The 273,235-nt window shown below is 55.0% G+C and overlaps 9 protein-coding genes and 1 pseudogene across 11 annotated transcripts; 5 read left to right on the top strand and 5 right to left on the bottom strand.

The window, feature by feature from the left end:
- Nucleotides 1-31,731: 31,731 nt before the first annotated feature.
- TMEM92 (transmembrane protein 92) lies at nt 31,732-39,118 on the bottom strand. The gene is made up of 5 exons (XM_079797010.1): nt 39,006-39,118; nt 35,006-35,028; nt 34,085-34,159; nt 33,718-33,916; nt 31,732-33,511 (listed from the first exon to the last, which is right to left on the bottom strand). Exons 1-5 carry the CDS (start codon nt 39,072-39,074, stop codon nt 33,398-33,400), a joined length of 480 nt encoding a protein of 159 aa, XP_079653136.1. The 5' UTR covers nt 39,075-39,118; the 3' UTR covers nt 31,732-33,397.
- Nucleotides 39,119-60,121: 21,003 nt separating this feature from the next.
- Nucleotides 60,122-62,128, top strand: LOC307115432 (TBC1 domain family member 25-like; the record flags this gene model as incomplete). Its single annotated transcript, XM_079798651.1, has 1 exon — nt 60,122-62,128. One exon carries the CDS (start codon nt 60,122-60,124, stop codon nt 62,126-62,128), a length of 2,007 nt encoding a protein of 668 aa, XP_079654777.1.
- A 28,286-nt stretch (nt 62,129-90,414) lies between these two features.
- Nucleotides 90,415-107,479, top strand: COL1A1 (collagen type I alpha 1 chain). Its single transcript, XM_079797655.1, has 51 exons — nt 90,415-90,640; nt 92,165-92,359; nt 92,521-92,555; nt 92,657-92,692; nt 92,782-92,883; nt 93,634-93,705; nt 93,961-94,005; nt 94,156-94,209; nt 94,368-94,421; nt 94,926-94,979; nt 95,097-95,150; nt 95,483-95,536; nt 95,624-95,668; nt 95,779-95,832; nt 95,952-95,996; nt 96,172-96,225; nt 96,487-96,585; nt 96,671-96,715; nt 96,813-96,911; nt 97,033-97,086; nt 97,217-97,324; nt 97,403-97,456; nt 97,763-97,861; nt 98,073-98,126; nt 98,216-98,314; nt 98,891-98,944; nt 99,077-99,130; nt 99,238-99,291; nt 99,404-99,457; nt 99,794-99,838; nt 99,928-100,026; nt 100,296-100,403; nt 100,766-100,873; nt 101,055-101,108; nt 101,309-101,362; nt 101,587-101,694; nt 101,784-101,837; nt 101,953-102,006; nt 102,149-102,310; nt 102,396-102,503; nt 102,668-102,775; nt 102,888-102,941; nt 103,048-103,155; nt 103,573-103,626; nt 103,739-103,846; nt 104,163-104,216; nt 104,540-104,647; nt 104,739-105,021; nt 105,140-105,330; nt 105,609-105,851; nt 105,982-107,479. The coding sequence occupies exons 1-51, from the start codon at nt 90,550-90,552 to the stop codon at nt 106,126-106,128; spliced, it is 4,383 nt and encodes a 1,460-aa protein (XP_079653781.1). The 5' UTR covers nt 90,415-90,549; the 3' UTR covers nt 106,129-107,479.
- A 6,791-nt stretch (nt 107,480-114,270) lies between these two features.
- SGCA (sarcoglycan alpha) lies at nt 114,271-125,430 on the bottom strand. The gene is made up of 10 exons (XM_079798945.1): nt 125,387-125,430; nt 124,487-124,606; nt 124,233-124,387; nt 124,008-124,080; nt 123,514-123,712; nt 121,986-122,148; nt 120,934-121,142; nt 120,710-120,736; nt 114,674-114,866; nt 114,271-114,402 (listed from the first exon to the last, which is right to left on the bottom strand). The coding sequence occupies exons 1-9, from the start codon at nt 125,421-125,423 to the stop codon at nt 114,686-114,688; spliced, it is 1,164 nt and encodes a 387-aa protein (XP_079655071.1). The 5' UTR covers nt 125,424-125,430; the 3' UTR covers nt 114,271-114,402; nt 114,674-114,685.
- Nucleotides 119,049-119,579, top strand: LOC307115351 (histone H1.9-like; the record flags this gene model as incomplete). The annotated part of the gene is made up of 1 exon (XM_079798578.1): nt 119,049-119,579. One exon carries the CDS (start codon nt 119,049-119,051, stop codon nt 119,577-119,579), a length of 531 nt encoding a protein of 176 aa, XP_079654704.1.
- A 21,121-nt stretch (nt 125,431-146,551) lies between the features above and the next one.
- On the top strand, nt 146,552-163,559 carry PPP1R9B (protein phosphatase 1 regulatory subunit 9B). The gene is made up of 10 exons (XM_079798474.1): nt 146,552-148,438; nt 152,319-152,451; nt 153,875-153,995; nt 156,229-156,333; nt 157,308-157,443; nt 158,033-158,185; nt 158,297-158,350; nt 161,199-161,428; nt 161,738-161,834; nt 162,025-163,559. Exons 1-10 carry the CDS (start codon nt 147,068-147,070, stop codon nt 162,076-162,078), a joined length of 2,454 nt encoding a protein of 817 aa, XP_079654600.1. The 5' UTR covers nt 146,552-147,067; the 3' UTR covers nt 162,079-163,559.
- A 3,399-nt stretch (nt 163,560-166,958) lies between these two features.
- On the top strand, nt 166,959-184,176 carry SAMD14 (sterile alpha motif domain containing 14). 2 transcript variants are annotated; one of them, XM_079798476.1, is made up of 11 exons: nt 166,959-167,315; nt 170,382-170,571; nt 171,356-171,410; nt 177,609-177,775; nt 178,252-178,540; nt 180,106-180,193; nt 180,293-180,367; nt 180,473-180,632; nt 181,347-181,466; nt 181,554-181,709; nt 182,494-184,176. In XM_079798476.1, exons 2-11 carry the CDS (start codon nt 170,536-170,538, stop codon nt 182,647-182,649), a joined length of 1,302 nt encoding a protein of 433 aa, XP_079654602.1. In that variant the 5' UTR covers nt 166,959-167,315; nt 170,382-170,535; the 3' UTR covers nt 182,650-184,176. The 2 variants fall into 2 exon arrangements, with proteins under 2 accessions (XP_079654602.1, XP_079654601.1); XM_079798475.1 differs by having other exon boundaries at nt 181,347-181,709.
- Nucleotides 184,177-184,359: 183 nt separating this feature from the next.
- PDK2 (pyruvate dehydrogenase kinase 2) lies at nt 184,360-201,121 on the bottom strand. Its single transcript, XM_079798477.1, has 11 exons — nt 200,882-201,121; nt 198,878-199,019; nt 190,926-190,997; nt 190,354-190,538; nt 189,740-189,829; nt 189,443-189,520; nt 187,126-187,202; nt 186,938-187,036; nt 186,661-186,768; nt 185,928-186,041; nt 184,360-185,386 (listed from the first exon to the last, which is right to left on the bottom strand). The coding sequence occupies exons 1-11, from the start codon at nt 200,997-200,999 to the stop codon at nt 185,246-185,248; spliced, it is 1,224 nt and encodes a 407-aa protein (XP_079654603.1). The 5' UTR covers nt 201,000-201,121; the 3' UTR covers nt 184,360-185,245.
- Nucleotides 201,122-205,577: 4,456 nt separating this feature from the next.
- Nucleotides 205,578-234,357, bottom strand: ITGA3 (integrin subunit alpha 3). The gene is made up of 26 exons (XM_079798389.1): nt 233,697-234,357; nt 226,519-226,646; nt 226,119-226,198; nt 223,900-224,149; nt 221,763-221,849; nt 221,196-221,403; nt 220,552-220,748; nt 218,879-218,967; nt 218,618-218,754; nt 218,366-218,452; nt 217,123-217,190; nt 216,910-217,046; nt 216,199-216,348; nt 216,002-216,099; nt 215,534-215,681; nt 215,223-215,291; nt 214,557-214,636; nt 214,366-214,443; nt 213,736-213,838; nt 213,407-213,589; nt 213,111-213,233; nt 212,279-212,392; nt 211,367-211,465; nt 208,222-208,347; nt 207,698-207,838; nt 205,578-206,966 (listed from the first exon to the last, which is right to left on the bottom strand). Exons 1-25 carry the CDS (start codon nt 233,900-233,902, stop codon nt 207,728-207,730), a joined length of 3,156 nt encoding a protein of 1,051 aa, XP_079654515.1. The 5' UTR covers nt 233,903-234,357; the 3' UTR covers nt 205,578-206,966; nt 207,698-207,727.
- A 19,999-nt stretch (nt 234,358-254,356) lies between these two features.
- LOC307115431 (glucosamine-6-phosphate deaminase 1-like) lies at nt 254,357-256,842 on the bottom strand (annotated as a pseudogene). The gene is made up of 3 exons: nt 256,785-256,842; nt 255,115-255,854; nt 254,357-254,424 (listed from the first exon to the last, which is right to left on the bottom strand). The product of its transcript is annotated as a glucosamine-6-phosphate deaminase 1-like (transcript).
- Nucleotides 256,843-273,235: the final 16,393 nt, after the last annotated feature.

Here is a 273,235-nt window from a genome sequence, read left to right as displayed (position 1 = left end):
AATAATTTTTATATATCAACACATTTTTGAAACCCTTAGAGTACATGTAACTTGGTCATAGATTTTTAAAAAACAAAATTGTAATATAGGTTGAATTGGACTTGCTAGCATTTTTAAAAAAAATATTTTTTATTGATTTCAGAGAGGAAGGGAGAGAGAGAGAGAGAGAGACAGAAACATCAATGATGAGAATCATTGATTGGCCGCCCTCTGCACGCCCCCTACTGGGGATCTAGCCTGCAACCCCGGCATGTGCCCTTGACCAGAATCAAACCCGGGACCCTTTAGTCCACAGGCCAACACTCTATACATGGAGCCAAACCAGCTAAGGTGGACTTGCTAGTATTTTATTCAGGACTTTTATATCAATGTTCATAGTAGAGATCAACCTACATCAGAGGCTGCAAACTGGTGACATGTGACTTGTTTATTTGACCAGCCCAGAATTTGATTTGGATTTCCTGATTAAGGGGTACACACTCTCCAGTTCCTGTAGCTTCCATTTCCCCACTTTATGCCAAATGGACTTCATCCTTTTATAATATTTTCTGGCTCTTGTAGACACTTGTGTTTGCAAATCCTGGTCTATGATTTCCTTAGCTTTTTTTTTTTTTTTTTTTTTTTTTTTTTTTTTTTTTTTAGTAGATTTGAGAATTAGTTATACCATTTTACAACCCAAATTGAGGAGCATTCTTTTTTAATTTTGTGTTTTGAAATAATTTATAAACAATAGATACTGCTGTTCCTTAAACATTAGAAAAGCCTGCCAGCAAAAGCATCTAACCTAGAAGTCCTTTAGGGAGCTAATTTTTGGTAACTTCTATTTTTTTCTTCCTTTCTTGGTTGTTGGTCTATTCAGAATTGTGTGCTTCTTTCTGGGGGTCAATATTGAAACTTGTGAATCCTTTTCTGGAGAAGAATTTAAACACTCGACTACATCTCTCTTACTTTTCTTTCTCAGTTATTTTGTTTATATTGTATGTCAACAGTATGAATTGTTCCCAAAACAAAAGGGTCAGATCTTGTTTATTTTTTCTATTTAGCCAACTGAGAGCCCTTACGCAGTATTAGCTTTCTTTTTGAGATGTGTTGTGTGTGCCCTGACCGGGGATCGAAACCTTGGCACATTGGGATGATGCTCTAACGGTTAGAGTCTAACCAACTAAGCTACCTGGCCAGGGCAAAGTTTGACAAGCCCTCATTGCTCCAAATACATAACAATGAGAGAACAAGTTTTAAAAGACATTAGTAGGACACAAACGGGCTGAAAAACAGGGGAAACATCTCCGTGGACAAGAAAGAGAACTAACTGAAAAGCCGATTGATGGGTAGGGCCAAAGCCAAGGGCCTGTGAGGCAGTGGAAACTGAAATGTTGCACATGGAATAGAGGATGGAGCCAGACGCCCTGGCTGAAGCCAGGGCTGGAATGAGGCCGTCTCACTTGAGAAAGAAGACTGGGGAAAAATAGCAACTGACCAGCTCTCAGGAGCCATGGCCAAAACTGTGGGCTTAAGGAGGCAGCAGAAGAAAGATAGCCCTGAAATCAAGAATTGGGTCGAGTCCTGGCTGGATAGTTCAGTTGGTTAGAGCGTCGTTCTGATACACCAAAGTTGTGGGGTCCACCCCCAGTCAGGGCACATACAAGAATCAACCAATGAATGCATAAATAAATAGAACAACAAGTCTCTCTCCCTTTCTCTCTCTCCCTCCTTCCCTCCTTTCCTTTCCCTCTAAAATAAATATTTTTTAAAAGAAAAAAATTGGGTTGAGCCATCTCTTAACGTTGCACAAGACACCCAAATCAGTGAAGAGCACAAGTTCGAAGCTGTCCCCAAATACAATACCAGTCTGGAATAGGGCACAGTGGGTGCCACCACAAAGTTAAACCCACCAGACAAGAAAGGAGAAGAGAAGAGCGGAGCCCAGAGAAAAAGCAACAACTCCCAGCCATGACGAGCCTGTAAACCAGCATTCTAAAGCACACGAAGAAATCAAGTGCTAAAAAAAAAACCCAACCAACCAATTCAACAGCTGAAATAGAAACCCACAGAGAAATTAATTTTTTGGACTAATCTGGCAAACACCCGAAAATACAGACGCCCAAAGAGATAAACAGAGACAGTGTTCGACAAACAACAAATTACGAAACAATGCAGACGAAGAGGAAAGGAAGGTACAGGTGTGAAATACAAACACTCTGCCTATTGCTGCAAGAAGCATCTCAGGCCCTATATCCGTAGATACTGGTGTCTTTGTTTCTGAACGAGAGATCCCTAAGAGTCAGCTGAACACATCCCATTTCAATTTTTAAAAGATATTGCCCGAAGATTTAAAAAAAAAAAAAGATGCTAGGAATTCACGTTCTAGAATACATGGAAGCTCTTCGTTCCCTAAACCACTAAATGGGTGCTTCAAACGGGATTTTTTTTTTCTCATTCTTGAGTTTTTCTGCATCGGTTTTTTCCTATATCCCAACTGGCATTTTTTATTTGTTTTGTTACTCCTCACCTGAGGGTATCTTTTCCATCCAGGCAGGGATCGAACCGGCAACACGTGCACAGGTGCATGCCCTGTCGTTTTTTTACCGGCATCCACACCCGAGAAGGCCTTTCCAGCGCCTTCATCCGTGATGGCAACGGGATTTGCCTTTTGGCTGTTGTAGGCCAGCGTGTTTCAAACTGGACTGGTCACAACCCACTGAGCTTAACAGACTGCGAGTGCGTTTTTAAAAACATAGAACAACATAGACAAGAATATAAAATATTGAAGGGCATTGAATGTGGTAAAGATAATTACTGCACCATGAATGTCCAAGGATCTAAGTAAGCGGAAGATTCCATTTTTCTTTTTTTTATCCCTTATCCTGTTTAACTATATATTTACAAAGCGAGATGTATTTTTAACGATGAGTCCGAGGTGAAACAAATTGGCATTTGTTTCTCTGGCTATTGAGAGAAGACTAAAATCATTTTAATTTTAGGCTCTTTGTTCTTTTATGTCTGTAAGGTCCTTATTTCTCACCCTTCCCTCCAACTTAAGCTTGTTTTTAAGATTATAAAACACAACAGAACAAAGGATATAAAAAGAAAACTCTTTCTCTCCCTTCAGTTCCCTGTTGCAAGGGTGTGTGTGTGTGTGTGTGTGTGTGTGTGTGTGTGTGTGTGTGTGGAGGTGGGTTGGTGTGCGTGTGTGTTTCAGGAAATTGAACTTTCCCTTTCAGAATCCCACCAGAGTGTGTCTAAATGTGGCCCTCTTTTCATCAGCTTTGCTTGGGACTCAGCACACACTCTCGGTTTCCAGCCGAGTTCTTTCTGTGTTCCAGAAAAGTTCTCTCCTCCCATGTCTTTGATGACTGCTTTCGCTGTGTCTCTTCCGTTCTCCCCGGAATTCCTATTATTGCCAGGTTCTGTGCCCTGTGCCTGACCGCCTGCCTCTCTCCTTTCCATCTCTTCATCGTCTCTACCCTTGACGGTGTTCATTTTATTCCCTCCCGTGTCCTATCTGCTGTTTACAGCTGGCTTCATGGCCTCTAAGCCAGCTGTTGTGGTTTCTGTCTCCCCGCTACACTTCCTGCTCTCCGGTTTCTGCCTCTTTATTATGATCTTCTCTAGTTTCTAGGTCTTTTCCAGATCCCCCTGGAATCTTACTGAGAATTCAAATCAGATATCCAGATTTAAAAAACAAACAACTTGTGCTGCAGTAACAGACCTCCCCTTCCCCAGCCCCCCCCCTCCCCCCCCCCCCCCCCCCCCCCCACACACACACACACTCCAAGAGGCAGCTTCGGGAATGTTTTGCCTCTAAGCTGCAGCATCTTCCCAGATCCTATGAGCTTTCCCTCATCCTCCCAGAGGAAAGTCTAAGTCAGCCCAGTATGGCTGTCGGGGTAGAATCTTTATTTCCTTGGTTTCATTTTTCCCATGTCGAGGTGGGATTCGAGGTGGCACTGACTTAGGTGGCCTCTTTGTTGCCGGCTCCTCAGAAGAATGTCCTACCTGATCAGTGAAGGTGGTTCACCTTCTCCCCAGGAAGTTTTTTCTGGGCTGCGATCTGCCTGCCATAATCTGCTTGGCCCTGCAGGGGGCGGTGTATTGGGGGCTGATGGCAAAATCTGCCTAATTCAAGTGTCAACCACAAGGAAGCCCATTTGTCTAAGAAACGAAAGCCACATTCCCAGTCCCCTTTGCCAGGGATAAAGCTGACATTTTCATCCCCGGTTGCCTAATTCCTGTGACCTGTTTCTCAAATGACCCCGCACTTAGTGGGAGGAAGAGAAGGATTCTGTTTTGCCCAGTCAAGAAGAAAGGAGCCAGGGTCAGTGGGAGGCGCTGACTTTCTCAGTCATTTAGGTTCAGACCAAAGGCCTGGAGGAAAATTGACAGAGAACTCAGCAGGGAACCATCCCTGCAGACCTCAGCAGCCCAGGAGGAGTGGGCGGAAGCAGGAGCTCCTGCTGGGAGATGTAGTCACCTCCACGGGGGAATTTTTAGGAAAGAAAAAAAAAAAAGGAGTTTTATTCTTTTTAAATTCTCAAGAAGAAATAATCACTGCAAATACGTTACTAAAAGGTTTGGGGGAATTCCTGGCAGGATGGAGGCATGCTTTTCTGCTTCACGGAGCCACCAGCTGCTTCTCGGGGGTTCTCCGTGGCTGAGCCCAGGTGTGAGCAGGCAAGCACCCAGAGCGCACTTGGGGTGGTCTGTGGGAGGGAAGCTTAGGCGGGCACCCTCGCCCCATCATTCCTCGGGCCACCCTGGCCTCCAGGCCTTGCCTGCTGACTCCCCTGGTGTGGGCCGCAACCCTGGCCAGGAGCTTCCCCGGTGAAATCTAAACCAGGCCCTCGTAGGCGAAGAAAGGCAGCCCACCCCGGATTGGTAGGCGGCAGGTTCAATCAGCAGCGGAACTCCTAAGTAAGTCTTGGACGACTGCAAAACAAGACGTTTTCTCACACCCACCCGCCAAATCTTACATGTTTGTGGGGAGGTTTTAACCGGATTAAGGCATGTGCACAGAGGCCTTAGCTGGGTCTAATCACGTAACCAGTCCAGAGAGTCTCATCACCACATTACAATCTCAAGGGTGTGTCTTTGGCAGCTTCTGGGAGTGGGGAAGGCAAACAGAGCACACGTTCCAAAAACGGGAGGGGGTGGGGAGCCTCCGACTGCCGTGTCCTTTTCTAAACTATATTTTTATTGGTTTCAGAGAGGAAGGGAGAGAGAGAGAGGGAGATAGAAGCATCAATGATGACAGAGAGTCATTGATCGGCTGCCTCCTGCAGGCCCCCCACCCCACTGGAGATCCAGCCCGCAACCTGGGCATGGTCCCTGACTGGGAATCAAACTGTGACCCCCTGGTTCCCAGGTTGATGCTCAGCCACTGAGCCCCCCGGGGCCGGGCTGGTATGTCTTCCCCCGCCCCCCTACATCTTCCTGATGACCTCCCAGACCACCTGGGTCGCCAGCATCTCCAACCTCGTCCCGAACACACGGCCCCTGTCCGATGGGGAGCAGCCTGGCTTCTCTCGGCGATGCCTTCTGTTGGGTCCCCCAGGGCGCAGTCTGGCCGAAGTCCCGTTCCCTTGCTGTGGATGGCCGGTTCCCAGGGCTGATGCAAGTCTTGGCCTTTTCCTGATGGCCATTCCGGAGTGTTCTGTTGGGACAGGAGGGAGGGGAGTACTAGCACGAGATCCAGAGAGCAGTGTCTAGGCCACCATCTTGCCAGGAATTCCCAACTGAGTTTTGTTCACTTATTTGCTTGAATTTGCATAAGAACTTGAAGTTCTTATGTCTACTTGGAACACTTGGAAATAAGAAAACTTAATCCCCCCCTCCCCATTCTTAACATTCGACTCTGCAGGCTTCCTGGACCCTTGCCCCCATCCATGACCATGATACGGTTTTCTGATGATTAAAGGGGCTGAAGACAGAGGCTTTTGCGTGAAAACAGTGTCAGGTGGGAGAGACCTAGGCCTGGGGAACCCTAACCCTCTCACCAGCTGTTCTCTGCTGAACACTACCTCATCTTCAAATGCAGCGTCGCCTCAGATTAACATAAAAATGTATCAGTTTACACACACACACACACACACACACACACACACACACTAATGCAGCTTAGCCTGGTTGGCGCGGCTCAGTGGTCGAGCGTCGACCTATGAACCAGAGGGTCACAGTTCGATTCCAGGTCAGGACACATGCCTGGGTTGCAGGCTCCATCCCCAGTGCGGGACGTGCAGGAGGCAGCCGATCCGTGATTCTCTCTCATCATTGATGTTCCTATCTCGCTCTCCCTCTCCCTTCCTCTCTGAAATCAATAATAAAAATACATTTTAAAAAGTAAATGCAGCTCAGTCACCCTTCTCCTGGCCCTCCCCTCTCTCCAGGCAGCAGTAACCGCGTGAAACCCCCAAGCCCCCTGCACGCACCGGCCTCCCACCAGGCCTCCCTGTTCCACTCTTGCTCTGCTGAGGTTTTAAAAGGTTCCTCCCCCCTCTGATTTCTGATTGTGAGAGCACTTAAAGAGTCCTCTTCCGTGCTTTTAACATTCTAAAAATCACCACAGAGAGGCTAAAGCAGCGCAGAGAGCCATTCCCCGTTAATCAGGCCTCCCGGTGTTTGTGCAGCAGAGGAGCTGATGCAGGTGGAAAGCGCGCAGCGGCGCAGACGGGGCGGCCGGGGCAGGGCTGCAGGGGGCTGTCGGGGCAGCCGGGGGGCCGTCCATCGCCCTGCTGGCTGCTGGCCCCGCAGAAACTGCCTGCGGGAAAGTGGAGGCAGTTGCGGCGGACGCTTGGCTTCGCCTTTGTGCCGCGGCTGCTTCTCACTCCGGGCAGAACACGGGAGGAGACGCTCATTTCACGGATGACCGGCACGTTCCCTCTGGTCCTTCCGGCAGAGGACCCGGCAGCCACGGCCCGCCCGCCCGCGAGTCCCTGGCCGTCGGAGGTGAAGTGACTGCTCTGCTTCCAGATGCCATGGGTGTGTGTTTGCCTGGAGTTGGACGCCCGTCTACAGACTCAGGAGCTTCTCAGAATGGACTTGGATGGTCTGTGTCTTGTGATGCATGTGTGTGCATGTGTGTGTGCGCGTGTGTGCATGTGCGTGTGTGTGTGTATGTGTGTATTGTTCACACACTCGCAGACAGGAACGCCGAGGCCCTGGCAAAGCTCTCCCAGGCCTGGCCCTGTCTGTCTTCACTCTGACCGACTACAAAGACCGAGTCCTGGGTTTGGCAGGGCTTAGCTTTGGCCAGACCAGGGATGCCCTCTCAGAGCGGCCTTCCACCCCAAATGACCATCGCGAGCACAGGTCCTGATGCTGGGAAATTCCGTCAGGGTTGGTTGGGGCTAAGGACGAGGCTGTACCCCTGTGTGTGTGGGGGGGTGTACCCCGAGGACAGTCGGTACTTCCACCAGCAGGCAGGCTGGGAAGAGCTAGGTCCTTACAGAACACCAGAGCCTCGGAGGTGGCCTCCCGCGGGGAGGAGGGAAACCTTTCCTCTCTCTGGGCTGTGGGACCAGGACTCCAAGTAGAGAGGACAGTCAACATTCAACGGCCAGTGGATTTTAAATGAGCACCTACTGTGTGCCGCGCACATCCTAAGACTGAGATACAGTGGTGAGCGGAACAAAGTTCTTGCTCGCCTGGGGCTCACCGACTACAGAAGAGAGATGATACTCAAGCAAAAATAAACGAAGAGCGATTCATATAGTGACAGATGCCCTGAGCCATAAAAGCCTGAGGTGACAGTGGCTGTTGTAGAAGGCCCCAGGGCAACATTAGGAGCGGAAGTAAAGACCAAAAGAAGCCAGTCGGGCCAAGGTCTGGGGGAGTGTCCCCGGACAAGCAAACGTCCTGCAGTGGGAGTGGGCGGAGCACATTCTTGAAGCAGAAAGAAGGCTCGAGGGGCTTTGGGTTGATGAACGGGAAGAAGTAAGAGGAAATGAGGGAGGAGTGGTGGCCAAGGTCAGATCATGGACTTGAGGGCAGCTGCTGCCCGGCCCACAGCACCAGCTGGGTGGTCCGAGAGATGTCAGAGGCCCTGGAGGATGGGCGTGAGGGCCCCCGGACTGCGAGAGGGTGCAGGCCAGGCTGAGGGACCCCTGCCAAGTGCACAAATTCCATGCACCAGGCCTCTAGTTAAACAATAGAATGATTCTCCCCTTCTGGGTGAACAGTCCTCCCCCGTGTGACTTGGTTTCATGATTTCCGCTGCCTGCAGCTGCCGTCTTCAGGAAAGCGTGTCAGAGCTGCTGTTGGTTTCAGCGTTGGTGCCATGCCCGGGGCTCCACCTGGTGATTTCCATGTGGGTGGAAACTCAACAGAAATTGTCTGAGGCTGGTGAGCAGTATTTTAAAATGTGCGCCCCAGCCGGTGTGGCTCAGTCGGTTGGGTGTCGTCCGTGCACTGAAATGTTGCTGGTTTGAATCCCGGTCAGGGTACATGCCCAGGTTGTGCTCTCCCATCGATGCTGCTCTCTCTCTCCCTCTCCCTTCCTCTCTCTAAAAGTCAATAAAATATATATATTAGCAAAGGTGTGCCCCAGGGCATTGCCCAGTCTGGCAGGAATGGGGATAATTCGCATCTTGCTCCTTCTGTAAGGAGTCAGTCGCTTGTGGAAACCTGGGTTAACCGGCACCACTTTTCGTGCTAACACCAAGGGTTGACTGCAGGCAACGGCCAGGCTGGCCCGCCTCTGAATCTGGCTCTACCGAAAGCATTCGGGTTGGAGTCAGAGGGGATTAGTATTGGTTTAAGCTAAAGGCAAGTATAACTCTTCACATTTGAAAGGGTGGGAAGGTAAAACCTTATCGATAGACAATCAACCCTACAGTCAGAGCCTCCAGAAAGGTATAGAAAAGTCGACTCCTTTTTCTATGGAGTCTTTGGGAAGCCACATAACCTTGGGTGAGGCAGAGGGTAGTATGGTATGGGAATAAATAAAGCCTGAGTATTTACTGGCATGAAACAATGCCTGGAGGACTCAGCTGGGAGCCATCAACAACCAATCCTCCCAACATCTGGAGGTATGAGAGCTCTGGTCGAGAGAGAGAGAGAGAGAGAGAGAGAGAGAGAGAGAGAGAGAGAGAGAGAGGTTGCGCTTTCGACCCCAGCTTGTTGGTGGCTTCCTTTGAGCTGCTGGATGGAACCTTGCTGAAGCCACGTTTCCTTTGTACAGCAAGCACATTCTTTTCGTCGGAGCCAGGTGAGTTGGGCTTTCATCACTTGCAACATAAAGACTATCGGTGATCTATGAATCCAAGCGCAAACATTAATGGTTTATTGTCTTTTTAAAAACCAGAAGCCAAGATGGAACGTGTGAATTGGAAAATTTTTACTAAAAAAAAGGTTTCTGTGTAAATTAATGATGATGTGTTTTTTTTGGACTGCAGTACTACCGGAATATGGAGTGAGAATTACTTATGGAAATATTTACAAGCTTATACTGCAGTATAATTGGTTGCTTGTTTGAGCACTTCGTTAATATTTAATCTTGCATCATTTCTTGAACTAATTTATTGGCACATTTTCGGCATTCCACCGAGAGACTTAACTTTACATCACATGAATAATAAATGGCGCGGGAGTTTTTTATATTTATTTTCTGAGCTATTGTTTAAAGATAATTTTCTACGACAGGGCATTCTGAATGTCCTATTGAAGATCAGACTTGCTTGATGTCTGCTCCAGCGGCCAACCGGAAACACCATGTGATTTTAATTATATTCATGTCTTGGATGTTGACACCGTGCTTTCTGTTATTAACTCTCGTGACGTGTACCTCTTCACAGAGTGTTTCCAGCCGTCCATGAAGGAACAGGCTTGCTCCAGCAAGCTCTCGAAGCTAAAATGAAATGACTGAAGCATGGCCATCAGATGGAGCAAAGTTTTCCTTGTGGGAACCAGGGCAGGATAAGTTTGTCAGAGTGGCAAGGCCCTAAGATCTCCAGGTGGCCAATATTTCTGTTGTCGGGCTGTCTGTCCCACCCACCTCCTGAAACACCACAACATTGGCTCTTTAAACAAGGCACAGTTACTAATAAGTACCGTACTTTCCGGCATATAAGACGACTGGGCGTATAAGATTTTCCTGGGTTAAAAAGTCGTTTTATACGCCGGAAAATACGGTATATTAAACTATATTGATGGGATTAGATATAATGGATTAGATATATTGGACTACCGTATTTTCCGGTGAATAAAACGACTTTTTAACCCAGGAAAATCTTATACGCCCAGTCGTCTTATACACCGGAAAATACGGTAATTCAAAAGTTTTCTGTGGAAGAGAGGAAATAGGATAGCTCCTCTTTAAATGATGATTTTTTTGCATATCTTTAAATGCATGTCAAATTAAGATTAACCTGCAAGATAAACCTTAAGGTCGTTAAAAATTCTTAAAAACTTTTTTTAGTAAACACATGGATACTAAAAATAAATGCAAAAATAATTTCCTGCCCCCCTCACCCCCTGCACAATGCTTCTATAACAGCCAAGATTCTCCCGATTGCAAGTGACAGAAATCCAGTGTAGACTAGGGCCGTGGTCAGCAAACCACGGCTCGCGAGCCACATGCGGCTCTTTGGCCCCTTGAGTGTGGCTCTTCCACAAAATGCCACGTGTGGGCGCGCACGTACAGTGCGATTGAAATTTCGTGGCCCATGCACAGAAGTCGGTTTTCGGCTCTCAAAAGAAATGTCAGTCGTTGTGCTGTTGATATTTGGCTCTGCTGACTAATGAGTTTGCCGACCACTGGGCTAGGGCAAGGCTGACCCCTGAAGCAACTCGTGCTGACTGCGTCTCCAGAGGAGTGGCTTGGGCAACGTCACTTATGTGGTGCCCTCGCATGTGGCACAGGGCTCATGCTGAGTGACGCCTGGTAAACTAAGACCCACTGTCTCTGTCATGTGTCTCCTGGGAGGGCAGGAGGCCCAGTGCAGCCAGCCATGCGTAAGGAAACAGCCATGTGCATCAAGGGGACCAGTTGGCCCTGCGCCAGCTAATAGTGGCTGAGCCACAGACTATCCATGCGGAGCCTCCATGCTGGATGGTGATGGGACCACCCAGGGCAACCGCTCTCCTTGCGAAGGTGGAAGATGAGAAGCAGAGACAAGAAGAATGAGCTTGGGAAGGGTGGGAAGGCTGAGAGACCTGGGAAGGGGAGGAGAAGCTGAGCTAGGCCCCAGCTTCTGCTTTCCTATTCTTTTTTAAAAAAATATATTTCATTGATTTTTTACAGAGAGGAAGAGAGAGGGATAGAGAGCTAGGAACATCGATGAGAGAGAAACATCGATCAGCTGCCTCCTGCACACCTCCCACTGGAGATGTGCCTGCAACCAATGTACATGCCCTTGACCGGAATTGAACCTGGGACCTTTCAGTCCGTAGGCTGATGCTCTATCCACTGAGCCAAACCGGATTCAGCTCCTATTCTTTTAAAAAATATATATTTTTTTATTGATTTCAGAGAGGAAGGGAGAGGGAGAGAGAGAGATAGAAACATCAATGATGAGAGAGAATCATTGATTGGCTGCCTCCTGCACGTCCCACTCTGGGGATCGAGCCACAACCCTGGCATAGGCCCTGACCGGGAATCAAACCGTGACCTCCTGGTTCATAGGTCGAGGCTCCACCACGGAGCCACGCCAGTCGGGCTGCTTTCCTATTCTGACAATTGCCGCTTCCCCGGACCCCGGGCCCCTCACCATATTTCTCAAATTCGTGGGGTCACCACTGGTCCCGCAGCCAGAAAAAGCAGAACACACACATTCCCTGGCCTCTCGGCCTCAGCAGAGAGCGCAGCAGGCGGCCTCGCTTGGCAGGGCTCGGCTTGGGAGCCTCTGAGCCGAGGGCTCGCTGGGCTCGCTGCTAACTGTGCCCCACCATCTGCTGGGTGATTCACGCCCGGCTGCATGCAAAGCTGGGGCTCCATTCGGGGCTTTGGACGGGAAGTCATTCCAAAATCAAAGGTGTCAAGTTCAGAGGCCTTACCATTCTGGAATCCTTTTAGGAAATGGGAACCTTGTACGGTCTTTTGATAAAAACGTGAAGACGGTTCAGAGGGGCCCCTGAGGTGACGCCTTCCCCCAATGGCCGGGGCCCCCCTGGATCAGAGACTGGCTCTCCTGGGCAGCTCTTGCCCAGACTCACAGTCCCCTTCCTGGACCAGCTTTCTTCCATTCTTCCTCCTTCCTCCCTCTTTTTATTTTTCTCTTTGTTCTTTTTTTAAAATATTATTTTTAATCCCCACCAAGGGTATGTTTTGTTTTTTTTAAAAAATATATTTTATTGATTTTTCACAGAGAGGAAGGAAGAGGGATAGAGAGCTAGAAACATCGATGAGAGAGAAACATCGATGAGCTGCCTCCTGCACATTCTTTACTGGGGATGTGACCGCAACCAATGTACATGCCCTTGACCGGAATCGAACCCGGGACCCTCCAGTCCGCAGACCGACGCTCCATCCACTGAGCCAAACCGGCTTCGGCCAAGGGTATGTTTTTTAAAATTGATTTTAAGGAGAGAAGAAGGGAGGGAAGAAGCGATAGAGGAATGGAGAGAGAAATATCAATTGGTTGCCTCCTGTATGCACCCTAACCAGGGATTAAACCTGCAACCTCGGTATATGTCCTAACCAGGAATCCAACCAGCAACCTTCTGGTGAATGGGATGGCATCCCAACCCACTGAGCCACCCGGCCAGGGCTCCCCCCTGTTTTATAACTTCAGGTGCAGAAATCTGAGTTAACCTTATGCCGTAGTTCATAGCACGGTAGCATCTCTAGCCCACACAGGGCCCTCTCTTGCTTGTAATTATTTATTCTCGTTATCTACATCCCCCTTTGCCCTTCTCCACTCCCTCCCCTCCAGAGACAAATGTCCTAGTAAGTGAATCTGTTGTTTGTGGTTGTTTTTGCAAAAGGAGTAGTGCTGTTTTGTATTTCCAATTCTACCTACGCATAGATTTTAAAAGTTCACAAATGATGTCGGGTTGTATTTCTCATTCTGACCCTCATTTGTCTCACCTGGTGCTATCCATCCACGTGGCTCTGTGTGCATCTAACCCAGTGGTCGGCAAACTCATTAGTCAACAGAGCCAAATATCAACAGCACAACGATTGAAATCTCTTTGGAGAGCCAAATTTTTTAAACTTAAACTTCTTCTAACGCCACTTCTTCAAAATAGACTCGCCCAGGCCGTGGTTTTTGTGGAAGAGCCACACTCAAGGGGCCAAAGAGCCGCATGTGGCTCGCGAGCCGCGGTTTGTTGACCACGGATCTAACCCATTGCTTCTAAATATGCCAGCTTCTCTGTGGTGTGTGTGCTGGGCACTGCCACTTGCCCCTCTGACCCACTTGGCACCGTGCTCTGTGCTCTGGGAAGCTGAACTCTGTGGCCTGGATCCCTGGGTCCCTTTCCTTTCAGTTACCCGTCGGGTCCGGCCTTGGGAAGATGCATCAGGAGGTTAGAGGGTGAGGTCGGATGTTTATCTGATCTGATGGGCTGGGGGAGCAGTGGCTGTTTCTCCCCCAACGGTCACCGGCCACGGCTCACGTTCCCTGCCCTTGCCCCTTCAGACACATGGCCTTCGGGGTCCCTGGTCGGTGTCTGCCCACGCCTTGCCCATGATCCCAGCATTGAACCCCCTCTGCCCTCCGTTGAATCCCGACTGATTCCACATGTACTCACCATATTTGTTCCTCTTGACTTACCCAGCGGAGGACGCCTGCATCGCCTCCAACTCCCCCCCACCACAAGGGCTCTGGGCAGACCCCCTCACTCTTTCTTTTAGCCTCTGGTCCTTTGCTTTCCAATTCAGTGCCTTCTCCTGGCTGTAGGAGATCGAGGATAATGGTCGTTCTTCCTTGTCTTTCTGGTCCGTTAACACAGCAGTTCCCAACCTGCAGGGATTCCACCCAGGAGGACCTTGGCACTGTCTGGAGCCAGTTTTGGTTGTCATGGTTGGAGGTGGGTGTGGGAACGTCCTCTATTTTCCACTCAATGTTTCTATGAACCTAAAACTGCGCTAAAAAGACACAGTCTAGCTCTAGCCAGTTTTGCTCAGTGATAGAGCGTTGGCCCATGGACAGAAGGGTCCCGGGATTGATTCCAGTCAAAGGCATGTACCTTGGTTGCAGGCTCGATCCCTGGCCCTGGTCAGAACACCTGTGAGAGGCAACCAACCAATGGATGTATCTCGCTCACACCGATGTTTCTCTCTCTCTGTCTCTCCCCCTCCCTCCGCTCTCTCTAAACATCAATGGAAAAATATCCTCGGGTGAGGATTAACAACAACAAAATCTATTAATTAATTAAAGAAAAAAACCACATCTATTAACACCAGGTCATTATTTCTAGTCTCTTCCAGTTAAACGCCATAGCGCCTGACTACATCTGTATTTTCTACAAAGAAAACCATTCAACACAGAAAAAATGAAGTAAGCCCTAATTGGATCATAACATCAGTTACATGTACACAACCTTAAACTGACACCACCCCCGCCCCGATTTCCATGCTAAGAAGATCCAAAGTTTGCACGAGCGCTCATCTTCACAGTCTCAACAATGCGATTACTTATCTCAGAAACATACCAGCGCCTTGGGCAAGGGAGCCGCGTGGAGAAAAGCTCACCCACGTGCTCCCGCCGCCGTCTCCTCCTCCACGACAACATTCTTTGCCAGATACGTCTTGATTCCCGCTTGGAAGTGGGGGAGTTTATAAACCCACAGAGCCACGGCCGCACAGATGCCTCCTGGACGCGTGCAGCTCACCAGTTAGCAAGCAGAGGGCTGGCGGCCGCTCCCAGTCCCCCACCTGAGTTGCCCCGCCCACTCCTTTCCCCAGGTGTCTCCAGCCCATGTCCCAGGGCGCCTCCTCCAGGCAGGCGGCAGGAGTTCTGAAGGCAGGGGAGGCAGCCCTCTCTGTTCCCTGTCAGCGTGCCCCTCCCTCTCACAGCCTGGATTGGCACCCTGTCCTGGGTTCTCCTGGGGCCGTGGTCGGCAAACTGCGGCTCGCGAGCCACATGCGGCTCTTTGGCCCCTTGAGTGTGGCTCTTCCACAAAATACCACGGCCTGGGCGAGTCTATTTTGAAGAAGTGGCGTGAGAAGAAGCTTAAGTTTAAAAAATGTGGCTCTCCAAAGAAATTTCCATCGTTGTGCTGTTGATATTCGGCTCTGTTGACTAAAGAGTTTGCCGACCCCCCAGGACCTGGGGGACAGCCTCTTGCTCCCAGCGGTCACACAGCCCAAACCCCACCCGCCTCTCCCTTGCAGGTAACGTTTCGTTCTAGCAGCCTCGGACTCAGTGTTTCCCGAGCTCTGTCCATACCTTGCTAGCTGGCTCCCTGCCACTCGTGTGGGGCCCACACAATTCAGTTCTGCTGTTACCAACATAGCCCCTTTCCCGCCCTGCCCCTCTGCAGAGGTACGCGTCTCCTGAAAAAGATCTGAGCAGCCCCGTGCCCGCATCCCAGCATCCCAAAGGGCTCTTCCTTTTTAGGATCCAATCTCCTGATGTCTGGCCCCTCCCCCAGGTACCAGATAGTGAGGGCCCAGGCCTGCCTCACATGTGCCCACGCCCCGCCCATGGGCACCTCCCCTCCACACGGTCCGGGAGACCCCAGGCATCTCCGTTCCCCTGATGGGCTCTAGGGCCACGCAGCCTGGGTCCTGATGCTGGGTCTTCCCAGGTGTAGCTGAGGGACCTTGGACAAATCCCAGAACTCTGAAAGCCTGGGGTTCTTACCTGTAAGTTGGGGAGAAGTCCACATCTACACCTCAGGTTAAGGAAAGCGCTTGCTCAGCACATGGCCTGGCTCCTGCCAGCAACCGGGAGTCATAGAGACGCCCCTTCCAATGTCACCTCCTGGGCGGAGGGCGGGGCAGGCCTGAGCTGCACCGTTATTGACATTCCCACCGTATTCACTTAAACCCTGTACTCTGCCCTTGAACGTCTGCAGTTTACAGGTGTTTTCCTGAACCCCAAAAGGCTGCTGCTCCCCACAGCCACGATGGGGCAGCCCGACGGCAAGCCAAGGATGCCTGCGGGTGGGCTTCTTGGGACAACTGGCCTGGGGTGCCCATGTTCTGCCCCTGTTCTCATGGCCGGGATGTGGACAGGCCTGGCAGGACCGGAGCTGGCTGGTCCTGTCCTCTGTGGAAGCAGGCGGAGACCCCCAAGAACACGTCCACACAGCTCAGTTGGGAACACCCTCCCCTTGACCCAGGCGTGGTGGGTTTTGGGTAAGAGAGCAGGTGATGGCAGCCTCGTGGGGACTTGCTGAAAGCCACCTGGACACATCCCGCCGTGGGCTCTTCACAGGTACTGCTGCCTCCGTCCGAAACCTCCCCCAGACATATGTGTGCGTGTGTGTGTGCACGTGCACACACAGAGCCTGGACTTAACAAGATGACTGCTCCATCCTTCCGTTTTTACCTTCAAAGCCAGTGTAGGCTCTGACCTGCTTTCCCTTGACCTGTTCCCAGGGTGTTAATATTATTCCAACCCCTTAGGAAGGTCATCAGCCTCCTGTGCCTTCTTATCTCAATTCCTCACACATGGGCCTTGGAAGTCACCAGCTCTCCTTATAAAACCTCAGGAACTTTCTATGCATAAAGCAACACAGAGCTCGCCAAAGGAAGACCGACTGAGCTGACTACACCAACATGCAAAACCTGTGAAGCTGAAAGAAACAATAAACCGAGTTAGAGGCAAACTACAACCCAGGGAAAACATTTGCCACGAATATGAGGGATAAGAGATAGTATGTTCAGCCAATATTTACTGAGGGCATGCCGTTCTCTGGGGACTGGGGAAGGGAGCCGAAGGCTGGAGAAGCAGCTGATCAAGTCGTCTCGTGTGCACATGCGCACCACGAAAGCGCGAGGTGGATGGGTCTGTTTCCGTCTCGATCGTCAGAAGAACCCCCAGTGGGACAGAGCTTGGGACATGCGAGGGGGCAAAGCAAGGACGTGAGGGTGGGGGCGTCAGCAGCAGCCAGAGCACCGGGGACTGCAGACCTTGTTTGTTTTATTTTTTATTCATTATCCTAAGAGCCACGAGGAACCACGGATGGATTTTAAGTAGGGGCAGGGGCAGCAGCGTTCAATTTGCCTTTTGCCAAGCTCCACCCTGGCTGGCAAATGGGTGAATGGCTGAGAGAGAGGAGGGTAAGGAGAGACGTGAGGAGACCTGACGGGTCTGTTGTATGAGGTCAGGCGAGAGACGGTGGTGGCTTAGAGCAGGAGGCGACCCCGTCTGCAGGTGACCGCACCCGGTCAACAGGTTGACGGTGGTGCCGTGAGAGACACTGAGCCAGAATCATCCGTCTAAGCCAGCGGTCGGCAAACCGTGGCTCGCGAGCCACATGCGGCTCTTTGGCCCCTTGAGTGTGGCTCTTCCACAAAATACCACGTGTGGACGCGCACGTACAGGCGATTGAAACTTCGTGGCCCATGCGCAGAAGTCAGTTTTCGGCCTGGGTGAGTCTATTTTGAAGAAGTGGCGTTAGAAGAAGTGGGGGTGTCGGTCACATGTGGCTCTCGGGCCGCGGTTTGCCGACCACTGGTCTAAGCCACTCCAAGATCCTGACCCTCAGAAACAGTGTGAACTAACAAAGATTTGTTTCTTAAAACTGCCAAGCCTGGGGATAACCTGTAATGCAGCCATAGGTAACTAACACACCCATGACTACTGTTTGGCTCAATTTTTTTCATTAGCAAATATTCATTGAGCAACTGTTACTTCAAAAGAGAGATCATCCATAGAATCCTAAGTAAAAAGCAAAGGCCACAAGAGGGTATGGAGACGACAACCTGATTTTTGTGTAAAAATGTGCCCATAGAAAATGTTTAGAAAGATATTTGGACACCACAATGTCTATTGCTTTCTGCTCTACACTTTCCTGTTGTCTGAATTACTTTGCAGTGAGCATGTAGGAGCTTTCTTTCTTTTTTAAATATTTTTATTGATTTCAGAGAGGAAGGGAGAGGGAGAGAGATTGAAACATCATTGGTGAGAGAGAATCATGGATCGGCTGTCTCCTGCACGTCCCCTAGTGGGGATTGAGCCTGCGACCCAGGCATGTGCCCTTGACCGGAATTGATCCCAGGACCCTTCAGTCCACAGGCCAATGCTCTATCCACTGAGCCAAACCGGCCAGGGCGCATGTAGAAGCTTTCTACACAGTGTCCTAAAAGCATTTTAATGAGCCCTCCTAGGAAAGTTGGAAGCTGGAAGGCAGTGTGTTTAAAATCAGTGTCTCACCAGCTCAGACACACACATTGCCTGGGGAGCTGTTAAAATGCGGGGCCCCATTCAGCAGGTTTCTGGCGGGGCCTGAGATCCTGCATTTCCCCAACAAGCTCCCAGGTGACACCGAGGCTGCTGGTCCAAGGACTGCACGCTGAGTAGCCAGGCCCAACGCAACCCCAGGGTTCAGGGTTCAAATCCTGCCGCTGTCCCTAAGGTGTAGAGGTGTAGTTCAGCTTTGGGGAAAATGCACACGACTTGGTCTTGGTTTCCTCCTTTTTTTAAATCATCACCTGAGGATATGTTTTCATTGCTTTTAGATAGAGTGGAAGGGAGGTGGGGGAGGAAAGAGAGAGAGAAACATCGATGTGAGAGAGACACAACGATCGCTGCCTCCTGCACTCGCCCATACTGGGGCTGGGGAACCTGGAACCAAGGTAGGTGCCCTTGACCTGGAATCGCACCCTTGACCCTTCCGTGCGTTGGCCGATGCTCTAATCGCTGAGCCAAACTGGCCAGGACTTGGTTTCCTCTTTTGTAGAAGGAGGTGAGACTAGACCTGTCGTGGTCAGAACTCCCTCTTTTGACATTGAGCCCTCTCGGGGGGCTGAAACGGGCCTGCAACCAGCTCTGCGAGCCACACCACCTGCCTCTTCAGGGCAGGTGCACTGCTGGCCTCTCGGGGAGGAGGGAGCAGGCCCGGGTCTCTTAGTCAGCGAGGGCCGGCTGAGTCCCTGCCTGTCCCTCCGCGTCCCTGCAGCCCCTCTTCTCTCCAGACGATGGCAGCAGAGGACAAGGAGTCTGGGAGGGTGGCCTCCTGCCAACTGAGGGTGTCAAGTGGGCATTTGTAAATGTTTTTGTATGTCCTTTCAAATGGTTACAAGATGAACTGTGCCAGTTCAAATTCACACGGTTTTATTTGCTTAAGATTTAAGCTCCAACTCCCCGCCCCCCGCTCCCCCGCAGCCTCCTCCTACACCCCAAGATTTTATACGAAGTGAAAGAATTTGGGATTAAAAACAGAAAGAAACTATGCAGAGATCTTGCTGGTACCTGAGCTGAAACACAAGTCTTTTACTTTTAAAAAACATATATATTTTTTAAAAATATTTTTATTGATTTCAAGCACTCTTGAAATTAAACTCATGATTCTCGTGGCTTATTCTTAGGATTCCAAGGGCTCCCCAATGCTTTCTCCTGCAACTGAGACTCTGAGAAGCCACCCTGGGGGTTCCCGATGTCTCCCAGGTAGAGGAGAGTCGAGGAATAGGTCCGCTTCAGTGTGAGTAGTAGATGTATGGAAACCAGATTAGATGTCAGAACACTGTGGATGTTCTAAGGTAGCACAGATCTCGGAGTCTGTGCCATTAGCAGAACACGTGTCCCATTTGGGGTCTGGGTCATAGAGTAACCATATACATGGGTCAGGCTCATGTTTTGGGGATGGGGGGCACTTTTTTTTTTTTTTTTTTGCTATTTGAAAACTTTTGTAGGATTTCTGAATTGCACTTGTTGGTCCAGAATCAGGCAGGCAATTACTCTTCAGATTAGGAAAAGCATCATGAAGAAGGTGTCTGTTCGTGGAAGGCAAGACCTCGGAGGAATGGAAAGTCATAGATAAAAGGAATTAAGATGCTCTTCAGAGTGGGCTGTAGGCCGGAGTTTGGGGTTCCTTGGGCAAATACCAGGTGAGGTAAGGGTACTTGAGGCAGAGGGCTGCAGTCTTGTGGTGAGGGATGATGGCCACACGCCGTGTGTGTGTGAGATGGAACCCTCTGGACAGGTTCTGCAGAGGGTGGGGCTTGGGACTACTTAGAAGTTGCCTGAACCGTTTGACTGTGGGAGGCCCTGAGGGTGCCAGAGGAGAATGAGTTGAGAGATGTCAGCAATTATAGTTTCTTTTGCGCCCCGCCCCCCCCCCCCCCCCAGGTTCTCGGGTGGTTGCCAAGGGATTCTGCCTGTCCTGGGTAAGATATACCACGTCTTGCCCGGCTAGTGTGGCTCAGTGGTTGAGTGTCAACCTATAAACCAGGAGGTCACAGTTCGATTCCTGGTCAGGGCACATGCCTGGGTTGCAGGCTTGATCCCCAATCGGGGGTGTGCATGAGGCAGCCCATCAATGATTCTCTCTCATCATTGATGTTTCTATCTCTCTCTCCCTTCCTCTCTGAAATCGATAAAAAATACATTTTTAAAAAAGATATACCGTGTCCAGGGGCTCAGCAAACCCCTGGGCCCCCATCTACTTCTTCCTGAAAGTTGTCACAGTTGCCGCAGGGAGCCGTCAAACCTGCTTTGAGTGAGGCGGGTCACTGGGATCTAACCGTCATTCTGGAGACAAGTTCTCACTTGGCCACAGATACCATCTTGCTACACATTTCCAGTTCAGGCTGTTGAGTCATCTATTCAGCAGTAACCGCTCTTTGACCCTCGTATGTCACGTGACCCAGGAGGAACCCAAGCTCCTGCAGACCTGCTAGGGCCCACCTCCCCTCTCTGTTACGCCAAACCTTCCGGGAAAGTCAGAACACACAACGTCGTCACCGGTGCCTGGGAGGAAGGATGCAGGGAGGAGGCCTGCGTCCAGGGCGGGGAGAGGGACCAGGAGGAGGTAGTCAGGCAGGACCCCTCACTGCACAATATGCAGGAAGGGCATCTGGGCTCCCCTTCAAACCATCTGATTTTATATTGAAGGTCAGGGTGTGGCCTCAGGAGGCTTGGGACCCACAGGCAGCTGACACCTGGGGGGGTCTCTGATCTCCCTTTCGCCTTGGTTAGGAGGGTATTTATTGCCTCCTTTAATCTGAATTCTGCGTGAGAGTTTTGAAAAGAGGGGACGCCCTCCTTTGACCCTGTCTTCCTTGTGTGAGAGATCAGCCTCAGAGTGGGTGTCTTTTTCGTGTTCACCTCCAACAAGCCTGACTTTGTTCTCCCCATCCTCCATTTCCTGTGCCAACCTCCCTCCTCCCAGGTCTCCAGTTATTCTTCTGATGGTCTTCTATTTTTATCCTTCCGCTTTGTTTTGTAGATGGGAGCAGGCACAGAGGTATTTCCCTCCAACTGAGGACTTTGGCTGACAGGCTTGGGGAATGTCGCATGGCACTGTAGTAACAGCAGCTGTGCAGGGACACGCGTGAGCTTCCATTGGGAATTCAAGATTTAATTCTAGCCTCGCCACTCACCAACCTTGCAGCCTGAGGGAAGTCACAGTCTTTCTCAGAACCTGTTTCTCCATCTGTAGAGTGAGGCAGTTGGTCTGGTACGTTACTCTGGGCTCCTTTGATGGCAAATGACAATAAACCAACGCACACTAGCTTGAGCAAAATGGAAGATGTGTTAACATTTGGTTGCCATGGAAGGGTGGGGTAGCCAGGCTCTGAAAAGGTAGCTGGGCCTCAGGAACAAATGGAGTCCAGCATTTGACAGTCATCAGGACTTTCTATCTCCTCTCTCCACTTTCCTTGGAACGTTGGCGTCTTTCTTTCTCACTCACCCAGGTGTCTTCATGTAGTAGCTAGCATGGGCCCCAGTGGCTCCAGGCTCTCCATCTAACAGCCGTGTTACCTGTGTTACCTGAACAATCTATAGATTAGATAGACTCACTGAGTTCCATATCCAAAATGCTCATGGTAGGCTCTGATTGGCTCACACTGGATCAGTGCCCGCCCCTGAACCAGTCAGCAGTGGCCAGAGAGACAGAGCCTCTTTGTGAAAAACAGCTGCCCCCCAGTCTCACAGTCTTTATGTGAATGGGGGATGAGGACAGGTAGAGACACTTCCAAGAAAAAACAGGAAGCTGGGCATATGGAAAAAAAAAAAAAAGTGTGGTATAACAAATTGAGTTTGATTGTTGGTGTAAGTTCTGCTATTGCTGTGTGAAATGGTCTCCTTAAGCCTCTGATCAAAGTTCTTAACATCCTTTGTTCTGAGAAAACGTTGGCAGAAAACTAAAGCAAGTTTTAAAGTAAATTATTGGTCAGATCTCAGCTAACACAATTCAATCTTCTCAAATGAGTACGATGAAAATATAATCTCGCTGAGAGGATTGTGGGAAGATGATGGAGTACAAAGCGCCATGAACCTGTCTCCCCACCTAAAAGCAATTGAATTGTCCGGATCTGTCTGATGTAAATATTTCGGAACTCTGGATTCTATTAAAGGCTTGCAACGTTCAGGGGAAGGCTTGGGCAGTAAATTGCAGTCCGTTTCAGCTCTTAGCACAGTAGCAGCCACCCATCCCCCACCCCTGGCCAGGTGGCAAGCAGCTGCGCACATGTTCCTGGAGCAGCGTGCACACAGCTTGCTAGCACCGTGGTGGGAAAAAGGACCTGTCATCCAAATATCAGGGATCCGTGCTCCGAGTGCTGACTGCTGCTTCTGAGCTCAGAGGTGTAGACCAAGAGGAGGGGAGCCATTTTTGTTGCCCTCTTCCTCCCCCTGCTCCCACTGAAGTGACATGCAGGGTATTTAAAGGGCCAGTACTCTTCCCCCCTCATCATTTTTCTTTTTTCCCTTTTGAGAGCCAGAAATTAAAGGCTAGGACATTCAAAACAACTGCCTACACAGAGAAAACGAGAAAGTGACCACACATGCCCAGGAAAGGCACAGATTCAGAAAAGACCCGAGAAGACCTTAAGTTTACACCTTAGTCTGGTCCTCAGCCCAGAGACAGCCTAAATAATAACAGCCAAACAAAAGAAAACAGAAAGTAGCCAACCCTGGGGAAGGGGGAGAATCGGATTTCCAGAGTTACCACATTATTAGATTCAAGTGTCCAGTTCCCAACAAAAAATCTCAAGGCATACACAGAAATAAGAAAGTATGGCCCATCCCAAGGCAGGGTGAGGGGGGTGGGGTTAATAAACCAACAGAAACTATTTGTGAAAAATACCTGATGGCAGATCTACTAGATAAAGATTTAAAAACAATTGTCTTAAAGATGCTCAAAGAATTAAAGGAAGATGTGGAGAAAGTCAAGAAAATGAGGAATGAATATACTGAAAATACCAATAAAGAGACAGAAAACCTAAAAAGAAATTCTGGAACTGAAAACTACAAAAATTAAATGAAAAATTTACTAAAGGGATTTGAAAACAGATTTGAGCAGGCAGAAGAAAGGATCAGTAAACAAAGAATCAGCAGCACAATAGAACCTACCAAGTCTTAGGAACAGAAAGAAAAAGATTGAAGAAAAGTGAACGGAGTTTAAGAGACCTACGGAACACTACCAAGTGGACTAACAGATACTATGGGAGTCCCATAAGGAGAATAGAGAGAAAGGGACAGAAAGAATATTTGAAGAAATACTGGCTGAAAATTCCCCAATGAAATACACAAATATAAGTATCCAAGAATCTCAATGAACTCCAAGATGTCAAAAAAGTCCTACACCTGGCCACATTTATAATCAAACATTCAAAAGACAAAGACAAAATCCTTAGAGCAGCAAGAGAGAAGTGACTTGATACAAGGGATCCTCAACAAGATTCAGCAGATCTCATCAGAAACTTTGGAGGCCAGAAGGCAGTGGGCTGATATACTCAAAATGCTCAAAGAAAAATCTTATATTTGGCAAAACTGTCCTTTGAAGAAATTAAGACATTCCCAGATGAACCAAAGCTGAGAGAGTTCATTACCCTTAGATCTGCCCTGCAAAAATGCTCAAGGGCGTCCTCCAGGGTGAAACAAGAGGACACTAGACAGTAATTCAAAGCCATAGAAAAGAATGAAGATCCTAATAAAGTTTAATACATGGGAAATTATAGAAGCTACTATTGTGGTAACAATGGTTTTACTACACGTTTTGTTTTCTACATGATTTAAGAGACTAATACATTAAAATATTATTAGTCTAAAAGCCTATATTATTGTAACTTTGGTTTATTACACCACATTTTGTGTTCTACATAATTTAAGAGACTAATGCATTTACATGAATTATTGTCTCATATACACAATGTATAAAGATGTGATTTTGTGACATGAACAACCAAAGAAGGTGGGGACAAAGCTGTAAAAACAACCAGAGTGGAGCCCTGGCCTGTGTGGCTCAGGGGTAGAGCATTGGCCCATGCACCAAAGGGTTACGAGTTCGATTCCTGGTCAAGGGCACGTACTTAGGTTGCAGGTTCAATCCCTAGCCCTGGTGGGGGTGTGTGAGGGAGGCAACTGATAGATCTCTCTCTCTCTCTCTCTCTCTCTCTCTCTCTCTCTCTCTCTCTCTCTCCTCCTTCTCCCCCTCCCTTCCACTCTCTCTAAAAATCAATGGAAAAAATATCCTCGGGTGAGGATTAACAACAACCAAAAAAGACAATATTGCAGGAAACGAGGGACAAAATGCTATAAGGCATATAGAAAACAAATAGCAAAATGACAGAAGCAAGTCCCTCCTTAAGAGTAATAACTTTAAATGTAAATGGATTCATCAAAAGATAGATACTGGCAGAAAGGATAAAAAATGTGATGTAATTATATGTTGTCTATAAGAGATTCAAAAGCACAAATAGATTAAAAGTGAAAGCATAGAGAAGATATTATATGCAAATAGTCACCAAGAAAGAGCAAAGTTGGCTACACTAATATCAGGGGGGGAAAAGACTTTCAATCAAAATAGGTTATAAGAGACAAAGAAGAACATTATATATTAACAAAATGTTAGCAAGAAGATATAGCTAAAACATGGAGTCTACCCAAGTGTACAGATGAATGGATAAGCAATATGTGATACACACGTACGATAGACTATTATTCAGCCTTAAGAAAGAAGGGAATTCTGACAAATGCTACAACATGGAGGAAACTAGAGGATGTTATGTTACGTGACTAAGCCAGACCCCATAGACAAATACTGTATGTGTCCATTTATATGAGGTACTTAGAGACAGAAAGTAGAATGGGGGGTTCCAGGAGCAGGAGCAGGGGTGGGGAAGTGGGGGTGAGGGAGAGAGAGAGAATGGAGAGTTATTACTAATGGGTACAGTTCTACAAGATGAAGAGTCACGATGATGGATGGTGGTGATGGTTGCACAACATCATGAGTGTATTTGCTACCACTGAGCTGTACACTTAAGAATGGTGAAGAATGTGAGTTTGATGTGATGTATATTTTACCACAATAAAACATTTGGGAAAACAAAACAACAACAAAACAACCAACTGCATGAAGAAGCTGGGGAGGCGATAAGCGGTGGAAAAATAAGACTGACTTGTACGTTTTCGTTCAGAAGTCGACAAACTATGGCTCCTGAGCCAAATCCAGCCAGTGGCCTGTTTCTGTACAGAAAGTTTACATTTCGCCAAAGAGCATAAATATAAATATATAATCCTGCCCCACGGAGGGCCATCTAGATGACTAGAGCATAAATATAACTATATAATCCTGCCCCACGGAGGGCTATCTAGATGACTAGGAAACTCTCATTGCGGAAGCCAAGGTCCCCTTCCTCTTGGCTCGGCGTCTCTGCGAGATCAGGGGCCACACTCCTGGCTACGAGCTGAGCCCAGGTCAGGTGTAGTCAGGTGTGAAGGAAGGAGAAGATCCCTCCGACCTTGCACTCACCACAGCAGCAGGACGTGTGCGAATGACAGCCCTCTCTACCCACGTGACTGCAGTTCAAACAAACCGCAAACCCTGCGAAGCAATACTACACGGCGCTTTGTATTGGGCACTGGGTGCAAACTGAACCGAAACTTGCTCTATTTTAAGCCCATCAAAAGCCCTTGAACCTGGAAGCAGGAAACGGATTTTTAAAGATCTTTTTTTAAAAATATATATATATTTTATTGATTTTTCACAGAGAGAAAGGGAGAGGGATAGAGAGCTAGAAACATCGATGAGAGAGATACATCGACCAGCTGCCTCCTGCACACCCCCCTCCGGGGATGTGCCCGCAACCAATGTAATGTACATGCCCTTGACCGGAATCGAACCCGGGACCTTTCAGTCCGCAGGCCGATGCTCTATCCACTGAGCCAAACTGGTTTCGGCGATCTTTTTGTTTTGAAGGAATGATAGACTGACAGGAAGGTGCAAAGGCCGTGCAGAGGTCCCAAGTTCCCTTTGCCCCGTGTCTCTCCAATGTGGCATCTGATGCAACGCCCCATCGGTAAGTTAGGTAAGAGGCAGCGATGGCGAGAAACAGTATCAAAATCAGGAAGTTGGCGTTGGCACAACGTGGGTGTCTAATTCTATGTCTTTTCATCACCCTGTGTCCATTGGTGCCCCCTCCGCTGCACTCAGGGGATAGACGGCTACTCTAGTCACACCCCCTTCCTCCCCCACATCACCCCTAACCCCTGGCACTCACTCGTGGGCTCTCCTTCTCCATCATCTTGACGAGCCTGAGTTTTAAACCCCACTTCTGACCCTGCCAGCTTTGTGACCTTAGATGATCGCTTCTCTTTTCTGGACTTGACCATCTCATCCACAGTAAGACGAAGCGTTTCTCTCAAAATTCCACAGGATGATAGGGTCTCAAAATTCCGCCGGGATTATGAGAAGGAAAAACCGGTTTCCTGGTGAAATAAACTAGAGCTGTGGTCGGCAAACTCATTAGTCAGCAGAGCCCAATATCAACAGTACAACGACTGAAATTTCTTTTGAGAGCCGAAAACCGACTTCTGCGCACGGGCCACGAAGTTTCAATCGCACTGTACATGCGCGCCCGCACGTGGTATTTTGTGGAAGAGCCACACTCAAGGGGCCAAAGAGCCGCATGTGGCTCGCGAGCCGCGGTTTGCCGACCACTGAACTAGAGCAATGCTGCTTTAGAGCACGGCAAGGGGGCTCCTTTCCTGGACTCCTCGGCCCTTTAAGAGGCTAAGGGCGAACTGTGGCTCTTCCCCTGGGAGATGTGTATGCAGCATTTCCCAGGTTTCCCCGAACACAGAATGCCACTCCCCCCCCCCCTTTCAAAAACACCTTCCAGAATATTCGAAGATATGCTGCTGTTTGCGATATGCCGTTTCAGAGAATCTCTGAGGGACCTTCCAGATGAGAATATCTCTGTAGTGGATTGCATTGTGTCCCCCCCATCCCCCCAAAGATATGTCCACCCAGGACCTCAGAATGTGACCTTATTTGGAATAAGGGCCTTTATAGATGAACCTGAGGAAAGGATCTGCAGGTGAGACTGTCCTGGATCAGGGTGAGCCCTCGCTCCAATGAAGAGTGTCCTTAGAACACGCTGACACAGAGAAAGAGGCCTTGTGAAGTGGAGGCAGAGAGCGAGGGCAGCCAGGAGGCAAGGCACACCGAGGACGGCTTGGCAGCCCTCAGAAGCCAGGAGAAGGCAGGGAATGGAATTTCCCTCGAGCCTCCAGAAGGCACCAACCCTGTCAACACCTTGATTCCGACTCCCGGCCTCCAGAACGGTGAGGAAATAATTTCTGTTGTTTTAAGTCAGCCAGCTTGTGGTTATTTGTCTGACAGCCCTAGGAAACGAATACAGCCTCATTGAGGATCTTGGGGATGTTGAAACAGGGCGGGGTCTCCTTTAAGGCTTCTGAGCCACCGAGCTCCTTTCATCCTCAGGGCCTTTGCACGTGCTGGTGCTGGCCCCTGGCCGGGAGCACTCTCCTCCCCGTTCTTTCATGTCTGCCTACTTCTCTTGCTTCTGGAACTAGTTCCATGTCACCGTCTCCTTAGAAAGACCATGTCTGACCACCCAATCTAAAGCAGTCCCCCCACCCCACCATAGTTCTCTAACACAATATGGGCATTTTATCTTCCCAGCGCTTAGACCAGACAGTGACCACACATTCACTGTGGGCTTGTTTGACTGGCATCTGTTTTTTTGTGGGAGCAGGAATAGTATCTGTTTCGTGGGCCTCTTTACCCAGGCCCTGGAATAGTGCCTGACATGTGAGAGGTGCTCACCAAGTATTCAGTGGGGGAAAAAGAGAAAGGGTGGAAGGAATGAATGAAGGGAGGGAGGGAGGGAGGGAGGGAGGAAGGGAGGGAGGGAGAAGGAAGGAAGGAAAGAAGGAAGAGAGGGCCGAAACCGGTTTGGCTCAGTGGATAGAGCGTCGGCCTGCGGACTGAAAGGTCCCGGGTTCTATTCTGGTCAAGGGCATGTACCTTGATTGCGGGCACATCCCCAGTAGGGGGTGTACAGGAGGCAGCTCATCGATGTTTCTCTCTCATTGATGTTTCTAACTCTCTGTCCCTCTCCCTTCCTCTCTGTAAAAAATCAATAAAATATATATTTTTAAAAAAAAAAGAAGGAAGGGAGGGAGGAAGGAAGGAAGGAAGGAAGGAAGAAGAAAGGAAGGGAGAAAGGAAGGAGGAAGGGAGGGAGAGAGGAAGGAAGAAGGAAGGGAGGGAGAAGGAAGGAAAGGAGGGAGAGAGGGAAAGAAAGAGCACAATAACTCCTTTTGGATGGAGAACCAGCATCCACAGGTGGCACCGAGGGGTGTTTGCAAGGCCCAAGAAACTCCTTTCCCGGGTGTTTCTCTTGCAGGAACTTTTGGGCTTTCAAGGTGGCCCCGGCCATTGTGGCCGCTGGGACTGAGTCAACAAAGAGAGACACCTCCCAGGTGCTAGGCATTGTCCTTGACTCTGAACCCAGCAGTGAAATGGAAAATCCCCATCCCGGAGGAGGGTGGGTCCAGAGAGAGAAAACAGACTGTGAGCAGGTAAGCGTGTAAGTAAATAAGGCGATTTGCAGCGCTGGGACACGCTGTGAAGGTCACAAAACAGCATCGGGTCCTAGAGTGGGGCTGACGGGGCTACTCTGTGCAGGGTGGTCAGGGTGGGCTTCTGTGAGGAGGTGACAGCTGGAATCGGAATGATGGGTAAGACTCGGAGAGAAGTGGGTGGGGGAGGTTTCCAAGCAGAAAAGCCATCAAAGGCCCAGAGCCAGAGAGACTTGATTCAGCCAAGGCCCCGAGAGCAGGCCACTGTGGCCGGCATGCAGTGAGAAGGGAGGAGACGGAGGTCAGGGGTTTGGAGTTTATTCCGAGTGCAGTGGGCAGCCATCAGAGGCCTTAGAGTAGGGGAATGACATGTCTTCTTTATGCTTCAGGGAAACCTCCCTGGCTGCAGTATGGAGGACGAACTGCAGGGGGCAGGAGGAGACAAGCGTGGGGACAGGAAACCAGTGGGGCTGTCCTCAGGGTCGCCTAGGCTAGTTAGCTTCAGGGCTGTCACTGTGAAATGGAGAAATGTAGACACGAGTCTATTCTGGAGGCAGGATGAGCAGGTGAGGAAAAGAGAGAAATTAGAATTAAGTTAGTGTTTTGGCCTGAACGAACTGGCTGGCTGGTGGTGCCGTTTATTTATGATGTGACAACTTGGGGAGGCCTGGATTTGGGGTGGGGTGGAGGGAAGTTAGAGGCTAGTGCTGGCTGCGAAATGCTCGTTAGGCAGCCAAGTGGAGGTGACAGGTGGTTAAATATAAGTTAAATATATAAGTCTGGAGATCAGGGGCGAAGTCTTGGCCAGACATACAATACAGGTTTGAGAGGGTCTATGAAGCCACAGCACCGGGTGAGACCCACTGCGGGAATGAATGAAGACCAAGACGAGAGCATCAAGGAAGACACCTCGGGGTCAGCTACCACTGAGAGGTGGTGGAGGAGGAGGCGGGAGGGAAGGAGCCTGAGAAGGAGCAGCCCTGAGTAGGAGGAAAACCAGGAAGTCCACCAGGGAAAGGTTCTCAGGAAAGGAGACAGGGGCCAAGTATGTCAAAGGCCATTGACAGACAGTAAACGAGGTTAGAGAGTTGAGCTTTGGCTTCAGCAAGATGTAGGTCACTGATGATGTGAACAAGAGCCAGTGCCCGTAATGACGATGACGGAGACAAAGAGCTGATTGGAGCGGGATGGAGCACGAACGGGGAGGAGGAAGTGGAGCCGCACGCACAGAGGCCATGAGAGTGCCAAGGGAAGGCCTCTCCAAGCTGGGAGATGGGGCATCTTTATGTCCAGGGGACAATAAAAGTCCAATAAATGAGGGGGAAATGGCCGATGTGGGAGCACCTGCAGGAGTGAGGTCTTCAGAAGGACGGAGGGGGTGGGATCCAGTTGGCAGTGTGGGATTTGGCTTCCAGAGGTTGCCAGGGGTGGGGGTGGCAGGGGGAGTTGGGTGGTTCTCTCGTGATTACATCCATTTTTTTCTTTGACTTATGTGGTGCCATCACCAGCTGAAATTGAGGCCGGGATTGTGGGAGACCCAGGAGAGTGGAAGGCATGACTTAGTCTCCCAAGCGGGAGGAAGCAAAGTATGATGGAGAAGCTGGGGGGCCGCTTGAGAGTCACCATTTTGATTTTGGAGTCCAATCGCCCGGGTGTGCTGGCTCTTGAGCAAAAGTTGATTTCAACCAGAGTTCGGGGTTTTGCCAGGTGAGTACGATGGAGCAAAGGGTAAAGGAGTGAAATTCCGGGTGGTGATGACCAGGTTGGATCAAGGCCTCCAAGCTGGATAAGGCAGGCCCCGAGGACCTGGCTGATGGGGCTGCGGGGCTAAGGCCAGTGGCTTGGAGGTCTCCGTGGGCTCAGGGAGTTGCTGGCATGGGGCTAATTCCGTATCTGGACTGGAAGAATGGGAGCTGATGTTCAGGGTGTGGGAGGTTTGAGGTTATCAGGATGACAAGATCAGGTGTATCCATCTGAGGGTGTGGCTGAGGTGGAACGGAAGATAGGCTGTAGAGTCAAAGAGGTCTCTGAACTCTCTTCCCTCCCAACTTGGGAAACACCCTATCTGAGCTAGAAGGGGGAAACCTCTTCATTGTACAGACAGGGCAACTGAGATAGGAGGTGCTGGGGGCAGAAACGAACATTCGGGAGCTGGAGTTCTGAAACTCCGTCCCCTGGTGAGGTTAGATTCTTGTTGGTGTCATCCTCCTCCCAATTTCCCCCCACGAACAGCTCCCTTCTCCTCCTTTCTCTGACCCTGGAGCCTAAGGCCCTCCCCCATCACCCAGCATGCCCCTGTGCACAGCTTTTCCTGCACTCCTCAGTCATCTGGGGAGTCCCCTGCAGAAGTTCAAGTCCACAGACGCAAGGACCACCTTTTTGGTGTTAAGCAAGCTGTATGTACTAGTAACTTTACAAATGTCTGATGGCAGATCTTCACATTTGTTCATTCATTCACTCACTCAGGTGATCATTCATTCATTCAAGTGAATCCATCTTTTTAAAAAAATGTTTTTTTAAATTGATTTCAGAGAGGAAGAGGAGACATAGAAATATCAATGATGAGAGTGTATCATCGCCTGCCTCCTGCACGCCCCCTACTGGAGATCAAGCCTGAAACCCAGGCATGTGTCCTGACCTGGAATCGAATTGTGACCTCCTGATTCATAGGTTGACACTCAGCCACTGGCTGGCCAGGCGAAGTGACTCCATCTTTTATTATTCATTCATTGGGTTTGAACTGTTAAACCAAGCAAAAGGAATGACATTCTCAGTCATTGTGAAATTGCTGATCCACCCACCCAACCAGCCAGACATCCTATATATACCGCGTGCCGGTCAGTCCTGCATAGGTCTCACGAACGGTCATCACATGCCCTCACATGCCTGGTGGTGTCCAGGCTTTCCCATGTCCACTGTGTATCTATTCCCTGGGTCACATATATGTCACGTGTGCATCACATGTCTGAGTTCTTCTAGTCTCTTCCTCATAGCAGGGCTGATAATACAGGAATTACTGCCGATCAAAGTTCACAAGGTGAGTCTTTATTAACTTCCAAAGCTGATTCCATGAAAGAAATCTTTTGTTAAATTTGTAAAAGCCATACTTGCTCTTGGTAAAAATACAAACAATGATAAAGCATACAAAGTAAAAAACTTCCTTACAACTGTGCCCCCTCTGAGGCCGCCTCAAGCAGGAACTCTCTGCCAGACAGCCCCCATTCCCGGCCTTTTGGGGGCTGGCTGTGCCATGCCCCCTGCCGCCTGCCCCTGCCTGGGTCCTGATGCCCCAAGGCTGGGTATGACTAGGCGAGGCCTGGAGGAGCCGTCCTGGCTGGCACACCAGGGCCAGTTCCACCTCGGGTGCTGCCAGGAGCTTGGCCAGCGCTGCGGCCGTGCCCTCTGCCCGGGGAGGAAGGCCAGCATTCCTGGGCTGCAAGGTCAGTGTGCAGAGGAGGAGCCCAGCCCTGCCGGAGCCCCGAGACCGGGCATGCTCTCGCTCACTCTGCATGCGCCATGCTAGGCTCTCAACTCCAAGCTCTGCTACAGACTCCTTGGGACCCAGCCCCAGGCACACTCTGTGCTGCAATGCTTTCCTCTGAAGGGTTAACCGCACCGAGGGGACTGGAAGAAAAGGGTGGGTCTGCCCTCCAGGAGATTCCAGGGTGAGGCTGATCTGGGGAGGCCCCGCCCTACAGATGGCCAGCCTCCTGGCTCCCCTCCCCCACGGCGCGAGTCAGGGAGCTGAGCTCTGACTCCCCAGGACCGCAGTGGGAGGATGGGGTGTGGAACCACACGCCGGTCACTTCCACCCCAGCAACCTGTCCAGGCTCTTGAGCACCCAGAGACCTCCAAGGACGGGAAGTCAAAGCATCTGTAAAGATCCTCTCCCGGAGGGTGGCCCCCGCATGTACGGTCTTCCTAGGCTTTTTGTCAACACGGTCCCCGAAGACTCATCAATGGTGGGATTTGGGGCGCAGAATGGCAACCCCCCCCCCCCCCCTCACAGTTTCTCAGCAGAGTCTGGGCTCACCTGCACACAGAGCCAGAGGCAGATTCTCAGCAGCAGCAACGAGCTAATTTAGTGAGTAGTGTGCCGGGGGGTAGGGTGGGGCGGAGTGGGGCCTTCTCTATTCTGGTAGAACTGGAGCCGGCTCAGAGCTCAGGAGGTCGGATCCCCTCGGGACGCCGTGTCCTTCACATCTCAGAGCCGCTGTCCGGTTGAGAAGCGGGGCGCTCTCCACCCCTCAGAGCCGCCCATCCTACTGCCAGTCCCCTCTGGGCAGCCTCTAACTTGGGTGGGGGTGGGGGGGGTGGCTGGACACTGTTGCTCCAGCCCAGCCTTTGGGACAAGAGAGACCGCTGGGGTGGGACGGGGGCAGGAAAAGCAATAAATTAAATCCAGGGAGGAAGCAGGCTGGGCGGGGGCGTTTCGGGGTCCCAGGCGTCTCTGGCTTGATCCAGGAGGTGTCGGGAAGGAGGAGGCTGAGGCAGGATTCCAGGCAGGAGGTGGTTCAGAAGGCTGGGTTGTCAATGCCTCTGGGGACCCCAGAATGTTCTTCAGGCCTGAGGCTGTAGGGAGGGGGCGGCTCCAGGGGGGGCAGGCCCAGGTCTGGCTTCAGAATAATCTGCAGGGAAAGGCGGGGACACAGAGACTTCTCAGCGCCTGGCACTGGCCTTGCCACCCGCGTGTACCAGGGACAGGGGTGACCCAATGCCGCTGCAGGACGCTCGCCGGGGTAAGGAGCCTCCACCGTCACTGCTGCTCTGACAGCCGGCAGCAGGGAGATGCAGGCAGCCAAGGGGCAGGGCAGGGGTTAGGATAGACACCCACCTCACTGTAGGAGGGTGGGGGCTCGGGGATGGACACCGCGGTGACCCTCTCTGTGGGGGGTGCGGTGGGCCGTTCTGGGGGCCTCATGTGATCCATCCGGGGGTCCGGTTCCTGCTCTCTGCAGTGGGGGCAGAAGCGCCTAGCCAGGCCGCAGATGCACATGATGGGCATCAAGGTCAGGAAGATGATGATGAAGATCCTGGGTGAGGAACCACCACCATCACCCTGAGCCTCCAGCCATCCCCGCCACACCTCCCTCCCGCCCTCCCCGGACCGGCACCCACCCCCAGGCCAGGAAGGCCAGTCTGTCCTGTGTGGACCAGGCCCCTCGGAGGGCTGTGCCCAGAGGAGCTGGCCCTGGGCTCACCTAATGGGCCCGGAGAAGAGCTCATACTCCCGGCAGCAGGTGTCACCGCAGCATTTGAATCCTTCAGGGCAGGTGCTTGTTGAGGGGGCAGAGAGAGGCTGTTGTTACCAAGGTGGGGGGGCAGAAGAATCCCAGTCTCCCCCAAACGCACCCATACACTCAGGACATGAGCCATGCCCCTCGTGGGGTGAGGGCAGGGGCCCCCTCTGGGCTCAGTGGGAGGAACCAAGGTCCACGGGCATCTCACTACTGGCCTTGTGCACTTGGGCCAAGTCAGGCTCCTTCCTGGGCCTCACTTCCCTCATCTACAAAATGGGTGTAACGAGTGTCCTGCCGAGTGTCCTGCCGATCTGTGGGGGATTGAGTGTGGTGGTGGAGAGAGGGGAAGTGGGGAGTGTCCAGGAGCTAACGGAGGAGGAGGAGGAGGAGGAGGAGGAGGAGGAGGAGGAGGAGGAGGAGGAGGAGGAGCAGCAGCAGCAGCAGCGAGCCCTTGCTGGTGCCCACAGAGGAGGAGGGGGAAGGAGCCGGTGTTCCTGCCACACCCAGGGCTGACTCTCCCGCCTACAGACCACCCGCCTTCTCCAGGTGCTCAGGCTTCCTGGCATTTCTATATGAAGGTCCCACAGTTTGCCCCCCACTCCCAGGGTCCCCTCAGAGGGGAGAGGGCCTGAGGCTGTAGTAAGAAGGAGGGGGACTCGGCTTCAGCAGGTCCACGGTGTGAAGCGCCCCCTGGGGTGGCTGGTGGGGAGCGGGAGGGGCAGAGTCTCCTTCTCTGGGTAGGGGTGTGTGGGGATGGTTTCTGGCTGGAAGGGGAGAGGGTGAGGGTGATGGATGTGCTGTTCCCTCCCATGAAGGCAGGCAGGACAGGTCTGGGGTGCCTCCTCCCCAGTTTGGAAGTTATAGCCCAAACCCCAGACTTACAAGGGGCTACATCTGGCTGCAGCCTGTGGAAGAAAAGAGGCAGAAGTTAGGGGTCATAAACTCAGATGCTGCCCAGGTACCTGACAGCCAGCAGGTGCCCAGTGGAGCAGCATCTTCCCCCAAGCCTGCTCTCCACCTTACTCCGCCATGCCCCCAGGTCCATGATGGGGGCCCCGGCCGCTGTCTGGAGGCCCCCAGCTCTCCTTCCTCTCCTTCCCCTCCCCCCACCATATTCGCTGCTCCCCAAGTCTGTAAGCTCACGCCCTCTTACATCTATAGTCCAGGACGCTAAACTCTCCTGCTGCCCACCAGAGTCACTCCCCACAAAAATCTGATGACCCACAACCTTGCTGGAAGCCCCTGTCAGGGGCTCCCTGGGGCCCTGACCCCCAGCCACCAGCCTTAGCCGCCCTCTCCCCTCTTGCACACACACCCACTGGGAGTTCCCTGCACACACCCCACTGCTTTACACCGACAAGGAGGGGCAGGCCAGGCCCTCTTCCTCACGCCTTCGTGGTCTGCTGAACCCCGTCCATTCCTCAGACCCCCGCCTGGCAGGGCTCCTCACTCTTTGAAGCCGCCCGACCCTCCTCTCTGGAACCAGCCCCTCTCCCCGCAGCTCTTCTGCACTAGTTCTGTGGGGCACCCAGGTGTCTGTCCAGAATTTCACCCAATTAATAGCAATGATGTGTATTGCTTGGAACATTCTTCCCCCAGGTATCTGCAAGGCTGGCCGCAGCACCTTCCTTTCTGACCATCTTACTTAAAGTTACATCACCGGCCCCAAAGCAGTCCCCTCCCCTCACTGCGCTTAACGTTTCTGCATAGCTCTTATCAACATGTAACATACCACATATGTTCCTTTATCTTGTTAATTGTGTGTTTCCTGGGTAGAGCATAAACTCCACAGGGGAGGGATTTCGGTCTGTTTCGTTACTGCTGAAAACCCAACAATATTGGCAGAATGAAAGAGCATTCATTGATGACCTGGCTTCATTTCTTCCTGGCCACTCCCAGACTGGGTGTGGGGAGGAAAGCAGCGATGGGAACACAGTAGGGAATGGGAGGTTATGTCACCTCAGCTTCCCGGGGACAAACAACCAGGACTCAAGAATAAGAAGTTAAGTCCGGCCAGCATGGCTCAGTGGTTGAGCGTGGACCTGTGAACCAGGAGGTCATGGTTCAATTCCTGGTCAGGGCACATGCCTGGGTTTGGGGCTCAATCCCCAGTGTGGGGCGTGCAGGAGGCAGCCGATCAATGATTCTCTCTCATCACTGATGTTTCTCTCTCTCTCTCCCTCTCCCTTCCTCTCTGAAATCAATAAAAATATAAAATAAAATAAAAAGAAGTTAACTTTGGTAAGGCCATCCTATCTTTAGACCTTTTTTTTTGAAATACTCCAGTAACATTACAATTGCTAATGACAACAGCAGCGAAGCTAAGAACACCACTGACAGCCAAGGGTAGTTGCACGGATTCCCCCTTTGTGTTCAGTCCCGTGTGAGTACCAGCTTCTCACAAGCCTCGGACCGTGGGGACTGGAGCAGCAATGAATCCCTGGGGCAAGTGGGCCCGGGGAGGGGCAGGGCCACACAGCACAGAGGGGCCACGGCAGAGTTGGGGCAAAACCCAGGGGTGCAGACACTCAGTGGCAGCCCCTTCAGATCCCAGGCCCTATCCCTCCTCCCTCTGCTGGCCCCCAGCTAAGCAGAACAGATATGAACAGCTTAATAAGTTTGCCTTGAGTTCCTGTTTGGGAGGGGTAGGAGATCGCTCAGATTTCTCTTCCCCCATATACCAGGGGGTGGTCTTGTCTGAGGTGGTCCAGAGCCTGAGTTCTATCAAGCGTCAGGATGATCTTAGGCAACCTCAGCTTACAGTCATGTGCTGCATAAGCATGTTTCGGTCAATGACAGACCACATAGACAACAGTGGTCCTATCTATCTATCTATCTATCTATCTATCTATCTATCTATCTACCTACCTATCTATCTAAAACCCTAATATGCAAATCAACCAAACCGTGGAACAACCTGTGGAACGACTGGATGCTATGACATGCACTGACCACCAGGGGGCAGATGCTCAACGCAGGAGCTGCCTCCAGCCCGCAGGCCCCAACCTGTGGCGGCGGGTGGTGCCAGGCCAGCCAAGGTGAGTGCGAGTGGGGCCCCCCCACCCCCCCCCCCCCGATTGTCCTGCCGGTTGCCCTGCAGAGGGAGGCGACTGGTGGCGGTGGGGGAACAGGGCCAGCAAGTGGGCAGCACCAGGTTAGCCAAGGCATGTGCAAGCGGGGGCCCCAATCGCCCCACCTATTGCCCCACAGATCAGCCCTGATCGCTGGCCAGGCCTCGGGACCCTACTCGTGCACGAATTTCGTGCACCAGGCCTCTAGTAAGATTCTAATGGAGCTGAACATTCCTGTTGCCTAGTGATGCCATAGTCAGCAGAGCAACTTCCAGTCCTGCAAGCTCCATTCCTGGTTAGTGCCCCATACAGGTGTACCATTTTTTAAATTGTTTATACTGTATTTTGACTGTACCTTTTCTATGTTTAGAAACACAGACACACTGTGTTACAGTTGCCTACAGGATTCAATATAGTTACATGCTGTACAGGCCACAGGCTATACCATACAGCCTAAGTGTGTAGTAGACTAGACCAGTGGTCGGCAAACTCATTAGTCAACAGAGCCAAATATCAACAGTACAATGATTGAAATTTCTTTCAGAGCCAAATTTTTTAAACTTAAACTATATAGGTAGGTACATTGTTAACTTAATTAGGGTACTCCTTCAATTGCACTGTACGTGCGCGCCCGCACCTGGTATTTTGTGGGAGAGCCACACTCAAGGAGCCGAAGAGCCGCATGTGGCTCGCAAGCCGCGGTTTGCCGACCACTGGGCTGTACCATACGGCCTAAGTGTGTAGTAGGCCATACCAGTGGTCGGCAAACTCATTAGTCAACAGAGCCGCAGTCTGCCGACCACTGGGCTACACCATCTAGGTTCATGTAGGTGCACTCGATGAGGTTCCCGCGATAAAATCACCTAACAACGCACTTCTGAGCATTTACACCCGTTGTTAATCAGAGCATGACTTCACGCTGTACTTACAGGTGAGCTGGGGACATTAGCAGCACCTGCCCCCTGAAGATGTTGGGAGGAATCAACAAGAGGATGCTCAGCCTAGTTACGGCACAAACTGAGGGTCAAGTGACTGAGGAGGACCAGGGCTTCAGGGGCAAAGCGGCCCTGAGAGTCAGCGCCGTAGTGCGAATGTGCCAGTTCTGGAAGCCAGCCTGGTTAAAACCTGTCTTCTAGACACACACAGGTTTCCAGAACCTCCCATCGCAGAACTGGGTAGCACTTCCCCATCCCTGGGGGTGTGAGAGGAGGGCGTGCCGCCCTCTGGCAGAATCACAGATTTCCGAGTCAGCCTTGGGTCAGGCAGCGAGATCAAGTCCCCCCAGGGGGCTGGGATTCTGCCCCGACTCCTAGAAAGGGACTAAGGAGCCAGCTCTCCCCTGGGGCACAAGCAAGCAAGCAAACAAACAGTCCAGAGACGGCCAGGACTTCCCCAAGGTCACCCAGCACTGGAGAAACAGAGCTGGGGAGACAGGCTAGCCAGGTGTCCAGACCTCAGTTCCAGACAGTTCCCGCTTTCTGACGCATCAAGGAGCGGGAAGGACTATCCAAGGCTAAGGTGCGGGTCAAAGTCCCCACTCAGCACACAGGTGCCAGGTGTCCCATGCGGGTGGGCGAGGGTCAGAGTCACTGCACAGCCCCCCAAGGCAAAGGAACCCCGGCCTTTTCAGGGCTTCCCTCAGCTGCCCCCACCTGCACCTCCCCAGCAAAAAGAGAAAGGAAGTGGCTAATTGCGTGTGGTCACGAGGAAGCCCTAACAATGGGAGGTGGTGACCCGGCTCCAGAAGCAGGTCCCAGACCCCCAAAGGCCGGACCCTGAAAGTTCGAAAGCTTTACCTCCCGAACGCTCACCTGTTGGAGGCCGGCCAGCAGGCCGAGCAGCAAGGTGGGTAAGAGGCGGAGGACCCAGGCGTCCGACATCCTGGCGTTGGGGCCACTGAGCTTCCGTGTGTCAGGGGAGGAGAGGGAAGGAGAGGAGAGGCGGGGCGGGGCGGGGCGGGGCGGGGCGGGGCGGGGCCGGGCCGCGGCTTCTCCCACGTCTCTCCACCTATGGGGTCCCGCCTCGGGATGGGGCGGAGCTCCTGCACGGCCGGAGGCCGGACTTGGGGCAGGGAGGAGGCGGGAAGGAGAGGGGAGAGGTCCGGTTTGGTTTTGGGTCATTGGGAAGTAGATGAGATTAATTGAGAAAAATTGTGGGGTCAGTTCAAGGCTACTAAGCTACCCCTTCCCAACTCCCAACCACTGCCCCACCCTAAGTGGGCCCAGGCTTAAGGGAGGGGGTGTGCGCCGGGCAGGGGGCGAGAGGGTGCTGGCAGGGGGGCCACTGGGGGTCCCTTCACACCTGGCCTTCTGCGGGGCAGAGGTCGAGGGGAAAGAAGGTTCTGGAGTGGATTCAGGGTATTGTATGGGGGAAAGTGCCCCCCACCCCCATTTTTATTTTTTTTTCTTCTTTTTTCTTTTTTGCCAAGAAGGGAGGAAGAGGCGGCCTGGCTGACTTCTGGGGCAGGAGAACCAGGAGCACAGCCCCGGTACCACCGCGTCCCCCCACCTCCCTAGGTGCACTTCCTCTTTTTGACCACAGGGGCAATTAAGGCCCCAGAGTTTGGAGATTGGCCACGGGATCCGAAATGGGGCTGAGCAGCAGCCAGGGGAGGCTCGGCGCCGGCGAACTGGTCCGCCCGGATTCCTGGGGAGACCCCGCGCGGGCTGTCCCAGCCCCGAGGGGCGGGATTCCCACCCTCCACCCTCCGCGGCCACGCCCCAGCCCTCGAGGCGTGCTGTGCTTCCCTGGGCCGGCCGGCAGGTGGCAGCATCGCCCAGCCCGGGACTTCCCGGGAGCGAGGGGACGCTGGGCTGGGACCTGGGACCTGGGACCTGGGACCTGGGACTTTGGGGCTGGTCTCCCACGCTCCCTCCCCGGGGAGCTGGCTGATGGGCGGGGTGGGATGCCGTCTCGGAGGTGATGGGCCCAGGATGAGAGCCCGACGCCCAAACACGGAGGAGACCTGTGGGAACAGCGCGGGAGCTGCAGAGATGAAGCCCGGACGCCTGGGGAGAGGGCGCAATGGAGGTGGTGGGTGGGTGCTGCTCTTCGGCCTGCGGAAAGGGGAGGGCTCCAGGACAGGCTCAGCCCTTAAGTTGTGAGACGTCTCCTGCTGTGTCTCAAATCCGGCTTTCCCCTGGAAACTACCCCCGAGTTCGTGTGAAAGGACAGCGGGTCTCCTCTAACCCCCTTTTCTTGTTCTCTTTATCTGTTTCTCATCTCTCCCAGTCCCGTTATCTCTGTTCAATGTTTACACTTCCTGTCTGCTCCCAAGCCTCCCAGTCCATCTTCCTGTTTTAGTCTCCACTCAGTTTCTCTCCATTTCTCCGTGTTCCCCTCTGTTTCCCATCTGTGTCCTTTCTTCCTTAGTCCGTTCGTCTCAGCCGAGGACTCTGGTTTTCTCTCTCCGTTTCCATTGATTTCCTATGTCTCACGTGTGTTTTTCTCACCAACTTTTTGGTCTCTCTCTGCCAGTATATCTTCCCCTGGTCTCTCTCTCTCTCTCTCTCCTCTTTCCCTGTCTCTGTTTCTCATCATCTCTTGTCCCTTTTTGGCCCCCAAGGACAGAATCTTCTGGTCTCCTGATCTAAGTGGAATTAGGGTCTGGCCCTACAGAATGACTCCTCTATTCTCATTTCTTGGTGACTCTGAGCGTGGCGAGGGGAATGTACATGGGGTGGAGGCAGCTCTTCCCTCACGCCCCTGCCGCTGGCCCTGTACCCAGCCTGCCTCTCTGCTAAGGGGGGCCTAGTCCAGAGTGCCCGTTCTGCTGTCTCCTTGGTGAAGTCATTGCCAGCTTGGACTTCTAAGGCCTTCCCATCCCTGCCCTGGCCTCACTGCGTCAGCACCCAAGGTTGGGTGAGGGGGTATCTCCACCACACCCGCTGCCACTCTGCCCAGGCCGGGAGCCCTCCAGAGGCGTGGCCCTGAGAGGAGAGGTGGAGAGGTGAGTTTAGGGGAAGATGAGGCCCCGGGGAGTGAAATGGGGGTGCTGAAGAGGGCATGGAGGAGTCTGTGGGGTAGACGTGGGAAGCTGGGAGGGCTGAGGGAAAGGAACCAGGCAGGCACCAGTGCCCCGGGGATGGGCAGGAGGAGGGCGGGAGGCATCATCCCTCTGGCTCTCTGGCATCCACCTGACACGGATCTAGGGTTGCCAGACAAAATACAGGACACCCAGTTATCTGAATGCCACATAAAGAACAGATGATATTTTCAACATGAATATGTCCTGTGCAAAAGTTGGGATATATTTACACTAGAATTTATTTGTTGTTTATCTAAAATTCATATTTAACTGGGTGTTCTGTGTTTTTATTTGTTAGATCTGACAACGCTACCCACATCCCTGAAATGTCAGAGCGGGCATTTGAGAAGAGCCGCTCCAGCCGCTGGCCCACAACTCCCCAGTGGGAAAGTGAGGCGCATGGGGAGGGGGCCAGAGGGCCTCTGGACCCTGCCTCTGGGCCCCCAGTTTTTTCGTGCCACAAAACTGCCCTTCTATGCTCCTTCCTGCGAATGGGGAGGGGAAGGGCCTGGAGGTGGGTGGTCCCAGCCCAGGCGAGAACACTAACCCTCGTTGTCAGCATCCACCATGGCTCCCAGGGCCCCAGCTTTCTTAGTGGGTGAGGTCGGGTGGGGGTGGGGGCACAGTGGGACCCGAGTCAGAGCAGACAGGAGGCTGTTCTTGTGTAGAGGCAGGAGGGTCCTGGACAGAGCCGGCATCTTCTGTTCAATGCTTAGTCTGGCAGCGGGAGGGGAGTGGGTGCGTGCGTGCACGTGTGTGCTCAGGCGTGCAGGGGGCCGCGAGGCCCAGGGACCTCACGCGGTCAGTGGGTCCCTCTAGATTCCACACCACATTCCGCCTGGGATTTCCCAAGAGCAGCAAAGTCCAAAAGTCTTTGTACACGCTCGCCACCGCCCCGGCCCTTTCACCAAAGAACGAGCTGATTGTCTGTGCCTCCTGCAAGGGCCCCGCTGGGAGGGCCTGGGAGGTCAGCTCGTCCGCCAAAGAACCCAGCTGGGGCTCAGAGGGGTGGGGAGGCCAAGTCACCCGGGGCATTGGGGCTGAGTCAGGACCAGAACCACACGGGTCTCGAGACCCCACACCCAGAGGCAGCCTCAGGAGGCAGCAGCTGTCCCGGATGGAAGAATCCTGCCTGGGGACCTGGTGAAGCCTGACTGAGCCCAGCCCAGGCCCTGGGGGAGGGGGAGGAGCCAGGCCAAGTTCTGCTCCTCTCTGCCCCGATCCCCACCATACTGTGGTGGACACGCATATCCATAATGGCTTACGGCTGTGGGCTGGATTCTTTCTTTTCGAAGCCCACAGAACATGCTGCTCTAGCCCGGCTCTGCCTGCAGGGACGGTATTCTGTTGCGTTGCTAAGTGTGCCACTTACTGCGGTGTGCTGTGTGACCTTGGTCAAGAAACGTAACGTCTCTGTGCCTCTCTAAACTCATCTGTGAACGAGGCGGGGTGGGGTTGGGGAGTGGATAACTTACTTTATCACATAGGGTCATAAAAGCCCCTCAGTGTCTGGAATACAGTGATGGTAAATAAATGTTAGCTTAATAACGACATGCAGTAAGTGTTTTATTGTGGGCAAAAGAACGAGGCCCAAAGCCCCTGTCATTTCACATAGAGGCTGAGTGAGGTGACAAGGAATTAAGAATTTGCTTCCTCCTGAGAGCTGCTCTCCCCAGAATGCTGGCTCACTATCTCCCTCTGCTGGCCATCTCGTGTTCTGCACCCGACAAGGGCCAGATCCGAGAGGGCTGGTGCCCACTCCTCCCAGAGGGCCACAGGAGGCTGATGGGACAGTGGTGCTGGGACCAGTCATTGGATACATTCCCTCTATATCTGGTTTGCCCCCCCCCTTCACCTCCCCCACTGCCTGGCTTGGCCTCATGGTGGTGCCCGCCTGTCCCTCAGGCTGAGCACTCAGGGGGACTGGGGCCCTGCTTGTCACAGGTGTCTCTATTGTCACTGCCCCCATGCAGTGTGGCTCCCCAAGGCCATCACAACCATCTTCACAAGGCCTCCAGCCTAGGCTCCCCATTGCCTACTCTCTTGCTCCCTAATTTCCAGAGGCTCCCCGACTTCTGCCTGAATAAAGTCCCGTCTCAGGGAGGCCCAGCCCCGACCAGGCCTAGCGTGTGCTCCTCTGCTCTGCCCGCATGTCCTCCAGCCACACACCTGACCCTTTCCTGCTCCCTCCTGTCCTCAGCTTGGGTGCCCCCCCCCCCCCCCCGCAGAACACAAGTCCCCAGACCCCTCCCTGAAACCTAACAAATTCTCATGCAGTCCCTCAAAGCTCCGCTCAAATACCACCTCCTCCCGAAAGCCTCCAGCACTTGGATCTTCCCGCAAGAAGGGACTGTTCCCTCCCTGCTCGCCCCCACCCAGGCCTTCTCGGCTTCTCTCCTAGATGTGTGCACATGTCCTGCTGTCTACCCCCCCCCCCCCCCCCAGCTGCGGGGGCTGGCCCAGCTCTGATTCAGCCTTCATTTCCCCACGGTGCTTTGTTCCAAGTAAACACTGGCTCTGTTGTCACCGAGCTGACGCTGGTTGGGGCCCTCCTGAGGTCAGGGGCCAGATCTCCCCAGGGAATGAATTTAGGGAATGAATTCCTGAAGTCCTCGGTGGGGAGCTGTGAGTTGCTGAGGGCGGGGGGCGGGGGGGGGGGGTCATTCCTGACTGACTGAGCTCTCCAACTCCACCGTCTGCGTGATTTAGGGAATCCACCTCTTCTGTTTGCTGCCCCTCCCAACTGTACACCCCGCCCCCCCCGCCCCCCCAGTGAGTCAAATGGCTCCCTAGGGATCCAGCAGCTCCCATGGGGTGAGCACAAGGAATGCCTGGCGCACTGTCCGCCTTCCAGGAGGGGCCGGGTGCGTGTTGCGTTGCCAATAGGAATTCTTGGGCGTGGGATCAGGGTCTGAATCCCCTTCCCAGAATCCCTCTGGAAACTGAAGTCCACCGCCCCTCACTCATTCTTGGGGTGATGGGTGGGAGGGTAGCGAGTTGACCCCAGGTCTGAGCCAGCCGCCCACCTGTGGGCCAGGAGGGTGGAGGGAGGCGTGCCACCCGCCAATTAGCGGCGCAGAGCGCTTATTATCCTTACAAGCGGTTGGAGGAGCTGGACTAATGCTCACCTTCCGAGGCTTAGCAGAGACAAAAACGGCTTTTGGGAGCCATTATCCTTCCAAAGTGTAGGTTTCCGGCATGGCCAGCGATGGAGAGGGAACACTTCCACGGCGGGGGGGGGGGGGGGGGGGGGGAGGTTAGGCTCCTGAGGAAGGTTGGGGTGGCAGATGGAACAGAGAGACTCAGGCGGGAGGGGCTGAGCCAGGACCAGGTTAAGGTCTTGGAGTCCCCCAGCCCTGGTGGCCTCTCTCTGAGACTCCTTCTCCCCAAGGCTCCCCTGCCCCCCTGCAGCCCCACTCCCACCCCCACCCTCACTGTTGACTCTTAGATGGGACCCTGTAGCCAGAGAGAAGAAAAGGCTTGAGGATCCCCTAGGACCCCCACTTCCTAGCTCTGCTCTTGTTCACTCCTTAAAAGAAGGCTCGACTGCACCCCGCTGTGGGTTCCTCCGTCTCAGATCCAAATGCCACAGGGGGGTTGTGGCTAGACTTCAGCAGAACTTCCCAGTCCCAACGAAGCTGGGAGTTCGGGGCAGCCAGGGGACAGAGTAGCCCCTCTGTGGGTGGGTCGTCCTCAGGGGAGGGTCGGGGGGCGCAGACCGCAGTGTGGGGAAGATGCAGCTTGGGACCCCCCTGAAGCTGATCACTTCTCAGGGACCTGGGCGTCAGGCACAGAAAGAGTGCGGGAGCGAGCGGAGGGGCGGGGAAGGAGGCGGGGGAGGTCGCTTCTTCCGCAAATCTCCGCTCCTCTAAGCGGCCACATCATCTGGCCCCCAGCCGGGGACAGGCTTGGCTCCGGCTGTGCGCACGCACGCATGTGTGGGCGTGTGCAGTGTGTCTGCCCGTGTACATACATGGGCACGCGTACATGCACACCATCCAGCTTCCCGTGCTGATGTGGCAGCCCCCAGCCCCGCCCCCAGCTTCCTCATCTTCCAGGCCGGCCCTCGGGGAGCTTGGCTCCCGGACCCCCCTCACCCCAGTGGCCCTGTTAGCACCTCCTCTTTCCCTTGTTAGCGCTTCGCAGCCCCTCTTCCTCCTCGGCCCCTGCGGTCCCCTGAGAGAGGCCCCGTGGCTGGCAGCCCAGTTCTCCTCTTCCGACTCCACATCAGCTTCTATTTTCCAAAGCCTCGGGTGCCCCCTCCCCTCCCCACCCCTCCCTCGCGCCCCTACAATTCGGTGCGCACTCCTCTTCCAGGTGGGGCACCAAGTGAGCGCCCCCACCAGGCCCTCCTGCCTAGAGGGTGGGAGGGGGTGAGCTTGGGAGGGAGCCCTGGACTAGGGGCCACAGCTAAGTCCTGGCGCAGCTGTGCCACCCTCAGGAGGGCAACTCGCCACCCCCTGCAGCCCTGAAGGGGTGGGGGAGAGGGACGGTAGAGCATCCTCTCCCGCCCCCCCACACACACACACTGCTGTGCCCCTCCTGAGCTCGGGCTGCCGATGGGGACCGGGTGGTCCTTTGCTCGGAGCCGGCTCTCGGGCCGCCAGGACTGCAGGTTTCCTCTGCGGAAGGGCCCCTTCCCCGCCGGCTTTGAAGTGTCTGCGAGGCTAGAGGAGGATGTTTGGCTTCGGGGCCGGGGGCCAGGATAAACTCACTCTGCCGCTGGGCCAAACCGCCGCCTCCTCAGCGCCTGGCTCACCTCCTTCCCCAGCCCCAGGCCTGGCCCGGCTTCCCCCAAGGCCGGCCCTGCCCTGCCCTGCCCACCCAGGGGGGTGGGCACTGAGTGGTGTTTGCCGCTACCGGAGAGAGACCCTGAGGCTGACGGATGTCCTGTGGCGGAGGCCGGCCCTGGGGTGCCTGCTAGGTGACCCAGGGCCTGGCCCAGGTGGGAGTTGAGGGGCCGGACCCCAGCTGTTCGTGGAGGTGGGGGTGCGGTGGAGTTTGGAGGAGGGGTGTCCACGTGGAGTTGTCTGCACAGGCTTCAGCTCTTCCAGATGTGCAGCGGCTCCAGATGTGGGGATGACTCAGCCTGGAATGGAGGGGAGGGGGGGATCCAGGTCCACGGAGGGGGAAGTGAGGTCCTGAGCCAGTGCCAGCGGCTGCTCCCCTTCCCCTGCCGCCCAGCCCCTGGGGCCCGCGGGCGGGCGGAGGAGTGGTAGCTGCCGGCAGCTGCCCAGGTGTGCAGCCTTCAAGGTTCCTACTGTGTGCAGACGGGGAGAGGAGAGGATGAGGCCTCCGGGCCCGGGGCCCAGAGACAGGAGAGAGGGGCAGAAGGTAGGGGGCAGCGAGTGGAAAGAGGGGCTAGCAGAGGAGGTGGGGGGAGGGCAGAGATGGGAGGAGCAGTGTGTGTGACCTCACTGTGGAGTGTGGGTTACATGTGGGGAAGGGGGAAGCTGGGGAGAGCGCTGTGCGTCTGACACGTGTAAGAGGACTCTGCGTGTTGGGTGTGGCGGCTGAGGGTCTGGTCTCCGTGGTCTGGATGACAGAGGAAGAAGGTGGGGGCAGCATCTCTACAGGGATTGGCTGAGGGGGGGCTTTGATGGTGCTCTCTTAAGTGAAGCCACGTGTGTGTGTCTTTGGGGGCTGGGAGCAGGTCCCTTGGGCCTGGGGGCATCCAGGCCAGGCCAGGGCTCCAAAGGCCTGGGGTCACCCCCCCCCCCCCGCCCCCGCCTCCTCCAGCCTTCCTGCTCTCTTTGGGGGAGGCTTCCAGAATCCTTAGAGCTGCAGTTTCTCCCTGTGGGCCTCGGCTGGTGTGGTTTTTCTCCTGCAGGACAGCTAAGGGGGCCCTAAAATTTGGGGAGCAGTGCCCTGTGGGCTGCAGTGCCGGGCCAGTGTGCAGCTGGACTGGATGCTCCTCCATGCACCGCCCCCCCAGCTCCACAGAGCCTCTGTCCTGGCTTCCTCTTTGGCCTCCAGGTGGGTCTGCTGGCTGGGCCTCGGGCCGCTCCCTGGAGAGCCCCACCTGTGCCAGCCACCCATGCCAGGGTAAACAGGGCACTAAGTGTCTGGGCTGCTGCCCGCCGCGAGCTGGGCACTGCTTCTCCACAGAGGCTGGGCTCCCGCCTGTGGCTTGGGTTGCTCCTCCAGCTAAATGACAGGTCTGATGCCCAGGCCCTATAAACAGTGTTTTCTGGGCAGGTGGGGGTCATGGGGGCCCGGCGAGCAGACAGATAATCAAGTTTAATCAGGAGACAATGTGTCACCCCCTCTAACGGGGGCTTTGTGACTCGCACCCCCATCCCATGCTGCAGGGGTCCTCTCAGGAATCCTCTGTTCCCCGCGCCCACCCAGCACACACACACACACACACACACACACACACACACACACACACCAGCCCCTCCTCCAGGTGCCGGGCACACTTCTTGGCCCCCACTTCACTCGTGCGTGCAAATATGTCCCCTCGGTGGTGGCTGGTGGTGGCTGGGACCAGGTCAGCTCACCTTGTTGTCCTGTTCCCTCTCTTGACAGCCTGTGGGTGGAGCCCAGAGAGGCTGAGCCCCATCCCCTGAGTCACCAGCATGAAATATGAACTTGGGTGTGTACACGGTCCTCCAGACACTGCAGGACCACCACCCACACACCGCCGGTCCCTGGCCATCTCCATCCCTCCTCCTGGGACTAAAGCCTGGAGGCCAGCTCCTTCCCAGGCTCTCCCAGCCTCTCCACTCCTTCCCTCCCCTCCCCTCTTCCTCCCAGCGCCTCTCCCCTCCCTCCCTCTGGGCTGAGTCCAAGTGAGAGGGGGCACTTATTTCTCTGTCCCCGCTCTGGACTCCCTTCTTCCCCCCACACACACACATACAGGGCAGCCAAGCAGGAGGAGGACCCTCGCCTCTTGACACCCCCATGAGGGGCAGGTGATGGCCTTGCCTCTGGGGAGTGAGCAGGCGCCCAGGGCAGGGTGGAGCACTGAGCAGGGGTGGGGTGTAGAGGAACAGGAGAGTCTCCCTCCTGGGCAGTTTGGAAGCCCTTCACCCACATGCCCCGAAGGCCGAGGGCAGAGAGGGGGCCCAGGAGCCGGTGGGCAGTGGACAGGCACCCAGGCTCATGGGTGCCACACGGTAGAGATGAGTGAAGCCAGGCCCAGGGCTCCAGAAGTACCCCCTCATCCTCCTCTTCCTCGCCTTCCCCCTGCCATGATCCATCCCTGTGTGTCTGTCTTTGTCCACGTTTGTGTTTCTCTGTGGGTGTATGTCTCTCTACCTCCCGCTCTCTTCTCTCTTGCCTCTCCCCTCTCTGCCCCTTCTTATACTTCCCGAGGGGGGCAGCCCCTCTGGTGGAGCCAGGCTCCCCGGATGGACGATGGCTTTGTCCAGGGAGGTCCTTGGCTTAAGCCCGTGGTCTCAACATAGCCACGACCAGCTCCCCACTCGGTGCCAGGGTCCTTGGAGACAGAGACGCCAGCTCTTCTTGGGTGCTGGGGGGGGGGGTGCCCTGGATTCAGAACTGCTCCCCTCAACAACCAGGGCTGAAGACTCTCTCAATATCCCTCTCTACCCTCTCATTTTCTCCATCTCTCTCTCTCTCTCAATACCCCTCTCTCAATCAATCTCACCCCCCTCTTTTTCTTAATTAATCTCACCCCTCTCTCTCCTCTCTTTCCCATCTCTCTCAATCTCTCCTTTTTTCTTCTCTTTCTCTCTCCCTCTTCCTTTCCCCCCTCCTCTGGGAGGGCAGCACCCTGCAAGGCCGGAGTCCGGGCTGCTTTCCTGGGTGACCAGATGCCCACTGTGCTCAGGACAGTCAGATCTATGCTGTGCCTGAGAGTCCTTGTTAGCGTTGCCCCCTCAGCAACCTGATTTAGACTCTAAATTCCTGGAGAGTCTCACAGGCTCCCCAGCCCCTTACAACTCCCAGGAGAGCTGTGTAGCCTGCCTGGGCCTCGCCCAAGGACACCAAGGCCAGACAGCAAAGAGGGGAGCTGTATAAATAGCCCATTTGGGGTGCCCCTACCCCCCCGGCATTGGGTAGGGCGAGTCTGTTTGCTGGAGAGGGAGGAAGGAGAGCTGTGGTCACCCCCAGGCAGCATGTAATTTAGGATTTATTTTGGGGCACTCTCTATAGCTCTGGGTGGGGCGAGGTTAATTTAAGGGTTTAATGGGGTGGGGGAATGGATGGGAAGGGGAGAGGGAAGCCCTCCCACTCAGGCGTGGCTGGGAAGGTGGGTCCTTTCCAAGATCCCTGCTCCCCTCGGTCCCTGGGGACCTCCTTGGAGGCCCCCCCCCCCCCCAGGCCCCTCCGTACCTGCCTTCTCTAGCAGCAGACGGGGTTTGCAGTCTCCTCCACGGCCTGGGCTCCGGGTTGTGGGTGCCAGCTGCACGGGGAGCCCCTGGTGGTTGAGAAGTAACGATGGCTGGGGGTGGGGGGACAATGGCCAGCATGTGGGCAGAGATCACCCTGCCGGAGGGTCCTTGGGCGGGGAAGCAGCCATCCCTGGAGCTTGCTAGACACTCCGCTCTTGCTCCCAGGTGCCCATGCTCTGCCCTTCCCCGGAGGTGCAGGGCACTCCGTCTGACGGAGGAGACTCAGGCTCTGTCCTCGGGGAGCCTCGGTCTGAGGGGGAGACAGGACACAGGCTCCACTCTCAAATGGCCAGTCATTATTTTCTTCACCACCCCTATCATGATCTTCATTTTTAGTCTTTGTTTGCGACTCTCTAGTCTGTGTCTCTTCCGGTAGTTTGAGCTCCGGGGTGGCAGTGCTGTCTCTTACAGCACCTTCAGCACTTGAGAGCACAGAATGGGAGCTCCATCAGTAGTTCCCGAACGAATGAATGAGGACGCAGCGCGAGATCCCAAAGCCAGGCACTAAGTTTGAAGGCTTCCCCCTGGGCGTCCCAGGCCACGGGGTCTGACCCCTGCACCTCGCAGCCTCCTGCCCCCCTCTGGCCCCACTCTTGGAGGCCACCAGCTACCCTGAGCTGTGGCCCGCTGCGCAGATGTTGGGCCCCCTTGTCCACGTCCAGCCCTTTCTCAGCACACCCCCTCCACCTGCAATTCCTTCTGTTCCCATCGCCTCTTGACCAAATCCTGCTAGTCACTCAAGACCCTGTGCAGCCACCTCTTCTGTGAAGCCTGCTCGGATGCCTCTGCCAGATGGAAACTCCCAGAGCTAGTTCTCTGGGCCTCCCCTCTCACTCTTCTTTAAACCAGAAGCCCCTGGGGGCCAGGCTTGCCTGAGCTGTCCCGGAGCCTGGCACCCCATGGGTGCTCAACCAGAGGACGCTGAGTCACCCAGGGGACAGATGGTGGTGTGAACTCTGGGTGATGCCAGGGTGAGAGGTGTATGTGATAGGCTGGTGGTGCAAGGCGGTGATTTCAGGAGCCAGGAAGAGCAACCGGCACCTGAGTGGGGTGAGGGTGGCATGACGTTTTCCTTAGAAACATGGATCCTTTGGGTCAGAGAGAAGAGGAGAGTGAGGGTGCATTGGGATGGGGAGGCTGGGTGGCAGGCAGAGGGGGGAGACAGGCAGAGGGGGATAGAAAGTGGGCAAGGCTGGGGGTCGGAGAGAAGGGCAGACTGGGGATCAGAGGAGGCCAAGACCCCGTCTGGTCCACGTGTCCCTTCTCATTCCGCAGCCCGCTTCACCTCCTTTGAGAAGGCCTCTTGCTCGGGGGTTTCAGAGGCCCCTCCCTGCCCTGGTTTCCCTTGTACCCCCCTGGCACCCCTTCTCCAGCTCCTTTGCAAGCTCTGTTTCTCCATCGTCCCTCAGGCTGGGCCTGGCTCCTGGCCTCTCCGCGTTCTCCAGGGGATCTCCACCCACCTGGCTACCTGCTGAGCCCGCCCACTTGGATGGCGCACAGGTGTGCTGACGTCACCGCGTTCAACAGCCGGAGTTCAAACCAGACACCGGAGCCAGCCCTCACCCCTCTGCCCATCGGGCACCAAGTCCCGTGACCTCTACCTCTTACATCTCTGGCGCTCTGTTCGCCTCTTCCCACCCCGCGGCCCGTGGTCCGGGCCTGGTCTCCATCACCTCCCACCTGGACCTCTGTGGCAGCTTCCTCGTGGCCACCCCACCTCCCTGCTGATCACTTTCCAGTCCGTCCTCCACGCTTCCCCCCGAAATCTCCCCCAAACACAATCTGGATCATGTCCGTCCCACCTGCCTGTGCCCTAAGGGCTCCTTCGCAGCACCCACTCCTCTGTGAGCCCTGCACTCGGCAGGTGCCGTGCCTCGCCCGCACACTCTTCCCCGGGCCTCCTCTTCGTCCTCACGTACTCTGGGAAGGCTTTCCCGATGTTCTTCTCTCCGAACTGGGCTCAGGAGTTTCCTTCCAGGGGCTGCTCACCCCTCATTTCCCCATCACAGCACTCCGCTCTTTGCCCAGACCATGACTTCCCTTCACGAGGCCTGGCACCAACAGGGTAGGTGCCCAGGAATCATCTGTGGATGGAACATGCATTCAGGGGAGAGCTACAGAGCAAGAGGGAAGAAGACCTATGGCTTCACCCCAGAGCTGGGCTTTGGGGCAGTGGAGCGGGGAGGTTCCGGGGCCTGGAAGGGAGCAGGAGACCTTGGTTAGGGGTCTGGCCTGGGCCTCAGAGCTGAGGCTGCCCCATCTGTACTGCTTACCCTGTGGGAGGTGACCTCCCCAGGAGACACACAGAATCAGCAGCGGAATCCTGCCCAGGCCCAGGGGTGAGAGAAGGCCTCTGCCTCCCAGGGTGAGCCCAGGCCGCCCGCTGGCGCCCACCAGCATCTTCAGCGGCAGCCTGGGATCCAGACACACTGGCCACAGACAGAGATGACCAGCACCCACCACAGCTCATGGCCAGGCCCAGGAGGAGGGTGCCCCCTGACATCTGTGGACGGCCTCAAGTGGACATCTTCTTTGCAAACTTGTTTTCTACCTAAACAATTCAGAGGCAGCCCCGGCTGGGTGGCTCAGCGGTTGGAGCATCTTCCTGTGCACCAAAAGAGTTGCTGGTTCGATTACCATTCAGGGCGAGAATGGGAGACAATTGATGTATCTCTCTCTTTCCCCTCCCCCCTTCCTTATTCTCTCTCTAATATCAATAAACATATTCTCAGGTGAAGTTTGTGTTTTTTTTTTAATTTATAGGCATTTTACTTCTTACTCCATGCTCTGTCCTTGGGTGTTTTAACATCAGACTAATGTTTTAAATCACTTACCGTTGGGAGAAGAGTAAAGGGCATTCTGGGAGATGAGGTGGATAATCAGGGCGGAGCTACTCTTGCCCTCTTCCTGGCTTTGGAAAGAGTGTAGGACCAGGAGCTGCAGGCTCCCGTCCCAGGCCCTGCTCTGCCCACACTGATAGGGCTGCGTTGTCCACAGAACGGGCCTTGGGCCGCCGATGCTTTGGCTTAAGACAGTGGCCACCATGAAATGGAGCAGTGGGTGTGCAGACTTAATGCTTCACACATGGCACCCTAGGTGCCAGGCTGGATGCCTGGGAGCCTGGGACTGCGGGAGCAGCAGGGAGCAGCTAGGGGGGCTGGTGCCCCCGCCCGGCCCCATCTGGCTCCCCAGGAGCGGGCTGGGGGTCCAGGCAGTGGCCACCCCCGTTCCAGGCTAGAGGAAAGGGTGAGCTCACCCTCTGGCCCAGGGAGAGCCAGCGGGTAGGAGAATAATTAAAATGCCAGAGGTTAGGAGGTGAAGTTACAATGGAAAGAATGAAGGCGCAGCTTTGCCGCCCGCTCGCTCGCGGCTGCGTCTCCCACCCCACTCCCTCTGCCAAGCCCACATTTGATTTTTATTTCGGGAGCCGCCAGCACAGCACTTGGGAGGGAGCGGAGAAACCTCACTCCAGCTCCCCTGCCACGTCTGGAGCTGGGGCCCTGCGCAGGGGAGGGGGCTCCTGGGACCCAGAGGACCCCACCCAGCCCTCCTCAGGGACCAGGCTCCAAGGAAGGGGGGCATGTGGGGCAAGAGTGGGATTGGGAGCCAAGGAACGGAGACCCCCCAAAATGAAGGCTCTTCCTTCCTGTCCCATTAGCCTTTGCCCTTTCGCTGCACTCTTTTGAAGGTGAGGGAGAGAAAACTCATCAGCTTCAGCTTGCTCCAGCTTCTCCCTCCCCCCCCCCCCCCCACGCTGGGGACCTCCACTGTCTATAGGGGTGCATAGATGTGGAAGGCCTCTAACTCTGATCTTGTTCCTCCTGGCTTGCTCTGTGGCCCTGGGGGAGTTACTATCCCTCTCTGAACATGGGGTCCGTCTGTGAAATGGGAGGGTAGGTAAGACAAGCATTTTCAAAGTGGGCTCTGCAGGGGCGTCGGGAGGCCTGGGCCCGGCCTTGCCCAGACCACCCTTTCCTGGGCACATCCCTCCTCTGCCCCATCCGGGGGACGGGGGAGGTGGGAGCAGCTGCTGGCCTGTCCCCTGAAGAGCACTGAGCCCCCTCTTCCTGCAGACGGGAACTGCCGGGGCCAACTCACATTTTCCTGCTCTCAGCTTTCTCCACTGCCCATAATCCACTCCAGATGGTTTCCCCATCGCCGCCGAGGCAGCAGATTCCAGAGGGAAAGTGGTTGGGCTCCTCTCTGCTCCTCTTTCCACCGGGCTGGAGCGGGCCGGGGCCAGGCACTGGGGCTGCTGGAAAGACGGAGGGAGGGCGGGTGGAGGGGAGGTCTCCTCAGGCCCCTGGGCCAAGGGAGGGAGGCAGACAGAGGGAGAGATGGGAGAGAGACAGGGTCTTGCTGAGGTGGGGCAGGTCCCTCCTCGTGGATTCCTGCCAGGCTCTTGCCCCCCAGGAGCTGCTCAGGGGGCTCGGCCGAGGAGGAGGCAGGCGTTCGGGGTCCAATGAGCCAGACACCCTGGGTTCCAGTCCTACCGCTGCCACGTCAGGCTCGGCGACCTTTGACTTTTGGGAGCCTTAGATTCCTCATCTGTAACATGGGGGTGGCCAGTGCTGCTTGGGGTGGTTGTGCCCGGAGAATGTTCAGAAAGACTTCCAGTGTCCTCAGGGATTCAGGAAGCACCCCGTGCTGGCCTGGGGACCCCCTGAGCACAGTGCCCCCCCCCCCCCCCCCCCCCCCCCGCCCAGGAGAAAGCCCTCTCCCAGTCTCACTCAGACCTCTCCTACAGCAGCTTCCCCGAGGTTCCTTCTAGGAGCCCAAGGGGACTGTGGGAGCCTGTTTTGGGGACAAGCCCGGGGAGGGGGGGTGCCATGAGCCTGAGGCTGAACCCAAGCCAGTGCTTGCTTCCTCCCAGGCCCCAACCCCCCACTCAGCCTCTGGACCTTGCCCTGGGCCTGGAGAGCCACGTAGGAGCGGAGGGGGCTGGGGGGGGGGCAGTCTTTCCCGGCCAGGCTGCCAGGCCCCGCCTGCCCCGGACTCCCCTGCCAGGATGGCCTCCCAGCCACGCTCACCCTCTCCGCCTCGGCGGTACCAAGGGGCGCGCTTCGATTTTTCCACCACAAGAGCCAAGAGCAAAATGAGTAACAAATTCAGCCTGGGGCTGCCGTCCCCCTGCCTGCCCCCACGGTGAATGGGGGAGGGGAGGGGAGGGTGAGCCCTCAGCCCCTTCCCTGCCACTCCCACCCTCACCCAGGACCCCCGGCTGCTTCAGGGCCCCAGGGGCAAAAGGCTTCACTGGGAAGGGGGGAGGAGGAGGGGAGGACCCCACTTCCCCTACCCACCGCGAGGCGGAAAGTCTGGGGCTCACACTCAATGCTCCCCGCCCCCAGCCCAGAGCAGACAAGCGAAGAGGCCACTTCCTCGCTTCCCCATTCTGTGGCTGTGAGTCCCCTGTCAGAGGGGAGGCGACACTCACTGCTCTCAGGTGCTCCTGTCTAAACCTCTGAGCGCCCCTCCCCACACACACACACACGTAGTAAGCCCCCTCTCCCTCCCCAGCCTCCTTCCTCTCATGGAGCTCCCTCCCCCCACGGAGCCCCCTTCCTCCATTGCATCCCAATTTGCTTCCCACTCTTCCTCCATTGCTCTCCCCTCCGTGGGCTGCCCTCTCTGCAGAGACCTCACCTCCAGCCGTTCCAGGAAACAGCAGCCCCATGAGAGACAGGCAGTGTCCCACTGTGTCCTGTCCCACCGTGTCCTGTCCCCCCCGGTGGCCCCAGTGTGTCCTCTCCTCATCCTCAGAGAAGGAAGGGGCCCAGTCCTGTCCAAAGCCTGTCCTCCCAGGCACAGGGCCCCCACCTGCCCTGGCCCCCACCTGCCCGGGCCCCACCTTGTTCTCCTGCTGCAGCCCACACATCCCACTTGACGGTTTCCTTCCCATCTGCCCACAAACACACTCTGGTGTCTCTCACCAGCCTACACCCCTGAACCCCCAAATCACCTTCCTGGCTCTCGCCTCCCCTTCCCAGCGGCACTTCTCAGAAGGGCTGTCTCAGCTGCCATTCACTCCTCAACCTGCTCCAATCTGGCTTACAGCTGAGACCCTGGGAAGGGCCACACCCAGGAATGAGGGAAAACTGGACCAGACCAGCGTCACTGCACGGAGACATTTCCCTGCAATGTGGCTGTGGGAGAAAATGAAACGCTCCGTGGGAAAGACCCTGTCCCCAGAGCCCCTACCACCTGCCACACACCATGTCCCCCTTTCAATACAAAAACTGCCAGGCCGCTCCCCTCCTCCTCCTCCTCCTCCTCCCCTCCTCCTTCCCTCCTCCTCTTCCTTTTTCTCTTCCCTTCTGTTCCTTTCAAGAACACTTCAGTCCAGAAGTGGGGGAAGGGGAGGAGGAAAGGCAGTTGCCTATCATATGGCTTGGGGGCTCAAGTGAAATAATGAGTGTGTCTTCAATGGGCGGGCGGGGGGGGGGGGGGGGGGGGGGCGGGATCAGAGGAGAGAGAGAGAGAGAGAGAGAGAGAGAGAGAGAGAGAGAGAGAGAGAGGTCACATAGGCAGATGGCCTTGGCCAGAATGCTGGCGCTCAAGCAGAGAAAGGAGGGCATCCAAGTAGGGAAGAGCCCAGTTCAGGAGGTCGGACCCTGAGGTGAAGGGGACATCTGAGCAGGGTAGTGGCCAAGCACCCGGAAATGGAGTCCATGAAGGATGAGAAGGGCACCTCTAACGGGCTGCGGGGGGCACCCAGAGGTGTGAGATGTCAGAGCCTGCTGAGGTGAGGAGCACATCCATGTAGGGGAAGAGGTGGCAGGGAGCGTGAGGCAGGGTGTCGGAGCCCAGGAAGGCTGAGGCGGGGTCTGCATGCAGCGGGAGCAGTGGCAATGGGACATTGGTTACTCACAGTGGGACGGATCCAATACGTAAAGTTGGTGAGGGAATGAACTAGGTTTCTTACTGTTGGCAAAGGATGTTATAGGTATGGAAAGGGGGGAATTAGAATGAGCCCTGAGTCTGAGAAACGGTCGTAGCTCAGAGGAGCCTGAGGAAACATGATGACCACATGTAATGTGGGGATCCTGGATGGGATCCTGGAACAGAAAAGGAACATTCGGTAAAAACGGAGGAAAGCTCCCAGGTGCCCATTGATGGATAAATGGATAAACTAAATATGGTCTACACATACAACGGGATATTATTTGTCCTTAAAAAGGAAGAAAATGTTGACACATGCTTCAATACAAATGAACCTTGAGGACATTATGCTAAGTGAAATAAACCGGTCATAGAAGGCGAATAAGTACGGTATGATTCCACACATATGAAGTACAGTAGTCATGTCCTTAGGAACAGAAAGTAGAATGGTCGTTGCCAGAGGCTGGGGGGAGGGGGGGAGAGGAAAATGGGGGAGTTGTTTAATGGATATAAAGTTTCAGTTTTGCAAGATGAAAATCTGTATATTGGTTACACAATGATGTGAATGTATTTACCACTAGCAAACTGAACACTTAAAAATGGTTAAGATAGTACATTTATGTTATGTGTCTTTTCTCACAATTTTTAAAAAACTAAGGAAATCTTAATAAAGTATGGAGATGTTGAGAATAATATATCCTTATCGGTTAATTAATTGTGACCAATGAACCATTGTCATGTAATATGTTAATAATATGAAAACTGAGCCCAGGATATATGAAAAGTCTGTTCTGTCTTCACATGTGCTGATCCTTGCCCTAAAGCAACCACTAAAAATATTTAAAAGAAGTATAGATATTGGACATTAATAGATATAAAAGTAATATTTTTAAACAGTCAATTAATTCAAAAGAAGGCAGATAAAAAGAAGTAAAAACACATGGGACTAATGGAAAACAAATAGAAAGATAGTAGGTTTAAATCCAACCATACTGATAATTACTGTATTTTCCGGCGTATAAGACGACTGGGCGTATAAGACGACCCCCAACTTTTCCAGTTAAAATATAGAGTTTGGGATATACCCACCCTATAAGATGACACCCGGCGTATAAGACGATCCCCGACTTTTGAGAAGATTTTTCTGGGTTAAAAAGTCGTCTTATACGTCGGAAAATATGGTACATCTAATGTAAATGATCTAAATACTCAAAGAAAGAAATTATCAGACTAGATTTTTAAAAAGACAAGACCCAACTATCTTTTTAAAAATATATATATATATCTTTATTGATTTCAGAGAGGAAGGGAGAAGGAAAGAGATAGAAACATCACTGATGAGAGAGAATCACTGATCTGCTGCCTCCTACACATCCCCTACTGGGGATCAATCCCGCAACCTGGGCATGTGCCCTTGACCGGAATCGAACCTGGGACCCTTCAGTCTACAGGCTGACGCTCTACCCACTGAGCCAAACCAGCTAGGGCAATATATGCTATCTTTAAGACATAAGAATGACATCTAATATTACCGCAGAAATGATGGGAAATGGATACTTGTGAAGTTCACAGTCCAGAGACAAAGGCTCATCAAAAGACTGAGACCTAATCCTAGGACGATAGAATGCTTCCCCTCCCCGCACCTTACCACCACACGACTGAAGGCCTATTTGCAGCAGTTCCTTTTACCAAGTATATCTTGTGTGGCTATCAAGAAACAAATTCCAAGTCATACTAAAAGGCAGAAAGCACGGTTTGAAGAGACAGAGCAAGCATCAGAACCAGACTCAGATATGGCAGGGGTGCTGAAATGATGAGGCCCAGAATTTGAAACAACTGTGATTAATATGCTGTGATGGCTAAGTTTTTGATGTGTCAACTTGACCGGGATAGGGGATGCCCCAGAGAGCTGGTAAACCATTATTTTGGAAGAGATTAGTATTGGATTCAGTAGACTGAGCACGGAATATTTGCCCTCAAACAATATAGGCAGGTATTGTCCAATCTGTTAAGGGCCAGAAGAGAACAAAAAGGGAGAAGGAAGGGCAAATTCCATCTGTTTCTTCTTGAGCTGGGACATCCATCTTTTCTTGCCCTTGGACATTGGAGCACCTGGTCCTTGGGCCTTTGGATTTCAGGACTTGCTCCCCACCCACCCCACCCCCCAGTTCTTAGGACTTTGACCTTGGACTGGGAGTGATACCTTTGTCTCCACTGGTTCTCAGACTTGAACTGAATTATACCACTGGTTTCCCTGTTTTCCAGCATGCAATATACAAATGATGCATTATAGAATTGTACACTTGAAACCTATATAATTTTATTAACCAATGTCACCCCAATTAATTCAATAAAAATTTTAAAAAGAAATCAATAATATTGAAAATATACAATCAATAAAGAAATTCAATAAAACCCAAAGCTCCCCATGAAAAACACACATGGTGTCAAAACAAGCCAGAGGGAAATCATTTGGGCAAAAAATGAAAAAGGATCCCAAGTCAATTTTATAGAAAATATCCCTTTATTAACTTTTGGTCAAGAATATGTTTGTATATTTTCAGAAAACAACTCTGAGACCATGTGGATTCCGGCAACAGAGAGGAATCGACAGGACTACTCCAGCCATGAAGACAGAAGAGAAGCAGTCCAGAGATGGAAGACGCTTACGTCGCCTTGCCGTACTAGCAGTTAGCAGCTGTGCGTCACTGCAGGTTGCCCAGGACCAAACCAGAGAGGGTCGGACCTGCATTACCACCATTTGTCCACCATCCAGAACTGAAATATCATTGCTGACATGTACACATAAGGAACTGTTTGACATTGAAATTGGGTCTCAAAAGAACGGTTGGCCCAGAAAGAAACTAAAAAACAAACAAACAAAAAAACCCCAAAGCTGATTCTTTGAAAAGATCAAGTAAGTCAATAAGCTTTTAGCTAGACTAAGAAAAAGAAAAAAGAGAAGACACAAATTACTAGCATAAATGAAAGAGGGCATCACCACAAATCTCATGTACATTAAGAGGATAATAAAGGAAAATGATGAATGACTCTATGCCCACACACTTGATCACCTAGCTGAAATGGCCCAATTCCTTGAAAACACCATCTGCTGAAACTCCCACAAGGAAAATTAGACTATTTGTATAGGCCTATATCTATTAAAGGAACTGGATTGATAATTAGTAACCTTCCCAAACAGAAAGCACCAGGCCCAGATGGCCTCACTGGTGAACTGAACCAGGACTTGAAGGAAATTATACCCATTCTAGGCAATCTCTTCCAGAAGATAGAAGCAGAGGGAATACTTTCTGTCTCATTCTATGAGGCCACCATTACTCACATAGCAAAACCAGACAGACATTCGAGGAAACTGTAGACCAATATCTCCCATGCACATTCATGCAAAAATTCTCAACAAAACATTAGCAAATCAGACCCAACAATGTATAAAAAGAATGATAGGTACAGAGGCGACCTCCACTCTGTGCCGGGTGGGAGGGGCGGTGGGGTGGAGGGTTGCTGGGTCCCGCAGCGCCCTCTGCGCCTGCGCCTGGGCCTAGGGTGGGGCTGCGGGCGCTGCACTCTGGAATCACACGCAGGTAGCGGGGCAACCGGGGCAACCGTCACCGTCACCGTCGCTCGTGTTGCGACCGGGATGGCTTCGGCCTGCGGGTCCTCAGACTTGGCCGGCTCCGGAGCACCCCTGCCTGGCCCGGGAGTCCAAGCGGCCGAGGCCAAGGAGGAGGAGGAGGAGCAGCAGGAGGTGGTACGAGTCCGGGTCCAGAAACGTGAGGGCTTCTTGCCACCCGAGTCCCGCTCTTTCGCTGTGGACCCCCAGATCACCCCACTCGACGTGTTGCAGCACATCCTCATCCGGGCGTTTGACTTGAGTGGGAAGACCTTCGACATCAGCTACCGGGACCGGGCCGGGCCGGGGCAGGAAGTCTACCTCTCCCTCCTGTCGGACGGGGACCTCAGCACGGCCTTCGCCGCGGCCTCCAGGCCTCACCTGCAGCTGCGGGTAGACGTGGGGCGCGCGGAGGACGGCCCGCTGCTGGAAGGCTGGGACGTCGTCAGCCCCACGGAGGTCCCGGGCCCGGACGCGCTGCTGCCCGAGAAGCGGGCGCCCACGGCCACGGCGGCCCTGCCCTTCCCTCGGTTCCTCCTCTCCCAGGTGGGCCGCACCTTGTCCAAGGTCCAGCAGGTGCTGAGCTGGTCCTACGGGAGGGAGGCCAAGCCCTTCCGGCCACCCCTGAGCGAGGCCGAGTTCCGCGCGTACCTGAACCCCGAGGGCCAGCTCTCGCGCCCGGAGCAGCTGCGCCTGCGCGTCTACCACGGCGGGGTGGAGCCCGCCCTGCGCAAGGCGGTGTGGCAGCACCTGCTGAACGTGCTCCCGGTCCGGCTGACGGCCCGCGAGCGGACCGACTACGTGGAAAGCAAGAGCCGGGAGTACGAGCAGCTGAAGAGCGAGTGGGCGCAGCGAGCCAGCCCCGAGGACCTGGACGGCATCCGCAGCGCGGTCCTCCGGGATGTGCTGCGTACCGACCGGGCCCACCCCTACTACGCGGGGCCCGAGGACGGCCCGCACCTGCGGGCGCTGCACGACCTGCTCACCACCTACGCCGTCACCCACCCGCAGGTGTCCTACCGCCAGGGCATGAGCGACCTGGCCTCGCCCATCCTGGCGGTGATGGACCACGAAGGCCACGCCTTCCTCTGCTTTTGCGGGATCATGAAGCGCCTGACCCCCAACTTCCACCCGGACGGCTCGGCCATGGCCCTCAAGTTCACCCACCTCAAGCTGCTGCTGCGACACGTGGACCCCGACTTCTACCGGTATCTGCGGGAAGCCGGTGCCCACAACCTCCTCTTCTGCTACCGCTGGCTGCTGCTGGAGCTCAAGCGGGAGTTCGCCTTTGACGACGCCCTCCGCATGCTCGAGGTCAGCTGGAGCTCGCTGCCTCCCGATCCTCCTGAGCAGGAGGTAGAGCTGGTCGGGTCCCCCCGCCCAGGGGCAGACACTGGCTCCAGTGGCTGCAGGGAGCAACCCCTGCGACAGAGGCACGTGGCGAGGCCTGCTGGTGGGAGAGGCAATGCTTCCGAAGACGCTGTGGACCACTTGGCCAGGAGCAGCCAGGAGCCTGGTGGTGGCGGGCAGCTCCTGAGACAAGCCAGTCTGGAGGACCTCCAGCAACTCAGGGATGACAGCCGCCCCAGGAAGGACCCTCTCGCCCAGCTTTTCCACCCAACTGTCCTCATCAGCTCCAAGTCCCTCTCCAAGGCCTTGCTGAACTCCTCAGACGCCCTCCTCTTCTCCTCTTCCCTCCCGGGTTCCCCATCCTCCTCATCTCCCCCATCCTCCCAGGAGGCCTCTCCTGCTGGTGATGTGGCTGCGGGACCCGTTCTGATGCCAGAGGTGGGCTACCCACAAGACCCTGGGAAGTCCCTGCCACCGCCCCAGGAGCTGGGCCAGGGGAACCCATTCATGCTCTTTCTCTGCCTCGCCATCCTGTTAGAGCACCGGGGTCAAATCATGAGAAACGGGCTGGATTACCACGAGGTGGCCATGCACTTTGACCGCCTCGTGGGAAAACACCCCCTGGGGCGTGTCCTACACCGGGCCAAGGCGCTCTTTGCTGATTACCTGCAGTCCTATGTGTGAGACTCAGATGAGGTCACAGCCTCATCTTGACCAGGCTCCCTCCAGCCCACCACCAGCCCCACAAGATCCCCACTCTTTGCCACAGGGCTTCCGCCTGAGACCCGACCTCCCTGCCTGCCAACCTGAGACCTGCTGGAGCTTGAGACCCTCTCTCTGCAGGTCTAAGAGTGCGGGGCTCTGCTTTAGCACTGTCCCATGGAGGCTACCGGCCTCTTTTCTATTTTTTGTTACTTTGTTTTTAACAGCTGTGCTTTGCACACATGAAAAAATAAAAATAAAGACGTATATACCACGACCAAGTGGGATTTATCCTAGTTATGCAAGACGGGCTCAATACTCGAAAGTCAGTTAATATAACCCATCACGTCAACAGGCTAAAGACTAAAAATCACTTGATCATATCAATAGATACAGAAAGAGCACTTGACAAAATCCAGCACCTAGTTATGAGCAATACTCTTAGAAAACTAGGAATAGAGGGGAAGTTTCTCTCCCAGCAATTGATTAAAAAGGAGACAAAACCCAGTAGGCATCTAGAGACGTTAAACCAATATGACCAATACGAAACCAACTTTAGAGTGCACATTCTTTTCATGTGCATGGAACACTTTCCAAACATGACCGTAGACTGGGTCATAAAGCAAGTCTTGAGAAATGTCAAAGAACGAAAATCATGCAGAGTATGGTCTCTGACAACCATATAGTCAGGCTAGCGACCAGTAACAAAGGATAACTTGACCTTTTTTTAATGTTTCAACATTAAGCAATGCCCTTCTAAATAGTTCATTGTTTGAAGAAGAAATCTTGCTGGATATCAAAAATATTTTTGGATGAATGATGCTGAAATATATTAAAACTTTGGATGTAGCTAAAGCCGTGCTTAGATAGAAACTTATAAACATATGTACATGCATTCAAAAAGAAGAAAAGCTAAAAACCACAGAGAATAGCAAAATAAACCCCATAGCAAAACAAACCCAATAAAATAGAAGGAGGGAATAGAGATCAAGAATGATCAGGAAGGAAAGAAAGAGCACCAATTGCCAACACCTGGAACAAAAAGGCGGTCATCACTATCCTACAGGCAATTAAAATAATATGAGAATATTATCATGACTCTGCCAGCAATTTTCAACCCGTGTGCTGTAAGAATTTTTAAAAAATATATTTTATTGATTTTTTACAGAGAGGAAGGGAGAGGGATAGAGAATTAGAAACAGAAGGGAGAGGGACAGAGAATTAGAAACATCAACCAGCTGCCTCCTGCACACCCCCCACTGGGGATATGCCTGCAACCAAGGTACATACCCTTGACCGGAATCGAACCTAGGACCTTTGAGTCCGCAGGCCAATGCTCTATCCACTGAGCCAAACCAGTTAGGGCAAGAATTTTTAAAACATGCAAAACCTGACTACTTAGGGGCACTGACCTCTTTTCCCTTAGATTGTCAAATTAAAAAATGACAACAGCCAACACAACAACAGCCATCTGGTGTGAATGAATCAAAATTATACTTATTTTTTGTCAGGTCGGAAAATATATTTTTGGCGTGCCACAGAATTTTAGTGGTTAACTATGTGTGACATGAGTTAAAAGATTGAAAATCACTGCTCTATGCCAATAAATTTGAAAATTTTGATGAAACTGGTAAATTCTTTGAAAAACACAACTTACGAATCTCACAGAAGACAGTATAGAGAATAGTCTCGTAGTTATTAGAAAAATTAGTAATTAAATATCTTCCCACAAAGAGCATTTCAAGTACAGGTAGTTCACTAGTGAGTTCTTCTAAACATCAAAGAAACAACCCAGTTTTACATAAACTCTCATAGAGAAGAGCGAGAACACTTCCCAACTTTTTGGATGAGGGCAGCATAACCTTGATATTAAAACCAAAGCAAGACATTACAGGAAAGGATAATGACAGAATTATTTCTGCAAAATCATAGATACACATTCTAAACAAAATAGCGATCAAATCCAGTGGTATATAATGCATCTTGACAAATTTGAGTTTGTTCCAGGAATGTGAGTTTGGCTCCACATGTGAAAACCAATTGTGTAATGCCCCAGATTGAAAGTATAAAGGATAGCAATAGATGTGAAACAAGCTTTTGATAAAAGTTCAACATTTATTCATGATAAAATTCTTGGAAAACTACAAATAAAAGGAAATTTTCTTAATTTGGCAACATCAAACAAAAATAGCTACAGTAAATATCAAACTTAATGGTAAAGTGTTGCAAGTTATCCCCTTGAGATTGGAACAAATGAGGGTGTCCACCACTACCACTTCTATTTAATATTGTATGGGAGGTCCTAGCCAGTGCAATAAGGCAAGAAAAAATAAAAAGAGGTAAGATTTGAAAAGGAAACACACACACACACACACACACACAACAATGGTTATTCATCAGTGGTATCATTATGTAAGTTGGAAAATTTTTTTAAATCTACAGATAAGGTATAAGATTAAATAAATTTATCAATTAAATAAATTCAGTTGTATCTCTATAAGCTGACAATAAGCAATTAGAAACTAAAAATATTTTATCAACAATAGTATTTTTTAAATTAAAAAACTAATACTTAGGAATAAATCTGACAAAATATGTTTATGTTCCACATAGAAAACTACAGAATGTTACTGAGAGGAAAAGAAGGCTTTTTATTTTTTAATTCTCACTGAGGATGCTTATTGATTTTAAGGAGAGAGAGAGAGAGAGAGAGAGAGAGAGAGAGAGAGAGAGAGAGAACCAGTGATGTGAGAGAAACATTGTTGGGTTGCCTCTCATGCACACCCCAACTGGGGATGTGCCCTGACTGGGAATCAAATCTGCAACCTTTTGGTGTATGAGAGAATGCTCCAACCAATTGAGCCACCCATCCAGGGCAAGAAGACTTTTTTTTCCCCCCAAATAAAGATATACTGTGTTTATAGATTGGCAGTGTCAGTATTGTAAGGTTCTCTCAATTTATCTACAGATATAATTCAACTTTACTAAAACCTCATTGACTACTGGTGAGAATGTAAAACGGTGCAGCCTCTTTGGAAAACAGTTTGACAGTTCCTACAAAAAACAAATATAATGTACCATGTAATCCAGCAAATCCGATCCCAGGCATATATATCCACGAGAAAATAAAAAAACGTGCACATAAGTGTTCACAGTGGCATTATTCATAATAGCCCAACTATGCAAAAGACCCAAATGGCCATCAGATATGGAATAGATAAACAACATGTAGCACACCCATACAATGAAATATTATTCAGCCCTAAGAAGGAACAGAGGACTGACCCAGGTGCAGCATGGAGAAACCTTTCGAACATGATGCTAAGTAAAAGAAGCCACCCACAAAATACCGTATATTTTATGATACCATTTATGTGACATGTCCAGAATAGGATAGGCAAATTGATAGACAAAAAATAGAATTAACGATTGCCTAGGGTTGGGTGTGGGGAGAAACAACTGCTAATGGGCATGGGGTTTTTCTTGAAGGGTGAGAAAAATGTTCTAAAATTTATTTGGTGATGGTCGCATAACTCTGTGGATATACTAAAACCCACTGAATTATATACTTATTTAAATGGATAGTTTGTATGGTATGTGGATTAAACCTCCACGCTATTATTTATTATTTACTTTTTTGAAACTCAGTAAAAAAAAAAAAAATCCTGAACTCTTTTTCGGTGGTAATTGACCAGCTGCTTCTAAAAATTAGATGAAAATGCAAAAGATGAAGAATAACAAAGATGGTCTTAAAGAAGTACAAATTGGAGGACTTTAAGTAACCGTTAATCAGACTTATTGCACAGCTACAATCATTAAAACAGTTAGTATTGGCAAACTCATAGACAGGCTGGTGGAAAGCAATGGAGAATCTAGACACAGATGCACACCTGTATTGTCCAATGATATGATGTAGGGAATGAACGATCTTTTCAATAAATAGTAATATCCTTGTGGGGGTGGGAGGGCGAGGGGAATGAACTTTGACTCCTACCTCACACTATCCGGAAAAATTAGTCCTAGGTGGATCATTAATCCAAACGCGAAAGAACAATGCAAATACCATGTCTTTGAAATTCTGAAGAAAAATAATTTGTCACCTAGAATTCTAAGACCAGTAAAATGATCAATTAAGTATAAGGGTAGACGAAAGATCTTTTCACATGTTCAAAGTTTCAGAAACTATATCCCCTTTGCACACCTTCTCCAGAACCTGTGGGAGGGTGTGTTCCTCAAAAACGAGAGAATGAGAAAGAGGGAGACACGGGCTTCAGGAAACGAGGGAGTCAGGTGTAGGAAGGAGGTAAGGGGAGTCCTAAGGAGGGTGGTTGGAAGGAGACCCTAGCAGGAGAGCTGTTGCTGGGGGCTAGAGAGCAAAGGGATTGTGGTGGATCAAAAGTCTGCAGAACAGCCCTCACCGGTTTGGCTCAGTGGATGGAGCATCCGCCTGGGGACTGCAGGGTCCCGGGTGCGATTCTGGTCAAGGGTGTACCTCGGTTGCAGGCTCCTCCTCAGCCCTGGCCCTGGTTGGCTTGTGCAGGAGGCAACCAATTGATGTGTTTCTCTCACATCAATATTTCTCTCTGTCTTTCCCTCTCTCTTCCACTCTCTCTAAAAATCAACGGAAAAATATCCTCGGGTGAGTATTTAAAAGTCTGTAGAAGGGACTGCTTCAAGAAGAGGAAACGGACAGAATGCCTAATGTTTCGGAACGGTTGGAAAACTGGAGTGAAGTAATGCTCATTACACGGGAAAACAAATGAACCTCAGCAGCAGCAAAGCAAGAGAATTGCAAACTCCAGGAGAACAAAGACCAAGAGTGATCATAGTACCCCACACAGCTCAGACACGAATAACAAGGACCCAGTCATGCTAGGGTAAACACTGAATATTGGCCTAACCACAGTGATCATGTAACCACATTGGGAAGTTGATGAGAATGGAAGTGTGACTGCGTGTGGTGGAGGTGAGGAGTTAAAAAGAATGAAATCCTTCTCTTCCATACTGGGAAGTCAAAAGAGAATTCCCCAAACTGAAAAATCAAGAATTGGCAACAAAAGATTGTTATTTAGAGATAAGGACAATTTCTCTTTAAAAAGTCAGCTGATTGAGTTGAAAATCACTGGCGCTGGGGAGCAGGAAATAAGTATGAGGCGCTATAGGGCTGCTGTTTTTCCTTACATATCCTGTAACGTTTTGCCTCTTAAATCATGTACATATGCACCTCTGGTAAAACTTAAAACGACCTCTAAAACTAAATGTGGACAGTAAAATAAAATAAAAAAAAGCTTCTAGAAGAAAATGATGAAGGGTAACAAAATTAAAAAATTCATTATTTTAGAATTAGGCAAAGAATCCCTAAACAGCATACACAACTAATGGAAAGAAAAGTTTTATTTCAGTAAAATCAAAAGACATCAGTAAGTGAAAAGGCAAGCCACAGAGTGAAAGATATTACAAATGACAAAGGAATCACAGAGCATATATTAAGATTATCCTACAAAATAACCGAAAAAGACAGAACAATATTTTAAGTGGACAAAAACATAGTATGTTTTTCATAAAAGAAGATACATAAATAGCTAATAAATACATGAAACATTATTCAACATAGTTATCAGAGAAATGCAAATTAATACCACCATGAAATACCACCACTACGCATTCAGAATGACTAAAATTTTAAAAACCAGCCATACTGTTGACAAGGATGTGGCCACTGGAATTTTCATACCGTTGGGTGGAGAGCAAATTTGTACAACCACTTTGGAAAAAAACTCTAGCAAGGTCTGCTAACGCACATAACCAACAGCAGTGCACATATAGCGGCACCAAAAGGGTATTGCAAGTCTGGTAGACACCGTCTTAATAAAAATACCCATGGGAACATAATCAGTAACGGGACAAATTGAAATCATACATCACCTGGTAAGATCCAGTGAGAACACAGCAGCACTTCTGTGATATTCCTCTCCAGAATACGTAACTTAAATCTAATCAGGAGGAAACATCAGACAGACCCAAACTGGGGGATGCTCCTACAAAATCACTTGCTTGTAATCTTCAAAACGTGCAAAGCCACAAGCAAAGGAAAGGCCGAGGAGCCGTTCCACATTGAAGGGGACTAAAGAAGTATGGAAACTAAATGCAATGCATGATACCGGATTGGGTCTTTTTGCTACGAAGAACATTATTGGGACAAATGGCAAACATAAATACATTATAGCAATATAGCTTGTCATTTATTTTGTTAATCCTCATTCAAGGATATGCTTTCATTGACAGAGAGAGAGAGAGAGAGAGAGAGAGAGAGAGAGAGAGAGAGAGAGAGAAACATCGACGTGAGAGAAACATTATCAGTTGTCTCCTGGATGCCTCCTGAGCAGGGATTGAACCCACAACCTAGGTATGCGCCCTGACCAGGAATTGAACCTGCAACCTTTGGTGACGGGATGGTACGATGCTTCAACCAACTCAGCCACCCGGCCAGGGCTCTAGCTATCATTTTTATGGTTGTCTTGTGGTTATTTAGGAGAATGTCATTGCAGGCTTTACATACCAAAGTATTCAGGGGCGATGGGACATCATGTTGGCAATGTACTCTCAAATGCTTACTCCACTATTCTTGGGACTTTTCTGTAAGTTTGAAATTATTTCCAAATAATAAGAAAAAAACAGTGACAAAAAGCTTAGTACTATCATGGGTATGGGAAAAGTAGTTGTGTGTCTATATGCCGGCAGCCAAGGGATGGAATGTTTTGGATATCTATTATTTCTGCTTTCCCTAGCATTCATTCCTCCTTCCAGAAACAGCATCCAGATTTTATTTTGGGGAACTGCCCCTCCCCCACTCTTGGTCCATGTGTCACTAACGTGGGCAAGTGCCCAGGTCAACTAGCATATTTCATCCGCCTGGCCACCGTCACTGGTTTAGGGAAGGGCTCAGTTCAGCCCAATATAGGTCAACATTGGGATTTTTAAAAAAAAAAACTATTGTGAAAGAGGCTCTGTTTTTCTCCTGGGGTTGCTTAGTTTTTAGAAAATAAACCTGAAACTGCCTGAGACCACCACATGGAGCCAGGCTGTCCAAAGAAGAAAAAAGAAAAGCATTTCAGAGAAAAGCAAAAAAAAATCAGAAAGAAACTGAGTCTTCTTGGTATCATTGTAGCCCATAGATCCAGCTGTCCTTGGACTTTTTGGTTAAATAAGCCAAATATATTTAATTTTCTGCTTAAGCCACTTTGAGTTAGTCTGTTGGCACTTGCAACTGAGAGAATCATGACTAATGTTAGGAAATTCCTAATTCAGCTGGGCTGGAGTTCAAGGCGGGGTGAGGAGGGGGGAGGAGAGAGTTGTGGCTGACAGCCAGACGTGGCCGGGCCTCTGAGCATCAGGATTCAGGGGGAGTCTGGGGGCGCTCAGGGCCACCTGAAGGTACTGTTGAAAAAGTGGTGAGTGCAGGTGGCAGGGAGGCAATGTCCAAACAGAAGGCCTCGAGTGACTTGGGACAAAGCTTGGGCTTGGGTTTATCCCCAGTCAACTCCCCTTCATAACAGCGTGCTGCCCAGCCCGGAGCCCAGCGGCCACGCCCTTGGCACAGCGCTGACCAGAGACGCCTGCAGGCTCCGTCCTGAGCCTCACATCCAACTCCATGGTCACCGTGCCGTGTGTTTCCTCACACCACCTCTGTTTACAAAGCACCCCGTCTCCGGTTTGTGCAATGGAGCATCAGGGCAACTGTATGTATGAGGAGGCAGGGCCGGGATTATTCCCATTTTACAGATGTGGACAGTAAGGCTGAGAGGGGTGAAGCGACTTGCCCAAAGTTGCACAGCTGTTCAGCGGCGGAGCCAGGATTCGGGGACGGGGCTCCCCTCACCACGTGCAGAGCCCTTTCTAGAGCTCCCTGTGCCTTAGAGTTTCTGAAACCTGGCGAGGTTTGGATTTTGGGACCGCCCTTGAGTGAGCGGGCAGGGGGCCAGGTCTTCCTGGCACATGAGCCCTCAGGAGAGGGGTGTGGGGTGGGAATAGTCAGAGGTCAGGATGCTGACCGGGGCAGGAGAGAGGAGCTTCCACAGAAGAACACAGTTCCTGGACCAGCACCTAGGCCCAAGGGACAGCCCCCTGCCACGCATTGGGCAGGGCCCCGGGGAGTCGGGAATTGAGAAAAGATTAGGTTGGACTCCATAGCCAAGGAGCCCATTGTTTAGTGGAAGAGACACATTGAGGGAAACAGTAAATTAACACCACACATAAGATGAGTAATGGCTATATATTACCTAATATATAGTGCATGCTTACTTATGTCAGGCACGGTTCCATGTGCTTAAGTTCTCACAACAACCCTCTGGAAAAAAAAATCTGTTATATCCCCACTTCAGAGATGAGGAAACTGAGGCACAGAAAAGGGAAGTTGCCCCAGTCACACAGCTGAGGAAAGGAGGGGCTGGCATTCGAAGTGGAAGTCTAAGCCCGGAGCCCAAGCCCTCAAGAGCTGCACTCGACTGCTCCTGCCAGACTCACTGACCGTCAGCCACCGGTCAGGCAGGGCGCTGGGAGCCAGGATGAACGTGACAGAGGAGCCCCGATCCGCCAAGAAGGCTGGGTCGGAGGACGGGATCGGAGAGCGCAAGCAGCCAAGCAGAGCGTGGGGTCTGGGAGGAGAGGGGCTGGTCCTGGGGGAGAACCCGCATGGCGTGGGTCAGGGACGGCTCCCTGCAGAAGTGGTACCCGAGGTGAGCCTCGGCGGGATGAGGCCTCAGAGACACAGGAGAGCAGGCTGGGACAGTAGGGGGGGGCGGCGGATGTTCTGGTCAGAGGAGGGGCGGCCAGCACCAAGACCTCAAAGCCACTTGGAACCTGTGCCCAGAAGCCCTGGAGGGGTGGGCATAGTGAGGGTGCCGTGGGAGCCTCTGGGCATCAGTGGGGCACGAGTGGAGTGCCTGGGAGCTGGCAGGAGTGGGGATGGTGTTAGAGTGGGGCGTCTGTGTCAGTCAGTACAGGCCAGACACAGGGGGGCCTGGGGATCAGGCAGGAAGAGCCCCTGTATTTAGAGACACAGGAAAACGAGTGCCGGGGCACAGTGACTGACCTTGAAGTGTGTGTGTGTGTGGAGGGGGGTGGGCAGGAGAGGCAGGGTGTGTGTGACAGGAATCATCTAGGTGGAGAATTCAAATCAGGGAATCATCCTGGCCCTGGTGGGGGCCCCAAAGCTCACGGGCAGGGGCCCAGCTTCGTAACCAGGCACAGGAAGGGAGTTCAGGGGCCCAGATGGAGCCCAAGGGCCCAGGGGCCACATGTGCACTGGCCCCAATGCAGCGCCCTGCAAATCCGGAGCAACTAGTGGGAGGCATGGGCGCCAGGGAGCAGGGCCTTGGGGCAGTTGGAGGCTCAGGTCCTCCCCAGACGAGGGGGAGAACGGAGCAAGCAGGTGTTCTCAAGACCACTGGCCTTTCGGAAAAGGGGGTGGACAGGAGCAAGGAGGGGCTGGGAGAGAAGTAGGGCGGCTGGTGCCGGGATCCTCAGAGGTGGCCAGGCAAGGCCAAAGAGAGAGCAGCTCAGATCCGAACTCAGTAGTCCAAAGATTTTAGAGGGGGAGACTTGGAGCCCAAAGGGATGGCCATTGGTGGGGTTAAAAGCTGGCTCTTGACTGTCCGGCCTCAGGTTGTTGCCACTCCCTAGCAGTGTGGCAGTGGCAAGTTCCTTAACCTCTCTGAACCTCAGTTTTCTCATCTGTAAAGTGGATCTAATTAATGTTCAGTATAGCGCACAGGGCTGTGCTGAAGCTGGAGGCAATGTAAGCTGGTGGGGGGTGGGTGTCTGTCACTCATTAAGTCTGTAGCCATTATTCCTTAGTTTAGGCTGTTTTTCAGACATTTAAGTGCAGGGGTGCGGGGAGAAGAGCCTTTCTGGGGACATAGAAAGGCTTGGGTTTTTGTTTAGCCCTCCCCCCACCGCCCTGGGAGAAGCTCCCTGGACTTCGGGTCCTAGCCGTTTAATGGGAACATTAATGCCTCCCACAGTAGACTTGGAGTGGGGCAGATGGGACATTGTGAGCAGAAGCCTGTGACTCACCGGGAGAGGCTGTGATGAGGGTCAGTCCAGCTGGCAGGCGGGCCTGGGCCAGGCAAGCCGGGCTGCAAGATCGCAGGGGCCTCTCTGGAGTCCCCCTAGGGATTTCTCTATCTGCGGTGGAATGCGGCCATCCCGGAGTGTTCCCTACACTCTTAGCATCAAAAAATCCCTTAATGGGCACTGAGCGCGCACACCGACCACCCCACCCGAGCACATTCAGAAAGAACACCGTCTTTCTAAAAGAATAAAAACGCGCCTTTGTAAACGTAATACGAAGGGTATTTGTTTCACATGGTGAGAGGGGTGATACCGTCTGAAGAGCGCCACCCGTGTATCGATGCCCCGTGGCACCGTGAGGAGCCACAGGAGTTTTCACATCCTGTCTGTTTCTTTTCTTACCCCCTATTTGTACTAAATTAGGAAATCCTAAACCACAATTATAGGTCATTAGAAATGGCAGCAAATGTTTGGTGGCTCTGTCAGAGGGCTGTGGATTCAGACCAAAGAAGCATCCAGAAATCACAGAGCTGCTTCTATTTTGCGCTCTCGCAGACACTAGGTCAACAGGGACGGAGCTTCCAAAAGTCACAAGACTGTGCACTTCACCTGGAGAGAGAGAGACTGACTGAGCCATAATCCTCTCTTCGGTGGAATTGGACCTCGGAAAGAATTCTTTACGTTCTGATGTAATATTTGGATGTGGTTTTTAAATCATCTTAAGAATAGGTCATTGACTCCTTTCTCCTGCTTAGAAAGAAAAATCACCAAGTGTTGAGAAGGAATCAAATTCTCATGATGGAGGAGTCACGCCACAGTTTGGTCTTAAGGATTCCTGCTAACTGGATAGTGAACGGTGAATGCTGTAATTGTTTGGCAATGTTTGGGCAGTAGAGATGTGGAACATGTGGCCATCAGAGGAGGTCACTTGAGACCTTAGAAGTGGTCTTGAGTGGCACGATCAATAATGACATGAAAAAATGTCATCATCCTTTTCAAAACTCCTTGTGGGAGCCTTTTCCCTCCATAGCTAGAATAGCTGGGAAAATGGACTTGAACTTGCTGCCTCTGTCTTTGCATAGGATGCTGAAAAGTACACTCAGTGAGTGAAACAGGACTGGAGTTACACTTTCCACTATGTCCTTCAACGCCATCTTGGGTAGGATTTAGGTTTGTCCATTCATGACAGAGATCCAAAGTAACAGTGGCTTAGACAAGACAGCAATTTATTTCTCTTCCATCCAAAATAACCCAGAGACAGGTGGTCCAGGGCTGGGAAGGTGGCTCTTCTTTATTATTTTGTCCAGGGACCCAGGATCCTTCTCTCTTCTTGTTCTGCTACCCTTAGGTCTTACCCTCATCAGTGTGCTCCAAGGTGGCTCTCCACAGCATGAGGTTCCAAGCAGTCGTTGGAGGAAAATGGAGGGGAAAAACATGCCCACTCCCTCTAAGGACCTGTAGTCATACTTCAGCTCACATCCCATTGGCCGGAACATGGTCACATGACCACACCTAGCTGAAAGGGAGTAGAGGAAATGTCTTTTTTTTTATCCTAAGTGGTCATGGATCCAACTAAAATTTGGGAATATTATTCCTCTGAGAGAGAAGGGATATGGGGGACAACAGCTGACATTGCCAAAATGCTGGGGAAAGAGCAGGAAACACATAGGAGCTGGCTCTGAGGCACAACTTCTTTCATCCTTGGAGGGGCGCCCGTCCTGGTGCTCCCTCAGCAGCCATTGCCAGGCCATCTTTCCACTTCATACCGTGACTCACAAAATAATCACTTCAGCACGGGATCCTTTTTCCTGAAGCACGGGCTCTTGGTGATAACACTGAAAGCTACTGAACCCCTTTCTCTGATACATGAAGCACACATATGCTAATGCGTTTGGACTCTGCACGTCGTTGATTTAAACCAACTTCGCACACATGGGCCCACATGAATTCTTTTTTTTAATAAATATATCTTTTTTAAAAATATATATTTTATTGATTTTTTTACAGAAAGGAAAGGAGAGGGATAGAGAGTTAGAAACATCAATGAGAGAGAAACACCGATCAGCTGCCTCCTCCACACCTCCTACAGGGGATGTGCCCGCAACCAAGGTACATGCCCTTGACCGGAATCGAACCTGGGACCTTTCAGTCCACAGGCTGACGCTCTATCCACTGAGCCAAATCGGTTAGGGTGGGCCCACATGAATTTTTGAAAAGAAAGTTGAGATAAAACCATTTCTTCAAGTCATTGATTATGCCACTGGAGACCAGTTCTAGATCATACACAGCTTGCTCAGATGGCAATATGTTCAATACTTGTGGTAGTCCAAACCTAATCTTAGAGGAGCAACATTTCACAGTTTTTAACGAGGAGTTATAAGATAGCAGGATTTATTAAAACCCGACTATTTTCTCATAATGTGTGCCATGGATACTATGTGATGCCTAGCCCTGTCATTCGATAAAGGAAATTTGCCAAAAGTTGGTTCTGTATTCCGTCTGATAGAAACGTGTCATTAATAAGCCACTTCACAAGCTTCTCAGATAGTGTGTTACATGCATCTGTGTTTTACTAAGAGGAATGCAACTTAAATGCTTGCCTGAGTAGCTTGGTTTTTGTTCCTGCCTTTAGTGGGGTGGGCGGGGGCTGGGGAGAGGCGATCTATCAATTTTGTCCTGGAAAGCTTGTTTTACTCTTGTTCTGGAAAAGAAAAAACTCTAATGGTTTACCAGAAAGGTCACTGTGCTGTGTTTGAGAATGATGTGAAAGTCTTGATGGCTTTATGCCACTATTTGACAAAGTTTCATAACAAACACACACTGGGGATTAGGATGGGATGGGTAGCCAGTCCAGCGAAGTCCAGTGCTGGATATTCAATATCGGACTCACTATTTACACGTTTCTATCTCAGCTGTTCATGTGAAGTCTTCACACATGTTCCAGTTCTTAGGGATTTACATTTTTAGACTAGATTCCTGTTCGCTAATTGCTTTTATAACACTGCTCTCAGTATTTGGGTTACTATTTGGGTTACTATTTTCATCGCTCTTTTATGAGCCTTTTTTTTTTTTTTTGAACCATTAACTTCAAAGTTGAGTTGAGGATATTACACATCACAAAAGTAATCACCAAAAACCCATAAATGACTTGAAAAACATATCGCCCGACACAAACTGCCAAGATAGATCAACCAAATTCGAACCTGTAGCACGTGCACAGTGTTGAAGAATGTGACCGTTATCTAGAACATAAGGGGATGGCTGTGAAAAATCTTAATTTTGCATTTCAAGTGTATGGGTAAAATCATTCCGTCCTTTTTCCTTGGGAACCTCCAGCACCCGTGTATCACTTGTAGACTTTGAAGGACCTCCCCAGTGGTCCATGGACCACACTTGGGGACATTTTTTATAGCCCTTAAGTCTCCTGTCTGAGTCATCAGATGGAGGATGGAGATGTGTGTCTTGTTACTCTGATCTCTGGCCACATCCAGCTGGAAGCACATGTTCTTGGCTGATATGTTAAGTGGAAGGAACATTGATGGCCACATACGGGGACATTCAAGAGAGATCTAGGCCATGTAATCACCAGACACCCAGACGGTTCCGTTAGAAGGAGAGGAGACTCACTGAAACATGGTGGGTCTTGTCAGAACCAGCTCATGGTAGGCAGCTGCAGCCACATGGTCACCTGGTGTCCCTGGTTGTTAGGCACTCTACCTCTACCAAGGCCCTGAAGCCCCCAAGAAGCTGTCTTTCAAACAATGTATAATCCTCCAATGCAGGTGGCCTTTCTCGTAGGGATCTAGATTGGTTGGGGAGTGAATGAAGGACTGGGCAGAGGGGGCCTTTAACTGCAAAGGCCTCATCTACCCCATTAATAGCTCTGGAGCTGAGATGGCCCTTCAGAGTTGTCCCCCCTTGAGACAAGGAGTCAGGGCATAAATATATATATGTTTTCAATATACAGGTCTTTTATTTAAAAAAAATATATGTTTATTGATTTCAGAGAGGAAGAGAGAGGGAGAGAGAGATAGAAACATCAATGATGAGAGAGAATCATTGATCGGCTGCCTCCTGCACGCCCCACACTGGGGATCAAGCCCACAACCCAGGCATATGCCCTGACTGGGAATCGAACCGTGACCTCCAGGATCATAGGTCAATGCTCAACCACTGAGCCACACCAGCCAGGCAAGGGGTCAGGGCTTTCGTACCCTCACATCAACCAGGCATAGGATGACTGCCTCCGAGGAGGAGCCTGACCTCTGGCGAAGTAGCTACCTTTGGCTGACAGTGATACTTGGAGAGGGATAGGGAGCCCACGCCTGCCGCACTTCCATCAGCTGGGGAAGTGGGCGTGTCCGTCCTGTAGGAGAGGGTGCATCCGGGCAGCACGCCCCAGGTGTGCCTACAACAGAGGCTGGGGAGCGGCAGCTTTCAAAGGCCTTTTTGGCATCAGAGCTCCCTCAAAAATTCGGACGGGCCTGTCGCTGGGAATATGTGAGACTGGGCCTCTCACCCCCTGTCCAGGGCGTTATAGGGAAAAACCATGCACTGAGCAGAGCTTGGCCTCGGTTCATGGTTTTCAAACTGGGTCCCATGACCCCATCGGGGTTTCGTAGAGTTCTCGGGGTGGGGAGCAGGGAGATCCATATTCAGGCTCCCCCCACAGCCTCTCCCATGGCTGCTGGGGCCCAAGAAACTCCACTTTTGTCTCTGCCCATATCCCAGGACTCAGCACAGGGTTTCATTGGAGAAAAGGCTTTTCCTGCTGAGAAATAACACAGGGGAATTCTACAGGATACGTAACCGCGAGTCCTCAAAACCATGAAGGTTGTGAAAAACAAGGAAACGCTGAAAAACTGTCCATGAACAGAGGAGACCAACGAGACACGATGACCAAAGGCAATGTGATATCCCAGATGGGGTCCTGGCACAGAAAAGGCGCATTAGTAGAAAAGCTAGTGAAATCTGAATAAAGCCTGGAGTTAGTTAATACTAACGTGCCGATATTGCCTTCTTAGTTTTGGCAAATGTACCATGATGATGTCGGATGTTAACATTAGGGGAATTGGATGAGGGGGTATGTAGGAACTTTCTATACTTTCTAGACTCTCTTTGCCACTTTCCCGTAAATCTAAAATCATGCCAAAGAAAAGGGTTATTTTTTTTCTAAATAGCATTAGGAAACCATCAGACCAATGAACTCTACTCCAGAAATGAGGAGAAAGACGGGTGAGGAGGCCACACTTGGATTTGGGGTAGGATTGGGATGTCAGGACACTGGTGATTGGGCAGGATCCCCGCCCACAGATTTTTCCATGGATTGTTGTATATCAGTATCCCCGTCTTCCTTATCTCCAGTTGCCCCGGGGAAGGAAAGACCCACCTGGGAGGGAGGGGACTGAAGCTGGGCTCACCAGAGTGGGGTGGACATTAAAGCATTAAAGTGTGAGTGGTCTTTGGAGGGAGCTGTGGAGGGTGGGGAGCGCCTCAGTCCCTTCATTCCTGCTACATGCTTCCCAAGGCAGAGCCTGAGCTAAAGACCAGAAGGCTCTGGAGGAAGGAGACACAGGCCCTGCCCCCAGTCTGATGGAGGAAACCCAGGTTCTACCTTCGAGGAACCCCAGTCTGCGGGGGAGACACAGTCCCTGTCCTCGGGGAGCTCAGTCTGAATGAGGAGACATAATCCTTATCCTTGGGAGCTTCCTGTCTGATGGGAGGAACACGGCTTTTCCCCCCAGTCTGAAGAGGGAGGCAGGACACAGCTCAGACCTGCAGCCTAGGCCAGTGGTTCGGCAAACTCATTAGTCAACAGAGCCAAATATCAACAGGACAACGATTGAGATTTCTTTTGAGAGCCAAATTTTTTAAACTTAAACTTCTTCTAACGCCACTTTTTCAAAATAGACTCGCCCAGGCCGTGGTATTTTGTGGAAGAGCCACACTCAAGGGGCCAAAGAGCTGCATGTGGCTCGCGAGCCGCAGTTTGCCGACCACGGGCCTAGGCTGACCCTCAGATATTAGTATTCAGGGGCAGAGAGAGCCTGGGAGGAAGGCTTGAAGAGGAGAGAACTGTGGTCCTTTGTAAAGAGGAGGCCGGTAGGAAGGATCACGAGACAGAGCTGATGTCCACCTGATGGTGGGTGCCCAAGCTTCTGATCCATCATCCATCCCCACAGGGGATGACTGCATCTGACGCGCAGTGAAGGGACAGGGAAAGACAGACGGATACACACAGAGAGACAGAAATGGAGAGAATGGTCGAGAGATGCCAGGAGAAGATCTGTGATGAAGAGAGACAGAATGGATGTGAGCCTAAGACCAGAATGGAGGCAGAAGTAGGGAGACGGCCCCACCCCAACCCCTGCCCCAGCCCCGGCCCCCAGCTGTCCTACCCCATTTGCATCTCCCTGCCCCTGTGTTCCCATTCAGGCTTTGGCACCACTTCAGTGTTTTCCCTCACTAGGTGTCGAATGCAAACCAGAGCCAAGATCCACATGTCCTCGCTGGCTGGAGAGGAGGCTCTGTGGGAAGGAGGGAGAGTGAGTGTGGGCACAGCCCCATCGATTGTGCGGTGCTGGGTAGGGGCAGGTGGAGGAGGCAGGGAGGACCTGAGCCTGTTCACCTCTATGTGCCGAGGGCCCGGCACAGCGCTGGGCACAGCAGTGTGTTCGGTAGTGGTTGCCGACTGAGTGACTGAGTAGTACCCCGTCAGATTAGAGAAAGGGCTACAGCATAGTAGTGAGAGCCAGGGTTCAAATCTCAGCTCTGCTACTTCCTAGCTGTGTGACCTTGAGCAAGTTACTTAACCTCTCTGAGCCCCAGTTTCCTCACCTGTAAAATGAGGAGAAGGATATTTACAGAACCTACAACATAGGATTGTTGTATACATTCAGTGCGCTAATGCGTCTGCGGCCCTTAGGTCAGAGCCTGGCACACAGAAAACACCAAGAAACAGCCTACGTCATGCAGGTGCATGCTGGGTATAATTTCCCTGTACCTGTTACATTCCTGTGTGCTCAGTGGGGATGGGCGTGTGAGGGCTGCTTCTGGGCTGGATGACAATGAGGGTGGCAGGTAGTGTCGCGCAGTAAGAAGAACGCTGGCTCTGTGGCCAGGCCAGGCAGGCCCGGGATCTGGTCACAGCTTCACCACTTCCTGGCTGAGGGGGTCCCCAGCACAGGGCTTCCCCTCACCTGCAGAATGGGTATAAGACCTTCCTGGGGGGATTGTCCGTGAGGAGGAGCGAAGTGCCATTTGCTACAGGACGGAGGGCTGAATCTTCCCAGGTACACGTGGTCTGTTGTACGTGGCTATGCATGGCTAGTGGTTGCGTGGCTTTGTAATTAGGGAGCACACGGGCAATGAGAAGAAGCCTGATCTGGCTGCCAAGTTCTCTCAGCTCTGGGAAGGGGTTCTTAGACGATGCCTTGGCCCTTCTGAGTCCCAGGTCCCCCCTCTGTAAAATAGAGGGATTAAGACTGATCTCCCGCCCTAGCTGGTTTGGCTCAGTGGATAGAGCGTCAGCCTGTGGACTGAAAGGGTCCCAGGTTCGATTCTGGCCAATGGCACACGCCCGAGGTCGCCGCCTCGATCCCCAGTAGGGGGTGTGCAGAAGGCAGCCAATCAGTGATTCTCTTTCATCAGTGATGTTTCTCTCTCTCTCTCTCCTCTCCCTTCCTCTCTGAAATCAATATATATATATATATATATATATATATATATATATATATATATATATATTTTTTTTTTTTTTTTTTTTTTTTTTTAAAGACGGATCTCCCGGAGCTGTTGTGGGGACTAGAGGAGATGGCGTGTGGGTGCTGTCAGCTCACCAAAGTTCCTCTGCAGATGGAGGGAGGCGGGGCTTCCGCAGGGCCTCCCAGCCGCAGTGGTGATGCCCGTGGTCCGATTCCTGCCACGTGACACTGCGCACCTTCCCATCTGTGCACACAGATGGAGTGGCACGTTTGGGTAACGGTTGCTTCTTCAGACTAGGCGGGAGGGCATCCCTCGGCATCCAACCGGGGCCTCTTGGACCTGTCGAGAGTAGCAGTTAAGCCTGTGGGGCTGCCTGGGTTTGAATCCCAGCTCAGCCACTTCCTAGCTGTGTGACTCCAAGCAACTGACTTAACCTCTCTGGGCCTCTCTTTCCTCTTCTGAAATCGGAGACAATAACAGCACGCACCTCGGAGGGCTTTGTGTGGAGTGCTACAACACAGCCTGGCACAGATGTTTGTGGTTATTCCTGAGTCAGGCTGGGTCTGAGGGGTGAGCGCCGCTGCCCAGTTCCCACGCCTCTTCTGGCCAACAGATAGCTCATCCCCTGGAACAGGCCTCTCTGAGCTCCGACCAGAGTCCCTTAGGTGGAAGTTCCTAGAAGCGTGCAGCCTGGGGCAACGCCGCCAGGGCAAGCTGCTAACATCATCATACAGAGCAGGCGGCCCCGGCATGTCCGTGGCACAGAGATGTTTGAACGTGAATGTTCATGAAGTTCAGGAAAGAGAAGTGAGGGGGGTCGCCTGCAGGTCCCCAGCTGGGTAGAGAAGAGCAAGCCTTTCTCTGCTCTCTTCCTCGCCCCCCCCCCCTCATCCCTCCCACCCAGAACCTCCGCAAGAGCCAAGTGACCTGAGAGGGTGGTGGGCGGGGTCCTCGCAGGGTCAGATGGATGGTACTCTGAAGTTCACCTCTCACATCCCACTCTTCCTTCTTGCCTTTGCCCTGCCGGTGACCTCAGGAGGAGGAGATTAAAGGAGAGGTGAAGGGGAGGAGGTGCGATAGGAATGAGAAAAGAAATGGGGCGGGGGGTACGAGGGGGGGGCTGTCAGAAAGAGAGAAATAGGAAATGTGGCAGCTGCTGCACCCAAAGCAAGCAAGGGGCCACGTGCACGCGCAAATGAATGTGTGAAAGCGTGTGCACGTGCGTGTGTGCAGGGGTGTGTGCGAGGCACTATGTGAGTCGGTGGGTATGAGTGTGTGTGTGTATAAGTGCCTGGATGTCTGTCTGTCTGTCTGACTGGGGAGACACAGAATTACAGACCAGCCCCATTGGGAAGGACTTCTTCTGCCCAGACCCCATGTTGCAGGTGAGGAAACAGGCTCTGTAATAGCATGTGAAATGGCCAAAGTCACCAGGCAAGTTGGGGGCTAGATCCTTGGTCTCTAGACAACGAATCCAGGGCTGAGGAGCAGGAACTTGGAGGAGAAGGGGACGCATCGGGGAGGAGGGCACTGGGACTTTCCCCAACACCTGCCCTCCCCCTCAGCCTCCCCTCCATCCTCAGTTGTTTCTTCTGGCTGGAGGAGGAGGAGGAGGAGGAGGAGGAGGAGGAGGAGGAGGAGGAGGAGGGAGAGGAGGAGGAGGAACAGGGCTGCCCAGGAGGAGAGACAGAGAGGAGGAGGGGACGGAGGCAGCCTCACAGGGTGCAGGAGCCTGTGGGAAAGGTCCAGGCCCCCGGCCTCCCCCTTTCCTGCAAACGTGGACTCCCCACCCAGTCAGGACGTGTCATCCTTGGAGTCTGCGGCGAGGCGGTAGCAGTGGCCTCTCTCCAGCTTTCCTGCCAGACCTGGCTTTGAATGTAGGGAGGGCCCTTCAGAAAGAGGCCTGGGCCGGTTCCCAGCCTGGCCACGCCGAGCCCTAAAACAGAGGGAGGAGGAGCCTGAGTCCACCCAAGTTCTGGCTCCTCGGCCTCCCGCCCCCGCCTGCCCCTCCTCAGTTTCCCCATCTAGGACAGGAAAAAAGGACTGGAAACTATCTGTGGCGTCTGGGGGAGTCCTCTAAGTCCCCTCCTCACTGCCCTGGGGGAGCAGGGCCTCCCTGGTCTCGCACATGGCTTCCCTCCCCCTCCTCCAGAGCCCCTGCCTGGGAGGGGCACCCTTGCCCTTCGTTTGGGGGAGGAGGGGAAAGAGGGTCCACAGCCTCTGGAGGGAAGCAGCAGCCAGAGCAGACATTCCCGATGACTCACAGGCCTGGAACGCCTTGCGAGGAGAGGCGCGGGGACAGCCCCCTGTTCAGCTGGGGCGGCCCGGAGAGAAGACCCAGGGCCTGGGGGGCAGGGAGGCAAGGGGAAGGCGGAAGGTCAAGAGGCAGAGCTGAGGAGAGGCTCTGGCCTGGGAGCAGGATGGAAAGGAAGGTCATAGAGATGCCCTGGGGAAGGGGCATGATGTGCTCCCCCTTCTGTCCCAACGCAGCCGGGACACGAAGCCCAGATCAGACAGAGGACCCCACACCTCCAGGGAGCTCCCCTCCCTGAGAACTGTTTGAGAAGAGGAAGATGTCCTATCCCAGTGGTGGGCAAACTGCGGCTCGCGAGCCACATGCGGCTCTTTGGCCCCTTGAGTGTGGCTCTTCCACGAAATACCACGGCCTGGGCGAGTCTATGTTGAAGAAGTGGCATTAGAAGAAGTTTAAGTTTAAAAAATTTGGCTCTCAAGAGAAATTTCAATCGTTGTACTGTTGCTATTTGGCTCTGTTGACTAATGAGTTTGCCGACCACTGTCCTGTCCGGACCCCTCCGGGCCTGAGAATAACAGGGGGGTGGCTGACATGGCCTCCCAAGAGCCCCCCTTGGTTTTGCCCATGTTCCTCCCATGACCCCACTCCATTCCCTTTATTGGGCTCCCCCTTAGGAGGGGAAACGCGCCTAGAGTGGGCCCAGGGAACACAGCTGCTCCCCCAGGTCTGCCTGACCTGGCAGGGCTCTGGGCTCTGGGCTCAGGGCACCCAAGTGCTGTCTGCTCTTCCTCCCCAGGCAGTGGATGCAGCTAAAGCCCAGTCTACGTGGCAGGCAGAGGGGGGCCTGCAAGGGAGGGGAGCTGGGAATGAGGTCAGCGGGTTGGATGGGCCAGGCCATGGCTGTGAAGGCATCTGGACTGCAGCAGTCTAGAAGGTAGGGGCCTCCGGGTGGCCACTCCCAGCCCCAACCCGCCATCCACCCGCCCACCATGGCCTCTTTCCCGGCTCCTGCTCCTCCCTCCCTGCAGCCCACACTCCGCCCAGGCCAGATGGTTCACATCAAGCCTCTACCATGTGGCAGTTCTACTCTGCCCACCAGGCTCCCTTCCCCCTCTGGCCACATGGCTCAGCTGAGAGTTGAGAGCGGCTCTCACCATATCCCCACAGGCCTGGACTGGTGTTCTCTGGGATCCCTGTGTCAGGCCGAGCCCCCACCTCCAGTTGCTCTCCTAACCTCTCTAGCTCCTCAGCCCCCACCACTTAAGATCTTGAAATGAGGCAAGGATTTTACCTCTGACCCCTCCATCTCAAATGTGTAGCTTTAAGTAGGATACCTCCCTTCTCTGAGCCTTCGTTTTCTCCTCTGTGCAATTTGGGGAAGGCAGGGAAGAATGAACTCAGTGTTTCCTCCCAGAACATCTATAGTTCTCCGATATTCCCACCTTACGACTGAAGGCTCCAAAATCTAGTAGAAGTTGAAACTCAACTTTGGAGGGGTCATCTGGTCTACCTCTCTGCCTGCTCTCATGCCATGTTTTCTTGTTGATCCGAGATCCACGAATCCCACCCACTTTCCTTGCATCTTCCCTTTCCCTTAAAGGCCACAGCCTTCTAACTTGAGCTCTTCTGCTGTCACCAAGGTGTAGGTTCTCTGGACAAGTCCTTGGCAAAGGTTCACAGCCATACCCTGCTCAAGAGCAGTTACTGGCTCTCTATGGCCACCGAATTGGTTATAAATTCCTCTCCTAGAATTCCAAGCCTCTAAGTTGTCCCCAGCCTACCTGTCCAGCCTTATCTTCCATGTTTCCTCTGCCCATGGCCTTCTGTCTTTCCCTCCCCCTTCACCTCAAGAATGTGTGTGTGTGTGTGTGTGTGTGTGTGTGTGTGTGTGTGTGTGTGTTCCCAGGCTTGGCATGCCTTCCCTCCCACCTTCCCATTCCAACCCTACATTCAAACCCTGACACTGGTCCTCCTGGACCCAACTCAAAAGCAATCTCCTCCATAAAACCTACCTCATCTCTCATTGCCATTCCTCTTGGTACCTCCCTGAGGCTTCCATTTACTGAAAATGACACAGGCCAGCAAGGTGGCCTTACTGCTGCTACCCCATTTCACAGATTGGAAGAATGAGGTTCAGGGAGATGAAGCAACTTACTCAAAGTCACACAGCCAGTGCTGCCTGGAGTGAGAGACATTTTGGTGTTTCTTTTATTTCCCTTCCTGACTCTCCACTCTCTGAGGACAGAGCACTCTTCAGCACAGGCTGACCCCAGGAAGTCTGTGGTAACCATCCACTCAATAGAGTTGACTAGAGTGTCTGCAATAGACACGGAACTCAGGGTCTTGTTCCCCAAACAGGGTCCTTGCTGAGCCTCTTCTCTTCCAGAGCACCACACCTCCTGTCTCTCAGGTCAGAAGACCAGGAACCATCTGTGCTCCCCACCACCACACTCCAAGTCCAATCCAACCCCGGCACCTGTCAATTCTGCCTCCCATAGAATCCCTCCTCTTCTCTGTTTCCATTCCCTTCAACCTGGTCCAGGCTCTCATCAGCTCTCACCTGGGCGCCTGCAGCAGCCACCTTCCACCACAGCCTTCCTTCAGTATCTACTCCACCAAGTGACCACGATGATCTTTTCAAATGCAGACATGATCGAGACCCTCTCTGCTTCAGACACCTTATGGGGCCCAAAGCCCTCAGGACAAAGACGAACACCCTAGTGGGCTCTTTGGGCCTGCCTGGCCTTTGTTTCCTGTGCTCCAGCCACACCGGTCTTCTCTGGATTTCGTAGACATCTAGAACTTGTCATGCTCCCTCCTGCCCCAGAGCCTTTGCATATGTGGTACCATCACGCCCACCTCAATCCCCTACCCTGCCATCGACCCCTTACCTAAGTTATCTCTATTCATGTCAACCTATTAGGGAATGCCTTACTGGGTCCCCAGGTCTAAGGTAGACTCCCTGGAATGCCTGCCACTCAGAGCTTTGCGTTCCTTTCCTGTATAAACCTTACAGTTGTCATTTCAATGAAGAGACATACGTCATTTCATTCATGTCTGTCTCTACCAGACATAAGCTCCATGAAGGCAGACACTGAATGCAAAGTACCCAGCAAATAATTGTTTCATGAATAATTCTGGATCCTTTCTGCATCCAGATCAGACTATGTCCTAAGGGGTGCTCTGCCCAGGGCTGGCGCAAACCAGCAGGGTGGGATCCCCCGCTCCAGCGCAGCAAGTCCAGAATTCCAGGTTTGCTGGAGGAAGGACTGGTAGCAGGTGGAGAAGTGGAAGACACCAGACATCTGTGGCTGAGGCTTATCTGTGGGGACAATGGGAGTGGGAGTGAACGAAGGAAATCAGGGTCTGGACAGGTGCCTCTGCCTCATGCAGGCTACCCCATTCACTTACATATATTTTTAAAAATCTAAGCCTCAAAGGAACCTCTCCATCCATATCCGGAACACTTCAACCAGACATTGGGTTGTGACGCAAGCCTCTGACCCGCCCCTCCCAGCTGCGCTCCCTGCTCTCCGCTGTAGCTTGGGCATCAGGAGACAGGGCCCAATGGAGCACCAGAGATGCCGGAAGAGTGTGTGGGTAGAGGAGTGGGACAACCGGCCAGAGGCAGAGGAGAGAGGGGAAAGGAACGAAAAGAACTAAGAAAAGGAAGAAAAATACCTGAAGAGGGAAAAGGTTAAGGGTGGAGGAGACAAAAGAATAGAAAAAAGGAAAGCATTGGGGAATGGGATAGAACAAGCACAGTGTTTATTGAACCAAACCAGAAAGGGGTAAATAGCACTTCAATGAACTCACTCTCTCAAACCTGTGCTGAGAACCTGCTCTGCCTCCAGACACAGTGAGGGGCCAGAGATGCGTAGATGAGGACCCTGACAGGTCCCTGCCCTGCAGCTCACGTTCCAGCAGGGAAGATGGGCGTTGGTCCCGCGCTTGTGATCAGCACAGAGTGGAAGAGAGGACTTGGGTCCCCCAAGCCTGACAACGTCCCCATCCAGCCCGTTACTCTCAGCTGGGACCGGCTGGGACCTGGTGGGGTGGCTGGAGTTGGGCCTAGGGAGCAGAGTGAGGAGCATGGTCCTAGTGTCCTATGGCCCATGCCCCAGCCGTTTCCTCCCAGCTCATCCCAGTGCGTTTCCTGGTTCTCCTGCCCCCAAACGTTCCCCTCTCGAGCTGCGGGTGGGTGTGGGGGGGACCATAATTGGGGCAGGATGTGCCACAACTAGAAAGGAAGCCTTCTCTCCAAGATCCTGGGCCCAGGGCTTGCTCTAGAAGAGAATGAGGTGGAGGCTGGGCCTGGGTGCAGGTATTTGAGGCTTGGGTCACCTGGGAAGAAAAGAAAAGAGGAAGAGCAAGAAAAGGCAACTGGAGTTCATGGAAAAGCTCCAGAGAGTGGAAGGATTTAAAAGAAGCCGAGTCCCACTGAGAGAAAGTGGAGGGAGGCAGAGGACAGAAAGGCAGACAGGAGTGGGAGTGAGAGAGTGAGAGAAAGAAAAAGGGAAGGAGGAAGGGACGGTGAATGAGGTATCTACGCTCCTCCCCTTCACAGCCAAACTCCTCCTCCGAGTTGTCCACTCTGACCCCATTTCCAGGTCTCCCACTCACTCCTCAGCCCACTGCTGTCTGGCTTCCTCGCCCATCAGTCCACCAAAACAGCTCACATTTAGCTGCCATGTTGCTACATCCAGTGAATGTTTTCCTCATCATAGGAATGCTCTCTGCAGCATATATAACTGTTCCTCCTTCTAGAACAATCTTCCCTCTGCCTACGTGACACCCACCGCCCCTCTCCTCCTTGCTCTCCTACTTTTCCTATTCTTGTTCAGTTTCCTGGGTGGGTTCCTTCTCCCCTTCCCAACCCTAACACTCAACACGGCCAGACTCAATCCATCACCTTCCCTCTGAACCTGGAAAGGATGAGAGTCAGAGGGAATCTCAGGAGGCCAACGGACTCGGGTGGAGCAGAGGCACAGGAAAGCCGAGCTGTGCCTGGAAGCTAAGGAACGTAGCAGAGGACCAGAGGGCCTGATGGTGCAATGCTGAGGAAGGGAGGGAGGAGAGGAGCCCACCCACCGGGGTCTGTCCCAGGCTGCCCCTGACTCTCTCTCAACAGGACAGGTGCAGAGCTCCGTGATGAGGGTGTATGAAGACCAAGGTCTTCACTGTAGTCTCACTCTTAGACCCTCCCCTCCTCTCTCCCCATCCCCTCCCACTCCTAGGGACCCTTTCTCTATCACCAGTGGCGGGGAGGGGGGGCAGGGAGCATTCTGGAAGGATGCTCAAACAGGGAGGGAGAGCAACAGATCCTCGGGAACCAGAGCAGCTGCAAAGGGCTGCCCACCTGCTCACCAGGTGCACCAACACCTGGGCTGCCTCGTCTCCCTGTCCCACACCACGGAGTCCAAGCTGGGGCCTTGAGGGGCTCCAGAGGGATGGGGAGTTGGGGAGCACAGGCCTGCCCCCCACCTTGTGGAGAGAGGGCACTTGGGGAAATTTGGAGAGGGAGTGAATTCAGAGCTCAGCATTTTCCTCTTTCTGTTTTTCTTCTTGAGGAATTTTTTTTCCCCTAAGTGCTGATGACTTTACCATTTCTTGGACGTGGGGGAAGCAGACGTTGGCTTTTGCTCCCCCCACTCCAAATGCCGGACAAAGTCTTACATTCCACAAGAAGCCAGAGCTTCAGAGTTTCCTAAAGATGAGGTGGCGTCTCCTCCCCTCTCCAGCCCCAGTTCCCTCCCCCTTCCCTCTCCCCAGTCTCAAGCCCTCAGTCCTGGCCAAAGGAGGCCCAGCCAGGCTGGGAGGAGACCCCAAGCACATTCTTCCTCTCGCTGTCATGCTGCAGAAATTAAAGACACATCTTCGGGCTGGGCACCCGCCAAGCGTTTCAAGTCAGAAAGTGGCAGAGAAGGCCCTGGGCCTCAGCTCTGTGCCACGTGTAAAGGATGCTCAGAAACCCTCTGCCCGGAGCCCCTGGGATGGGAGTCTGACATTGGACAGTGGGGCGGTGGCTGTCACATGCACCCACACCCCCAGGGGTCCCTGAACGCTCTTCAGAACTCCAGGCCCACGATGTAGCAACTTCCAAGCCTCATCTCTGAGGCTTCATCTTTTTTTAAGGGGGGTAAAGGGGGAGAGCCTGGACAGGGAGCACGTGGGGAGGGGGCTGTAGGCACCAGCCCTTCCGGCTGAGAAAACTCAGCAAGCAGGCAGGTAGCCAGGGAACACCAGCTCTCACCCCAAGCCTGTGACACCCTGCCCCAGATGACCAGTCTAAAGGGTTGACCTTTCTGAGGAACGAGACCTTCACGCTCTGTTGGGGGGCACCCCTTGTCCACATCCCACACTGGAGGTTCAAGGAACTGCCATCTCAGCACCTCGGCCCCCTGGTCCTGCCCTGGAGTCGCTGGCACTAGGCGGGGGCAGATCCTGGGCCACAAGCGGGTGCCACATGGTGGGGATAATTGATGAAGGCCCAGCCCTCCATCGCTGTCTCCAGCCTGCCTCGCTGGAAACTCTATATTTTCCCTTTAATTATAGCCCCTGCAGTCCCCTCCACAGCCCCACCCGCACCGCTCATCCTGGCTGCCCACGGCCTACGTGGCTCCCTCCCCTTCTCTTCCCTTGGTCTTTTTTTCCCCTTTGCCTTCGTTGCACAAAACCAGCTGGGGGAGGGCGTGGAAAGGGGCGGGGGGGGGGAGCAAAGGAATCTTGGATGGTTTGGGGGAGGAGGGACTCCCCGCTTCCACGTTTGCAGCTCTGGAGCGATGGGGGCGGGGAGCTGTGCGGAAAGGATTGGAATGGATGGACATTGCACAGGGACCCCCATTGCCTTCTCTTGGGCCCACAGATTTTGGCAGGACCAGGACCTGGATGGGGCTGGGGTTGGGATGGAACACTGTTGGGAGGTTGGGACACGGAGAAGAAAGGACACTGTCTTCCAGAGGTCTCTTCCCCAAATATAGCCTGTTGTTTTTGGGGTCCCCACATCCTCTCGGGGTGCCCAGATGATTCTCTCCTGGTGCGAGAGGCAGAGAGCAATGCCCTAGGGTTTCAGGAAAGAAGTTGGACATGGGAAACCGCCTCTAAAATAAGGGTTACTCACCCTCCCCTGCGATTTCATCCCAAACCCCCAAATATAAGTCTCCCCCAGACTCCCAAATTCTCCCATATGCCCCCAGTCCTCAGTCCAGGTACAACCAGAGACAGGACTCTGTGCAGCTCCCACAAGGAGCGCCCTGTGTCCAGTGAAGTGGCCTCCCCCATGCGTTCTCTCCTGCTTCCTGGCCATAGCAGACCCCAACCCAGGACGCTTCTCTAAGCCACCAGTGGTCACAGCCTTCCCCAGTGTAAACTCACCCCCTGGGGCAGAAGGGTCCTAGCAATTGCCCACCCAAACCGTGTTGCCCTATCACTCCACACCAAAGCTTCCTTCTGGAGAGACCACGAAGTCCCATCTCTCACCCAGGGCCTGGGTCTCCCCGTCCAATCTCTCTCAGCCATGCCTGGGGTCTGGGAGCGCGCTTGAGCCTGGGAGCTGCAGGCATGGTAGAAGAATCGACATCCCCAAAAAACCCCTCTCGCCAGCATCCCCCCAAGTATCTGATGCTTCATGTCTATGAAGGCATCTCTAACTTGGTCCCCAAATATTCCTAAGCTCCATCCCCAAGGCACACTAGAAGACACCCCTAAACAGGCACAACTTTTTAATTCTCTGGTTCTCCTGTTTTAGAGGGGTCCCAGCTGGCCTCTTCATACCCATCCCTTCGCTCTGGCCAAGGCTGTCCGGAGGGTGCGTGAGGCATGGCCTGGAGGACCCTCTCCCAATCGCCCCCAATCCCTCCACCTTTGGAAGGCTCCCCACCCTGCTCTCCAAGTCCAGTTCTCCCAGATTGGGGGTCCCAGGGAGGAAGCGGAAGGGGCTCCCCGGCCCACTCTTTAGCCTACACTATATTGAGGACCCAGCCGCACCCCAGCAGTAGCATCTCTGGCCCAGGCTGGCCTGGGGGGCTGGGGAGGCAGAGCTGCGAAGGGGGGAGATGTGCGGTGGACTCCCCTTCTCTTCCCTCCTCCTCCTCCTCCTCCTCCTCCTCCTCTCCGTTCCAACTCCCAAATTGGGGGCCGGGCCAGGCAGCTGTGATTGGCTGGGGGACGGGCGGCCGGCTCCCCCTCTCCTAGGGGCCGGGTTCCTCCCCACTCGCCATCGGGATGGTATAAAAGGGGCCCTGGCCACTGGTCGGAGCAGACGGGAGTTTCTCCTCCGGGTCGGAGCAGGAGGCACGCGGACTGTGAGGCCACGCATGAGCGGACGCTAACCCCCACCCCAGCCGCAAAGAGTCTACATGTCTAGGGTCTAGACATGTTCAGCTTTGTGGACCTCCGGCTCCTGCTCCTCTTAGCGGCCACCGCCCTCCTGACGCACGGCCAAGAGGAGGGCCAAGAAGAAGACAGTAAGTCCCAAGCTTGGGAGGGTCCGGGGCTGCTTGGTGTCGCAGCCTGCGCCCGGTCCCGGGAGTCCGCCACTTAAAACGGAGACTCGAGGTGCTCCGGGGACTCGGTGATGGGAGGGAGATGCTGGGGGCTCTTCTTTGGCACCCTGGGCGGGGAGGGAACGCACCCTGGGCGGGGAGGGCGGAGATGAACGCCCTCGGGAGCGGGAGTGGAGGATGGAGCGCTGCTTGCGTTAGTGCAGGCGGGGGTCCTGAGCGCGCACGGCGGAGTCCAACCGGGGAAAAGGGGGTCTGAGCGCGGGGCGCGGGGAAAGTACGTCGAAGATGGGATGGGGGCGCCGAGCTAGGCTTTTGGAGCCCAAGATGTAAAAACCATCAGGACGGCTGTGGGATGATTCATAAGGAAAGATTGTTTGCCCTCTGCAGGCTAGACAGTGTTGCTGGGGCCGCGGGGGTGCTGGGCCGAGGGGGGAGGGGGCGCAGAGAGTGGGCGGGTTGGCGGAGGAGAAACTTTGGAGAGCACTGGGCAGGCAGGGCGGGGGTCCTTGCGCCCTCTGCTGATCAATATTGAGAACCGTTCCTCCCTGTCCCGCGCTTCGCCTCCGCGCAGGAGCTGGAGCGGGAAGTGGGGGGTGGTTGCGGAGTGTGAACCCCACCTCTAGACCTAGAAAGTAAACTGGACGTGGCGTGGCCCCTGACTCTAAAAGAAGTGTCCAACCCAGGGAAATTGTTTAGCGTTGCCCGCCACCTAGTGGCTGTCTGGGTAGACGCTGGTGCGGTGGCCTGGTTAACGACCTTACTACTTGCGGACTTTTGGGTTCTTTGGCTACGGAGTGACCCAGGGGCGCTGGCTGGCTCTGGGAAACGGGGGTTGTCCCAGAGAGAAGGTTTTTGATACGTCTGGGCGCTGGAGGTTAGGGCGTCTCCAACTTTGGGGGGTATAGTCCAAGTCTCTGGGCGGGACCCCACGCAAACCAGCCCCGCCCCATCCTCGTAGCCCCTCCCACGCCTTCCCACCTGCCTGGGGAATCGGGAGGAATGGGGGCTGGACCTCCCGTCTCTCCTCCCACCCCCTCCTCCTCCGGTCGCCATCCAGACCACTCCCCACAAGCCTGCCCTCTGGATGGGGCCCCTCCGGTTCCCTCTCTCCTCCCCCTCCCCTCGCCGCCCCCCACCCCAATGGCTTTTTATTTCACTTGGCCTCGGCGCCAATGGGCTGAGGTCGGCGTTGGAAAGCAGCCCCCGCCTAAAGCTTTGTTTAAATTCCTGAGAACTGGAAAGAGTTATAGCCGCGCTGGCGAGGCGCCGCGGCGCTGTCACTGGCGCTGATGAGGAGCAGATGAGCTTCTGAGCTTTTAAGGATTTGGGGAGAGGAGGAGGGGGAGGAGGGGGAGGCGGGACATGGAAAATCTAAATACGTCTCTAAGACGGAGGGGACGGCGGCGAGGGCCGGGGTCCCTGGAGCTCTGCGGCGGGGGCTCGGGCGCCGCTGACAGCCCCGCGCCCCCCCTCTCGCCGCCGCAGTCCCACCAGTCACCTGCGTACAGAACGGCATCCGGTACCACGACCGGGAAGTATGGAAACCCGAGGTCTGTCAGATCTGCGTCTGCGACAACGGCAACGTGTTGTGCGATGACGTGATCTGCGAGGACACCAAGAACTGCCCCGGCGCCGTAGCTCCCCCGGGCGAGTGCTGCCCGGTCTGCCCCGACGGCGAGGGTACGGCTCCTCCGGGCCTGGGGCTGGGCCTGGGGCTGGGGCTGGGGCTGGGGATGGGGATGGGGAGGACGGGGGAGCGGCCCGGCCCGAGCCTGGGAGGGCTTTGCGGCCGGTGCCCCCGAGCAAACCCTGCCTCTAACCCGCGTTTCTTCTCCCCCTAGTGTCGCCTACGGATCTAGAAACCGCAGGAGTCGAGGTAATCCTCTGCCCTGGGCTGGTGCCACCCCTCCCCGGGCTCCCCTCGGCCCTCCCTCCTCTAACCCAGGTCCTTTTGTTTCCTCTCTCCCAACCCCAAAGGGACCCAAAGGAGACACCGGCCCCCGAGGCCCCAGGGTAAGAAGCGGGGCGCTCCGGGCTGCGGAGGGCTGCAGGTGGGCGTGGCTCCTGGCCTGTGCTCACCCGCCTGCCCTCTCCCGCTCCAGGGACCCGCAGGCCCCCCTGGCCGAGATGGCATCCCCGGACAGCCTGGTCTTCCCGGACCCCCCGGACCCCCTGGACCTCCTGGACCCCCTGGCCTCGGAGGAGTAAGTAGCGGGTGCTCCTCCCCACCCCCGGTTTTTGGTTTGGTTTGGGCAGATGGCATTCTTTACATTTTGAAATAATTTCGAGCTTAAAAGAAAAGCTTCCAGAACAATGCCAAGACCTCTCATATACCCTTCTCAGCCTGTCCCGTTTGCGTTATCAGTCTCTGTCTCTATATCCATATAATGATGGCTCTTTTTCTTTCTGGACCGTTGGTTTGGGAGTAAGTTGTTGGTAGTATGTCCCTAAGACCATTCTCTTAAAGGCCCACTGCACAATGATTCCATTTTGGAAATTTAACATTGTTACAATATATACCTAATACACGGTCCCTATTCAAATTTCACCAATGTCCTATTGTATATCATTATTTTTTCCAATTCCAGGATCCAATCCAGGATCATGAATTGCATTTTATTGCTATGTCTCTTTAGTTTTCCTTTCATCTGGAACATTCCTCAGGCCTTTTTTTTTTTTTTTTTTTTTGTCTTTCATGACACTGAGGTTCTTTGAAGAGCCCATTTGTGTGGTAAACTGTCCCTCCGTTTGGGTTGGTCGGCTGTGTCTTCATGACCAGATTCCGCGGATGCATTTTTGGCAGGACTATCTCACACGTGATGTCCTGCTTCGTGCGTCCCATCGGGAGGCACATGATGGCCGTTTGTCCCATTGTTGGTTCCGTCTCCTGCCTTTCACCTCACTGTCCCGACCCCACTTTCTCATACGCTCTCTTGTGTTTTTTCCCCCCCTAGAACTTCGCTCCCCAAATGTCTTACGGCTATGACGAGAAATCTGGTGGAGGAGTTTCCGTGCCCGGTCCCATGGTGAGCCACCAGGGGGCGTAGAGATGACAGAAGAAGAGCCGATGGGGAGCCACACAAGATGGGCCAGTGATGGCATAGGGGGGTGGCAGAGATAACCTATGAGGTCAAGATGACCACTGGGACCTCAGAGTCCAGAGAGGATGCAAGGCAACTGGGTGGTCCCAAGAGGAACCCATGGGAGACAGCAAGACCACACCCTTGTGGCACTTTCCCACAGCAACGTCATCAGGGCCTCCTTTTCTTCTTCTTCTATAGGGTCCTTCTGGTCCTCGTGGTCTCCCTGGCCCCCCTGGCTCACCTGTGAGTATCCAGGGTATCTTCATACACCATCTCGAGCTTTGGGCTTCTAGCGGGAGGATTGGGATGAAGGATTGGGATCTCTTGGTGAGATGGGAAAAGGCTGGCTGGGACCTGCCCTTCTAACCCCACCCCTCTCTCCTTGTCCTCCAGGGTCCCCAAGGTTTCCAAGGCCCCCCTGGTGAGCCTGGCGAGCCTGGAGCTTCAGTAAGTGCCCCCTCCCCAACTTGAACTCTGTGTACAAATACACCTCCCTCTGCAAATACATGGATTCTCCACTCCCATCTGGAGTCTTCCTTACCTCCTTTCCCTTCCTTCTTCCTTATCCTGGTAATTCTAATCCCCTCTCCTCCTATCTCATCTAGGGTCCCATGGGTCCCCGTGGTCCTCCTGGCCCCCCTGGCAAGAACGGAGATGATGTAAGTAGCCACCATGAGAAGACACCATCTGACCCTTACTGCCTCGCTGAGCTAGGGCCCTGTACCCCCCCCACCCAGTGCCCCACCGCCTTTGGGGGTAATACCCAGAGAAAAGGGGGGAAATTCGCCCGGATGCACAGGACTGCCCTTCAACAGTGATCTTCACCCTTTGTGGGATGTTTCTCCATTCTCTCCACTGTAAGCAAATCCCACCCCTGCCCCTCAGGGCAAGTGACTTTCTTAAGTTTAATTGCTCTGGGCACCTCAGGTCTGCTTCCCATGTGATGAGATTAAAACGCTGGTGACAGAAATAAACAAATTCCTTTGGAGGGAAATAAAATTCACCAGACAAGGGTTTCATGGTAGATTTAAATTGCACTCTAAATTCAAAGATAAGGCTCTGCGCCCCTAAGCCTGACCTTCAACAACCCCAAGAAGAGTCAGACCCTCCACACGTTTCCAGCCCAGGGTCGTGGGCATGAAGACCTTTTCTCTCCCTCTCAGGGTGAAGCTGGAAAGCCTGGTCGTCCTGGCGAGCGTGGGCCTCCTGGACCTCAGGTGAGCAAGACAGAGTGGCCAGCCCCCAGCTCTTCTGTATTTGGGCTTCATCTGGGCTCTGTGTCCAGGGCGATGGTGTCTTCTAATGGCCCTGCCTTTCTTTTCTTTTCCTGCCAGGGTGCTCGGGGATTGCCCGGAACAGCTGGTCTCCCTGGAATGAAGGGACACAGAGTGAGTCCCCTATGAGTCATCTAAGCTCCCAAAGTCCCAGCATCCCACCATTCCAACCCCTTCCCCCAAGGCCCCTGGTGTGTGTCGTGGTGGGAGGGAGCTACAGAAGTCCCAAGGGACAGAGAGTAGACATCCAAAAGAACTTACATCCATTGGGAAAGACGTTCTGATAAGAGGATTGGATGAGATCTTGGGCCAGTTGGGTTGAGTCTAGCTCAGAGACAGGGTGATGTCTGTGCTGAGCTCCTGAGGCTCCTTCTCAGGTCTGGGTGGGTGTCACGGTGACCCTCCCCCTCCACAGAGTCTTACCTGCCCCCTCCTCTCTATCTTAGGGTTTCAGTGGTTTGGATGGTGCCAAGGGAGATGCTGGTCCTGCTGGTCCCAAGGTAAGAGGCTGTCTGAGTGTCCTGGTCCTCCACCTCCCGCCCAGTCCCCCCCTGAGCAAATGCCTAATTCTGTTCTCTGCTCCATAGGGTGAGCCTGGTAGCCCTGGTGAAAATGGAGTTCCTGGTCAGATGGTGAGTGTGTCCAGTTCTGAGAGGGAGCAGGGTGCATGGGGCACAATGGGAGCTTGAGGGAAATGGGTGTGCCTTCCATCTCACTTGGTTTTTCTTGGTTTTGTTGCCAGGGCCCCCGTGGTCTGCCTGGTGAGAGAGGTCGCCCTGGAGCCCCTGGCCCTGCTGTAAGTACTCCTGGTCCCTTGGGGGGGGGGTCCCTGGGCTCTGGAAGGAGTCCCCCAGGAGCTGCAAGGACCGGCCAATGCTCAGTGGATGTAACCGAGGCTTCCTCCCTCTCCTACAGGGTGCTCGTGGAAATGATGGTGCTACTGGTGCTGCTGGACCCCCTGTAAGTGTGGCCCCTAGACCTCAATGCCTGGGAGTGGGCAGGGTCTCAGTGTGAGCTCTTGGGGATAACACTGGAGGTGGGCCATGCTGGTCTGAACCCCAAGACCTCTTCTGTCCCAGGGCGTGACTTGCAGCTGCCACTTTCCTTCTTGCTAACATCTCCTTTCCATTCACAGGGTCCCACTGGTCCTGCTGGTCCTCCTGGATTCCCTGGTGCTGTTGGTGCTAAGGTGAGACCCCTGCCCTCCTCTGAGCATAGCCCCCATGGGCCAAGGTGTCTCCTTGCTCCCCAAACCAGAGGGACCCAGAGTGGCAAGAGAGAAGTCCATTCCCCAACACCTTTGTCCTGGAGTCCCTTTCTCTGATCTTGGAGTCCTGACTCTTGGTCTCCTGTCCCTACCCTTCACCCCCCCTAACCCTCAACCCCCACCTTCCAAAGGTGAGGTTGGGCTGCCAGGGTGGATCCTGACATGTCCTTTCTTCCCATCCAGGGTGAAGCTGGTCCCCAAGGATCCCGAGGCTCTGAAGGTCCCCAGGGTGTGCGTGGTGAACCCGGCCCCCCTGGCCCTGCTGGTGCTGCTGGCCCTGCTGTAAGTCTTGCTTCCTCAGTGCCCCGTGCCCCTCCCCAACGCAGAGTCCTTGACTGTCACTCACCCGCCTCTTTCTGTGCCACAGGGAAACCCTGGTGCTGATGGACAGCCTGGTGCTAAAGGTGCCAACGTAAGTGTCCTGCAGGTTTCAGAGCTGCCCCTGGTGCCCACCCCCCACCTGCCCTGCGCCCTTCACTGGTAGACTCAACTTGTTCTGCCCCCTACAGGGCGCTCCTGGTATTGCTGGTGCTCCTGGCTTCCCTGGTGCCCGAGGCCCCTCTGGACCCCAGGGCCCCAGCGGTGCCCCTGGCCCCAAGGGTAACAGCGTAAGTACTACTCTCTTCCTTCTGCCCCATTCTGCACTGGCTCCGGTGTGACCCTTGTCTGGGGGTCAAGGCCAACTGAGCACCCCAACTTATGGCTCATCCTCTTCTCTTCCCCACACAGGGTGAACCTGGTGCTCCCGGGAACAAAGGAGACACGGGCGCCAAGGGAGAGCCCGTAAGTCCCCCTGCAGCTCAGCCCGTCCGCCTGGGAGGAGACCCGGGGAGGCCCAGCCTCAGCCAGCTGGGGAGCGGGCACCCGGAGGGCCCCTCACCACAGACTGTCCCCTCCTCTCTGCTGTCTCCAGGGCCCCACTGGTATTCAAGGACCCCCTGGCCCTGCTGGAGAGGAAGGAAAGCGAGGAGCCCGAGGTGAACCCGGACCTGCCGGCCTGCCCGGACCCCCTGGCGAGCGTGTAAGAGCCCCCTTCTCTGTCCCCAGGGCCAGCCCGGCGCCCCATGTCTGAGCTCACTGACCTCCTCTCCTCCTGCAGGGCGGACCTGGTAGCCGTGGCTTCCCTGGCGCAGATGGCGTTGCTGGTCCCAAGGTAACCTCTCTTCGTGGCCGGAGGCTGACCTTCACTCCCTTTTTCAGATGTAGTCCCCCCGCCACACACACACACACACATACACACGCACACACACACACATACATACACACACACACACACGCTGCCCAGCCCTTGTGCCCCATGCTGTGCCTACAGGCTTCTCTCTCCACACTCGGCCTCACCTTGGCCTGCCCGCCTCCAGCAATGCCCCTCAGAGCCCCCACCTCCCTGGGAGGAAGATGCTGGCCCTGGGAAGGAGGCCTAGGCCTGAGACCCTAACTGTCCCTGTGACCTCCCAACCAGGGCCCCGCTGGTGAACGTGGCTCTCCCGGCCCTGCTGGCCCCAAAGGCTCTCCTGGTGAAGCTGGTCGCCCCGGTGAAGCTGGTCTGCCTGGTGCCAAGGTGAGAACCCAGCCCTCTGCCCAGCTCGGCCCGGACCCTGCCTGTCCCGTGTTGGCTCTGGGAGGAGGTGCTCTGGAGCAGGACCATGGACCTGCCACCTGGAGAGCCCCCCTCCCCAGCCTCCGCTGTCCTCCCCCCACCCCCCCCACCCCCGCTCCTCCGCCCCCCCCTCTCCCGCAGCCCTCACACCTCTCTCTCTGCTCCCCCTTAGGGTCTGACTGGCAGCCCTGGCAGCCCTGGTCCTGATGGCAAAACTGGCCCCACTGTAAGTATCACTCCCCCGTGGACCGCCTTCCACCCTTCTGACCATCCACCTCCTGTTCTCACCTCGGCTTTTGTGACTTCCACTCCCAGGGTCCCGCTGGTCAAGATGGCCGCCCCGGACCTCCAGGCCCCCCTGGCGCCCGTGGTCAGGCTGGTGTGATGGGATTCCCTGGACCGAAAGGTGCTGCTGTGAGTATTCAGGGAGGAGCACCTCAGAGCCAGGGACAGGCACACGGGGAGGCGAGGGTCCCGGGTTCTGGGCCCAGCTCTGCCGCTGATGTGCTGTGTGGCCTCAGGCCGCTCACTGCCCCTCTCTGGACCTCAGTCTCCCTATTCACAAAATGAAAGGCCTCTCCTGAGACCACTTCCACGGCTCTATCCCCGGAAATAAATATTGTTGGTATTTGCCCCCCCCCATACACACACGGGGATGGGGTAGTCCCTTTATGTAATAGTTACCCCCAAATCTTGGGGGTTCTTTGAGATTTGAAAGGTGATATCAGAGGAGATGAAAGCCCTTGGCAGCTCAGGTCACCACAGGCCTATGATGGGGAGAAGGAAGGGGAGAGGGAGGAGAGAGGAGCGGAAGTGGCATGTGTCCGAGGGAGAGGCTAAGGGACCAGGAAGGCATTTCCCCAGGGCCGGAGCTGGTGGATAAAAAAGTCCAAAAAGTCCCTTTAAAAATTCCACTCCAAGTGAACAGGAGGGACCTGGGGAGCCCTGCTCTCCCACAGCAGCCCCTCAACCCCGACTCTTCCCCCCCAGGGAGAACCCGGCAAAGCTGGAGAGCGAGGTGTTCCTGGACCCCCCGGCGCTGTGGTACGTATCTTACCCTGCCTCCTCGCTGCCCATCGCTAGGGCCCCAGGACCCCCAGCCCCAGGCCCGCCCACCTGCCCCTCTTCCTCCAGCCACCTCACCACCCTGAGTTCTTCTTTGCTCTCCCCCCACAGGGTCCTGCTGGCAAAGACGGAGAAGCTGGAGCTCAGGGAGCCCCCGGCCCTGCTGTAAGTGTCCCTGCGGGGAGGCCTGGGCGGGGCGCAGGGGAGCAGCAGAGGGGAGACCCCCGTCCGCTCCTCTCCTGGGCCTTTCTGACCACCTTCTCCCCTGACAGGGCCCTGCTGGTGAGAGAGGTGAACAAGGCCCTGCTGGCTCCCCCGGATTCCAGGTGAGGCCTCACAGCCGAGCCGCCAGGGGGTTGGGAGCGGGTTGGCAGTTCCCCGTTGTTCTCTTCTGAATTCTAATCCCCTTCTCTCCCCTCCCCCACTTCCCACCTCCAGGGTCTTCCTGGCCCCGCTGGTCCTCCTGGTGAAGCAGGCAAACCCGGTGAACAGGTACGAGGTAGCAGCGGCCAGCCAGGCAGGGATGCAGGGAGGACAGAGGGAGGGGCCGGCCTCCTAGCTCACTAGACACCGTCAGCTGGAGGGATAATGGTTAGACACCAGGCAGGACTTCCCACCATGAAGGGAGCAGCTGGGACACTCTGTGACTTGCCTTCGACCCAAAGTTGGGGGCGTAGAGAGTAGAGGGGTGATCCCGGTTCAGTGCCACAAAGGCGCTGGTCTCTCATCACAGAGCCCGGGCCACCCCCCGGCAGGAGGGCAGGTGCTTTCTAGGGCTGAGGCCCGTGGCCTTTGCTCACTGTCTGTCCCTCCCTCCCTCCCCCTCAGGGTGCTCCTGGAGACCTCGGTGCCCCTGGCCCCTCTGGAGCAAGAGTAAGTAGAGCCTCTCCGCTCCCATCCAGATGCCCCGGCTGGCTGTCTCTGGAGCCGCCATCATGGTCCCGCCCTTCCTTTCCTCCTAGGGCGAGAGAGGTTTCCCCGGAGAGCGTGGTGTGCAAGGTCCCCCCGGCCCTGCTGGTCCCCGCGGATCCAATGGTGCCCCTGGCAACGATGGTGCTAAGGTAAGGACAGCACAGGGCCCGGGTCTCACCCCTCCTGCGGCAGGGGACACCTGGCTGTGAGCAAAGCCACCTAGACGGGAGCGGGGGAGGGGGAACCCTGCTGGGTGGGGTCCAGGTGCAGCCTGAAGTGCTGGCTGTCAGCCTTTACTCTGAGCTGGTGCCTGTCTCTGGCCTCGAAACCAAGCCTGGGAGATATTAAGAGGGGCTCAAGGCTCTGACGTCACCCTGGAAGCCCAGGCCTCACTCCAGTCCTCTTGGTTGCCACTTAGGGTGATGCTGGTGCCCCTGGAGCCCCCGGTAGCCAGGGTGCCCCTGGCCTTCAGGGAATGCCTGGTGAACGAGGTGCCGCTGGTCTTCCTGGCCCCAAGGGTGACAGAGTAAGTCCAACCCTGTGTGGCTCCCCTTCTCTGTCTACCCTGGGTCCCTCGGCCTCTCTCTCCCCGCCCTGCGATCGCCCCCTCTGGCCTTTCTGCTGATGAATCCTCTATCTGTGGTCCAGGCCTTTCTCTCCCCATGAGTTACCTTGGCAATGAGAGGTGGGGCTTTCTCCTGGATGGGGGGATCCCTTGTTCATCCCTCTACACAGGCAGGGCCTCTTCCCCTCTGCAAGCACCTTTTCCTCGGAAAAGTTTTGGGTCCTGGGCACGGGGTCGGGGGGGGGGGTCCCAGACACCAGCAAGACACACCAGGCCGCCCCCTTGCTCCACGCTGCAAGTCTCAGGCTGTCCCATGTTTTTAGGGCGATGCTGGTCCCAAAGGTGCTGATGGTGCTCCTGGCAAAGATGGCGTCCGAGGTCTGACTGGTCCCATCGGTCCTCCTGGCCCTGCTGGCGCCCCCGGTGACAAGGTGAGGTGGCTGCCTCCTTACCGTCTTCCCTAAGGCCGCTTTCCCAGCAAGCCTTGGGCATGGCTCTGAGCGGACAACCCGAAGGCGGGGAATCTGAAGGACGGGGAGGCTCTGCTGGGGTCGTCTGCCAGGAGTACGCAGGGAGGACCCTGAGCCTGAGCCTCCTGTCCCTCCCTCTCAGGGTGAAACTGGTCCTAGCGGCCCTGCTGGTCCCACTGGAGCCCGTGGCGCCCCCGTAAGTACAGAACGAATGCCTTCTCTCCCTCCGCACTGCCCCCAGCCCTTCCTGTCCCCCCTCCACCTTTGCCGTCATCCCTGGCCCCTGGAGAATGCTCCTGAGGGCCCCTCCTCCTCGCCTGTCCTTCCAGCGCACCCTCCCCCCCTGCCCCCCCTCCACGCCAGGGCATCTCTCCAGTTTGCCTCCTTTTCTTCTAGGGAGACCGTGGTGAGCCTGGTCCCCCTGGCCCTGCTGGCTTCGCTGGCCCCCCTGTGAGTATCAAGACCCCCTTCATTTGTTGTCACCAACTGGGACCGGGGACCTGGGGGGACTGGCTGAAGAGAGAAGCATCGTCCTGAGTCGGGAGGAGGAAGGGGCTGGGATGTCTCCCATTCAAGCATCTTCCTGCCTGGAGTTGCCGCCCCCGCCCAGCAACTGACGTGTTACACGGATGCATCCCTCCCCTCTCCTCACCAACTCCCTCCCCCTCCTCCAGGGTGCTGATGGCCAACCTGGTGCTAAAGGTGAACCCGGTGATGCTGGTGCTAAAGGTGATGCTGGTCCCGCCGGCCCTGCTGGCCCCGCCGGCCCCCCTGGCCCCATTGTGAGTATCTCGCCCGCCCTCGGCCCCAAGCTGCCAGCAGGCCTGGACCCGGGCTGGCCCAGCCCTGACGCCTCCCTGCTCTCCTCCAGGGTAACGTTGGTGCTCCTGGACCCAAAGGCGCCCGCGGCAGCGCTGGTCCCCCTGTGAGTAGCTCATTCCGTGTGTCAGCCGGGCTCCCCGGCTCCGGTTGGAGGTAGGGGCGGCTGGGCCAGGTGAGGGCGCTCTCCTCCTCCTGACTTCCTTGTCCTCTCCGGCTAGGGTGCTACTGGTTTCCCTGGTGCTGCTGGCCGCGTCGGTCCCCCCGGCCCCTCTGTGAGTATCCCCGGTGGAGTCTCCGTTGCTGGGAGGGGCGGGGCTGGGGCACAGGCTGGCAGGAGCGTCCTGGGCCTGGCTGAGGCCTCCGTGATGCTCCGGAATCCGGTGGAGTCTGACAGCCCCCCTTCTCCTCGTCCAGGGAAATGCTGGACCCCCTGGCCCTCCTGGCCCTGCTGGCAAAGAAGGCGGCAAAGGCCCCCGTGGTGAGACCGGCCCCGCTGGGCGTCCCGGTGAAGTTGGTCCCCCTGGCCCCCCTGGCCCTGCTGGTGAGAAAGGATCCCCTGGCTCCGACGGACCTGCTGTAAGTGCGAGCTCCGGAGGGACCGGGGGTGGGAGAGTGGTCCCTGGCCACGGCAGGGCCCCTCACCGCTGTCTGCCGCCCACAGGGCTCCCCCGGAACCCCTGGACCTCAAGGCATTGCTGGACAGCGTGGTGTGGTCGGCCTGCCCGGTCAGCGAGGAGAACGAGGCTTCCCCGGTCTTCCTGGCCCCTCTGTGAGTGCCCCCTCACCTTGGGGGACCCCGAGAGGAACTGTCATAGGACTCGGAGGGTGCAGGATGGGGGTGGGGTGGAGCCAGCAAAGACGAATGTGCTAGCTGACCAGGGGGCTCTCAGGACCCCCTCCCCATCTCTGGCCTGACTCTTCCTTCTCCCTAAGGGCGAACCTGGCAAACAAGGTCCTTCTGGCTCCAGTGGCGAACGTGGCCCCCCTGGTCCCATGGGCCCCCCTGGATTGGCTGGACCCCCTGGCGAGTCTGGACGTGAGGTAAGCAGTTGCCAGCCCTGTGCGATGCCAGTGCCCTCCGCAGGGCCCCTGGGGCCTTGGCCTGAGCCTCCCTCCCCCTGGCTGATGCCGACCTCCCTCCCTCTCCCTGCAGGGATCTCCTGGTGCTGAGGGCTCCCCCGGACGAGATGGATCTCCTGGCCCCAAGGTGAGACGGCTGCGCCCCCCGGGCCACAGCTGCGTCTGCTGCTCCCCCGGCCCCACCGGGCCCCTTCCTCTGGGGCTGACCGGCCTCTGCTCCCCTCCCCTCCCAGGGTGACCGTGGTGAGACCGGCCCTGCTGGACCCCCGGGTGCTCCTGGCGCTCCTGGTGCCCCTGGCCCAGTCGGCCCTGCTGGCAAGAGTGGCGACCGTGGTGAGACTGTAAGTAGCTGGGCTCCCTCCGGCTGCTTCGGGTCAGGCCGGGGACTCCCCGGGTTGCTAGGGTCCTGCAGGCGGACATCTGACCTCAGCCAGGCGGGGGGAGGACTGGAGGTCTTGCAAGGTGGCCAGGCCCCCTGGCTCCCCTGAAAACTGAGCCCCAGCTCAGCCTCGAGGCCCCTCTCCCCACAGTGCCCGTCTCCCCCGAGGATGGAGTTGTCCCCAGTTAATTGCCCAGCTTACACGAAGCCTGAATTCCATACAGTTTCATCTGGAGCTTAGGAGAGCGGGGCCTAGTGGGGAGGGATGTGAGGAAAGAGGGATCTGGCCAAGGAGTGGTTTCAGCAGCAGCTCGTGCTGGGCCAGCCCTCAGCCGGGGCCTCCCTGGCCGGGATCTAACGCTCTCTCTGCTCTCCCCAGGGTCCTGCTGGTCCTGCTGGCCCCATCGGCCCCGCCGGTGCCCGTGGCCCCACTGTAAGTCCTGCCCCGGCCCTCGTGTCCTCAGAACCCTGTCCAGGTGTGGACAGCACCCCACTCAGTGCTAACGGACCTCCCTCCTGACATCCTGTCTCCTCCACTCTGCTAGGGACCCCAAGGCCCCCGTGGTGACAAGGGTGAGACCGGCGAACAGGGCGACAGAGGCATCAAGGGTCACCGTGGTTTCTCCGGCCTCCAGGGTCCCCCTGGTCCCCCTGTGAGTACCTCCCCCGGCCCCCGCTGCCATCGAGGCTTCTCTTACCCTCTCCCCAGGCCTCGCTGTGTGATGGGGGAGGGGGCGCACTTTGGCTCAGTTTCCCGCTCTGGGTAGTCATTCTCACTTCTCCCTAGTGATGACGGGGATCCGAAGATTTATGGGCGTTTCCAAGGCGCTCCTGAGAGGGCGAAGGGTGTATAAAGGAGGCCTGTGGGAGGGGTCTCAGCCCGTAGACTCCCTGAATGATGGGGGTGGGGCAGGTTGCTGGCCGCACTTGACCCACCACGGGCCTGAATCGCCTTTCTGTCTCCTCCAGGGCTCTCCTGGTGAGCAAGGTCCCTCTGGAGCTTCTGGTCCCGCTGGTCCCCGTGTAAGTCTCGCCTTCTATCTCCTCTTCTTGGGCCCCAAGTCCAGGTTCACGTCAGGGCCCTTTGCCTGGGACACAGGTGTTCCTCGCCTCTCGGGAGAAGGGTCCAGAGACTGGGGTTGGGGGAAGGGAAGAAAGTCCTAGCCTAGGCCATCTTCCCCAGCCTTCGGCACCCCCCTCCCGCTCCCTCCTCCCCCGGTTTCCTGTCCCGGAGGTGGGAATGAGCAATGATGAGCACCAGGCGGGGAGGGTGGCGGGCTGCTCCCCAGCGTGGAGTGGTCTTGTGCTTCCTGGCAGACTGTCTTTAACCATCGCCCCCTCTGCAGGGTCCCCCCGGCTCTCCCGGTGCTGCTGGCAAAGATGGTCTCAACGGTCTCGCTGGCCCCATTGGACCCCCTGGTCCCCGCGGTCGCACTGGTGATGCTGGTCCTGTTGTACGTATCTCCCCATCCCGTCTGCTCGTGGCCCTCCAGCCCCGAGGCGCTCACGCCCCGGAGAACCCCACTCTCTTCCCTTTCCTTGCAGGGTCCCCCCGGCCCTCCCGGCCCTCCTGGTCCCCCTGGTCCTCCCAGCGGCGGTTTCGACTTCAGCTTCATGCCCCAGCCACCTCAAGAGAAGGCACACGATGGTGGCCGCTACTACCGGGCCGATGATGCCAACGTGGTCCGTGACCGTGACCTCGAGGTGGACACCACCCTCAAGAGCCTGAGCCAGCAGATCGAGAACATCCGGAGCCCCGAAGGCAGCCGCAAGAACCCCGCCCGCACCTGCCGCGACCTCAAGATGTGCCACTCTGACTGGAAGAGCGGTGAGGACATGCCCGCCCTGCGCCCGGCCTCCTCCTCCTGCCCCGAGGGGCTCCGAGGCCCAGGCGCGCCCCGCCTCCCAGGCCCCCCCTGACTCCGCCTCGCCCCGCCCCATCGCAGGAGAATACTGGATTGACCCCAACCAAGGCTGCAACCTGGACGCCATCAAGGTCTTCTGCAACATGGAGACAGGCGAGACCTGCGTGTACCCCACGCAGCCCACCGTGGCCCAGAAGAACTGGTACGTCAGCAAGAACCCCAAGGAGAAGAAGCACGTCTGGTTCGGCGAGAGCATGACCGGCGGGTTCCAGGTGCGTGAGCCGAACCCTGGAGCCACTCGCACCAGATGGGCGGCGGGGGGCGCAGGAGGGGCGTGAGGGAAGGTCTGGGTGCTCTGGGCCTCTGCTGGGTGTGACGGACAGAGCCAGGGGGAGAAGCCGGGGTCCTGGGCCCGTAAGGCTGGCTCAGACAGAGGGTGCCCGGGGTGGGGAGAGATCACGATGCTCGCTCTCCGAGGACTCCAGGGACGGGGCCAGGACTAGAGGCTCCAGGACGGTCGCTCACTCTTCGCCCTCCCTGCCTCTTGCAGTTCGAGTACGGCGGCCAGGACTCCGACCCCGCGGACGTGGCCATCCAGCTGACCTTCCTGCGCCTGATGTCCACCGAGGCCTCCCAGAACCTCACCTACCACTGCAAGAACAGCGTGGCCTACCTGGACCAGCAGACAGGCAACCTCAAGAAGTCCCTGCTCCTCCAGGGCTCCAACGAGATCGAGCTCCGGTCCGAGGGCAACAGCCGCTTCACCTACACTGTCACCTACGACGGCTGCACGGTGAGTGCCCGGGTCCCCGGGCAGGGCCCCTCTCTGGGCCGTGGCTTCCCAGGCAGGCCCTCGTTCTCCTCCCCCCCACTCTCACTCCCGCCCGGTGACGCCCCTCTCCCGTTGTCTCCCCTCCGCCCAGAGTCACACCGGAGCCTGGGGCAAGACAGTGATCGAATACAAAACCACCAAGACCTCCCGCCTGCCCATCATCGATGTGGCCCCCTTGGACATTGGCGCCCCAGACCAGGAATTCGGCATGAACGTTGGCCCTGTCTGCTTCCTGTAAACTCCCTCCACTCTAACCTGGCTCCCTCCCACCCAACCCATTGGCCCCTGACCTTGGAAACAGACAAACAACCCAAACTGAACCCCCCCCCAAAAAAAAGTCAAAAATGGGAACCAATTTCACATGGACTTTGGAAAATTTTTTTTTTCCTTTGCATTCATCTCTCCAACTTAGTTTTTATCTTTGACCAACTGAACATGACCAAAAAACCAAAACCACATTCAACCTTACCAAAACCAAAAAAAAGAAAAAAAAGAATAAATAAATAACTTTTTAAAAAAGGAAGCTTGGTCCACTTGCTTGAAGACCCATGTGGGGATAAGTCCTTTTCTGCCCGTTGGGCTTATGATACCCCAACGCTGCCCTTTCTGCTCCTTTCTCCACGCCTTCTTGGGGCCTCCCCTCCACTGCTCCCCAAATCTAAGTCTCCCCAAAAGACACAGGAAACCATGCATTGTCTGCCCAGCAACCAAAGGCAATGCTAAAACACCCGAGTGGCCCTCCCTCACCCCGTACCCCCAAGCCCTGGGGGAACCCGGGGTTCTCAGAACTGCCAAAGAAGCTTCACCATCTGGCGTCCCCTGGCCTCGGCCACGTTCCCCTCTTCGTTTTTGAGGAGGGCGTGCCGGGGGGGCCCCAGGCCCTGCATCGCCTGGTGTGGAGAAAAGTCAGGAGGGGCCGCCGCAGCGGAAACGTGTCGATCCCCGCGCACCAGGGCCGATGGGAGAGACTGCTCCGCTCCTGTGTGACTGTGTTGCTGAAAGACTACCTCTCTCTGTGTCACCGGGGCAACCGTGTGGGGGCGGGCCGGGGGCAGGATGGAAGGGGCTCCCCATTTTATACCAAAGGTGCTACATCTCTGTGATGGGGTGGGGTGGCGAGGGGGTCACTGGTGCTATAGAAGTGGAGACGCCCCCACCCCTACCACCAGGCCAGCCAATGTTCCTTTTTGTTCCAAGTCCTTTGAATTCTTTGGTGTTTTTTTTCTCATGGATGGAGATGCATGTGAATTTTCTTAAGGTGCTATTTACCACGGGGAGAGAGTGTGCCACTCACTCCTCACCCTCTCTCCCCACCCCCCCTCGCCTGCTGGGGCCTCTCTCTCCAGACCTCTCTTCTCTGAAACCCCCTCCTCCTCAGCTCCTCCCCTCCTCACACCTCGCTCCTGGTCTGTCCTTCGTCCTCTCTCCTGGGTTTCAGAGCACAAATTTCCCAAAGCACAAAGCAGTTTTCCCCCTGGGGTGGGAGGAAGCAAGAGACTCTGTACCTATTTTGTATGTGTATAATAATTTGAGATGTTTTTAATTATTTTGATTGCTGGAATAAAGCATGTGGAAATGACCCAAACATATGTGCAGTGGCCTCCTAATTTCCTTCCTTGGAGTCGGGGGTGGGGAGGGAGATTTGAGGTGGGGGGTGGGCTCTCCCTTCCTTTTCTTGCCCATTTCGTCCCCACCCCCCACCCCACCCCCGCCGCCTTCCCCCTCCCCATCTAGCACCCTCCTTGGTCCGTCTTCTTCCCTCTTACCGTTCATATACCTTAACCCATCTTCTTCCCTTTCTCATGCAAGCTTCCTTACACATCTCCCCAAAACCCTCTTCCCCCTTATAGTACATGCAGGCAACCCACATGTGCAGCAACACACACACACACACACACACACACACACACACACGACTCCCTCCAGAGCCTCACGCCCACTTTCCCATCAAAGCCATCCATTCTGCTGCCCTCTCCACTGCTGTGGGCACCCTGCAGGGTTGGGGGGCACTGGGTGATGGAGGTGGGACCGGTGAGGGTACCTAGAAGCCCTCAGGAAGGCCTCTCCCTGGGCCAACATGGAGGGGCATGTGGCCCCCTCCCGCCTTGCCCTCTCTGAGCTCCTCCAAAGGGCAACAAGCAGCACAGCACATGAGGGGGTGCCTGAGCCTGCGCAGAGGCTGGGAGGAGGCCTGGGAGGAGGCCTGGGAGGAGCGGGGGAGCCTGCCCAGGGACTGGGAGAACTGCAGTCCAGGTACTTGCAGGATGCCACCTGGAAGGTGACAGGCCCTAACCGAGCTGAGCATGGACTGGATCCCTCTTGGCCTTCAAAGTCCCCAAGACATGAGATCCCCTGGGTGTGGGGTGGCCTGGACAGGTCATTTCGCCCAGCCCCTGCCCCCTGCTATTCCTTATCCTTTTAAAACCCTTGCCTCTTACTCCTGCTTCTTCCTCCCCTCCCTTTTCCCTTCCCCTCTGCTGCCCACACCCCTGCCTGCCTGAGACCCTGAGGCCCCCAGCAGGGAGGGAGGCAGCAGCGTGCAGTCTGTGGGTGTGGGGCATGGCTAGTGTTTGGACAGGTTCAAGCCTCGGATTAATGAGAGGGCACAGTCCTCTCCTGGCCACGTGCAAGTCCCAGCACAATTACAGCCAACAGCTGTAGTTGTAAGCTTGAACCTGTGGTCCAAACATGTGGCCCCACGTGCCTGCGTGATCGAGTTCAGGTGCATGTAGTTGAGTAGGATTGAAACCCACGAGAATGCTGTAAACATCTTGATCACGCCCTTACTTTGCCTTGTGGCATCTGCTATGAAACAGACACGGCTTGTGGGGTACGGCGCTGTGTCTCACCGAGACCCAGCTTTCCTTCTCTTGTCTGTTTCTTCTAGGCCTTTCAGCCGCCCCCACTCAGGTTCACCCGTGGCCGTGCAGGTGCAGCACAAGTGGGAATGCAGGATCCAGAGAGTCAGACGTCTGGAGCAGACCAGGCACCCAGAGGCCTGGAGACGCTCACAGTTGTCCCCACCTCCCAGCCAAGGTCTCAGGGCCTAAACTTCAGAGGCAAGAAAGGCCCATGTTCCTCCCACAGGCCTCTGGGAAGGTGGAAAAGCTGTGATCCTCAGACCAGACCGTGGCTCTCATCAAGTAGCCATGGCCATTCATTGTGGCCTCGAATAATTCATCAGCAGCACTTCTAACACAATCAGGACAGTGCAGAAAGGGAATTAGTCTGGAGAGGGTAAGAAACGGTGGATGACAAGGAAGGCTTATTCACATGCGGGTTAGCTGCTGCTGTGGTGATGGATTGATCAAGTGGTGGCCTGCTGGCACCTGCCTAGGTAACCCCCATCTACCTGGACCTCCGGCCCCTGGGGCCCTGGGCAGTCGCACCCCTTCCCCACCTGCCCCCTGGGGGATCCAGGAGCATCCTGAGCCTGGCATCCAAGGCTCTACCTGGCCGTTCTGCACCCATGCATTCTCCCTGTCCCCTCTCCTGCCCACACCTGCATACCAGCCAGAAAGGGTGATCGAAATTCCCGCACAGGCACCCCACTTCCCACCGCCAGGCCTTTCTTTATGCGACTTCCTTTATCTCTGCTTTTGCTCACCCCTCCCCCTCCCGGCCATGCTCAAATGTCTCATGTCCCCTGGTCCTCCTGCCCGACAGACCCAGGCCGAGTGTGCCCCCTCTGACACTCCAGAGCCCTCCCTGTCTACAAACTCGTCTTCGCCTCAGCGCCAGGCAGTGCTGCCATTGCGTGCTGCCCTGTCTTCACCCTCCCTCTGTCCCGGCCAGGAGCAGCTGACGGAGGCCAGAGGCCAGGCGCTCAGGTGCGGGGCTGGCCCAGAGGCTGTGCGCGGATATGGAAAGACTAAAGAGAGAGGAGGAGAGAGACCCGGGCCTTCTAGATGAGAACGTGGGGCTGTGTGCCTTCCGGAACCCGAGAGAGCAAGTGTGAGGGGAGGAGCAAGCCAGCCAGCCAGCCCACGAGTGGGAGCAGGCAGCGGGGAAGGCTCAGGCCGTGCTCTCTGCAGCGGTGGGCGGCACCCCATCAGTGTTGTCCACGCCGTAGCCGTAGCCACGCGTGGCTTTGGAGCACCAGACATGTGGATAGTGCAACTGAGCAACTCAATTTTAAATTGTCATTCATTTTAGTCATGCATTTTAGCAGCTACCCGTGGCCAGTGGCTACAGTATGAGGCAAGGAGTGAATGCGCCTCTCACCACATATATACAAATCCACCCAGGGGTGCAGGGGTGTGCGTGCGTGCATGCGTGTGCACGCGTACCAATGAGGGCACCGGAGGGGACACGGGATGTCAGGGCCGTGGGGGTGGCGGTGCCCCGCTGTGCAGCTCCGTGTCTGTACCACGTGGTGTGAGGCCAGAATGTGGTTTCAGTGCGTGTGCAGCGCAGGAGAGGAGGGGGACAAAGGGGCCATTGTACCACGTCCCAACTCGAGCCCTCCTTCCCGCTGACATCACGGCTGCCCTAAATACAGCCGCGCGGGCCCGGCTCCCCCAGACCCTGCTGCCCCCCGCGTGGTGGCACAGGGCCCCGTTCCCAGGGCTGCTCCGAGGGACTCGCCTTTTGCTTCTCTGTGAGGAGAGGGGCCACGATCCTGTGGATGACTTTTCAGTCAGATCCAGATGGAAAATTCCGGAAAAGGAGGCGGCTTTGTTTGGATGTTTTATTTTTTCCTGCTCTCGGAATCCTGGGTCCCTTTGGTGAGGTGAGCCCATCTGCCGGCAGGATTTTCTACGACCGAAATGCGGTGGGTTTTCCCTCCCTTCTCCCCAGCTCCTTACCCCGCAGCTTCCCAGGCGCCTCTCAGGCCTTCCTGGACGGAGCTGGGTGAGGTTTAGAAAAGGGGAGCTGGGAGGGGTCCCTAGCTGGAGTGTGGGAGCCTCAGGTGAGGGGCGTGTGGAGAGCGTGGGACGGGAGAGCGTGGGGCTGCTCTCAAAGCTGAGACCCCCCCACACACACCAAGGAGGAGGCTGCGTGGCGGCCGTGAGTGTGGGAGGCGGTGGGAGTGAGAGGGTCCAACCAGCCACACTGTGTGGGTGAGAATGTCTCCCTCTCTGGGTGCCCACCCACCTAGGAGCAAATGCGTCTGTGTTCACAGGGGCCTTGCACGTGTGTGGTGTGTGGGGAACGGGTGAGGGGTCTGTAAATGCGGGGACAGCTTCCCCCACACACACGGTGGCAGGAGACCCTGTATGAGCCGAGAAGGCATGGGTCCAGCATTGGGGATGTGTGCGCGTAGGTATGACAGGGCCTGGGAGGGCCCGCTGTGTGATGAGGATGAAGGGGCGGGCGGAGCAGGAAGGAGTGTGGGGGAAATTAGGAGAAGCTGGGCAGGGGGAAGACCACCGTCCTGAAGTCCCGGGGCCCGTGGATTGCCAGGGCCCGAGAGCGGCTGTGTCTCTGTGTCCCCTTCCGGGTGTGTGCCCTGGAGGGAACCAAGGTAGGCTGAGCAATGCCCACGGAGCAGGGGGCAAGACCCTGGGAGAAGGCGCCTCTGTCTCGGAGGGCAATCGGACTGTCACTCACACGGAGATCTCCACGCTCGCTCTGCGGGGGACGCCCCTGGCCAGGCCCGGGGGAGGTGAGTGCGGTGCATGCGGGCTGGAGAAGGTGGGGTTTTCTCTGACAGAGGGCGGAAGAGAAAGATGGGATGGAGCGGCGAGCAAAGCACATTCCTTAGAATAAAGAGGCTGCGTCACCAAGTTTTCGGTGACTTCACGCCGTGGGGAACCCCTGCCCGCTCCCCAAGGCTTTGGAAAACTGATGCAGGCACAGAGGCCGGGTGTGAGCGGGCCTGGGGGAGGCAAGGGGAGGGGCTGGGTTCTGGGTTTGGGTCAATCTGGAGTGGAGATATGGATGAGCCATGAAACCCACGCTGCCCAATCAAAATACAGCGCGGGCCACGTTAGTCGTTTTAATTTCCCAGCGGCCGTAATAAAACTATAAAAAGAAACAGGTGACGTTACTTGTAAGCATAGACTTTATGGAACCAATCTATCCCCCGTGTTACCATTTTCATTGCACGGGCAGCCCATCTCAACGTGGACGGGACACATTTCAAATGCCCGGCGGCCTCGGGGGCCAGCAGCTGCCCCACCAGACGGGGCGGCGGGCAGCAGACCAGGCCCCAGAGCGGCAGGGTTTCAGCCTCCGCCCCCAACTCACGGGGAGAGCGTGAACTCTTCGCAGGGCGCAGAACAGACACTGCGCCCACTTCACCTGGAGCTTAGGGGGCAGGGAGACCCCACGGACCTCTGGTTTGGGGTGATTGCGTGAGCGCTTGGGTGTACTAAGGTCTCCATGCTTGGGAGCCCCCGATGCCGGGCACTCGCCGGGTCCTCCCAAATTCTCCCAAGGGCCCGAGGCAGCCGTGATCAATGTCTATGAGTAAACGAAGTGTTAGAGCTCCATCTGACCCCCGAGCCCCAACAGCACACCAAGGGCGCTCTCGTGAAATGAAGTGTGTGCGTTTCGCGAATAAAGGAGAAGTGTGGGTGTGAGGGCTGGGCCGACCGTGGGCGGTGCCCCTGTCCCACGTCCGGCGGGGATCCTCCTTGCCGATCGAGAGGCAGTGAGGAAACGTCTGGAGTCAGGCCACGTGTGGGGCTCTGTTAGGGTGAAAGTGGAGGCCACTCACTGGGCCACGTGGGCAGTGCCAGCTGAGGGATCGCAGGAGCCGAGGTGGAGCGAGGCGTGAGGTGGAGTCTCCTGGCGGAGATGGTGGGGACACTGTGGCTGTGTCCTCGGCGGTGGGGTGGGGTGGGGTGGGGTGGGGTGGGGAGAGGTAGGACTGACTGCCCAGTGGAATCCTACCCCCCGAGTGTGCCTGTACCCTCCCCTGTGCTGCCAGGGTGGCTGGGCGTGCGCGCGCGTGTGACCCGGCACAGCTCGATGTCCTGTGTGGTCACGCCACCCTCCCAGCTACTTGTCTGGGCCACTTCCTCCCAGGCCGGCAGCCAGGCTTCCGTGTGCTGCTTGTAGCTGAGCAGGGAGGAAGGCGCTGCCAACATCCAAGGCCGAGCAGGGAAGCAGAGGGAAGTGAGGGGCTGGCCTTGAGCTCCCCCCGTCCTGCTGGCACAGGAAGAGCCCGAGGCCCAAGTGGGAGCACAGAGGGAGCCCCCTCCTCCAGGGAGAAGGATTCAAGGACGAGCACCCCAGGCCGGCTGCTCCGATCTGAGCAGGTTCCCTGCAGCTCCTGGTTTGGCCAGATGAGGGGCCCCGGGAAAAGAAGGAAATTGCGAATGAGAAATCAGAGGCACCTGCTTGCCAGAGAACCCACGTGCTGGGGGGTGGACACCCCAAGACAGACGTCTACTGAGCACACACAGTGCCGACACGGAGCCCCTGCCAGCGCCCCCGGTGCCTATGGGATTAACTAACGGAGGCTATGCGAGGCCCAGCGGGGAGGGGACCGCAACACGATGCTAGGAACGTGAGCGATGGCCTTGCGCACCCTCTTTGCCCAGCTCTGAGCAACCCAGACTGCATTCCTTCAGAGCCTCTTTCCAGAGGGCCTACTGTGTGCAGGCTCTGCGCCCCCTAGGGGCACACGGCATCCTGCCCTCCGGGGAAGGAGGACCCCAGCAAGGCACCACACAGAACAGCTCTTCCGAGCCCTGAGGCTGGGCTGGAGAGCTCTCTGAGGAGGGTTGGCCTCTCTGAGGATCTGACGTTGCAATGAGAGGTAGCTGTGTGGACTGGGGGGACTCGGGGTTCCTGGCAGAGGGAGCCTCGGAGGCCAGGGCCTAACACGAGTGTGTTAGGAGGCAGTGCGGCTGGGGCCGGTGAGTGTAGGGAGGGTGGGTGCTGAGGTCCGAGAGGTGGACAGGTTCTGCACCCCAGCTCAGAGGTGAGAGCATAGGGCAAGACCCCCAGATTTTTCCTCTTAAAGGATGGGCTTGGCTGCTGTTGGAGACGAGCCGGGGAGGGGGGGGGGAGGGGGAGCCGGGAGGAGGCAGGGAGGGCAAGGGGAGGCTGTTTCTGGGGTCCAGGAGAGAGAGCCTGGTGCAGGACTGGCAAGTGGAGGCCGTGAGAAGGGGATGGATTCAGGGCATGTTTTGAAGGTAGGGATTCTGGGGAGAGAGAGAAAAGAGTAGGACAATTTGGGGGCCCTTCCAAGGACAATTTGAGGGCCCTTGCCCTCCTCGGGGAATCCTTGACCAGGAGCCCCCACCATCAGACAGGGGCTGCCCACTTGGTCCTAACCCATCAGCCCCCAAGGCAATGAGGGGCACGGGGAGGCCGCTGAGAAGAAGGCACAGGCAGCAGTAGATGGCAGAGCTGCAGGTATTTATTCTGGGCGCCCTGACCCCAGACACCCTCACCTGCCCCCCCCCCCCCCCACACACACACACACTCCTCTCTCTGCTTGTTCCAAGCCTGGAGCCCATCGGACCGGGAGCTGGAATCAGGAGGAAGGATGTGGCCCTGGGTGGCGGCTGCTCCGTGAGTCAGGGCAGAAGGGAGGAGGAGGCCAAGGCTGGAGCTGGAGCAGCGGAGCGGGGAGAGAGTGGGGGTTGGGAGGTCCAGGCCCTGGTCCTCCTGCCTTCCCCACCCTGACACTCTGACCACGAGTGCTTGGCATTGGGGGACCCGGACCTGGCACTGCTGAGCAACCCCTCACTGCTGCCTCAGTGGGTGGGCAGGTCTGTGTGTCCCTCCCTTGACCTCCTCCGTCCCCCTCCACCTGCCCCAACCTCGAGACAAAGGCCATCTTGTTCCCAGCAATGAGGCTGGCGCTGCCCAGCTGGACCCACCTGGGCGGGCCCTCAGTGCTGGTCCAGGATGAGGGGCACTTGGGCGCTGTCCACCTGGGGCGGCAGCCGCTCGCCTGTGCGCACGTTGAACATAGGCAGGGTGGAGAGGGGCCTGGGCACCTCTCGGCTAGCTGCCATCTGTCGCAGCTCCTCTGTGTTCCCTCGGATGGTGCGGTGGTGGACCATCTGGATGCTGGGGGCGCAGAACCAGCAGAGACATCAACTTTGGGGTCCAGCCTGGCACTGCCTCTGAGCCACCCTACAGTCTTCCCTACCGTTATGTGGGGGAGACTCGCACACGTGATGGGTGGAGGGAGGGCAAACAGGACGTTCTGTGGTGTCAGCTCTGTGGCCTATGACTGAGGCAGGGGTTCTGGGTGTAGATAGCCTGGATTCCAAGCTCTATGTCCTCCACAAGTTGCTTAACCCCTCTGTGCCTGGCAGGTGGCAGGAGCTCCCAAGATGCTAAGACATGAGTAGACACCACAGTGGATATATATTTCCAGAGGCCAGCATTTCCTGGGCTTTATTTCCTGTTTTTATATTCTAACTAGAGGCCCCATGCATGGATTCGTGCACTGGTGGGGTCCCTTGGCCTGGCCTGTGCCCTCTCGCAATCCAGGGGATGTCGGATTGCCGGTTTCAGCCCGATCCCTACAGGTCAGGCCAAGGGACCCCACCAGTGCACGAATCCGTGCACAGGGCCTCTAGTATGCATATAAAATCTTTGGTTAATCTCTCCCGCCCTTCCCCCTCCCCCCTTCCCTCAGAGATTCATCAGTCTGTTCCATGTTCCCATGCCTGTGCATTGAGCATCTGCCCCCTGGTGGTCAGTGCAAGTCATAGCGAACGGTCGAACGGTTGCTTAGGCTTTTATATATATAGATGGCCCTCTAGGTCCCTTCCACCACTCGGCTCTCTCCCCTAATACTCTCTCCCACCAGTGAACATCCAATTCTCGTCCCCTCCCCATCCCTGCCCCAGGCTGGCAGACCTATACCCTCCACCTTTTCCTACCCCCTGGTTTTCGTCCAAGCTGTTTCCCCAAGTCCCGCCAGGCCTCGACTGAGTCACCTTTTGGTTGCTCAGACCTGACCTCCTCTCCCTTTGTACCTTGACCCCCCTTACCCGCCCCGCCCCCCGGTCAGCCCCCAGCGCTGATGAGCTCCAGACTCTGAATTTGTCTCCCTATCTTTGCTTCAAACCAAGGCTCCTTGAGGCCTGTGCCAGGCTCCACCCTCCACAGGCCTGAGTGGACTGATGGCCACACCCTGGGGAAGTCCTTCCTGAGCCCTAGCTCCAGTTCCTCCTCAGAAGCCTCATTCTCATTTGCCATCCTCATGGGCTTACTTTCTGCCCTCGAGGGGCGAGCTTTAGTTCATTCTGAGAAGTGGGGCAGCACCTCGGTGAAGCATGAAGACTTGCTTTGGGCTTGGGTTCCACTGCTTACTGGCTGTGTGACCTTGTGCAAGTGACTTAACCTCTCTGTGCCGCCGTTTCCTCAACGGCAATGCGAACTGCTATGGGAATTAAATCAGTTAATACCGGGAAAACACTTGGGACGGCTCCTGGTCAGCGCATAGCCAGTGGTAGCTGCTGTTACGGGGAGCCTTCCATTGCTGTCACTATCCCTGGTGTCACTGTATTAGGTCAGCCCATTGGCCTCTGTGCAGGGAGGCCTGATGAGCTTGGTCTTCAGTGGAGGGATGATTCCAATTCCTTCTCCACAAACCCACCCACATTGGGGGCGGCGGGGGGGAGGGGGGGGGGACGCCAGCCTGGAGACATTTTCCCAGACTACCTGGTTGTCAGGTCAGACAGACAGCCCGGACTTTTCATTACAAACAATAAGCATTGGTTTCCTTAAAGGGGTGGGTCCCACATAAGAGGAAAGCAACCCTACCTGCCATTGGGTTACAGATCAACTGGGGGAGGACAAGTGATCCCCATTCGTGTCCAAGCCTCGATTAGTGGACACAGACTCCAGCTAGAGCCTGCGGATCAGACTCCAGGAAGGACGCTCAGCTTCCTGCTCAATGGGCCGCACTCCTGGGGGGGTGGGGGGTGGGGCGGAGTAGGACACAGTGCTGTCTGGCTGCAGGGAGGAGGCGGAGTCGCCCTCTAAGGCTAGGGGAGGGTCACAATGAGCTCTTGAGTCTGGAATTTGGCAAGCGGAATCGTCCAAAACACAATTTTCCATTCCCAGGCAAGGGGAGGCTGAGGGGGAAAGGGAGCGAGGGGTGTATGGATGCTGAGAGCCAGCAGGTAATGCCCCCGTGGGGATGAGGGCCTTCGATCATGGGCCCCCTCCCCACTCCCAGCCCCACATCTGGGTCTCATTACTCTGGCAACACACGCAGGTGGGAAATGTTCTGGGGATGTTTTTCCAGAGCAGGAGCCGGAGCCAGAGCCAAGGCGCCTTTCCCCACAGCCCTTCCAATCAGCACTGGGGCAGGTGAAGGGACACAGGGGCAGGCTTCACACACACACACTCACACACACTCACACACACACTCACACACTCACACACACACTCACACGCTCACACACTCACACACTCACACACTCACACACACTCACACACACTCACACACACTCACACACTCACACACACTCACTCACACACACACACACTCACACACACACTCACACACACACTCTCACACACACACTCACACTCACACACACACACACACACACGCACACACACACGCACACACACACTCACACACTCCGCCACGTGGACCACAGAACTTTCCACCCAGTGAATCTGACATAGTGAAGAGCGAGCAGCAGGATCACAATTTGAGGATAATCTGAAAAGTGGTAGTGACTGAACAAGGGGCGGGGGGCGGGATTTTGTAGAAATAAATCAACGGAAAGTCCAAACCCACAAGGGCTAACATCGCACATGGTCAGATCAGTTATTGATTGAAAAGTGGTGGAGGCAGCAGGGGGTCCTGACGCCATGAGAGCTACACCACCGGCCGGGAAAGCAGGACGCGGCCGAAAGGGCTGCTCAGAAAAGAATGAATGCCTACAGTCAGGCTGGCAGAGGTCGCAATAAACGGAGGAACAAAACCTCCTTGTAAAATTGACATAGAAAATCACTGATCTCCGCCCTGGCCAGTTTGGCTCGGTGGATGGAGCATCGGCCTGCGGACTGAGGGGTCCCGGGTTCGATTCCAGTCAAGGGCATGTACCCTGGTTTCGGGCACATCCCCAGTAGGGGGTGTGCAGGAGGCAGCTGATCGATGTTTCTCTCTCATCGATGTTTCTAGCTCTCTGTCCCTCTCCCTTCCTCTCTGTAAAAAGTCAGTGGAGTATAGTTAAAAAAAGAAAAGAAAAAAGAAAATCACTGATCTCCATGGGGAAACGTCTATCAAATAAAAAGGAAAATAGAGGGGAAAAAGCCTGTTCATTGCTTTGTAAAGGGAATTGATCAGTGGGTTGAGATGGTGGGGTCAAAATGGTGGGTTTAAAACTGGGGGCTCGGCCCTGGTCAGGTAGCTCAGTTGGTTAGCCCAGTGGTCGGCAAACTCATTAGTCAACAGAGCCAAATATCAATAGGACAACGATTGAAATTTCTTTTGAGAGCCAAATTTTTTAAACTTAAACTTCTTGTAATGCCACTTCTTTAAAATAGACTCGCCCAGGCCGTGGTATTTTGTGGAAGAGCCACACTCAAGGGGCCAAATAGCCGCATGTGGCGCGCGAGCCGCAGTTTGCCGACCACAGGGTTAGAGCATCGTCCCAACTTGCCAAGGTTGCGGGTTCGATCCCCAGTCAGGGTACATACAAGAATCAGCCAATGAATGCACAAATAAGTTGAAGAACAAACAGTGTTTCTCTCCCTCCCCACCCCCTCTCTCCATTCCCCTCTCTCTAAAGATCAATAAAAAGATTTTTTTTAAAAAAAAAACTGGGGGCTCAGAACACCCGAAATCTGCTGGCACTCACACATATACATGTATACACGCCTGGGTCTACAGCCCTTCTTCCCAGAGACCTGGCAAGTCAGATGCCCACTGTCTGGCATCTCCTGTCTGCGCCCCCCCCCAGGAGTGAACAATGGGGCCACTGTGACCCTCACAGGATTCCGGTGGCCTCATAATGTCCCTCTGAGGTCACTACAGAAATAACCTTACCACCCCCTGCGCCAGAGGCACAAGTCTGCTGAGACCAGCCGTGGGTGATCATCCTTGCTCCTCCTCCTGGCCACCCAGGGAAGGCTCGGGCCAGAGCCCTCGGAGGAAGCCTCTGACGGGAACAGAGCTAGGACACCCCCACCCACCAAGGAGCCACCCCGTGGAGATTTCTAGCCGCCATCCTGGAGGTCCTCGCGCCCAGTGCCCTTCACCCACCCCAGGAAGAGATGCAGAAAGACACTACGATGCCAGCCTCCACCACGCCCTTGGCTTCCAACAGTGGCCTGAGTGCGGGCCAGCAGGCCGGTGGGTCCGGAGTCCCTAGCAAGAGCGAGACTGGGCACCACGCCTGCCCCCAAGCCCACAAGAAGCCCAGCATCTCCAAGGTGATCCTGAAGGTCATGGCGGACAAGGGGGCGCGCAACCGCGTGTCCCTGGCCACCCTGAAGAAGGCTCTCATCACCACGGGCTACAACATGACCCGCAACGACTGGCGTTTCAAGAAAGTGCTCAAGGGGCTGGTGGACAAGGGCATGCTCAGGCAGGTGACCAGCAAGGGCGCCTCGGGCTCCTTCCGCATGGGCAAGAAGCACGCCTCCAGCTTCAAGCTCGACGCCAAGAGGCGGGGGCAGCAGAGGCAGCGCCCACAGCTGGGGAAGCCACGGTCTGGGCAGCGCAGGTTTCTACTGAGTTCCAAGCAGGGGCACAAGCAGCTCATCAAGGGGGCTCGCAGGGTGGCCAAATGCCCCCGCACTTAAGGAGGCAGGCCCAGCAAGCAAACAGAGGGGCCAGGCCCGCAACAGGCTCAGAGAGTGGGAATAAAAGGAGCCTTATTTAACGCCTGCCTCCTGGAATCTTTGGGGTTCAAGGGGGTGGGAAAGGGAGAGGTCTGGGGCCTGGAGGAGGGGTTAAGGCCTGGGGTGGGGAAACCTGGGCAAAACAAGGCTGAGGTGGATTGGGAAGGGCTGGGGGATTGAAAGCATCCACGGACATTAGTTAGTCCAACCACAGCAGAGCGACCGAGGCCAGAACGGGTCACAGTGATTGTGTGGCAGGACCCGCCTGAAGCCCTAGTGCCACAGCGAAGTGAGTGTGGGTGTGAGTATGAGTGTGAATGTGGGTGAGAGTGTGGGTGTGAGTGTGGGCGTGTGGTGTGGGTGTATGAGTGTGGGTGTGAGAGTGGGCGTGTGAGTGTGGGTGTGAGTGTGGGTGTGTGAGTGTGGGTGTGGCTGTGTGTGGGCGTGAGTGTGGCTGTGAGTGTGAGTGTAGGTGTGAGTGTGGGTGTGAGTGTGTGTGTGTGTGTGAGTGTGGGTGTGGGTGTGGATGTGAGTGTGGGTATGGGTGAGAGTGTGGGTGAGAGTGTGGGTGTGAGTGTGGGTGTGAGTGTGTGGGTGTGAGTGTAGGTGTGAATGTGGGTGTGGTGTGGGTGTGAGTGTGGGTGTGGGTGTGAGTGTGGGTGTGAGTGTGGGTGTGTGAGTGTGAATGTGAGTGTGAGTGTGAGTGTGTGTGAGTGTGGGTGTGGGTGTGTGAGTGTGGGTGTGGGTGTGGGTGTGTGAGTGTGGGTGTGAGTGTGAGTGTGAGTGGGTGTGGGTGTGTGGGTGTGGGTGTAGGTGTGAGTGTGAGTGTGCTGAAGGTCTCTCAGCTGTTTCTCCAGGTCCCCTCCCCGGTCCCCTCCCACATTAGACTCTTCCATGGAGACCAAACAATCAAAGGCGAGCCCAGGCTAGGTCAGGCCCAGCGTCCAGCCAGCCAGGGCTGGGCTTCAGGGGCCAAGGGTGGCCCCTCGTCTCAGAATGATCTGGTTTGTCTATGCTGCTCATGGCGGTGGAAGGGTCTAGCTTGACAGGGCAGGGGGCTCCCACCCAGCCCCCCGCTTTCCCTTACTCACTCAGAGGTGGCCAGGTCTCTCTTCAGCCTGTGGAAAAGCAGGGAAAGGGGTTAACCGTTATCCACAACCCCCTCCCGGTGCCAGGCAGGACCTACAAAGGGGCCCCCCCTCCTTTCCTGGCTGAGTACCTCCCTCCCTGAGGGGTCTGGGTCCCCACAGAGTGCAGGTGCCACAAGGATCCCACGACGGAGGACCAGCCTGCTGCCCCCGCCCCCCACACTCACCGTCCCTCCCTCCGGCAGCACATGACGTAGGCCAGCAGCAGGGTGAGCAGCAGGGCCACCAGCAGGGGCACCAGGAGGGTGACCAGCGCGTCGGCCAGGAAGTCTCGGGCCGTGGCCTCGGTGGGCGGGCAGAAGAAGGGGTCACGTTCCAGGATCCCGTCGCCTGGGGTGGGCACCTCGTCTGCGGGCTCCGGCACTGACTTATCCACCTGCTCAGAGAGCCCAGCACTGACCCAGGAGCAGCTGGATGGACGCAGAGACCCCCGGGGGAGCAGGGCAGTGACCCCGGGGCGCCACTATCTACTGCCCCAGCCGACCACAGGAGGGGACAGCTCTGGTGACCCAGCAGGACAAGCACTGGACTGGGAGCCAGGAGAGAGATTTTCAGAGAGGCAGGGCCGCACAATGGTTAGAGTGCAGCTCCAGGGTCCAACTGCCTGGGTTTGAATCCTGACTCAGACAAGTGCTTGGCTGGGAAGACTTCCCTCGAGGGGCATCAGCGTCCCAACCTGTGAAGCTGGATGGCTAACCGCGGTACCGGTCTCCTGGGGCGGCGGTAAGAATACAGCTGGTTGAATGTAATGTGTCCAGCACATAGCAAGGGCTCAAGAATGTTGCCGATCACCCGTCCCTGGCTGCGCTGTCGGTCAATTCACAGGCACAGAGGCGGCTAGGGACCTGAGCTACCTCCACACCCGGAGAAGAGTGGTGAGCAAGAACTCCCTGCTCCTCACCGCAGGCAGATTGACTCGGGGACACCTTAGAAGGAAGCAGGCAGCTGTCACCCAGAGGCCCTTGGTGGGGAGCTGCATTGTGGGAGTTGAGGAGCCAGAGATCTCTGGGTTATGGACTCTGTCGCCCTCTTCTGGTAGAAAGTGGAAGAGTGTGTGTGTGTGTGTGTGTGTGTGTGTTTGAAAGATGAAAGAAGTGGGCAGATAATCAGAAAAAAGTAGAATAGAGGAGACTGGGATGGGTAGGGGCAGGGAGCAGACTGTCATGGGGGCCACGCCCCATCCCCACCCCCACCCCCCCAAGCCAGGGTCCCTCCTCACCAGGGACACGTTGCACCAGTCAACTCGGAAGTGGGATGCCAAGGTGTCGTAGCAGGACAGAAGCGGAGGCTGGCCCTGGGCACAGCGAGCGTGGCTGTCGGGAGACGCCACCATCTTCAGGCAGGTGGAGAAGGGCGAGGCGGAGCCCACCTTGATGTACACCCTGGACCCAGACAAAGGCCACCGTCAGCACATTGGGAGGGTGTCACCGAGCACTGGAGATGGGGGGTTACAAGGCCACCCTGAAAGCCGGGGTTATGGTGAGAGCACACAGAGCGGTCCCATCTTCTGGGGGCCTTATCCCCCCACGAATGTCCTTTACAAGGATGGGCCTTTTATGGCCCCCTGGGCACAGGAAGCGGGAGTTCAGGATAACCAGGGTTTGGGTGCAGGAGGGGCAAGAGGGGGGGAGGGCGTGGCCAGAGGGAAGTGGGCAGTGGAGGGGAGCTGGGAGGTGTAGATGGGCCTGGTGAGGTGTGTCCAACGTTTCCCCATAAACATCTTCGCTGCGCCCTGCTCTCCGCATCGCTAATTGACCGTAAGGCCCTTTGACGGCGGGGCAGACTTCATGTATTTCGTCAGTCTGGTTTCACTTCTCCGTTGACAACGTTCTCCCAGGACTCCCATTTTTATACAAATCGTGACCCTTAAGTAGACGTGTGGGTCTGAAAATAGTGGATGACAACAGCCAGTTGTCACGCTCCACTAGAAAAGGGTCACATCTCCATTTGCAAATCCGTTGGTGAATGTAGTCCTTCCCGCCTGTCCAAACCAACAGCTTACCACGCTACACAAACAGAGGGGGCATTGATGATCGATTCTTTAGTTGGAAACTGACGCCTCTCTTAATTAAGGACGAAATTTTAGTGGAACAAAAAAAAATTCGATGCTGAACAAGACTAGTCATCAAGCAAAAAAAAAAAAAGAAATGTATAATCCTATGAACAAAGACTACAAAAACAATGTATTTTTGTTTTTCCTCAATAAAGTCTTTTGTTATAAGTTTTCATGTTTCTTTTTTTAAAATATATTTTATTGATTTTTTACAGAGAGGAAGGGAGAGGGATAGAGAGTTAGAAACATCGATCAGCTGCCTCCTGCACACTCCCCACTGGGGATGTGCCCGCAACCAAGGTACGTGCCCTTGACTGGAATCGAACCTGCGACCTTTCAGTCTGCAGGCCGACGCTCTATCCACTGAGCCACACCGGTCAGGGCAGTTTTCATGTTTCTTTATGTCCTTTTTAATATGCCTCTTTTATTCTTCATTCTTTTATCTTTTATGGTGAAATTGCCTTGTGGATAGTTAGTTAGGCAGGAAAAATGTTTGCAGCAAAAATGCTGGTGGCCAGATGCGTCTGGCGAAGATGTTTGTGGGGAAACTACGCAGAACCGTGCTGAGCGGGTGGGTGCAAAGGTGGGTAAAGCCCCGCCTGGAAATTAGGGAGACCCATGTTCTATGCCTACTACCCAGACGGGAGGCAAGGTGCCTCCTCCTCCAGGAAGCCCTCCGGGGTCACATGCCTACCCTTCCTTGCGGCCCTCGATGGGAAGGGGGACACGGCCCCCACGGTCCAAGGCGGAGGTGATGTTGAGCAGCTGGAGCTCGGCTGGCTCCCAGAGGCCCCCCAGGGCTATGAGGAAGCGGCTGGCAGGGGTTGAGGGTAGCACCTCCTCCACGTCGTGGCTGCGCACCAGGAACTCGGCCTGGTATGGCAGCAGGGGGCCTGGAAGGGCCAGGTGGGCACCTCAGGCTGCACCCCACCCTGCGCTGATCCTTCCCAACCTCCCCACCCAAGCTCCTCCCTCGACCTCCTCAGACTCCTTCCTTCCTCCTTCACACCCCATACATCACAGGCCCCAAACCCACAGAGTGACGGCCAGCAGAGCAGCCAAGGATACAAGCCCCGAGGCCTCCCAGGATGCCCTGCTCCCCACTTCTCTCCAAGTCTTTCCTTCCACACACCCCCTCCCAGGGGAGATCCCCCAAGACTGGCGTTGGTGGGGCAGGGTAGGTGGTACCTTCTGGGTCCCCAATCAAGAGCACTAGTCTCTGCTGGGTGGTGTCGAAGCTGTCCCGGTTGTAGGCTACGACCTGCAGGGGACGGGGAAGAGGCCAGAGCGGTGGGGCGAGGGGAGAAAGTCCGGGCAGCTGGGGCCTGGCAGGCGAGGACTGCGCCATCACCCAGTTAGAGGCCTGTCCATGATGCACCCGACATGACCCCGCCCCCGGGGCCCTGCGGGTACCTCAATGACCTGGCGGCCGCGATCTTCTGGGGTGGGGCTCCCGTAGAGGAAGCCGGGGTGGTGGGGGCTGCGCTGGGTATAGCGGAGCCACCGGGGCAGGTCAGGGTGGCCCTGGAGGTGGGCGTGGTAGGTGACCGGGACAGTGGGCGGGACAGCTGGTGGGAGGGAAGAAAGGGATTGGGCCCGTGACAGGAGCCTTCACCAGCCCTGGACCAGGCACCCCCCACCCCCCAGGTCCAAGAGGCTCCTCTCACCCACGTGCTCAGGGAGGCGCGGGGGGGTCTCACGGTCCAAGGTGTGCACGAAGAGGCGGCCCACGGCCGGGCGCAGGGTGGTCTGCGGGGCCTCCGCGCGGCCCAGCCCTGCCAGGAGACCTGCGGGGACCCACAGCCCCCAAACTGGCCTGAGCCTCAGTCGGGGACACGGGATCTGCTCCCCTTCCCCACCACGCCCCTGGCGCCCCTCGGGGACAGGAGAAGCGTGTGAGAGCAGAGCGCCCCTCCACTGGCTCCCAGGAGGGGACCGAGCACCGGCGGTGCCGCATGAGGAGACCGGAGCTGAGGCTGGGGAACCATGGAGCTCCCCACGCCTCCTCGGAGGCCCTGGTGGGGTCACAGAGGGCAGAGCTGGTGTCTGGCTGGGAGGGGTGGGGCGTGTGTGGTAAGAGCACTTAGAAGAGAACCCCAAGCTGACTGTCCAGGGGCCTGGAGGGGGGGAGGGAAGGAGCCTTTGCAGGAGGAGGGTGGGCATTCTGGGGCCCTCACCCACCTCCCCTAATAGCAGGGGATCAGGGCCCCCGCTAGCGGCTACTAGGAGCTGAGCAAAGGGGATCCCGCAGGCCCCACACCCGCCCAGGGCCAAATTTAGCCTGAGCCTGAAGAAGCCGGCCAGTCAGCCCATTAAAGGGCCCGCGACTCTCGGGACCTGCGCTCTCAGGCCCACCGCAGCCGGCCCAGGACCCCCACCGCGCAGGGCCACCGGAGCCTGCGTCCCAGGGCCCAGCTCCTAGCCCCAGGTCCCTGGATTCCCCCACCAGCAACAACATGAACACCCCAAGTCCTCCTGGCCCCCGCCTCCCCGCGAGCCCTCCCCGAGGAACTGCCCTGCGTCCTCCCCTCATGCCGGGCCTCTCCCTGAAGAAGGCCCCAACTTGCCGGCAAGGAAAGGGATCCAGAGCAGCGCTGCGGCCATGGCTGCCCCGGCCCGGCCTGTGAGTGACAGAGACAGGGGCGGGAGGAGGGCGGGGAGGGAAGGGAGGTGTCCCAGAGCAGCCGGAGCCCTCCCCGTCCCCACGCAGAGCAGGCCCTGTCTCTAGGATGGACACGCTCCTCACATGACAGGGTTCCCTCAACCGCCCCCTCCCGGTGGCCAGAGCATGTTTTCTACCCCCAACCTGACAACCACAGTGCCCCCCAAAACCGTAATGTTCCCACTGCCTGGGCTCCAGCTGCTGCTGGCCTTCGGCCTTTCCTGTACCTGACCATCCTGCCTAGAATCCCCTTACCCACCCCCCTGCCCCCAGCACACACACACACACACACACCCATACACACAAACCCATACACACACCCATACACACACCCATACACACACACACCCATACACACACCCATACACACACTCACACCCATACACACACACCACACACACATACACACACACATACACACACACCCATACAGACACCCATACACACACACACCCATACACACACACACCCATACACACACAAACACACACACACACACACCCATACACACACCCATACACACACACACCCATACACACACAAACACCCATACACACACACACACACACACCCATACACACACACCCATACACACACACCCATACACACACACACACAAACACCCATACACACACACACACACACCCATACACACACACCCATACACACACCCATACACACACACACACCCATACACACACCCATACACACACACCCATACACACACACCCATACACACACACACACCCATACACACACACCACACACACATACACACACACCCATACACACACACACCCATACACACACACCACACATACATACACACACATACACACACACCCATACACACACCCATACACACACACCCACACACACACCCCCATGCACACACACACCCATACACACACACCCCCACACACACATACACACACACATACACACACACCCATACACACACACACACACCCATACACACACCCATACACACACACACACATACACACACATACACACACACCCATACACACACCCATACACACACACATACACACACACACCCATACACACACCCATACACACACCCATACACACACACACACACCCATACACACACCCATACACACACACACACATACACACACATACACACACACCCATACACACACACATACACACACACACCCATACACACACCCATACACACACACCCATACACACACACCCCCACACACATACACACACACATACACACACACCCATACACACACACCCATACACACACACACACACACCCATACACACACCCATACACACACACACACACACACGCAGGACCCCGCTCCTGCCCAGCCTCACTCTGCTGCCTTCTAATCGGATACCCTCCTCCGCAGCCTGCACACCTTTGCCCAAGCTGTGCCCTCTGCCCGGAGTTCCCTTCTTGCCCTCGGCCATCAGGCAAACTGCCACTCACCCCTCACGACTCAGCACAGACACCCCCGCCCCCCTGAGCCTCTCTCCCTCCCCTAGGCCCAGCGGAGGGCCCTTCGCCCCCGTGACAGCCCAGCCGCACGGCCTTTGGGGTGAACTCGGCTCTCACCTCTGCATCCCTGGACCTGGTCCAGGTCCTGGCAACCAGCAGGTGTAAGGGACAAGGTGACAGCTTCCTCCACAGCACACGAGGGTGCCTGCTCCCCAGCTCTCATCCCCAGACCAAGCACCTCCGACGTGGACCCAGGTCTGAAAAGAGAGAGGGGCCTGGGCCAGGCCCAGCCAGGAAGAGACAGGGGAGGGGACTCAGGCTGAGAGGCCCGCAGGCCTGGACGTGGAGCCCCCGGCACCCCTTACTGCAGACGTGGCCTTGCAAGACCCCCTTGCCCTCTCCAGGCTCTGTGTCCACGACGACAAACTGGCAGGAGCAGCACTCGCCTCTCGGTGTCCTTGTGAGGGGCCCACGAAATCATGAATTCAGCACACGTTCAAGGAGCAGCTGCGGGGAGCGGGCCCCGAGGGTGCGGAGGTGACGGGCTCCGGGCCGCGTGGGGCTTGCGTGCCAGTGGGTAACGACAGCTCACCCCTGCCAGTCGCATGCTGAAGGCTTGACAGCCATTTACGCAGAGTAACTCATTCCATCTGCCCGCAGCTCCATGAGGTGTTAGTGTTGACCCCGTTTGCAGGTGAGCAAACTGAGGCACAAGGAGTGTAGAGCTTCCCCAAGGCCACACTACTGCCCACTGATACCCGGAAAGCACGCAGCCCAGTTCTGAACCAATCCAGGGCACCCCTCCCTTCTGCACCTGCCACAGGACCTGGTGCAGGTGTGAAGGGGGTACCCTCCGTCCGGGGGCTTCCCACTGGGAGCAGGCAGAGGGGCATGCTCCCCGGGTGCCCTGAGAAGGGAGCGGGGCCACGGGTGCCAGGGTTTCAAAGTTCTTGGTGTATGTGTAAACAAGGCGTTGAGAAAAAGGGCGTTGCCGCTTCACCCCGGCAAATGCCCCGGACAAGGATATCTGGGACCTGCACTGAGGGGGCAGGTGTTGGCCTGTAGATTAGGGTGCCTGGTGAGCAGGTGACTTAGTCCTTGTCCCTCCCTCTCTCTTCCCTCCTGACTGTCCCACCCGTCCCTGGAGAGCCAGCAAATTCCAGAGTCAGCGTCCACTCAGGCCGGCAGGCAGGATGGCGTTTGTCCCAGAGACACCTTGGCACCTCTCTGCCTCCTCAGAGATGGAGGGCAAGAGGGGGAGAGGTTTTGCTGGCAAAGCGAGAGGCAGAGGGCTCTGGGGGGTTGGGGGGCAGGCAGAGGCGCCAGCGCCTGGCCAGCTGCCCAGGCCTCAGCCCCTCAACAGCACATGTGACTCCCTCCCTCTCCCTGCTGCCTCCCCTGCTATTTTTGGAGCCACCCACTCATACCCTCAGCTGTCTTAAGGGGGCAGTGCCCGAACCCAGTGCCATCAGGCCCAGAGAAGCCGGCCTCCCTTACTGATCCTTCTTCCCCTCCCCCAAACCAGGGGAGCCAGGGACTGTGCCAGGGACCAGCTGGAAGTCCCCCGAAAGTCTCCTCTGGCCCACCCAGGGACCTCCCCACCTCAGAGCCGTCTGGATTGTAACCTGCTGTTGTAACACGCAGCACCTTCTATTCCTTGGGGGCTGCAGGTAGGGAGAAGGGTCACAGCCTCTTTAAACAAATTTTAGAAAATTTTAAATAAAAGGAATATACAGGCTAACATCATGAGCCCCCACATATCCATCACCCAGCTTCAACAATCGTCGATTCATGGCCAATCTGGTTTCGCCTATACCCCTCCCAATTTCCCCCTCCTATTGAACTGCCTCTGTTAACATATCAGTACGTAACTTTGGAAGAGAATAATTTTTTTAACATAATCACATGATTAGACCTTAAAGTTAATAATTCCTTAATATCAGATCTGTAGAGTGCAAATGTGCAATTTCTTATTAATGCCTTCTTCTTCTTCTTCTTCTTCTTCTTCTTCTTCTTCTTCTTCTTCTTCTTCTTCTTCTTCTTTGTTTTTGCAATGTAATTGTTTGAATCGGGTTTCAAATAAGGTGCACAGGCCTCTTTTCAATCTCTTTAAATCTCTAGGTTCCTGTTCCAACTCTCTCTCTCTCTCTCTCTCTCTCTCTCTCTCTCTCTCTTTCTCTTTCTCTCTCTCTCTCTCTTCTTGAGGGGACCAGGTGATTTGCTGTGTGAATTTCCACCGGTTGGGTTTTGCTGATTGCATCTCTACGGTGTTCCTTCCCATGTCCCTCTGGCCTCTGAGCGTCTTGTAAATTGTATTTCCTGTGCATTGTTATTTCTCATCCACTGTAATAGGGTCAAGAGTCCCGATCAGGTGCAGGTTCCGTTCTCTTTGGCAGGGCTGCTTCATAGGGGACCTGGGTGTTTCTTCCACCCCGGGGCACAGCAGCCATTGCTCTCCGGCCTCACCCATCTGCTCATCTGTTATTTGCTATTATCATTATACTTTTTTACAAAATGGTGATATTCAAAATCACTCTTTCCTTTATCAGCTGGAATAATTCTAAACAGAAACACTGCCCCTCACTGACTGTTTGGTATTGAGTGATAGGCAGCTCTTACAGGAAAGGCAGGCTAGGTCCTCGACTCTCTTCCTGTATTTGCCCATTTCCAAATAATGAATTGGCTCTCTAGTGCCCTCTAAACTGTGACCAGCTAGCTTTTTTAAATCAGTAGTGTAATTATGAATTTATGACTCTAAATGCATTCGACTGCTTCAAGCTGTTGCGACGAGTGTCCCATCTTGAGCTCCTGATTTGGTCCGCACCAGTTGGAGCATCCATCTGGGGTACTGGAGGCCCAGGTCTCGCCTCTCAGCCTCTCTCAGCCTTGACCCCACAAGGCCAGCCCTGCCCTCAGCTAGCTGGGCCTCTGTCCCTGCTGCTTTGCCACCTGCACCTGTCGGATCGTGGCCCTTCGTTGTCTCAGTTCAATCCCTCTGGTCCTTTGTACCAGTCTCTCCCCATCTCAGTGAATGTTTGCTGAGTGAATGAATGAATGATTGAATGGATGAATAGTGTCCCCAACTCCGTCTCATCTCACTTCCGTCTCTATGAACCTGTCTCTTTAACTCTGAGGGCCATATTTTCTTCATCTGCATCTAAAACGGAGGATGAGCTTTCCTGGCCAGGCAGCCAGGAGCAAAGGTCAAGGAGGCAGAGGGTCCAGGTAGTGGGTTCTGGGACCCCAACCTCACCCAGCAGACTTCCTGAACCTGGGCTCCACGCCCTCCCACCGTTCCCAGACCAGGCAGGATGTTTTCTGTCTCCCTGCATTCCTACATGCAGTTCCCTCCACCTCCAATGCCCTTCCTCATCCTTCAAATCCCAGCTCGGCTTTAACTCCACTGGAGAACTTTCCCTGAGTCACTTGGGGCTCCCCCTGCATCCTGCACCCACCCCAGTCACAGCCAAATGATGCTCTCACAGGGCGGCCAGGTCTTGGGGATGCTAGCTTTGTCTTTGTACCCCAGTCCCTGACACAGACAGGTGCTCAGTAACTCCAGAAGGAAGGGAAGGAGGAAGGGAGGGAGGAAGGCAGAGAAGGGGGCAAAGAAACACCTCTCATAGGGTTGGAGAGGATCTGGACCGTGAGCACCTGGCACAGGGCTGGGCACGGAGCAAAGCCCAGTCCCTTCCTGCTGCCTGGGCTCCAGCACCTTCTGCCTCATCTGGTTTGGAGCCGTCTCAGGGGTCGTCTCCATACCCGCAGGCCTGAGTCTGTTGCCCATTTTGATGCAAGGTACCCTCTTATTTCTGAGTGGAGCATCTGGCAGGATGTCCCTGCCGCATGTGGAGGAAAGAGCAGAGGGCTCAGATCCTAGAGGCTGCGGACAAGTCCTGGCCACCGCGTCCCAGCTTGTGCCCTGAAGGGACCTCGGGTAATACAGCCACAGTTACAAATGCACAGAGGGCCCTGGAGCCTCCTGGGTTCCTGAAAATGGGGACCACACACATCCGCTGCAGAGACCGTCCTGATTCCCAATCCAGCTCTGCTCCATCCCGGCTGAGGGAAGCGCCGAGGCCTGATTCTGACCTGTGAAATGGGAAGGATGTGCCGGGCTGGCTCCTGGTGGACACCGGCTGGGTAGCAGATGACTCTTACCTTCTGCAGTAACAGAAATGGACCAGCAGATGGCGACAGCTTCTGCCGCCTCCCAAGGCAGGCAGCTGGGCAGAGCGGGAACCACACCTGGTTACCCTTCAGAAGGGGTAAGTGGGAGGCTGAAGGGTGCCTTTGGGGCCAGGTGGGCATCCAGCTGCCCTGGGAGGCCTTTTCCACCTGCTACTCTGCAGATGGGTCCCCTCTGGTGGCCGCACTGCGCAGGCTGAACCCTCCAGAGCTGGACATCAGCACAGACTCAGTGCTCACAACATTTCTTAGGTGGGGGACCAATGGGGGAGGGGGAGTGGTGTCCACCTGGTGTCTACACCCCTCTGTCTAAGGGGTCAACCCACTGGCCCTTCCCAGACTGGTTTGAGGACCCTAGGGCTGCAGACAGGACCTGGGAGACCAGTGACAGGCTGGGGCCCGGGCTCAGCAGGCCCCTGGAGCTGCAGGGGAGAGCTGAGGGTGCTGTGCGCTGAAAGGGGACTCCAGGGGATGAGAGATGCTGCCACGGAGGTGGGGTGGCATCAGGGACTTAGACCAGGTGCCACCGGCCAGAGTGAATGCAGGAAGTCAGCCGGTTTGCAGACCCCGAATCAATTTCTTTTCGAGGTAAAACAAAATCTGCCAGGGGAGGCGGGCGGTGGGAGCCAGACACAGGAAAAATAACGGTACTTTGTAATCTAAGCCACACACGGCGAGGGAGGCTGGGCGTTCTCCACATAAGGCCCTCGCCCCAATGCGGTGGGACTCCACCAAGGTTACCAGCTGGGAGGGACCTTGGGACAAAGAGAGGAGCCGCCCAGAGGCACTGGTGCAATGACAGGACCCCTGTCTGCTGGGGATGGGGGAGGGGGGTTGGAGGGAAGGGTGAAACCCATCAGAGCAAATGGCCACCGGGTGAAGGGCCACTTACCCAGAGGTCACAGGACAAGGAGACAGAGGCTGTGGGAAGCCCAGGTTTCCATTTTCAGCTCTACCCTTTTACTGCTGTGTGCCCTTAAGGAAGTGGCTCGCCCTCTCTGTGCTGCAGTAACCTCACCTGTACAATGGGCCACAGCTGCCCCTCACAGGAGTGTAGGGTGATTGTCTGTGTGCCCCACTTGCCCTGAGGGCTTTCTGCTCCCTAATCAGCACCCCCACCTCACCACCCTTCCCTCCCCCTGCCTTGCAGGGACGGCACAGACCCCTCTGGACCTCTGGCATGGACTCTGGACCGGCCAGTGCTCTCCTGTCTCCTTTTCAATCCCAGCTGCCACAGCCCCAGCAGGAACGAGAGGGCACGCACAAAGGATGTTCAGGAAGGGCTTTGGCGAAGGGACTGTTGACAGGTGTGAGAGCAAGGGCAGACAGCCAGCCAGGGAGGTAGCACCCCAGAAACAGAGACCATTCAAAGTCTCAAGGGGGTGGGTGGGGGGACACATGAAAAAGGGGGCGGGGCCACACCAGAGTAGGACCATGAAGAAGGGGGAGTGGCCACGTGATCAAGCAGAAGCGGGCACTTGAACAAGGGGGGGGCACATGAACACACGTGAGAAGTCACGTGAGGACTGGGTTGTGGTGCCCATATTATGGATGCCAACGCTGAGGCTCAGAGAGGGGGATCAGAGGTCCCTACCCTCAGCCCACCTCCCCTTCAACTCAGCCCAGCTCACAGGCAGCTTCCCCAGCTGCCAAGGGAGCCGGGCACGTGGTCATGCCAGAGGAGGCACGTAAATAAGGGGGCGGGCCACGTGATCAGCCAGAAGTGGGCATGTGAGCAGGGGTGCGGGGCCGCAAGATCAGTCGTAGAAGTCACGGGAGGACGCCAGAGGGGCCACGTGAAGACTGAAGGGATGCGGCCAGGAAGCCCAGAAGCTGAAGAGGCAGGAAGGACCCTCCCTGGAACCCTTCGAGGGACCACAGCCCAGACACCCTGACCTCAGATTCTGGGCCCAGAGCGGGGAGCGCACACGTTCCTGTTTGTCTCGGGCAGTCTGTAGTCCTGGGAGCAGCAGCCTCAGGAAACGCACACCTCCTTGCCCCACCTTTTGGGGCTTTGACTGGGTTCTGGGAACAGCTGAGCCCTGTGCCCCGGCACAGGAGACCCCCTAGACCTCTCGCTGTGGGGCTCACAGGGAGATTCATCCCTGTGTCTGTGCCTCGGCCCGGTCTCTCGCTCCCCGGGGGCTCCTTGGCTGTGACAGTGCAGTGGGCACACCAGGGCAGGCTGCTTGGTGGGAAGGGCAGGCATCGTGGCTCAGGGACTCCTCCCCTTGCCCAGCCCCCAGCCCCCAGCCCCCAGCTGCAGGATGATGCAGGGTATTCCCAGCCCCGCCCTTACCTCCCAGGCCTTCCTGCTAATGAGTCCGGCCTGGGCCTCCTCTTCCTGGAGCACCTGGGTTGACAGGAGCCAGCAACTGGTTGTGGTGCCCATATTCTAGATGCTAACACTGAGGCTCAGAGAGGGGGGGGCAGAGGTCCCTAGCCTCAGCCCACCTCCCCCTCAACTCAGCGCAGCTCACAAGTGGCTCCACCAGCTGCCAAGGGAGCAGGGCCACGTGGTCAAGCCAGAGGAGGCACGTAAACTAGGAGGAGGGGCCAAGCGATTGGCCTCAAGTGGGCAGGTGAGCAGGGGGTGGGGACAGGTGAGGAGTCCTAGAGGTCCAGGGAGGACCGCAGAGGGGCCTCGTGAAGATGGAAGGGATGCAGCCAGGAGCCCCCAGAAGCTGAAGAGGCAGGAAGGACCCCCCCCCCCCGAAGCCCTTGGAGGGAGCACAGCCCCAGACACCCCGATTTCAGATTCTGGCCCCAGAACTGGGAGAGCATGTGTTCCTGTTTGTTTAAGCCAGTCTGTATTCATCGGAACAGCAGCCTCAGGAAATACACTCCTCCTTGCCCTTTTTTCGGGGCTTGACCAGGTTCAGGGGACAGCAGGGGCTCACAGGGGATTCAGCCCTGTGTCTGTGCCTCGGCCCTGTCTCCTGCCCCTCCTACCCCGGGGCTCCTCGGCAGTGACAGGGCAGTAGGCACACCAGGGCAGGCTGCTTGATGGGAAGGGCAGGCTTTGTGGCTCAGGGACTCCTCGCTGCCTTGCCGCGCCCCCAGCCCCCAGCCCCCAGCCCCCAGCCCCCAGCTGCAGGCTGATGCAGGGTATTCCCCATCCCTGCCCTTACCTCCCAGGCCTTTCCCCTAATGAGTCCGGCCTGGGCCTCCTCTTCCTGGAGCACCTGGGTTGTGGTGCCCATATTCTAGATGCCAAAACTGAGGCTCAGAGAGGGAGAGCAGAGGTCCCTACCCTCAGCCCACCTCCCCCTTAACTCAGCGCAACCCAGGGGTGGCTTGCCCAGCTTCAGCTTGGTTGCCATGGTGTCGGAAAAGGAGGAGGAGGAGGAAGAGGAGGAGGAGGAGGAGGAGGAGTTCTGAGATGCAATCCAAAAATACACACCAGCTGGCCCCTCCTTCCTCACTCCCTCTCTCCAGCTTCAAAGCCTCCTTTTGTGCAGGTAAGCGGGGACCTCTTCCTGGCCAGGCAGCCAGGAGCAAAGGTCAAGGAGGCAGAGGGTCCAAGTAGTGGGTTCTGGGACCCCAACCTCACCCAGCAGATTTCCTGGACCTGGGCTCCACGCCCTCCCACCGTTCCCAGACCAGGTGGGCTGTTTCCTGCCCACCTGCCTTCACACATGCAGTTCCCTCCACCTCGAATGCCCTTCCTCATCCTTCAAATCCCAGCTTGGTTTTAACTCCACTGGAGAACTTTTCCTGAGTCACTTGGGGCTCCCCCTGCATCCTGCACCCACCCCAGTCACAGCTGTTTTCTGGATGATGCTCTCAGGGGAAGGTGAGGTCTTAGGGATGCTAGCTTTGCCTTTTTACCACAGCCCCTGGCAAGGTCAGGTGCTCAGTAAATCCGGAAAGAAGGGAAGGAGGACGGGAGGGAAGAAACACCTCTCATAGGATTGGAGAGGATCTGGACCATGAGCACCTGGCCTAGGGCTGGGCAGGGAGCAAAGCCCACTCCCTTCCTGCTTGAGCCTGGGCTCCAGCACCTTCTGCCTCATCGGATTTGACGCCGGCTCAGGGGTTGTCTCCATACCTGTAGGCCTGTGTCTGTGGCAGACACGCTCTTGACTTCATAAGGAGGTAGTGTGTTTGGGAGAAAGGCCTCCATTCTCAAAATCTCAGACTGTGCAAACTTGCAAAGGCCTGAGGGCTGACCTTGAGCAGGGGTTTTCAAAGGGTTTTTACACTGAATACTTCCTGCAAACAAAGCCTTACCTGAGGGCCATTATATAAAACAGATGGAAACTAAGCTGCTTGGGGCGAAGTGGTGGGTGTTGAAGGCGCCTGGGAGAGGAGACCAGAGTCCCCTTCCCCCTGTAGCTCTGGGTCCCCGGGAGATGGGGGATGGAGTTAGGGTTGGTCCTGGCAGTGGGATGGGGCCGCCAGGAGAGAGGGAGCCCTGGGGAGAGCCCAGTGGCTGATAGTTACTAACTGGTACAGAAGGGCTTCAATATTTTCAGAACTGCGTGTTCATGCCCGTGTGGCTGGGCCAGCGAACTCATCTTTCACAGCAAGAAGTCAGTCTATACAAACAAATATGAAAATATGTCCTTGGAAAAAATCATAATGACTTCAACCTTTAATGTCCTCACAGTTTCTTTTTTTCTTTTTTTTAATCTTGAAGGGATATTTTAGGGGAAGTATCTTTTGTTTAAAGGAAATATTTATATGAATTCAGCAATTCCATCAACCTCTTTTTCTTTTGTGGAATTCAAGTAAAATTCAATTTAAAACTGTACCCTAAAAATAAAAAATGAAACGGGGGGGGGGGTGTTGATATGTTGTCATTAGGGACAAAGGAAAGGGATTCTCATCATCGTGATGTGATCGTCGCATCTGCTTTCGAGACTCCACCCACATCTTTCTCTCCCAGCCTCCACGCCAGCCCCCGGCGCAACAACAAAGGGTGCGACCTGTCACATCACCAGGAGAGGGCGCGTTCGCCAGCGCCAAGTCTGCACCTGCGCCTGCGCAATGTGGGGACGGAGAGGGTGCGGGGGTGGGGGTGGGGGTGGGAGTAAAGAAGCCGCCCCGCCCCAGGTTGGGGATGAGCGTCAGAAAGGCGCGCTGAGCGAGGCGAGGAGAGGGAGCCACCGGGGAGGGGACCCGCGCCTCCAGCTGCATCTTGTCCTCCCCTTCCGGGCCCAGAGGATGTTCTTTGCAACGGGAAGGAGAACCCGCATGGAGACCGAGTGCTAGACACAAGGCCCTCTTCCCCACCGTCCCCGGCCTCTGTACCAGCCCTCCGGCTTCATTTCAGCTACATTTCCAGCTGCATTTCCTATTTCCCCATTTACCCGCAGCCCACGATACCGGGAGGCACCAACCTGGGGACCTAAGTGGGCCCAGAGGCCTCCCTTCTTACTAGTGGACTTCAGTCCTCAAAGCCATCAGTCCTGAGTCTGAGACTGTCACAGACCATCCCTGGCCAAACCTTTGAGTTTACAGAGAAGCGGGGTGGGGGAGGGAATGTCCGGGGTCCCACAGCACAGTATTCTGTGCAGTTCGGTCTGTGAAAGGGAGGCCTACAGCTCTTCCTACTGAGACGCTCCCTCTCCGCAAAGAGGGGGTAGGTAATAAGGATCGATGAGATCATGGAAGCACAAGTGCTTTGTAAACTGTAAGGGGTCTTTTGTTTATTTACTAGAGGCAGGTGCACGAATTCATGCACAGGTGGGGTCTGGCCCACCTGCACCAATCCAGCAGGCTCGCCAGGGGGAGGGGGTGTGGGAGGTTGGCCTGCGGGCCCTACCCCCTGGTCAAACTCCTGGTCCAGGGGATAATTTGCATATTAACCTATTCTTATATAGGATAGCTGATGGTGCAAGGCAAGAGCTGCTCAAGACCAGCCCACTGGCTCAGCCTGAGAGCTGGGAGAAGTCAGATTTAGAAGCCACCACTTGGTAATAGAAGGGTTAGGAAAATAAAAGAAACAAAATCTCTGACGTTTTTTTGCAGATGGTATGATAATTTATATAGAAAATCCACAAGATAATACAGGCATGTTGTTGAGGTATTAAGAGAAATCAGCAAGGTTGCTGGACAAAGAGTAACATCCCAATACAAATAACATCCCAATTCAACAGCAATTCTATAATGAGCAATAATTTATTTGAAATTATAATATCTTTTTAAAAAGAAATCATCCACAATAAAATTAAAATTGTACAGAACCCAGAAAAAAACAAAACTTAGAAAAGACATTCAAAGATATTTGTGAAGAAAAACTATAGGCCAAAAAAACTATCGGCTCAAAAGGAATAAATTGAGAGATAGACGTCATGAAGACAATTTCCCCATATTAATCTATCGAGTTAATACAACTCTACTAAATATTCCAAGAGGGTTTTTCAGAGAGCAATGTGAACTGATTCTAAACTTCATATGGAAGAGCAAAGGACCAGGAAGAGACTAGACAACTGTGAAAAAGAGCAAGTCCCTAACAGATACCACGACTCGTTTGAAAGCGATAGTAATGAAAACAATGTGGTATTGGTGCAGGGCTAGACAAAGAGATCGATAGAATAGAGTGCCCAGAAACAGTTCCAAGTGTATGTGGGAATTTGATTTATGATGGCAGTGGCATTGCAATTCAGTGAAAGAGAATAAACTATTCGATAAAAAAGTGTTGTGACATTTGGCTTTTCATATGAAAAATCACACCATCCATAAAGATTAATTCCAGATGGATTAAAGACCTGAAAGTGAAAAGTAAGACTTTAAAATAATTAGAAGAAAATGTAGGAGATCTCACGGTAAGAAAAGATTTCTTAGACAAGAAACACAGCCGAAACCAGTTTGGCTCAGTGGATAGAACGTCGGCCTGCGGACTCAAGGGTCCCAGGTTCGATTCCGGTCAAGGGCATGTATCTTGGTTGCGGGCACATCCCCAGTGGGGGGTGTGCAGGAGGCAGCTGATCCGATGTTTCTCTCTCATCGATGTTTCTGGCTCTCTATCCCTCTCCCTTCCTCTCTGTTAAAAATCAATAAAATATATATTTTTTAAAAAAAGAAACACAAAAGACTGATCAATTCAACTATATTACAAAAAAAAAAAAGCTTTCTGCTATGAAAATGACATTATAAACAAAGTTAATTTGCACTCAGCTGTCGAGTGTGACTCGACACGGTTAGCATTAGAATAAAGGAATCGAGAAAAAAAGTAAGCGAGTGCAAAGGGTTAAAAGACAGCAACAGTGTAGGTGGCAACGTTCGAAGCACATAAAACAGGTAAAGGTTAGTATCCAGGATAGAAAGACTTCCTACCCATCAATAAAGCAAGCACAGACCTTTTGAGTGCACCCCAATGGCATTCTTTCCTCTTCCTAATAAACCCTAGCTGATTCAGGAATCGGGGGTCTAGGCTTTGCGGAAGGCTGGACCTGTCCCAGCCCCATCAGGTGGAGAGTGATTGTTCTAAATAACATGATAAAAAAAAATAGCATGAGAGCCTGGCCGGCATGGCTCAGTGGTTGAGCATCTACCTAGGAACCAGGAGGGTTGCTGGTTTAATCCTGGTCAGGGCACATGCCCAGGTTTCGGGCTTGATCCCCAGTAGGGGGCGTGCAGGAGGCAGCTGATCAATGATTCTCATCATTGATGTTTCTATCTCTCTCCCTCTCCCTTCATCTCTGAAGTCTACAAAAATATATATATTTAAAAATAACATGAGAATTCCGTTTCTCTGATCAATTGGTTTAGGTGTGGACACGTATGCAACTCTGTCCACCAAGACTGGAAGGGATCTCCTGTGGGGCCTCTGGGAAAGAGACACTGAGGAAGCATTCACTTTCTCCTGCCTCTAGACATTGTTGTCCTGTGAGACCCTGAGAACTGAGGCTGCCGTCTTGGGCCATGAAGGGGCCAATCCAAGAGGCGCGCCCAGATGGGAGGCAGGGATGTTAGAAAGATGGAGCCGACCTGGCTCTGGGGGTCACAACTGAGCCTCTGAATGAACCAACCCTAGGACTTCTTGTTACGGGAGATAGTAAAATTCCTTTTCGGCTTAAATCACATCTAGGTGGGCTTCCTGTAACTTGTAGCAAAAGCTGCAATTAGATAGCCCTCCATTTGCCCAGAGGAAACCCAGATGGCCAATGAGCGTGATGAGATGTTTGACTTCACAGACAGGAAATGCAGATTCAAATGAGACACCACACACACAAATGAGATACCATGTATGCCCATCAGATTGGCAAAAATAAAGTCTAACAAGCAGATGTTGGCAAGGATGTAATCAGACAAGACATCTTGATGTACAAAGGCTGGTGGTGAGAGCATACATTGGTTGGGTCACCATAGAGAGCAATTTGCAGTCAAGTTGAAAGTGTGCCTGCCCTGTGACGGGGGTCTTCTGCTCCTAGGTATATACTCTAAATCTGGCTCAGACAAGTGCAAGGGTGTTGTTCACTGCAGCCCTACTTATAACAGCAAAACATAGAAACAACCCAAATCCTCGTCAGCACAAGTGACAAATAAATTGTGGCGTACTCACATGATGAAATAATAAACAGAAGTTGAAATGAAGGAACTAAAGCCACATGTATCAGCATGGCTCCATTGTGAAAAGCATGTCAAGTGGGGCGGGTGTGGGGGGGGGGGGGGGAGGGAGACAAGAGCAGGCAAGGAGACATGGTCTTTAAAGCCACATGAAGGGTTACCTGGTCCTTGAGAGTGGATTATCTGCAGAATTTAAATTTGGATTCTAGTCATTTGGACTGTAAAGTAGTGATGAGAGTAAAGGAATACATAATGAGAATGCTTTGGGACTGAAGTTTTTTTAATAGGCAGAAAATTTCATAAATGTTAGGCATGCTTTAGATACCAGGTAAGAAATATTAAGTTTCCCCTGAAGAGACCACCTAGTAGAAGTATTCACAAATATAATCCAGTCATTATTGACTTCCTTGGTCTGACAGAATAGCTGATAAGAAGTCACCAGACTCCCAAGAGTTTCTACACTTTTATTATTGACAAATTCATTGGGTTACAGCCTACCAAAGTGTGGATGTATGGGGAGGGGGAGGGAACTCATTCACAGTGGAATCTAGAGGAGATGACCATGTGTGGGGAGAGGTATGCAGTGATGATTATATGCAGGAAAACAAAAGCCATTTTCACCCTTTATCCCAGTGAACTTCAGGTACTCATGACAAAGCTCTGCTCTGAATTGCACTATGACCGCCTTGCGTGACACGTGGCTCAGTTCCCCTCACTTTTTGTTTCTGTTTAATATGCAAATGTGAGGGTGAGATCCTTTTATTATTATTATTGATTTCAGAGAGGAAGGGAGAGGGAGAGGGAGAAACATCAATGATGAGAGAGAATCATTGATTGGCTGCCTCCTGCACGCCCTGCCCTGGGAATCAAGCCACAATCCAGGCACGTGCCCTGACCAGGAAGCGAACTGTAAACTCCTGGTTCATAGGTCGATGCGCAACCACTGAGCCAGACTGGCCTGGCAAGTGTGAGATCTTGAGCGTGTTTGCATATGCTAACGTAACTTAAAATTAATGTAAGTGCCGTTTTCGGAATTATTTCTATTGAAATAAATTACTTAAAAATAAAAAGGACATGATACACACAGTGTGATGTTTGTTATATACATTTTAACAATACAGAAAACATTATGTTGCTTTACGGATATTTAAACGTGTAGGGGAAACATAAAATTATGGCTAGACTTAAGAAGGAAGGAGACTCCGACACATGCTACAACATGGACGAACCCGGAAGCCATCATGCTAAGTGAAATAAGCTAGACACAGCAGGACAGATACTGTACGATTCCACTTCTATGTGATACCTAGAGTAGTCAAATTCATAGGGACAGGAAGTAGAATGGTGGCTGCCAGGGGCTGGGAGGTGGGACATGGGGAGTTGGTGTTTAATGGGTACAGAGTTTCCTTTAGGAAGATGAAAAATTTCTGGAGATGGATGGTGGTGGTAAGTACATATAAATGTACTTAATACCACTGAACTGTACACTTTGAGTGGTGAAAGTAGTAAATGTTATGTATATTTTATAATTAGTAATAATAATTTTGAAAGTATGGCTCTAACGCATGCACTCCCACTTTGTGAGAGAGGGTCGGGCAGGCAGTGGCACTAGGAAGAGAGGGGGGCTTGGGCTCAAACTCTCATGTGCTGGTTCTTTGATATGATAGGACCTGAAGCAAAAATGACACAAGGCTAGATTTGCAAATTCGGTTCGTGATGTGATTCTCTGAACTTTTCTTATTTTTAAGAAAACCGCCCTAGTCGGTTTGGCTCAGTCGGCCTGCGGAACAGAGGGTCCCAGGTTTGATTCCGGTCAAGGGCACATGCCTAGGGTTGCAGGCTCAATCTCCAGTAGGGGGTGTGCAGGAGGCAGCCAATCAATGATTCTCTGTCATCATTGATGTTTCTCTCTCTTCCTCTCTGAAATCAATAAGTATATATTTTTTTAAAAAAACTTTTCAAACTTAGAATTTTTTTAAAAAGTATACATAGCTTTTTAAGAAAGAAGAGTTCTGTGAAGAAAAACTGCCCTCACGTGGCAGGATTTGTCCCCCCATCCCTCACCCCCAAAACCACGTGAAGTGCCAGGGGTTGCGTGTGGGAGACCTGAGAGCTGGCGTGATGGAGGCTACACCTGTGCCAGGCACCACACCAGCCTGGCAGAGCCTGGCACAGCCAGTCAGGAGAGGAGCTGGCAGGAGCAGCTCTTTCCCTTGACCCCAGGCAGGTGAGGAAAAGGCTGGTGGAGGAAGGTGACTGAGAGCAGCCACTGCCTGGGACCCAGAGAGCAGACGAAAAATAGAAACCACCGTCAAAACTCAGGAATGTGTATTATTAGCAGTTGGAGCAGACAGCAGAAAGAATTCTTCGAATCTGCTGATGACAAATTATATTGCCCAATCTTTCCGGTTGTCTTTTTCTTTGACCTCCTTGCATTTCTCTGGAGCTCCCACAGCTATGGCTGTCTGGGTTGCAAAATACATATTTACAGGCCCTCTAAACCCAGCTAAATATAGGCTTTCTTTTAAAGCAACTGATGATTTGAAGAAATCTTTCCTCTGTCCCACCCCTTCCCTGCCCCCCAACACATACACACACACACACACATTTCTCCTTCTTGGTCTCCCTCCTAGATCTCCAACATGCCTCTAAACTTTCCCAGTGGCGCTAGGGTGAAGTGTGGAGGGTGAGTGAAAGAAGGGGGGCAGAACAGAGGGGCACAGGCAGCAAGGCAGTCTCCCAGCTGTGGGACAACCCCAAAGAACCCCTCTCCTTGCTGGGGCAATAGGGGGGGACGGGGGGAGGGCGGGGACTAAGGAACCAAGAAGCAGGAATGAAAAACCCTTCGGAAGGAGAGAAGAGAGGTCACCTTTTCTCCAAAAGATGATTCTAAGGGATCTGGAGGCGCTGCAGGCAGGGGGTGCCGATATTGCAGAACTTCCTATCATAGAAGGAAACAAGAGGCCCATGTCTGCCCATGAAGACATGTGGAGAGAGGCAAACACGGGTCCACTTTCGGTCATACTGCCTCATACAAGAGCACATGTACAGACACACTCATCCATGTGCAGAGACACATGCCGTCAATGACAGCCAGCACCGAGCTCCTACTTCGTGTCAGGAGCTATTTGAAACGCTGTCTGCATTTCAAACCTATTTAACCCCCATAACCCTATGAGGTCAGTGTGTTATCTCAACTTGATGGTGCGGAATTTGAAGTCCCTTAACTGGGAAGGGGGTTCGAATGAAGATCTGGCTTCAGAGCCAGATGCTCTGCTCTGCTCTGCTCTGCCCCACCCTCAGTGGGGGAGACCCAGGATCCAGATCTCAGGAGACACACGCAGACATCCAAATTAAGCATTTTGAGGAAACGGGGGCTTTGAGAGTAGAAAGGACTAGGTCAAGGTCACTGAGCAAATGGGTAGAGGAGCTAGGGACTCAAGTCAGACTTCCGAACCCTAGCCTGAACTCTTTCCTTCAGAACTGGCTAAGTCACTTTTCTCTCCACATCTCAGCCTTCCTCATTCCCCTTGGGGCAGGGTCGGCCAAGGGCCATTAAAGGACATCCTGGATTTGAGTTCGGGATATCAAGCACGTACACAGACACAAAACACCTTTACAGCCTTCTCAGAGCAGCCCTAGTCCCTAGCAGAGGAGAACAGATAAAGGAGAGTGATTGGGGCAGGAACCACCGGCTCCACATAAAAGGGCTGAAGGCCAGACTCTGATCATGTGATCCTGGCCAGGGAAACACCACTTTCTGAGGCTGAGTCTCAAGGCCCCAGGGCAGGGCAGGGAAGCCAGCCTTGGCACCCAGCTGGGGCCTGAGCCCAGGGCGCTAAGGGTTTGGTACTTATCACAAGTAGGATCTCTGCCTGCATCACCACCTGTCTTTACAGTTACACCTAGTGTTTAAAACCAGCAAGCCTCAAGGAACAGGTCTGAGGATCCTTACCAGATTTGTCCGTAGGTGGGGAAGTAGGGAGGGGCTTGATCAAGAAGAGATAGGGGGTGTATTATCTCTCCCCATAGAAGCCTCCAGCCTTTTCAGCAAGGACTGTGAAAGGCATCACCTTCCCCATACACCCAATCTTCTGTGTCCCAGCCACTTTCCCCTCCGTGTATCCTCTCAGAGCACAGAGAGGCTAAGTGACTTGTCCAAGGTCACACAGCTAGTAAGTGGTGGAGCCAGGATTTGAACTCTTAACAGCTTAGCTCCTGGGTCAACTAGGGGAACCACTCCACCCTCTCTTCCAGGGCAAAGGTAAGGAATGAGCTTTTATTCAAAGACCACCAGGCAACTTGGCCATCAAGGCCCCTTCCACAAAGGACAATGAAAAAAGAAAGAGGTGAGGACCACAGCCTGAGGAATAAAAATTAGATTTAAACGCTCCAATCTGGATAGCAACCCTCCCTAAAGTAATAGTCCTCCTCATCCTTAGGCAGAGTGGGGAGACGTGGCCAGAAAAGTCCTGCTCCAGGCAGGCGGGGAGGGGATGGAGACAAATCTCCCAGGCCAGCAGGCTCGGTGCCTGACTTCAGGGAAGGAAGGAGTGATGGGAAAGCACTTATTGCTCAATAAAAGCTTCTTGGGGAATTCTGGCTGGGGGTGTCATTGAGCTAACCAGGAGCCCATGAAATAATAATCCCACTCATTAGCCTCTGTCATCCAAGCTCTGGGCTGGCTCCACCCTCCGGCATCCCTGAGCCCTTAAAGGGATTTCACTTTTGAAAGTCTCCAGACAGGGGGGACCCAAGCATCCCAAGAATTCTAGTTCAACCCCAGGTGCTGCTGAAGATGTTGTTGGGGTCCTGGGGTCCCTGGGCCTGAACGCTGGTCCTCGGCTCCTCCTCCCACCCTCAGGAGCTGTCTTCCCCACCTGGCCAGAAGCGTGGGCACAAGCGCCTTGGGCTGGGACCAGCTAAGATGACTCACCCACGGGTGTGGGAGATTCTGGGCAGAACACCCTGGGACCTTCGACCTCCTCCAATTCACACAGAGTTTCTGAGGACACTGCCCAAACCCCCAACCCCGGCTAGGTGAGATTTCTATCTCGCTCACTTCCACACTGGGGTTGGGGGGCAGGAGGGGGATTTGCCAAACTCCAGACTTGAGCTTAGAAACCCAAGTCCCAAAGCTTGTTCCTGAAAGCAGTCTTTTCAGATGGATTAGGAGGGAGGGGAGATTGGGGTTGGCGTCTTCACTCTGCCCTAAGCCATGCCAAAGTGTGACACTGGGGAGGGGAGTTTCCGGACCAGCTGGGCAAAGAAGAGGCAGGTGGCCTTGGGAAGCCTGAGGTCTGGGTTCATTTCCGGCTCCAGCTTGGAACCCAAATCTTCCTCCTCACTCACCAGCCTCACGATCCAGTCCTGTGGTTCCTGGCCCCTCCCTGTCCCAATATCCAGGGTTCCCAGGCGGCTTCCCACACCCCATCCCCCACGCTCTCTTACACGTGCTAACCGGTTTCCATCCCACAAAACCCTCACACACACACCTACGGGGCAGGGGCGGATAGGTTCCCTTTGACAGCCCTTCTAGGCAAGGGGGAGGGGGAGATTGGGAAGAAGAGGAAGAGGATGGAAGGGAAGAGGGCGGGGGAGGAGGCCGCAGGAAGGCCTGAGATGCAGGAAGCAGCTGGGAGTGGGGGGAGGCTTTGTGCCTGAGTTGTTCCCTGGGTCCTAGGGTCCACAATGTTCATCATTTTCTGGGATCTGTGGAGTGAAGCAGTGCATCTGGACCTGTCACCGTTAGAGGGTGGCCCTCCTCTCCCAGGCACTGGAAGCTGGAGAGGAGTAGAGGGCAGCCCCAGGCTCCTTGTTTGCAAGTGTCGGGGGGGGGGGGGGGGGGGAGGGTAGGGGGGTGATGTGAGGGAGCATCAAAACATCTTTCTGGGGTGCTAAGAGAGAGGATGTGTAGGTCACTGCCACCCTCCGGCCTTCCTCCCCGCACACCCTTGCACACAGCGGCCAGGATCCTTTTAGAGCAGAGACCCAAACCTGGTGAAGTGTTGGCGCAGGCCTCCAGGATTGTTCCCCAAAACGTCTTCCTTTTTGAGAAGTAAGATGACCCAGCAGGGCCATGAAGACAGGGACCTGGGCCCTCCCTCCCAGCCTGGGTGCAGAGCCCGCCGGCCGGGGACAGGACAACCCCTTCAGACTTCCCGAGGGACGAGGCCCGCTTCGGGGAGGACCATTTTCTTTCTCCAGCCCCCTTCCTCCTCCACCACAAGGCCAGCAACACGGGGCCAAGGTTTCACACCCAGAGGGTAGGTCCCAAGGTTCCCCGTGGGAGCTTGTTAAAATGCAGATTCCTGGGGCAGGCTGCTGAGCTCCTACTTCACAAAGTTTGGGGAGGGCCCCCCAATATCTGAATTTTTAAACATTTAAAATCCCAGAGCGACTTTGAGGTTGATGGCCTTGAACGATGCCAGGGAGCTCAAAGACCTTCAAGGAAATCATCCTTTGCCCCTCCCCACTGATCTCGCTTCCCTTTGGGGGTGGAAAGGGGCGGCACTGAGACCACTGTGGTTGGAGTGCCTCCCCACCCCCCCACCCCCCAGTATATAGTGGGGGTGCGGTTATGTGGGCTGTGATAAGCCGCAGTCAGAGGTGGGGATGGGAGCGTTTAAGAGGACTGGCCAGGGCCTGGGGTCAACGGAAGGCTGTCGGCGTGAGACAGGCGTGGGACTGGGAGGGGACACATTGGAGTGGAGGGGAAGGGGAGGGCTCACAGGCGCCGGCCCCGGAAATCCGATCCCTCTAGGACCCAGCGGTGCCAGTTCCCCAGCGGCGGCGGCGAGAAGGGCAGCCGCTCGGTCTCGGGCAGCCGCCGCTCGGGCTGAGCCAGAGAAAGACCGAGGATCGGGGCGCGGGGGGGAGGGAGGGAGGGAGGGTGGCGCGGCGGCGGAACGGCCCGGGCCGGCCGAGCAGCCATGGGCACCGGGGTGCCGGGCCCCCCGAGAGCCGAGGTCCCTGGCCGGAGTGGGGGACACCCGGGCTGCCAGCCCCGCTGACACCGCCTCGGACGATGTGAGCCGGCGCCTCCGCCGCTGCTTCGCGGGCAGGGCGTGCGGTCCCACCGGCCCCGCCGCCGCTTTTCGAATTTGGTTCGGGGGCTACCGGACCAGGCCGCTCGAGCTTTGGAAGAGGGGCTGGCTGTCTTTGGCAGCTTGATTGGTGGAGACGACCCACACCGGGGCTCGGAGGTCCCCCCCCCCCTTTTTTTTTTTAAGCGGCCTTAACTGTCTTTGGCAGCTTGGTTTTGGGGGGAGCCTATAAAAAGGCCTTTCGGGGGTTTCTTTTCTGGGGGGGGGAGGGGGCGGTGGTTCCGACTTGGCCAGCCGCCTGTTGGAGGGGGGGAGCGGGGAGCGGGGGCATGCGAACCCGGCTCCCCCCATCATGATGAAGACGGAGCCGCGGGGGCCCGGGGGTCCCCTCCGGAGCGCCTCCCCGCACCGCAGCGCCTACGAGGCGGGCATCCAGGCGCTGAAGCCGCCCGACGCGCCCGGGCCCGACGAGGCACCCAAGGCAGCCCACCACAAGAAATATGGCTCCAACGTCCACCGCATCAAAAGTATGTTCCTGCAGATGGGCACCACGGCGGGGCCGCCGGGCGAGGCGGTCGGCGCCGCGGGCCCCACCGAGGCCCCGCGGGCGCCCGAGCGCGGCGTGCGCCTGTCGCTGCCGAGGGCCAGCAGCCTGAACGAGAACGTGGACCACAGCGCCCTGCTCAAGCTGGGCACCAGCGTGTCCGAGCGCGTGAGCCGCTTCGACTCCAAGCCCGCGCCCTCCGCGCAGCCCGCGCCGCCGCCGCACCCGCCGTCCCGGCTGCAGGAGACGCGGAAGCTGTTCGAACGGAGCGTCCCGGCCGCGGGCGGCGACAAGGAGGCGGCGGCGCGGCGGCTGCTGCGGCAGGAGCGCGCCGGCCTGCAGGACCGGAAGCTGGACGTCGTGGTGCGCTTTAACGGCAGCACCGAGGCCCTGGACAAGCTGGACGCCGACGCCGTGTCGCCGACGGTCAGCCAGCTCAGCGCCGTCTTTGAGAAGGCCGACTCCAGGACCGGCCCCCACCGCGGGCCCGGGCTCCCCAGGGCCACGGCCGCCGGGGCGCCCCCGGTCAACTCGAAGCTGGTCAGTAAGCGGTCCCGGGTGTTCCAGCCGCCGCCGCCGCCGCCCGCCCCGTCGGGGGATGCCCCCGCCGAGAAAGAGCGCGGCCCCGGAGGGCAGCAGCCCCCGCAGCACCGAGTGGCCCCCGCCCGGCCGCCCCCCAAGCCCCGGGAGGTGCGCAAGATCAAGCCGGTGGAGGTGGAGGAGAGCGGGGAGTCGGAGGCCGAGGCGGCGCCTGGGGAGGTGATCCAGGCGGAGGTGACAGTCCACGCGGCCTTGGAGAACGGCAGCACCTTGGCCACCGCAGCCAGCCCCGCACCCGAAGAGCCCAAGGCCCCAGTGGCCCCCGAGGAAGAGGCGGCGACCGTGGGGGCGCCCGAGAGAGGGGTGGGCAATGGCCGGGCCCCAGATATGGCCCCGGAGGAGGCGGATGAGTCCAAGAGGGAGGACTTCTCCGAGGCAGACTTGGTGGACGTGAGCGCCTACAGCGGGCTGGGGGAGGACTCCGGGGGCAGTGCCCTGGAGGAGGACGATGAAGACGACGAGGAGGATGGGGAGCCCCCCTATGAGCCCGAGTCGGGGTGCATGGAGATCCCGGGGCTATCGGAGGAAGAGGACCCGGTTCCAAGCCGGAAGATCCATTTCAGCACGGCGCCCATCCAAGTAAGTGACCCCCCCCTCCCCGCCCCGCGCCGCCCCTGCCACGTGCACGCTGTCGCCCCCACTTCGCCCGTGGAGTTTGGCAGGCTGAGTCAGCCCCTGCCACTCAGCCCCCTTCCCAGAAGTTACCACCCTGAGGGGGCGTGGGGGAGTCCCAGCTGTTTGTCAGAAGGGGAGGATTTTCAGGCCTGAGACCGGGGTGGCCTGCCGGGACCTGCCCTCAGGTTCTGTCTGCTGCCCCGCCCAGCGCTCACGCCGCACCCCTCCCTGTCCCGTGTCCCCCCCAAGGGTCCTGGGGCACCTGCTTTCCCTTCCATTCCCAGTCATTCTTCCTCCAGAGGTGCCAGAGGCAAAGGCTTGGTGGTGGGAAGGGGTGTGTGTGTGTGTGTGTGTGTGTGTGTGTGTGTGTGTGTGTGTCTCCACAGGAGAGCCTCCCCATATTGGTCCTTACCCAGCTCTGGGCAGGAGAGGGTCAGGGGGGCTGGGCTCCCCCCTCGACTCCCCCCATGTAGGAGCTGTTTAGGATGTGGGAGGGAGGAGCCAGGAACTTCCCAAAATTAAGGAACAGGGGACCATAGCCCTAACTGCACCTTGTATGTAGCCCCCACCCCAGCTTTGCAGAAGTGAAAGAGGGAAGCAGTTCTTTGAGGGTGAGCCGCGCTTGGGTCATGTGACTGGGGGTGGGGGAAGGCCAGTGCTGGGGCCCTCTTTCTTGGGGTCTGGGTGGGCCAGGGGGAAGTGTTGGGTTCCACAGGGAATAGGTACTTGGTGTGGCTGGCCGTTGAGGGGGCTAGGCCTTCAGCTGGCCAGGGAGGAGGGGTGGGGCTGGGAACCCCCCCAGGGGACCTGGCCGCAGCCTGCATGCCTCTGCTCTTGGCTGCTCACTAGGACAGACTCCCAAGGCCTTGGCAGGCCCTAAACGCTCTTGGCTGTGTTCTATGGGTGCCCGGAAAGAGGGATGGGAACTGCCCCTTTCGGGAGGTCTCAGTGTGTCCCCTCTCATCCACACCACCGCTCTTGGTGAGTCTTTGTAGACTGTGCCAGTGCCCTGAGCTCCTCAGAGCAGTGCTGGTGTGGGGGAGGGGGCAGCCCCTGGGGAGACAGAAGAACCTCAGGCCACCTCCCCCTTTTTTCTACCCCCCACTTTTGACTGGCACATTCAGCCTAGATGGCCCTTTCTCACTACCCCTGGTTCAGCGGCCAGGTCCCCTGCGTGGGGGTGCCAGGTTCCCGGACTGTTCTTGGCCTGGACCCTGCCTCTCCCCTCCTTAGTCAAACCCTCATCTGTTTGCTTGCAGTTTCCATGACTACTCGTGGGCACTGAAGCTGGCCCAGCTTCCTCTCACTCTGCAGAGTATCTGAACCTCTGTTCCTCTCTTCAAGGGGCCAGAGTATCTTAACCTCTGCCCCTCCCACCAGGCCAGCCCCTTCCCCAGCTACGACCTTAAAGTCCTTTCTCAACCCTCTTTCCATCCTGAAGCCATTAGATCCTGGAGGGAACTGAGGATTATGGTGTTTCTTGGGATGCTAAGGAAGGTTGGGGGGCACTGAGGAAGTCAGGAAACCCCCCTACCACCACCACCAGTTCTCTGAGCTGCCTGATCCCCATCAGAGGTGGAATTTGATCTTTTAGACCTGGGCCTCTGACTGTCTATATTTGACACCTTACCCTGATTTTGGGGTAAAAAATAGCGCATGATTTGGAGCAGTGCTCCCCGACTCCCTGGTGACTGCCGCTGCCTGAGTGTGGGAGCCAGTGGCATGTGGTCCTGCCTTATTGTGTCTGACTTTTGACCTTGTTGGGGATTTCCTCCTCCCCGCCCTGGGCAGCAGTCCCCATTTTTTCCCTCTCCCTGCCCCCACTCTGCATTGATACTAAGTCCAGGGCCCGTGTCCCGCTGATGACCCAATTATTGCCTTTGTGGAGGCTTCTGCTGAGGACAGAGAGCCCAGTTCCAGATTGTCACCTGGGCCCAGGGCTCTCTGATAGGCTGGTCACATCATGGTGGGCAGTGTGAGGGGTGGTCTGGGACCTCTGAGCCTGAGGCCCGAGTTTCCTGCAGGATTTAATAGACAGAGAAAAGAAGATGAGGGCAGAACCCAGGACAGGCTGTGAGGGTGTTTTGGAGGTCACTGTGTGTGTATGTGTGTGTGTGTGTGTGCATGTGTGCCCGTGTGCACACACTGTGAGACTGCATGGGGGAGGGGTTTGGTGACCCAGGCCACCACAAAGACGGTGATGAAGGGACCCTGACTCAGATGCAAAAGTGGGCCAAACCCACTTTGCCCGGTCTCAGCTCCTGTCCTAGGGCCTGGGACACGTGTGCAATGAGGACAAAGTCACAGGCGACCCACCCACCAGAGCCCAGCTGGGCACAGTCTCATCCTGCCCTAACACTGGCTAGCCCAGGGCAGCGGACCTGGCATTTGCACCAGGTGCAGACTGGGTCGTCCTCCCTCCAGGGGCTCGGAGGCTGCTGGCCAGATGTCATGAGGGCAGTCCACCTGCCTGCTGCACAACTGATGATGAGCTCTCAGGGCCTGAGCTTGAGTTTCTCTGATGCTGTGAAATTGAGGGCAATGAGTTACATGGCCGCATAGCTCCCCTTCCCCAGCCATGCTCCCAGGCTCTCCCTGGGAGTGAGCCTCTGGGGTTGGGGGGATGGACACAGGAGCCCAAACGAAAGCTGGGACACCAGGGTGCTGCTGCCTGCCCCGTGCTCCTGGGACGCTGTACTGGAGGAGCGGGGCCCGGCGGGGTTCTCGGGGAAGGCAGCGCCCCGCTTCAGCTCCTCAGGCCCAGTCATCTGACAGAGCTGCTCCCACCCAATCTCGCCCCCACTAAGCTCCAAGTGGTGCCAACCTGTCGCTGCAGGCAGTGCAGCAGGAACAAGTCATGGTACCCCAAATGGTGCTGTTAACCTCCCACTGGGGGCTCCCCTGCCTGGTCCCAGAATCAGGCACTCCCACACAGCCCCTGCCCTATCTTCTGTTCCTTGGAGGAGGGTCGGGCTGGGGAACCCCCTTTGTGCTGAGAGACTTGGGAAGAGGAAGACAGCAGAGGGGCACAGGGGACAGGGCAGAGCTGAGCTGGCCTTGGGGCCACCGCGAAGGCTGGGTTTGCTTGTCTCCCCAAGGCCTGCCTCTGAGAGCGGTGGTCCTGGAGGGAGACTGAGGCCCGCAGGCAAGGCCATGGTGTTCTCTCTGCTCCTACCATCTGAGGGGCACCTCGGGTGGAGGGCCTGCCCTTCCCCCGTGAGGGTGGAGGTGGTCCTTCCTGCCTCCCTCCCCCACCCAGGCCTCAACTTCAGGTTCAGGTCAGCCCTGTCCTCTCCATCTCTGTGTCTCCTGCTCCCCTCCCCCTCCCTGCGTCTCACACCGCTCCCTCCTCTCTCCCCATCTGGCATCCTCCAGCATCTCCATTCTTTCTCCCCTCCTCCTCTTTCCCTCTCCTGCTCAGCCTGTTCCTTCTGCTACCCTGCCCTCTGTGTCCATGTCTGTGTCTGCCCTCACCTCGGCCTGGCTCTCCCTCATCTCTTACTTGCTCCTTGCCCCTGTCTGTTGGTCGTTCTCTGTCCTGGGGACCTGGTTCCTGAGTCTGGCAGTCTCTCCAGCACGGTCCTTCCCTTCCTTCTACTGTGGGCCATGCTCACACTGTTGGGGCTGCAGAAGAGAATAATGGTGTGGGCTGGGCAAGGCTGTGGCCCTTTCTCTCCCATGGACTCCAGAACTAGAAGGGCCTTCACTCCAAGCTGGGGTTGTCATGGGCTGGGGAGACCTCCACCTGTCTCGGGGGTGGAGGAGGCCTCTGGTAGGAGGGGAGCATCGGTGGCCTCCCCAAGCCAGTTCTGCCCTTGCCCTCTGACCAGTGTCCCCTCCCCAGGTGTTCAGCACCTACTCCAATGAGGACTACGATCGTCGCAACGAGGACGTGGATCCCATGGCGGCCTCTGCGGAGTATGAGCTGGAGAAGCGGGTGGAGAGGTTGGAGCTGTTCCCGGTGGAGCTGGAGAAGGGTGAGAGGCCAGGGCCAGGCCATGTGGGTCTCCTCTCGGGTGCCAGCTTCTGCCCGGGGCCCCTGTAGGCAACCCACAGCCACCCGGACTCCAGTCTGGCCCCAGGCTCCCACTACCAGTTCTGTGTGCTCCTTCAGGTGCCAGGCTCCTGAGGGCACTGTGTGGGCCAGACATGATGGGAGACCTAAGCGGGCGGTAGACATGGACGGGACAGTCTATCTAACTACACCCTTATGCGCTGTAATAGGTACTGGGGCGGCCTGGAGGGGCTGAAATAACAGCATTTTACAGGAGACCTGGCCAGACTTGGGATGGGGGTTCCCCAAGGAAGTGATGTTTGAGTTGAGCTCTGAAAAGGAGTTCAGGGGAGTTTTGGGGGAAGAGCGAAGGCGGGCTTGGCTGGATTTGGACAGCGAGGGGAAGAAGGGTGTGCAAGCAAGGCCCCGGAGACCATGAGAAGGACACTGTTCTTTTCCTAAGATGGACTGGTGTGGGGAAGGTATTCTACAAAGACCTCTCCAAGCCAATAGAGCATCAGCCTGCGGACCTAAGGGTCCCGGGTTTGATTCCAGTCAAGGGCATGTACCTCCTCCCCGGCCCAGGTGCATGCAGGAGGCAACCAATTGATGTGTTTCTCTCACATCGATATTTCCCCTGTCTTTTCCTCTCTCTTCCACTCTCTCTAAAAATCAGTGGAAAATATCCTCAGGTGAGGATTAAAAAAAGAAAAGGCTGTGTTGTGGGGAGAAGGATCCTAGGACCACTGGTGTGGAGAAGATGGTGGCCGTGCGGGAGGGAAGTGGGTGACCCGAGAGGTCCTGGGAGGTAGATCGGCAGGGTCTGGTGGTGGTTTGGTTTGGGCAAAGGCTGTGAGGGGAGGGGAGGAATCTGGGTGACTCCCAGGCCCCATGAGGGAGTGGCAGACAGGAAGAGCCAGTTTGTGGGGGAAGACCATGACTTTGGATGTCAGAGGCCCGTGGGAGGGGAGGTGCAGCTGGGAGAGAAGAGCGGGAAGTCTTTGAAGCTGTGAGTATGGATGAGATTGCTTAAAGAAGCGTGAACCCATTGGCGCCACCCCGACTCCATCCGCATCCCTCCACTTGCCCGCATGTGCACACGCAGTAGCCTCTGGCCCACCCACGTGGGTCACCCTCAGCAGGCCCTGCTGCCCATCCATTCCTTGGGTGGACAGAGGGCAGGGAGTGACCCAAGAGCATCCTAGTCGACTTGGCAAAGACGGGTAGACAGAACTGCATCCCTTCCCCAGTGTGGGACACTCCTAAGCATGGGGGGGGGTATGCCCCAGAGTGAGGGCTGGGGATGGGGCGCATCTCTCACGTTGTCCCCTGCAAACCCTGAGCTAGACCTCCTCGTTCCCCCTTCTCCACGGCCCCCCACCATCTCACTGCCCTCTGCTCCACAGACTCCGAGGGCTTGGGCATCAGCATCATCGGCATGGGGGCCGGGGCAGACATGGGCCTGGAGAAGCTGGGCATCTTCGTCAAGACTGTGACTGAGGGCGGTGCAGCCCATCGGGATGGCAGGTACCGCCTCTCCCTCCCATCGTCTGCAGGGCGGGCCACAGCCGGGATGGGCCACGGCCTGTGCGGGGCTCAGATGGTGGTGGAGAATACTGTGCCAGGTGCTGGTCGAGGCCTGGGGCCACAGCAATGGACTCGCATTCTAGAGCCGGGGGGGGGGGGGGGGGCGCTGAAGACGAGGGCCGGTTTGGGGTGTCTGAGTGTGTGTGGCGCCACGGGAGGGAGAGCAGAGCATGGAGACTATGTGCCTGGTGGAGATATTTGAGTATTCCCTCCTTCATTCCTCAAATATCTAATTCCTGACTCTGTCCTGGGGCTGGTGCCAGGCCCTGGGGAGTCAGCGATGAGATACTTGCCCTTAGGAAGCATGTGGTGTGGTGTGGTGAGGTGAGGCAGACATTCAAGTGGACACAGAAAATGGTGAAATGGAGGAAAAATACAGGGTGCCTGAAGGCATAAAAAGGAGGGCTTGACCTCCCACCAAGTGTGGCTACAACCTTAAATTTCCTTTGGTACCGGGCAGCTCAATACAACTGCCCAAGTGTAGCTGGTACACCCTCTTCGGGAAAGCAATTTGGCAATATTTACCAAAGCCTTAAGGAAGTAATCCTAAATACAGAAAAGGCTTTTGCATAAAGATGCCCATCACAGTATTTATAGAAAAATAAAAAATAATGTCTGTACAGCAACAGCACGCATAGATAGAGTATGGTGCTTCCCTCCTGATGAGGTATTTTGTTTACAATGAGCAACGTGGGGATATGTCCAGTGACAAAATGTAGGATGCAAATTGTAAATAAAATCTGATCATCAGCCCTAAAAAAAAATAATAAATAAATAAATAAAAATAAAAAAGGAGGGCTTGACCTCTCTGGGTATCAGGGAAGGCTTCTTGGAGGAAGTGGCATTGCAGCTGAGAACTGAAGGATGAGCAGACGTTAACTAGGCCAAAAGGGAGTATTAGGTGCAGGAGGTTCCAGGTGGGGACCAAAAGCAGGCAGTTGTGGCTGGAGCCTAGAGAACAGAGGGATCCAGGTGTGTGGGGTGGCTACAGACGGCGCAGGTGTGCCTGCAGAGGAACCTGCTCCGTGCGTGTGTCATGTGTGCCTGTGTTTTGGTATCTGAGCTAGAGGGGGTATCTGGGTCAGAAGGTTCTGGAAGGGCCTCCTGGAGCTCTGGGAAGCCCAGTGACCCTTCTGTGGACAGCTCCACTGTAGGTGTCTTGCAACAGGGAAGTGGGAAGGGCTCAGGGCATGCCAGGGTTGTAAGTTGAAGGTTGACATCAAGGGTGCCTTGTGGTGGTACCTCCAACGCAGACCCCTCTCATGTGAGACAGGTGAGTGGGCATCCCTGTGAGGGCTGATGCCTTTGGGGTCATGTTGCTAGAGGTGGGGTTGCCTCCGTCAGAGGCCTTCTGTCCACTGCAACGCAGATGGCGTGGGGGGGAGGGGCAGAGAAGAGGAAGATGATAGTCCCTGCTCTTTCGCTTACCTCCTCATTGGGACTTTCCAGAACCTTCCCCGTGGCCACCTGGTTGGCAGTTTGGGGAGTGTGTGTGCATGTGAGAGAGTGTGTCCACAGGCTCGTGCCCACATGTGAGGCGTGTGCATGTGAAGTGTTTACAATAGGCCACGTCCTCCCTTTCCACATAGGAGCCCTGTGAGAAGGCCTGGGGCTCGAGGGAGGTCCCCTCATTCCATCCCTCTCAGCAGGCCATGCTGGACCATCCCATCTCTCCCCTTGTGTGGAGAACAGGCGTCAGATGCACAGCTGGACTGTTGGGGGTTGTGCGCCAGTATCAGGGTGAGAGGACCCTGAGGTACAGAGTGTGAACGTGAGTGCGTGAGGCAGGTCGCAGACATTTGGAAGGTCATCTTCAGACCAGGTCTGTGCAGACCTGTATGTGTAAGAGGGCTGTGGGCCTTGCCAGTGTGCATGGCGGTCATGATCTCTGTTGGATGTCACACTGCTCTGTCGGGTGTGATTGTCATGGGAAGAGCTTGCTGCTACTCCTGGTCCTGGACACCTGTGTGTGCTTTGCTTGCTCAGGTCTCACTGCCCACACACAGGTGGGTCTGGCTGATACCTGATCCCCAGGCCTCATGCATTTTATGCAGGTAGACAAAGTACCAGGCCCCTGTGGGGACTGAGCCTTGAGTTCCTAATGGGAAGGGGCCACCTCTCCCCCAGCTCCACAGATCCCCTCAGGATGCCTAACCAGTGTCACCTCCCCTAGGATCCAGGTGAACGACCTCCTGGTGGAGGTGGACGGAACCAGTCTGGTGGGAGTGACCCAGAGCTTTGCAGCCTCCGTGCTCCGGAACACCAAGGGCCGCGTGCGGTGAGGGCCGGGAGGGTGGGGTAGGTGGGGACTGGGAGCAGGCAGGAGGCTCGGCCTTTATCCGGCCACTCTGCGCATTTGCCCACACACAGTTAAGATTCTGCATGACCCAACTTACAGAGGAGGTCCCACTGCGTCCCTGCCCGAAGGAATTGCTGGGCCCATACCTTCCCATCCTGAGCCCGTGACCGCTGCTGGCCACCAGCACTCGGGCTTCAAGGCCCACTGTCCACCACACCTCCAAACTGGCCTCTAGGGCTCATTCTTCCCCCTGCCTGTGCAGACTCACTCATTGAAAAACCAAGATGTACAGGGAGAATGCCATGCAGATTGGAAGCACTTTTCTCCCTGAGCCTGTCAATTAAGGGGATTGTACTAGAAGCTCCCTGTGTCCTTCTCTGGCAAAGCATTCAGGGATCACTCCCTGCCCCCTCCAAGAGGGGCACTGCCCCCAGGAAAGGGTGGTGGAGAGAAACAGGATGTGGGTGGCCACGGAGAGGAGGGGCTGGTGCCTGGAAGTTCCACTGTTTCCTCTCCATCCTAATCTCCAGTCACCATCATCCCGCCCCTTCCTGAAGCTCAGGGCCCTGGAGCCTATACAAGACACCCCTCCACAGCCCCCGCCCTGCCGGGTGGTTCAGATTCGCCATCCCTGCCTCCACGTGGTGGGGTCAGAGTTCCTGCACTGGCAGCGCCTGAACTCACGTCCCCTGCAGCCCAGACTGAAGTTTGGCTGGCATTACCCCTCCCCCAAAACTGGCCAGTGGGCCTTTGCCTCTCCTGGGAAGGAAACTCAAGAAGGGCCCCCAGCTCCCCCATTCATTATTAACATTCTGCAGCCTCTGGACTCAGCCCTCTCATTTCACCTCCCCTGGGAGGGCCTGGGTGTGGAGAGAGGAGCACCAGCGGGGAGGATGGTGACGTTAACCCAGCTGAGGACAGAGGCAAAAGGAATGACACTGGTGTCCCTGCAGGTTTATGATTGGCCGGGAGCGGCCCGGTGAGCAGAGCGAGGTGGCTCAGCTAATTCAGCAGACCCTGGAGCAGGAGCGATGGCAGCGAGAGATGATGGAGCAGAGATACGCCCAGTATGGGGAGGACGATGAGGAGGTAGGGACTCCTGGCCTGGCTGCCAGCGGCATCGCCCCCTGGTGGCTGGATGGAGCTTTACAGACATCCTCTGCCTTCACCGCTTTCCCAGGCCTTGTGAAGCCCAGAGCACCCTTCCCTGTCCTAGGGGAGCCCCCAGTCTGGGGGAGGTGATGCAGACCCTTTCCTCCAGGAACCCTGATGGAGGAGTCACACCCTCTTTCTTCAGAGAGGCTTCCTACAAGGTCCTACAAGGAAAACAGAGTTCTTCAGAGAGCCCCCACTCTGAGGGGACCGCTTAGCCCCTAACCCCAGGGGATATAATCTGAGGAAGGAGACAGCTCCAGACCTCAGGGGACCCCTAGTGTGAGGGAGCGAGCACAGGCTGTTTCTTCAGGGGTCTCTCTTATGAGGGAATTACCCATGCCTTCAGGGGAAGACACAAACCATGCCCCTGGTATGGCCCCCGTCTGATGGGGGGAACATGAACCTAACCCCCTAAGTGGCTCCCAGTTTGACATGGGCAGACTGTTGCCTGTCTAAGCCCCGGCTGTCAGGCCTGAGGAAGGCTGGGATGGGCAGGGTGCACGGCCTCCTCTCTCCTTCGCAGACCGGAGAGTACGCCACCGACGAGGATGAGGAGCTGAGCCCCACGTTCCCAGGTGGCGAGATGGCCATCGAGGTGTTCGAGTTGGCAGAGAACGAGGATGCCTTGTCCCCTGTGGACATGGAGCCCGAGAAGCTGGTGCACAAGTTCAAGGAGGTGGGAAGAGGGGGTCCTGGGGTGGGGAGGGTAAGGTGGGCCAGCATCCCACCTGCAGCTCTGCCAACCCCCCCCCCCCGGGAACTGAGCACCTGCCCCTCTCCTCCGCAGCTCCAGATCAAGCATGCTGTGACTGAGGCAGAGATCCAGCAGCTGAAAAGAAAGGTGAGGGGAGTGTGTGGAAGGGGGAGGAACAGGGTCTGAGGGCTGGAGGGGTGCTCCCCCACCCTCACACCTGCACACTGACACTTGCCTACCATCCTCTACCCACAAGCACGTATAGGGCAAGCTGTCCTTAGGCAAGAGAGGGCAGTGTAAAGAACTCGAGCTCTGGACCCGTCTGTCCACCATTCACTTGCTGCTCAGTGCCTCAGTCTTCTCATCTATAAAACGGGGTAATAATAGTGCCAACACCATAGGATCCTTGTGAGGACGAAGTGAGATAATCCATGAAAAGTCCTTAACGCAGTGTCTGACCCATCATAGGTGCTCAATAAAAGGTTGCACAAGTAGCTGTTATCCCAATGCACACTGACTTACATCCTAGACGTCTTCATGTCCACGCTGTCCCACATGAGTCCTCTACATCCAGGGCCAGTGACAGATGCATACTGCCCAGAGCTACTCACAGGCACAGGCCAGCCTGGACCCCAGGCACATAGTACTCACAGAGCCATTCACTCTGTGCAGACAGCGCACGGAGATGCTGGGCTTACGCTTCACATGTGCATCGCCCTTGATATGTAGACTCCCTCTGCATTGCTCTGATCCAGGACACACAGGCACGGCCATCGCGCAGGAAGAGTGTCATAGGACATGTGCCTTCTCACGAGGTGCTGATGCTAACACTCCCAGATGGTGACGCACACATGACATACACAGTCACACATATGCACCGCACACAGACACCCACACAAGCATGTTGGGTGCTAACTCCTGCAGGCATGGAGATAGATGCACAGACTTCAGATGAAAAACCTGTATTGGGCCCCTGCTGGGCCAGGACATGAGTTCTAACTCCTGTGGGGCTTTCAGTGTAGTGGGGAGAAGCAGGGGTACACAGCCATGTGGACACGGTACACCGAGGTACACGTGTGTGCACGCCCACGTGTGGGTTTACACCCACTGTCATGGAGAAAGGAGAGGGTGAAGCTGGGCCTGGGGGAGGGGTTAGGTGCCTGAGGCAGAGGAAAGGCTCGCTGGCAGGAGACAAGCTGGAGCTCGGAGGCTGGCTTTGGCGGGGGCCGTGGGCTGGAGCCGCTGTTCCTGTGGGAGACGTAGGAGAGAGCTGGCTGCCAGGGTGGGCGTAGCTGTGTCCTGACTTCCCTGAGGACTCTAGCCTGGGACCTGCGGCCACATGGGGGCCATAAGGAGGACGGTCACTGCCTGTGAAGTGGGAGGACACAGGGCAGGTGGCAGGACTCGGAGGCCAGTAAACTTAGGAGGCAGTGCAGGCCAGGGCTGCCCAGCGTATGGCGGAGGGTGCGGAACGGAAGGCTGGGTTGGAGCTGCATTTCTGAGGTGGAGATGGCAGGCCAGGTTCCTGGGTGGGTGCAGGGCATTAAGGGGCAGGGCAAGTCAAAGGTCTGTTCATGCTTTCGATCAGTAAGCATCTGCTGGCTGCCTCACCAGCACTATTCCAGTCCCTCTGATGGGCAGAAGCAGATTTGGTCCTTGCCCTTGGGCAGCTCTGAGTCTGCGCACCAGTGAACGTATCGTTACAGACTGACTTGGGCCTTGTAGGAGAGGACGGGGTTACTGAGCTCTTAAGAGCAGCAGGGCCTGATGGGATTGGGGGTGGGGGGGAGGGCTGTGCTGTTGGAGGTGCTCCAGGAGACTTCTCTGGGGAAGTGACACTCTGAGCAGAGAACCCAGGGGTGAGCCTAGTGGGAAATGAGGCAAGGGGGCGGGGAGATGGGAACACTCCAGGCAGAGGTAACAGCACAGGCAAACGCTGTGCCAGGAGGCAGCCTGGCAAGCCTGAGGATCTTCAGGAAGGCCTGTGTGGCTGGGGCACAGAGAGGAAGTGGCATGTGCAGCCAACAAGGTTGGAGGGGCCGGCAGAGGCTTGAGGCTGAGCACTGGGGTGACAGTGAGAGGGTGGCACCTGTGAACAGAGGTGGGCTGGACAGGAAGGAGGAGGACCTTTGGGTGGGTGGGGTCGGAGTGGGGGCCTGGTGCCTGTGAGGAGTTGGAAGTGATGTTGGGCTGGAGCTCAGGACTCAGGGCTCTGAGTGCACAAATGCACCCACCTTACCCTCCCCAACCCAGGACCCCCTCTTCCCACCTTCTTCAGGGGTCTCTCTTATGGGGGAATTACCCATGCCTTCAGGGGAAGACAGGGGCTTGGAGCCTATACAAGACACCCCGCTAGTGCTCCCCCCCCCCCCCCCCCCCCCCCCCCGCTGGTGAAGAAGCCCAGGCCTTGTGAAGGGGTGTGGGCGGTGAGAGAGAGAACAGAGGCCCCAAGCCTGAGCCGTTGGGGCCAGGAGGTCTGCACGGGCGTAGCCTGCGAGCTGGGAGAGGGGCCAGGATTGTTCACGAAGCCACAGCAGCAGGGACTGGTCAGTAGGCCAGAGGTGCAGAGGGGACAGAGGGTCATGGTGACCTTCCCCTGCTCCGCGCTCTCACATCTACCACCTCACTGTAGCCCTTGTGAGTGTGGCAAGGCAGGCATCGCTCCCATTGAACAGGTCAGAAGACTGAGACTTAAGACAGAAGTTGCCCTGCCCCAAGTCACAGAGCTAATGAGTGACTAACCCAGGCCCCCTGCCTTCTGGGAGCAGGAGTGTGGTGCATTGTCAGGGACTCCAGCTGGGAGCTCTGAGACCGAGGTCCCACCTCTTCCTTCTCCGGTTTCCGGTCTCAGGTTCAGCCAAGTAAGAGTCAGTAGTTAGGAGACAGTGGGCTCCATATCTGCAGAATTATCCAGAGGTTCTGGCCCAGTGAAAGATAGGGGTGCTCCTGGGCTCCCTTGGGCCCCCACCAACCCAGGGCCACTCCTGCCTCTCAGCTGCAGAGCCTGGAGCAGGAGAAGGGGCGGTGGCGGGTGGAGAAGGCCCAGCTGGAGCAGAGTGTGGAAGAGAACAAGGAGCGCATGGAGAAGCTGGAGGGCTACTGGGGTGAGGCCCAGAGTCTGTGCCAAGCTGTGGATGAGCACCTGCGGGAGACCCAGGCCCAGTACCAGGCCCTGGAGCGCAAGTACAGCAAGGCCAAGCGCCTCATCAAGGACTACCAGCAGAAGTATGTGGCCCGGGGCTGGGGGGCACTGAGGGGCCTTGGTCGCTGTCCTTCCCATCCCCAGCTGAGTAGGGAGGTGAGGAGCATAGAAGTTGGAGAGCCCGTGGTGGGGGTACCTGGGCCCGAATGACGACCAGACCCCAGAGGCTTTGGGAACACCTCGGCCTCCCTGACCTGAGAACAGAGAGAGGGCAGAGCTGCCCAGCAGAGCTGCCCAGCAGAGCTGAGGATAGGACTGAGAATCCTGACACTTCCAGGATGGAAGCCAGGCCACACACCCTTACCCACCATCTGTCCCCCGCTGACCACCAGGGAGATCGAGTTCCTGAAAAAGGAGACTGCACAGCGCCGGGTTCTGGAGGAGTCGGAGCTGGCGAGGAAGGAGGAGATGGACAAGCTCCTGGACAAGGTAGGCCCAGGGTGCCCTGGGGGCAGGGCCGTGGGGAGCTAACAGCAGGGAAGCCCCCATCTGGCACCCACTCTGGATCTCAGTCATGCTGCTGGCTGAGAGCTCAGGGCCAGGTCCCCACCAGTGGACACAAGGAGTGGGGCCCCTGCCTGGTGCCCAGGCCTGACCCCCTCTCCCCTTTGTTTTCCAGATCTCAGAACTGGAAGGAAACCTGCAAACACTGAGGAATTCCAATTCTACTTAGCAGGAATCTTTCCTTGACCAGACAATAATTAACCCCTCCCATTGTCCTCCCTCCCGTCCTCAATATTTCACCCCACCCCCTACCAGCCTGGGGACAGGTGCCCCGACTCCCCCACCCCTCTGCCCCACCTCCCCCAGCTTCAGGGACCAGAAGGCCCATATCACAGGCCCCATTATGGTGGCCCCGGGCAGACAGGTGGCTGGAAGGACGGCCTCCTTCTTACTTCATGGGGCTGAGACAGAGGCCGAGGGATGCTGAGGGCTGGCCTGGGTGGTGGATGGACACAAGGACCTGCAGACCAAACTGCCAGACTTTACAACCTCCAGCCTTTGTCTCTGGACTGGAATGGGGCTGAGGGCTCTCCCAGCATTTCACCACCTGGAGGCTGCTCCCTGCCCACAGGCTCCTTGACTTGAGATGCTACCTTCTTGGCCCTCCCCTCCCCCATCATTGTGCTGTCTCTGTTTCATTCTGATCCTCCTACTGGAAGGGGTTGCCTCCACACCTCCTCCCATCCCTGTTTCCCCTCCCAGGAGGGATGGAGTCCACCCCAGCGCCTGGAGGCTGGGCCTGGCCCTGCACTGATTTCTCACGTACCTTTCAGGAAAAGGGGACTAAGAGTAGGGAAAGGGGGGCAGAAGCCCTCAATTTCTCCTTGTGCCTCCCACCTGCCCTTCCCTGGTGCCAAATAGCCATAACCTCTTCCTGGAACTGTTCTGTGGCCTCTCTGGGGGCGTTTCCTGTCCAGCCCTGGGAATTCTAGGGAAGAGAGGAAATCAGCTTAGGGGCCGGCTGCAGAGACCTGGTCTTGGGCAAGAGAAACATTTCTCACTGAGAGCCAGGCCCTGCCCTGCCCAGGCCACACATGGGAGCCTGTACTAACACCAGAGATTCAGCCTCACCCACCCACACCCACACCCACACCCGCACCCTTCCAATGTTTTGACTGGAGGGCAACATTTTACTAAACTTTTTGGAGACCAGGGCTGCCCTGCTGACAGCCTGCTTTCTAAGTGAAATTGACTCGTTTCCTCACTTTAACCCCAAATTGGGGCTTGGACCAAGGGAGGTGAGGACCCCCTCAGGTCCCCCTCCCCTTTCAGAATCCATCTCTCATTTTGCCCCTCCCCCAAGCCCCTGCCCCAGCCTGGGTTTTTGGCTTCTCCTCATCCCCTATAAATAGACCATGCCATCTATCAGTATTCCCTCTCCCCTTCCTGTCTCCAGACGTTTCCCTACCCCTGAAAGAGCTGGCTGTCTCAGTGCCCGGGCCCATGCACTTCACCTATGCCCTCGCAGATGGAGCGGCCGGGGCCAGGCAGGTGGGGCCGTAGGCGCTTCGGTTTCTCTGGCCGGTGTCCCCATCCCGCCCTCTGCAGGACTGCGTCTCTGTATATAATATATATATGTATGTATTGTTTCCGGTTTTGTACGGACCATGCCCTCTGTCAGGTCGTCCCCATAAACGCAGCCCCCAGAGCCTCGCTGCCTGGTTTCTTGATTCATGGGAGGGTGATGGAGGGAGGACAGGGATGCCAGTCTGCCCAGCGGTCTCCTCCCACCACCAGTGCTTCTCTGTCCCTGAGTATCTTTCTGAGGAAAGCCCTGGTTCCCAGTCACCCCCTCTCTGCTACTATTGCCCCCATCAGTACCCATGCTTTTTTATCCATTCCAACTGGGCAAAGCTGAGGTTTCTAGAGAGTTCCTTAGGTACATCCCATTCCTCTTTTTACAAGGCCGCTGATGGAATTCCAGGATGGGTTAGATATAGTAAGATGAACCCCAAGTCCCTCCCTGAAGAAATCCTCTAACCTGATGGGGATACCCAGCCCCTCCTCTCACAGGCGCCCTGAAGAGTCAGGTTTCCAGGAGGTGGCAGCTGGGGGCGGGAGGTGACATGTCAGAGCAACTTTGTCCCCAGGGTCCTCCTTTGGAGCCCACTGGAGAGGCCTTCAATAGTCTAAGCCCCCTGCTCTGTGCCAGCCGGTCTGGCTGCTAACTCACCAGCTCTAATATGAATGGGCCTGGGAGCCCACATGCCAGGGTTCCAGGGACCAACCTTGGTGACGTCCCAAAGAGGTGAGAGCAGGGGGAAGAGGACCAAGACTTGTGGCCATTTCCAGGATTAGCCCCTCCTTGCTTGGGGTACCGGGGTGTGTGTGTGTGTGAAAACCAAAGCACAAGGCACTTGTGTTCAGTGGCCTGACCCCCCAAGGAGATTCTCCTATTTCCCTTTGCCCTAAGAAGTGGAAGTTCCAACTTCAAGGTCACCTTGGTGGGTCCGTAACACCTGCTCCTGAAGCACCTTGCGGATGGCTCTGTCACACAAGTCTCACTCATGTCAAGCCAAATTCTGGCTTCCCACAGCTTGCTTTCTCAAACATCCTAGTTCTACACCTCAGGGCCACACAGGACCCATCCTCCCGCCACCACCTGAGGGTCACCTGGAAACTGGGGTTGATGACCATGCCTCTCAAGGAAGCTCCAAGTGGATCGTTCTTGGAACACCTCTGGCAAGATATCTAGGTGGCTGAATCCCAGGGTCAAACCACAAGGTCATAGATGCTGGCTCCAGAGTTAGAGGTCACTGAGGCCCTGCTCGGAAAACAGCCAAGAAGTAAAATGGCTGGACCTCCCTGAGTGGGGAGGGAGACATGGGGATTGTGAGGGCTTCTGCTGACGGGTTGAGCATCCAGGGTGGGATCCTGCTGCTCACCTGTCCTGGGTCTTAGGGGAGGGGCCTGCACATGGTATGTTCCAGAAGGTGGGCAAGTAGTCCCCCACCCCCACCCCCGCCATGTCTAAGCCTAAGTGTGTGTGTGGTTGAGGTGCTGTGTGTGGCTTTGCTGAGAGTTTCTCAGGCCGGAGATGTGACTTGCCCATGAGCGATGTCCATGTTTGGGGCTGTGTGCCAGGTGGCTATGGGCAGGCCGCCCTGTTACCTGCCCCGTTCTTAGGAGGTTGGGTAGTTTGGTGACAACTCCAACACTTGCCTTTGGAGGAGGGAAATCAGATAAAGGTTTTCTTAACTCCCAGAAGTGTAGGCATCACTAGGAATATGGGGTCCTCCCAGGTCCCATGGTCTAGCAGACACCCACAGAACCTGCTCCTCACCCCCACCACTGACATTACATACCCAGCCCCTACAGGGGCCATATTACCAATCTCCCCACTCCAGCCTCCCACCCAGATCTCACCAGATGCCCACAAGCCATGTCCATAAAGACCCGGGACAACAAACAGGCTGTCACCAAAGTCACCACCACCTCCCCATCACAATCCAGCCAGCACCCCATGGCTGCCAGCAGATTCTAAAGATACCCAGAGATGCCCCAAACTCCTACAGATCCCCTTTAGCCCCTAAAGTATTAATTTTGTCCTCACCAAGACCATCCTGGCTCAAGATGCCACCCCTCACAGCCCCTCAGAGACTTGAGATGGCAGAGACACTGGCCATTGGGGAACTCTTCCTACAGACCACACCCCTCTCCCCTGAGCTCTGGACCTCACCGCCTGCTCTTAAACAATCAACCCACTTTCATTCTTCCAAGTCTGTTTTCTCCTCTTTAAATGGGGAGTAATAGGAACACCTACCTCATTTTTAATCTGAGAAAAGTGCTTAGCACAGTGCCTGGCACCTCCCAAGCCATCGCAGTATGGTAGCTAGCTGTTGACTTTTACATTATCTCCCCCGGCCTGGCCCGCCTCCACCTCCAGCTCACCAGGTCCAAGTCTGATCTCATCCCTCCCATCCCCTCATCCCTGCCAGCTCCACCTCCAGGGCCAAGCCCTGCAGTCATCCTAGACCCCTCCTCCCTCCGTGGCCAGCCGGGCCCCAAATGCTGTCCATCTCTTCACTTCCACATCCTGAATAGTTGTCAACTTGGTCTTTGATCTTCATGCCCACTGCCATCATCTCTCGACAGCCTCATGAGGGGCGTCCCTGCCATCAGGCTGCCCTCTCCTGACCAGACGCCACGGAGGAGCCAGGGGTGTTTCCTAAAATGCAAGTCCGAGCCCCTCCCTCCCCTGTTACTTTTTCCCCTGCCGCTGAGGATAAATGCAAGCCCTCTGGCCACCCTGCACCTCCACCTCTGCAGCCTCACTCCTCTCCTCTTCTCTCCATCCCCCACCCCGCCTCACCCCAGCCCCGTTAGCACTTCCACCCCGGCCTGGCCCGCAGGAGTAGCCACCATATCACCTCCTCCGGGAATCCTTCCGGATCACCTCCATCCCCTTCCTCACCCCGCCTCCTGGCGGGGCCCAGCGCCCCCGCACCCCCACCCTGTGCGCTCTTCCAGCGCGGAGGTACCCTCCGTGAACCAGGCCTCCTAGCACCGGGCCTCCCCACTCGTCCCCCCGCCCCCCCCCCCCCAACTGGACTGCGCCGCGAGCCCCACGGCCGGGACCGGGTTGGTCCTGCTCCCCGCGGTCCCCTCGGGCCTCCGCGCAAACGACCACGCGGTGGAGGTCTGTTAAGTGGACGAATCAGGCGCCTTCACGGACCTTGCAGCGGAGGCGGAAGCCCCGTGGGTGCTAAGGTGGGGCCACTCCCCCCGGGGCCCGGCTCCCGCGGGCTGGGAAGTAGCGACAACTCCGAACCCCTCGCCGGGCCGCGTCGCCGGCCGCCTCCGCCCCTCCGCGCGGCCTCCGCCCCTCCCCCACCCTCCCTCCCGCTCTTTGTCTCCGGGCGCCCACCTCCCCGCCGCGCGCCCCCTGCATCGCCCCTTCCGGGGGACCCCCGAGACCCCCACCGCCGCGACGCGACGCGCAACGGCCTGCCCGGCGGGGGAGGGGCCCGCGTCCAGGGGGCCTGGCGGGCGGGGAGGTGGCTCTCTCTGGAGCGCTCTCTCTCTCTCTTTCTCCCTCCCTCCCTCCCCTCTCACACACGCTGCACACACTGACACACACACGCACACACACACTCACGTACACACACTCACGCACACGCACGGAGCATCCTCCCATTAGGTCTCCCGGTCCAGCCCCGCCGGCGCCTCCTGCTTGCTGCAAACCCTCTCCAGCTCCCCGACCCGCTCCCACCCCCTTCCCTCCGGCTTCAGGACCCTCCTCGCCGACCCGCACCCCGCTCCTGGGATGGAGCGGATCGAGCCCGCCCGGAGCCCCCCGCGGCCGGGGTGACGGCCCCCGCCCCTCTCCCGCCGGCCCCCGCCCGGAGCACCATGGGCCCCAGGGGTTCCTTAGGCGCCGGACGCTGAAGATGACGGATGCTGGAGGTGAGGGGCCGGGACCCCGAGGCGGGCGGGGGAGCGGGGCCGGGTGGCCGCTCGGGCTTGCGGTGGGACCCCGAGTGGGGCTGGATGGAGTGAAGCGACAGGGGCCTTTCTTCCCCTGTCCCCAAGGGGGCCGCGCGGAGCTGGGGAGCTGGGCTGTCGGGAGGGGACGGAGATAGGATTTGTGTCCCTAATCCTCTCCCTCCAGCCCGCTGCCGGGATAAATTAATTTAAAAAACTGGTGTGGGAGGAGGGGGAGAGGGCTTAACTCTTTCTTGCCCTGCGCCGCCGAGAGGCTGATGGGTTGGAAGGAAACTATCCGAGAGGCGCTGATGGGGGACTAGGGGCCCTAGGAGTGCAGTGGGTGCCCTGCCCTCCACCTCCACCCCCGCTCCAGTGGCGCCGGGGGGTGGGGTGGGGGGTGGGGGGGCACGCTTGCCGGATGCCCCAAGCCTGGGCCTATGGGAGAGGGGCTTGGCTTTCTCTAGCTGCACAACTGCCTCCTCCTACCCCCAGCCTCCTCTGCCGGCCATTCCTTCCTTCCAGCCGTTCCCATGCGCTGCTCTCTCGGCCCCTGTCTGCCCCTCCAGGGCACCTTTCCTCCCGGTGCCCCGCTGGGGCCACCCCTCTCCCGGCAGCAGGTTCCCCTCTTCACAGCCTCCGCGGGCCTCCGACAGCGCTGCTGGGGGCCCTCTCCCTGCCGCTTCCCCCAGCCCCACTCTCTTCCTTCCGTCTCTCTGGGGCTCTGTGGGTTGACCCCGCACCCCCAACCGGTCAGTTACTACTACCCCTTCTCTCTCCAGGGCTGTGCCCCTTTCTTCTCTTTCTCCTTCCCCTGAGTCCCAAGAAGCTTTGAGCTCACCTGTCTCCCAGAAAAGGGTCAAAGGTCACTGGAGCTCCTCTTCGGAGGATTGGAAGGAGCGCCCAGTAGAGCAGTAGAGTGTGAGCAGAGGGACAGGCTCATTTTCTTCCTGTGGCAGTTCCCGGGTTGAGTGTGTGTGTGTGTGTGTGTGTGTGTGTGTGTGTGTGTGTAGGAGTGTGATGGCTCCGTTTTGGAATGAGGGGGTTGAGTGGGAGAGGCCCGGTGACCCCCTGGATGTCCTGCTTCCAGAGTAAGGAGGGTCCCCCAGCCACAGGGAGTTAGTTGGGGAAGGGAGGGAAGAAAGCAGTTTGTGCTGAATCAGGATGGATTGGGCGCAGGTGTGAGCTGGGAGCCCAGCCCTCCCCTGAGGGCTCCAGACCGAGGACTCCTTTCACAGGAGGGTCTCCACCCTGGACTGGGACCCGGAATAAAGAACACCTGGGGCCCTTGCTTTACTCAGTGGTTAGAGCGGTGAGTTGGGGGTTCGATTCCCAGTCAGGGGCATGTACCTGGTTGCAGGTTCAATCCCTGGCTAGGTTGGTAGGAGTGCTCGAGGGAGAGGCAACCAATTGATGTCTCTCTCTCACATCGATATTTCTCACTCTCTCCCTCTCCCCCTCCCCCCTCCCTTTTATTCTCTCTAAAAATCAATGGGGAAAAAATATCCTCACTACTCGGGTGAGGATTTAAAAAAATTAACATCAATAAAAAATTTTAAGAACACATGGGATCTCCATGTCAGGTCGTCTAAGAGAGGAGTCACCACAGCCTCCCTCAGGGAGCCTCCATTCTTATCAGTTTTTATTTTTATTTAATTTTTCTTTCTTTTTCTTGTTAAATCCTCACCCAAGGATATGCTTGTTTGTTTGCTATCGATTTGAGAGAGAGAAAAAGAGAAACACCAATGTGAGAGAGAAACATCTATCAGTTGGCTCCCGTATATACCTGACCGGGGATTGAACCCTCAACCTGAGTATGTATCGTGACGTGGAATCCAACCCATGACCTTTCCTGTATGGGACAATGCTCCAACCAACCAAGTCATACCGGCCAGGGCTCCATTCTTAGCTTCAGCGTGTCCCTAGTCTGGTGGGGAATGCTGCCCCGCTCCTCAGGGAGCTCCCGTGCAGATGTGGGAGAGATGGGACCCACTTAGAGAATCAATGAAATATGAAAGAGTCCTCATTTCCCAGTGCTTGGGGAAGGGTGGATTTAGAAATTATGCAGACAAATGGGAGGAGGGAGGGCTATCTAGGACGACTTTCTGGAGGAGGTGGCAGCTGTGTGCTGGTCAGATGAAGCTTTGTGGTGGAATGAGGAAACTGGGTTTATTCTTAGGGGCAGCCTCCCTGCCCATCTGGCCCTTCGGGACAGGAAGAGTGGTCCCACAGCTTCTTTGCTGCTTGCACCCAGAGTTCAGGAATGGCAGGAGAGTACTTGGAGGGCCCGTATACTGATACCTCATTTCCTGTTTTCAGCCCCAAGCACCCATAGAGCCTGCTTCTCCCAGTTCTAGCCAGTATGGCCCAGCTCCCTTTCCCCTGCCTTTCTCCCCTCAGCGTCCTTTCCTTACAAGCACCTTCCAAAACTGCAGATCACCACCCAGGATAGGGCTGAGGGGCGGGAGCCCCGGGTCAAGGTTGAGTTCTGCCAATTATCTCCTGCATCTTGGTTTTCACACCTGTCACGTGGGGATACTAAGAATCCCAAGCCTGGCTAGCTCTCCGTGAGACGATGTCTCTGTAGTAACAGGACAGCTGGAAAAGGCCCCAGGCACGTGACTTAGCTTTCTTACACCTACCACATGTCTGGTCTAACCCAGTGCCCTGCCCTTCTCATGAGTGTTAGAAGTAACTGGAGCCCTAGCCAGTTTGGTTCAGTGGGCAGAGCGTCGGCTTGTGGACCAAAGGGTCCCGGGCTTGATTCGGTCACGGGCATGTACTTTGGTTGTAGGCTCCTCCGCAGCCCAGACCCTGGTCGGGGCTCGTGCAGGAGGCAACCAGTGGATGTGTTTCTCTCACATCAATGTTTCTGTCTTTCCCTCTCTCTAAAAATCAATGGGAAAATATCCTGGGTTGAGGATTAAAAAAAAAACCCAAACAAACAAAAGAGAACTGGAGATCATGGCCCCAGAATGCAGTGTGCCCCTGCCCCTGAGCTTCCTCCCCTCCCTTCAGCCAGTATTCCCCGGCCCCTCTGACACCCAGGCCTCGGCGTCGGCTGCTGCAATCCTGTATCTGCCAGGAAGCCCCAGTTGTTTCAGCTGCACATGTCCTGCTTCCCCACCTGCCCTCCGTGCTTCCCACCAGAAACACAAAATCAATCCCCCACCCATCTGCACTTCTTCCCGGAACACGCTCGATGCATCATAGAGATCTGGCTGTCCACTGTTGTGCTGTGAGTACTCCTCGTACCCTCTTGGCATCTGTGAGTCTGTCTAGAACTGAGTTTGTCAAGAACAGTGGCTCTGGCGCCAGCTTCCTGAATAGCTCGTGTTCAGGAAGGCAGGTGGTGAGTGCTCCAATGATGGGGGTAGGGAGGTAGGACTGGGTGATGGACTGGAAGATGGATGGGTGGATAGTATGCACTGATGGATGCAAAGATGGATGGATGGAGGGATGGATGGATGGAGGGATGGAGGGATGGAGGGATGGATGATAGGTGGATGAATGTGTAAGAAGGGAGGTAGGTAGGTGGATGGATGGAAGAACCCGAGTTCTGGTCCTGATATTGCCGTTAACTTATTATGTGACCTTAAGCCATTCTCCCTGTTGCTTTATTTGTAAAACGAGTGGATTGGATTTAAGAATCTCCCGGATTTCTCCTAGATTTTCTGTTGGCCAGTTTATGATGATTAAAAGTTTTTCGGGAAAGCTCATGAAGGAAAGGCCCAAGAGAGGGAAGGGGGACAGTCCTGTGACCCGGGTGGGGGCACACGGCAGATCAGCTGGGACCGTGACCACAGGACTCTGCCGGTGTCTACACCTTGGACCTGCTTCTGCCCCGCCCACCACAGCCTGGGCTGTCCTTCAGCTAACTCCTCTTCCCGGGGCTGGAGGGAGAGTTCCGAGGGCAGGTGGGCCAGAGGCCAGGAGCAGGCAGCCATTGGTGGCTCCCTGGCTTCCACCAACCTGGACCTCCTACCCACGGTCTTTCTCTCTCTCCCCTTTGTTCTCCCCAGCTCTCTGGAGCCATGGCTTCTTCAAAGCTCCGAGAACCCGCTGATGAGGTTTTTGGTAAGTTCTGTTTGGCTCTCTCTCTAGCCAAGGCCACCTGGCCCTTGGTGTGGGGTGGCAGGGAGGAGTCCCTTGGGGACTTTAGTGTGTGTGTGTAAGTGTGTATGTTGTGGTCGTACAGCTGATTCTTTGTCACACATCTGGACATGACAATTACAACAGCAGCAATCTTAACAAGGATCCTCTTTTATTAAGTGCTGTCTCGTGCCAGGTACTAAGGCCAGCACCCCCATCTCCCATGCGCTGTCTCATTGAGTCCTCACACTAACGCTAAGGAGTGTATCCATTTTTCGGACAAGGAGCTCGGGCACAGTGCTGGAGTGACTTGCCTTAAAGATCACATGGTAGGTTAGTGGCAGAGCTGGGACTCCAGGCTGCCTAACTCCCTGCTCTCAGTCACGGCGCGATAGATACGCCTGTACCCCCCAGGACAGGTGACGCACATCGCTCTTAATTTGCATAAATAAGGGACCTCACTCTGCATGGATGTACACAGAACGCAAATGCATAACACGCAGTCTCAGTACACACCGGGGTGCATGCACACACCTGCCTGTGCCATCCTTTACCCCCTGCGACCTTTCTATTGTATGAACTGGAGATAGACAACCAGCAGGGCAGAGCTCCCAGCATCCAGTGGGGTGGAAAGGCTGACTCCCAGCTGGATGTGGTGCAGGAGTCAGTGAGCAAAGGAACACGGAGGAGCGGTGGAGGCAGACAGAGGCGCCTGAAGCCTGTAACGTGTGCGGCTTTCAGAACTCACGTTGGTGTGCAGGACCTTGGGGGCTCCTGGGTGTGGACGGCCACAGGGCCTCCCAGCTTCTCCTCCCCTGACTTCTCCTCATCTCTGCCTTCCTTCCCTTCCCTTCTCCCCCTCCCCTGCTCACCTCCTTCTCCCCTGCCACTGCCACATGCCCTGGCAATGCTGCTCCACCGCCACCCAGGCCGGGCCTGACCTCTGGCCTGACAGAGGCTTTTCGTTCTCCACTCCCCTCTCCCACCCCAACCCTTCCTGTTTTCCCTCTCCCTGGCAGCCCTGCCTGCTTCCCCAGGCGAAAGGCAATTAAATATTCAGGACTTCCCACTGCCCTGGGCCTGAGTAGCTCCCAGGGGGAGAGTGGGGAGGGAAGCATCTGGAGGGAAGGATGGAAGAAAGGGAGGGGCCGGAGGGCGAGGGACTGGAGTAGGGGCTGCCCCACCTCGCTGCCTAGACCCTCCGAGGCCTGTGGTCATGGCTCAGGGTCAGGAGCAAAGGGCCCTCTCCCTGGCCCCCCTCTTTCTCCCCTTACCTATGCATGTATGTGAGTGTGTGTAACACAGACACACGCCGACAATATTTTGTTGTGGGAAACCAAAAGCAGAGAGAAGAGCACTGTGCACTCCATCATGGAATTCAGGGGGGCTGGTCACCGGCTGAGCCCTAGCACCTCCCCGCCCCCCCTTCCCCAGTGGCAAGAACCAGACGACCTGGATGCTATGACCTCTGCACCTGGGTTAAACCTTTCCTCTCCCAGCCTCACCTTCCCCACCTGTAAAACGAGGGTTTGGACTCAGAAGTCACTCCCATCTAGGCCTCAGAGGAGGTATAGCCGGCTTGTTAGTTACAAACCGAGCCTTGGGAGCCAGGCTGCCTGTAACCCCGCCGGCTCCTCACCAGCCCTGCGAAGGCTGCCTGGGGATTCCCAGAGTCTCTTCTCATAGGGCTGTGGGAGGTTTAAAGGAGCTAGTAATTGTGAAGCACTTAGACCCAGTGAGAGCTCAGTAAGGCTTAGCTGTTACTGCTCTGTCTTCAGTCCGCAGTCCTCACTGCTGCAGGCAGTGCCTGGAGATTAGGGGGCGGGGGCAGGGAATGGAAGGCTCCCTCCCCCAGCTCAGCCCAGGGAGCCGCCCCCAGCTCAGCCCACGGCCTGCACACGCCCGAAGGGAAGCAGGGGTGGCTCAGGGACCAGAGCAGAGGGGTCAGACCTGGAGTCCAAGATAGCAGTCCTCTGACAGCACCTCTCCCCTGTCCATCCACTCAGCTGCCCCTGGACAGGTGCCTCTCTGGTCCCCTCCCCCCCCTGCCCCGCGGCCAGGCCAGGGCCCTCTCCTTGCAGGCCGCACTGGCGCCTGCTGATCCCCGGGCACTCCAAGCCCAAGGCCACGCCATCCCCTCTTGTTGTTTCTGCAGCCTTGGCTCTGTATTGTCACCTCAGTCTGGCTACCTCTAAAACAGTGGCCCCAGTCACTGCCTGTCTTCCTCAGACATCTGACAGACATTAGCGGTACCGCCGAACAAGCCAAAGCCACTGCCACCATGGAGCGTGAATTCTAGCCCAGGGCCGAGCTGGGGGCGGACCACAGAGCCCTCATGACTAAACAGGGAGGAAAGTAGAAGGTGAGGGGTGCTGTGCAGAGGATGGAACGTGGGCGTGTTGGGCGGTGGCCCTCACCAACACTTGCGTGTAACTGGAGTCTATCTCTGCACCTGTCCATGGAAGTTTGGCTTTACTTCGCTTTTCAAATACCTACTGAGCACCGGCCCTCGGCCAGGCCCCGCACAGGCTCTTAGGGACACGTGGACAGGCAAGGGTGTCACCCTCTGCTGTGTAGACTGGCATGGGACACTCTTCCCAACCAGATCATAGTGGCTGTCCAGAGTGGGAGGAGGTGACAAGGTGACATGTTGGAGTTGAGGGCCAGACAAGGGTGGAGAGTGATGGAGCAGAGAGAGCAGCAGGGGCACAGGATGGAGGTGGGACGTGAAGGTAGAGGCGGGGTCTGGGTATCAGTATAAGTGGTTCCATCCAGTGCCCACTGCAGCCAGTGCCTGTGAGCACTTACGGAGTCACAGGCGTTACGGGGAAGCACGTTCTATGGATGCTCTCATCTAGTGCTCACAGCTCCGTAAGGGAGATACGGCTGGCATGGCCCCGTTTGACAGGTGAGGGTGCAGTTAGCTAAACGTAAGTACCTTGTTCAGGGCCAACCAGCCAGCAAGTGGCAGGACTGGGTTCAGCCCAGGCCATCTGGCTCCAGGGCTTCTGCTCTCAACCAAGGGGTGCATATCCGAGCACGCTGTGCAGAGGAGGGGGTGAGGGCAGCACAGCAGAGTGGGGGCTGGACCCCTCAGGACTTGGAGGGCTGAGGGGCATGGACCACTCCCCACCCCTCACCCCTCACCGACCCTCTGCCCGGGGTTGCAAAAGCAGGTGAGTATGAGACAGTCAGAAACGTGCTTTAGGGATTTCTTCTCACCTGTGGAAAGTGGGTGGGGAGACAGAACAGAGCCTGGCACACATTGGGAGCAGGGAACTAAGGATGGAGGGTGCTGAGGCCATGCTCTGGGACAGTGGGGCAGGGTGGGGGTGGGGGGGTGGAGGGGGAGATGGGAGGTGGGCAGCTGGGGAAGGCCTGACCTAAGGCAGTCAGTCCTGTTGGAGAAAGAGGCCAGGTTCAGGGGTGTGAGGGGGCCAATCTGTCCGTTCATTAAAATAACATTTTCTGACCACTACATACCAGGCACCATTCTGTGCCTGTGTTAGAGCAATGGACAAACTATCTCTGCTTGTGGAGCTGACCTTCTAAAGCAGTGATCGGCAAACCGCGGCTCACAATGAGCCACATGCGGCTCTTTGGCCCCTTGAGTGTGGCTCTTACACAAAATACCACGGCCTGGGCGAGTCTATTTTGAAGAAGTGGCGTTAGAAGAAGTTTAAGTTTAAAACATTTGGCTCTCAAAAGAAATTTCAATCGCTGTACTGTTGATATTTGGCTCTGTTGACTAATGAGTTTGCCGACCACTGTTCTAAAGGGCGGAGATACACGGTACAGGAAAAAACAGGTGTGTGAAAATAGGTTCTGGGGTCTTAGAGATTCTGTGGTCAGGGAAGTCCTCCATGAGAGGATTTAAGCCAAGACTGGAAGGTGAGAACCATGCAGACATCGCGGCTAGAGCCTGCGGGACAGGAAGAGGAAGTGCCGAGGCCCCGAGGTGCGGGTTAGGCTTGCATGTAGAGCCAGGCAACCAGGATGGCTGGGGTGGAGAGAGGGAGGGAAGCAGAAGCTCGAAGAGGTGGCACAGGCTCTCTCAGAGGGCAGACTCGGGGTGCAAGGCTCCTGGGAGACATAGGCTCTTCCTCTGGGTGCGATGGAAGTCACAGAGGAGTGACACGGGCTGACACGTTTTATCAGGATCACTCCGGCGGCGGTGTTGAAAATAGACTGTAAATGGGAAAAGGAGGAGGAGGGAATACCAGCTGGGAGGCGAGAGGAGATGATGACCTAGACAGGCTGTGAGGAGTTCTCTTTTGTGTCCCCTCCTCTACCTTGCCCTCCCCTCCCCTCCCCTCCCCTTCTCTCCTCTCTCCTACTCTCTTTTTCTCCCCTGCTCTTCTGTGAACTCTCTCTCCTCTTTCTCCCCATATGCATACGTGCATGTGAGTGTGCGTGACACAGACACATATGAACACTCTTTTATCGTGGGAAATGCAAAGTGGAGAGAATAGCACCGTGCTCTCCATCATGTGCACGTACTTGTCACTCAACCGCAACCATCGCCAGCTTGTGGCTTAGCCTTGCTCCGTCTCTATCCCTTTGCATGCTCCACTCCTCTTCCCCTGGATTATTTTGAACCTGGTCCAAAACATCTTGCCATTTCACCATGAATATTTCAGTACGTCTAGATACGTGCCAGAAGCAGAGCTAAGAGGAACTGTGGATGGATGGGTGTGTGGGGTGGAGGGAGAAAGAGGGCCCAGGGATGGCTCCAGGGGTTTGCTCTGAGAAGCTGGAAGGATCAAGCTGCCGTGTGCTGAGCTGGGCAGACTGGGAGGAGCAGCTTGGGGGTGGGGAGTCCTGTTTGGACATGCGCATTGAAGATGCCCATTGGACATGCACGTGGAGATGGCAGGTAGGCAGCTGGACACATGAATGGCCACCTGGGTCTGGGGCTGAGGGGCAGGGCAGCAACTGGGTGAAGGATGAGGCCTTTCACTGAGCCAGGGGACAGAGGAGCAGCCAGGTGGAGGCCAGGTGGTGGGTTTGTTTGGATGGGTTGAGTTTGAGGTGCCTGGTGCCTGGACATGACAAGTTCCCTGGCAGGTTTGGGATTCAGGGGAGGGGTCAGGGCTGGAAATAGACATGGGTGGTGGTTAAGCCAGGACAGCCACTGGGATGTCTGCAGACAACAGAGAACAGGCATGGGTGATGGGATGGGGTCCCTGAGCTCACTGGAGGTAGAGTGGGGAAGAAAGGTCCTAATCCATCCCCAAGTCTCGGGGGTGGGGTGTCCTTTTCTGCCTGGAGACTCCGGTGCCAAGGTCGGGGGTTGAGAGACACTGCGGCGTGAGGGCGTCATGCTCGGGTGGAGCAGATGGAGCGAGGAGCAATAGGGTTTATGCATGGCCCACTCACTGGGTTTGCCAACTCTCCCTCCACATCCCCAGCCAGGACCTGGCCCTGGGCCACAGACCCCAGGACAGGACCCGGCCTCAGGGGACTGAGTTTTCCTCCCTGCAGCTGCCACTGGTTTGTGTGTGTGTAGGGGGTGGGGTGGGGAGCAGGCTCCAGTTCAACGGAAAGCCAATGGTGCTATCACCGAGTGTGACCCTGAGCATGGCACAGCAAGCCAGTGTCCCTAGCGGGGCCAGACTAGCCAGGCTCCAATCCCAGACCACTGATGGCTGGTGGCTTCGTCAGGAGACTCCCTCTCTGAGCCTCAGTTTGCTCAGCTCTAAAATGTGCATAACTGTCCCTAGCCTGGTGCACAGTAGGTGCTTTTTCAGTGATAGCCATTGATACCGTGATCTCTCCAGTCTCCTCCCCCAGCCCTTCCCTCCACAAACCTATACCCTCCAACTGCCCGGGAGGTGCCCCCTGTGCCCCGCTGCCCTACTTCCCAGCATTGCATATGCCAGGCTCGCCAACCTGGTTGGTATATGCAGATCTTAAGACCCAGCCCTGGCCTGTCCTCCCCTGACCCAGCCAGCCAGGGCGGTCCTGTCCCCCTCTGCCTGTGAGGGGTTCCGTCACCCTGCTGTATCTATGTGCTGAGGTGTCTGCTTCCCCGGAGACTGCGAGAGACCGTTTCCCATCTCATCTGCACTCGGAAACACTCATTGAATGTCTGGGGTGTGAGTGCAGGTGGCCACTTGAGGTGGGCCTCTGGGCTCGCTGTCCTCATGCATCTGGTCTCTGCCCCCTTCACCCGGTTTGCAGACCTAGACTTGGCTGTGCCAGAGACCGTCAGACTGGACAGCAGTTTACACAAAGCCCGGGCCCAACTGCTGGCCAAAGGCCGTAGGCATCGGCCTTCCCGCTCGAGGCTTCGGGACAGTGCCAGCTCTGCGGAGGATGGTGAAGGCTCCGATGGGCCCGGAGGCAAGGTTGGGGCAGCCCACCCCATCACACCTACCCCACCCACTCTTCCTGCCCCTGGAGTCCCTCCAAACCCTCTTCCAGGGAAACCACACACCCAGGCTTCTGATATAATAATGCTCACAAGCTTTAGCTACCTTCACATTTGGCTCATTTCATCCTTAAGGAAGAGATTGTCACCCTCATCTTACCGATGAGAAAACTGAGGCTCAGAGGTTCCGTAACAAAGTCACACAGTAATGGAAGGAGTTGGGATTCAACCCCAGCCTATGTGACTGAATGCCCCCCGTCTCCCACCTCTCACTGCCCAGCCACCCCTCCGCCCACCCGCATGGGGAAAACCCCCTCTAAGGCCCCCCATAGACCCAGGAGTCCGGGCTCCACGCCTCAGAGGCTCCCGTGCAGTTTTCAGGGTGAGCCTGGCGCCCAACCCCTCAGGGAAGCGGGGAGGAGGGATGGCGGTGAGCGGCTGCCCCTCCCGCAGGTGACCGACGGCTGCGGGAGCCCCCTGCACCGGCTGCGCTCGCCTTTGCACTCGGGCCCAGGGTCTCCGGCCGTGGGCTCGTTCTGCCTGGAGCCTCCGGGGTTGCGGCGCAGCCTGGATGAGGATGAGCCGCCACCCTCGCCGCTCACCCGCTACCGACCCCTGCACAACGCCGCTTCGCACGAGGGCCTGGCCGCCGCCTCCTGCTCGCCGCCGCGCTCCGCGCCCTCCTCGGACAGCTCGCCCAGCTTTGTGCGCCGCCACCTGCGTGCGGAGCCGCACAGCGAAGGTGAGCAAGGCCCGCGCAGCTCCCCCTGCTGGTGCGCGCGGGGACCGCAGCGGCCCCAAAGCGCAAGGATGGACCAAGTGTAGAGTGGGGGTGGTGGTGGTGGTTAACACCTGGTTTCACTAATCTGAGCGCGGACGACTGGACGCTCCGTACACAAGCGAGCAAACAGATGCAGTTTCTCATCCTCCGGCGGCTTGTAGTTTCCGGGAGGAACAATGAAATAGTTCCTTACAGCCTACCAGTTGGCGGCTGCTGCTCCAAAGGTTTCCTTAAATCAGCGGTCGCCGACCTTTCGGACCTCACGGACCACCAGTGGTCCGCTGGTAGGGGGCAAGCAATCCAATCATCCTTTAATGATTAATTGTATAGTTAATTGAGTTAAATGTATAATTATTTTATTTTTTAACATATATTTTATTGATTTTTTACAGAGAGGGAGGGAGAGGGAGAGGGATAGAGAGTTAGAAACATCAGTGAGAGAGAGAAGCTGCCTCCTGCACATCTCTTACTGGGGATGTGCCCAAAACCAAGGTACATGCCCTTGATCAGAATCGAACCTGGGACTTTTCAGTCCGCAGGCCAATGCTCTATTCACTGAGCCAAACCGGTTAGGGCTTAAATGTATAATTAATCGAATTAAATGTATAGTTAAAGCTGTAATAAGTGCTATGTGAGAAATGTACATGGAGGTGAGAGAGTGTGGCAAGCCAGCAAGGCCATGCATGGGTGAACCTGAGGGGAGGCGGTGAAGGATTTAGAAAAGACAGACAAGAGAATAAAGCTGGGTCTAGGTGGGACGCTGCTTCTCTGATGGAGAGACAGTGCCACAGCCTGTAAGCCGAGTCTTTATTTTATAGCCAGTTTCCACGAGGCAAAGTAAGGACGTGGTCAAGATGTTTATAATGTCCCGGGTTTCGAATCTACTCAATTACATGCACCTGATCAAGCTTTGTTTACTTGCTGCACCTCCCGCAGCCCATATCACTTAACCACGTGATATCACTTAACCACGTGGGGCTACAGGTTCGGACCATAAGGTCAAGCTTACAACTATAGCCTTTGGCTATAATTGTGCTGGGACTTGCACATACGTGGCTTGGCCACCAGAGGATCGAGCCCTCTCATTAGTCCCAGGCTTGAACCTGTCCAAACGCTATAGCCGCTCTCCACAAGAGAGCATATAAAAGGTGACAGGACCTAGTTGGGAGCATCCTGGAAGGCTTCTCTGAGGAAGTGACATGTGGTGCAAGATTGGAAGGCTGGTTTAGAAGTTGGCCAAGATAAAATTAACACGAAATAGTAGTGGTCCCTACCTTTTCAGAGTGGTTTATGGTTTGCATAAGGTTTTCATGAACATCCCATTAGGTCCCATGAAATATCCCCGTATTTGAGATGAAGGGAGCTCAGAGGGTTAGAGTGACTGTCCTAGGTCACACAGCCAGTGAAGGGCACCAGAGCCAGATTGCATGATTCTAAGTCGGGAGAATTTCTACCACCTCACACTGGCAGCTGGAGGAGGCAGGTAGGCAACCACACAGGCTACTTCCTTCCCTCCTCCCCAAAAGATGATAGTCGGGATGCCAGCCCACCTGAGCCTGCCAGTCCCACCATTGGCCTGGATAAGAAGACTCGCCGGAAGTTCCTGGACCTGGGGTGAGTGAAGGAGGGACCAGAGCCAAAGGCGTGGAGCTGTTGGGGCGCAGGGTAGCACAGTGGGCAGCACTGGCCCACTCCCCTCTTCCCTCCCCGAAGGGTCACCTTACGCCGAGCATCTACTAGCAAGAGCCGGAAGGATAAGGGCAGCAACCGCCTGTCCATGGGCAGCAGGTAAGTGGTACCCACCACACCTCAGCCTCAGCTTCTACCCATAATTCCCTGTGGCCCCGGCCCTCTCCTCGGTGCCCACACCCATGCAGGACGCTCTCTCCACAGGGAGTCGGTGGAGGGGTCCAGCAGGTCAGGGGGCTCCCCGTTCCTGCCCTTTTCCTGGTTCACAGACAGTGGCAAGGGCTCAGCGTCCTCCGGCAGCACCACCTCCCCTGCCTGCTCCCCTAAACATGAGAGCTTCAGCCCTAAGAAGTCAGCTTCTCAGGTAAGTCCATGGCCCTCTTGCCCCCAAACTGGCCCTCGGGCTCAGATGACACGAGCGCATACTCCACTCTGGCTCGGGCTGGGATCCAGGCATTCCTAGAGTCCATTTGTCCTCCATAAAGCCATTCGGTGTTTCATTCATTCATCCATCTCAGTTTGTGCATTCACTTGTTCACTTATTCATATTCTGATTAAGTTGTTGATTCCTTCATTGCTTCATCATTTCAGCACATCACTAAATACTGTGATTCCCCTAGCGCCGTGGTCGGCAAACTGCGGCTCTTTGGCCCCTTGAGTGTGGCTCTTCCACAAAATACCACGGCCTGGGCGAGTCTATTTTGAAGAAGTGGCGTTAGAAGAAGTTTAAGTTTAAAAAAATTTGCCTCTCAAAAGAAATTTCAATCGTTGTACTGTTGATATTTGGCTCTGTTGACTAATGAGTTTGCCCTAGCGTACACCCAGCCTGAGGTCTCCCCTGTTCCTGCTAACTTTTCTGCCTGGCTCATTCTAGCCCCGTGTCCTCCCACAGGGGGGATCCTGGTGCCTCTCACAAGTCACCAAGTCATATGGTGCCTGCCCAGCTCCTGGCTCATGCATAGGGTGCCTGGTGCCTCGTTCAGGACATCTCCATCCAGTTGGGGGTGGGTGGGTTGGGGGGACTCCCTTGAGCTGGGGCCAGCTTTCTGCTCAGCACCATGCACTCCCTCCTGTCTAGGAATCCACCCTGAGTGATGACTCCACACCCCCCAGCAGCAGCCCCAAGATCCCGAGTGGTCCCCGGCAGGAGGCCAAGTGTTCCTACCCTTACCACACGCTGTCCCAGTCTTCGGATGAGGTGAGCAGGCCCTGGCCTCTGACTCTGCCAGGTGTGCAGGCCACAGGCCAGGTCTTCCCCCCTCACTCTCCTTGGTCTCCGCCCCAGTTCCTGGATGAGCCTCTTCCCACTATCCACCACTGGACCAGTCAGCAGGTGGGCCAGTGGCTGCACAGCCTCAACCTGGAGCAGTATGCCGCTGAGTTTGCCGCACGGCAGGTGGACGGGCCGCAGCTACTGCAGCTGGATGGAAGCAAACTGAAGGTGGGTCAGGGCCTGAGGCAACCTTCAAGGATTGGGTTCCCCTGTCCTGACCTTGTCACTCCTGCTGCCCTAACCCCTGACGTCTAGGCAAGGTCCTTGGCCTGGTCTTTGTGCTCTAGCATGGGTCCTCAGTCTGACTTGAAACTCAAACCCAATTCTTTAGTTTGACCTTCAAGCTCCAGACCTTGACCTTGAGGGCTTCACCTCATCTAACTCTTGACTCTGATGGATCTCCTGGTATCGTGGCAAGCAGGCCTCTCCCCTGATCACCTTGTCTGATTCTCAGTTGTGGAGGCGGGTGGTAATGGAGGGAGAGCAGGAGGGGCTGGTGTCTGTGCTGCGAGTTTTGGCCTGTGTCCACCCTCTGCCAAGTTGCTTGGTGAAGGAGTGGGGAGGAGAGTCCCCCGGGCAGTCTCTGGAGTGGGAAGGGACCTCACCAACGGACCAGCTATGTGACCTTGGGCAAGCTGCACCCCATCTCTGGACATCAGGGTCATGGCCAGGCTGAAATTCTGAGTAGAGGAGTGGGAGCCAGGGATTATGGGAAGTGGAGGATGGTGGGGGCTGGGGTGTTGGTAAAGGGCCTGGTGCTCTCCACCCTCTTCTCTCCCAACTACTCCCATTCCAAATTCTTGCCCTGAGGGTTCTGATCCCTTGGCCAGTCTGGGAGGTGGAGGCGACACCTCAGAGAGGACAGGTGGAGCTCCGGAGAGGGCACACCCGAACACAGAGAACCTGGGGGTGGATCTGGGGCGCCTTCCCTCACTCTCAGCTCCTCCCCCAGAGCCTGGGGCTCAGCAGCTCGCATGACCGGGCACTGGTGAAGCGGAAGGTGAAGGAGCTGGCAGCGGCCGCTGAGAAGGAGCGCAAGGCCCAGGAGAAGGCTGCCCGGCAGCGCGAGAAGCTCCGGCGCAGGGAGCAGGAGGCCAAGAAGAGCTAGAGGAGAGCCAGGCAGGCATGGCACCCAGGCACGGGCAGCCCGCTCGGCGGGCACAGGCTCCCCGGGGAAGTGGAGCTTGGGCTGGCCTGGCCCCGCGGTCTCAGGGGAACATGCCCTCTCTCATCTTGTCACTCTGTCTGGACCAAGATCCCCCAGAAAGGGAGACCCAGGGAGAGGGCCCAGCACTACATCGACTTCCAGAACTGGTTTTGGCACAGAGTTCCTGGGGGAGGTTGCAGGTTATGGGAAGAGGGCAGAGGCCAGAGCTAAAGGCAGCCGGGAGCCCAGAGGCACCTGGGTCAGTCTGACCCTCTGTCCTCAGGCCACCGTGGTGCAGGGGCTGGCAGTGAGCTGGCATGCCTACCTGCCTGCCTTCCAGAGCCCCTGCCATGGGGCCAGGGTCCCAGGGCTCGGACAGGTGGCGGAGCTGCTGGGGAGGAGGGGGTGGGTAGAGTCGTTCCTCTCAGGCTCTCCAAGGCGGCGGAGTGTGGGAGAGCTCTCTGTTCCCAGGGAGGCCGGTGGGCACTGCAGCAAGCTGCACTCAGGGTAGACTCCCAGTCTCCTCCTCAACAGGAGAGCAGAGGAAGCAGCATGGCTATCCGCGGTCTGTGCAGGACTTCAGGCGAAGGGAGGATGAACCCTCCCTCTTCTCTTCCCTCCCCTGCCCTGCAGTCCCCATGACGAGATGACACCTTACAGGCCTGCCCCTCCCCGGGCCCAGCCAGGCCTGTCTGTCCTGCTCTCCAAGGCAGGCCCCCTCCTCCTCCGGCTGCCCTCACGGGGCACCTGAGCCCTCCCTGCCCACAGAACAAACTCAGAGCTGGTGGAGACACAGGACGCCCCTGCCAATGCCTGTGTGGGACTGAACGGGCAAACCCTCACCCAGGCCGGACAGAGGCAACGCTAGGTCCCCCGGAAACTGCTCGATTGGCAGGGTTTGTCAGCCCTCCCTCACCCGGAAGACAGTGCGAGCTCTGCCTACAGGAGGGGGGCCAGCCCCCACCCCGTGGGGATGGAGTGTATCCCAGCAGCCCATGGATGGCACCTGTCCTTGTAGGGAGAGCATTCAGGGCTAGAAAATTAGCCCAGCTTCTGGAGCACTGGCCAGTTCCCAGTGTGGCTAGGGGGCTTCTGACTAGAAGTGACCCCACCCCTCCATCTGCCTGGAGTCGGGGACAGGACCCAGTGCATGCCGACTCCCCTCATTCCTGCCCAGGGCTCGCAGCTTGAGGGCCACCCCGTCCCTGGGACCCAGCCCTTTGCTGCTCTTTGCTGTCTGCGCTGGAGGAGGGGCTTCCGAGGGAAACAGATATGGGGGCACTGGCACCACCTGGGCCCGGTGGAGGCTGGTGGGGAGGTCGGAGGGCACCCAGGCCCTGGAAACTATCGGGAGCTCTGTGGGTGCCCACCTGCATGTGAAGGGGGGAGGCAGTACTCAATTTATTTCAATAAACACTTTGATGTGCCAGTGATCTCCGTCTTCCTGGTTGGGGCTGGCCTGGGTCGGGGGGCTGTGCCGTGCCTGCTCTGTCCTGGTGGTACACACCGAGTCATGCCCCAGCTGTCCGGCCACCCCGAGCGTGTCATGTGCTGGTCACGGGGCTGCCGTCTGCACGCACTTGTCTTTGTCTGTCCCGTGGCTCTCCCTCCCCTCAGGAAAGCAGCCGGGCCGGATTCGCATTGCATCTCTTTACTGTGGATGTCCCTGCACCTTCACAGCCACTGGGTGGAGCACACACTTTAACCCCCGTGTGCTAAGGGGAAGGGTGGGGACAGGCAGGGCCATCAAACTAGCTATGTACACGGAGTATCAGGGAGAAAGCCACCCAGGCACGCACATGTCGGCACCGTGGGAGCTGGGGTGGAGCTCAGGTGGAGGGTGTGGGTGTGAGGTGGGCAGGTGGGTGTGTGCATGTTAGGACGTGCGGGGAAGGGCTTGGGAGGCGGCAGAAACACTGCTGGGCCCCCCGCGGGGCTTCAGGCAGCCGGCTGGGCATGCGCCTCAGGGTCCTCCCAGGTTCCTCCACTTTAGGGGTGAGGTCCTGGCAAGAACTCCCTCCCTCCTAACCTTGACCTGAAGCTCAGAGTGGAGGGTGCGGCTGCCAGACCAGGTCCCCACCCAGGGGCCCAAGGTGCAACCCCTTTCCCCACCCACCACCCAGATCTGGGGGGTCCTTTCCTACTGCTGACACGGACCAGGGCGGGGTGCCTGGGAAGACTAAGGGGAAAAGGCAAGCAGGGGCATCTGTTTGGAAGGCCAGGCTGTGGAGGGTGGTGAGGGGGGCCCTGGCAGAAAAATGGCAGCTCTGGTATCAGGACTGCCATGGGGACACCCCAGCAGGTGGAGACACCCCCAATCCTCAGGGATCTCCCACAGAGACTGGACACTGGGGAGACCACCTACGAATCTCCAGACAGACAGATTGGCACTTAGGGGTCACCACAGACTGGTCACCACAGTGACTTCCATAGAGACAGGAGCTGGTCATTGGGGAGTCTCCCCACCTGGGGGCAGGGGACGGGGAGGGCCGCCGTGGTGGCCGGTCCCAGAGGCAGCAAGCAGTCCATCCTCTCAGGTGCAGAGGTGCCCTGGCCCCTAAGTGACACGGTACGTGGACGTGTTCTTGGGCTCCGTGCTGGGGACACACCAGTCGCCGGCCTCCTGGATGGTCTGGTAGTGGCGCCAGGCTGACTTGTTGTAGACGGGCAGGCGCTCCACCGAGTCCGTGGACAGGGCCTGGGGAGCATCAGGCTCAGCCTCGCCCACTGCCCAGCAGACACCCTGACCCCAGAGTGGGCTGTGCTGGCCACTGACTGGGGCCCTTATATCAGCCCCGCCAAGTGCCAGACACTCTGAGACAACCAAGCCTGGCCCAGGGAGACCCTCACAGGGTCTGTCCCTGTGTCTTGCTCCTGCCCATTCAAGGAGGGGGCTCAGAGGGCCTGGGAGGGAGGCTGGGCAGAGTGTTCTTAAAGACGGTCAGCAGCTCTGGGCCTCCATGTCCTCCTGAGCTGAATGACAAATTCTCTATGGTCCCCCGCCTTCCGTCTGGGTCTGACAAGTCAAGCGTCCCCAGAGCAGGGGTCTCAGCCACGGACCATGGAATCCCTGAAACTGCCTGCCACATTGTGAGCGTCTGGGGCTTGGGGACCTGTAGCTTTGCTCTGATTCTGTCTGGAATTGGGGAAGGATTGGAGGGATGGGAAAGGAATCCAACAGCAGGCGGATCCTGCCAGACCCCGCCCACCAGCAGGGCTCCGCAGGCAGGGACCCTCACCTTCAGATAGATGACGGCGTCCGTCCCAAAGCCCTCCATGGAGAAGAGCTGCAGGTCCCCCTGGAAGTACTTGGCATAGAGGCGGGAAATGGGGAGCCCGTACCCGAAGCCAGCCTGCAAGGGGACAGGAAGGGAGTGTGATGAGGAGGCTGGTGCTGCAGCGACAGACATACAGAATGAGGGGTGCTGAGCTGGGGTCATGCAAGGGGTCCCCAGAATTCAGATGGGAGGAGACACAAGAAACAGGAGGTTCTGGGGCAACGTGGGAGCTATGGGGTGACGAAGGTCAGTCTGGGGGAGAGAGGAAAGCTGAGGAGGCATGTGGGTGTGGGGGGGGCGTTAGCAGGGCAAGGAGAGGAGCTGGGTCCTGGCTGCCTGGGGATCTGGACAGGTCATGGGGCTCCTCTGAGTCTCAGTTTCCCAAACCCAGCTCTGCCTACTCTCCTGGGAAGGGGCAGGGAGGTGCTGAGTTGAACAAATGGTTAGTAACATTGTGGGGAGATAAGGGGACAGACAGACACCCACAGATAGGTAGGGAGGGGCAGGCTGGGCAGAGACAGGGAGGCCCAGCCTCAGGAGAGGTGACGGACATCACACACAGCCGTATGAGAATGGGGAGGCCCTGAGAGAGAAGGAAGCGGGAGAGAGGGAGGGGTGACCATTTGAGAAGAGATGAAGAGACAGACAGGATCCTTTAGGAGGCAGGAGGGGAGCCGGAACGAAGCCTTCTCACCAATGGGGTGCCCCCCGTGCCAGGCTGGGGGGTGGGTGCTGTGGAGTACATGTAGCTGAAGAGTTGTTCAATCTTCCTCAAGGGGACACCCCCACCTCGGTCACTCATCTAGGGGAGATGAGACATGTCGGGGGCTCTCCAGCCTGTTTTCCACACATCCCCACCCCTGACCCCCTCGATCTTCTGGGTTTCCTTACCCTCAGGCTCTTCCCAAGCCCACCTCCTGGCAGGAGGAGAGTGCCTCCCCACCTCCCCCCAAAATCAAGGGTTAACATACTTTGATGGACAGATCTTCCTCTCCCAAGGCCACCAAGACCTTGACAGGAGGGAGAACGAGGCTGGATTCATGGCTTTCCACAGTCGCTCGCATGGCATTCTGTGGAGGGAAAGAGGTAAGGATGAGTGAGAGAAGCCGAGCCCTAGCCGCCTCCAACCCCACCAAGTACCATCCCCCGGGCTCCTCACCTTGAAGAGTTCAAAGAGCATGTGGTAGAGATGGGAGGGGACATAAACCATGTGAATTGGCTGTTTGGAGTTGGATGCTGCGGGGAAGTCAAGACCAATGAGTAGGAAATTCATTCACCCAGCATCTAGCACCCAGCACTCAACCACCATCCATTAACTATCCATCTGCTGCTCAATTCACCGAGCATTCACTCATCCATCTATCCATTCAGTGTCCATTCAACCATCTATCCATACAGTATCCATCCATTACACAATATCCACCCATTCGTCCGTCCGTCCGTCCGTCCATCCATCCATCTATCCATCCATCCTGTCTATTCAATATCCACTAATTCCTCGATCTACCCATCCACTGTCCAGCCATCCAACGGTCCTCCAGTCTATGCATCTGTTAAAACATCTATCCTTTCCATCTATCTATTCATTCATAGAGTATATCTCCATCCTTCCATTCATCCACTGTTTAGGTATCTATCCATCTATTCATCATTTAAGCATCAAATAGGATCTGTCTATCCTGTATCCAGCTTCCTAGCATTCACCTGGACACCAGAAGCCCTGCTTTCACCCTGGGGGGAGAGGGCAGGGTACTGCCCAGGTGATGCTGACATCAGTCCCGTTTCCCAAGAATCACTCTAGCCTGGAGTTTCTTGGTGTTAGGGACTAAGTGTTTCCCCCTTAGTGTCTGGCGCAGAGATTTGTGGGTAGCAGGAGCTCCATAAATGTGCAATGGGCCAATGAATGAAAGACTCTCAGGCCCTGTGCTGGGCAGTGGGGACATAAAGAAAAATAAAATCCAGCCCTACCCTCTTAGAAATGCAAGTCTAGACAGAGAAACACACAACTGACGTTCACATCCGGTGTTGTACCCAGAGCTGTAAGCCAAGCCCGGGGCTGGACCCTGGGGATACCAAAGTGAAGTGGCCTGCCTCTGCCCTTAGGTCGTGGTCCCCAAGTAATTCTCACAGTGCAATGCAGAGGTACACCAGGGACAGGCTGGTGCCTGACTGTCTTCTCTGGGAGGTCTGGGAAGGCTTTTCAGAGGAGCTGGACTTGAACTTGGCCTTAGCGAACATTAGGATATGGGCAGGGTGACTTTGAGGTACAGGACATGAAACACCTCAGATTTCTGGCACACAGGCAGGGCAGGGCTGAGGGGCAGTTGGGGGAGGGGTAGAGGTAGCTTCCAGGTCCCTGATCCTCCTCTCCCCTGTACTCCGTGGCTCTCAATAAGCCTGGACACCACTATCTCCAAGATACTTATCAAATCCACCCCCTACTTCTCACCTCTGATGCCTTTCCCTCCCCTCGCCTGGATTCCTGCAGTGACCTCTTAGCTGCTCTTCCCTGTCCTCTCTGCCTCCTCCAACCTCCAAGTATCTTAGCATGTAAGTTGTCAGATCCTGTCATCACTGATGCTGCAAACCCTCCAGTGGCTCCTGCTGCCCTCAAATCCCAGCTCCTGTCCATGGCCCACGGCCCTGCACGCCCCAGCCTCTCCCTCCAGCCCATCAGACTGCGATCTCCGAGCCCCACCATACTGCTCCTTCTGGCCCTTGACTACCCTGTCCCAAGTAGGACCCTGTCACTGTCCTCTGGAGCCATTCTTCCCTTCCTCATTCACTAATAGATACCCCTCCCCCAGTGTTTTAACCGGTTCATGGCTATCCAGCTAGAGACGAAATTCTCTGTCTCCCTTGCGGCTGGGTAGCCAGGTGACTTAGGGAAGTGATGTGTTTGGGCCGTGCCTCCCCCGTCCCCTTCTCCAGGCTGGAGAGAGGGAAACCTCTCCCGTAATTAAGCCCGTTATTTGGATTCTGGGAAGGCAGCCAGACTAACTAATAGCCCATCTAATCCACCATTCTGCCCCATCACTGTCACGTGATCCCATTGTGTTTCCTGCCTGTCCCTTCGCATGATATGAAAGTATCTTGTATACTGTTTGCTCATTGGACAAAGGCTTCATTCCTCAACCTCCCTGCACCAAGAATGGCAGCTCCATGAGAACTGGGACCTGGCCTGTTACGTTTACTGCTGGATAAACACAGGTTTACATTGTTCGTAGGGAAAAAGACATGGAGTTATGATTATGTCACTAGCTTTACTGACTCAAATTAACGTCACAATGCAACTGTAAACCTCTGTATTTACCAAATAAATAATACTACTAAAAAAAAAATAGCTCTGCTTCTCCCCTCTCCAGATTACAGTTCATTCCCTAACTCCCACGTCCCCAGCCCTTGGACACACACACACACACACACATACACACAAACACACACACATGCGCGCGCACGCAGCCTTGCTCACTCACCGTTGATCTCCTGGATCTCCAGATCAGGTGATGCCATGTAATACTTGTCACACAGGAGCTTGGCCATGTCATAGGCATCTGACAGAAGAGAGAGGTCATCCAGAGAATTGGGCGGTGGGGGGGGGGGGGGTCCTCATCCAGCAGGCAGTCCTCTTGGCACCAACACTGGGCATCCCCAACATTAAACCCATGGGGATGTGGCCCCCACCCACTGGGGAACGGGTCACCTTCTGGCCAGGGAAGCTTGGCAGGGTCACTGGGCTCCTCTGTGGACCGGGCGCAGTGGGGAAGGCTCACCTTTCACCACCTCAGAGATGCAGCAGTTGGGGTCGATGCTGCCGATGTGTTTGGGGTGGGCTGGGTTGGTGCTGCCGTCAAAGATCAGGGCTGCAGGGGAAGAGGGTGCTGCTGTTGGGGCGGCGGAGCCCGGCAGGCTCTCCCTCTTCCCCGGGGTTCTCCACTCTCTACCTCTATCCCTAATGCCTCTGACCCTAAAGCTTTCCCCCTCCTCCCCCTCCTGCCCTCTCTCCTCTGGCCCTGACCCCTCCAGTGAGTTTTATGAATAACACACTGGACACTTTTTAAAGGGGTGACCTGATTCCGTAAACAGTTAAAACGATGGGCCGAGGCTGGTTTGGCTCAGTGGATAGAGCGTCGGCCTTCGAACTGAAGGGTCCCAGGTTCGATTCCGGTCAAGGGCATGTACCTTGGTGGCGGGCACATCCCCAGTAGGGGGTGTGCAGGAGGCAGCTGATTGATGTTTCTCTCTCATCGATGTTTCTAGCTCTCTATCCCTCTCCCTTCCTCTCTGTAAAAAATCAATAAAGTATATTTAAAAAAAAAAATAAATAAATAAAACGATGGATCTCACGCTGCCATGGCCCGCCCCCCGCCCCCCACCCCTGACTCACTGTGCTGGTTGATGAGCATGCGGATGGAGATTCGGCTGAGGTAGAAGCGGTCCAGGAAGTACTGGATGTTCTGGTTGGACACGGGGTCGTCGCCATAGGCGTCCTTGTACTCGAGCACGCCCTGCGCCATGGTGGGCACCACGTCGTTGTGGCGGTTCCGGATGGTGACCAGGGCCTCGGTGAACCTGTGGGCAAGGGCAGAGGTGGGCCCCCACCCGGGCCCAGCCTAGGGACACCCTCAGCCTCTCCTCTGCTTCTGGCCTCCTCGCCAGTCACCTACTCAACCCTTCTCAACCCAAAGATCACACAGCATTCACCCCATTCCTCCCGAAGCCCTCACTGACATTCCCACTGCCTGCCTGACAGCCTGGGAGCTCCCCAGGGGCAGGGCCTGGATCCCCCATCAGACTCAGGGCACCCCGAGGACAGGAGCTGTCTCCCCTGTCAGACTGGATATCCTGAGGGCAGGGGTCATTTCTTCCATCCTGCCCGCACTTCTGCCCCTGGGACTATGACCGTAGATGCCACTCGCCTACACCTACCCTCCTGCCCCCAACAGGGCCCTCACTCACTGGCTCAGGGTGCGTTGGTCTTCTGGGTCCTTGTCCAGGAACACCATGATGTCCAGGAGGCTCTGGACATACCTGTGGGCAGGGGAACAGGGGGAGACATCGCCTCAGCTCTGGGCGGGCCCCCTTCCCTCCCCACGCAGCTGCCCTCACCCTGGCTTTGTCCCTCCCGTGGGCACCGCATGGAGCTGCGCTGGCGGACAAGCTGCATCACAAACCCACTCCCTCCATGTGCACGAGTCTCCCTGACAACACAGTCAGTTATGCAAGAAAACCTCCAACGTGTTGGTCCCCCTTCGAGCACCTTTGCTTTGGGGTCCTAGAACAGGAGTCTTGAAGGGCCTTGCAGACCATCCATCCAGAGGGTCTCAAGGATTAGGAGACCGAGGCCCAGGCGGGGCACGGGACACAAGGGCTGGCAGTGAGAGAAGGCTGGGCAAGTCACCCTACCTCCCTGAGCCCCGTCATGGACACAGATCTTACTGTCTGCCCACAGGGTGTTGCAGCCATGGGCTCCCCCAGAGAGGGGGCTCCGTGAGGAGGAGGACAGACCATACCCCCGACTCCGGGCTTGGCGGGCTCGGGCTGGGCACCAGGAACCGTGCAACCTGCCAGGGAACTGGATTAAATGGGAGCTGGGAAGAACGGGGGGTGGGGTGGGCAGGCCCAACTCTGACAAGCCTGGGAGCTCACGCCCCTCCGAAGGGCCCAGCAGGAATGGTGCCTCCATCTGTGGCCTGGTCAGGAGGCCAGTGTCCCGAGGCTCTAGAAAGAGCTGGAAACCAAAGGAAGCGCTGGGAAGCCCTAACTCAGGGACAGCAGGAGGCCAGCTTCTGCAAGGGAGGCAGGCCTACCCATGGCAACAGGTGGTACCAATCTGGAGCCACTGTTCCTGCTCCCCTGAGCCAGGACACCCACAGTTTCCCTGCTAACATGCCCCTCTTGCAGCTTGTTCTACTGGGGAGGCCAGAGAGCTGAGCCTCTCTCTGACAGAAACGCTTCCAGCCAATAGGAAGAAGGACTACCCATAGCCCCAAGCAGGGAGGACCCCCGGGGCCTACCAGCCTCTCAGAAAAGGCTCCTCCCTCCCTTGCTTAAGACAGGAGAGAAGCCCTGGCCGGCTTGGCTCAGTGGATAGAGCATCAGCCTGCAGACTGAAGGGTCCCGGGTTCAATTCCGGCAAGGGCACATGCCTGGGTTGCTGGCTCAATCCCCAGTAGAGGGCGTGCAAGAGGCAGCCAATCAATAACTCTCATCATTGATGTTTCTATCTCTCTCTCCCTCTCCCTTCCTCTCTGAAATCAATGAAAATATATGTGTGTTTAAAAAAAAAAAAAAAAAAGGAGAGAAGGAGAGAGAGCTGGTTTTGGAGCTGGCTCTGCAGGGTCCCAGTCCTGGCCTGTCCACCGTGGGCTGTGTGGCCTGGGTATGTCACGGAGCCTCGCTGGGCTTGGGTTTCCTCATCAGAAGAGGGGGTTTTATACTCACTGCTAGTACAGCAAAGGGATTAAATGTGATAATTAGCTCAGTGCCCAGTACATAGCGAGCGCTCTCTGCATGTCTGCTCTCGCTACGACTGGTGGGTCAAACCCTGTCAGCCGCTGAGTGCATCCTCTGAGTCCCCAGGAGGCACCCTCCTCCTGGGCACAGGCTCTGAACCACACCGTGCTTTCACCCATCATGCTCTGGGCAGCCAGCGCTGTCAGGAACCGGGCTGTCCCAGCCTGGTGCGCCCCGTGCTCCACAGGTGGCAGCACAGAGAGCAGAAGACAGGGGGGTGGGGTGGGGCCCAGAGAGAAGAGACAGGCTTCCCCTCAGCACCCCGCCCCATCCTGCAGCCCCAGCAGGCAGAGTGGCACTCCTGAGGCCTCACCCCGTCTCCCCGGAGAATACCAACAGCCGACGCTCACCTGTGCTCAGTCTACTCGGGGCCACTCACCTCCAAGTAACCTTGGTGAGCATACCGTACAGTACGCCCTCACTTAACGCTGTCATACATTCTGTCACTCTAAGCAAAGCAGGTATAGCGAAACCAGTTTTACCAGAGGCTAAGTGATAGAAACAAGAGTTAAATTCCTACAGCATCTCATCGATGTCAGGACCAAATGACGTAGAATGACGCCATGGTTTCCGAGGACCTGCAGTATGCACCCCCTTTTTGCAGACAAGGAACCAGCTCAGAGGGGGCAGGTGATAGGCCCCGGCCACACAGGAAGCAGCTGCGCTGGACTTCAAACCCAGGTCTGTCTGATGTCAAGTCTACACCACACGGCCAACTGCTCCCCTGGCGCACTGGTCCTAACAGTGATGCCGATGTCGGGGGTCATGGCAGGCGGCACGTCCCGGGCACCGGCCTTGTGCCAGGGCTCTGCTCCATGCTTCCCTGCTTCCCCCTGCAACCTCCACCATCGCCCCAGAAGGTAGTTGCTACTGCTGGCTACCGCCCCATTTTATAGATGAGGAAGTTAGCCTGCGAAGTGAGGTTTCTCTCTCGCAGGCCTGTGTGACTCCAATTTTGTTCCCTAATCATGCCCAGCATCAAGCTTTGTGTTCACACTATGCTTGGACGGAGAGGGGGTTGGGGAGAGGACCTACAAGTGTGCAATGCTGGGGACAGGGAGAGAGAGGAAGGGGAACGGGCCAGCTGGAGAGCAGGGGCCCTGGAAACCCTTCCCAAGACCCAGAGGGCAGGCAGAGAGGGAGGGGTGGGAGCTAGGAGGCCCTGGCCAGCTTGGTGGTACTTGGCCAGGAACAGGGAGGTCAGAGTCCCAGTGCCCAGGGGTAGGGTAAGTGCTCTAGTTGCAAGCACTGCCCCTCGTGGCTGCCTACTGAACCGTAGAGGGCAGAAAGGGGCCTGGCCACATGGGCAATGAAGTATACAAAGGGCACCAGAATAGACTGGCAGCGGGCAGTGCCGGATTGGGGCGAGCTGCCAGCCCCAGGCCTCAGTCTCCTGGACCGTGAAGCAGGGTCCAGACTCCTTGCCTGCCTCCCTCCCGGGGCCACTCCTGCGGGGGAGTAGTTCTGGGTGTACTCTTGGACGGGAGAGCAGAGGATGAGAAGGATTTTCCCAGGGGACCCCAGTCTTGGCCTGAAGCCCTGCAGGGGCCTGGCACACACCAGGGTAAGGGCCAGATCTTGGTCCTCAGGACAAGACACTGGGGCTGGAGCCACGCTGGCTCCTGGGCTGCACAGCCCTCTGAGCGCCTGAGAAAGAACGGGGCTTGGACCTGGGAGACCTGAAAGCAGTGGTGCGATGACAGGTGCGTCCCTTCCGGTTACACCCTCGGCAGGCAGCGGGGGCCCAGCATATGCCTAGGGAAGGCCGGGCCTGCCAACCTCAGCAGTAAACAAGGCCGCCAAGACTCCCTTAGTGAGATCTGGAGCTCCCCACTCCTACACACACACACACACACACACACACACACACACGCTCATGCGCGCCCAAACCCTGCCTTTTGAGGCTTTCTATCCAGTTCAGCCTGGATGAGGAGGAAGAAGGGGTGGAATGCCAGAGAAGAGGAGGAGGGAGTGTGGGCATGTATGTGTGTGCAGAAATGTTGGAATGAGTGTGCATTGGGGGAGAGGTGCACAGAGCCTTGTATGGAAGCAGGCGGGAGCTGCTGCGTGTGGGAGTATGTGTAAGTCTGTGTGCCCGTGGGTGTGTGCGAGTGTGTGTGTGTATTGTGCATTAGTGTCCATGCCTCTGGGGACAAGGGTGTGGACAGGCAGTGGGCATTGGGGAAGGGTGAGGGGGCAGATGTGTCATGCACCTGGAAGTCACTCTGTGGAAGGGTGGGGGGTGGGGACCCTGACCAGGCAGACTTGGGTCCTCTGGCTAACTGTGCCTTAAAGAGGCCACGAGCCATTCAGGTCCCCATCTGTAAAATGGGGCTCACAGCAGTGGCATGAGAGGAGATGATGCAGGTCGCTAGTTTCCACTCTGATTATGTAAGGAGTGGCTGAGGGAGCCAATGGGAGGGCTTGGCTAAAGCCCCAGCCCCGTGCCTGGCAGAGCAGGCTGTGGATGCTGGGAGCCTGTGCTGATGGTGGCTATTCTCTTTAAGGGCCAGGACGTGTTCCTGCGGTGGTGGTGGTGGTGGGGGGTCCTCCACGGGTGGGGTTTGGCATCCATACACCTTGCTGACCTGCAAGGGAGGTTCCTAAGAAGGTGCTGACCTGTGATATGGCCTCCCACCCCTCTCCCTGCAGACTCTCATTAGTGACTCACTGTCGTTGGATTCTACTCTACTACTCTCCTGTACCCTCCATTTTCTGGAAGCGCGTCCCCACCGAATCTGCACCCTCCCTCAGGCTGTCTTTCTCTTCTACACTGAGTGGCCAGATTATTATGATCCCTGAACGCATAATAATATGGCCACTCAGTGTATGTGTGTATGTATGTTAGAGGCCCAGTGCATGAATTCATGCATAGGTGCGGTTCGGCAAGCCTGGCCAGGGGGAGGGGACATGGGCGGTTGGCCGGCCTCCCTGCTGGTCGAACTCCTGGTCGAGGGGACAATTTTCATATTAGCCTTTTATTACATAGGATATACACTGAGTGGCCAGATTATTATGCGTTCAGAGATCATCATCATCTGGCCACTCAGTGTAGAGGAGTCAAGGTTGCCCTTTCTATGCTCTGGGGACACTAGCCATCAAGCAAGATTCTGTGACGTGAATCCTCCTTTCCCACCGACTGTGATGTGGAATCTGACCCCAGGCCACCGCCCAGAACACAGCCCTCCTCCTTTCCCTTCAAGAATGCAGCCTCCAGCGCACCCAGCCTGGGTGCGAATCCCAGCACTCCCACTGACTGCGTGACCCCGGTCAAGGTTCCTAATGTCTCTGAACCTCGCTTACTCATCGGTAAAATGGGAACAGCAGCAAGGCCTGCTTCCTAAGGCTGTTGTGAAGGTTCAATAGTTAATACGGGGACACACTTCGAGCAGTTTCTGATGCACGGCAGGCCGCCCAGGTATGTCTCCTATGTCATCGTCATCATCATCATCATCACTACATTGTCTCAGAGGACTTCGGCCGTGATCTTTGACTGGAGATGCTGCGGCTCAGAAGCCAGGGGCATCACTTGTGTTTACAGACACACCCGCCCCCCCCCCGACTTTCACGTCTAGCAGTGGCACTTGGCCCTTAGAAACAGCCTGGATCCCCATTTTACAGATGAGGAAACCAAGGCTCAGAGAGGCCACGTGGTTTATACCAAGGATTAAGGTTCCAGCAAGCAGCAAAGCCAAGCCTCAGAGTTAAGCATGCAGATGCCACACCATGGCTTTCCACCACCTTCCAGTCACGTCCAAACAGGGTCCCCTGTACCAAGTTTGTCCAGTTGAAATAATTTATCAGGTTCATTTAGAACCGGGAATTCTCCTCCTGCTCTCAGTGGTTCCTGCCTAGTGCCTCTCCCAGCCGAGTAAAACTCCGTTAGCTACTGCCTCATATTGACTATTCACCACCACCACCATCACCACCACTACTAGTACTTGTACAGGACTTTTCCATTTTCCAAAGGGGAGGTTTTGTTCCTTATTCATCAGACTTTGAAGCTAGTGGCCTTCTCGCTATACTCCCTGGTAGGTCATACCCCTCCTCGCATGCAATCTCTGCCCACCTCTACCGCCCCCATCACCCAAGCTGGCAGGGGGTTCTCCTGGAGGAGGACTGCACCCTCTCAAGGCAGCCACCTCATCCCTGTCCTCACGGGACAGTCCGTCCTTCCTTCCCTCAGACCTCACTCTCTCTTGCTGCAGCTGATGCCCATTCTGGCAACACCCTCCGCAGGCTGACTCTCCAGGGTGCCAGGCACTCCAGCAATGCCTTCGCCGGCTCTCCTCGGAGCCGAGTCATCACTGGGACCTGTTCTCTCTTGTCTAACTTCACTCCCTCCTGCTGTCGGTGGACGTTACTGACAGAAGAATAAGTCAGGCCAAGTTCCCACATGTGTAACTGATTTTCAGGAAGGGACTTTGTGGGGCCCTGGGGACGTCATGGGCAGTTCAGCAGCTCCCTGTCCCACCCTCCCCGCAATCCCCGGCTCTCCCAGGAACACAGTATCCAGGGAGGGGCCTGAGAAGCCACATCCTGGAGTCGGGGATCAGCTGAGAGGCAGCCAAGTCAATCAGCTAGACCCGTGGTCGGCAAACTGCGGCTCGCGAGCCACATGCGGCTCTTTGGCCCCTTGAGTGTGGCTCTTCCACAAAATACCACGGCCTGGGCGAGTCTATTTTGAAGAAGTGGCGTTAGAAGAAGTTTAAGTTTAAAAAATTTGGCTCTCAAAAGAAATTTCAATCGTTTGTACTGTTGATATTTGGCTCTGTTGACTAATGAGTTTGCCGACCACTGAGCTAGACAGCCAGAGACGGGGTAGAGAACAGATGGCACCTTCTGTCTCCCCACTATGACCTCCACGCTGCCCCACGGTGGGAAATGCGCGTTAGCTCTGAGGTCTTGGACCTGGGAGGGACAGGGCTCAGCAAGGGGTAACCTGGTTGGGCTACAGGAAAATCATCTCTGTGCCCCCATCCCACCCTCACAGCTTTCACTAACAGCACCATATCCACAAAGTAAGTTCTCGGATGCCCCTGCTGGGCACGTTCCTGCCTCCGTACCTTTGCACTAGCAGCTCCTTTGGCCTGGAATACCCTTCCCTTCTTTCTAGATCTAGCTCATCGAGGCCCACTGACACATCGCCTCCTCTACGCACTGCATATCCACTTCAACTTCCCCACAACTTTCTGGTCCAACTAACATTCACTCTGCACAGGCCGGGTGCCTGGCTTTGTGCACAAAACACGTTCCTTCCGTACTGTATCTCATTTAATTGGAGTGAGTCACGCATATGCGGATCCGGCACAGAAAAAAGGCTGGACGGGCGCCAACAGAACCTCACAGAGCCGAGCCGGGGCACTCAGTGTTTAGTTACGGGGTGGAGGGCAGTGCTTGGCATTCTCTTCTACCTCCTTTTTGTGGTGTTTTCCAAATGCCAAAGTAAACATGTTACACTTCCTCAAGGAGGGTAGAAAGCCCCAACCAGTGTTCCTTTTAAATAATATTTGTATTCTCACTTTAAATAAAACGAACTCTTCAGCAGCTCACTGTTCCTACCACTATCTATGCAGTGCTTAATTCTTCTTTTATTCTCCCCCCTCCCCCATACCAAGGTCATGGGCTCCCCTAGTTTGACCTTGGGCTCCAAGCTGGTGTGTTGCTCCTGAATCCAAAAGGAAACCACTGCCTGACCACACCCCCGGCAGCCAGACCCAGCAAGATTTCCGCACCGAAGACCAACCATGATCAGCCCCTCATAGGCCCAGAAAGAGAGTCAACGTAGTTCTTCTCCACGTGACTGGCATGGGCTAATAGCGTCCAGTTACTTAATCCTGGACAGAGCTCTCGAGTGAATGTCACCGAGAAGGTTCCTCTGGTGCTGCTGCTTTGTGCAATAAACTTTTGACCTTTGCCCTCAGAAGCTCTCTGGGTGTGGGTCCTGTGCCTATGCGAGTGTTTTCCAACATCCAAACCAGTGTGACTTGTAGCTCGGACGACAGGACTTGAAGACTTGCTTCTTCCTGTTTCTGTCTCCCACAGTGTTGCCTCCGGTAACTATCACCGGCAGGAGCGGGGTTTTCGGGGCCAGGGCTGGGGGCGAAGGCTGACATTAGCCTGACGGGGTTATGGCAGTGAAAAGGGTCTCCTAGGTGGACCTGGGCTTTCCAGAGGAAGGAGAGTGGTTAGATACGAAGCTAGGAGCCTGACCTCGGTCCCTGCTCTGGCCTGGCATTTGGCTTGACTTTGAGTAACTCCCCAGGCTCCTGGAGCCCTGTGCCTCCCCGCTGTCCCTGCCTCCGTCAAGGCTGCTGGGAGCATGGAGATGCCACCTCTGAGCCCAGGGCATCTGGCCATGGCGGGAGGTGTGGGGACCTGGCCGGGGGTCTCACCAGCTCTGTACCAGCTGCACCGAGGGTGTGCCCAGCACCCGGTCAGGAAGCAGGTTGATCTCTTTCATGATGTTGGCCAGGCGCACAGGCAGCTCCTGCCGGAGGAAGGTGAAGGAGGTTTTCTCGCAGGCATTACTGGACCCTGGAGGGAGGGAGAAGGAGGTGAGCGCACAGAGATGCAAACCATCGGAGCCACAGGACAGACCTCTCAAGGGTCAGGCTGATTCAATCCGTCATTTCCTGAGGATTCAGAGAAGTGATGGGGGCACAGAGCAGGCAGCTCTCCCAATGCCCGGCAGTGTTCTGACCTCCCCACCACCCCATCTAACCCGTTGGGGAGCAGCATCCTCTCCTCACCCCCAGCTGAACCCTGCTTTCCTTCAACAGCAGCGGGCAGGTCCACTCCCAGGCCCACTTGGAGCTAGCTGCCTCTGGCCTAACTTATCTCACTGCTTCTCTTTCTTTCCCTCCTACCAGACACTCTCTTCGGGGTAACTGATCCAGGTGGGCACGGCAGCCTGGAAAACCCATCCCTTCCCAGGGCTGGGCCCTGGCGGAGGGGTTATTCCGGGACCACCACAGCTACAGGCCCCCCAGCATCATCTCTGGCCCAACCCATCATCACCCAACTGGTCTTGATGACCACCGTAGGGCTGCCCCTGCGTTAATGCCACCACCTGTGAGGCAGCTAGGGCCAAAGGATGGTAACCCAAATAACCTGGTCCTCGGCTTGGCTTCAAAGTGAAAAGATGGTGAAGGACTGAATGAGGCCACAGGCTACAGTCAAGAGACCTAGGTTCTAGTCCAGGTTTTGCTCCCAAATCTGTCACTCAGGACATGTCCCTATCCTTCTAAAGGCCTCAGTCCCCCCCCCCCCGACTGTACTACAAGTGGACCAAACGCTACTGTGAGCCCCTCCCAGCTGTGACATTTGTATAACTGGGGTCCATCCAGCCTGGACTGAACTTCTGCTGGGGGTTTCGAGGGGGCACAGGAGGCTTTCCTACATGGGGGCAGCTCAAACGGGGCACAGGGCAGGTGGCCAAGTCCAGGGAAACAGGTGCTCGGTGTCCCGGCTGCCCCCTCCCTGCCCGCTCCCACCAATGACGCAGCTGTAACCTGAGCCAGGCACTGTCTCCTCAACTCCTGAGAGTCCTGGGCACCCCTCCTCATCCCCAGGTGGCATCATGGAAACAGCGTACAGTCAGACAGGGCCCACACAGGGACTCTCAGTCACCAGCTGGCACAGCCTTGCTCCTGCTCCAGAGCCACCCCCAGAACCCTGACGGTGGGTGCTCCTAGCCTAGGAACCCAGGGGCAGCCACGGGTGGGCACAAGCTGCCTGACTCCATCTCGTGGTGCCCTGGGCCCCTGCCCAGCTGGGGACAGGCAGTCAGGCCTAAGGGGATTTGATCTTCAAGTGTCCTTGCCCACAGTGACAGCTGGGGGGCCGGCTCCGTCAGTGAGTGGCGGTATCCTGGTCTGGGCCTCTCCTGTGGGCACCTTCTGAAAGAGCCCCTTCCCCACTGACCCCCCGGTGCCCAGCCCAGGTCTCTCCTTCCAGATGGCTGCACCTCCCAGTGCTGCCTGGTACTCCCACCAGCAGCCCCCCTATTTCCTCTCTGCCTCCCACTCTTAGCGTCAACTGGACCTTTTATATAAGCCTGGATACTCCCTACCTCCTTCCTGTCCTGATATCACCAATTCACGCCCCTTCTTTTCCAAGACCCCTCACAAAGCCCAGTAAGATACCCCGGACCCCTCCCCCCTATTCAATGCCCCTTACTTCCCATTCATAGTCGAGTCCAGAGACCCTTCAGCCCAGGTACCCACAGCCCTTTCAGGCCGGATGGTCCCTGCCTCCCCGTTAACCCTTTCCTGCCTGCTGCCCTGCAAGCAACCCTTGCCTGTCACTCAGGGCCTCTCTCTTCCGCGTGCACCCTTCTTGGCCAGGACCCCTCCATCCGCTCCACCCAGGCTGCCGGCCCCCGGCCCGCTCCGTACCGAAGTCCAGAAACTGCTTCATGGACAGCGGGGACGGGGAGAACTTGCTGAAGTGCTCGATGTACTTGGGCGCCCCGGCCAGGGACGCGTTCTTCAGCAGCGCGCGGAGCCAGCGCATGGTGGCGGGACGGCGGCTCGGCTTCGGGCTCGGGTGGCCGCGCGGCGGGCTCTCGCGCTCGGTTCGGCCCGGTTCGGCCCAGCCCGGCCTAGCGGTTCCACCGCCACCTCCTCCCCTGGCCCTGGCCGTCCTCCAAAACCCGGCCAATCGGCTAGAGGCGGCTCCCCGTCGCCGCCAATGGCCGCTCACAAACAACTCCGGGACAGCCAATCGCCTCCCGCTCCGGCACGTGGCTTCCCTCCCGGGCCCGCCCCCTTCCCCGGATTGGCTGGGAACGGCCTGTTGTTTTCTTCAGGCCAAGCGGAGAGCCCGCCCCCCTCGGCGCCCTCCACCGGGTCCCCAGCCGGGGCCAGCCCGGTTAACCCCTCCGTCCCAGAGGCCCCTGATTCCTCCTCCTTTTCCCCTTCTTCCTTTCCCGCTCCCGCCGCGTGTCTCCCATCCTGCCTTCTCCGATTCTGTCCGGGTAGCTTTCAATGAACCCCCGTGCTCCCAGAGGTCCTGCGTCACCTGCCCTGATCCCCACCTGCTCGCCCTCCGTGGGTCCCCAGTCCGGGTGACAGTGACTGTGGATGTTGACAAACCTCGGGGTGAGGATGCCAGCCCACGGAATCTTAGAGTCGCACAGCCCACCCACTCCACAAGGACCCAGCCACAAACGGAGGAGGAGGAGGCAGCCCCTAACATCAGTGCTACGAGTGCAGTTTTCAAAAAACACCTTTTATTATTCTCCAGCTCATTGGACCTGAGAAGGCAACTTTCTCCGCCCTGGGCTTCTCGGAAGAAACGTCCAAGAAGGTGATTTGTGCTGGGGGGGGGGGGGCCAGGGAGCCCCCTTGCTCCAGCAACCCCAGCTCTCTGGTAGGAACGTAGCGCGCCCTCTTGCGGTTGGACGTGGTATGTCCTATCCACCGACTCGCCTTGTTGATGGTTTTGCCTTTTCACTGTTCAGTCCTGGGCCTACACTTGCCAAGTGCTTAATATGTGCTAGGCTTTGTGCTGGGAACGAACAGTAAACACAGACAGGATTAAGACACATCATTTCTCAGTTTGGGAGCTAGCTGCATGAGTAAATAACTAAATGAATAGACGTAACAGAATGTGATCATAGCCAACACAGAGCTATGGACACGGCTTCACGTGGAAGGGACTCTTAGCTGATGGATAATAACCTGTGCCGGGCACTGTTTGTATGCATTTTATCATTTAATTTAATTCTTTAGACCAGCTCTATGATGCTATGAATAGCTCCATTTTATAGATGAGGAAACTGAGGCTCATTCAACAACAAATCTGAACTTACTACTTCTCTTGCTTATAGCCTTTCAAATACTCGTGTTTTTTTTTGACTCCCCACTTTGTACTGGAGCCTTTCAAGTTCTCACATGATACTCTGGCTTAACTCTCCAGCCCCATTTCTCCATATTCCTCTGCTCAACTCCAAGCCATACTTCTCTTCTGCCTTGAGTCAGCCTATCTCCAAGCTGTTGCAAATGCTGTCTCTTCTGCCTGGATCATTCTTTCTTTTCACCTTCACCTTCTCATTCTCCAGATCCCTGATCCTACCTGCCTGGGTTATAGGCTCCCTCCAAGGATTCCTTAGACCTCTTGATCTTAACACCACTTTAGCTCTCATCACACTGGGTTTTAATCATCTGCCAACGCATCTGTCTACCCCACTAGACTTTAAGCTCCATGAGGGCAGGGTCATGTCTGTCTTATTCACTGCTCTGTCTCCAGCACCAGGCACATCACCTAGCACACAGAAGGGCAAAGAGGGTGAAAAAAAGATGTTGGGGTCACCAGGGGGACTGCCACAGAGGTATCAGGAAGGACCACCAAACATCCCGCCACCTAGCAGTCAGGTCATTGATGATGTTGGTTAGTGCAGTCTTGAAGTTGCCCAGAAGAGTATATGGGATGCTATGTAAAAAGCCTAGCCCCGTGCCTGGCTCATAGTAAACAATCAATAAATGGCAGCTATGCCCTAGCCGGTTTGGCTTAGTGGATAGAATGTCAGCCTGTGGACTAAAGGGTTTGATTCTGGGTAAGGGCACATACCTAGGTTGCAGGCTCGATCCCTGGCCCTGGTCAGGGCACATGCAGGAGGCAATAGATGTGTCTCACATCGATGTTTCTCTCTCTCTCTCTCTCTCTCTCCCCCTCCCTTCCACTCTCTCTCTAAAAAAAAAAAAACACAAAAAAACTAACTATGGAAAAATATCCTCGAGTGAGGATTAACGATAAATAAATAAATAAATAAATAAATGGCAGCTATTACTATTATTGTCCAAGTAACCAGGAAAAGATGGCAATCTCTGAGGTTCGGTGTAGGAGAGAGAAAGAGATTTCCCATGATCCTCCCCTTAGAGCTGGACTTTCATAACGTGGGCTCTGTGCTTGGATTACAGTTCCTTCTGCAGAGGTTGCTACAGGGTGGTGAGGGAGTGGCGTGGCATGGTGGATCCGTCAGCTAGGTTTGGTGATGCTGAGGTAATCCCCACCCCCCCAAATCCCAAATTCCTTACCACATGCACAACATGGGTTGGGAACCGACAGCAGCTTTATCTCAACAGAGGCTCCCACAGCAGCAGAGGCAGGGAGAGCAGGCCTGGGAGAGTCTCACCCAGCAATCACTGTCTCAGCCCAGAGCGGGTCCACGTTCCTCCTGCTCACAGCTCATTGGCCAGAATTAGTCAAATGGTCTCATAGAATCGGAGGGCCCAGGAAGTGACACCTCGCCATGTGCCCAGAAGGGGAGAATCACCTTGTGGGTCCTCTGAGTGACACGAGAGCCGAGGCCCTCTTCTGTAACGGTTGGGAGGTACTGCAGCCCCCAGGAGCTCAGGAAGCCTGGCGGTCTAGAGGGTCCTTTTGCAGAAAGTGGGCATTGCTGCGTCTCTGCCATTATGTTTCTTTCATAAAAGTGTAGCTGCACCAGTCCTGAAAAGGACTTATTCTCGTGTGTGTGTGTGTGTGTGTGTATGTGTGTGTACTAGTATGTGTGTGGGTACTAGTGTGTGTGTGTGTGTACGTGTTTGTGTGTGTGTGACAGTGTCTCATCCAAGCAGCTGCTCACAGGAGACTGGGGGCTGAGCCTCTGAAACTGGCTGGAAGGATGCATATAGATGCCACCTTTTTATTTTCTTTCTTCCTTTTTAAAAAATATATATTTTTATTGATTTCAGAGAGGAAGGGAGAGGGAGAGAGAGATAGAAACGTCAATGATGAGATAGAATCATTGAGCAGCTGCCTCCTGCACACCCCCTACTGGGGATCGAGCCTGCAACCCCGGCATGTGCCCTGACTGGGAATCGAACCGTGATCTCCTGGCTCACAGGTCAATACCAACCACTGAGCCACACAGGCCAGGAGATCCCACCTTTTTCTTAAGCAGGAGGTGGCTGCAAAGGTCTGGACTGAGCTGGTTCAACTGGAGCTGGACTTGGATAACCTACATGTAGTGTTACTGCTGACCTAGTGAATAACAGATTCTGGGAAATAAACTGAGGCCTCCGATGGCTGGTTTTGAGAGCTCTGGGTAGGGGTTGAGGTTTTTTTCCCTAGAGGAGCTGGAAAGTCCCCTGCCAATCGACCCGGGAAGGGGCAAATCCCAGCACAGAAAGGGGAGTGGGGCGCTGGGCCCACGACTCCGTGAGGTGGGCTCTTATGGAGGGTGGAGGGCAGGCAGCTGCCACATTGAGGTGGCTGGGAGGTGCCCAGGCGGACGTCAGGAGCAGCTCCCCGGAGAATGCCTGGGTCTGTGGGCTCTCACAGAACCTGTGTCTAGACTTCGGGTAATAAAATCAGTGAAGTCTGGCCAAAGGCCACAGCCTTGGGGAACGTTAGTAGAAGGACCTGTGCCATCATTTAGGATGAAGTCAAGGGGAAAACAGCCTTTCTCCATTCGCCAGGCCTGTGTGGCGGGAACAACCTGAGGGCGGAGGAGGAAGCGGAGGGCTTGATCCAATGCTGGGGAGGGGGCCATGTCAGCTCAGGACTGAAGCGCTCCTGGGGGAGTGTCCATGCGACTGGGGCTCCCAGAACCCTGCCCGGAGGCCTTGGGTCACTGGTTCACCTTCTGATTATCTACTCATCATGACACCTGCAGGTGGTGGTGGGAAATTGAGGCAGAAAAGCTGGTTCTTACCTGGATTAAGCCACGGGGGCGGAGGGGGGGGGTGCTCTCAGCTCCCCACCCTTGCATCCAGGCTCCCGCCACTGTTACCTAGGACCACCTGTTTCTACAGCACGTAGCTTCCTGCCTCTTCCAGACCCTGTGTATCACCCTCCCCCCTCCTCCCTCCCAGAGCCAGCTCACTGGCCACCAAAAAGCCATTTTTTATTCATTCCATCCACTCTACTCGAGTCTTCCCCCTCTTACGTTCTGCACTTCAGTTCCCTGTCTATGACCAGCCCTTAGACTAGCGCATCCCTGAGAGCAGGGGAGGGATCTCCTCCATCGGTCTTCACCCTCCCGACCTTAAGGCCCCTGCATTGCGCTTCGTCCAGCTGGGGGTCAGCCAGACGTCATGGGCCATCAGAATGAATGAGGAGGTGGGTGAGGGGTGGAGGCAGATGCAGCGTGTACAAACGGGGAGCTGTTTATTGGCTGATGTGAGAAGCCTATGTACACAGAAGGCACAAGGAGGGGAGGGAGCTCCCCTGCTACAGTACCGTGGAAGGGGCGGGGCTTGCCAAGAGGCAGGGGGCAGGGGGGGGGGTTTCTGGAACCAGCTCCGACTTCCAGAATGGGCCGCAGGACTCGGCCCATAGGGAAGAAGGCAGAGCTGCTGGATGATGAAAGCCAAGGACAGCCAAGAACTCCACCTGTAGGCCCCCCACCCATGGTTGGTGGGGATGGAGTGAGGTTTGGCCGACGGGTCAGGGACAGGGCTCCCTCCCTGTCCTACATTCAAGTGTCGCTCCCTCTGCGATCTCGTGGGGGTCTCTCCAGGCCCTGCAGACGCCAGGACGGTAGTGGTGGGTATTTCCTCCGTATCCTTCCAGCATCTCCTTGACCCGGGACCCGTCCGTCCGCTCCTCGGTTGAGGATTCCCCTGTGCTCCGGGGGCGGTCCCAGCGCAGCGGCCCAGGCTGTCCAGCAGCTTGTCCATCTTCGTCCCTTCAGGCTGCATCCCCCACTGGAGCGTGCCGCGGCCGAGGACAGAGGCCTCCAGCGGTCCATGAACGAAAGCCATCCCGAGACCTTCTTTCTAGTTCATTCTGCTCTCGCGTCTGCGCGTGCCAAGTCCTGCAAACGCGCCCTTGGACAGCCTCGGGCAGGTCCACCCCCGTCCGCGTTCTCTTTCACGGTGTCAGGAACTACAGCTTGGAGGCTGTGGGCCGTTCCCTGTCAGTAGTTCTCATCTCAAGAGCGGGGTCCACCCAGTGACTACAGCGCAAGGTGGGTCCAGTGTGAATAGGGGAGGTGTCCCCACTTTGGGGCCTTTCCCTCCCGGCTCTGGCCGAGGCCCCTGGGCTTGGTTTTGGCATCGGCAAAGGCTGGCACACGCGTGTCCACGCACCCTCGGGGGTGCACAAGCACAGTCCACAAGCAGTGGGACCCACGTGTGTCCAGGGCACAGGGCTGCAGCGTGCTCGGCGTAGCCAAGTCCATGGCCCCAGCCCTCCTGCGTGGAGAAGCCCGTGGTCAGCAGGTGGCATAGGCATGCGCTCAGAGAGGTGCGTGTGCCCGAACCCACTGGTGCCAGCCAAAGGCCGTGGCCCCTGCGGACCGTCGGGGCATAACTTAACTGAGGATAAAGAGAAGAAGGGGACACCAGGGGCGCGGGGGCGGGATCAGGGAGGACGTCAGTAGTATCGATCCCGTGTCTGCCAGCTGGTCACCCAGTGCTTCTTGGCGGGCAGGGTGCCCCCTGGAGGTGGGTAGCGTTCCTCCTCCCGGATCCGCACGGCGTGGTACTTGGGCATGATCTGGTAATAGCGGGTCCGCTTAAAGAAGTCACACTGGAGTTGGGGGGAGAAGAGGAAGGACATCAGCACCCTGTGGGAAGATGTGCCCAGCCCTCTCCTCCCCCACCCAGAGGTCCTCAAAGCCGGGACCCCCGACCCAAACACACACCAATTCTCTGCACCGAGACAGGGCGGACGAGGTTCCCCGCCGTCCCCAGAGGAAGGAGGAGCTGAGGAAGGCCGAGAGGAGAGGGAGAGGCAGATGGAGGTAGGGGCAGCGCCGAGGTTGCTGATGGGATGGCTAGGAAGGGTGGTGATCGATCCTGACCGCAGTGTGGGGAGGGGTCAGGTGGTCACCCTGGTGGGGGTTCCCAGGAGGGACAGTGCTGGTTCCCAGGAGGAAGGCCTCTACTAGTCCCCTCCTTCTCTGGGGGTAGACATGGGGGTGTAGAAGCATCTGGAAACTTGCCTTGTGAGCTACAGAGATGGGGCCTAGCCTTGGTCTTGACCCGTTTTCAATCCCCAGAAAGCATGGGAGGCTTTTATGGCTGACTCTGGGGTCCCAAGTCCTCGAGGGGCTCAGTGGGGAGGCTGGTGAGAGAAGACACCATGAGCTCTCCCGGGACGTGGAAGGGAGGCCGACAGAGGGGCCTGCTCTTGGGGGTGGTGCTGGGGACAGAGTGAGGCACAGAGAGGTCCCATGAAGGAAGAGGAGCAGATAGGACAGAGTCAGAGGCCCCAGCCAACTGGTGGGCTCAGAGAAGAGGGCCCGGCGGCCACGTTACCCGGGTGGGGTGGGGGCGGGGGCTGCCCCCTCAGTAGTCTTCGGTCAGCCTTTCTGTCTCTGACGGCTGGCTCTTCATCTCGGCCTTCTGCCTCTTAGCTTCATACAGGGCGCGAGTGCGGGCTCGCTTGAAGAAGCCGCACTGCGGAGGGGAGGAGGTGGGAGGGGCCGTCAGGGAGAGCTGGGGGTCCCTGCCAGCAGCACTCATGGATGGGCGGGGGCTGAGGACTGGAGAGCCTGGAGGCCTGGGTTCCAGCCCCCGCTGGGTGGTGTGGCCAGAAGCCAGAGTTCCCGGATTCCCCTTTCCAGCCTGCGGGGCCCCCCATGAACCCAGGGAGGAGCATCCCCGTGGGTGAGGTGAGGATGGGCAGGGGGTGAGACTGAAAGCTGGGGAGAAGGTGGGAGGACATGGGAGGAGGGTGGGGGTGCAATGGGAGTGAGGGATGGGGTGAAGGGAGAGTTGCCAAGGGTGTGCTGGCAGGAGGCCCCGGAGCAGGAGTCCAGGCGGCCAGCTGGGGTCCTGACCTTCCACAGCAGGAGGATGATGAGCCCCAGCAGCAGCAGCCCGGCCCCCACAGCCACAAGCACCTGCCACAGCTTGATCTCGGTTGGCAGCTCCTCCACCAGCTCGGAGTCAATATCCACGGAGAACTGGAGGGGATGAAAGGGGCTCAGCCCTGTGTCTGCCCCCTTAGGCCCCGCGCTCATCCTTCCTGTCCCAGCTTGGTCCCTGACCCTGCTGTTTGACCTGCTGCCAGTAGGGGGTACTCAGGGACTGGAAAAAGCCCCTGAGAGCAGCCGATTCAGCCTTGATCTGGTTTCTCCAAAGGAACAGCCTCAGACCTGGGAAGCAGCCTAGGACTTGGGTTTGTGATGCAGACATCCAGGCTTGGGTACCAGCTCCATCCCTGACAAGCCGTGTGACCTTGGACAAGTAAGCTCTCTGAATCTCCGTTTCATGGTCTCTGATCAGGGGATCATAGTGCCTGCCTCACAGAGTGGCCAAAAGCATGTGTTCCGGAGCCAGACTCTCTAGGGTTCAAGTCCCAACTGTGCTATTCACTAGCTGTGTGACTTTGGGCAAGTCGCTTAACCTCTCTGTTCATCTGTAAAATGGGGACTGGATAATAATACCTACCTAATAGGTTGCTGGGAGGATTGAATGCATTTAATAAGAATAAACTGCTTTGAACAATACTTGGTACACAGTAAGCAATCCATAAATATTTACAAAACAATAAAGAATGCATAGCATCTAGTACCATTCTTTTTCTTACCCTACAATGGAGATACACACATATATATATGAAATATATATTTATATATTATATTACCTATAACAATATATGACATATATTATGATACAAAATTACATTATATATTAAATATATTTCACATATAACTAGGAAGTGTTTTCTGGTTATACCTAATTATTTCTTTAAAAATTATTTTATTGTTTTTTAAACTACAGATGCTATAAAGAAAACCAAAGGTTCCTTATAATTTTACTCCTGAGACATAACCATCTTCAACATTTTAGTGACTCCCTGTCCACATTTTAATGCGTATGTTAAACATGTGACTTTTTTCTCCCACGTAAATGGGATCTATGTGGACCGTACACACTCTTTTGCGACCTGCTTCCCTTTTCATTTACTATCATCACCTTTTGATGCCATTAACAAAGATCACCCTGATCTCTTCTGATAACTACACAGTCATTGGAGAAATGTACCGTCATTTATTGAATCAGTCCACTGAAGGACACGTAGATTGTTTCCAGTTTCATGTCATTAGAAACGACGCCTTAAAAGAGCCCCATATGTTTATGTTCGCATACTTATCCTATTAGCTCCGTAAGTCTGTGCTGGGCAAAGGAGATGTGTGTTTTAAGTTGTAATAGGTATTGACAAACTCATCTCCAAAAAGAATCCATCAATTTAGTCTCCAATCCAAAGCATTTCCTTCTAGCGCATCGGCCCCACAAAGCATTACCCTTCCTCGTATTTCCTGATCTGATAGGCTAAAAGTCTTGTTGCTGCTATTTTTATTTCTTTACTATTGAGTTAAACATTTGTATTTTACAATATGTACACTGTCTGTTTATTTTACGTTGCCCTTTATACATTAGATATATATACTGAGTGGCCAGATTATGATCTCTGAACGCATAATAATCTGGCCACTCAGTGTATATCCTATATTATAAAAGGCTAATATGCAAATTGTCCCCTTGACCAGTAGTTCAACCAGCAGGCAGGCCGGCCAACCACCCATGTCCTCTCCCCGTGGCCAGGCTGGCCGGACCCCACCCATGCACAAATTCAAGCACCGGGCCTCTGACACACACACACACACACACACACACACACACACACACACACACTGAGTGGCCAGATTATTATGCATTCAGAGATTATAATAATCTGGCCTCTCAGTGTATATATCAATACTTTGTCATATGTGCCACAGACTTTCTAAAAAGCAATATATCTCTGGCCTCTTTGTTTCCTTACCAGCTCTTTTGCTGGACAGGCAGGCTTCATCTGAATGTGCTGCATGTTACCGGACTTAGAAGATACTGAATTTTTTTACAAGTTGAAGGTTTGTGGCAACCCTGCATTAAGCAAGTCTATCGGCGCCATTTTTCCAACAGAAGATGGTTAGCATTTTTCAGCAATAAAGTGTGTACATTGCGTTTTTTGATACAATGCTATTGCACACTTACTAGACTACAGGATAGTGTCAGTGTAACTTTTACACCCACTAGGAAACCAAAAAATTCATGGGACTCTGTATTGTGATATTCACTTTACTGAGGTGGTCTGGAACCAAACCTGCCGTATCTCCAAGGTATGCCTGGATATCAATTTAAAATTTCATACAGTCAAATTGGTCACATTTTTCCTTTATGACTTCTGGGTTTACTAAAATAACTCCCTCTCCACGTAATTAAAGATTATCATTAATTTTTTTTCTAAAATTTCTCTGGTATATTAGGCTTTATTTCCTATTTTAAATATTTAGTCTAACTCAAACGTATTTTTTTATGGTGTGAGGTAGGGGTTTGCCTTTAACTTCCAAATGTGTTCTTCCAAAATGACTTAACAATCCACCTTTCTCTACTGATTAAACATGCCATCTGTATAATAAAATAAGTTTCTGTGCTGTTTCATCCATCTTTCTATCCCTTCTTCCAGTATCTTAATATATTTTAAGAAATGTACCATAACGTATTTAACCAACCCTCCATTCGTCTCCTATATGTATTTCCTACATATCTCCATTTATATCCTTTTCACAACGATTTATTAGAAACTTTGTCATATTTACTCTTCCAGGTGTAACTCAGAACCAAGTCTGGGAACCTTTTTTCCAAGTTTGCTTGGAGATGGGCCATCCTCGTGGAGATGTTGTGTGAATCAAATAAGGTCAAGCAGAGGTTCTCAACCATGGCGAGCACATTAAAATCACGGGGCGGTGGGGTTTTAAAAGGAACCAATGCCGGATCCCACCTCCCCAGACTCAGATCTCATTGCTCAGGCTTGTGGTCTAGACATCAGAAGTCCTCCAGAGGACCCCAGTGTGCCGCCGAGACTGAGGCCCACATAGCTAACGTGTGTGAAAGTGCTCTGAGAAGATGCCCTGGCCAGGTAACGTGCTCACTCACCGGCACAGTCTTGTTCTCCATGTTGATGGTGGGGACGCTGGTTCGGAGGAACAGGGTAGCCCAGCTGGTTACCCTGACTCGGTCAAAGTCTCTGTAATCCTGCAGGGAAAATGGGTGGGTGAAGAGAATCAGATGCGCCTCCCTCCTGACCCTAAGCTTCCGCTCCCCCAGGGTACCCTCTCACCACACAGCATCCTTAAGCAGCACCCAAAGGATCTGACAGCCAGGCCTCCCCACACACAAATGCGCATCATTCATGCATTTGTGCATCGGATCCTGTGCTGGGTGCTGAGGACAACAGAGACGATGAAGGTCACAGTCTAGGTCAGGTCTGTGGGCTAAATCTGGCCTGCCACCTGCGTTTGTAAGACAAGTATTTGGGGCACACAGCCATGCCGAATCATTTACTGCGGTCTACGCAGCTTTGTGCGACCCGGAGGAACTGTGTGGATTTATAATCTAGGAGGGCAGATCATTTTCAGCTGGAAAGACCTCCCTGGTGGTAAAGCATCTGAGGGGGACTTTCAAGGCTGAATAGGAGTTCACAGGCAGAGATAAAAGAGGGGGAGCTGGCATTCTAGAGGCAAGGAGTGGCATGTCAAAGGCATGGAGGTGGGAAAGTCCTGGACACATGACAGAACAATGGACACATGAGAGAAGGTCATTTTGGCTGGAGACAAACATGTCATGTCCACGTACAGGCACAGAAACTAACCCTGACACAGCACACAGTAACAGGTGTACAACCTGTCCTGCATAAAGCATGATGCTGTCCTTGACACGCACGCACATACACGCACGCACATGCACACACATGCATGAGGCCTTGCTGTGAGCCTGGCCTCACCCTCTCCCTGTGGTTCTCCCCACCCAGGTAGGTGGCAGGGGAGACCTCCAGACCCAGGCACTGACCTCAATGAAGGTGCTGTTCCACACTCGAGCCCACACTGTCACGTTGGTGAGGACAGGGACGTCGGGAATGGGGCACTCCAGCCACACACAGCGGGTGTGGACACTGCCACAGCTCTGAGGGAGGCAGGGAATACAGGACATGAGACAGGCGGGGTGTCCAGAGCCTTTAGGCTTCGCCCCTTACCTCTGACTCCTCCCCTGCCCATGGCTGACCCAAAGGGCCCTGACCTCAACCCCTCACTCACGCATACCCTCACCCCCTATTCTTATATGTTTAAGGCATATTCTTTGGGTCAACCACCTGTGGATGCCAGGGACATGGATAACATGAAATCTGATCCCTGCTCATGGAAATGGGGCCCAATCTACGACATCCCTTTCCCAGCCTCCTCCTACACTGAGCCTCTGTTCATGCCAGCCTCCTCCACCTGGGATACTGCCTCCTACCTCTCCACCCAGCTAGGCTTCTACTTACTTCCAATTCTCTTCCTCTCTCCCTTTGGACAGGGGGCACCCTTCTCCGCCTTCCCCATTCCCCAGCCCTAATGTCCAAGGCTGAGCAGCTATATCACCCCAACAGGTTGGGGCTCCTGGGACTAGAGCCAGTGTCTCTTCCTTTGGTCCATTGTATTGGCTGCTCCCCAGGGGCAAGTGCAGTGAGGTGCCCTCTGGGGGCAGCAGATGAGTCCACCTGCTCGGACTAGGGGCTCCTGAGGACACGGGTTGTGTCACCTCGTCAGACTGGGGTCTCCTGGTGAATAGTCCCTATTCCCCTTGTTGCGCAAGCCCCCTGGACGTGTGGCCACGACCCTCTCCAACCCTGGCCACTCACCAATAAGGTCTCAGACTTGGCTTTTTTGGCAGCAGCCAGAGGAACAGGTGGGGGGCCCTGGACTCCCCCTGGGTCCAGCTGTCGCCGCCTGCGCTGCGGAGATGGCAGTCTGTCCTCAGGGACCTGAAGAGGGAAAAGGAGCTTTGCTGGGAGGCAGGAATGAGCAGAGGTGAGGAGAGGAAGAAAGGGCAGGGGGCGAGGCAGGATGCCTAAGAGGGTGAGGGGAGGGATCGGAAGACACTGGCCCTGCAGAATGCAAATGAGATGCAAAGGAAAGATCCCTGTGGTGTCCTTACTGAGAGAGTGAGGTTGAGAGGGTTGACAAGGTCTCCTGGTGGCTGGCAGGTCCAGGACCCATTGCCTCGGATGGTGATCTCCGTGGGGTACAGTAGCCACTTGCCATTGGCGACTTCATAGGGCCACTCCAGCCCTAGGACCAGGGTGCCCAGGACTGCCAGCCCTTCTCCCACTGGGCCCACCTGTGGGCACAAGGGGAGTCAAGATTACTATCTCCTAGAGAACCACCTCCATCTCACCAACCCCAACCCTCCCAACCTGAGATCCCAGACAGGAAGAAATGCCCCATCACCCTTCCCAGCAGCCCAGGGTTCCAGAGTCCCCTTACCTGGAACTCATACTTGAGAGGGCTTCCCACGTCCTCCACAGTTTTCATGCCAGCCTCGCCCATCACCGCTCCCCCAAAGTAGCTTTGTAGCCGGTGACTCACCCTAGTAGTAAGAAAGATGCTGGAGTCATAGGAGACAGGAGGGACTCTGGCAGCGGGGGTGGGCACCAAAGCTGGTTAACTCCCTCTGACATTAGGCAGATCTAAGGTAAATTCCAGTCCTGCCATAGCTGTGTGGCCTCAAGCAAGTTATTTATCCTTTTTTGAGCCTCAGTTTCCTCATCTGTAAAGTGGAGTTAATAATTGTTGCTACATCATGGGCTGTGGTGAAAAGTCAATAATGAGATGATGTCTAGAACATCCTTAGCACAATGAGCTGTCAAGACACGGTACCAACACCTTATTCCCCAGAGTTGCTGATTCCTCCACTGCTGCTGGCTTTGCAGGAGGAATAATAACAACCACAACAATGACAGTGGTGGTTGTTGTTAAGGGGAGGGATGATCCAGAGGATGTAAAGGCCTCAGGAAACCAGGCCAAGAGAGGTGTGTCAGAGAAGCTTGGAGACACCTTGAGGACAGGGAGGCCCTAGCTCAGGAAGAGAAGACTGGGGGTCATGGTAGTACCTACATGCTAAGCGAGGCCTGGAGAGTGTAGTCCACCAGCAGAGTCAGGGTCATGGGCAACAGGTTGTCCTGGTGACTTGACCTGGGAAGGAGGCGCAGGGAGTGGGTAAGGAGATATGTCAGCTGAGGCTGGGGCTGGGGGAGGTCCCAGGACCCCTTAACCCCAATACAGACTGGCTTTGCAAGGTCACTTACGTGGAGAGCTGCAGCTGCGCCTGGAATTCCCTCGTGTGCAGGGTCACCCCAATGATCTCGAAGGCGATGAGCAGCTCCATCTGCCATGATGGCCAGGGAGGCAGAGAGGGGTGTTTGGGGCCACACAGGGGTGATGCCCTGGGGCGGGGGCTGAGTACTATGCTAGGTTGGTTCTCTGGCCTCTTCTTCCCCCCATCCTGGGTGAGGGTTCTCCACCTCCCCACCCATCTCCACTCTTTTACCTTCCCAGTCCCATCTCTGCTTCCCCTTCCCTCCTCTCTGTCAGTGACCACTCTGCTCCTTTTGAGCTACATGACCTTAAGGCAGTTATTAAAACTCTCTAAGCCTGTTTCCTTTCTGTAATCCAGCATCTGCCACCTCGGAAGGCTGTGAGAATCACACTCATATAAAAGAAGCAAAGTGTTGGGCTTAGGGCCTGGCACACAGTAGGTGCTCTGCCAAATTGGTTTCCTCACCTCCACCTCCTCTCGCTTTGTGCATACCTCACCAGTGGCTCCATTTTTCTCAGTCTCTGGAGCTCTCCGCACCCCTTACTTTATCTCCTCCTCCCCCACTCTGGCTCTTTGCTTCAAGGAAGGCCAGGAGGCAGGCAGGCAGAAGCCAGAAGAATAAGGAGTAGCCTTGGAGAAAGTGGCCAGGGCTTACCCTCTGGTTCCGTTTGAAGGGGTTCCCCAGCTCACAAAGGATGGTCTCGTTGGCCTGGCAGGTTCCAGCCTAAGGAAAGACGATAATGAGGTCTGGGTGGTCAGAAGAGGGCTGGTCCCGCCCCTTCCCTGTATCACAGAGGCTGAAGACCTAGAGGCATGAGAACAGGGTTCCCTTAGCAACAGAGATGCTGTAGGCACCTGCGGAGGCCCAGCCCAGAGAAGAGGGGACACATGACAAATGACAACACGTGCAAATGACATGCCATCTAAGGATGCAAATACATGATGGAGCCCGGGTTGGGCACTCACAGGGCGCACTGAGGACAGCAGCAGGGCGGGGGGCACCGCCAGGGTGAGCAGCGCCTCATGGGCGTCTTCCCCAGCCCGCTCCCTGCTTGGGGTGTTGGTCACGTTGATGCTCAGGAACAGTTTCCGGAGGTCTTTGCTGTACTGGAGCCTGAAAGGGGAGGAGCCTTAGCCTGAGCCCAAAGCCCCGCCCCAGCCCCGCCCCTACCAATTAGGCCCCGCCCCTCTGGTCTAAGCCCCAACTCGGGACAGCCAGGCCCCGCCCTCTAGTCCCGCCAGGTGAACAAAAGCCAGTGAAGATCAGCTGCACTTCCTACCTGGACAATTAAAGTCCAGCCTCTCAGCCTCGCCTCCCTCTGAGGTTCCACCCCTGGCCGGCGAGGCCCCACCCCTCGGACCTCCGCCCCCCGATTCCCGTTAGCTAATGAAGGCCTCCCCACCCTTGGCCAATAGGTGCGGCCCAGAGTGCACCTGCTCAGCCGCTGCCCCTGCTCCGACACGAAGGCCGCCTGCATCTGCAGGTTGCTGTCGCACTTGTTGTCCTGCCCGCACTCCTTCTGGAAGTGGACCTGGGGGGACAGGGGGGTGAGGAACGCAGGACTGACCGACCTCAGTGCCTTCTTGTCCCACAGCCCTCGGCCCCGCCCCGGCCGCCCGGCCTCACCCACCTCAGTGTGGTTCTCCAGAGCCTGGGCCTGGTTGAGGACCGGGTAGGCGTCCAAGGACCGCAACCCCAGCCGGGGGTGGTCAGGCAAACGCAAAGGTAAGGAGTAGTTCATGGAGATGACGATGGGCCGGAGTTTGTCACGGAGGTTGTCCTGGGAGAGAGGGCGCGCTGAGCCCAGCTCTGCACCGCCCCCCCTGCTGAGTTGAATCCTCACACCACCCGCAGTCCCCAGGGAGGAGCTTGGGCCCCGCCTCCACCTGGAAAGCCTGCCCCTCCCCCAAGTAAGGCTGAACCTCCTCTTGTCCTAGAATCAAATTGATCTCCTTCCTACCACCTTGATCCACAAGGGAAATGGGGTTCAGAGATACCTCTGGGGAGGTGTGATCCTCCCTCCATCCCTGGGGTCCACAGTTGAGGTCTCCCTTTCCACCCTAATGTCCCAGAGAGTGTCTGAGTTTGCCCCCCACTCACAGACCCATGTTCCCTAGAGCTGAGCCGAGACAAGAGTCTCACAACCCTCACTCTTCTCAGGTCTCGATCTCTCCTCTACCACATGCTGGGTGCTGTGTACTGTACCCCCTGAAGACCTATGGGTTTCCAGGCAACCTCCCCCACCTCTGTCTCTGGGGAGACCCCAGTCCCTCACCCTTGACCTGGGGGGATGCTGGCTACCTCTTTGAGGGATGTGGCCCTCCCCTGGCGCCTCCCTCACCATCAGGAGCAGCTCCAGGTTCTGGCAGCGCCTCTCGGGCATGGAGAAGAAGCCATGGAGGACAGCGGACTGGCTCTGCGCAAAGCGAAGCCGGGGTGGGCGGCGGTCCCGGTCTGCCTCCAACGTGTAGGCCAGGGCTGCAGGAGGAGGACAAGGTGGTCAGCCAGCGACCAGGTGAGCATGCCCCCCCGCACCTTGCACCCCAGCACTCACTGATGTTTCTCCTGTAGTTGGGGTTCCCGGCACTCTGGTTGTAAGCAAAGCACAGCTCCACCTGCACACTGTTGGGGGAGGCGGGGACGTACAGGAGGGCCGGTCACAGCGGGACCCAGGTATCCAGCCCTAGCTCTTACTCCCTTTACCGGGCAAGGGGAAACAGGGCCCTTCGGGGGAAAGGCAGGGGCAAAACTGGGAGTCCACATAGCTGGTCTGGGGTGTCCCTGACTCCTTCCCTCCCCGCTCCCATTAGAGCCATAGAAAACAGGGATAGAGGTCCCCAATGGGGAAACGGAGGCCGAGAGCAGAAGGGGTTGCCTGAAGTTGTGGCCCAGCCAGTCTTATTCAGGATCCCTAGTTCCAGATCTCCTTTTTTTAAACCAACTTTTTTTTGTTTTTATCTTTTTATTGATTTCAGAGAGGAAGGAAGAGGAAGAGAGAGATAGAAACATCAATGATGAGAGAGAATCATGGATTGGCTGCTTCCTACATGCCCCCCACTGGGGATCAAGCCCACAACCGGGGCATGTGCCCTTGACCGGAATCGAACCCGGGACCCTTCAGTCCGCAGGCCAATGCTCTATCCACTGAGCCAAACCGGCTAGGGCCAGATCTCCTTCTATGCCCCCCTCCCCCTGCTGTCTCCCTCTGCCTTCTGACCCAATATCCTCCCTCACACAAAGACCTTGGGGTCATCCGCATCATGGTCACCATCTTAGCAGCTAACGTATTTTGAGCATTTAGGGTGAACAGGGTACCATGCTGAGGTCTTTTTATACATTATCTCATTTAACGATCACAACAATCCTGCGAATTGGTTATTACTAACTTGGTTTTACAGGCCAGGAATCTGAGACTCTGAAAGATGGATAATCCGCTCAAGGTGGCTCTCTTCTTCCCCACTGCCATCCAACTAGGTGTTCCCCTTGTCCCTCCTCCCCTGGGATCTCACTCCCAGAGCCTACCCCGTACCACTGCAGTGGGCATGGCTGGAATTTAAAGCAGGCAGTCCAGAGCTCCCGCTGCTAACCCCCATGCCTACTGCCCCCCACCCCAATGCGAGGAATTTTGCTTTTTAATGAGGTTGGGTAGGCTGGGCAATGCTTACCCCAAGAATCAACCCACTACTGGTGGGATATCAGGAGTTGCTGGGGGGTGGGGGGGTTGGGAGCCAAGGCCCTCCTGGCTTGCCCATTCATAAGGAGGGATGAGTGGGCAGAGCAGGGACTGCGAGTCTCACCAGGAGGTGGCTGTGCAGAGCGCGGGGTCCAGCACGGACGGCCTGGCCACCAGGGTCCTGTGGAGGATGTTGATGACGGGCCTGGCCCTGCATAGAAAACACACAGAGATCAGCACCCCCTGCCTGCCTCAGGCCAGGCCGGGCTGGGGCTCGAGCTTGGGTGGCCCTGGTGATGAAGGTGGACCGAGACAGGGCTCCCTGCAGGCAGGGCTGGAGGGGAGAAGGCCCCTATTCACCGTCGCCTTGGCTCACCGCAGCAGCACGACGCGGTCCGACAGGCTCCCCACGAGCAGGTCTGGGTAGAGGTTCTCATCCACATCCATCTTCCCACTCAGGGAGTAGCCGAAGGAGGCCAAGCCAGGGAGTCCCAGCTGCTCTCCGTGGATTACCTGGGGGCAGGGGGAAGCACTGAAGACAAGCTCTAGGGTAGGATCTGGGGAGGGGGGCCCAGGGGGAATGAGAAGGGGGTGGGTGAGCCAAAGGAGGGAAGGCCCAGCCCCTGCCCGTTCATACCTGCTGGGGCTGTTGGCGGAGACCCCTGGAGCTGCTGTGGTAGATGTACACTGTGCCCAAGCCCTCAAACGGAGCTCCCACAGCAATGTCTGGGGAAGAGAGGCAGAGTGAGGCCACCCTGGGGCCTGTGGGCCCCCTATCTCCCCAACCCTGTGCTCCAGCCACAGAGCCCAGCATGGCCTTGACCTCACCCTGCCCGGCAGTACTGAAATCACCAGAACACAGAGCTCTGTGGCTCAGGATTAAAACTGGGACCGACGGGCACCCAGTTGCCTCCTGGCATACGTGGGAAAGGAGGTCCAGGAGAGGGAAGTGACTTACCCAGTCAGACAGCTAGTCAGTGTCTCAGGCAGGCCTGCCCTCCCGACTCCCGCCAGCGGCTGCTGTTTATTTGCCCTTATTGCGGTGCCTTCCATCTCCCCCACCAACCTCCCCTCCAGACACCTGCTTCTCCTAATGTCATTTACCCACAGGGTCACACAAGCCGGGGTTTAAAAAAAGCAGAAGATCTGGAACTAGGGATCCTGAATAAGACTGGCTGGGTCACAACTTCAGGCAACCCCTTCTGCTCTCGGCCTCAGTTTCCCCATTGGGGACCTCTAGCCCTGTTTTCTATGGCTCTAATGGGTAGAGAAGAGGATCCCGGAGGCCATGTCTCTCTAGCACGGGGAAGGGAAGGGGCTGGGATTTTAATCACAACCCTACAGTGTTAAATGCTACAGTGTCCAGACTTGTAAAATTCCAACCATTATTTCCCCGCTTCAATCCAAACTGTTTTAGCTTCTTAAACTTGACTCAACTCTGAGTTTGCTGCTTTTGATCTGATAAGGCCTAAGTAAACAGCATGCCAAGCTTGTTAGAAAAGTATGTGGAGGAAGAGTAAGTGGGTCCTAAGTGGGTCTGGGTGACTCCTGTATTGGTAAGTGCTTTGGGCTGCATCAGCCGAACTCGCTGTCACCGGTTTGGGCTCTTTGGCAGCTCCTTTGGTTTTCAGTTATGTTCTGGGAAACTGAGGATGCCAGAGAAGTGACTTCCAGATGCGCCAGGTGCTCCCATGGCAACCAGGCTACCAGCCAGGTCTGATGGGTCCCTAGGTGCTGCAGAGTTCTGGTGACATCCTCTGTATCCAGGGCTCCCACCTTTCCCCAGCTCTTAACATCCCCCTCCCGAGACACTGCCTTCCTGATTTTAACACCCCAGCCTTGCTCGCCCCCATCCGTGCCACATCTCCTTCCAGAATGATCATTCAAGGTACCAGGGCACCAAGCTATCATATCGATCCCTGCCCCCAGACCTTCTCTGGACACCCCTCTATCATGACCCACATATAAAGCCTGGCTTTCAACAACATCCACCTCACCCCCACACTATCTTTCTAGCCTCATCTCTGAAATGAACACCCCACACCTGCTGGATCTGGGTACCTCAGGCAAGTGTCCTATCTCATCTTGTACCCCTCTGCTCCCTTCCACGCTGCACCCTCACCCAACCTTTGATGCCCCACAGTATGGTCACTCCTCGCCTGTGGTGGCTGCCTCTCCACATCCTCTCTAGGGCTGCTGTAAGCTCCCAGGCCTGGGCCCCATCTCCTCTCCTCTTCGGGGCCTGCCAAGCTTGGTATGCAGCTGGCACTCAGTCAGCGGGGGTGCTGGGGCGGGGGTGCTGGCTCATACCTTGGAATCCATCCTGGTTGATGTCATCAATGCTGGCCACGGAGAAGCCGAAGGCGGAGCCACTGGGGCCGTGAAGGAGGAGGGAGGGATGGGCCGGGAAGGAGGTGCCTGCCTGGTTCATGAAGACATAGACGGCACCCCCGATCTCTTCCTTCTGCTCAAAGTAGTAGGGGGCACCCACCAGGAGGTCCTGCCACCTGCACAGAAGAGAAGGAGGGGGACATGGGAGCGTGAGGCCAGCCATCAATATGCAGCGTAACTGTGGTTTAGCAGGCATAGCTGTGCCAGGGCACACGGCTGTGCAAATGGCATCCCTGGCCATGCGTCGTGGGAAAGCCAAGGAAATGCCAACATGACCCCGTCTAACAGAAAACACCTGCGCGGAAGACATGCATGCACAGGTCACACCCACATGCACCAGAGCCAGGGGAATGACCGGCATAGACAAGGAGAAGCAGGTGTCATGCAACTGACACGCAAATGCCTAGAATCGCATAAAGTCTGATTGCAAATCGACAGACAGGATTCATGTGCAAACCCCTGCAACCGCATGCAAACAAATGCAAGCCTCCCTTTCTCTGCCTCGGCAAGCCTGTTCCCCTCACCATTCTCCCTGGCCCCAGAGAATGTCCCTGGACGCTCACCCGTCATTGTTCAGGTCTGCCAGGGCAATGGCGCTGCCAAAATAGGAGCCCACCTGTGTGCCCTCCAGCACCTGCCTCCTCCGCAGGTCTCCGCCTACCTCCTGGCTCAGCAAGAAGACAGCACCCATATGTCGGTGCCGCGGGGCACCCGTCACAATGGTGATGTCTGTAGGGTGCAGGATGGCACTGCCCACCTGCACCGTGTACCCTGGGATGGGGGAAGGTGGTCAGTCAAGGCCCCGGTAAACTTTGTGGCCTTCTACTCTGGATGCACCCCCGAGGTCACATACCCCCATTGTCTTCTATTTCTCTATTCTAAGTTGGGCAAGAAAGCGGTTTCTGGATGCCCACCCCCAGTCCTGTCTGCACATTGGACGGTGAGCCCCGTGAGGGTAGGGACTTTGCATCTTGGCGCTCCATAAGCGCTAATGGAACTAAATGCCACTAGTTACATCTGTACCCTGGCCTCACCCGTCCACCAGGCACCGAAGGTGAGAGGGCCAGCGTGCCAGGGACGGAGCCCCTCCCCTCCTCTTCCACCCATTGGGCCACCACGACTGGACTCACCAATATAGAGGTTTCCTTGGTCCTCCTCGTCCTTATAGCTGTATTCGGATAAATCCCACTCCTTCCGCTGAATCATGTAGCTGTTTCCTTCAGAAGGATTTGGGGAGAGGGAGTGTAAGTCACCACCCCTTTCCTCCACCATGTCCAGGCCCCCTCCCCAGAGAAGGATAACTATAACCTCTTAAAATATTTGTGTGCACTTGGCCAGGTGCAAATCACTTATTCCTCTTTATCTGAACAATTCTGTGAAGTAGCCTGGCTGGTGGAGCTCAGTGGTTGAGCATTGACCTATGAACTAGGAGATCAGGGTTCGATTCCCAGTCAGGGCACATGCCCGGGTTTCGGGCTTGATCCTCAGTAGTAGGGGCCCTATAGGAGGCAGCTGATCAATAATTCTCTCTCATTGATGTTTCTATCTTTCTCTCCCTTCATCTCTCTGAAATAAACAAAAACATATTAAAATAAAAGTAGCCCTAGCTGGTTTGGCTCAGTGGATAGAGCATCGGCCCATGGACTGAAGGTCCTGGGTTTGCTCCCAGTGAAGGGCACATACCTTGGTTGCAGGCTCGCTCCCTGGCCTTGGTCGGGGTCCATGCAGGAGGCAACCAAGAGATGTGTCTCTCTCACATGGATGTTTCTCTTTCTCTCCATCTCCCTTCCACTCTCTCTAAAAATCATGGAAAAAAATATCCTCGGGTGAGGATGAACAACAACAGCAAAAAAGAATGATGACACACACACCCCCATTTTGCAGATGAGAAAAGTGAGGCTTAGGGATGAGGAGCTAGTTGTCGGGACATGACTGGAATCTGGTCACCGTGGAGACTAGATGACACTTCCCCCACTCTGGACACTGATGCCAGACTTCATGCCATTATCTCCTCCTAGTCTTGCCCCCAAACTGGGGCTGCCCACCTGGCCCCTGCTCCCCGGGGCTACTGCTGGAGAGTACCTGCGCTCCACCAAGGTTCTAAAGGACCCGGGGGGCGGGGGGCGAGGCAGGAACACAGGAGCGAGCAGAGAGAGGCCTCCGTTCAGGTGAGCACAGAGCTGTGACTAAGACCTGGGCCAAGGGACGAGGTTCTGAGCTCCCTCTGCCTGTTGGTTCTACAACAATGGGGCACAGTAACAGGAGATGGGTGGCTGTTGCTACAGCCTGTGTGGTGGAGAAAAGCAGAGGCAGGGGGTGTGGGCCATGAGGCGTGTGTGCCCTGGTAGTTACAAGCATGGGTCTTGGTACAAGGAAATACTCTGCAGCCCCCAAAAGATTGACCTATATGTCTTGACATGAAAAAAAAATGCCCACAGTTTACTGAAAAGTGAACAGATAAAGTAGTAGAACAGCCTGTTTAGTGTGATTCTGTTTGAGTGTGTACTAAGGTACCTCTATATTCTAAAATAAGTGTGGAGGGTCCACAAGATGGAGTGTACACTGGGAAATGAGACAAGGGAGATGGCTGACGGCAGGGATGAGAGGAGGGGCACTTTTACTCTTTATTTTACCAAATCCTACTGTACCGTTTAGTAGTTGTACCAGGAGCAGGTTGTGTTTTTTATTTTTATTTTATCTTTCTTAAATATATTTTTATTGATTTCAGAGAGGAAGGGAGAGGGGGAGAGAGAGAGAAACATCGATCAGCTGCCTCCTGCACTCCCCCCCACCGGGGATGTGCCCGCAACCAAGGCACATGCCCTTGACTGGAACCGAACCCGGGACCCTTCGGTCGGCAGGCCAACGCTCTATCCACTGAGCCAAACTGGTCAGGGCGCATGTTGTGTTTTTTAAATCAGTTTTTAAATGGTTACACTAGACTCAGATGGACCTGCATTCTAATTCAGGTTTCCTAGCTTGCTGTCGGCTTGAGCAATTTACTTCACTTCTCTGAGGCTCGGTTTTCTGTGAAATGGGTATAATAATACTTGCCTCATAGAGTATCTGAAGGTCAATTAAGATAATACGTGTAAAGCCTCTGGCACGTAGTCAGTGCTTTCAAAGAGTAGGGCTTGTGGTGGCTGCTGATACTGGCAAAGGGAGTCTGTCTCCTCTGCCCCCCAATGTGGAAGGTCTCGAACAGCTGTCCCCGTGGCTACCTGGGGCGGGTGGTCTCGGCTCCTCCTCTACCCTTAGGGTCCTCACCTTTCCAGTTGTAGGCACCGGGAGCTCCGAAGTACACCGTGTTCTTGGTGAAGCCACCGCTGGTGCCCAGCTGGCACATGCCCGTGTCCAGGTAGTCCGTGTTGCTGTTGCACATCTCGTTGTGGTAGGTTTGCCAGTCATCCGTGTGGTCCAGCTTGAGGTTGTTGCCCCGCACGTAGCACTTGCCCACCATGCGCCACTGCTCCTCCGACCCCGACCACAGCACCTGGGTGTAGCGGTGGGCACAGACCTGGGGACCCCACCCCAGCACACGGCCTGAGCCCGCAGCAGGGACTCGGGGCCAGCGGTCCCTTGGTCCTGTGCACCTCTGGCTGGGCGGGAGAGGAGCTGAAAGGGGGCCCCCTAGCTTGTTTTTCTTCCCGCAGGGAGGCCTGCACCCGCATCTCCTTTCCAGAATTCAGAAATCTGCTCTGAAGGTTGGAAACGCTCTTTGGAAGGCCAGAAGGTACTGGATTTGAGAGTGGCTCAGAGATTCTGGCAAAAGGAAAAGGGGGAAGGATGAAGGAATGTGGGTTCAAGCTCTCAGGTCTTAAAGGAGCTAGATCGCCAGCCGATTAAGGAACTTGCTTCTCTGCTGTCCCCAAATGACCCTGACCTCTTAACGAGAGGACAACTAACAACAACAGCAGCAGCAGCAGCAGCAGCTAAAACGGAGTGCTTACTACATGCCAGACACAATTTGAAGCTCCTCACATAGGAAGCCTTTTAAGCCTCCTAACAACACGATGGAGAAGGGACACTTCTCCATTTCAGAGGCACAGAGAGGAAGTCCCTGTTTAAGATCTCACATCTCGGGAGAGGCTGTCCGGCTCTGAAGTCTAAGCTGTTACGCGCTAGGCTGCGCTGCCTCTCCCATAGCTTCTCCCAGCACACGCTCGGTAGATAGTTCTGGGGCAAATCAATCAGAACAGGATGCGTGTACAGCAGCCAGGGGCCGGGCAGAAATCCAGCACCAGGCCTCCTTCGCTTACTTTCTGTGTCCCTTCCAGCTGTGAGCGTCACTCCCACTGGCCCAGCCTGACCTGTCACCACTAAGTCCCTGGTGCTGGCACAGTGCATGGCGCACAGTAGGTGCTCACGAAACACTTGTTGGAGGAACAGAGAGATGGGTGAGCAGACAATACTGAAGCACCCAGGATCTAGAACTGCCTTAAGGGGGTCCTAGCCCCACACGGTCCATGACAGAGGTCTACATAAGGTGTTTGAGTGAAGTGATGCAAGCCCGGAGCTTAACACAGTGTTCAAATGTGGAGAGCACAGCAGTGACGGCTGTGGAGGTGATGACTGATGGAAAGCGGGCACACTTTCTAGAATGCTGTAAATACGCGATTTCTTTAACAGATGTTGGTAACACAGGTGTATGATTTTCAAAACTCAATGAAACTTACAATCTGTACATTTTGCTGTATGCAAATTTTATATCAGCTTTAAAAATCTCTCTCTCTGGGACTCAGAAATTGAGAGCCCCAGGAGCCAGCGCTGAAGAATGTGGGCAGGATGCCCAGCTGGCATGGCTCAGTGGTTGAGCATTGACTTATGAACCAGGAGGTCATGGTTAGAATCCCAGTCAGGGCATATGTCCTGGTTTCGGGCTCGATCTCCAGTGTGGGGAGTGCAGGAGGCAGCTGACCAACGAATCTCTCTCATCATTGATGTTTCTCTCTCTCTCCCTCTCCCTTCCTCTCTGAAATCAATAAAAATCTATTAAAAAAAAATAAAAGAATGGGGCAGGAGGTGACAACTGATAAGGGAGCAGGCCCTCAGACCCAAACCAAGTGAGCTGGGGTCAGCAGGATTGTCTCTCTCCCGACAGCCAGCCAGCCTCCCCGGAAGGAGCAAGACCAGGCCACATGGCCTGAGGGCCTATCTGCCCTTTTCTCTTTGCTGTTCCTGTAGCTGTTCCCACGAAGGGTGAGCAACCCAGGGGGTAGCAGGGGTGGGGCAGGGAGGAAGTGTGATTCAGACAGGACCCAGGCTATGATGGGTCTTGGGAGAGTGCCAGGACCCCTTCCCTCCCCCCTAACACACCCCCCCCCCGGCCATAAATGCAGGGTTGAGACACAGAGAGCCATAGACGTAGTCACTTACAAAGCCCCAGCTCATGACCAAAGACCCCCTCTGTCCTCTGATTTCTCCACAGCTCGGGGGAGATGAAGGAGAGGGCTGAATGGGGGGAACCGACCTGAGTGTCCACTTACCAGGACTCTGCCTGCAGGGCCCTGGCTGGCCACAGTCACCCCAAGCCACATGTCCTCAATTTTGTGATGGTCAGGGTCACCTGTGGGCGTGGGAGGGATCATGGGTCAGAACACCCCATCCTCCCAGGGCCCAGAACTTCCAGAGGGAGGGGTTGGTCCCTCTCGGATCCTCCACTCCAGCAGGGCAGCTGTCCCTCCTCCCTCCTCCAGCTCCCCACAGTCTGAGCTCCACAAATCCCATATGGTCCCATTCTCCTCTAAGACTCCCTCTTCCCAGCTGGACAAGAAGTGACTAGAAACTGCCCAGGTGAGCCTTCATCTCCTCCAGGTCATTTCTCTCTTTGCTACCCTCTCCACCAGGCTCCTGACCCAGCACTGACCCCCAGCCCCTTCCCCTCACTTTTCTCTGTGATGTCCATCCTCTCACAGTCGTCCTTGTGGGCACTGAGTGGGCACAGGTACACAGCACCGGTCCGGTTGGTATAGCCATCAGACATGGCGAGGTCACGGGGAGCACCAACCAGGAGCCTGTGGAGCAAGGAGGTAGGGGGCCTGGGCTCAGACTCCCCAAAGCCCACTTCAAACAGCTTGCTGTTTAACATGCATTTACTGAGCATCTGCTCTGCCAGGCTGTGTGCCAGGCTCTGGGGTCAGGAGATAAGTGGGTCCCAGCCCCCTGACCTCTAGGAGCATGCCCGTAGGAGAAGGCAGGCAGGAAGCAGACCTCTGCAGAGGAAAGCAGGGTGCAAACCAGCCCCGATTCTGCATGAGGGGCAGCCAGGGAAGAGGGGACCTGGTCTGAGTCTGAGAATGATGACCAGGCCACCAGGTGAGGAAGGGGAGGGAGGGCACTTCAGACATATGTGTGGCATGTGCCCGGGGCCAGGAAGCATGAGCAAGCAGGATGACTCAGGTATCTGCAGGGTCCTGGCACAGCTGGAATCCAGGAACCTGGGGAGAGACAGAGTGCAGGGTGCAAAGGGCCTTGGGGACCCATGGAGGGATATTGAGCAAGGTCAGATCTGGGAGTGACATGGTCAGAGCTGGGAGTGACATGGTCAGAGCTGGGTTTTGGAAGGAATGCTTTGGCCTCTGAGATGAAGGCAGACTGAAAGAGAGCAAGCCTGGAGGAATCCTGGCACAGGGCTCACCTTCCAGGAGGACCTGGGAGAAAACGTGTAAGAGGTGGCGTGGGGTCAGTGGTTGGGACCCCGGGTCCTTCCACTCTAAGCCATCTGAGGACTTAGATCTGGGAGGAGTGGACCCCTAAGGAATCCGAGTGGTGTTTACACCCCCACCCCCACTGCCACCTGAACACAGGCACACGGGTATTGGGTGGGACCGGGTACTTGACATTTTGGACATTCTGTCCCCGGGGCAGTGTTCTTGGAAAGTGGGAATGCGAGTGGGCATGAGTGAGGACTATCACCTTGTCCCCAGCCTGCCCATCTGTAGGGACATTGACTACAAGTTCCCACAAGGATGCTTAGGGTCCCAGCCACCCATCCCTACCAGAGAGGTGACTAGAGGACAGAAAGGCAGGGGATTCGCCTCGGAATAATATCTCAAGAATCCTTGGACCACCATCAGAAACCCCTGGGATTTGTGTTCAAAAGGCAAATTCCTCAGCCCATCCCAGACCACCTGAACTGAATGTGAATATTAAAACCTGCATGTGTAACATGTACCACACATATTATACACCCAGTTCCACCACTCCTTACTCTCCCAGCACCATCGCATCATCTCTCTGTAGCCTCTGGACCTTCTGCCAGGACGGCCTCTTGGATTCTGATGGGCCCAGCCTCCTGGGTGGCAGGCACCTCCTAGGAGCCCCTCCATGGGGCCCCAGCAATACTAGCACCCGGAGGCTCCCAGCTCAGAACTCAGGCGCTGGGCCTCTTGCCAGAGTCTGGAAGTGCCAAGCCATACCCCGCCTGCAGCTCTTGCCTGGAACCTGTGAGTGAAGGTTTCAGGGAGTGGGCAGGGCGGGGCCTAGGCATGCCAGGACTTGGGTGCCTCTGCCCACTGGGTGTCAGGAATGCACGGCCTGGAGGTGCTGGGAAGGGGGTGGGGCCCCTGCCTGCACCTTACACCTTAGCTCAGCCCTTACCCCGGGGAAGTGTTAGGCAGTGCCAGGCAGAAAGGCTGGCAGGGGGCCAGTGCGGCAGCCAGGCCCAGTTAGTCACCCTCTGCCTGAGCTCAGGAGGGTGCCTGGTGAGCCGACGCCTGACCACCTATGGACACCCACCCCTAGGGAGCCTGACAGGTGAGAGAGGGAAGCCTTTCGAAAGGAACATTCCAGCTGGGGAGCCTGAGGGTCTGGTTGTAAGATTTGTTCTGCTAAAGGGGCTGTTTCCTTTCCCTTTCTGAGCCTTGAGTGCGTCTGTGAAATGGGGACAGCAGCTGTCCCGACAACCTCCAGGGTTGTTGGGGGAACATATGGGTTCTCTCTTTGAAGGGACTTTCTGACTATGAAGCCATGGGCGATGTGAACACTGTCGTTCTGATTATTGAGGCACCAGGACTGGCCCCGGCACACCCCAGGCACCCGGAGTTTCCGTTCCACCAGGTTAGGGAGCCTGGAGCAGAGGACAGACAGCAGACGAGTCCAGTTACTTAGAGGGGGCGGAGGATGGGGCACCGCAGCACTTCCAATGCCTAAGGGACCAGGGGGGTGGGGCCCTGTCAGCTGGAGTCATTCCAGGGTGGGAGCTCAGAGTTGGCTGGTGGAGGCTGGGGTCTTGCCACAGTGACCCTGAAGGGGTGGGTCCAGGCCTCGGTGGGCGAGAGGAGGCCAGGTTGCCTCCCAGGACTGCAATGCAATGGAAGTGTTGCTGCTCCTGCTGCTGCTTGCCCAAGATGTCTGAGGGAGTGAGCAGAGGGACCCCTCCTCTTAGCCTCCTGGGGAACCAAGCAGGCAGAGCTGGGCACAAAGGCAACTGAATTGAAATAAATCCCCTTGCCATCTATACCCTCCCCGCCCTTGCCCCAACCAGTCTTGTGCCTACTGATGGATGGTAGGGCCATGCCAGGCCCACATCCCAAGCCCCTCCCTCCGCAGAGATTCCACAGGGAGCCCCAACTCCCACCTCCTGGAGTATTTTTAGCTCCCACTTGGCCTGTTCAGAGTCCCTTTAAGGCCCTCTGGCTCCCAGCCCAGGATCCAATGGGTCTGCAGTCAGAGGACTGCGAGTGGATGGAGGAAGGTGGGGTGCAGAGGGACAGATGCAGCTGCCTCCAGCCACAGCCAGATGTGGGAGAACCCAGAGGGTGGGAGAGACCTTACTGACATGCAAATGTATTACAAATGAATATGCAAATGAGCACTCTGCTGCCCGCTGTTGGATCTGGACCCCTTCTAGACCACCACTGAGCCCACCCTCCCAGCAGCGGTCAGAAGGAAGGAGGCTAGGAGGGAGGCTTTGCCCAGCCCCTGGAGCAAGAGGAGAGATCAGACCAAACCTCTCCTGGAGTCTGGGCTGGGGTTGGTGGGCAGGGAGCCCTTCCGGGAGGTAGGGGAATGGGTAAGATGACCTCTTAAAGGCTTTCAACGAGCTGCCTCCTCACCCACTCCTGTGGCTCCAGCCAGACAGCCCCTCCTGGCCCCTGGGGAGCCCCCTGGAGCCCCAAGTTCCGGAAAAGCACTTCCTCACCCCTGCCTCTCACTCTTTGACAGTTCAAGGCTAATGGAGCAGCCAAGTAAAAAGCAGTAGAACGCGAGGGGACTGGGGTGTGAGGCCCAGGGGTGTCAGGGCACCAGGCTGGCTCACCCCAAAGAGAAGCAGGCCCCCCTGGGATACTGGAGTGTGGGGTGATGCTCAGAGAAACAAGCTCCTCCCCTCAGGGGGGCGCTGGGGTGGCTCCAGTGGGAGGATTTCGATTAACCTGGAGAGGGCCAGAGGGTCCAGCACTCAGGCTAAGGGGCCGCCATGCCTTACTCCTTAGGGTGCCCTTCCGCCTCAGGGCTAGGAGCTGGCTGGGGAGGGGGCTGCCCCAGCTCTGAGCCCGGGGGGGGGGGGGCGGGGGGGGCAGCAGTTCTCAGATGCCTGGATCCCAGCTCTGTGCCAACCCTGCGGCCGGAATTAGCCATCTCCCAGAGGCCGCTCCTGTGGTGGCTGAGACGGCAGCCCTCTCTGTCCTCCCCTTCCTTCTGCCCAGCCAGCCCCCTCTCCTCTCTGGTGACTCAGCCCTCGAACCAGAGCCACAAGCGGGAGGAAGGGAGAGAATGAGGGAGGACGGGAGAAAGAGACCTCGGCCCAAGCCTCCGATGAAAAGGAACAAGGCCCGTTTTCTCATTGCTTCTCCCTCTCCCTCGCTCCTCCGTATTTTTTGCATATTTGATCCCTTGGGGCATTCTTCATGTCGCCTAACCTCAATTCCTCTTTCCCCTTTGTTTAGCTCTGACCAAGCCCCTTTCTTCCCCTGCCTCCCACCCAATGGAAAGCTCCTGGGCCTGGCTGGTCAGTGGGGAGAGCCCGAGGCGAGGACGCTGGGACACACGGACACACGCAGCCTTCTGCCTGCAGCGGCAGCTGCTTCGCCCATCTCCTTTGGCACGAGCCTTGGCGGCTGCCAGGTGGCTGCTCTGCCCGGGGAAACATGTTCTAGGAGAGCACAGCAGGTAATCCTGGCTCCTGCCTCCCTCAGGGATGACCTCATCTTCCAGGAGGCCCAGCCACCCGCACCCCAGGCTTCCCAGAAACCCTCAGTGCCAGGCAAGGGCGAAAGGGAGAGAGGGCCCCGGAGGTATCTCCCACAAGGTCAGGCCAGACCGGGACACTGGGTTCCCAGGAGGCGATGAAGCGCAGGTGCTACGGGCGGGGGGAGCCAGTGGCCATCTCCCTGAGGAATAGCCCTTCTGTTTCCCCAGGGGTCCTCACGTACCTCACCCAGGGGTCCTCACGCACCTCACCCAGGGGTCCTCAAGCACCTCACCCAGGGGTCCTCACGCACCTCACCAAGAAGCCTCTGCCCCACCCCTCACCCCTCAGGTCCAGCGACTGAGAAATTGGGGCCTGGGTTGGGGTGAGCCTCTTAGGTTGTGGGCAGGGAACCCCAGTCCGGAGGTGGAGCTGATGGGGAGCAAAGAGGGTCCACTCCTGGGTTTTTAACCATTTCTGGAATAAAGCCTTCTTTGAGGATATGATGAAAGCTACACTCTCCCTGCTCCCACCCCCAGAACAACACACAGAAACACACATGACTTTACGTGTGCTTTCGGGGATCTCTGCACCTCTGGAAAATCTCCTGTGAGCCCCCAACGAAGAGTCTGTTCAGGACCATGGGACCTTTCCCTTTTCCGAAGGGACCTCGAAGCTAACAGAATAGAAGACTGTGACTGGATTGCTGGTTCCCCTGAGCTGCGCACTCGGGCAGCTGTTCACATCTGGCTACACAGCTGGCTACAGCGAAGCCCAGCTGGGCCAGCTGGCTCTCCCCAAGGGCCAAGGAGCAGAATTGAGTGAGACGAGGCGATGGGCCAAGATCTAGAACCAGCCCTGGGGAAGACCGAGGATGCTGAGTGACCCGGAAGTCTATCTAGAACTACCTGCTCCTGAGGTTCATTCGTTTTAGAACCTCTGGGCTCTGGTCAGACCTACTGCCACCTCTCGCTGCCCAGGGGGAAAAAGTAGAACTTCTCTGCTCAGCCATCTTGGGTGAGGCCCATGGAGAGTGAGGGTGTACCCAGGTCCCGGCAGGAGCCCTCAGCGGCACCTTGGCGTATGCAGAGCATTTGACACACGTTATCTCATGGAAGCCCCACTCTTACCCCATGAAGAAGGTGTGCTGTTCCCCTTCCCCTGACCTGGGAGGAAACGAAGGCCCTGGTATTAGTGACAGATGCGAGACAGGAAATGGGCAATGGAACTGCAGCTTCTTCTCTCTCCACAATGCCAAGTGGCCTTTTCTAGGGCAACAGAGGCAGGAAGGAGCAAGAGAGACCCAGGTCCAACCCAACGCCTCTTTGGGGAAAACTGGCCCAGGGAAGGGACATATCTTGCTCAAGGTCACATAGCAACGGGGGGGAGGGTGTTACGGAATCCTTTATTGACTCCGGCTTCCCATTATTTCCTCTTGCTTCTCTGATCTTCTCTTTACACGATGCTGCCTTAGCATGGAAAATCTTTTTCTGGACCGGGGCAGAGAGAGCACCATTTATAGAAACTTGTGTTGATGGTCACTTAGAGCCTCCAAAAGATGGAGGACTGGCCAGGGCCGGACCGCAGCCGCTGGGGCAGGGCCGCGAAGGCGGCGGCGACCTTAGCCTCTGCAGAAGCTACGTGGGATTGAGGCCCGTCCAGGTAGGCAGACTGGGCAGAGGCTGGGCCAGCAGGGCAGGAGCCAAGTTTGGACTTTGACATTCCTCAAGTTTACCGGCCTCAGCCAGAGTTGGAAGAGGTTTCAACACACCCTTTTTATGACCACGTCTTCTTGCTCAGAGGATCAGACACCGGTGGGGGGGGTGGGGTGGGCAGAGGTCGGGTAGGTTACCCAGCTCAAAGTGACGGGGCCTGCCTGACCTGTCCTAACCACCCTCCCTCCCGGGACAGCCCTCCTGGGACAGCCTCACCTCCCCCAGCGGTTCTCTTCCTGGTGACCTCCTGAGTCTAAGGCGGAGACACATCTGAAACCCGGACATGCCCCTCAGGGCATGAGTGTGTGGTGAGCGTGGAGGAGGGGCACGCAGCGGCTGGATGCCGCCTCCTTCCCCTCGCTCCCCTATGCCTAGCTCTTCCCCTCCTCCTTGCAGCTGGTGGGGAAGGAGAACAGAAGGAACAGAAAAACACATTTCCCTCTTCAAACCAAACAAACACTCTCAGGGTTAAAGATCCAACATGAATCTGTGGAATGCAGGAAAGATTGCCGGGAGGGTGTCACGGCTGGCCTAGGGGTGAGGGGGCAGGACACCAAGCAGGATTCGGGACAGCCCCTCCTCTCTCTTCTACTCCCCCACCCTCAAGAGGTCAGAGGGAGGCCCCTGGACAGCTCCAAACACCCAGACTCATCCCCTCACCCTCCAGCTGCGGAGAGGCTGAGAACCCCTCCAGTCTGTCTCTGCAGAGGGTGTGGCTGGCGTGGCCGCAGACTTAATGGGAGGTGTCAAGGGAGAGAGCTTAAAAGCATGTGCCTATAGGTCTCCCCCCAGGAGACGGGTAAGGGAGATCCAATAGGCGTCTATCTTGCAGTTTCCCCCCAGCTCCCATCCCTGGAGAATTAAGTGGCATGCGGTGTGCTAGGTACTCAATTCACAGAATGGAAGGGGCTCAGGGGAGCGGAACCCCAATGCTGCTCTCCAGAGAGGTTTAAAGGGCTGAGGGGCTGCGTCTAGACAGGTTCTGGCTGGGTCAGCACTTGCCAATGATTACTGCCCCACCCCCCATCCCACGCCTACTCCCTTCACTTCCCGCCAAATCTCGGCAGCAGGAGGGCTGCCCAGGTCCCCACCCCCTTAATCTTTGCTCACAGTAGCCGGAGGCCCGTGGGCCAGGACTCCGACTCAACTCCGGATCCGCACCCTGCGCACACACACACACACACTCTCTCGGCCACTCCACCCCCGCCAGCCTCACTCACAGGTTGCGCTGCTGCGGCTCCGTCTGCCGATGGAGGGCGACCGAGTAGCCGAAGAGGCTGCCCGGGTTCCCGGCCTCCTTCACCACCAGGAATCGGGTGTCCAGGTTGAAGGCGGAGGCGACGCGACCGCCAGCGGCCACAATCAAGGCGAGCGCGCAGAGCGTCGGGCGCAGGACAGGGGTGGCGAGGCGGGGGCTGGGTCCCATGGATGCGAGCGGGAGCGGGCACCCGGGCGAGAGCGCGTGAGGACGCGGAGCTGGGGGTGCGGACCTGTTCACCTGCTCGCCGCACCACCGCAAAACTCGGCCCGCCGCGTCCTCAAGCCCCGCAGCGCGGGTCGGTTTCACATCCGCTCAAGGTCTGCGCTCTCAGGTGCGCTCCGAGGTCCGCGGGTCTCTTCTCCGGCCAGCCCTGCCTCTGGTCGCCGCGCCCCCACCCCGGACACCCTGCCCCACAGCTGGTCCCGGCCGCGCCCCCTTGGCCGCACAGTCGACTTCGATCCCGGCTCGGTGACGGATCTGGGCTGGCAGACCCGTAGACCGCAAGGAGGCCGGGAGGGAGGGGTGCTTCCGCGCGCCCCGCCTTCCCACGCCCAGCGCCGCACCTCCCCACCTTGCGCGCCCAGCCGCGCTCCCTCTCCTTCCGGGGAAAGAGAAAAGGTCCGGGCTCCGCCGCCGCCTCTTAAAGGGGCAGCACCGCCCCGCCCTCCTCATCCTCCCCCGTACGGCTCCGCCCTCTCCCCCCAAACACCTGTCGAGAGCCCCCGAAGGCTTGGATTCCCCCTCCCCGTCCCTGGCTTCTCCCAAGAAGCGTCTCCTTTTGATCAAGATGGATTGGGCGGGCGGGGCCGGGGGTGGGATTTGTCCTGACGGTTCTGCTGCGGCAGCTACTGCTGTTGCAAAGGCCGTTCCAGGCGTGGCCACCTCGGCGGCCCTGCGGGAGAGCCTGGCGAACTGAGCTCCGCGCGCCGCCGCGGGCTGCACAGTCCGACGCGCCTCCGCTGTGCTGGGAGTCCCTGCGAGGCGGCTGGCGGTCTCTGGGCGTTCTCCCTCGCACACAGCCCCTTCGCTGTCCTCGTGGAGATTTTTTTTTTCTCTTGCCCACCCGCCCCCATCCACCCTGAGCCCAGCTGGGAGTTGTCCCTCAGCAAAGCCAGGCAGATTTTAGCAGTAGTAAAAAACCAGGCATCCGTAGCAGTTAGCAACAAGTCAGCCTTTCCCCCAAAGGGCTGCGCCTTCTGGTATCCCTCGGAAGCCCATGGATGTGGAAATGATTCTCTTCTCTTTCAAGTGCCCTGAGTGGCCAGGGAGCTGGACCCAGACTGCACCCGTTTCTCACCCACCCCTGCCTTCAGATACTAGCCCAGCAGAACCCCAAAGTTCCCCCTCTGCCACCCAGGCTCAGACTGTTTGGAGACTAGGCGGGGATGCCAGCCCCCACAGGTGTGTAGTGGGTGGTGCCAGTTGGCATTAGGTGGGCGGGGCCTAAGGGTTATCCGCAGAAAAATCAGCCAGCTGAAAGGGAACTTTAGAGGTCACTGCGTCCTTTATTAAGTCTGACTCAGATTTCCCTCATTGCAGCACAAAACCGAAGGAGCTTTGTTATTTTGGTTCAGGAGTTCAGTCCGCAGCACTCACAACCTTCAGGTTCGGTTTAGTACTCCTATCTCTGAGCGTTTAGAATAATAAGAAAACTACCATGTCGTTAAGTCCTTATGCACCCAGAACTATGCTAAGGGCTTTACAAATATTTTTAAATGAAATCCTCGCAACAACTGATGAGGGGCTGTCTCTGATTCGGGAGGAGAAAACTGAGGCACAGGGAGGTAAAGCAACTTGGTGAAGCCACACAGCTCAGTTATCTGACCCCAGAGCCTCTCTTGACCACTTACCCTAATAATTAACGTTTGTATAATACTCAGGGCAGATCTAGTTTTGGTGAGGCCTGAAGCTTGTACAATTTGGAGCCCTCTTTAAGGAGAAGAATGAAGAATTAGGAGTACAAAATCAGATGCAGAGTCTGGGAGGGGCTCAAGCCTAACTGGACAGCTGAGGAAACATTTCACACGAAGACTCTCATTTCATCCTCCTGGCCTCCCTGTGAAGTTGGGATTATCATCCTCATCTTACCTTATAATAGACAAATATGCAAATTGACCGCACCTTCGATACGCCCAAGCCACGCCCACCAACCACGCCCACCAGGAAACCGTTGCAGGGACGTTGGGGTGTGGTGGAGCCCAAGGCCTGGAAAGCCGCCTGAGGCTTACCCGGCCTTGGGCACCAGCAGGGAGCCTGCACGGATCGCAGGCAACGACCAGGGGGTCGGCTCCTGCGATCGGTAGCAGGGACGCTGGGTGCGGCCGAGCCCAAGGCCGGGAAAGCCACCCGAGGCTTACCCGGCCTTGGGCACCAGAGGGGAGCCTGCACCGATCGCAGGAAACCACTGGGGGTCGGCTCCTGTGATCGGTAGCAGGGATGTTGGGTGTGGCCGAGCCCAAGGCCACTGCCCGGGGCCAAGCCCCGACCCTGAAAAAGGCAGAAGGCGGTGGCCACAGCCAAGGCCTGGGTCCCCAGTGCCGGCAGAAAACTGGTGCAGGCAGCCAGGTGAATGAAGGTCTATTGCACGAATCTTCGTGCAAACGGGCTACTAGTCTGATCTATAAGGGAACATAAATGTCCAAGACCACGCAACTCAAGGAGGGCAGTTAGGACTGGCAGCCACTGACCACAGCTGTGTCTTTAAGAGACAAACTCCAGGCAGATGTTGGTCAGACAGCCAGATATGCCTAAACAAAAGCAGCTGCGATAACAGTGTTCTCTGTGGTTTTGGGGAGTGGACACTCGTCCCTGTCTGTCCTGAGGACAGCCTTTGTTCCAGAGCCACTCCGCCTCTGTCCACGGTCCACCTGTGGCCAAGAGCCTCCGGGGTTAGGAGATATTGGACGTCAAGGAACAGGAAGTTGACTTGGCTGGAAGTTGAACTTATCTTGCTCTCCTTATGACCCTGCTGGGTCCTCCGCCTTGTTCCAGGAGAAGAGGAGGCAGCCAGGGCCAGGAGCTCAGGGGCCAGGTGGACACGCAGAGTGGGCAGGGGTCCTGCCTATTGAAAGTACAATGATGCCACGGAAGGGCTCCATGCCAGCGTTATCTCTTTGGCCATCCCCAACAGGAATGCCCAGCATGTCCGATCCCAGGGCTGGGAGCAGGAAAGGGATGACAGATAGTTTTTCCACTCCAGGGGAGTGTCCAGAGGGAATGTGGGAGCGGGAGCCGGGCGCCTGCGAGGGGGAGGGCCCAAGCTAAGGAATGTGGGGGAGTGTCAGACAGATCTGGGGGAGGTGGGATGGTGAAGGGAGACCTGGAGACTGGAAGGGCCTGTGGGCTGGAGAGTTCATGCCCAGCACCCAACATGCTCTGGTTTCAGGGAGAGCATCCACAGCCTCATCTCATTCTCAGTTGACTTCATCAGCTCCTCCCCATGGAGAAGGGACTCACCTAGAAATGTAGGCACACAGAGAGAGACAGAGGCACAGGAATATCCAGTTTTTTAAAGTATATTTTTTATTGATTTCAGAGAGGAAGAGAGAGGGAGAGAGAGATAGAAACGTCAGTGTTGAGAGAGAATCGTTGATTGGCTGCCTCCTGCACGCCCCACACTGGGAATTGAGCCTGCAACCCGGGCATATGCCCTTGACCAGAATCGAACCTAGGACCCTTCCGTCTGCAGGCCGACGCTCTATCCGCTGAGCCACACCTGCTAGGGCTGGGCACAGTTTTTGATGTTTGATTGCTAACAGCTCTTAAGCCGTCACCTCTCCTTCTTCCCCGTGTGTCCCACACCTGGACAAGCTGACGAGAAAGCCTGGGTCCTGGCTGCGCTCCCTCCTTTGGCATCCACGGGAGGTTTGAGCCATGCAAGCCCTGCTCTTCCCACACAAATACTCACCCTGACCTCCCTCCCAACCACAGGAAAAATCCCGGCCAATCTCCTTTCCTGGCTGTCCCCAGCCATATAAGACCTGCTCCCCCGAGACCTCAGTTACGTAAATAAAACTTGTCATGCCCTCTGGGGAGGTGTGCGGCGTCATCAGTCCTGACATTGATGGGATCCATCCATCTACCTCTGCAGTGACCACAACAACATGCCACTGCGGATTCTGCTGTAGGGTCAGGGAGTCTCCCCGGAGGAGGAGTATCTGGACAAGGGAGAAGGAATGGACTGGCAAGGAGGAGCTCGGAGTGGAGAAAACAGAAGAGTGGGGGACTTGTTTGGGGGGAAGTTTTCCCGTTGCAACAGTGACGTCAACGCTTTATAAAAGCACCTTTTGTTTACGCAGTGTTTGCTGTGTTCACACCAGCCTTCCTCTGCCTGTCCCCCTGTCTCCCCCCCCCACACACACACCCCATCTCGCTCTCTCCTTGTCCACTTGTCTCTTGAGGCTCCCAGACCACACCACTTGCTCACTCACTCCTCACAGGGAGGCCAGGGCGTGGACATGATGTGCACAGGCAGCTAGTGGGCAGACAGAGATGGAGTGGAATTGTGGTGCCACGGGCATTGGATGCAGGCTACCTTCTGCCCTCTCACCTTGGGCAGGTTACTGTCCTTCCGGCCTCAGTTTCCCCGGATCTGTGAAAGGAAAGGGCTGGAGAACATTATTCGTTGTTTCTCTACGGGTGTCCTTTGTGTCCCAAGGCTCCTAATATTCGTTGGACTAAGTGGAGCAAATAACTGCCATTGAACGAAGACTCAGGCCTCTCTCTCTCCGACTTGAATTGAAAATGCAAATCCTGAGGGAGAGGGAGGAGCTGGGGAGCTTGAATGGGTTTATCAGGTTTCCTTTCTCCAGTGACCCAGTTACAGGCCCGGGCTGGGTGGGGCAGGTGCCTAGTCCTGACAACTTCCCTGGCTCAGAATCTGTGGGCCTCACTCACTGACAACCTACTACGTACAGGCACAGAGCTGGGGGCCCCCAGGGCTGTCGGAGATGAACCAGAACATGTGCCAGAGGCTGGAGTTGTATCGTGGCCTCACATTCTGAAAGCTCTCACATTTAAAGCGGCTAAACCCACATGATATTGTATTTCAGGGCTGGTGCCTGGGGGCAGTGGGCGGTGTTAGAAAGAACATTTTGGCTACAGCATGAAGTTGGCATTGCCAAGAGAGATTGAGCTAGCGGGGAGGGGCTGCTGTAATAATTTGGGCAAAGGGTGAGGGGCAGAGGAGGGAGAGAGTGTGAGAAGGCCCAGGGCATGGGGTGGGGGGAACAGAGGGGTTCTGAGAATAAATAGGCAGTGACCCAAAGAGGGGCCTGGTGTGCTGGCCCCAAACATCTGTAACCTTCCCTGCCAGCCAACACTACTTCTCCCCCCTCTCCCTCCCCCCACCCTGTCTTTCTAGTTCCTCCAACACTCTCCATGGTCCCCTCGCTGCCATCCATGGCATGGCCTTGCTGCCCGGGCTGGGCGATGAGAACTCTGGTGGGCTCTTCAGCATTCTCTATCTCATGCCAAGGTGGCCCCTTCAAGGTGGGGAGGCCGTGTGGTCACCCCATCTGAGCTGAGTCACCAGCCCCCAGGGGCCCTGTCAATCCCGGGGGAGATACCTTCTACTGGCAGGGTTCTGTGCTCACGTGGGAAATCTGGGCTGGAGGCTTCATCCATGCCTCCTACTCCTACTGACTCCCTAGAGACCCTCCTGGGGTGGAGGACCACATGTGGTGGTCAGTGAAATGCTCCTACATGAAAGTTGATTGGAACATGTGTCTGTGCATTCACACGTGTTTGCCTATGTGTCTCTGAATGTTTTATGTACATTTGAATCCTGAAAGGGAACTGATAGTTATCCATGTACGTTAGCATTCTCCTACTTGCTGATGACACCCGCCCAAGCTCCTCCAGGCTCCAGCCTTGATGTTCAACTCTCGCCAGCCACTTGGCTGGCCACCCACAGGCCCCTCAGACACTGAGTGTCCAGAAGGGGCTCAGCTTCTGCTCCTTGTCCCCACAGCCGACTCTCCTGGAACAGCCTCTGAATCAGCACCTTGTCTCCAGCAGGATTCCACAAACACACCTCGTCCACTTGGAAAACACCCACTTGTTCTTTTTAAAAAAATATATACATACATATCCTATATAATAAAAGGATAATATGTAAATCGAACGAACAGAGGAACCACAGGTCGGTGGGGGGCAGAGCTGGTGAGCAGGCGGCGCCAGGCCAGCCAAGGCACATGCCAGCAGTCAGAGGGAGGGGACAGCGATGGGGGTGGGGGTGGGGGTGGGGCCAGCCGCTTATGGGCCAGTGCTGTCCCCTGATCACTCACCCAATCGCCTCCCACAGAGGGAGGCCAGACTGCAGCTTAGGCCCACTCCTGGAGCAGGCCTAAACCATCAGTCGGACATATCCTGAAGACTCCTGGACTGTGAGAGGGCGCAGGCCAGGCTGAGGGACTGCCCTCCCCCCAGTGCACAAATTTTCATGCACCAGGCCTCTAATATATATATATATATATATATATATATATATATATTGATTTTTAGAGAGGAAGGGAGAGGGAGGGAAAGAGAGATAGAAACATCAATGAGAGAGAATCATTGATTGGCTGCCTCCTGCATGATTGGGGATTGAGCCCACAACCCCAGCATGTGCCCTGACTGGGAATTGAACCATGACCTCCTGGTTCATAGGTCGACATTCAACCACTGAGCCATGACAGCTGAGCAATACCCACTGATTCTTCAAAATCTTTCATGAGTCTTCACTTTCCTCCTTCACCCCTGGACCCTATATCACCCACACTCCACTCCACCCTTGCATGTAGTCCCTCTTCAATCTTCCAGGCCTTGCACTGACTTGCAGCTGGGCTTCTAGTGTGATTATAGCCTGCCAGGGCTGTGACCTTGTACAAGTCCCTTCACCTCTCTTTGCCTCAGTGGCCTCACTGTAAATTGGATGCAAAGATACCAGACTCACAGGCCTGCTGAAAAAGAGTAGAACTGGGACTCAGTAGTTACGCTCATTGTTGATTACACCTGTATTTCCAGCACCCTCACACACAGTAGGTCTTCAACCACTGTGTATCCAGCACACTGTGTGTTCAGTTGGCTCTAAAGAAGGGAACTCAGCGGAGGTGAGTGAACAGCCAGCTCTGTGTTGTAAATAGCCTCTTGCTCCCGTCCCCTCCCCCACCGTGGGATCCTGTTGGGACAAATGTCTTGGCTCAGTGGGTTGAAAAGGAAAGTCAGAATTCTGAGGCATGAATCGCTGTGCCCACTGACTCACTTCCTCCTCCCCACCCGCTCCGGACGGACGGGCCAGGGCCCTGAGTAACACAGGTTGTAGCTTCCTCCCAGCCTTCGCCCCTCATCCTGGCGCCCCCCCCAGCCCCTCACCCCGGAGTGTCCAGTAGTAGAAGGGGAATGGAATCAGTTACTGCTGATTTGAAACCTGCGTTCCAGCTGAGGAGTAGATTACAGGGCAGACGGGGAGGCACCGGCCCCGCTCTGATGGGCAGGGCAGCGCCCCCTTCTGGAACTTGGTCTGAAGGGCAGCAGCAGATCCCCCTCCTTTCCTGCCAGGATCACAGAAATTCTCATGAAATTGAGAATTTGGCCAACCCTCCAAAGCTTAAGGCTTCCCGTTAAAACACAGGCAGTCCTGCCTGGCAGGTAGCACCTGGGCGCCCTGGGAGGGGCTGGGAGAAAATTACAGCATCGCCCATGGAAACCAGGGCCCTGGGGTATGAGTGACTCAGGAAGATGTAGCGTGAGGGCAGGGCGGGGAGGGTGCTGAGGGAAGAGGGGGGACAAAGAATGATTTCGTGGAGGTGGGTGGCCCGGGCAGGGGTTCCAGACCGGCCTCGGGCACTGCCCTCTCCCGCTGACGGTCAGCACCATGGGTGCCATGAGGGTGATGTCACTGTCCTGCCAAACATACCCCCAGGTCTTGGCCTTTTCCCTCCGGGGTCCCCTTCCCCACCGGTTCCTCTGAGGAAAGGAGTCAGATGGGGCTTGGAGGGGGTGTAGGCCACCCCTTTAGTGGCAGAACTGCTCTGGGCAGCCCAGGGCAGGCGTAGTAGGCAGGCAGAGGGAGGGTGCGGCCGGCCTCCGCTGCCACTCCTGAGGAGGGAACTGCGGGGACGGGAGGGGGAGGGAACAGCCAGACACACTGAGGGCACAGGGGGCAGGGAGATGCCAGGGCAGCGTGGTAGCGGGGCAGCAGGCACAGCTCGGCTGGCTGTACAGATGCCACCTTCCCAGGCTCCCTGGGTCCTTCGGCAGGTGCTTTCTGCTCCAGGGTAACCCTGTTTCTCACTCTGACAGAGCACTTTCCACAATTGGCCAGATGGCACTTACTGGCTCGACAAAGTTGCTCATGCGCTCAGTGCCTCAGTTTCCCTACCTGTAAAACCGAGTTAGAAATCTCACCCTAATCACAGAGTCGTTGTGGGAGTAGATGAGAAGTGGCACAGAGCCTGCCACATAGCGATAGCTCGATCAACGTTACTTTTTTATTGGAGTGGGGGTGGGAGGAGCAGCGGCTATGGAGGGAGCCCCCACAGCCCTGTTTTCCAGGAAAAGCGAGCTCAGACCCCTCTTTCCACCCTGCCAATAGCTCCCACTACAGCGCTCTGCCTCGCGTGGAGGTCAGGGCTACGCATCAGATTGAATCTGGTTCTTGGAAAAACTGATGAGGTTCGCCGAGGGTTCCCTTCAGTCCCATTCGCTGACATAGGCATGGGCATGTCTATCTCAGGGAAGTGGACACCCAAGAGCTATGGGGGTGTGTGGGGGGCAGGATCAGCATCCAGGGAATTCTATCCCATCACCCTCATCACAAGCCTCCTCCGAGGTTCAGACTGGGACCCGGCACAGGAATGGGGAGACAGGGGAGAGTGGGCACCCTGGCACACCTCCCGAAGGAGGAGAATGGGAAGAGCTGGACTGCGAAAAGGGGTAACAGTCGATACTGGGAGTCTCGCTGTGCCAGGCCTTTTATGTGAAGTGTGTCTTTTATTCTTCATTCTGTGAGGTCGGTCTGTTAGCCCCTTTCCCAGCAGAGGAAGCAAAGGCCCAGACTGGCAACCTGACGTGCCCAAGGTCACACAGCTGGTGGGGGAGTGGGATTCTCATCCGGGTCTCTTGGGCTCCCGGGAGAGGACCCAGCTGAGAGGCAGCTAGCACTGAGGATGGTGGGGAATTCCAGTCCCAGGCCAGCTGCCCACTCATCCAGGGAGGCTGTGGGTGGGGCGGAAACAGCCACCAGAAGCCAGGGGCACGCGGCACACAAGGGTGACAGGAAACGAACCCTACCCAAGGCCCTTCCTCCCGGCCCGCCCTGTGCCCCTGGCCGGCCGCGGGCCGCCTCCCATTCCCAGCGCTCCCTCCGAGGGAACAGAGACGTCCCCGGAGCCCAGAGGACCGCCCTGCGTGGGGGAGGAACCAGGAGTGTCGTAAAGGCCAGGAGGACCCTGCCAGGCCTAAGCCCCTGTCCCCGAGGAGAGAGACAGGGCAGGGCTCCAGGGTTCTTGTTCTGTTTGGCTCAGACGGAGCTCAGACAGGGGCCTGGCACAGAGAAGGCACTTAGCGAACGTGTGTCGAGTGGGTGTCGAAGGGAGATGCAGCCGGCGTGGTGTCAGAACTGCCAGGCAGGAGGTGGAGAGACCCGGTCCTGACAGGGTCCCTGCCACCTTGTGACCCTGGAGGAGTCACCGAGCCTTCCCTTCCATCAGATCGAGTTGTTGTCCTGGAATGTACGCCACCGCTTGGGTCCCTTCCAGCTCCAACAATGCAGTTCTATTAATTCTCTTACTCACTCGCTAACTTGTTATTTCAGCGAAACACATGGTAGAGCTCAGTAAATATATTTTGGTATCAAGGAAGCCGTGAGCAGGAGCGGTGGTGAAAAGCGAAGGTTGATGGGCAGGTAGTGCTTTGTTAAGATGGACTCAGATGGCCTCGGTTCAAATGTTCCCTCCATTACTTGCTAACTGTGTAACCTTGGGCAAGTGACTTAACTGTGCTGTACTTCAACTCCCTCGACTGTAAAATGGGGGTAATTAGAGTGCACACTGTGTGGCTAATATAAGACTTAAGTGAGATAATACAAATAGCGTGCTTAGGAAAATGTTTGGTACATAGAAAGCTATTATTATTCCTTAGAGGAGAGTGGATTTCATCTGGCAAAGATGGATGGTGTGGGGGTGAGGGTGGGGGCGTCAGAACAATGCAAGTCTAAGAAACAGCGAGAGGCCAGTCCTGATAAATTGGGAAAAGGCAAGTTGGGGGCAGATGTTGAAAGACCTTGACCAGGCTAGAATGATCTTGTCAGTTGGCATTTCCCAATTGGTGTTCCATGAGATGCTACTGGGTATTTTGTAAACATACAAGGGGAGCTGAGGGGGAGACTGAATATCTGAATGCAAAAATAAATAAATAAATAAAGTTGGATCCCTACCTCAGATCATATACAAAAATTAACTCAAAGTGGATCTAAATATAAGTGCTAAACCTATACAATCCCTGGAAGAAGACATAAGGCTGATTCTTCGTGAACTTGGATTTGGTAATGGATTCTTAGATATAACACTAAAAGCATAGCAACAAAAGAAAAAATAGATAAACTGGATGCTATGTTCTGAATGTTTGTGTCCACCCCAAATTCTAATACCCAAGGTAATGGCTTTGGGAGGTTATTGGGTCATGAGGGCAAGGTTCTCATGATTGGGGTGAGTATTGTTATAAACAAGGCCCCAGAACTCCTTAGCCCCTTCGTCACGTGAGGCTAGAACAAGAAGTCTGAGGCCCAGAAGAAGGCTCTCACTCAACCATGCTGGCACCCTGATCTCAAACTTCCAGCCTCCAGAACTGTGAGACATATATTTCTGTTGTTTAGAAGCTGTTAATTTTTATAGTAGTCTGAATGAATGAAGACACTGAATTTAAAACTTTTGCGCTTCAAAAGGCACCTTCAAAAAAGCTCACAGATAACCCATAGAAAAGAATAAAATACTTCTAGGTCCTATATCATATAAGGAATTTGCATCAAAAAAATATAAAGAACACTTACAACTCAATAATAAAAAAGACAAACAACCCAGTTTAAAAATGGACAAAGGATCTGAATAGACATTTCTCCAAAGAAGACATACAAATGGCCAATAAGTGCCCTACCTGGTTTGGCTCAGGGCATAGAATGTCAGCCTGTGGACTGAAGGGTTTGATTCCAGTCAAGGGCACATACCCAGGTTGTGGGCTCCATCCCCAGTGTGGGGTGTGCAGGAGGCAGCCAATCAATGATTCTCTCTCATCAATGATGTTTCTATCTCTCTCTCCCTTCCTCTCCGAAATCAATAAAAATATATTTAAAAAAAACACAAATGGGCAATAAGCACATGAAAAATGTTCAACTAATCATTACGGAAGTGCAAATCAAAACCACAGGGAGATACCCCTTCACACCCACAAGGATGGCTAGAACCAAAAACTCAGATATGTGTTGGTGAAGACATGGAAAAATTGAAGCCCTCATTCACTGTTGGTGGGAATGTAAAATGATGCAATTGCTTCAAAAAATAGTCTGGAATTTCCTCAAATCGTTAAACATAGAGTTATCATTTGACCCAGCAATTCCACTCCCAGGTGTATACCCAAAAGAATGAAAACATATAACCACACAGAAGCTTGGACACGAATATTTATAGCAGCATTATTTATAATAGCTCAAAAGTAAAACCAACCCAAATGTCCATTAACTGGTGAATGGACGAGCAAAATGTACAGATTCGCACAATAGACTATTATTTGGGCATAAAACGAAATAAAGTATGAATACACATTACAATATGGGTGAACCATGAAAGAACCCATTCACAAGAGGCTGCATATAGCATGATTCCATTTATATGAAATGTCCAGGACAGGCAAATATAAACAGAAAGTCGATCAGTAGTTGCCTGGGTTGAAAGAGAGAAATGAGGGGGGCACAGGTTGGAAGTGATAGCTAAAGGGTATAGGTTTAGGGGGGGTGATGAAAATGTCTTAAAATTGATTGTAGTGATGGTTGCATAACTCTGCATATACTAAAACCCACAGAACTGTGCACTGTAAATGAGTGAGTTGTATGGTATGTGAATGATACCTCAATAAAGCTGTGAAAAAGAAAATGCAAGGGGAGGGGTGTGGGTTTATCGTCAGATTCATTTGGGAAATGCTGGGTTACAGAGGGGATTGTTTGTTTTGGGACTTCTCTGGTCCAACGTGCATTGGCAAACTCCTGGAGAGGATTAGAACAGTACTTCCCCAAACCTGGCCCATCGGTTGACCGTAGAACCATCTTCAGATCCCTCACAAAACACGTTTCACAGAGCATAACTCGGCAAGTTTGGCTGTAAGCCATGGGGAGCCACTGAAGGTTCAAGCAGAGGAAGGGCCTGGCTCGAGCTGCACTCAGAAGGAAGACAGGCTGCAGTGGGGACAATGAAAGGGGGGACGGTACCCTAGCGGCTTGGTGCCAGCAAGGTGGTTAAAAAAGCATTTGAATAGACATTTCTCCCAAGAACACATACAAATGGTCAACGAGCCCTTGAAAAGATGATCAGCATCATTCGGCACCAGGGGGATGCAAATCAAAACCACAAGGAGATCACTTCCTACCCACTCGGTGTGCAGACAGGGATGGCAGAGGTCTGGACGTGGACTTTGGGGGGCCACCCTGCCCCCTCTCTCCATGTATTCTGGAAGGGGTGCTTCCCCTACTCCCTGGGCTCCGTGACCTAAGGCCCAGGAACTCTCAGCCTCTATCCCGGACCACCCTGGTGCTTCCGGAGAGGATGTCGGGGGCTTTCATCCATCAGAACTATGTTTATGTCCCTCTTCCTGGAAGTGGGATGGGCACCAGCCAGCCCAGGCTGGAGGGGGCGGGGGCACCAGACCTGGGGGCCCGTGAGAACCCAGTGGGGAGGGTAACAGTGGGTGGGAGCAGGTTGGCCTGATCAGGGCCAGGCAGGTTGAAGCAGGAGTCTGTACATATTTCCCACACATCCTTCCTCCCCGCCGCCCTGGTCCATGAGAAACACAGCGAGTTCAGGGCTGAGAGAACCTGGGGAAGTTGGCCTTTACGTCTTGCGTCTTAGTCATAATGGTTCACATTTGTGGAGTCCTTTACTCTCTACGTTTTCCCATGGGACGCGTCCTGCGTGCATCGTCTCATCTGATCCTTGAAACAACCCTATGAAGTAGGTGCCATTATTATTCCCACTTCACAGATGAGGAAACTGAGCCCCAGAGGATTTCGATAACTCGCCCTGATATTACACAACAGGACAGAGACCCAAGGGACTCTCGTGAAACGAGGTGAATTATCCAGTTGTAGACCAGGGAGCGGGGTTGGAAAAGTAGGCCCGACTGCCTTCTTCCAGCACCAACTCTAGCTCCTTGGCTCCACGGCCTCTCCCAAGGCCCTAGGAGTGGGCGCCGGAGGCCACTTCAGCCACCCCCCTGCAGCACGCGCTGGTGGTTCCCTCAAACTCCCAGCTTCCTGGAGTGGGAGCTGTTCAGACTTCTCCAAAAGAGAACCTTGTTGTCTCTCAGAGGCTGTGGGAGAATGGACAATCAGGGAAGGTTGAGGGCTGCGTGTCCCCTCCAGGCTCCTAGTGGGGCAGGGAAGGGAACCCCCAAGGAGTTTCGGGGGATCCACCCAGAGCTGAGCCCTTTCAGACAGGGTGACAGCCAGTGGACAGGGCTCCAGGGAGGGCACAGAAGAGCAGGTTGAGGGCCACTGTTAACTTCCCAAAAGCCAGACAGGGTTTGTTTCCACCCCCACCAAGTAAAGGGGTCCCGGAAGGCCCAAAAGGCAAGGCTTGGGGTCCCCGGGCTGCATTGACACTAGAGGCGGCGGCGAGGGGGGGGGGTGCGGGGGGCTGCAGTGGTGCTGCCCTGAGTAACGAAGAAGTGGTGTTCCTGTGGCCAGACCTGGCCGAGGGCCCAGCGGGCTGGACCCCAAGGTCTTTGATGCTGATCCCAGCGCGGAAGCAGAGATTGACGGACTTCATGGCCTCCTTCTCCCCCCCCCCCCCCCCCAATCCCGCCACAAGCCTCTGTGGCTGCAGGAAAGAGCTGTGTGCGGAGGGGTGAGTACCATTCACTCCCCAAATATTTACGGACTGTGTTCCTAGCGCTGGGCCTGGAGCCAAAGCCCTGGGGTCAGGCCCTGGCTGTGTCCATTACTCTTGTCTCACTCAGGCAAGCAGGCCCCGGGGCCTGGCGCCCCCTGCATGGGGGATGGGCGATGCAGAACAGTAGCCGCTGCCTGCGGCTCCCTCCCACAGCCCACCCGCCTGGCAGGAGCCTGGCTGCATCCCAAAGGCTCAAGCCTGCTCTCCCAGGAGAGATTGGGAAGCTGGGGGCAGGGAGGGGGCCTCCCAGGCTCCCAGGCTGGGGGTGGGAGCAATCACTCCTGTCCGCCTTCCCATGGCTCAGAGGATCCAGCCCCCCAAGAGCGGGACTCCCCCAGGGCCAGGCTGGGTCAGACAAGCTGCAGCCTGCCTTACATCCTGGGCGGGAAGCTGTCCCTGGAGGCAGAGCCGACAGGAAAAAATAATCAAGGAGCTTGACAGGGTGGGGGTTCTGCCCGGAGCCTGTCATTCCCTCGCTAGACAAGCAGCCACTTCCCAGAGCATGGGGGGGGCGGGGGGGAACGTCCCAGGCACAGCAACCCTCAGACACCCACCCCCAGAACCACCCCGGGCACAGAGAGGCTGGGGCGGCCCCCAGAAAGTTAAGATACCATCTGGGCCGTGCACAGGGCCCGCCCTGCGCCCTGCGCCCTGCGCAGCTCCCTCCCGCTGGGCAGCCTGCCCCACTCCCCAGGCCCTTCTGGAGCTTCCTCCCTTGTCCCCTCTTCTGCCTCCAATCACCTCACTTCTGCCCCCTGGTCCTGTCGCCCTCTGTCTCTCTGTCCCCTTCTCCTTGTCTTTCATCTCTGAACAGACAGGCTGGGGCAGGAAGGAATCCAGGTGCTGCCCCCCCCCCCCAGCAGGGGTTTGGGGTTGGGGAGGGAGGAAGGGGTGAGAGCCCAGACCATGGGCCTTCTCTGTCCCTTCCAGCCCCCACCCCCCACCTGTGCCCTAGGAGCAAGCTGCGTCTCTCTCCCTCTTGGTGTGGTGTAAGGAGCTAAGCTTGCCCTTCAGCCAAGCCTCTCCCAACCAGGCAAACACCTGCTCCCCTTTCTCCCAAGGCCACCCTTGCTCCACAGCCGCCCCTGAGGTCAGTGGGGGAGCTGCCCCACCTACCTCCTGCAGCGCTGCCTTTCTGCTCACAGAGTGTGGGGAGGGGCTGGTGGCCTGAGAGACTCCAGGCCTGGGGGTGGGGGTGGGTGGGGATGTAAGGGATAGGCCCTCTGCCCAGTCATGGCCTCTCCTCTCCCAGACCTGGGCTTCCCTGGCTGGGACTGGTCCGGGGAGTAGGCAGGTCCTTCCACACCTTTAGGGGTTCCCAACCAGGGCAGCAAGGGCAGGTCCACCCTAGAATGGGGTGCGTGGCGGGAAGTGTGGCTACAGCAGAGGGCAGAGCACCCCTGCAGCTCAGGCGTCAGTCAGGGTGAACGGGGAAGAGGCAAACCCCTCCCACCCCACCGCTCCAGGCGGCCTGTGTTGAGGGAGGGTGGGGGATGGGGATGAAGATGGGGACAGCCTCTCAGATGAAGGCGTCTGGGTGGCTTGCTAGAGGAGGCAGTGTTTGGAGACGGGCCTTGTTGAAGAGGGTCCTATCTCTCTTGGCGGCTATGTCCACCCGGGTGGCCCCTCACCCCCACCCCTTGTAGCCTCCTTAACCACAGGGAGCAAAGCATGCTCCTCGCCCTCCTGCAGCTCCCCCAGGGCGCTGCCTCTGCCCCGCAGCCCCCACCTCCTCCACCTGCTTCCCAGCTGTGCACCCGGGTGTGTGACGGAGCCTCTGGGAGCTCGTCTGTGCAACTGAGAGACCGAAGCGCTGCCCCTCGCGGTGTTCCTACCCGTGGACTGGCATTGGCCAGTATGGTGTCCTTCTCCCTGGGCAGTGAGACCCCACAGAGTGTGCCCCCTGCGTACACCCTGGGCCCATGGGAAGCAGCAAAGACAGCGGAGGTTGGGGTTCCAATTTGTGAGGGAAAATGCAATATTGCAGGTAAATGTCCCTCTCCCCCAGTGGCCCGGCGGGGGGCGGGGTGGGTGGGACTGCAGACCCCTGGCCTTCAGTCTCGGCTTCTCCAAGCTCCCAGCTCCTCAGGGCCAGCTCTCTCCCGGGGGCAGGCAACCTGCATTGAACTCCTTGTTTCTTTGGGGATCAGAGTCTTCCCCCCTCCCACCTATCCCCGCCCCCCCCCCCCCGCCTCCCCCAGGAGAGGCCTGGAGTGGAGCTTGAGAAAGTGTCTCTCCTTCCAGCCTTTGACTATGAGAGAGGTGAGTCTCCTCGGCCTCCTCCAGCGGCCTTGGCCTTCGGCCACATGCCCGGTGTCTGGCTGAGAGGGGCTGGCGTTCCGCAGCCCTGCACCAGCCCAAGAAGGGGCTCCAGGGAGCTCACGGAGAGAGGTGGCCCTACACCGCGTCTACTCTCCCGCTCACTTCACATGAAACCCCAGGGTCAGCCACCCGGCACCCTGAGTTCTCCAGAATTCCAGGCTCCCCCTTCTCCTCTTGCATTCAAACCATCCCAGGGTTTTAAGCTTGATTCCCGCCCCACCCTCCGCCCTCTCCCTCGTCCCCCGCTGCCCTGAGGCTCCTGGGTGCTCCCCTCTCCCTCTGATTCCAGCTTTTGCCGAAATCTCCTAGTCTCTGCCTCTCACCTGCAGGCTGTTGGCCCTGCGCTTTGTCAGCCCAGGTGTGGAATGCAGCCCCCCTTCCTTCAATTCCTCCCTAAACACTATCCACTCAGTGCAGTGAGCCTGGAGGATCATTCCTGAGGGATGGGGGTGATGCAGGAGGGAGGCGGCCTCCTGAACAGGAGATACCACGGATCTTCAAGCACTGCAGTGGCCCTGGCTCTCCCAGCCGGTTTTTATCTCACCCTGGTTGCCCGCCATCTTGCCATCTCAGACCCCCCACCCCCTCTCTGTGTGTCTCTTCTCCACACCCCGCCCCTGTTTCACATCTTTCTTCAAGAACTCTCTCCTGAAACCCAGGTGCTCCTGGGCTACTAGCCGGAGCCACACTTCTCTTTATTTCATGTCCAGAGAGACCCAGGCAGAGCGCTCTCCCGCTCACCACAACGAATGGGAGTCTTTTCTTCCCACCCCACTTAGATGGAACATGGAGTCCCCAGAGAGAAAACGGCTCGCCAAGGGCCTTACAGAGTGAGGAACAAAGCAGGAATAAGAACCTGGGACTTTGAACTGCCTGTTTAAGAGCTGTGAGACTCTGGGCAAGGTAATGAGTCTGTCTGTCTGGCCCACCATCTTATTTTGTTTAACGTGAACGTTTTGTTGAAGTGCCACATACAGACAGAAAAGTGGTTGGGTTTTCACCAAAGGAACACATTTGTGTAAGCAGACCCAGATAGAAAAAGCAGTATTTCCAGTACCCGCCTCATCCCCTCGTGTCTCCTCCCAATCTCTATTTTCCCAAAAAGAACTACCATCCTGACTTCTACCACCATAGAGTAGTTTTTCCTGCTGTTGGACTTTCTATCAACAGAATCATACAATATGTGTTCTTTCGTATGTTCGACGTTGAGTTTGTGAGATTCTCTTTCTTTTTAAAAAATATTTTTATTGATTTCAGAGAGGAAGGGAGAGGGAGAGAGATAGAAACATCAATGATGAGAGAGAATCATTGATCGATTGCTTCCTGCATGCCCCACACTGGGGATTGAGCTCGCAACCCGGGCATGTGCCCTGACTGGGAGTTGAACCATGACCTCCTGGTTCATAGGTAGACACTCAACCACTGGGCTATGCCAGCTAGGCATGAGATTCTCTTTTGTATGTTCAGTGTTAAACTTGTGAGATTCATCTGTGTTGTTTCTTGTAGCTGTCTGCTCCTTCCCGTTGCTGTAGAGTATACCAACATATGAATGTACCACCCCTTATTTATCTCTTCTGCTGCTGATGGACATCTGTTTTTTTCGGTTTGGGGCTGCTGACAATAGTGCTGTGGTGAGCATGCGTGTGTGTGTCTTAGGAGCATACTGCCTGCTTTCCTGTTGGATACATGCCCAGACATGGGATTGCTGGGGCCTGGGGATCGGATATGTTCAGCTTTAGTTGATGTTTTCCAAAGTAAGTTGTGCCAACTTACATTCCCACCAGCTGGGTACAAGAGTGCTACACGCTTCACGTCCCTGCCAATGTTTAGTAGTGCCAGTCTTTTTCATTTTAGCTCATTACGGGTTTTGCATTTCCTTGGTGACTTGATGATATCACACACCTTGCCATATGTTTGCAAGTCATTTGGAAAGCCTTCTTTGTGAGGTGCCTGTTCAAGCCCTTCCCCCGTTTTCTATTGGGTTGTCCATCTTGTCCATCCTATTGATCTGTAAAGTTCTTTATATATCCCGGATACAAGCCCTTTGCTTTGCAAATATCTTTATCAACTGTGTATCTTGCCTTTTACTTTCGTAATGGTGACTTTTGAAAAGCAGAAGTTCTTAGTTTTATTTTTTATTGACGTTCAGAGAGAGAAACATTGATTTGTTGTTCCACTTATCCATGCACTCATTGGTTGACTTCTGTATGTGCCCTGACCGGGGATTGAACCCACAACCTTGATGTATCAGGACCATGCTCTAACCAACTCAACTATCTGGCCAGGGCCAGAAGTTCTTAATTTTAATGGAGAATAATTCATCATGTGTGTGTTTTCTTTATGGTTAGTACTTTTTGTGTTCTGTTTAAGAAATCTTTGCCTACCTCAAAGCCATGAAGATAGACTGTTTTCTTCTAGTCATTTGTAATTTATATTTAGATCTAAATTTATCTGAAATTTATTTCTGGCATGGTATGAAGTAGGGATCAAGATAACTATTTTCTGTATGAATATCCAAATGACCTGGCATCATTTGTTGAAAAACAATTATTTTCCCAGTGCAGCACAGCAGTATAATCTGTGTCAAAAATCAAGCGGCCATGTTGGTGTGGGTCTGTTTCGGGGCTCTCTATTTTGTCCTACTGGTCTGTCTTCGCACTAATACTATGCTGTCTTAATACCTAATGCTCGAAAGCCTCCAGCCTTGCTCTTCTTCAAGAGTGTCTTGGCTATTCTTGGACTTTTTTTGCATTTCCATATCAATTTTAGAATTTGTCTATTGTCACTATGAATTTTGAAAAATTTGTAAATTTGTCAAAATTCAGAATTTGTCAACCTGTCAGTACACACACATACACACTCACATGCACACACATGTTCCTGCTAGAATTTTAACTTGGATTGCATTGAATCTATAGGTTGATTTGGGGAGGATTAACATCTTTACAATATTGAATCTCCCAATCCATGAACATGGTATATTCTCTTTATTATGTAGGTATTTAAAATGATCTCTCAAGAATGTTTTGTAGTTTTCTGTGTATTGTGTGATCTTGCACTTTTTTTAAGTTAAAGTTATTTCTAGGTAGGTATTTGATTTTTTTATGGTGTATAAATGGTGTTGTCTTTTTAATTCCTTTCCTTAATTGTGCATTGGTAGTATATTGAAAGGTCATTTGATTTCTTATACAGATCTTTTATCTAGTGACCTTGCTAAATTCACTTAGTTATTCTTTTTTTTAAAAATATTTTGACATTTTACTTTCTTTTGAAGATAAATCGCCCTCTGCAAGCTAGGGAACAGAATCAAACTAAGACAGTCTAGTCCCCTAGGGATCCAGGCCAAATCTTTTGATCTTCAGCAGAATGACATCATAACCAAGGTGCTAACAATGTGGTCATAAATTATAAATAACAACCACTTATCTACATTTTCCGTAAAAAACAGCCAAAAATCTCGTCCTTAAAGGCATGATACACAGAACATCTTAATCTATAAAGGATAGAATTACTCAAATGTTATGGTGCCCAACCTATTGGTGAACCAGATCAGATTTTAAAAACTTGCTCTGAGGTTTAAAAAAATTCCTGATTGCTCTTAGTACAAAAGCAAGTGAAAAATAGCACAGATGTATCTACAATAATATTTGATTTTGCCAAGATCTTCCACTAGAACATGAAGCAAGCATGTTTGACATTCTTGAGTTAGAGCATAGGGGAGAAGATACTTAGATGTTTTCAAAGTAAATTACTTAGTAATAAGAAATTTGACATACTGCATTCTTCCATTTGTCACAAGAACAAACTGACAACAAAGGCTATTTAAAAGAAACGCTCAGCTCTAAAATGCTCAGCACTTCTAATTAACATTGCTGTTCTCCCATGGTATGGGCTCACGTGGTAAAACTTGTCAGCTTTTTGTCGGGGCCAGGAGATGAGAAACAGAGCATGCCCTAATTAGCTGATTGTAAGCTTAGTTAACATCTTTAAGGATGATGGACTCATAAAATCTGGCCATTGTTCTGTGAAATAACGGAAAACCGCAGAATTCCGTAGCCCTTAGCCATAGTTTCTGCTCAACATCTTGAAGTTGAGCTCAGCACCACCTGACTCAGCAGCTCAGGGCTGAGGTGAGTGCTAGTCATCAAGGTCCGGAATGTCACTCATTGTAGGAGCAACCCCGGTAACTTTTGGATGCAGAGTAGGCGATGTGCAGGTGGTAAAATCCTGGCAGGAACACCAGGATGCCAATGAGCAGGACAGGAGCGGCTGGTCTGCTGCCTTTGAAATACAGTGGGACCTTGGTTCCCGAACTAAATTCATTTGGGAAGGCTGTTCGAGAAGCGATTTGTTCGAAAACGGAATCATTTCTTCCCACTAGAAATAGTGTAAATTGAATTAATCTGTTGCAGACCCCCAAATGATTCCCTGCTTTAACCTTTCTTATATACAGTACATGTCTAAAGTACTGTTTAATCTATAAATCAACACTTCTTAAATTTATCGATCCACCCCTACTAGCCTTAACCAAATTTTTCATAATCACTGCCTCCGAAATGCTATCACCAGCTACCAGCTTTTTGTTTATCCGAATCAACAACAATTCTTCTACCTATTCAACTGCCTGTGGTTGTTGCTTTGTGAGCACTTTCACACCCTTAGCAACATTAGCACCCTTGATGGCCTCTTTATGTTTTAAAATTGTGCTAATTGTCGATTTTGCCAGCAACAAAAGCATTCTCTCCTTTGTTTGTTGCCTGAGAGACACTTTTTATCCTGCTGAGGTATCAGCATGAAAGGGTTGTCAGGTTCAAAAACCAAAGCTTTGTTCGACAACCGAGACATTTTTCCCCATGAGCCACTAGGTTGAGAACCGAATTGTTCGAGGTGGGAGACTTTTGAGAACTGAGGTTTGACCGTACTTGACAGCCTTCACTTTCAGCTCCAGGTGGCATCCTCATCGCACACAAACACGGTGCGGGGATGCTCCTGGAAGGCAGACACGGTCCACATATGGCTCACGCCCTCCTCGGTGGCTTTGTACAGAGCAAAAGCCTTTGGAGCCTTGTAATCCTTATGATAAGGATTATCACCTCCCTCGTATCCGTGACAGCGCCCATGCCAGGGCCATCGTGGGCATCTTGGAGAGACCTCCATCAAAGAACCTAGCACTGGCCAGTATGGTGTCCTTCACACAGGCCCTGGACGCCAGACTGGAGCCCGGCTCATTGAAAGCCATGGGTCGGGGCCGATGCCTCCAACAAACAGCTCCATCCCACCTGCAGCCTCGATCTTGTCCTCAAAGGCGCCGCTCTCAGCCTGCAAGTCGGGTCAGCTGCATTCCCACCCAGAATGTGGGTGTCTTCTGGGCGGATGTCAGTGTGCTGGAAGAAGCTGTTCCACATAAAGGCGTGGTGACGTTCTCCAGGAAGGACTCCTCCACGTTGAAGGTCTTCCCGTAGTTGAAGGACAGGTCTCCATTCTTAGAGTACTCAGTTCACAACCAGTGCTCCGGTGGGAAGCCCCAGGATGAAGTACTTGTCAGGTCCTGGGTTAAACTGGATGATGCGGTTCCTGGTGTTTGGCGGCCCACTTGCTGGCCTAAGAGTAGTGGTCCAGGATGATGAGCTTCTGATGGCAGATACCTCCCTCAGCAGCTGCAGCAATGACATGGGTCTCAGGGCTGAGGGAGAACCCTTTGCAGATATGACCTGCCAGCAGGAGGGAACCTGTGATAATGAGAAACGTGCCGATCAAAGACAGCACTGTAACCCTGGCCAGTGTTGGTTGAGCGTCATACCATGCGTCGAAAGGTCACCATTGGATTCTGGTCAGGGCACATGCCTGAGTTGCAGGCTCAACCCCCAGTAGGGGGCATGCTGGAGGAAGCTGATGGATGTTTCTCCCTAGTCCATGTTTCTCTCTCTCTCTAAAACATCAATAAAGACATTTTTTTTTAAAAAAGAACACACACACACAGCACTGTAGCAAGCACCGTGGCTTTATATGGGACCTTAGGAGGCTTTTCTTAAACTGAAGGTCAATGTAGCCATCATCCTTGTTACAGAGCCTTGAGTATTTCATTTTTAAAAAATATATATTTTGCCGAAACCGGTTTGGCTCAGTGGATAGAGCGTCGGCCTGCGGACTCAAGGGTCCCAGGTTCGATTCTGGTCAAGGGCATGTACCTTGGTTGCGGGCACATCCCCAGTGGGGGGTGTGCAGGAGGCAGCTGATCGATGTTTCTCTCTCATCGATGTTTCTAACTCTCTATCCCTCTCTCTTCCTCTCTGTAAAAAATCAATAAATATATTTTAAAAATATATATATATATAATTGATTTTACAGAGAGGAAGGAAGAGGGATAGAGAGTTAGGAACATCGATCAGCTGCCTCCTGCACACCCCCTACTGAGGACTGAGCCCACAACCAAGGTACACACCCTTGTCCAGAATCGAACCCGGGACCCTTTAGTCCACGGGCCAACATTCTATGCACTGAGCCAAACTGGTCAGGGCAAGCATTTCACATTATTACTAGGGATCCCAGTAGCCAGGTTGGTATGAGATGGCATAACAACAGCTGACATAGCCAAGTCGCCCGCGTGCTGACAGCTCGCTCATGGTTGGAAACACAGACACTCATGACCCCCCTCACCTAACTGCCACCCACCCCACCCTGCCCAGACAAGCTCAGCACCGGAAGCCCACACACTTGTTCGAATAGTTTATATCTTTTTTGGATTTTCTCTGGGTACCCTTATGCCATCTAGATATGGACAGTTTTATTTCTTCCTTTACAATTCTCTTCATGTTTTTTCCTGGCCTTAGTGCTCTGTCTGGGGCTTCCATTGTAGGGCTGGACAGATGTGATAGAGAGATCCCTGTCCAGTTCCTGATCTCAGTAGGAACACTTTCCATAGTTCACCATTAAGCTGGATGTTGATTCTGTGTGTGTGTGTGTGTGTGTGTGTGTGTGTGTGTGTGTATCTACTCTTCATAGTACTACCTTTTTTGGACACACTTTTCTGATAAGAGAATGGTCTGAGGAGCACTGGGGCGAAGGGAACCCCTGGGGGTGGCCTGCTCCTCATTCAGAAAACAAAACAGACTTGTCTCCAAAGGGGGACACCTCCCTGATGATTCCCCTCCACGTCCTCCATCAAAAACCTGGTCAAAACTTCAGTCCAGTCTGGGGACTCAGTGGGCAGTTCCCTTTGGCTCTGGAGCAAGAGGCCAGCAGTCTATTCCTGCCATTTCTCAGGGGCACCGAGACTGAGACTCAGATCAGGATAATGACTAACTTCAGGTCACACAGCAAGTTAGTGGCTGAGTCAGAATTAGAACTCACTTTTCCTGGAGCCCAGCCCTTCTTCAGCCACCTCTCTAGGGTCAGGATTTGGGAGGTGGCCAGAGGGCAAAGCAATGTGCACATACGTGTTTTAGGAACAAGACAGCTTTGTCCAAGTACTGGGCCCAAGACCCACAGTTTCTATGTAAAGAAGGTGGGCAGACAGCCCCTCCTTCAGCCAGACAGGAAGGGGCTCAGGGCTCACGGAGGTGGGAGGCAGGCGGAGAAGCTGGCCCTCACTTCTCATCCTGTGCCATTTAGAAGAAGGCTTTGGGAAGCTTTCTCCAGGTAGGACCCAGACCACCTGCCTGTGAGGGCCTTAGAGGTCAAGGACTTGGACCCCAGGACCTTAGGGCTCCAGGGGGTGGGAGAAACCCATGGCCAGAGAGGGCAAATCTGGACTCATGCATGATGCACAGGACGGTGATGCCGAACTGGGGGCAGACCAATCCCAGAGTTCTTGGATGCCTAGAATAGAGACAAAGTCCTGGCCGAGAACCCTGGCCTGGTCCCCCCACTTCCTCCCACAAATTCTAGGGGTGACAGAGAGGAGAGGGCTCAGAGAGCAAAGAGAAAATGGAGGGAAAAGCAGAACAGAACAGACCAGAAAAGGAAAGAGTAGGGATTTAGACATGAGTCCAAGGTGCACGGGCCTGGGAGGTCCGTGGAGGGAACTGAGTTGGTGGCCTGGATCTGAACTAGGGAGAAACAAGCAAATTGAGACACAGGATATCCCAGTCAAGCAGCACTCTCCTCTCTGGCCACCCCTCCCCCACTCAGGGGGAATGTTTGGAATGTGATGAGCTGATAAGATCGGGACTCCTACTCCACCTGGCACAGAGCACTGGTGGTGGGTTCCCCTTTATTGGGAGAGATGGGGGCTGGTATGAGGAAGTTTTCAGTGGCCATACCCGAATGGAAGACTTCATGGAAGGTCTGAGGGAGGGGTGCTCCTCTTGTAGGGCCAGTGGGCCAGCTGCCAGGGCCATGGTCATGGCCAGATGCCTTCCAGCCAGCTGTACCGTGAGTCAGAAGGCACGGGCACGGGCACGGGTTGAGGGAAGGTGTTCCTGGTTGCCAGGGAAGCTGGGACAGGAGGAGAGGGGAGAGGGGAGGAAGGCAGCGACAGGGCTCCATGGCTGCTGGCCAAGGACACCATCTAGGGGGCCCTTCCAAAGAGTGACCCCAGTAGGCGCTGCCCCCCTGCTGGGTCTGGAGTCAGTGCATGAGAAGCAGACTGTGGTCCTCGTTGAGGTGGGTCCACGGGGTCCTCTGGTTCAATCCGAGGCAGATACTTGGGCGTATGGACACTCTCAGGTGTGTCCTTAGCATCCAGCTTCCCCTTCCCTCCTTCCTGCGGCTCCGGGGGGCTTCCCTCTGCAGACCTCGGCGCCTTTGCAGAGCTGCTTCCCCTCACCTCCTCTGAGAGCTTCAGCCACGTTTGTTGAGACCTACTATGTGCCAGCCACTGTGCCAGGTCCCGGGGCTTTGCTGAGCAAGGTGGCATACCTGCCCTCCTGAGGTTATATCAGCCAAGGCGGTGAACACTGGCACTGGGAGCTCAGAGGAAGGGGAGGGGGAGGAGCAAGGCTTGAGGAAGGCAGGAGGGGTACAGCAACCTCAAGCTGGGACCCGGGTCTGCACCAGGTGCCCACTTTCTGCTCCCGGGATGAACATTTCGGAGACAGGTTGCCAGAATAAAGGGAGAGGATGGGGAGGGGGGACTGGTGGTTTGAGGTTGGGCCTGTTTGGAGGAGCAACAGAGACAGAGGAAACCTCAGCCCCAGGGACTACTATGCAGCTACACTTGTGACCTGCTGTGGGCAACCTGAGACCGGGTGGGAGGAGATCCAAACCTGGCTCTCACTCCAGAACAGAGGGCAAGGGCACCATCCCACGTGGCTGCAGTGGGAGCAGGCCCAGGCAGGAGGCCTGCCCCACAGACATTGATCAGTGGTTACGGACCCTGGCCTGGGCGTATCACTGGCGGCTGAGTAGAGTTGTGCTAAGGGCCGCTTTTGTTTTCTCCTCACACCCAGCACAATGCCTGCTGGCGCAGATTAGGAGTCCAAAGTGCTTGGGGAATAAAAACCATGAATGAATAAATGATGAATAAACAAATTCATCAGCCAATCTGAGTTCCCATCTGTTAGAAATGGGCAGGCCTGCCACCTGGTGGTAATTGAGATAACTGCAGCCCAAAATTAGGGCCCAGTATCACCCTTCTCCCCAGGGCCAATCCCCTGGATGGTAAGTAACCATTAAGACGGATCCAAAAAAAAGCAGTGGCACATACATACAACGGAATATTAGTTGGCCATAAAAGGGAATAAAATCTTACCATTTGCAACAGCATGGATGAATCCAAAGGGTACTGCGCTAAGTAAGTCAGACAAAGGCAAATACCACGTGATTTCACTTATATGTGGAATCTAAAGAACAAAACAAACAAACAAAGTAGAAACAGACTCATAGATACAGAGAACAGACTGATGGTTTCCAGAAGGAGGGCTATTAGGGGGGCTGAGTAAAAAAGGTGAAGAGCATAAGAAAAACTTATTGGTAGATACAAAATAGTCATAGGGATGTAAAGTACAGCATAGGGAATATAGTCAATAATACTGAAGCAACTATGTATAGTGCCAGGCAGGTACTTGAAAATATTGGAGGAATCACTTGGTAAGTATATGGTTGTCTAACCATTACACTGTACCCCTGAAACTAATCCTATATAATAAAAGCCTAATATGCAAATTGACCAAATGGCGGAACGACTGGTTGCTATGATGCGCACTGACCACCAGGGGGCAGACGCTCAATGCAGGAGCTGCCCCCAGCCCATAGGCCCCAGGCCAGCCAAGGCGGGTGCCAGTGCCCCCCCCCCCCCGCCCCCTGATCGTCCTGCCAATCACCCCACAGATCGGCCCTGATTACCGGCCAGGCCTAGGGACCCTAACCATGCACGAATTTCATGCACTGGGCCTCTAGTATAAAATAATACGGAATGTTAAAAAAAAAAAAAAAAGGCTGGTCCAGGGGCTGCCTTCACCCCGCCCCCCTCCTGTCTCTAGGCCATACCACCTTATTTTCCAGCACACTCAGGCAGTTTTTGTTTATTTTTTTAAAACCTCCAAGGAGTCGAAACCGGTTTGGCTCAGTGGATAGAGCGTTGGCCTGTGGACTCAAGGGTCCCAGGTTCGATTCCGGTCAAGGGCATGTACCTTGGTTGTGGGAGCATCCCCAGCGGGGGGTGTGCAGGGGGCAGCTGATCGATGTTTCTCTCTCATCAATGTTTCTGATTCTCTATCCCTCTCTCTTCCTCTCTGTAAAAAATCAATAAAATATATTAAAAACAAACAAACAAACAAACAAAAAACCTCCAAGGAAAGAGATACCTCCCTCACCTTTGCTCCTTGGAAAATCCTACCTGTAGTCTCACCTTTGAGTTTTTCTCCTTGGGCAGAGCAGCGGGGGCCAGAGCCTGCAGGACCAAAGCTGCTGATATGGGTTTGAAGGTGAAGGTGAAGGTGAGGTGATGAGAAGCATGGGAGGTCTTTGAGCTGGGGCACAGCTACAGAGGCAGGACAGGCTGAGGGAGGCCTGGTGCAGGATGCTGAGGCCTAGGCAGGCAGGGCAGTGAGGTGGGAAGAGACAGGGGATTGATAGGTATCTGGGAGGCAGGATCAATAACACCTGGGGGATTGACTGATTGTGGCTGATGAGAAGGTAGTGAATTGAGTAACTGGTGGTGCTGTTGCTGAGAAGGGGAGCAGTGGAGGAGAATGTTTAGGGATGAAGGTGGCACGTTCAAATTTCAACAGATAGTGTTTGAGCTGCCTGTCGGATGTCCAAGTTAGAACATCCAGAAAAACACTCAGCAGAATGTCTGTGCCGGAGCTGTGGATTTAAAGCCCATAGGATGGAAGCGATTGTGCAGGAAACACATGAACTGCAAGTAGGGTCCCAGGACTGCTGAGGGCAAGTGCTGGAGAAGAAGCAGGAATCAGACCTGGTCTCTGTCTTTGAGAAACTCCCTGTCCAACCAACTGGTACGAGAGACAGCTCAGTAGATAATCCTATAGAATAAAGAGCTAATATGCTAATTAGAATGAACAGCAGAACAACTGTCCGGACGACCTTCTGGACGAATCCGGGGCTGTGAGGGCCGAGCCCCTTGCATGAATTTCGTGCATCGGGCCTCTAGTCTCGATATAATATGGTAAGTGATAAAATGGATGCATGTTTGTTTGGCTCCAGGGATCTGGCCAAAAACAATTTAGCGGAATGCACTTTGGCTCCCTGCCAAGGGAGTAATGGACAGCTGAGGAAGCGTTTGCCTGCACAGCGTCCATTCCCGCTTCTGGTAAGAGCCACGTCTCCACTCCCTCAACTTGTGTTTGAGGCAGCGGCCCCCTCCAGCCTCCCTGGCTGGAGTGAGTGCAGGACCCAGGCTTAGCCTCCCTTTAGACACAGCAAGCAGTGCAGGGACAGGCGTGTGGCCCAAGGGCACTGGCTGAGACTCGCCCCCAGGCCTGTCTGGGGACATGCTTTCCCGGCTAAGACTGCTGGGTGAGGAGCATGTCAGCACAGGCTGAGTGGGTGGGGGCCCAGGAAGCAGACGGAGACAGAGTGGACCTGGTGACATCATTTGAATTCTGTGAAGTGAGCCAGGAGCCCTGGGTTTCATTAGGCAATGAAACCCCTCACCCACTGTGACGAACTTCCCGAGGGCCAATCTGGGACACAGCCATCCCAGACACACACCCAGATATACACCGAGTGGCCAGATTATTGTGATCTCTGAACGCATAATAATCTGGCCACTCAGTGTGTGTGTGTGTGTGTGTGTGTGTGTGTGTGTGTGTGTGTGTATTAGAGGCCTGGTGCATGAATTCGTGCATGGGTGGGCTCTGGCCAGCCTGGCCAGGGGGAGGGGATATGGGCGATTGGCCGGCCTGCCTGCTGGTCGAACTCCTGGTCGAGGGGACAATTGGCATATTAGCCTTTTATTATATAGGATATACACTGAGTGGCCAGATTATTATGTGTTCAGAGATCATAATAATTTGGCCACTCAGTGTAATGTAGCTGTTTCACGATTTTAACATAGAAATATGAAAACAGGTACTTATTTGAAATTATATACTATTCTCTATTACTTTTCTGGTCCAAAAATGCTGCTACTTAAACAAAAGAACAATAAGAGGCAATTAGTACTAATGGATAATAGGACTAATTAAACAAATATATGTGTGAGAAAAATATAACAATGTCTTTGTAACATCTCTTTTTGTCCTCTGATAGGATTTTATACATTTATTTTAACTCTTTTTTAAAAATTTATTTTTAATTATAGCTGATATGCAACATTATATATTCATTTTAGATGTACTTCAGAGTGATTCTACATGTTTAAACTCCTTAAAATTCTTTATTGGATATTTAAATTCTGTGAGCTATATTTTGTATTCTTAAGATACATAAATATAAGACTATTAAAAAAGAGAGCACAAGTCAAACAGATAGTATCCATATTTAATTTTTAAAAAGAGCAATGACCGGTTTCTTTCTGTCCCATGACATGGAAGGATAATTTGACTCTGTTTTCTGTCCCAATAATACTCTGACCTGCCGGCAGCCTTAGAACAGCCTGCTTTTCTCTTTTTTTTAAAAATATGGTTTTATTGATTTTTAGAGAGAGAGGAAGGGAGAAGGATAGGAACATTGACAACAGAGAAAGATTATCTATCAGTGGCCTCCTGCACGCACCCCCGCTGGGGATTGAGCCTGCAGCCCAGGCATGTGCCCCGGCCAGGAATCGAACTGGTGACCTTTTAGTTCCTGGGTTGACGCTCAACCGCTGAGCTGCACCAGCCAGACCAGCCTGCTTCCCTCTTATGCAGACAATCAAACTTACCATTCATTTTGACCTACAGCTCTGCTCTTGTCAAGCCCACGTGATCCTGATTCCTATGTCAGTCCAGTGTGATGACATAGAACTAAATAGCCTTTGGACACAAACGTGTGAGCATGGGATACTTAGAAGTTTGCTCAGGGCAACAGCAGGTCCTCAGACTTGTGGGAATTAGAGCTGTTCAAACATCTCTGGCCACCTGTAGCTACAGGCCAGCTGCTGACCCATCTGGTCCTTTGCATCTAGAAGTTCATCTTGTAGACTGTGGATGGCTAAAACACCCATCCTTTTAAATACTAGGATGTCATCGGACGTTTAACTTCTTTCTCAGGGAAAATGGTTTTAAAGCCCAGGGGTAGTTTGAACTGGTTTTGAAATGGAAGTTGGAATAGGTGAGGGTTAATTTTATGTGTCAGCTGACTTGGGTCCTGGGGTGCTCATTTGATTGGCTAAACATTATTCTGGGTGTGTCTGGGAGGGATTTCCTGAATGAGATTAACCTTTGGATAGGTAGACTGAGGAAAGCAAATTGCCCTCCCCAATATGGGGGGTGGGCTCATCCAGTTCTCTGGAGGCCTGAGTATCAGACTTGAACTAGAACTTATACTATGGGCTCTCCTGGGTCTCAGGTCTTGAGGCTCAGGTCTTGGAACGAACCCATCCATTTGGTTCTGTAAACCCAGGCTAACATAGATTTAAAATAAAATAGTTTCAGTAAAGAAATTAAGAAAGTCTTATTTAGCCTGGCTGTCCTTTTCTGTTAACTTTTTTTTTTTTTTTTTTGAGTTCTGAAACAGTCTTATTTCCAAAATACGTCTTCTTTTTTCTGCATGTGTCTGTCACAGGCTACACATGACATTGAACAAATCAGATGTCAGCCCATCCTTTTCTAGGCTCCGTATGGCCTCTCCAAAGATCATCAAAGAGTTTTGGAAAAACAGCATACGCATTCCTGTTTTATGATTCCGCCTCTCTCCATTCCCATCTTTAATGTACTTCCACATTAGAGAAGGGCATTCTTTTGATCTCACCCTTTAAAAATACGATTTTACAGCAGGTCAACATTTGACATCTCTGCCAGGGACAGCAACACCGAGGGTCATCTTGTAGGCACATGGCTGAGGAGGACTTCCTTCCATTGACAGGAAGTCGATAATCTCGTTGAGTGCTTCTGCACATTTTGAGGAAACGGGAAAGTGACTAAAAACAGTCATTACGAAAGCCTTCGTGTCACGGAGAGGTAAGGCGTCTCCGTTTAGCAGCACGGTGCACAGGATGTGCAGGTCGTTTAGCCGATAAGATCGTTTCTGTTTGTTCATAAGAAGTTTATGGACTGAATGGAATTTGCTAAAATTTGCATTTGTCCTGTCTGCTGAATCTGCACCCTAGGGGAGCAAGATTAATTTGCATTTGGATAAGGTATCAACAACCTGTGTTTTTAGTTTTATTACTTTTTAAAATTGATTTTTAGAGGGAGGGAGGAGGGAGTGAGAGAAACATCCATTTGTTGTTCCACTTACTTATGCATCCATTGGTTGATTCTTGGATGTGCCCTGGCCGGGAATTGAACCCCCGGCCCCACCCGCCAGGGTTTAACATCCTGTGTAGTGTTTGCTGTGGATGTGTGAAAATCTTCATAGAAACCAAGATGACTATTTGAAACTCCATTCCCCCCCCCCCCCCCCCAAATCGAAGTACCTAAGAGCTAGGGAGAACATCTTGTTGCCATGATTTGGACTTGATACACTGAAGTAGCATGACTGTTGGTTAGAAGGAACAAAAATGCGCTCTGCTCGGTCGGAGGCCACGACATATGTCATAAAAACGTCTTCCTTTGTTCTCCCACAGGACATTGTAGCCGTGTCCCGTGAATCACACCATGGGACTTCACTCCGTTTCATAGAGCAATCCTGGGAACAATATGGTGACACGTGCTTCTTCGCGTGGTACGCCCAGGCTAATCCAGTGGCCACTATTTCGGACTGAGGATTGGTGTCGTGTGGGGCGATAGACAACTTTTTGATTGAATGAGAAGTGCTTGCCCGGCTCACCTGCATTTGTGAGGTTCCCTGTATGTGCAGCGCCACACGCGCTTCAGAGCCCCTTCGTCATTGTGCCCAGGCCCCCAGTCTTTCCTGCATGTTGCACAGGCCTCCTGTCATCTGCCGTTTAAATAACAGTCATTTTGCCCTTTTGTCCTTGTGATGTTACTGGGACTGTATTATATTGTAATCATTCTCACTTTCATGATCTGAACTCTTAGAAAACATGATCACAATATTCGCGTTAAAAACTGGACCAGCACCATCTCAAACCACAGGCCAGGTCAAAGCGGACTGTTAAGGCTCAAATCGCAGTCACTGAGGCTGCACACTTAGGTCTGTCACTCGGGGTGTTATGATAACAGTGGGCCACATAGCACAGTTGACAGCATTAGCGTCCTGTCCGTGTTGGGTTGTAGTTACACATATGTATTTCTCTTGGTCTTTTCTTTTTTGTTAGAAATTGTAAGTGATATTGTATTTTTAATTTCAGTTTTCACATGTTCATTGCTAGCATTCAGAAGTACAATTGATTTTTAAATTTCTTTTTTATTTTTCAATTACAGTTGGCAGACAATATTATATTAGTTTCAGGTGTATGACATAGTGATTAGACATTTAGTTAACTTATGAAGTGATCACTCTGATAAGTCTAGTACCCATCTGATACCATTCATAGTTATTATAATATTATTGACTATATTTCCTAGGCTGTACTTTAAATCCTGTGACTGTTTTAATAACTGGGAATTAGTACATCTTAATCCCTTCCCCTTTTTCATCCATCCCCCCCCCCCCAAACTCCCTCCCATCTGGCAACCAAAAAATGCTTTCTCTATGACTTTGTTTCTGTTTTGTTTGTCCATTTATTTTGTTTTTTAGATTCCACATATAAGTGAGATCATATGGTATTTATCTTTCTCTGTCTGATTTATTTCACTTAGCATAATACCCTCTATGTTTATCTATGTTGTTTCAAATGGCAAGATTTCATTCTTTTTTAAAAAAATATATATTTTTATTGATTTCAGAGAGGATGGGAGGGGAGAGAGATAGAAACATCAATTATGAGAATCATCAATGGGCTGCCTCCTGCATGCCCCCTACTGGGGATCAAGCCAGCAACCCGGGCATGTGCCCTTGACTGGAATCAAACCCGGGACCCTTCAGTCCACAGGCTGATGCTTTACCAATGGGCCAAACCAGCTAAGGCTATACTCCCCATTTTTTAGATGACTGGTAACATACCATAAACATTTCTCTCCATTTTGTTTTTGTTTGGTGCTTTTTTTGTTTTTGTTTTTTTGTTTGTTTTTTACTTAACAATATATCTTGGAGAGAGTGAGCTTCCTAACTCCATTCAAGTTAGGAATGACATCAGACTGTTACATCTCTGCTCAAAAGTATGCAGGGGCCCCTCGTCTCAGAGTAAAATTCGGAATCTTTATAATATCCCAAGACTCTACATAATCCCCCTACCCCTGCCACATCACCGCTCTCACTTCATCTTCTGCACTATCCCTCATTCTTTCTCCAGCCACATAGGCCTCCTTGCTGCTCTTCAACCACATTAGTAAACCCTACCCACGAGAAATTCAAACTCAATTACTAAGGAAGGAGTGCTGAAGCCTCCAACTATAATAGTGTTTATTTCCCGCAGTTCAAATACTTTTTGCTTCAGATAGTTTGACATTCCTATTAGGTACACCTGCATAAACAATTGTTGTGCCTTCTTGGAAAACGAAATCCTTTATAATTATATACGCCCCTCTTTATCCCTGATATTTTTCCTTGTTCTAATGTCTGCTTTGTCTGAAATTAATATAATTACTCCATCTTTCTTTTGATTCGCGTCAGCATGGTATATATTTCTCCATTCCTTTGTTTTTAATCTATTGCATCGTTGAAGTTTAAGTGGGTTTCGCGTAAACAACATAGAGGCGGCTTTTGTTTTGTTTTTGCACCTGCTCTGTCAGTCACTGTCATTTCACTGGTGTATTCACACCATTCACATTGACTAGTAAATGATTATTGACACAGTTGAATTAGTATCCACCACATCTGTGGCCATCTTCTACTCATTGCATTTGTTTCCGATTTCCTCTTTCCGTCCCCTCTTTTTCTACATTCTCTGGCTTTGGTTGAACATTTCATATGATTCCATTTTCTCTCCTCCCTTATCATACCAAGTCTACTTCTCTTTCTGTATTGCCCTCGGCGGTCCCGGATCTGTCTCCTGCTTCAAGCGTTTGGATGGACAGACCCAGGGACGCCCCTTCTTCCAGCCTCTGACCTCTCTCCAGCCTCTTATCCAGTCACCACCTTCAGAACCACCTCCAGAACCACCTCCGAGACCAGCCAACACACCGGGGTTTTCCTACCTTAACTCCTGATTGCCGGACAACCATGAGCTCCCAAATTCGCCGGAATTATTCCACCGAGGAGGAAGCTGCGGTCAACCGCCTGGCCAACCTGCATCCGCGGGCGCCCACACCTACCTCTCTCTGGGCTTCTACTTCCTCGGTGACCATGTGGCTCTCGAGGGCGTGGGCCGCTTCTCCTGCGAGTTGGCGGAGAAGAAGGTCAAGGGCGCTGAGTGTCCCTTAAAGGATGTGCTGAAGCCAAGGTGAGTGGGCAAAACTCAGGGCCATGGCAGCCGCCTGGCCTTGGAGAGGAGCCTGACCCAGGCCCTTTGGGAGCTGCAGGCCCTGGTTCTGCCCACGCAGACCCTCAGCTCCGTGACTTCCTGGGTGAGGAGGTGAAACTCATCAAGAAGATGGGTGACACCTGACTCACCTCTGCAGGCTGCGGGCCCCCAGGCTGGGCTGGGCGAGTATCTCTTCCAAAGGCTCCCCCTCAAGCACGACCAGGAGCCTTTGGAGTCCAGAGGCCTTGGAGGGGCCCCTCGGCATCCCCCTGTGTCTGGCTCTTACCTGAGCCTCTCCCCGGAACTACTAGCCATTCTTTTAACCACCCTGGAGCCCTCTGCATTGGACCAGATGGAAACAACCAAACTTTCTGCAGAAAAAAATTATTTTTAAGTATTTTTAGTGGTTGCTTCAAAGTTGTGATGAATATTTAAACTGATCTAAAGTCATTTTCAAATAACACCATTCTGCTTTATGGCTAGTACAGGTGCCTTCTGACAGAGTATTCCCTCCTCCTCCCTCCTGATAGCCTTGCTGTCATTTATTTCACTTATCCATAGCTATTCACGTATCCAGCATGTTGTTCTGTTATTATATGAACGGTTTTCTATTAGATCGATTAAGAATAAAAAATAAAGTATTTTATTTTACCTTTATTTTTCCTTCTCTGATGTTTTTCTTTTCTTTATATGGAACTAAGTTTTATTCTTATTTTTTTTTTATCAATATCACTTTCCTTCTCTTTGAAGAACTTTTTAAAAACATTTTTTTCCCCAGGCAGGTCTACTAGCAACAAACTCCCTCCGGTTTTTTATTTCTGTTCACTTTTGAAGGATAATTTCACTGGATACAGAATTCAATGTTGTAGTTGTTTTTCTTTCAATACTTAAACAAATTCACTTTGTTCTTGCTTGCATGGTTTCTGAGGGGTCTGATGTAATTCTTGTATTTGTTCCTCTCTCTATAAGGTGGCTCTTGCCCCTCTGGGCTTCATTCAAGATTTCCCCTTTTCTTTGTTTTCCTACATTTTTAATAAATTCTAACCTCCCACTCTCCGATCCCAAGAACACCCCCTGTATGATCTCCTTGCTGGCTGCCTCTGACCTCCATGGGGACCTTCAGCCTGGATCTCTCCTCTCCTCCTCCACCTGTCACTCCCCTCTTCCCTACCTTCCTTCCTGCTTGGCTTACACCCCCCTAGAAACCACCTGAGCAACCTTTGCTAATTCTGTTCCTCCCTTGCCTGCCAAGCAAACGTCCACCCTAGTCAACCCAACTATCTGTCCACAGCTGGCCACTGAGCCCGACTGGACAGCAGCCCACCACCTGGTATGGCCTCTGCCTTGCCCCCTGGGGTCCCTACAACCACAGAAAGGGCTGTCACCCCCAGAGATTCATCCATGTCCCCTGGTATGTCCTCTTCTGGTCACCATGGCAGCAGGCTTGCCCGCCTTTCTCCATTCTCCTTGAACCTCTGGTGCCACCTGCTCCCCCCTCCTCAGCTGTGAACGTCACACCTACTTTATGAACCCACCCAGGAATCTCCCAACGTCAGGAACAATTCTATTTACTCTGACATGTGTCAAACATCCCAAAAACACAGAGAGCACCCATGTGTCCAGTACCCAACTCGAGCACTCATGTGTCCAGTACCCAACTCGATCAAATGACCTTCTGACCCCAAACCTGCAAACGAACCTGCCCGCCCCATAGAGGGTAACAGAATGCCCAGGTTCAAATCTCAAATCTACCGTTTACTTATTTGCTCGGTGCCTCGGTTTCCCCTTCTGTCAAAAGACAGACAGGACGCCCTAACCGGTTTGGCTCAGTGGATAAAGTGTCAGCCTGCAGACTGAAGGGTCCCAGGTTCGATACCAGTCAAGGGCATGTACCTTGGTTTCGGGCACATCCCCAGTGGGGGGTGTGCAGGAGGCAGCTGATCGATGTTTCTCTCTCATCAGATGTTTCTAACTCTCTATCCTTCTCCCTTCCTCTCTGTAAAAAATCAATAAAATATATTTTTAAAAAAAGACAGACAGGAGAGGGCCCACTCCATAGAGTAGTGTGAGGAGTGAATGAATGCATCTGTGCAGAATGTTTCGAGCAGCCCCTGGCACATGGTGAGCGCTCAATGAAAGCCAGTATTGATGGTCTCATCTTCCCTCCTGACTCAACAGGAGGAGAGAATCTGCTGCAAGGCTAACCCCTTGGGCTGCTTCCAGATCCTTCCCCTCCCACCTACTGAGGGGTGGCCCTCTTGATGAACCCTCCCTCCTGGCTGCTGTCATTGACATCTAAACAGGCTTGCTCCCATTTAACACACACACACCCCTCTCAATATGCCAAATGCCCTCCAGGCACCGCCCTCTCTGCTCCCCCGGGCCTTGCCTGCACTTGTTCGCTCCTTTTCCTCCCCTCCCACGCCCTCCCACTCGCCCCTCAGCCAGTGTAAACAGCCTCCCGGCTTCCCCTCCGCCTCACCCGCTCTTCCCCGTGCCACCAAATGCCTCCTTGAGGTGCCATCCAGTGAGCACAGCTGAGTCTTCCTTCTGCTCAGACCACATGTCCAAACAGGATTTGACATTGCTGACTACTCCCTCCTTTTAAAAAAAATATTTATTTATTTCAGAGAGGAAGAGAGAGGGGGAGAGAGATAGAAACATCAATGATGAGAGAGAATCATTGATTGGCTGCCTCCTGCACGCCCACACTGGGGATCTAGCCCACAACCAGGCATGTGCCCTGACCCGGAATCAAACCATGACCTCCTGGTTCATAGGTTGACACTCAACCACTGAGTCATGCTGCCCAGTCCCTTCTTCTTGAAATATGCACCCAGCCCCCTCTCCAACACAGGGCCACCTCTCTGGCCGCTCTCTCACAGGTGCTGCCCTGGGACCCTCCTTGGCCCTCTGTTCTCTCCCTCCCTTCTGGGGCCATCTCACCCACACCCATGGCTTCACTTACCACAGGATGTCCCTGACCCCCACGTTACATCTCCAATCCCAGCTTCTTGACTGATCTTTCAGATCCACGTAGCCAGCTTCTGCTGGACAGCTCCTCCCAGATGTTTCAAAGACACTAGAACGCAAACACAATAAAAAACTGAGCTTCTGGCACAACCACTTTGGAGAGCTATTTGGCAGTATCTTCTGAAGTTTAACACACGCCCATCCCGTGGCCCGCAATCCCACTCTTAGGTACCCGACAGCAGTGTGTACATACGTGCGCCGAAAGACATGTACAAGGATGCTCACAGCAACAGCATTCATGATACCCCACACAGGAAACTACCCAAATGCCCATCAACAGTAGAACGGGTAAATAAGTGGTGGAATATTCCTATGACGGAGTACCCATAGATGGTTCTGAAAGTGACCGATCTACAAAGATATTCAATGATACAGATAAATGTCACAAACATGATGTTGAGCAAAAGAAGCTAGACATGAAAGAGTACATGCTGCATACTTTCATTCACAAAAGTCACGACATCGACCCATGGAGCCAGGGGTTAAGACTGTTTAGCCTTGGGGAGCAGTAACTGCAGGGAGCAGGTGGGGGCTCTGAGTGCTGGTAATACTGTTTCTCAACCTGGTACTCACCCTGGGTGCAGGCACACAGCTGCGTGTGGCTTATGATGATGATGTCTGCACTTCTCTTCATGGATGTTATACTCAAATGAAAAGTTAAGAAAACAAAAACAAAACAGGACACATCTTCCCCATCAAGCACCCTCTCATCCCAGTGTTCTCTCTCAGAGAAGGTTCCAACTTCCCACGTAGTTGCCCAAATCAGAAGTTGGGGTTATTCTCGGCTGTTCCCCTCTCCTTATTACTAACATCCAAATGCCATCGCCAGACCACCTTCTATCTCTCAAATTCGCTCCCCCCACCACTGCCTCCTCTTAACCCTCACCTAATTCCCCTCTTGCTTGGCCTTCTCTGCAGTGTGCACAGCCTCTCAGCCTCCAATCTTGTCCCCTCTGGTTCATCCCCACACAGCAGCTAGAGGGACCCTTCTAGAATGCAAATGCAGTCATGTCTCTTCCCTGGTTGAAAATGTTCAGCGCCTTCCCATGCCCTCTAGATCAAGCATGTCAAACTCGTGGCCCGTGGGCCGCATGCTTCGTTTATTTGGCCCGTGTTAGCCTTTGAGTTTGACATGCTTGTTCTAGATGACAAAGCCCATTCTCCTGCTCGTGGGTTCCAGGCCACTCCAGCTTTACCCCTGGCCACCCCACCTCCCCAAGCTATGCCCCAGGCAGTCCCAGAAGCCTCTGCACCTGTGGCTGGAAACCCTCTCCTCCCGCTCATCCCTGCTTTTTAAAAAAATATTTTATTATTATTATTGATTTCAGAGAGAAGGGGAGAGGGGAAAAGAGATAGAAACATCAATGATGAAAGTCGTTGATCGGCTGCCTCCTGCACGCCCCACACCAGGGATCAAGCCTGTAACCCGGGCATATGACCTGGCCAGGAATCAAATGATGACCTCCCGGTTCATAGGTCCACGCTCAACCACTGAGCCACGCCGGCTGGGTCCTCGCCCCTGGCTGCTGCCAAGTCCCATACGGCCTTCAGGTCTCAGCTCAGATAGCCTCCTGCCTCCGTGAAGGGTTGGAGCCCTCCTTTGGCTGTCACAGCAGTGTGTGCCACCCCCATCTGAGCCCTTTGACCTCGAGCTCCATGGTGGGGCACACTCTGTCTGCCTTGCTCATCAATCCATCCTTAGCACCCAGCACAGTAGAGGCTCAGAAAGTATGTGTCGAATGGATGAAGGACCCCAGAAGGATGTCCAGGCTGCAAAGGATTGGAGGCCTGGATGTACCTCCAAGGGAGCTGGCGAGAAAGTAGAGGGGGTTCTCCCTGAGAGACAGGAGTCCTGGGATTTAGAATCAGAGAACAGCAGAGCTTGAAGGGACCTCAGGGGACACGTTGATTTACAAATGAGAAACCTAAGGGAAGGAGCCACTGGCTAGACAAGGGTGGGCGGGAGAAGGGAGAGGTGGCAGCTGCAGAGTAAGTCAAGGTACGGATGAAAAGTGAGTGTTTAGTGCGGATAGGGCTCCTAAAATAAGTAAA

This window comes from Cnephaeus nilssonii, assembly GCF_951640355.1.
Source record: "Cnephaeus nilssonii genome assembly, chromosome: 19".
Classification (NCBI taxonomy): domain Eukaryota; kingdom Metazoa; phylum Chordata; class Mammalia; order Chiroptera; family Vespertilionidae; genus Cnephaeus; species Cnephaeus nilssonii.
Note: the sequence above shows the minus strand (reverse complement) of the source record. Positions and strands in the feature narration are given on the sequence as shown.

Bases quoted from the DNA above. Each gene is read 5' to 3' on its own strand.
- TMEM92 (XM_079797010.1), bottom strand. From the start codon at position 39,074: ATGTCGGACGCCTGGGTCCTCCGCCTCTTACCCACCTTGCTGCTCGGC. The intron at 35,029-39,005 runs GTGAGCGTTCGG...TTTCTTCCACAG, and splicing joins TGCTGGCCGGCCTCCAACAG to GCTGCAGCCAGATGTAGCCC. The intron at 33,917-34,084 runs GTGAGCCCAGGG...TTCCTCACCCAG, and splicing joins CTCTTCTCCGGGCCCATTAG to GATCTTCATCATCATCTTCC.
- COL1A1 (XM_079797655.1), top strand. From the start codon at position 90,550: ATGTTCAGCTTTGTGGACCTCCGGCTCCTGCTCCTCTTAGCGGCCACC. The intron at 94,006-94,155 runs GTGAGTATCCAG...CTTGTCCTCCAG, and splicing joins CTGGCCCCCCTGGCTCACCT to GGTCCCCAAGGTTTCCAAGG. The intron at 100,874-101,054 runs GTGAGGTGGCTG...CCTCCCTCTCAG, and splicing joins CTGGCGCCCCCGGTGACAAG to GGTGAAACTGGTCCTAGCGG.
- SGCA (XM_079798945.1), bottom strand. From the start codon at position 125,423: ATGGCCGCAGCGCTGCTCTGGATCCCTTTCCTTGCCG. The intron at 124,388-124,486 runs GTGAGAGGAGCC...CCCTCCCACCAG, and splicing joins GCGCCTCCCTGAGCACGTGG to CTGTCCCGCCCACTGTCCCG. The intron at 120,737-120,933 runs GTGAGTGTGGGG...GCTTTTCCACAG, and splicing joins TGCTGCCGGAGGGAGGGACG to GCTGAAGAGAGACCTGGCCA.
- PPP1R9B (XM_079798474.1), top strand. From the start codon at position 147,068: ATGATGAAGACGGAGCCGCGGGGGCCCGGGGGTCCCCTCCGGAGCGCC. The intron at 152,452-153,874 runs GTGAGAGGCCAG...TCTGCTCCACAG, and splicing joins CCCGGTGGAGCTGGAGAAGG to ACTCCGAGGGCTTGGGCATC. The intron at 161,429-161,737 runs GTATGTGGCCCG...GCTGACCACCAG, and splicing joins ATCAAGGACTACCAGCAGAA to GGAGATCGAGTTCCTGAAAA.
- SAMD14 (XM_079798475.1), top strand. From the start codon at position 170,536: ATGCATCATAGAGATCTGGCTGTCCACTGTTGTGCT. The intron at 178,541-180,105 runs GTGAGCAAGGCC...CCTCCCCAAAAG, and splicing joins TGCGGAGCCGCACAGCGAAG to ATGATAGTCGGGATGCCAGC. The intron at 180,194-180,292 runs GTGAGTGAAGGA...CCCTCCCCGAAG, and splicing joins CGGAAGTTCCTGGACCTGGG to GGTCACCTTACGCCGAGCAT.
- PDK2 (XM_079798477.1), bottom strand. From the start codon at position 200,999: ATGCGCTGGCTCCGCGCGCTGCTGAAGAACGCGTCCCTGGCCGGGGCG. The intron at 187,203-189,442 runs GTGAGTGAGCAA...ACTTCCCCGCAG, and splicing joins GGAGATCCAGGAGATCAACG to CATCCAACTCCAAACAGCCA. The intron at 186,769-186,937 runs GTATGTTAACCC...CATCTCCCCTAG, and splicing joins AGGAAGATCTGTCCATCAAA to ATGAGTGACCGAGGTGGGGG.
- ITGA3 (XM_079798389.1), bottom strand. From the start codon at position 233,902: ATGGGACCCAGCCCCCGCCTCGCCACCCCTGTCCTGCGCCCGACGCTC. The intron at 217,191-218,365 runs GTGAGACTCGCA...CTCCCCCAACAG, and splicing joins CTCTGCACAGCCACCTCCTG to TGTGCAGGTGGAGCTGTGCT. The intron at 211,466-212,278 runs GTCAGTGCCTGG...TTTTCCCTGCAG, and splicing joins GGAACAGCACCTTCATTGAG to GATTACAGAGACTTTGACCG.